The sequence below is a fragment of the Rhinolophus hipposideros genome (genome assembly GCF_964194185.1).
Source record: "Rhinolophus hipposideros genome assembly, chromosome: 15".
In the NCBI taxonomy this organism is placed as follows: Eukaryota; Metazoa; Chordata; class Mammalia; order Chiroptera; family Rhinolophidae; genus Rhinolophus; species Rhinolophus hipposideros.
The window spans coordinates 27,425,064-27,666,583 of record NC_138061.1 but is presented as its reverse complement, the minus strand read 5'-3'; the positions used below and the strand labels follow the sequence as shown (position 1 = coordinate 27,666,583).

General features: G+C 39.7%; 5 protein-coding genes and 1 pseudogene across 9 annotated transcripts; 2 read left to right on the top strand and 4 right to left on the bottom strand.

The window, feature by feature from the left end:
• Positions 1–9,036: 9,036 nt before the first annotated feature.
• On the bottom strand, positions 9,037–46,756 carry ALDH18A1 (aldehyde dehydrogenase 18 family member A1). 2 transcript variants are annotated; one of them, XM_081074735.1, is made up of 18 exons: positions 46,494–46,621; positions 42,861–42,976; positions 35,950–36,164; positions 33,248–33,397; positions 33,055–33,159; positions 30,254–30,406; positions 29,740–29,830; positions 26,837–26,961; positions 25,917–26,061; positions 25,163–25,236; positions 23,882–23,975; positions 21,246–21,466; positions 18,228–18,365; positions 15,953–16,148; positions 15,729–15,850; positions 13,555–13,741; positions 12,498–12,593; positions 9,037–10,050 (listed from the first exon to the last, which is right to left on the bottom strand). In XM_081074735.1, the coding sequence occupies exons 2-18, from the start codon at positions 42,946–42,948 to the stop codon at positions 9,869–9,871; spliced, it is 2,382 nt and encodes a 793-aa protein (XP_080930861.1). In that variant the 5' UTR covers positions 42,949–42,976; positions 46,494–46,621; the 3' UTR covers positions 9,037–9,868. The 2 variants fall into 2 exon arrangements, with proteins under 2 accessions (XP_080930861.1, XP_080930860.1); XM_081074734.1 differs by having other exon boundaries at positions 9,038–10,050; positions 30,248–30,406; positions 46,494–46,756.
• Positions 46,757–46,811: 55 nt separating this feature from the next.
• On the top strand, positions 46,812–58,260 carry LOC308508294 (17S U2 SnRNP complex component HTATSF1-like). Its single transcript, XM_081074736.1, is given in 8 exon segments — positions 46,812–46,944; positions 55,875–57,639; positions 57,643–57,716; positions 57,718–57,850; positions 57,852–57,929; positions 57,932–57,967; positions 57,971–58,020; positions 58,022–58,260. Coding segments are annotated over 7 exon segments (2,181 nt in total). The 5' UTR covers positions 46,812–46,944; positions 55,875–55,929; the 3' UTR covers positions 58,122–58,260.
• Positions 50,311–76,599, bottom strand: TCTN3 (tectonic family member 3). Of its 2 annotated transcripts, none has more exons than XM_081074737.1 (14): positions 76,245–76,599; positions 75,953–76,076; positions 75,514–75,632; positions 72,281–72,408; positions 71,757–71,865; positions 71,554–71,669; positions 71,019–71,054; positions 70,372–70,452; positions 69,158–69,283; positions 68,028–68,135; positions 67,507–67,601; positions 66,925–67,078; positions 63,937–64,074; positions 50,311–51,732 (listed from the first exon to the last, which is right to left on the bottom strand). In XM_081074737.1, exons 1-14 carry the CDS (start codon positions 76,495–76,497, stop codon positions 51,493–51,495), a joined length of 1,827 nt encoding a protein of 608 aa, XP_080930863.1. In that variant the 5' UTR covers positions 76,498–76,599; the 3' UTR covers positions 50,311–51,492. The 2 variants fall into 2 exon arrangements, with proteins under 2 accessions (XP_080930863.1, XP_080930864.1); XM_081074738.1 differs by lacking the exon at positions 50,311–51,732 and adding an exon at positions 62,035–62,369.
• A 21,603-nt stretch (positions 76,600–98,202) lies between these two features.
• On the bottom strand, positions 98,203–99,664 carry LOC308508535 (COMM domain-containing protein 3-like; annotated as a pseudogene). Its single transcript has 2 exons — positions 99,595–99,664; positions 98,203–98,802 (listed from the first exon to the last, which is right to left on the bottom strand). The product of its transcript is annotated as a COMM domain-containing protein 3-like (transcript).
• An 8,760-nt stretch (positions 99,665–108,424) lies between these two features.
• ENTPD1 (ectonucleoside triphosphate diphosphohydrolase 1) lies at positions 108,425–203,046 on the top strand. Of its 2 annotated transcripts, XM_081074740.1 has the most exons (10): positions 108,425–108,564; positions 163,762–163,889; positions 174,602–174,719; positions 176,112–176,262; positions 178,579–178,738; positions 179,412–179,651; positions 180,893–181,150; positions 193,541–193,657; positions 197,552–197,689; positions 199,818–203,046. In XM_081074740.1, exons 1-10 carry the CDS (start codon positions 108,549–108,551, stop codon positions 200,022–200,024), a joined length of 1,533 nt encoding a protein of 510 aa, XP_080930866.1. In that variant the 5' UTR covers positions 108,425–108,548; the 3' UTR covers positions 200,025–203,046. The 2 variants fall into 2 exon arrangements, with proteins under 2 accessions (XP_080930866.1, XP_080930867.1); XM_081074741.1 differs by lacking the exon at positions 180,893–181,150 and having other exon boundaries at positions 108,473–108,564.
• Positions 200,781–238,877, bottom strand: LOC308508296 (uncharacterized protein). Its single transcript, XM_081074739.1, has 11 exons — positions 238,590–238,877; positions 222,669–222,744; positions 217,163–217,294; positions 214,983–215,106; positions 210,436–210,496; positions 210,307–210,353; positions 209,873–209,948; positions 208,287–208,388; positions 205,066–205,860; positions 204,026–204,064; positions 200,781–202,420 (listed from the first exon to the last, which is right to left on the bottom strand). The coding sequence occupies exons 1-11, from the start codon at positions 238,616–238,618 to the stop codon at positions 202,225–202,227; spliced, it is 1,677 nt and encodes a 558-aa protein (XP_080930865.1). The 5' UTR covers positions 238,619–238,877; the 3' UTR covers positions 200,781–202,224.
• Between the last annotated feature and the right edge of the window lie 2,643 nt (positions 238,878–241,520).

Here is a 241,520-nt window from a genome sequence, read left to right as displayed (position 1 = left end):
AACGTCTATCTGATTCATCTGATTCTTTTTTCAATAGATTCCAATTCTCTGTTGAAATCTGTCATCTTTTATGTTCTTTTCCTCTATTTTCTTTAACATGTTTATAATACTTATTATAAAGTCCTTGTCTGCTAACTTAAATATCAGAATCATTTGTGGGTCTGCTTCCATTGGCTGCTTTTTCTCTTAATTATTAGTCATACTTACCTTCTCTTTGCATGTCTTATAATTGTATAACAGAACCACAGAGGTTGTAGATGATGTTATTTTCCTCCACTGATAATTCTCTTTTTCTTCTCTTAGCAAATGTCCCATGGGAAAAACTGGCCATGTGTTTAGAGCCCCTCTAGATTCCAATGTTATGTTTCTCTAGATCACATTGACATTCAAAACCTCTACCAGTCTCTCTCTGTCCCCATTAAGATCTCATCCCAGGCCAAGCTCTATCCTAGGCCTGAACCGACATTTGGCAAATGTCCCCAGGAAAGAAAATGGTCAGAGATGATCAGCTCATTTAGAAAAGGTTCTTTCCTCTCCGGAATCTTAGTTCATTAGTTTTAGTTACTGCTACAACTCTCCAATGTCTTTTAAAAAAATGTGATTTTTGTAACGTATGCATTTTTTTCTAGCGATTTCAGCAGGAACATTGGATTATTACTACATATTACATCCTAGCCATTAGAAGTCCTATGAAATTATTTAAAGATTTACCCAAGGTATGGTCATGTAGGTATGACCTGAAATGTCATGATAGATGGCTGAATGAACCCAGTCGTGCTCTGGCCTTCCTCTGTATCTCACCACAGTGAGGACAGGTGGCCCAAGTAGACTAACCAGATGGAAAAGCACAGACAGTTCCTCACTGGAACTGGTGGCCAACAGACTTCTCATTTTTGCAGTGGGTGGGAAGTGGGACAAAGCTGTGAAGCTTCCACTGGTTATGTCCCATGCTCATGAAAGCAGCCAGTCTCCAGCAGGAGGAAATGAAGCCCTCACACAGAAAGGAGAGGCACAGGAACAGCCAGGGGGTGGTGGAGTCCCTGATTCCTGTCACTCATGCTTACTGTGGTTTGCTTACTTGAGCCCCAAATTTCTCCTTTTTGCCTGAGTGAGTTCCAGTTTCTTGAGAAGCTAGGCCAGGTTTTTGGTTTTTGCCCTTGGGCTTTATGAGACACTTTATGTTTATATAATACATTATCCTTTTCTTCTTAAGCAACTGGAGGTGGTTTATGTTACCTGTAACTCAAACAGTCTTAACTAAGACTGCGTCTTTAATGATGGGCTGGTTTAGAAGGGTCTGGTGAAAGGTATCTCCCTCACTGCACAGAAGGAAGAGAGGGAGGATGGATGGTGATATTGCTGAGATCTCAGCTTTGGATCATGAATCCTCACCCCAGAGAGGGGCGGATGCTTCTGGATTCTGGACACGCAACCCACCATGGGAGGATCTTCAGACTTGCCTAGAAAACATCCAAATCAGCCTGCCAAAGCCATGCTCTTTCCCTTGAATCAAATGGGAAATTGCATTCTCACCCTCAACTATATTCATAGATGGAGGGAACAGAAATAGGGGGATTCCTGTATTTGCATATTTTACCCACCCCTGGGGCTCCCGAATTGCAGATGAGCCTCAAGTTTGCACCAGAGAGTAAACAAGATAGCTATTTGGACATCACACACCACTTTGCCAGTTTCCGTTCTCTTGAATTATTTACCATCTAATTGTCTGCATTGAAACAGAATCTGGAAACACAAAGTCAGCCATGTAGACTTAGTTGTGAGTTAGAGAAGGAAAACCAGAGTTCAGTGAAGTACCTGGAGCAGAAACGTCTCAGGATTTTCTGAAGTTCTTCAGCAAAGGGGCTGATACCAGTGCAGCAACAGACAGAGCCACAGGCTGGAGGTGCCCTGGAACTAACGAGTCCAGTCTCTCCTCTGAGGCCACAATCCCCATACAGGGCAGAGGCCTGGGTTCCTGTCTGGACTTACCTCCTGAGCCTTGATTTCTTGTCTGCAAAAGACAGGCTGTAAAGGGGGATGTGATGGAAAAGCAGCCTCTCTTTTGATTTAAAAGATTGTTATCACATATTTTCCCCATCGTACCAAGAATTTCCCAAAGGAATAAAGATTAGTAGCTATGAATACAAAAATATTCTAAAAATAATCCAAGCAGTAAAATAGAAACTTTAGAAAACTTAGAAGAGTATAATGACAAATAAAACTCACTAGTAGTCTCACTACTCACTAAGAATTACTCAAAATATTTTGATACATTTTCTTCCAATCTTGTTTCTAACCTTATAGAATGTAATTTGGAAACACTAATTATACCATTTGATAGCCTGTTTTTTTCTATTCAACATTTTGTCGTGAGCTTCAACCCCATGTCAATAAATATCCTTTAAAAACAAGATTTTCCATGGCTAATTATTTTCAAATAGTTCACTGTAATGAGATACAAAATTCAAATATTAATTAGGGTTTAATGGATTCAGTTTGATTTCACATGAATATGTAATCGGGGTAGCGTGAAGGGTGCTGATAACAATACAGAGTCACAGACCAGACAGAGAGGATGAGAAACAGACCTAGAATTCTTCCCCACCAGGATGATTCCATGCTGCACAGTGAGCCCACACTACTGGCCCACAAACAGGAAGTGAGAGAAAGGGAATGGATGGATGGATGGTCAAGGAAAGGGACGAACATGAGCATTCAGATGAGTGTCCGTGAGTGGGGAGCAGATCCTATAAAACTCATGACACTAGTCATGGAATTTATTAAGAACTATTATTATGCTATTGCATATGCTATTATGGCCTAAAAACTATAGGCCAAGTGCCACCTTTATATTCCTTCCATTTCTCTAAGTATAGCTTTTTTCTTTACATAGTTGAAATCTATAATATGAATATTTTTAATACCTGTTGTTTTTTCATTTATACAAATTCAGTCTCTAGGTTTGATTTATATGAGCTTCAGATAGAGGAAAGGGTAGGGTGTATCAATAGAAAAAGACAATTTATTCATTTACTAGTTAGGGTCCTGTTTATACCACCAATTTTAATGCAAATCAATAATTTTGAAATTTTCAGAAAAAGTAGTTCACTTCATACAAATAATTTTGTGGATGGAGAATGAAGGAAGAGGTAAACACATATACAATGTGGAGAAGGCCAACACCTCCCTTTTCCTCATAGGCAACTAGGGGGAAGGGAAAGGGGTAAGTAAAGGCATGTCAGAGAAAGTTGGAGAAGCATCCACACCTGCTCATTATATCAAGTGTCTAGAGACTCTCTAAATAATTCAGGTGCAGTTGGCTCCCTCCAGGGGCAGGTGTTGAGGAGAGTTTCCAGACAAGCATCTCTTCTTGCAAAACTGGAGCAGACTGAGGATCTGATTACTTGAAAAGGGGTCCAGTTAGTAGCTATGGCAACCTCCTTCTTCAGCCTTACAACTGGCCTTGGACTAGGGTACAAGAACCTTCTGGGAAAAGACTACAGCTGCAGCCTGCTATGGTGGTGAAGAGCTTTAACACCCAGCTGTCTGGGTCCTAATCCAAGTTCCACCACTTCCTGTGTGGCCTTGGGCAACCTCTCTGATCCTCATTTCTGTACCTGTAAAACACGGGTAACAGTGCCCTCCCTCAGCTTGTTGTGGCATCCAATGTGAGGCTTGTATTATAGTACCTAGTACATGGTAGATATCTCTTAAGAGTGTCCCCACCTGATTTTCTAGGAAGAGATGTTTGAACTTTAAAGAGCAATGTCCAGAACTAAGAGAAAGCTCGTTCGTCGAACAGAATAAATAATAATAGCTAACGGTTATTGAAAGGTTTACCACATGCTGGATATTATGCTGAATGCTTTACATATAATCTCACAAAAGCCCATATATGGATTAATATTATCAAAGCTCAGAGAAGTTAAGATTTTTCCCAGGTCAAATAGTTAGCAAGTGGAGGAATCAAGGTGCAAACCCTGTTGTGTCTTCCCCCCCCAAAAGCCTGTGTTCTTACCTCTCGGTGAACGGGTCCCTGGAAGTTATTTACTGTCCCCCCTCTGCCTCTCCAGGTGAGCAGTCGGAGGATGGCGGTGGGGTGAAGGGAGAATTGAGGGCCGGCTGACCTCCTTAGGTCCGTGGGGCCAGATTGCCCCCTAGTGGTAGAGGAATTTTGGGGCCAGATGGAATAAAGAGCGAGTTGCGACTCTTCTGAAGAGGTAGTAAACACTCCTGCCTGGAGCCCATCTGTCTGGTTTGGTACCCTTCCATTGGCCAAAGGGTTTCTCCTAGGAATGGGGGTAAAATGGGTGGTAAAAACTGGGAGTTAAGGAGAAGAATTACCTGGGGGTAGAATAGTTCTCAGGTTAGGCTTTGAACCATTGGGAAGGTCTCTTATTTCCAGCACTTGGCACATAGCAGGTGCTCGCTGAATAATGAATGAAGTTTTAAATCTCACTAAAGAGGAGTTCTGCCAGTAAGAACTGTTATACCGTTATTCATTGATTTTTGCCAGAAGCACTAGCAGACATTGTAACATGTAACCCACCTTCCACTCCAATAGACTCCAAGGCATGTTCACATTCACAAATAGACAAGAGTGTTGAAACTCCTCAGGTTTTTAGAAATGAGCTGGGGTCAGCAAAGACACATGATCATTTTAGGTTGCCACCTTCACACCAGTGTCCTTAATGGTTCAAGTATCTCAGAGAAAGCCCCCTACACCTCCATAATTTTGCCCAAGTAGTCAATTTCAATAGGTGGTCAATAGCCAAGCTATGGGAACAATCTAAGTGTCCATCAGTGGGTGAATGGATAAAGAAAATGTGACACACATACACACCAAAAAAGAAAAAAAAAATCAAGCTCATAGATACAGAGAACAGATTTGTGGTTGCCAGTGACAGAGGGTGGAAGGTAGGTAAAATGGGAGAAGGGGGTCATAAGGTACAAACTTCCCGCTATAAAATATTAATAAATAAATTATGGGGATGTAATGTACAGCATGGTGAGTACACTTAATATTCTCTATCGCATATTTAAAGGTTGCTAAGAGAGTTGATCTTAAAAGTTTTCATCACGAGAAAAAATTTATAACTACTGTGTTTCCCCGAGAATAGACCTAGCCGGACAATCAGCTCTAATATGTCTCTTGGAGCAAAAATTAATATAAGACCTTTTGCTCCAAAAGACATATTAGAGCTGATTGTCCGGCTAGATCTTACTTTTGGAGAAACACAGTATGTATGGTGACATGTGAACTAGACTTATTGTGGTGATCATTTCACAATATATACAAATATCAAATCATTATATTGTACACCTGAAACTAACATAATGTAATATGTCATTTAAGCCTCAATAGAAAAATGGGTGGTCAGTGAGCACTTCTGTGCATGGTTCCTAGCTGTGCTCAGTGGGGAATATAAAGACAGATATACCAGGTAGGTCCCTACTGCTAACTGTGGCTAACTCTAATAGAGCTTCTTTCATGAGCTAGGTGTCCAATACATTACCTGGTTCTCTCCTAATGGGTAGATGTTAGTTAGAGGAAATGGAAGCTCATTTCAGTAAAACTATCTCAGCTAAGTTCACACAATTTATAGTTGGCAATGCAGGTTAATATGATTCCTGAGTGCATGCTCTTTCCACTCTGTCACTCTGGCTAATTCTCTGGAATAACAAGTTTCCTTTTCTAAAAGGCAAGTACTTCCAAGAGAATTACCCCCATCGAGTCATCAGTTTAAAAACAGATGGCTTTTCTTACACTTTGGTGGTTTAGCTTTCTCCAGCCTGATTTCCTGCTGATCCTTGAGATGTACCCTCTGCCTCGGGAAGGTCTACCACTCCCTCTCTCCTCTCCAAAACTGCACAGGAATTTTGCCTTTTCTCCATCTCTGACAAATCAATTTCGTTCTCCCCCATCTCACCACAAAACCAATCGATGAGATCAAGGGAACAAAAGAACCTTCCAAGAAAATCCACAAAGCATTATGGGTAGTTGTGGTAAACAGTGCTAACAGCTTGCCCAATATTTATCCTTTTTTCTTCTTTATGAAGATCCTGGTTTTTGTTTGGGCAGGAATGTGCCCAGCTACAAAGCTGTATTTCCCAGCTTCCCTTGCATCTAGAGTCATCCACGTGGCCACATCAAACAGTTCCTTCCCTAAGAGCCACGTAGTTTAGGTGCATACATCCCACTCCCAGCTCCATGAATCGATTCGGATTTCTCCTCTACCCTATTTCCCTTTTCCCTTACCAACACACTCTTACTCCTTGAATCTGCAATGTGCCCAGATTCCTTACAGATAGGCCACTTCTGGTCAACCCATTAGTTGGGCCTTCCTGAAAAGTCTCTTAGAAGGGGCAGCTGGCACACACTCTTTTGCCCATAGTTCTTTCTCCTTCTTGCTATCGGTAAGGTAGTCTTAATGGTTGGGATACCACCATCATGTGGATGAGGGCCTCATCCTAGGATGGAAGAGCAGAAACCAAAAGGAGCCCGAGTACCTGATGACATCATGGCGCCATCACGTCAGCCTACCTGAGATGCCTGCCTCCAGACCTCTTTTTACATAAGACAAAAATAAACTCCTATCATGGTCATCCCTACCTGTTCAGATTTTCTGTGACATGCAACTCAACATAATTTCTACATTTACTGTAGTGATTGATTCAGGACAGTTTAATAAGTGTGAGACTTAGGACTTCTTTGTGCTCGAGGTGGGAGGATAACATTTCTTGATTCCACCCCAGCACCCAAAACTAGCTTAAGCAAAACACAACAAAAAAAAGAAAAAAAAGAAAAAAACGGGAATTATTGAACTGAGAATTAAATCTAGGGGATTCTAGGCACCGATGGAACTAGGTGAGCAGTCTCTATATATCCCGTGGCTCCCTTTCCTCTGGGGGTGGGGGGGTTCTTCTTACATAGGCTCTCAGTATATGGAAGGATGGATACCATCAGCTGCACACCTCCTTGAGACCTAGAGTTTATAACGTCAGAGAAATATTAATAGTTTATTTTTCCTAATAAGCACAGTAAAAATTCAATTCCAGTAGCATGCTGTTTAGCCAAGTTTAAATCACATGCCCAGCCCTGAAACAATCGCTATAAGTGAGGGAACCGAGTACTCTGACTTATCAGGCCCAAGTCACAAGACCACCACTAAGCATAGTGAGGCGGGGAAGATCAGCATCCCTCCCTGAATCACAGAGACTGAGCAGAATCACTGCAAATGGGACATGGTCCCATAAAATAAGGGATATAGAGCAGACAAATAACCCCTTATGATCTAGTCCTTGGCTGCCCATCCTTCTTTCTACACGAATGATTTTAGAAACGCCCCTATAATGTATGTATATACTGTGTCATTGAGACACTTTTGGCTGCAAGTAACAGAAAACTTATGTTATTTTTTTAACATAACGCATTTAACATAACATGCGCAGCTCAGTGGCCCATGTGCGGATCGAACCGGCAACCTTGGTGTTATTAGCACCACGCTCTAACCGACTACCCACAGAAAACTTAAACCCAAGTAAACTCGGGTTGATAAATAAGAACCTTTGCTATCTTTGCTATCTACATAATATCCCAGAATTTTTTTTTATCCCCTCTTAGTGGGAAGGTGGGAGCTTCAGGATTGGTTGGGTCAGTAGCCGGTGTTATCAGGAGTTAGCGACCAGGAAAAGGAAGTAGACCAGGATCACAGGAGAGGTTTCAGAATAAAAAGCCCCCTTCCTTTAGGAAAAGCCAATAAGTAGTGGCAGACTGCCTAGGTGGGGATACTTGTGAGGCTATGGCTGCCTCTTGGCCCTCTTTGGGGGATCTATTCACTTTTGGTGGAAAAACAGGGAACACTGATAGTCTCTGTAGAAAAGGACTAAGGCTGAGGTTGTTGGATAGGAAAAATCGCCTTATTGGGTAACAGCTTTACCTGTGTTTTCTAGACCAAACCCCATCCCCATTCCTTGCCCTAAGAAGGGTGGTTTCAGGTGAGATCATACCATCAGGCATCTGGGATATAATACCTTCCCATTTACCCACACGAACCTCTGCCCAAACTGGCATATTCACTGCTCGCCAGACTTCTCTATCATCCCCCCCCCCCGGATGTTTGCTTGCACCAGTCCCCTGCCTGAATGGTCTGCCCACTCCTTCCTCCTATGACCCGTCTCAGAGCCCAGATCCAGGCCTGCCTCCTCAGTGGAGTCTTCCCCAAAGGCCCCAAGGGTCACTTTCTATTTTAGATTCCAGGGGCATTTGTTGTCTGGTTGGGAGCTGATTGTGGTATTTGCCATACAGTTTCAGGCAGGACTTTGTTTATTGCCTTTTCAGGCAAGCTATGCCAGAATTCCCCATTCAGAGGACAGGGCAGGCAGGGTAACTTGCCAGACCATGTAAGGGTTTGGATGAGAGGTAGAGTTTAGAACCAGCCTGGGAACATGTTCCACACGACACCATAAAATTCTTGTGCTCATAAAACATCCTCAGAGGATAAACATGTAAGTGAGTGCTTGTTTCCTTGGAAGGGCCCCCATGAGACAAGAAATCTTTCAACTGCAGACTGTCAGGCACCCCAGGGACCCCAACAACAGGAGCTGGACGGAAGGAGGGAGGTGAGGGGTTAGAGGTGTCAATGAAACAGGCGACCCTGAGACAAAGGGGCTGGCAGGGAGGGTGAAAGCAAACGAAGGACGCCGGCTGTGGCGACCCGTCTGGGGACTGTGAGCACCGGCACATGGCATGCTCGTGGCAATCACATCCCCGACTTCAGACCATCGCTCTGCTTTCAGTCCTCAACTCTGGAGCCTCATCGCCGCATTTCCTCTCCTCCCTCCCAGTCCGAGTCCTTCCCCGGGGGATCTGCCTGGGCTGCTTCCACTGACACTGCTGAGGTGGAGGGCCAGGCTGTCTCCCCACCAGCTTCTAGAGAAGGCACAATGTGTAAAAGCGGGGCTGGGAGGGTCACAGGGGACGGAAAAGGAAAAAGGGGGTAACGGTCAATGGGGGAGAAAACTTTAATCCTGAACACAGGCTTTTCATACGAACTTTATTTTTTAAAAAGGGGAAAAGAATCCAAAGTATTAAAATAATCCTCTAATTTTGTTTTGGAAGGACAGGATGACAAAATAATTCATATAAAAATTTCAAGTGTAATTGCTGTCGATACTTCATCCTGAAACTCACACCTGTGTGCAGTTTCAGGTTCCAGCTACATCACGGATCTCCTGGACCCAGAGAGGCTGCACGCATCTGGAATGCTTATATTTACTCCACAAATAAATATAAAAGGTTGATCTTACCAGCGGAAATGATTCAGTCCATTTCTGAATTCAGTGACTGTTTCTGATGAGAATGCTAAAAGAGCTGTCCCTCTTCTAAATTCCAAATCTTTCCTTTTCGAAGATAACTACGAGTGTGAAAGAAAGGAAATGTGGAAAGACTTGTTAGGTATGGCTGGTCCTAGTACCAACCAAATGCCACGGGAGACTTGACCTCATTGAGGCGATAGAAAGGTCAGAAGGGGCCCTTTGCCATCGCCTGGTGTGTGGGGAAACCGCACCTTTCTGTTTCTATAGGTGCAGGGAACAGGACCGAGCAAAGTCCCAAGCTGTAGCAAGTATGCAAAGTTCCTATCGTCAGCAATTATTTTCTACATTAACAAAACAGAACAGGGTGAGCTGGAAGGCAAGCCCTTAGCCATGACTAATGCTGCCAATCTGAACCCAGAAGCATGTAGGTATACTTTCCACCAGGCAGACCCTTCCCGGAAGTGGGAGACCAGACTTGGCTCATCCCGAGATTCTTAAGCCAAGTCTAACTGAAGATCTCCAGAACAGTCCAGTTCTTCTCTGCATGCTTTCAGTTGGTGTTTCTCTGAGGAACAGGGAGGTTCTCGTGAAGGTATTTTAAACTTCCATGCTCGGAGAAATCTGAGACCACGTGGTCCTGCCCTCGCAGCAGCCACTTAGTAGTAAGTAGTCCCTCGAGTCCTACTGGTCCCCGGGCATGGATTCGTGATGTACTGATTCCCACTTCAGCTCCTGTGAAAAAGCATGGAGGAGGATGTGGCTTTTCCCGGCCTCTGCTTTCTGACCGCCTACCAGCTCCATGACTCCTCTTTCTCTTCATTTGGTGCCCTTTCTCCCTGCCAACTCCTGACCCATCCTCCCCAGGCCAGCTTGAGATGCACTGTCCCCATAAATGTGTCCGCTTAGTCGCTATAAATCATGATAAGCCCCCTTCTTCTAATGAAGCACAACGTGTGGGCTTCCCTTTTGTACTTTATCCCCAATGTATTCTGACAACGCTAGAAGTGCTCCAATACCTGTTCAGTGTCTGGACTGTGTACCATAATTTGACATTTGGGCATTTTTTTGAGATGTACAACAATTCTCAGCACATCTCTTTTTGAGATGTGCCCCAGAATTCTTAGCACACAGGCACTCATTAGACAGCTACTGAACACCTGAAAGAGTACTATTCATTTCCCATCCCTCTTGCTCCAGGCTCAAGTGCAGGGACATCAGGGGTTTTCCTGGGTCTGCCTCGGTGTTCTGCACCATATACAGTGGAGGCAGGGGTCCCTCGTTCATCACAATTTTACTGAGCACCTATTATGTATCAGGCTCGGGGGATAAAGTGGTGAATAATCGATATAGATCCTGTTTTCATGGAGCTTTTTCTCTTGTGGGCAAGACAGCCAATGTACAGTTCAGCAAGTAATTTCGTGTGGTGAATGAGTGTACATGAAAGGATGAACGGTGCTGTGACAGAGTGTGTGGGGAGGGTGGCTACCACACTGGACAGCGTAGTCAGGGAGCATCTCTCTGAGGAGGTGCCGTTCCACTGACACTTGACCAATGAGGAGCTAGCTGGGGGAGGGGTGGGTGGAAAGACACTGCAGGCAGAGAAAAGAGCAAGGAAAAGACCTGAGTGGGGATGAGCTTGAGGCAGTGGTTGGCAAAGGCAAGTAGAGTGATGACCAGATTCACATCTTGGTTTAATAATAGAGAAACCACATGACTTTGGACACGTTGGCTAACCATCTCTTATGCTTCAGTATTTCATTGAAAAAAAAATGAGGAAAACAATAGAATCCATTATGTAGAAGTAAGTGAAATACTGCATGTGATGCACGTGACACGGTGCTGGGAATATAGTAAATGCTCAATAAGTATTAGCTGTCACTATTCATGCCTTTCACAGGAATTTAACTTAAGTTTGAGCTGCTCTGAGGAGGGGATGGAAAGACAATGGCATGGCGTTAGCTCTCCTCCCCCCATCTCGGACTTTCACTTGAATGCTGGGCACCTCAGCCCTTAAACATATGCTGCTATTTGTTCTTCAAGAACGTGGAACACAAAGATCAGTGCAAGTGATGTGATAATTAAATCAAACACCCAACATAATAGAAACAGGGAATCAAAAATAAAGTGTCTAATGACTAAAAATAACTGAGTTAAAATTCCCTTCAATAATCTTTAACAATTCAGTGAGAACTATTTCTCTAGGCAGATTACTTATTCAAAAGTTCAGAGGGATTAAAATCTTTCAAGGGGTTGAAACACTTCTCGGATGTGTCATAAATGCTTTATTGGAGCTTTATAGAATGGTAATCCTGAAAACCAGAGAAGACGGTCTAAAAAATCCCTCTGCTCTTGGGCATGGAGATTTTGTTATTAATGATGGAGGGGAAAGAATGCTGTTTTTCTGAAGCTTTTTATTTCAGTCTGCTTTAGAAGTAAACCTTGCACCTCTGGGCCTACCTGTTTGTTTCTGATGCTGACACTTAATCCCAGCATAGGTCCTAATGCCTTCTTTCGTCCTATCCTCATGGGGAATTCCTAGCTCTGAGGCAATCTGGCTCTGTGTCTACAGAAATGTCTGCAATGGCAGTGCTTTCAAGGGACATTGGCATGAACACCTGTCACAGCCTGGGTATGGAGACATGTGGTCTGCCCATACAATGATGGGAGTCCTGGCTTTGGACTTGCACAAATTTGGGTCTGCATGCCAGTTGCATGACTTTAGGCAAGTTACTTCGCTTCTCTCAATCTCAGTTTCCCCATCTATGAAAAAAGAAGAGTTGCTCCCTTCGTAACATCTGAAATGCACAGAGCACAGGACTTCTACCAGCTCATGGTAGCTACTGTGTTTCCACCAAAAATAAGCCTAGCCGAACCATCAGCTCTAATGCGTCTTTTGGAGCAAAAATTAATATAAGACCCAGTCTTATTTTAATATAAGATCCAGTCTTATATTATGTAAGACCAGGTATAATATAATATAATAAATATAATACCGGGTCTCCTATAATAAGTATCATTATTCTCTCTCATAAACCCACCGTCCCACAATTCTGTCTCTATCATCTTGATCAAGCATGTGACCATAAAGGAGAGTTGTCTCCTCTACCCTCACCATGCTCCTTGGACCACACAGTGATTCACAAGGGACGTCTTCCTCCCAGGACCTGAGTCCTTCTTACCCAGTCCGAAGCGGTAACCATCAGAGAAGCGAGTGCTGGCGTTCCAGAACACACAGGCACTATCTACGTGCTGGAGGAAGAACTCTGCTGTTTGCTCTGCAGCACAGAGAAGAAACTGAGTTAGGATGACCCACAGAGAACACCCCTGCTTCCAGCCACTCACCAGTGACTGACTGGGGCAGGGTCTAGGCCACTGAGGAGTTTCTCCACATATTAAAGATTCCCCACATACGAAGATTTGTGAGAAATCTAAAGAGGAAGAAGGCAAACCAGCTTCATCAGTTGCTGCTGTGGAAGGAGCAGTGGCCTGGCAAAGACTGGGTTGCAATCCAGACCTCCCCTTGCAGATATACTCTTGGCGCTACAATGGCCTGTGTATACTATCTATTTATAAGCTACGGAGCCAGGATGCCTAAGTCTGAGCTCCAATGCTACACCCACTAGCTGGGTGGCCTGGGCAGGTTCTCGAACCTCTCGGCACCCGAGTCAAATGAGAATGACAACATTACCCAGCCCACAGGGCTGTGGAGAGGACGAAGTGGATTGATAGCCACAGAGCACTATCGCAGAGCCTAGCACATGGGGTGCTCCATAAATGTTAGCTGTTGCTATTGGTAGTGTTCTGATCCCCCGATAAACTGACTGCAATTCCTTGAGGGGGCCATCCTGACTTTCTTTGGAATGAATGAATGAATGACTCTGGAGAGTTGATTCTGCCCTTAACCTTCTGAGCCTTGCTTTCCTCAGCTCTAAAATGGGTTTCTTCCAACAACCTGGAAAGATTGCTGTATGGAGTAAATGAACACCTCTAACACAGAGCGCCATCTCTCTGTGGCTCATTGTCTCTCCCCCACCTCCACCCACGGGGCCACTGTGCCAATATAATGAGGTAATAGACGTGAAAGCACAGCTAACCAGCAAAGGTGACATCAGGCGTTACCATTCGTCTGCTCAGATTGTTTTCCTACAGACGAGGACAGGCTGAGAGGAAAGGAACCACTCAGAAATGAAGGCAGAAAACGCGAACACCACACGCCTGAAGCATTTGCACACTGACCATTCTCTGTGACGATGACATCTGTATGGGAGCTGCCGTACTTGTGAATGTGGTCGATGGCCTCCTGGACACTGTCCACCACTTCAATGCACAATTCCAGGTCGCCATACTCAGTTCGGAGGGACTTCACTTCAGAGGGGCTGAAGGTCAGATAGGAGGCGAACCTGGGGCCTGCGTGAATTTTCACCTGGAAAAGAGGAAGTCCAGGAGCAACACCATAAACACAGGTAAGTGTGCTCATACTTCTTCCTCCAGGACCAAACAGCAGTATGAGCCTGAAGATGACGAGCCCGCAGCTCCTGGGCTCCAGGGACACCTGAACTAGTCCCTGCCTTGCTTTCAGAGGCAGCCGCCCGCCCTCCATGATGGGATGCTCTGCTTCTGAACACGCTGACTGGCCACCTGCCAGCAATGGGCCCTCAGTAAAGCTGGAGCAGAGATTTCAGCAGGAGGCCTCTGAACGTTAAGAATGTGCAAGGCATTTAACGGGCTATCAACATAAACCCCTGACTGCTGGCATTTTACTAACACAAACACTTGACTATAAAAACCCCACTGCCTGCAGATAGAACCCAGGCACTGGACTCATACAAAGGGAGATGCCATGTACACATTTCTATTCCCTTCACCCTGGAGAAGTCCTATGAGTGCTTCAGAGGAAAATAGTACCCAGCGGGTAACCGCTTCAAATGGTGGTTACTTGTTACAGTTCCAACTTTGTCCTCTAGTCCTAGGTTCAGCTCAGCTCTAGCCTCTGAGGCTAATTCTGCTCCTGGTCAGAAGAATTTATGGAACCTGAGCCTGGTCACTGAGGGTCCCAGCAACAATTCTGATTCTACTTAGGCCCGGTTCTCAAGAGACCTCTCCAGGCAGCGTTTGTACCTTGATTCTTTGCGACCCCACTTGATTCTTTGGGACCCCACTTCCTCCAGGCCTGGCGTCCAACTATGTCCCTCAGGTACTGGAAACCCATCCCTAAGCCCCACCTCTGTGCAAGTCACCCTGCTGGTTGACTTCCTAGAGTACAAAGGTGCTGCATGAAGTACACATATTGACTCATTTTGATTTGGGGAATTTCAAGGCAACCTGGGGATGACTGAGGACAGAGTGGGTCTGTCTGAATCAGGAGTGGGGGTTTTATTCCTGGCGAATGGAGAACTTTCCTTGTGTCCGGTCCAGTCCAGTGTGGTACTTGCCACACAGAGGTATCTAATCAAACAGACCACAAGTGTAAAGGAACACAAGTGACTATGTGATCTAACTCTCTTTTAATTTGTGGGGTGCATTTTCATTTCCAAAACAACCCCTTCAGGTTCTCACTGGGACCATGCTACATTTGTAAGCTGATTGGAGCCTTCCTTTCCTGCAAAAGGACGGAAGGGAAGACACACGCCCAGGCCAAAGCAATCAAGGCCGACAGTCACTTGTTCTACGGCTGTGCTAGCTTGTATGATTCTGTGAGGGTGTGATGACATCAGATAGTAAAGCTTAAACTGTGTCCTGACGGAACATTTAATAGTCCACTTTTATGTGGAGAGCAGTCTATTTTCTTCCGATTAGGAATTTACAATTGAACAAACACTTATGTTGGAAATTTACTGGCGTTGGTTGTTTATAATCTTAATGGTAAGAAAATAATCTCAGAAAAAGAGGACATTATGGGTACAATTTGTTGACTCCCAAATATTACTGTATTAAGTACTTAATATTGGGAATTGAAGACATTTGTGGAGGGGTACATGCCATAAATTTTTGGTTTGAGAACATTTCTGCACAGTCTTTTCAAATCAAATCCAAACAGGAATGTGTATTCAGAAACATAAAGTTTAAACTATGCTGTCTGAATAAAGGTTGCCAGAAATAGTCCATTCAGTGGGCTGTCATGTGATCTGTCTTATCTTTGAACTCTGTTAGTACTTAACACATTCCATTTTGTAATGAAGCTATTTATGTGTGGGTTTCTTCCATCTACTACACTGTCAGAAGGCAGGGGGCATGTCTTACTCATCTCTGTGTACTTAGCACTGAAGTTTGTACATAGCAGATGCTCAAAAATATTGCTTCTCGGATTGCCTTAAATGGTATGGCAGCTGCTCCTGGTCTAATCCCACAGGCTTCTAAATCTCTACATGGAAGGCAGGAAGTGATGTATGAGTCCTGTGGACTTGTCTTACCTGTTCCACTCTCAACATATCAATGATCTGGTCAAACAGTGGTGTTCTCAGCAGATCGCGGTGGATTAACAGAGTCTCCAGAGCATTACAGGCAGCTGGATATTCACATTTAGAGTCTCTGACTGAAAGGAGGACAAAGAATTGTTTCTACTGACATGATCCAGAGCCACAGAGAATCTGACAAATATTTTTGCCCGTATAACAGGGGACCTCATCCAGCTCACCTAGTCTGGTGGCTTTATCGACACTGGCCTCTGAATCCACGTACATGTGGCAGATCCCTTCACTGTGCCCCATCACTGGAATCCCCTTAGCGGCTTTCTGAATGTCTCTGACCAGCTGGGAAGAGCCGCGTGGAATGATCAGATCTATCAATTTGTCTAGACGGCAAAGATCTTCCACTTCTTCTCTGGTATTCACCTAAAGAGGAAGGGAGTCAAAAGATAAAGAGGATATCTAACCTCACGAAACAGAGAAACAGCAACATCCCTTTTACAGATGAATGTCTGCACCTCCTGAGAACGAAATCAGGCACTATGAAAACTTGTTCCAAAACAAGATTAAGTCCCTGATCACGGGAACTGACATCATCCAGCAAATGCTTACCAAACACTGCACGTTAGGCACCAAGCTCTGCATGACAAACATGCAGGACTTGGTCCCTGCCCTCAAAGAGCTCAGTTTAATTGGGAAGATAGGAGGACACAACTAGCTATACACAGGGCAGGTAAGTTTTAACGTGTCAGAAGAGGTACAAAGTGCTATCCCTGGAAGTTAGAGGAGGCACCGATCATGCCAGGTGACGAGGACCCCAAGAAGTGGCTGCTCTGGTGGTCCTCCAGCCATGGCCTTAATGACATGTTGGGCCTTGCTAGGGAGTCATGGTTCTTCACAATTTCTGCTGAGACCCTGGGATGCTGACCAGACTGACTAAAGTGCTTGTGTCAGGACACAGATTATGGGCATCTTTTTGTCTTCTTCATTTTTAATTTTCCCCTATATATTCATGTTACTTGTAATAGAAATATCAATACACGTGTACAAAAATGTTCACAGCAACTTTAATCTGCATAGCCCCAAACTGGACACAACTCAAATGTTCATCAACAGAAGAAAGGATAAACTGTAGTAGTATCTACATGTAAATGGAATACCACACAGCTACTTAAAAGAAACTACTTCTAGAAGCAACAATGTGCATGAATCTCATGGACATAATAATGAACAAAAGAAATACAACATAAAAGAGTGTGTTTTATAATTCCATTTACATGAAGTTTAAGAATAGGCCAAGGAAACTGAATGTGAACAAAGTAAAACAAGTGGTTACCTGGTGGTGGGGGTGGGGCATACTGATTGGGAAGGGCGTATGGGAGCCTTCAGGGTGTTGGAAATGTTCTGTATCTTGACCTACCTGGTGGTTGTGTGTGTGTGTGTGTGTGTGTGTGTGTGTACACACATATGGACAAAATCATACTTGTTCACATAAGATTTACATACTTACTGTATGTACGTTATACATCAATAGAAGAAGGGGAGGGAAGAAACCTGTTGAATTAAGCTAGCATGTGGTAGAGCTGGGATTTGAATCCCTAAAATCTGTGTTTTTTCCACCCAGTATGTTTCCATAAGAAAAACCCAGATTCTTGTCAGTGAGCATGAAATGCAGCAGGTTTGCAGACATACTCTCAGCAGCCAACAGAATCCTCGAATGTTGGAATGAGTTGGCCTCAATAAAAAGAGAGAAGGATCTGGAGTCAGCCTAGGTCCAAATCTAAATCTACTATACAGACTATGTGATTCGGGGTGAGTTACTTAACCTCTGAGCCTTTTTTCCCATCTATAAAATGGGCCTAATAATTTATGGTATTTTTCTCATAGAGTTGTTGTGAGGATTAAGTGAGATAATGGGTGAAAAGTGCCTTGCCCATAATAGGTGCTGAATAAATTGTAGCTCTTACTACCTAGTTCAGAAACTCCATTTGACAGTTGAATGTGAGACAATGGTTAAAATAATGACCATAATAGTAACAACAGCACAGCCTCATACTTACATGCTGCATAATGGTTTATGACAAACTTGCATAACATTTTCCTCATCTTACATGGCCTAAATCATTCTGCCAGTGAGCAGGATGCAGGCCTCACACTCTAGGCCTGGTATTCCTGCTGCCCTGGGACCTAAAGAATAAAAGGTAACAGGCATTCCTGTAAATCAATAGTGCCAACACACAGCTGTATGAAAGTGGTCTTCCTAAGTCACTGAAGACCCACTGGGCCAAGGAAGCCCCTGGCACTGTCCAGCATACAGGCATACAGGCCCTGCTGCCCATAGACTCAAGGCTGCCCAGAGAAGTGGCTTGGCTTACACTGCTGCCACTCCAATCAAGGCTGCCCATAGAAGTGGCTTTGCTTTACATGGCCTAAGCTTTGCTTCAAATACCCAAAGACCTGACCTGGCCCCTCTGGGCTTGACTTGGCTCATTCCCAGGGACCTACCAACTGCACAGCCTCCTTGACTCCATGGATGGAGAGGGCCTCCTGGGTGAGGAGGTGAAGAATCCGGTTGCTATGTGCAGCCTCCTTCCCTCCTTTGAGTAACAAGCCATTACCACTTGCAATAGCCAAGGCTGCCACCTGCAGATCAAAGAAGACAGCAGTGAACCAAACGGAAAAAGCAATAATGTAATAGTAACCTTGGCACTCACTGAGCACTTTTTCTGTGCCACACACTGTGTTAATCACTTTATAAGGCCTATCCTGTTTCATCTTCACAACATTCTAGTGAATTAAGTACCTGTTTTATCCCCTGCTTTACAGGTAAGGACACTGAAGTCCAGAGAGTTTGGTGACTCCACTAGGTCACATAGCTTTTAAGTGACAGGCTAGGAGCCTTGACTCCAGAGCCAAACCACCTGGATCTTAGCAACTAAACTATATGGCTTCCTTTGCATCATTAGCAAAATAACCTGAGTTAAATGGCTAGGGTTATGTGACCCCCCTCCCCACTTTGGCCACAGTGGAGGACAGGGTGCTCAGCTGCCTCCTGACTCGTGCTGAGGCTGGGCAGTGTCTCTAGCTAATTGTTCTGAGTTTTAAATGCCTGGTGCCGGGAACCTGGAGAAGACTAGAGCTCCCGCCAGCCCCTGGACAGCTGTGGCAGGACTGCTGGGAAAGGTGCATAACTGTGAGGAGGAAAAGTAGGCCATTCAGCAGTCACCCTCTAAGAGGATTAGTCACCCTCTTAGAGCAAAGGACTAATGACACTGACCTGATCATCCAAGGCTGAAATTTAACTTCTGAATACTCTCGGGTGAATGAAAATCTTCCTGTTTTTGTAACGCAGTGAAAGAAACTTTACTAAAAAATCTTGCCTGAATATGTTAATCTCCAGACTAGTGGCTCTTTATCCTTTTTTATTCATTTTTATTTTTTTTTTTAAGATTTTATTGGGGAAGGAGAACAGGACTTTATTGGGGAACAGTGTGTACTTCCAGGACTTTTTTCCAAGTCAAGTTGTTCTCCTTTCAATCTTAGTTGTGGAGGGTGCTGTTCAGCTTCAAGTTGTTGTCCTTTCAGTCTTAGTTGTGGAGGGCGCAGCTCAGCTCCAGGTCTAGTTGCCGTTTCTAGTTGCAGGGGGCACAGCCCACCATCCCTTGCAGGAGTCGAACCAACAACCTTGTGGTTGAGAGGATGCACTCCAACCAACTGGTAGGCAGCTCAGCTCAAGGTGCCGTACTGAATTTTAGTTGCAGGGGGCGCTGCCCACCATCCCTTGTGGGACTCAAGGAGTTGAACTGGCAACCTTGTGGTTGAGAGCCCACTGGCCCATGTGGGAATCGAACCGGCAGCCTTCGGAGTTAGGAGCATGGAGCTCTAACCGCCTGAGCCACCGGGCCAGCCCTTTTTTATTCATTTTTGTTGCTCATGAATCCCTTATTAAAATAATGTAAACTTGCTCCACATAAATGCACACACACACTGAATTCTGCATACAACTTTTAGGATTCAAGGATTCTGTGACGCCATCTAAGGTTAAGATCCCCGGTGAGGCACCTCAGCAGTAGTTGGCTAAAAAGGAAACCTTTCTGCTTGTGAAGTGTCAGCTAGTATGGATAAGAGGTAGCAGAGAAACTTCATGGACACAGCCTATAGGACCCATTTTTACCAGCAGAGGGGAGTTCTGCAGCTCTCTTTGGAGCATTTCTGAGACAGGTCAGAAGGGGTCAGGTGCTATGGGAGTCCCTTGGTGAACAAGCTGGTTTTGGGTCATACCAAGCAGTATCCTCTATGGAGCATTCTGGACTCCCATGGTCACTTATACCCTACAGTAAAGAGGTGCCGTTTTTTTGTTTTTTAAATAGAATTCTCTTTGCGACTTTGTGGCTAGTGCAAAGAAAGAGCTGGTATCATCCTACTGGATAGTCCAGTGGGAAGAACTGTCCCAGATTTCTGGGAGAAAGTTTAGGGCAACAAGTGAGGCCACCCTCTAATGCCACCTTGCATTTCCGAGTATGGCTGCTTGGCAACATCTTTAACACGTGGTTTCTCAACATCAGCCTATGATATGTCAGATTCCTTAGAGGGTTGTACTCTAGTTTCCAATAATGACTAGACGTTCTTTTCCTAAGAGATGTACTTACAGGAAACCATCTGTGACACTGATAATAAAGAGGTCTTTTTCACATGGGCACAACCAGCTATGAGATGCAGGAGGCTAGCAGGTCTCTGTGGTCAGGGAACAAAGTGCCCCCGTGAGCTAAGGTATTTGGACACATGCTCCAGTACCATGGTATGGAAGAGTCATCTAGGCCCAAGACCCAGATCCGCCCTTGTAAGTATGACAGGCATATTAACATCTGTAAGCTTCAGGTTCTTCAACTATAAAATGGACACATGAATACTTACTTTAGAATTACTGAATGAATCAATAACAAATTACCTTAAGAACAACCTAAGAATAAAGTCTCAAAAATTATCTTTGGGGGGAAATAAAAGATGAAAAAAAGAAAGTAGGGCCGGCCTGGTGGCTCAGGCGGTTGGAGCTCCATGCTCCTAACTCCGAAGGCTGCTGGTTCAATTCCCACATGGGCCAGTGGGCTCTCAACCACAAGGATGCCGGTTCAATTCCTCGAGTCCCACAAGGGATAGTGGGCTCCGCCCCTGCAACTAAGATTGAACACGGCACCTTGAGCTGAGCTGCTGCTAAACTCCCGGATGGCTCAGTTGGTTGGAGCGCGTCCCCTCAACCACAAGGTTGCTGGTTCGACTCCCGCAAGGAATCGTGGGCTGTGCCCCTTGCAACTAGCAATGGCAACTGGACCTGGAGCTGAGCTGCGCCCTCCACAACTAAGACTGAAAGGACAACAACTTGACTTGGAAAAGTCCTGGAAGTACACACTGTTCCCCAATAAAGTCCTGTTTCCCTTCCCCAATAAAAATCTAAAAAAATAAAAATAAATAAAAAAAGAAAGTAAAAAAATCTTTGGGAAATTAATCTTGGCATTAGTCACATACCTGGGGTAGACAGTCAGGGCGAGATTCAAAGATGACCAGCAGAACTCCAATTGGGACAGTCACTTGTTCTAGTTCCAAGTCTTTTGCAACTCGGGTCCGGCGTAAAACGCGGCCCACGCTGTCCTGTGAAGAGGCTGCAATCTGCCGCAGACCGATGGCCAGGCTGTTCAATTTAGATGTGGAGAGGCTCAAACGTTTCAGCAAAGGAGCTGCAAGTCTCCCTGAAGAGGTGTGAAGAATACATGATAAAGCAGTAGATCTGGCAGGCTGTAACTGTTTTACTGAACAAGTGGCACTGTTAGGAGCAGACACAGAACTTAGTGCGCCTGAGGAAGACAATGACATGCCATTTATACAGCTTTTCTGAGGGGCACAGTTTGGTAGTATGCATCATCAAACAAAGGTATGTAAAAGCATACCCTGTATGCGAGCAATTCAGTTCCACAAATTTATCATCTGCATGAGCAAACGTGCATGTAATGAGGATACTTATCGTAGCATTTTTATAATAGTGGGACACTGGATTCTACATATAAATTCAGACAATGGGCTACAATGCAGTTATTATAAAGACTGTGCCTATATTTACTGATAGGGAAAGCTGTCCAGGATATAGTCTGTGAAAAAGGAAAACTATAGAACAGCATGTATGATAGGGTCCTGTTTATCAAGCATTACATGTATAAACGTCTGCAAGCCATCAAAAACAGTAATGACTGCTGTCTATCTTTTTGCCTTATTTTAATCTTTTATAATCAATGTGTTATTTTTAATATCAGAAACAATGAAGATGGTTTCTTTTGAAATAAAAACTTAAATGATGGCAAAGTTCATATATAAAATTTTCTTTAAATTTAAATACAACAGATATAGGGTGTGATTCTCTACACACACATATTCATACACATGCATGTATATATACTCAGGATAATCATATGGAATATACATCACGAATCATTACTAATGATTAGTTAATGTTGAGATGAGATTATGAAAATTTTCCCTTTCTTTTTTATAGTCACACCACCAAGATAATAAAAAGATTTCTACTTTGGAGTGGAGAAACCAACCTAATATTAAGAAAAAAATTAAACCATCATCCTACTAACCAAATTGTATCAATTAATATGTCTTTGCTTTTCCCCATGGGATAAAAATCAAGTTTTAATTATAGTGCATGCTAAATGTTACAATCGTTTTCCACCTTACAATGAATGCACATTTTCCATGTTGCAAAAATTATTTTAATTACTATTAAATATTTGAGTTAATATAGGTTAATATACTTAACCACACTTATGTTATTAGACATAGTAATATAACAACATAGTACATAAAAACAGGTTGTATCCAAGAATCTTTACATATAGAGCTGTTTTCTCCTCTTGAAACATTTTCTTAGGCTAAACGTCCTGAAATGGGCTTACTGAGTCAAAGGGGATTACGATACTCATATATACCCAGGACCTTGTTCTTAAGCCATTGTGTATCCTTGTGAATTTCCAGAGACAACTGGGATCAGAAGTCAGAGTTCTGCCAACAACTAGTTGTGTGACCTTGAACAACAGTTTTAACCTCTGTAGATCTTAATTCTTTTAAATTAAAGAACTGGATAAGATGTCATCAAAGATTTTTTCCATTTCTAAAAATTTATTTTGTGACTTTCCAATACTGCAAAAATTCAAAAGACCAGATGTAAACTCTAAAGGAAGTTCCAAAGCAATGGCTCAAACATGTTTTAAGGAATGAAAATACGTTCATAGGCCTTGCAGGTTTCTCTAAAGGGAACAACACTAATTTGGATGTTTAATTTAAGGCATATTTATTTTAAAAAGGAAATTTAAAAACCCATAAAAATCAACTGATTATTTTAGGGTACAAAAGACAGAGAATTAGCAAAAGGGAGAGAGAGTGAGGGCTTGACTCTACCTACTCAGTTGTGAGCAAAGTGAGTTCAGCCATCTCACTCAGTCTACATTAGCACCTCAAGGGCACGTCCCGATGGCACTTACTGCTAACTGGGCAGACTACACACTGGTTAATTCACTAGGAGGTAAGCTATCCTTCAGCCAGGCTGCACAAACTATTTCTTTAACGACTTTATATGCACAGTCATTCTGGGTTTGAATCCCGAATCTGTCACTGGTTTTAGGCATGTGACAACTTCTCTGTGCTTCAGTTTTCTCCTCTGTAAAACTGGGATAATAAGTAGTAGCTACCTCACAGGTGCTATGTTGTAAAGCTAAAATGAGTTCCTGTCTGTTAAGCGCTTAGCACAAAGCCTGGCAACACAGAAAGGCTTCGATATATGTGAGCTGCTGTTAGATAAATGTCTAAAATAGTGAGGTCCTCAATCTTTTTCTTTTTTGTCCTGAAATTACCATAATAGCCATGGCTGTTGATCTGTGAGGAATGGAAACAGCCCCTTTGGGGGGTTGTACTGGGATAGGGGATGGAGAGAGTATGTAAGTTTGAAACAGCCCAACGAACACTAGTCACCAACCCTCAATAAATAGGATGCAAAATATACAATTTCTTCTATAACAATGTTGACTTTAGGCAGACCATGATGTAAGAATTATTAGTAAAACAAACAATAAGGACCAAAACAAAACCCTCCATGGTGGGGTATTTACCCTCTGCTTCCTCCAAGTCTTTTTTGTTGGCTGACAGGATTTCATCACGCTGGTCTGTCAAGAGATCAGCCAGATGATGGATAATCTCTGCTCTCTGGGAAGAATGGTAAAACATTAAAAAACAAGCAAACATGTTAATCCAAGAAGAATGCATACCTACTCCTTTAAACCTACTCTTCTGATTATGCCGGGCCTTACTCCCAAATCCAAGGTCACCAATGACTGAAATCTTACTTCGTATCATTCATTTCCCACCACTGCTCCTCTCATTTTTTCCTTCCTCTCTCACTGCTAATCTCCCCCTATTTCTTCTTACTTCTCCTCTTTCACCACTCCTGATTATTATGATTAGCAAACCATGGCTGAGCGATGGGGGAGGGGGCTTGATGAATTACATAATTCATCCATGAGACAGGCCCAGCACTCTGAATCAGCAGGACACACACATCTCAACACATTTAATGTTGCTAGCTGTACATAATTTATTTCCCAGGTAAGTCTTTACATCTAGCTTGTCTTATTTGATAATGAATGACTTATTTAACAAATTCAGTCAAAAGGGAAAAAAACCCAGTCCTGGATGCTTGGGGAGACCCCAACCCTTACCTACCCAGACTAGGAAATGTGGGAAGTCAGTGTGGTAATTAATGAAGGAGTACAAGTGATTTAACAGAGAAAGAAGCTAAGCTCTTCCTTTGTTTTCCTTTCTCTACTTAGAGTTATTTTAAATTCTCGTTTCCTTTCTCAGGCCAAAGTACTCCTCAGAAGAAACCTATGTACATCACTCTCAAATCTACCCTTAAAGACAATCCTTGGGAAGCCAGCCCCCAGCTCCCACGTGATCTCCCCGCATTTCCAGCCTCATCATGTCTCTACTTCAACTGACTGATTTGTTGTGGACAGGGTAGGACTACGACTACAGAGCAGGCTCCTGATAGGTCACTGAGGTGATTTGGATGGACGGGATGAGCCATTTTCCTCAATTTCCATGCTCAGTATGTGGCAGGATTAGGGAGCCTCCCTGGTCTCATCATTTTCGTATTTTTGATCAAAACATCATAGTGATGAAAAGCTACCTTAGGCCTCAGCCTACAAAAAACAAAAAGGAAAATAAAATTTAGAAAAAGAAAAAAGGCAGAGCAAATGTGAATCAGACTTGTAACTTGGATACTCCTGGGGAACACAAGGAATAAAGGGGGAGATGGCAGGCTTGACTGTGGCCTAAACCTCACAGCACGACTCACTCTGAAAACTAACAAGACTATTGGCAAGGGCTATTACCTGCTCTGGTTCCAAAGTGGCCAGCATCCTTCCTCCTGATCGGGCCATTTCTGCCTGCTGCTCAACAGTAGGGCCTGCCGGAACATTTGCAAGCATCAGATCATTGTCAGCTTAGATCCCTGTCACTATCCCAGCACGTACACACGCTCATCACATGCCCAGGCTGTACACTTGGTGCCTTGGTGTGTTTGCGGCACAGAGATCACTCTGACCAATAAAATGGCAAAAGAATATACCAGGTTAACTCAGGTATAAACACAACAAACTTGTCTGTTTCTGGGGTAGACAATGTAACGTATGTCTTCTAGAGTTCTTTTTGATTCCACTTTGGCTCCTATTTTCTAACGTGTCCGCATTTCTGAATGTAGATTACAACGCAATCCTACCTTTGTGAACACTTGAGAGCACATATCATACCTTACGCATCTTTGCAGCTCCAGTGTTTATTAGTACCTGGCATCCAGCATGGGCCTACCAAATGTTTCTCGAGACAATAGTTGCTTATATTCTTTGTCTTTAACTTAATGCTTTTAGAAAGAACAGGAGGCCTAGTTAGGCAAGTTAAGTTTTACAAAAGCAAAGAAAAATCCAGTTTTGCAAATAGTGTTCAAAACAATACCCCATTTCATAATACTAGCACATCAATTTTGTGATCCCTGTTCCCACAGTGAGAGCTCAGCCTTCAGTCCCTTCAAGGCCATGGTATCACTAGCTATCATCCACAGACCAAGGGACTCCATGAAGAGCTACTTACCTGCAGGCTTTACTTCAGAAAAGAAGGTACCAACCTTCTTTCCCTCCACAATGTCTGTGATGACGTGCCCAGACACCTTTGCATGGGTTCCATTGGCAATAACCACAGAAGTGCCACCTTGCAAAGCCCAGAGGGCTGCTTTCACCTAATGGGAGACGTTGGATCCAAAGATGAGATTCAGACCTTTGCAGGGTCCAGTCACCGCACTTTAAACTTACAAAAAGGTATAACATACAATGTAATACTGAGCAATTTAAGTACATACAGGAATGTTTTAGAACAGCTCAGAAGCTCTGGAAACACACTCAGCCCATGTACTCTTCCCAGCTCAACACTGGCACGTGCTGCCTAAAGACGAACCAATCTACCCTTTGTGTTCAGCGTGTCTTCTCTCCAAGACTCTGTACCAGGACTCACCACTTCTACATGGGGCTTATTGTGCCTCTACTTAGTGTCTAGTCTGGTGTTTGGCCAGAGTCTGAAACTGAGTACTCTTAGCTTTTGTAAATGGGGCTTGTGTTCATCTCTGCCATTGCCAATATGCTGCTGCACATTAAGGGTCTAACTTCTTAGAACAATTAATGGGAGAGAAGAATTTTTAAAAGACTTCATCAAGAAAATATTTGAGCTGGTAACATCACAGGATTTAAGAATTATGAAAATATATAAACTTTGCTCTTAAGGACTTTACAATATGGACACACTCTTTATGTAATATTAATAAAAAGAATACAAATACAGCCATGACTAAATATAGGTAGAAAATATGCATTACGCTGGTATTTATATGTGTACATATGTAAGTGTATATGCCTAGTATCTGAACCATTAGCCCCCAAACAATTACAAAAGTAAAAATGACAAAATACTGTCTTGGTTTTATGATCGTTACAGGCTGTAAAAAGGCACCAGATTCTTACCTTGGCTTCCATGCCACCCATTCCCACTCTCGACTTGGTTCCAAATGTCACAGACTGCTGATCTCCGGGATAAAATATATCAATGAGCTTTGCATCATCTGACCCTGGGGGGCTGTCAAAGAGGCCTAAAAAGTAAACAAGAGTCGATAAAACTGCTTCAATGGAAGTGAGTGCCCCCAAGACAGGCCTCCCAGGCACCTGCTAACCACTCTGCACTTGACTCATCCAGATGGATTCTGCTGTTCCACCAGCTCTAACCAGAAAAGAGAATGAGGGACTGTGGAGTCCACTCACACTCAAAAACAGCTCCAGGAGGACTCACCTTACACACTTTTATAACAGGGCTTATTATATGAATGTTTGTCAGCATCAGAGCATGCGTACATCCTTAGCACAAAATTTATTAGCCCTGCCCAGAGTCTAGCAGGAAACTGTCCTCACCTCTGCCCTTGCTACTTATGATGCTAACCCTTAAGGATGTAACTGAAAAAGACGAGTAGCTATTGCAGAAATAGTGCAGCAGGCATATGTTGTTTAAGGTGACCACTTCCTAGCAGGATGAAATGTGAAACAGGTTCTCATTAACTGTCACTGTAACCTACTTATATGCCCCATGTTATGGGTGAGCCTTTGTGAAGGTTATGCTGAGTCAGCAGAAGAGTACATGACTCTTACATTTATTACCACAATGCCTTTGTTCCTTTCATAACTGAGTAGAGTGACATAAAATAAGAGATACATGAAGTGTTACATGCATACCACCCAAGATTTAAGATCCACACAATTTCACTTTAAGCAAGTCAGAGCTTTGGAAAGGGAAAAGAGGGGCCTGAGAAAATGGAGTCCCATCAAAGCCTAAGGGAGGAACGGCCTGTGGCAGGGGACTGGCTAAAGGACATTTGGGGCAGTGATGCCTTGGGTTTTAAATTACTGGTTTTCTTATGCTAACACAGAACCCTTTGCTCCATTATTCCAAATGTCTAATATAGCCCTGCTATACACATCCTCTCCAGGACAGTAAGGGAGTCAGAGGAGGGAGGAAATCGGTGTCCAGTATAGAACAAGGCAGTCTTGAACCATGCGCAGCAATTACAGAGAGAAAAGGAACCTTTCACAGCCTCTGTCCACCTCAACCCAGCATTCCCCAGTTCCCAGGATTTCAGGTGAGCTCTTCTTAGAAGGTATGTCCACCTCAACCCAGCATTCCCCAGTTCCCAGGATTTCAGGTGAGCTCTTCTTAGAAGGTATGTGCAATGAAGCCACAGACTTGGATTCTGAGGCTGTTTTACTTCCATACGATAAACAGTATAAGCAAGGTTAGACAATTCTACGCCAAAACTTCTCCAGAGATGTCAAAGGGGTCCTAGGATTGTGATATATTTTCCCTTATGGCAGCTTCTCAAAACCATCAAGTGAATGATGAGTGAATGGAGAGTCAAACTGAAGCCAAAAGAGGCCCTCTCCACAAGAAAAGAGAAAGGAACAGAGTAACATAACATATAATAACATGGTAGCCATACAGCCTGGATTTTCTGGAGTGGCTCCAATTTAAAATAATCCACCTCATAAATTACCTTAAAAACTGAAAAGTGATCAAAAACACAATTATGTGTCACCTCACACTCACTAGGATGGCTATAATCGAAAAGGCAGAGGTAAGTGTTGGCGAGGATGTGGAGACACACTGGAGCCCTCATACTTTGCTAGTGGAATGTAAAATGCTGCATTGTTTTTACCATTTTGGAAATAGTTTACATGGTTCAATGGTGTTCGTGGTTTGGAAAACAGTTCAGCATTTCTTTAGAAGGCTTAAATACAGATAGAGTTATACCACATGATCCAGCCATTCTACTCCTAAGTAAAATAAAAACATGTTCACACAAAAAGTCATATGTGAGGGAGGCTGGATGGCACAGTTGGTTAGAGCCCCAAGCTCTTAACAACAAGGTTGCCGGTTCAATTCCCACATGGGAGGGTGGGCTACGACCCCTGCAACTGTACTTGGAGCTGAGCTACGCCCTCCACAACTAGATTGAAGGACAACGACTTGGAGCTGAGGGGCCCTGGAGAAACACACTGTTCCCCAATATTCCCCAATTGAAAAAGAAAAATGTTGTACATGAATATTCAAAGCAGCATTAGCATTGATGCTATTTATACAAAACGTCCAGAACAGGCAAATCAATAGAGACAACGTAGATTGGGGGCTGCGTAGGTGCTGGAGAGTTTGTGGGGGAAGTGAGGAGTGACTGCTAATGGGTATGGGGTTTCTTGTTGGGGTGATAAAAATGTTCTAAAATTGTGGTGAGGGTTGAACAACTGTATTAAGACACTAAAAATCATGGAATTGTAAACTTTAAAATAGGTGAATGGTATGGTATGTGAAGTATATTTCCATAAAGCTGTTATAAAAAAAATGAAACTAAAGTGCCTGGAAATGACCCTTCAGCATTTAAACTGCATCTCCCAGACTCCCCCACCTTCTTCTGAGTCATAAAAACCCTTTGTCAGACCACATGGCTCAGAAAATAATGGTCCATACTAAAAAAAGATTAGAAAGACTCAAACAACGAGGGAAACTCATGTGCTCACACATGTAGTACAGGGGTACCTCAGTTTTCGAACGTTTCCGTTGATGAACATTTCGGTTTACGAACGCCATACATTTTATGGATCTATGATATCATTAGATAGTAAAATTCATGCTAAATTTGCAGTTTTAGGGGTTGATTTTAAAGGTCTGGAACGGATTAATCCATTTTGCATTACTTTCTATGGGGAAACTGCACCTTGGTTTTCGAACGTCTCAGAACTCAGTCTTCTGGAACAGATTACGTTTGAAAACCGAGGTACCACTGTACTTAAAACAAACGCTTGGTCAAGGAAACGGCATTACTTTGTACCTTCTACATCTGAAAGAACAATCAAGAGGTCAGTTTTCATTTCCACGGCCAGACGGGCAGCCAGGCTATCGTTATCTTTAACACTAATAACCTGGAATGCAGGTAAAAAGTCATGAGTGAGTAAGCTATACAGCTTAAAAAGAAGTTCACATCAGCACTCAGCTAGGCTCTGGCGGGCAAACATCAATGACCCTGAGTAAGTGGATGACAGCTTTTGCAGGCCCACTTTGATTGTAAAACACCATGCCTACTGGCAATGCCCCTTTCCAAACATGCACCCTTCTACACACGGATGGTGCTCACAGCACCATCTTAAATCACTATCACCCCTCAGCCTGTTGAACGAAACCCTCTGACTTCAGAAGATCGTATGCACCACTGCTCACGATGCCACCTTCTCTCCCAATCTCTGCATCTTGCTAAGTGCCAAGCTTCCGGTGTTAGTACATGCAGCACAGCGTGGCATTAGTGACTCCAGCATGCTGAACCCTTAGAATACTTTACCCACATTTACCCCCTGGAGGTCACTATTGGGCTCAGCTGGGGGGACAACAGCATCGTTTGTGTTGACAATGGGGACGATGTTCATTCGAAGGAGTTCATGAAGTGTCCCATTGAGGTTCCTTCGCTTCTGCTCATCATGGAAATCCAAATTAGTCACCAAGATCTAAAAGGATTAAACAGATGGAAAACACAGGAAGGAGGAAAGTGATCAACTTCCCTCGAACAGCAAACAAAAGATGCTAAGGCTGGAGGAGTTCAACTTCAGGCTTCTGAGAGACACTTCTCCAGTTTCTTTCAGAGATGTGGAAAAAGAATCCCTTGGAAGATTTACTGAAGGATGCTCGAGACTTCTTGCAAACATACTTCAATCCTCAGAGAGCTACCAAATTTCATTTCTTTCATAATAAAATTAATGTACCTATTTTAGAGAGATATTGGGAGAAGTAATGACTGCCATTAATTTCAAAAATATCTCTGTTATCCTAGCAGCTGATTCAGGATCCAGCCAGGAGAGGCACTGAAACATCTGGTGCGCGAGTGAATGAACCGTTTACCCTGCTTGGAAAAGTGTATGAGACAAAATGGAATAGGGCTGTGTTGTTCCTGCTGTGCTGCCAACCATGACTGGAGTTAACAAAGACTGTATCTGAGCATGTGGGACTAATCTGAGAGGCTTATGGAAGGGAATCCTGCATAAGGCACAAAGTGGAAGAAGAGCTAGACATAACTGAGTTCAGCGAAGGGATAAGCACATGCTGCTGAAACGTGGAGTGGAGAGCTGGGCGTGGGGGCTGGTAATCAGCTATGCTTCCTTGCTTGAATCTAAGTATTTAGCAGTGTTTAGCGGGAGAGAAAGGCAAATGGGGATGATAGCAATGGAAAGGGAAAGAACCCCTGAAACTCATGAAAAAATGGTTCACTGAAATCCCTCTGATGTTTAAGGAAGAGGGTTCTTGTGATGTAGAGCCAGCTACGAAGGAAAGGTTGGAGGCAGATGGTCAAGAAGGAAGGTACTGAAGCCCTGATCTTGGGTTTGGCTATACTGAGAAGATTAACAGCAGCCTAATGACATAAAAATGTGGGTGATGAAGACAAAATAGTAACATGACTACAGGGAATACTCACTCATTTGATAAAAAGTTTACTGAGTACCCCTGAAATGCCAGGCCCTGTCCGGGCTGCTGGAATGGAGAAAAAAATATTTTGGTTTGGGGAAGATGGAATGGGGCACATTTTTTTAAGGATAAACCATGAACTCCTTTTCAGAAAAGTTTAGACCTGTAGGAAAACAGGTCAATGTATGGATTCTGATCCTGGTGGTGAAAGTTCAGTCAAAGTAAACACGTATAAGTAGGAGAGGCAAGCAGGAGGTATAAAAGTCCATTGAAAACAGCCGTTGCTCAAACAATTGAACAAACAAGAGGTACTAGGAGACAAGAGTACTAAGAGACAAAAGTATGTGCTTGAAGTACCGTATTTCCCCGAAAATAAGACCTAGCCGGACCATCAGCTCTAACGCATCTTTTGGAGCAAAAATTAGTATAAGACCTGCCTTTAATTTACCACAATATAAGACCTGGTCTTATTTTACTATAACATAAGACCCGGTCTTGTATTAATTTTTGCTCCAAAAGATGCATTAGAGCTGATGGTCCGGCTAGGTCTTATGTTTGGGGAAACATGGTAGGGCAATCTGTTAAGATGCAAATCAGTTTCCTTTCTATGAAGGAAAAATAAGCTGCTGTACTTGTTTAAGTCTTTAACCTGACAAACAACTTACTGGAGACTTCCAAAAGCCACTGAAAATGGTTTCCAAAGCAGGATTAGTAAAGAAAACACAGGATAAGGTGCAAAGGGCCAAACTTTCTTGAAGATAAGCTCACTGGGGACGGCAAAGGTGAGAGAGAAGCGTCCCAGGGATGGATGCTTGTCGGAAGCCGGAGGGGGCAGAGCTCTTTCACAGCACATCGATATGAATGGAAACAGTAGCTGATGGGCACTGACTTTTAATGCGACTTTCATTAAAACAAACAAACCCAAAAAACCTCAAAGAGCATCGAATCTGCGGGGAAAACAGGTTTCTTTCTACTTAGTGTGTAGTTATTTAGTTGATTAAAAATACAATTGAAAATTATTCTCGAAATTTAGGTAAGGTAAAAAAAAGAAGTAGAAAGAAGGTTTTAGAACATTTGGGGTAACCACCAAAAATTTCTAAGTTCCGTGAGGACCAGGACCAGGGCGGATTTGTTCACAACAGTATCCCCAATGCGTAACGGACTCCTACCGGTGCTCAGCAAATATGTGCTGAATGAATGAAAAACCAACCAACCACCAGCATTCCTTTTTCCCTTCAATGCTTAATAGATATCTATGATATGAGGCAACCAGGTGCTAAGTGAAGCAAGTGACTCAAGTCAAAGTTGCCACTGAAATAAGACATTTAATTTTTCTGTCTTCAGGAGAAATGTTAGCACTTGTAGTAGTTTTAAGAGTTACTAGTATAGTAACAAGAGCTAACCCTTATTGAGAGTGTACTATGTACCAGACACCGTAGTAAGTGCTTGTCATATATTTTATCAATAAACCCTTCCAAAAGCCCTCTGAAGTAGGCACTGGCATTCCCCTCATATTTCAGATGAAGAGACTGAGACACAAAGAGGTTAGACTTAAAAGCTTTCTCCAGATGTCCCACCCAGCAAGTGGAGATGCCAAGACTGTCTCCTGGCAGTCTAGCTCCAGAGTCCTGCTCATAAGCCCCTTGCTCCATGGGAATCGTGGCTCCCATACCCCCTGCAAAGGGCAGCCTCTCACCTGGGCAGCACAGATGCTGTACTGCGTAAACATGGCTTCATACAGGGCCATCAGCCCACTCTGTCCGGCGGCTGCACAGGCTCGGGCTTCCAAGACAGGAATTGCCTGTAACACACCAACAAACAAGGTGTGGTTGAGAGAGAAGGAAGGAGGCCTGAGGACCCGTTACAGGGAGTGGGGAAGCAGTACTCACCATCTCTTTCAGATGGTTCTGCCCTGAGTGCAGGGCCTGCCGCACGCTCTGAGACAGAAGGATCTCATGGCGTAAGCGCTGCTTGCCAAAGGCTACAGCTCCACTGGTCACCAGCATCATCTCTCGGCCCTGATTCTGTAGCACTGACACCTGACATTGAGGAAGGAAAATGCACCACAAGTCACTTGTAATTATCTCTTTCCCCTCTTCACAAGAAAATCAGATAGGGTGGACAACTGAGTGGATCTTAAAGATGACCAATGAGTTTTTTAAGTATCGTTATAAATTCATGGATTTAAACATATTTCATGTGTTTAAACTCATTGCAATAATTCTCTTTATGATGTTAAGATCTTCCCATCTTCGGCCAGTGGAATTTGGCTTCCGTACCCATTTAACATGATCAGAGGCCCTGGACAAGACAGTTGACTCTACATATTAGTACTGCCCTGATCTAGAAAGGCCTTCCGTTAGGTCCATGAGTGTCCCAAGCAAATCATTACCAGTTCTCCCTCCTGTTTTCATCAAGTTTCTCCTTCGCTCAGAATCTTCACTCTGCTTTTGAGATTGAACTCCAATTCCTCTACCTTGCTGCAAAGCCCTGCCTACTGGAATGATCCACTTTATTTCCCATTCTCCTGATGAGATCACTACCACCACTTACAAGCTCATCTCCTCCCTGGCCCACCAGCATGCCATACTCATCCCTGTCTTTGTGCCCCATCTGGAACCCACTTGTAGAGCCTCTTCTTTCCCAGAAGCATTGGACTGCACAACTCCAGGGGCACCATTCACACTGTGCATATAACAGCATGGAACATTTCCCCACTATTGGTGCAAATCAAACCAGTCAGAAAGGCCCAGGCTGAGTCCTAGCTCTCCTAGGAAGCCCCAAGAGTAACTATCATCTGACTTTCCCATCTCTGGACCCACCAGTCACTGTCATTTGGGCCCACTCATTTGAATATTCACTGCCTTAAACAATCACTTAATTGTTTCCCAGTTCTGGCTCCCCAAGGGCAGAGACACAGTTAGAGGTCTGTTAAGCCCCTCACAATGTAGCCCTCTGACAAATATTTGTTAAAGTGAATTGATCTGATGGACTCAATCTGGGAGGCAGATTTAATAATAATTGCTTAGTACAGAAAGTGTAAGAAGAAAATGCCATCAAGTTTTAGGTTAGCAGTTTCCTAATACCAACTGCTAAGTTGTTTTTTTGTTTTTTTTTTTATGAGGGTAAGGGGAGATCAAATATATGGTGATAAAAAGAGAACTGACTCTGGGTGGTGAACAAACAATGGGATTTATAGATGATGTAATACAGAATTGTACACCTGAAATCTATGTAATTTCACTAACAATTGTCACCCTAATAAAAAAAATAAAATAAAAAAATAAACTTAAAAAAAAAAGTTTTTTTAAAACTGAAAATATGGTTATAAAGGATAGAGTTGAGTTACAGTTAGAACAGAAAAGCTCTACCTTTATCTCCAGGATGCCTGGATATCTGTTTTTTGACTCTTAGTCAGGGGTTGGCAAACTATAGCTTATAGGTCAAATGTGACCTGCATCTGTTTTTATGAACATAGTTTTATTGGAACATAGCCATGCTCATTGATTCATATATTGTGGCTTCATTTACAAGGTGGCTTTTGTGCTACAATGGCATAACCGAGTAGTTGAGACAGAGCATATGGCCTACAAAGCCTATAATATTTACTATCTGCCCTTTTACAGAAAACGTTTGCTGATCCTTGCCCTTGGCAAAGATAAGGGTAGTGGGATTCGTGACATGATGTTTCAAGTCCAAGACTCCCACTGCCAACTCCCAAGGTCAGTTTCTTTACTGATAATCTGCAGCCAGCCTGGCTTGACTGCATGGCCAGTGGAACATTAAATCCCACTAGAAACTTTGTTTTGAGCTCTTCCAAAGCCAAAATTCCTCGCACAGATCTCCTGTAATTCAATCTGGAGACAGTGTGGTCCCAATCTCCACATAAAGACCCCAGGGGGTTCATGCATAGGGGCTTGTCTGTCTCTCAGACCCCCAATGTCTGCTTGTACTCTCTCTCTCTCTTGCTGTCTTGTATCCTTTGCCTTTAAATGAAAGCCTTACATGGGTATTCTCTGTGGAGTCTGGTCAGTCCTTTTAAATACCTGGACTTGGGATATCTTTGCAATGATAATTCATATTTGTTTCGAGATTATTGGGCTAATTAAAAAAGAAAAAGCCCAGCAAAACAAGAAAGAAGAAAAAAAGCTCAATATTTACACACATTCATCTGGGTTCCCAGCCCTGACTACATATTAAGAGTCACCTGGGGAACTTTAAAAGCACAGGTGCTTGAGCCCCCTCCCAGAGATATCTGGCTGAGTGTGGAGCTCAGGCATCTCCAGGTCCTCAGATGATTTTCACGTGCGGCCAGGATTAAAAATCACTGATGAATATAGCTCCCTATCGCTAAGAAGCCTGAGGGATGAACAGCGTGAGATCAGCTCTACTCCATGACATCCCCTTTGCTCGCCCTGGAATGCTATTTCCCACTGGCACCTGCATTAGGAAAGGGAGTTTCAGATGGGTTAAATCTATTGCACTCAAGTCAAGATGTCAAGATTATTTGTGCAAGCTGATAAACCTGACATGACAGCTTCAAAATGCTATTTTATTTTAGTATAGCAGAATTTTCCGTCTGGGCAATTACCTGCTCAACAATAGATGCCAGGCGCCCCAGTGCCAGGCCACATTCATCTCCTCGGGTCACCACGGCACTTCCGAGTTTCACCACAATTCTCTTGGCATGTTTCAGCTCACTGCGGTGGGCAAAAGACTTGCCCTGTGCCCGACTGAGGGGTACAGTGATAAAGGGGATGGTGCTCCAAGAACGAACATGTCTGATGGTTGAAGGCTGGACACGATCTGTAGCCCCAAAACCAAGTCAAATGAAAAACAACAACAACAAAAAACACACACAATGTATTTTCTCATTAAAAAGATATATGAATGATATTAACCAGTCTAGTCACAAAAATTTTTTTTTCTCATTCTTAACTGAGTAAAACCAGTTTATTAAAAGCCTTATCTAGCTTGTTATCCTAGTATTGTGTGCAGTTTATATCCACTACACAGGTCACAGGTGAACCAACGACTTAAACACTGCTGGTGAAGTGTTTAAATGAAACAGTCTTTCCTGAAGACACGCTGGCAAACTATATCAAAAGCCTTAAAAATATTTGTTTCTTTTGATCCAGCAATTCCATGTTCATAAATTTATTTTAAGAAAACAATCAGATTGAGACAAAGAGATTCATCAGAAGGCTGTTTATCATTATTTATAAAGGAAAAACGAGCAGAGAAAGTATCCAAATAAAAGCAGAAGGATTAATGAACATTTTTAGAATTTTTAATAACAGGAAAATGCTCAGGATATGTTTGTCTCATAGACATGTCTAAATGCATAGAAAAAAGATGGAGAAAATAAATCAAAATATATTTTATTTCTTGATGGGATTATGGATGATTTAATTTTCTTTATTCCTGTCTATGTTTTCCAAATTTATACAGTAAAAATGCATTGCTTTCATAATAAAAAAAAATGTGATCTTTTAAACCACATTAAAAGAGAGAGAGAGTCTGATTAGCAAAAACAAGAGTAAAGTAACTGGCATGAATAATAAAAAATTAAAACTAATCTACCTACAAATTTTCTCTCTGACATGGCATGAATCTAGATGCCTGTAATAATGATAAAAGAAACTGGACAGCTTTCTGAAGGAACTAATGTTGGAGTCAGGTACTTTCTATACCTTTGGACATCGGCCCCTAAGCAATCTTTTCCTGATTCTTTTTTCACGCAACACTATAGATTTCTAGGGAGGTAAAACAAAACAACAAACAAACACAATGATTAAAAAGCTGAAAATATATCCACATAAAGCCAAAAGCACTAAGAGCTATTCACTGCCATCAGTCAAAAGACATTTCCCAGACTTTCTTGCTCAGCTAGATGTGGCCATGTGACTACATTCTGGTTAATGAGGTACAAGTGAAAATGTTATGTGGGACTTCTAGGAATTTCCTTAAAAAGAAAAGTGCTTCCTGAGTGAGAGCTGAACCCACAGCTACCTGATTTCAAGCTGCCATCAGCCACATCTATTTGTGCCAATTCATGGCTATTATTTGTTCCTAGGTAGTAAATTAAGGTTCAGCAGCTCAGAGGCCCCAATTACTCTATATATGCAGAAATATTTGCCTCTTAAAATCTCTTCTCCTTTCCCAAGGTTATGTTACCTCTTGATGCCTTAATTACATTAAATGTGAGCCAAAAAATGTGAAGTCAAAAAAAGGAAAAGTGCTTCCTTCTCCCCTTCATCCACCCTGCTGTTTGGAACATGGGTATGAAGGCTGGAGCGCAAACATCCATTTTAGATAAGAAAACATGCTAAGAACTGTGAAGCAAAAGGAAGGAGCGTGGAAGCCTGATGATTTCACATAGAACTCTGGAAGCCCTGAACTGCCTCCCTTCTTTTAGGACCCTAGGCTTCTTTTAGGACCTTAGGCTTCTCTCAGGCAAAATAGAATTCTATCCTGTTTGAGCCATTATTGTTTGGGGTTTTGTTACTACACACACCTGACCTAATTGTAACTGACACAGGAGGAGACTGAGTGTATAGGCAGAGGGGCGCGAGGCCTGGACAGGGGAGGAGAGGCTATCTGTGGATATGAACTGTTGACAGGTGGCCCCATTCACAGCAAATGGATCTTCAGCTCGTGGGATTCCCTGATCTTGAGAAGTGAAACAAGATGGGCAACACAGGTTCTCAGCAAGGATAAACTTTAGGCATCTCCCCCACAAGAGTTCTCTATGTATCTTTACTAAATATTCGAATTCATTACTAAAAGTAATCATTCCAAGCCACCGTGGGACCATTCTTCTATAAGTGTACTATTATAGAATAAATTCCTCCACTTGAATCAATCATTGTTACCTCCCTTTATTTACAGATTTGTCAGAATTTCTCTAGACCCACTGCCTCTATCTCCTGACCATTAACTGCTAACTCCTCTAATTATAATCTAGCTTCTATCCTTTTTCTCTATGCTGTCACAATGGTTGGTAAAGCAGGCAGAATCTTATTCGTAGGGACCAGAAGATCACTGTGTGTTCTCCCTCTCTGCCTCTCTCACACACAAATCTTAGAACATTTTTAAAGAAGTAGTAAAAAGTCCTTTCTTCCTTCTCTTAAATAACCATTTTGCAAACTGACTGTGTTTCAAGTCTGTTGGATATACCAAAAAGATGTGTTCTTTTTTCACAACAGGTTTGCAGTCTAGTTCCTGCAGAAAGCTGCTCAGTAAGTCCATCATCTGCGACAGAACTGGTGCTTCGCAAACTTGACAGACCCACAGGTGGATGTTCTCTTCTTGCTTGGGAAGTCCCAAGGAGTAAAGAACTGGTTTGTTGTTGGGGCTAAATTCCGTGGCAAGCTCCCTTTCTTCATTAGATTCCTCAGTACAGGTACCCTGGCTCAATCTTCAGGGATGACCTAAGCAACATACACACCTAAGTCTAAGCTTACAAGTTGTACACACAACAGTTCCGCCCTCGCTGATCTGACAAACGGGTATAGGGAGAGACTTACTCCCCTGGGGATTACACCTGGGATCAGCAGTGGCTATTTGCAGAGCTCGGAGCGATACCCAAGTGTCACGTATCCCTTTGACAGCTCTCAGGACATTTTTCTCTCTTGTCCACTATAAGGCTTGTCCTGTCCTGAAAGTGTGCTGAACACGGATGGCAGCCTGAAAGGGCACCTCAGGGACACAGGTTGTGGCACACACCATTCCAAGTGATCAAATGACAGAAACCAATCAGAATCTAGCAGGCCAGGGTAGTATGAACGCGACTCCTAATGCAGTCTGTAGCAGGAGAGGGTGGCTTGGCTTGGCGCCAGGCAGTTGAAGGGTCACTCTCGCTACCGGCAACTGGGTCACAGCAGATCAGGGCTGATGACAAGGTTCAAGAGGAGGCACGACTATGAACAAGGTTTCAAGTGAGTAAAAGCCCAGTTACGTCCAGTACGCTAGAGCACCAAGGAGAGCTCCACGGGATCCAGGGCTTTCTGGGTCTCCTGTTCAACAACGCTTTCACCCTCCTACCTGTCTTGGGGGCATTTTTAATATTCTGTAGTGTATTATACTTTTAATGGTCCATACTAAAGGCTGAGAAGGCCTTGACTAGTTAGGAAAAATCCAAGGCTTCTGGATTGATAACCGCTTCCCATCTTCAAAGGAAATTTTAGGCTCTAAGTCCCAAAGTAAGTCTGAGGGGCTGAGAGGTGCATGTGTGTGCACAGTTGGGGTGCTGTGGGTGCGTAAGGTTGCCCATCTTCCTCCAAAGTGCCATCATACTCCAAGGACGGAGAACCCTTTACCATTTCAACATCAGAGTCCTTATGCTCTGCGATCAATTAGGCTGTGTTCCAGGTCTGAACAAGAAGGGACTCTGACATGATTTCTATCTCCCTTCCTGGCCTTCCATTTCCCTTTATGTTTGTATCTATATGCTTTCTCACTTTGCCTTTTTAGTTTCTTCTCTTCTGCTAATTTTGGTCTATGTACACAGGGTTCTAGACTCCAGAAAAACATGGGTACAAAAAGAGAAAAATAAATCTAGAGACAAGATCAGAAGTGCCTCCTTCTGTGAATGAGGCACATTCACAGAATGTGTTTATTATAAAAATAATGTTTATTATAAAATAATTTTTTTATATTTTTAATATTTTTATAATGTTTATTATAAAAATAAACAATTATCAACAATAAAAATATTGAAGTGAATACTTAGTATACACAATGAGCTGTGTTAACTATTTATACACTTTCACAGGGCAGAAAATATGTAAAAGGACAAGTGGAGGCTCTGCAGCCAGAATGCCTGGGATGGAATCTCAACTCTTCCACTTACTTGCTATTACCTTACCATCTCATAGAGTTGTTGTGGGAGATGAGAGAGTTAATGCACAAATAGGGATTGGCACAAAGTAAATACTAAGATACTACCTGGTATTATAAAAAAGTGTTAGCTACTTCTATTATTATCATCGTTATCACCACCAACATCATCATCATCATCATCTTACTGAATTTTTGTAAGTTTTAAGCCTCATGACTTAGGTACTATTATGAGTTAGTTATTATTATTATTAGCCTCATTTCATAAATAAGGAAACAGGCCCAGAGAAGTCGAGTAACTTACCAACGTTACTAGATTGGAAAATGGCCACAATACTTGAAGCTTCTCCCATCAACAGGTAGAGTCTATTTTCCCACCCCTTGAATCTGAGCTAGCCCTATGACTTGCTTTGACCCAGACAGTGTAGCAGGAGTAACACCGTATAAATTCTGAGCTTAGGCCTCAAGAGGCCTTGCAGCTTCCATGCTTGCTGTTCTTGGGAACCCTGCAAACATTATGTAAAGAAGCCATGGATCGCCTGCTGGAGGATGAGAGACCATGTGGAACAAAGATGATCTATCATCCCAACAGAAACCCCCGGCCCTCAACAAACAGCCCTGAGCCAATGTAAGAACTGATACTGACACAGAACCACTACGCAGCTGAGCCCGGTCCAAAATGTCAACCCACAGAATTGTGACCTAAATCCACAGCTGTTGTCACTAAGTTAATTACTAAGTAAGTAGCAGAATTAGTTTTCAAACCCAAGTTGCCTAGTTCCAGACCCTGAACTCTTCTTTACATGAATGAGTGAACCCTTATACTATTCCTTATATGAATGGGAAATAGAGATAATTCCAGATGATAATAAGCTTGATTATTTGATTCATTGATAAGCAAGTCCTCTAGCAATAAGGTTTGGAGACAACTTCTGATAAGAATTAGGTGTTATCAAGGAGATAGCCAAATCAAAACATAATAAACAGCCTTTCAACAAATGGTGCTGGAACTAGACATCCATAGGCAAAAAACATGAACCCTGACCTAAACATCATACCTTATACAAAAATTAACCCAAAATGATCATGGACTTAAGTGTAAAACTACGAAACATTTAGAAAACAAAACAACAACAACAAAAAAACAGAAGAAAATCTTCAGAATCTAGGACTACACAGAGTTCCTAGACTTGACCCCAAAAGTACAAATCATAAAAGGAAAAACTGATAAACTGTACCTCATCAAAACAGAAAAAGCAAACAAACAAAACTGTCCTCTGTGAAAGACCCTATTAAGAGAATGAAATGACAAGCTACAAACTGGAGGAAATATTTTCAAACCATGTATCTGTCCAAGGACTGGTTATCTAGAATATAAAAAGAACTCTCAAAACTCAACAGTAAAAACCCAAACAATCCAATTAAAAATGAGCAAATGACATTTCACTGAAGAAGATACATAGACGACAAATAAGCACATGAAAAGACGTTTAACATCATTAGCCACTAGGGAAAAGCAAGTTAAAACCACAATGAGATTATCATTACATACCTATAAGAATAAATAAAATAAAAAAGTGACAAAATCAAATTCTGGTAAGGATAAAACAGAAAGTGAATCACTCATATATTGCTGGTGTGAATATAAAATGGTACAGCCACTCTACAAAAACAGTTTGGCAGTTTCTTACAAAATTACCTACCATATGGCCCAGCAATTGAACACTTGGGCATCTATCCCAGACAAATGAAAACTATGTTTACATAAAATCCTGTACGTGAATGTTCATAGTGACCTTTTGCATAGCAGTCAAAAAAGGGAAATAACTAGATGCCCTTCAATGGATGAAGTGTTACACTGTGGTACACCCATACCATTAACTATTACTCAGTAATAAAAAGGAACCAACTTATACACATAACTTGGATGAGTCTCCAGAGAATTACGCTGAGTTAGAAAGAGCCATCCCCAATGGTCACATACTGTAGGATTCCATTTATATAACATTTTTGAAATGACAAAATTATAAGAATGGAGAACAGAGTCAAGGTTGCCAGGGGTTAGGGACAGAGGGGCGGGGATGGCTAAAAGGAGAAACTTGAAGGATCTTGTAGTGATGGAAATATTCTTATCTTGACTCTATCCAGGTCAATATCCAGGTTGAGATAGTGGGAGAAGTGGGTAAAGGGTCTAAGGAACATCTCTGTATTAGTCCTTATAACTGCAAGTAAATCTATTATTATCTCAAAATTAAATACTTAATTACAAAAAACATAATAAACAAAAACAGCATGTAAAAAATTTGGGGGGAATGAATATAGTAACACTTTTTTTTTATTTTTAAATTTTGAATTATTTATTTGAAATACTAAAAGTTGTACAAAATTAATGTATACACTTGATGAGTTTGGATATAAGTATGTATCCGTGAAAGCCCCACCAGATTCTATTCCATAAACCCACCTATCACGTCCAAAAGTTTCACTTTATGGATAAATACAAACACTTAGAACATTTCACCAGTGCAGCCTGCTTTCTTGGAAGCTTCCTGTCTTTGTCCTTTCTGCCAAATTACTTATATTTTCCCTCCATTAAAACCTTGGTTGAAACATACTCCAACCAAACTCCCCACATACTTCTAAGTTTCCTGTGGTACATACCATATCTGGTGAGAGCTGCGGATTGGGCCCAGGGCAGGAGACGCTGGTTGATGGGCTGGAACCCAGTGCGGTAGACTTGAGTCAACATGTTGTGATGTGGTCACTGGTCAAAGTACCTGAAGGACGCATTTTTAAAAAAATAATGAAAAATACTAGACAGTTAATTTTATTTTCCTCCACCTCTCCACACTCAAAGTAAAAACTTGACCCTCCTACTCCAAACCCCTCTGTATTAGGGAAACTCCCACCTCCTCTGTATAGTGTAGGAAAAAGAGAAAAAACAAAATGGCTCCTTCCCAGGCTCCACTCTACCCTTTTCCTAGACCGCTTTAGTTTTTATGTAAACATATGGCAACTAAGGATTACGAATTTTTTTTTTTTTTAAGATTTTATTGGGAAGGGGAACAGTGTATTTTCCCAGGACCCATCAGCTCCAAGTTCAGTTGCCATTTTCAATCTAGTTTGGGGGGGCGGGGGGCAGCCCACCATCCCATGCAGGAGTCGAGCCGGCAACCTTGTTGTTAAGAGCACGTGCTCTAACCAACTGAGCCATCTGGCTGCTCTGGATTATGAATATTTTGAGTGACAAAAAGTCTTTAAGGTATAGTGTTTACAAGGTCTGACAATTAAGTTCACGAACTCATCCTAGAATCAATGCTATGTAACTTGTTGCTGAGTATCACTACGGTCACCTTTAAAGTCCTCCCCTTGGGAAGCTATGCACCAACGCCAGTGCCTAGTCCACCCTTCAAAGCAATTCTGGAACTCTTTTTCTGGAATGGCCATCAGAACTGTCGTCGTATTACCTTTGATGTCCTGAATGTCATCAAGATGTCCTCCTTTCAATATTCCCTTTATCTTCCGGTAAAGAAAGAAGTCATTGGGGGCCAGATCAGGTGAGTAGGGAAGGTGTTCCAATACAGTGATTTGTTTACTGGCTAAAAACTCCCTCACAGACAGTGCCGTGTGAGCTGGAGCATTGTCATGACGCAAGAGCCATGAATTGTTGGCGAAAAGTTCAGGTCATCTAACTTTTTCACGCAGCTTTATCAGCACTTCCAAATAGTAAACTTGGTTAACTGTTTGTCCAGTTGGTACAAATTCATAATGAATAATCCCTCTGATACCAAAAACGGTTAGCAACTTCATTGCAACAAGTTTGCAAACATAATTGTCAGACCCTGTATGTACGGATACTAAGTCTTCACTATAATTCTTACACCATTAGTAAGCCTCCAACAGATCAAAACAGATCCAACATCCAATAAGCAGCCATGTCCATCTTCCTGTTATCACCCCCAACAGATCTCTGAAAAACCACATATTTGACACGTCAGCATGATTCTTGCTGACACAAGAAGAGGGAGGAAGGGTCAAAGGCTGCTGCCATGTCCTTCTTCCTGCTGTCCACAAGAATCTGGAGAACACTCCTGCATCCCTGGGAGAGTGGCAATGCTTGCAAATGGTTGGCATTTTAAATGTGGGCACATCCGATGAAGGATGAATACATGGCTACAAACCTCAGAGGTGACAAAGGTCAATTTTTACCTTAAGTGAGCCTATTTGTTGTCTTTTTGCATCTAAGGTAACATACCCTTGGAATGTCAGAGTAATCCTTTTTCCCCCGAGACCCCCCTTCCCAAGGGGCACAACCCACCGCACCAGAGCAGGAAACTACAAAATCCCTCATTGTTATCTTATTCCCCAAATATCATCTCTATGTGCTGTAAAATGCTATTAACTATCCTGTACCCACCAATGTAAAAGTGTGTTTCTCTCCATTTTTCTTTTTATCCAATCCTAGAGATTTCCCCTTTTTGCTTTCTCCCACCCCCTTAATCTACAACCAATGGATTTCAAGTAATCTACCTCCTTTGATTCGAATTTATAAAGTAAATTGCAAAACGGCCATTTTCCAGAGCATTTTCTCAATCCGTTGAGACTTTGCTTTCTGGCGATTGTTGTCAGTTTGGCTCAAATAAACTCATAAGCTTTCTCTTAGGCTGGATGTTTTTCAGTCGACGAGGGTAAAATAAACTGGGACATTAACATTCTAGTTCCATCTCCTTCGTGAACCTTCCACAGCAACTCTAGCATTCAAAATTGGATCTCATCCTACAAGTGAGCCTTTTACCGATCCATGTGTTACTGTTGCTTTTCCCAACTGGATTATAAACTTCCTACTGACAGCATGGTCAATAGAATGGGGAACATGGACTTTGGAGTTGGAAAGATTTGGTTTCGAGCTCTGCACTTACTTAATCTTTCTAGGTTATTTATTCTTTCTAGGCCTCAGTTTCCTCATTTGTAAGTCAGGGACAATCACAGTAAGGACCTCATGAGATCCCTGTGAAAATTAAATAAGACAATGCATGGAATGTCTGGTTGCAACAGACGCTCAATAAATGTCAGTTTTCCTCCTTCTGTCTTTTAGGCACTAAAGATATCTTACAACCATTTCTTTATTTCCTTCAGGACGTGTCACAGGCACAAAGGAATTCAATAAATATTCTCTGATGAATATAACCACAAGTTACACTTATGGACTGTTCACCCTGCTCTTATCTAGAGTAATTTCATTGCAAGCTCTGAATGTTTAAGGTCACTAAGTTATTAGATTGAAGACTAACCTAAACACCAAGCCTCCTGGCCTTTCCCCTGTGCAGTACCTCTGACTAGCCCCCCCACCCCCCGTAATGAATGGTTCATCCTGCCAGAGTTTATTACAACCTCAAAAGCAGACAGCTGATTCCAGGGAGCAAAGGGTATTTGTGTTTGTGTGTGTCTAGACTCAAACTCAGCAGTTGAAACAAGTTTCCATGTTTTGACTCAGGATATATCTCTTTATAGGTTTTAAACAGAAAACTCTTATCTTACTGATTTGGACGAAGGACTTTAGTCCCAACAAACTTCACCCAGAAACACAGGCTCTGTATATATATAGTTCACTTCAAGACAAAGACAGGAGGATAAATCTCACCACCTGAGAACGGAGGATAATGGTGGGGGTGGGGAATCTGGGTGCACAGGATGTGTCAGGAGCCATTCACAGGCCTTGTGCCAAACTGCCAAAGGAGGTCGTACGCGGATTCCCCAGCTGCGGGGGTCCTGCCTGGTTCTGAGAAGACAGCCAAAGCCAGAAGGGCTGCGGGGGCTGCACACACAGGGGCCTGACCGCGCGTGGCCAGTAACAAACCAGGGTAAAACATCCACACCGAGGCGGGTGCACTGGCAGCTGGATCCGGACTCCCGGACCGAGCAGGGGTCCGCCGAGTCTTCAAGCCTCCACCTGGGGCAGTTCCTCCATCTGGATGTACACGTGGGCGGCCCAGAAGGGCCGGTGCCCGAATTCCCCCAGACCCCGAAGCCTCTACGCCCTGGCATATGGGACAGCGCCGGGGCCGTGCAGCGCTCCCCGAGCGGCCCAGCCAGCCTCCACCCCTCCGCACGCGCCCATGCCCACGCCCACTCGGGGCCCGGACCCCAGGCCACGTGGCTCCTGCTCCCGCAGCGCCCCTACAGTCCCCGGGGTCGTCCGCGGCCCGGCGCGCACACCATCCCTTGTCTCCGCCCGGGCGCCGCATCAGCCCCTGCAGAGGCGCTGGCGCCACGCCGCCGCCGCCCGCCGCGTACCTGCCTCACAGCCGCCGCCGGGTCTCACTACCGCCGCCGCCGGCGTCCTGCCCCGATGCCGAGCCGTCAGTCTACGCGAAGCCGATTCTGGCGCCGGCTTACTTTCCTTTTTCTTCCGTCCACGTCCCGCAAGATGACGTGACGTCAGCAGCGTAGGACTACGGCCAGGCCGCGGGGCCTCCGCTGTTGACGTGAGGCTACGGGCGGGCCCGGAGCTACGCTGCGGCAGCCGCGTAGGCCCCTTCTGAGAATCCGGTGCCCGCTCCACGTGGCGGGCCCCGCCCACCGAGGCCCCGGTGGACGCCGGGAGGCGGGGCTGAAGTTGTCCTGGTGAACGACCACGTCTCAGGAGAGGACCGCGGCCTAACAGTGTCGAAGAGCCGACCCATCGGACTTTTCAGGGAGGCCGAAAATTTGCCTGGATCCCTCAGCTGCTGGTAAAACCCATTAGGTGTGTTTTTTTAGTGATCATTATATCCCAGGCACACCTGGAAAATAGGTTGGATCAATGTACAGTTATTTACAGAGCCCACCCACACTCCCAGCAATCTTCTGCTGCTTAAGTGGGAAAATGTTGGCCCTGCGATAACATGATTTGCCCTTTAATTGTCTGGAGGTTTCCCTAAGGGTCCCAGCCCAACTCTCCTTCAGCGAGGGCCTTGGTGAGAGTATTGCACTTAAAAATACTGTGTTTCCTTGAAAATAAGACCAGGTCTTATACTAATTTTTGCTCCAAAAGACACGCTAGGGTGTATTTTCAGGGGATGTCTTATGTTTTCATGTACAGTTACATTTATTCAACTACAGTCGTGTCTTCTTCTGGAACATCGTCGTAACGTACTGAATGCGTCCGTCTGGCTGACGATCTTAACTGGGGCTTAGTTTGGGGGTAGGTCTTATGTTCTGGGAAACATGGTGGTTGTGTTTAATCCCAGACGGCTGTGACTATTCCAGAAGTGAATGTGGATCCTCTCAAAGTTAGAGTTCAAACTCTCTCCTTCTCTCCTACTGGCTGTATATTGTTCCAAGGGTCCGTTCCTGCCCAGGCCCAAATAGTGCTGGGCGTGATGGGCGGTCAGGAGGGGTGCAGCACTTGAGTGGAGGTCGGTGACAGGGCGGGCCTCTTACTAACCCTTCTGTAGTCGTCCCTGAGAACGGTGCTGAGCCTATTCAGTCGTTCCCTTATTCATTAAACAATGGCAACTTTACATGCCAGGCATTCCCCCCGTATGTAGGACATCATTGTCCCCACCCTAGATGAGTCCACAGCCTTATGGGAGAGACAGATAGGGGAACAAATGGTTACAACATACATGGGATTAATTCTAGAGGAGGGGGTGCCCAGGGATTCAGACAAGTCTTTAAAAAGAGAGTAGACGTTCGAATTATGCTTTGAAGGACAAGAAATAAGTAGTTCACCTAGAAGAGGGAGCAAGATCATCTGAGGAAGAGGGAATGGAATGTGCAGAGGCCTGAGACACCCTAGAATGCATGTGAGACATGACAGGAGAGGTGGTTGGTCAGAGGCCACCATGCAAAAAGATTTCTGTGCCATGCTAAAGATTTTGAATTTTATCCTCAGAGAGAGAAAACCGTGGCTTTTCATTTATTTTCATGGAATGGCATGATGCGATTTGCGTGTAAGAAATCAGTTTATGAGGGGTAGAAGCTTGGAGGTTGCTTAGCCTATTGCAAAGGCCCAAGAAATGATGGTTGGAAAAAAATCTCCAGCAGTGAGTGGGGAATATAAAGGAGGAAGAGCTGGCAGCAGTTACTACTTGAAAGTAAGAGGGTGAGACAAGGGAGGTACCTGCAAATATGGTGGTGCTGCAATGTAGTGAGTTAGGAACTAGATGAGGGGAGTTCTTTTAGGTAAAGGATGAGAACACCGAACACGTGTAGAGTTTTGAGCACTTTAGGTTTGAAATAGGGTGGGGGATACAAAAGAAAACTGCCCTCCAGTAGCTTCACGTGGTAGCTCAGCTTTTAAGATTCTCACTTATCTTAGTATAAGACCCGGTTTTATCTAACATGATATAAGACCGGGTCTTATTTTACTACAATATAAGACCAGGTCTTAATATTAATTTTTGCTCCAAAAGATGCATTAGAGCTGATTGTCTGGCTAGGTCTTATTTTCGGGTGAACATGGTAGAACAAATTAGATAATGTGGGTATAGCTAAAGCCATTAGAGGCAGAGACCTTCTTCGTTCAGGAAGTCCTGTTCGTTCCGGAAGACCTTATGGTGACTGCTTGTCTGCCTTCCCTGCTAGAATATAAGCTCCTGAGAGCAGGGAAGTATATTCCTGGCACCTAACAGATGATATTTGATAAATGAATGAATTCAATTTCTTTGGACTTAGTTTTCTCAAATAAGAAATGGGCTAATAACACTTTCCCTGTCTATTCTACACACTACTTGTCTGTAGGGTTGTTAGGATCAAATATGAAAATCCTTTAGCATTGTCCCAACATTTTCAACTTTATTACTGTTATTTTATTTTCATTACTATTTTACTATTCTACTCCAGTAAAGAGAAAGGAGTAGGATATGTGACTGTGGATTGGGGAAAAACAAATACCAGAATTATCAGCTAGTTTGCCGTTTCATAGAAATCAAGGAAATGATTCAGCCACGGTATCTTGCCTGCATGATTTTTTTTTTAAGTGTTTTTTGATAGGAGGGATTTAACTTTTGTCTCAGCAAATGGAAGAATTGGACATGACCAGAAAGTCATGTCGGAAATGGACTACTTAGAATTGGACTATAAAAATGCAGGATTGAAGACGGCTTCTTTACATGCTATAGAGTACTAGTTTAAATTGTCTTAGTCTCAGCTTTAATTGCTAATAATAGAAACTTATTCAGGCAAGGCAGTTTACTAGAAGGAATAACTTACAGTCTCCAAGAGTAAGAGATAAAATTGGATCTTGTAAGAGATGGTAGAGGGAACTGTAAGCTGGGAACCAAGACTATCCTCCATCTCTGGGTCTCTTATTTACACTTCTCTCTACATTATCTTGTTTTTTCTCCTTTTACGAAAATAGATTCTTCTTTAGTAAATATTTGATAGAGAATGGCTTCTTCAGCCCTAAACTTTCCTTAGTGCCTATTCCCGACTGACTTCTAGACTTGGTCTCAGTTCCAAATTCCTACAAAGAAAATCTTACTGGCCTAATTTGGTCCAGAACCATTTTTGGTCATCAACAGTGGCAGAGAGAGGAGGGGGTACGCAGGTAAAGTGAACATGGAAACTGGACCCACCCCTTCAGCAGAGTGTTAGTGATGGGAGTAGGCTAGGCTGGTAGACATATTACGTGAGTTGCCAATGATAGGCCCAACACTTAAATGAAACCAGGTTCAGCCACACTATGCAACATCCCTTTGTAGTTTCATAAACCAGGCTATACTTTAGAAGCACCAGGAAAGCTTTTTAAAAATACAGATTCTTAGAGTCCCCACTTCCCACCAGTGAATTAGAATCTCTAGGGGTAGGGCCCAGGAATCAGCATGTTTTATAAAGTACCCCAGAAGATTATGGATGTGACTGACATTTCGGGACCCCCACTTTAAAAGACAGGCACAGAATGCTAAACAAATACATCAATAAAAAAGGGAAGTTATTCACAAATAAGGGACATTCTTATATACAACAAACAAGTTCTTTCTGGACAGCAAATATTTTCTGATTATAAAAATTGGAAATGCTTATTAGTTTTTTAAAGATCCCCAATTTTGACGTTAGTCTTCCAAACTTTTTGTTTGCCTACATACGCATATGTATGTTTTGTTTTACAAAAATAGGACCACAGAGTGTATGTACTATTTTTTAGTCTGTTTTATTCAGTAAAAACAGATCATGGATGTTTTTGTATGGTAATAAAGGCAGGTTTACTGAATGTTCAGTGGTTGTACAACATTCTAATCTATGGATATAATTTAAATAATCCCTTATTGTTGGACGTTGCCCCCCACCCCACACACACACCTAGAAATGGTAATAGGAAATTACCTCTTAAAGTAGTTTTCTCTGAAAGCCAGACTCTCTGAGTTGGTCATGCAGTTAGGACCAAACCACGCTCACAGGCATGCACTGCCCTTTGTAAGCTGCCAGTGCCGTATGCTAAACAAACAGATTTCGTGCTGAACTCACTACTCATGTCAGTGCCCCATAAGTGGGATCTTAAGAGAGTCTATGTCCCAGGAAAAGAACCCAAGTCCTGTGATTTAAATTCTATTATGCTGTGTTATCAAAATGTTTTCCTTTTTTTTAAAACCTCACATATATAGAAAAATAATCATGAGGCAGACCACATGTCAGTTAACTTCTATGTGCTGTTGGAATTTGTACAACAAAGCTCTCAATCAGTTTTACTTCTCCTTACCCAGCGGTGGGAAGGAAAGAGCAGAAATGAATGGTAGGGTCATTTACTAGTAGCAAAGAGGGCTGGGATTCCACATTCATTTTGGAAATTGAGTAGAAAGAATTGTTTTCCTCACGCATGCCTGGGCAGTGTGGTCCCAGGGAGAGGGGAGGAGCCAGATAAAATATATACCGGTAGCCAGCAATTTTCTGTTCTGAACAGTCAGCTTGTTTCAAGTCCAGAGGACAGCTATTCCTAAGTTCATCTGGGGGACAGTAGTAAAATGTTCCTTTCGGTGTTGAGCCCAAGTGTGCCTGTGAGCAGATGGATGAAGGTTGTGCAAACATATAGCAGGCGTAACACAAGCTGAAGGGCTGGAGGGGGGGCTCTTTGTGTTCTTCCCTGTTTGAGAAGTACAGAGCCTCATGTGTACCTGATATTTTGCAGAGTTCTCAGCAGAGAGCTAGGGTGAATATTTTTATTGCTTTTCTGAAATCTCTTCTCTCATGTACAGAGATTTCTTCAGTTAGGTCCTCTATTATCCTAAGTGCTCTATATGGTCATTAGCCAACAGAAGTAGGCTGCTGCAGGACTTCCCATAGGGAAAACTAAAACCTGATTCTTTTCCTTTTCTCACTCAGTCTCTAGGCTAAGAACTCCAAGTAGTAAGAGACACAGGGCAAGGATAGGAGCGATTGAGCCTTTCTGAGAGTCTGCTCCTTTGCTGAATGCCACTTTGAAAGGAAAGAAGAAGTCAAATGGCAGTTTCCAGTCCAATCTGGGTTGGCCCCGTGGAGGCTCTGGCTTCTGGGTAATGTCCACAAAGGTCACAATAGTTGTTAAAGATACTTCTTCTGTAACTTCTTCTGAATCCTGCAGTAAGAAAAATCCATGATAGGTCAGCACTTGGTACCCATTCAAAAAGCCCTCCACTTGACTATTATTACTTTCCCTGAAGACTGAAACCAAATTGCTCTAAGCAAGAGATACCTTTTTTTTCATATTGGTCCTATGTAGTTCTCTTTCTATGAGACACAAGGAAATGAGTTTCTTAGAAACAGTCCATGGCACCAGAACTATGAACAGTTACATCTACCTCAAGACTGACTCTAGCTTCCCCTAACTGAGTAGCTGCCTGATATCAGAGAGGCCAGATGGCAAAACTGCTGCTACTGTGTGCTTAACAACTCTACTTTATCATGTCCCAGGGACTCCAGGCTCTGAAACGGTATACATGTACTAGTGGAACTAGTAGCGACAATTCCATTCCTTCTTCAACTGCAGAAAGAAATTTGAAACTTCATGGAAAAAGCAAAGAACTCAGTAATGTAGATTAAGAAAAATCAGATTTACAGAATTTCAGGCTTTGAAAGCATCCTCCCAACCACCCACCAATTCAAGGTAAATAAAAAGATGCTCCCAGAAGAGACCTTGTCAAGCTGACTCAAGTATCTGATCTAATAGCTATAGCTTTTGGTATATATAGTCGTGGCCTGATGACTGGAATCGTGTTTATCTAAAATGAATTCCCTTTGTTCTAACCGTGCTCAACAAGCAAACTTCTGATTATAATTTGACAGTAAATAAACTATCTTGTTAAACCAGAAATAAAAATTCCCTCCATTTATCTTCCTTCATTCTGATGCCACATATTATCTGCTGTGGTCTTTGACAACAGTAAATACCAGGCTAGGAACATAGTTTTGCCCAGAATAACCCTTCTAGGAACTGGGTTTTTTTGTTTTGTTTGTTTGTTTGTTTTAAATGCATGTGGGGCCGTGCTGTGATAATCTTGCATGTCTTATTAACTCTTTGGATTCTTTTTTGTAAACAGTTAAGCTCACAAGGGACTTGGAATAAGAACTAGTGTAATTTCTGAGGCACTGTAAGAGCCACATGCATTACAAGGACAGCCAGCATAGGCTGAAGCTGCCAAGGAAATCCTGATTCCAGCTAGGCATGGGAGGCTGGCTGAGACTGACTAGACAAAGAAGAATAAGTAATAAACTTTCTTTTGACTTTAACTTATGAAAGGATTTACTGTTAGGACTTTTTCTCTAGGAACTTTATGACGGGAAGAGGTTATATATTCAGTTTTTGGAGCAAATCTTTGCAGTTGACATTGAAGCCTATTGTTAATATTGTTATTTAATCTCATTTGCAGAATGCCTGATGAGCTATATTGGCTGGAATGGCTAGAAATACTTTGGGATGGGAAACAGAATAGGGAATGGATTTTCGGCCTTGGGTTCAATATTGTCTAGGAGTTGATTTAATTAACATGCTTCTCTGACTCACTTCAGAGCCTTTAGGGGGAGGGCACATTTTAAACTGCCTACTGGCAGTACATTTGGGAACTGTGGCTAGAGCTGGGGTACTGGTCTTAGATGGAAGAGTGCAGTATATATTAATACATATTTTTAAGCCTATCGTAGTGTTTCAATGGCTGGGAAACCCCACATGATAAAAGTTCTTTTTGAACTGTTTCCAGACTAACCCAAGATATATGCTCATCAAGAACTACTACTGGACTTGATTTTAAGATGGCAACATAAAGACCTGTCTTCTCTCTCTAGATCTCAAAAGCATTCCAATCCAATAAGAAACAGATATAAAAAATTAAAACTCCATCTTTACCGAAATGGAGAGATACCACAATATGTGAATATAGAAAGAAGATGGAGGCAAGGTTTCTCAGATGAAAAGAAGGACAAACTTAAAAGACTTCAGAGACTAGGAGCAAGTAGATCTTTGTAGAATCCTGAAAGACTCAATAATATGACATAACAGCAGGCAGGGATGAGGTAGGGACAGAAAATAGTTACTGAATGAAGCCCCTCCAGTACAGTCAAGCAACAACCCCTTCCCTACCTCAAGAAGAGACTGGACAATTCAAACCAGAGACATTCTGGGTGTAGAGATGCTGGACACAGAAAAGAGCAAAGTGAGGTATAGAACTAAAAATAGGGAAATTACTCTGTATAACGAAATACCTTTATTTATCTAGCACCAAAATGCTGACAGATGGTCTTTTACCCATACCCTTCAGTCAGGAGGGTCTTTTCTGAAGAAAACAGTTCCAGCAAAATACGTAAAGATACTGACATCTGGCAGTTCCACAGCCCCAATTTCAGGAAAAGTAAAAAGTTTCACAAATATTTAATTACTTGGCTCATCATATACATTTATATAATCATAATAATGAAACACTCATTGATTTAATAAAACTTTTTGATATAACTACATTGGGAGAGTAGTGGGAGGGATAGGAGGAGACTAACAGAGCTAAACTCACCTACAAAAATAGGAAGTCAATAGATTATCTATAAACTCCTGATTAAAAAGATAACTATAAATATTGCTTAGAAATTGAGGGTAAGTACCAGAAAAAAGATTAAGAGTTTAACAGGTAATTTCTGAAAAGCAGGATGGCAAGGGGGATATGAGACTTTTTTTTTTTTGCTAAGAGATCTCTTTTCTGGCATTTTTTGGCCTTAAAAATATATGTATGTTGTTTTGATAAATTATACAAAGATTAGTTAAATTGAGAAAATATACCATTATTTAGCATTAGCCCAATCTGCAGGGGAATTCTGAAATATAAGGTAGGCTTCACAATCCCAACAACTTGTGTTGTTCCAATCCAAGGCAAGGTAATTGGGCTTTCATATTCTTTCACCCTTAAGTCACTGGCTAAGGGCCATCTGGGAAATGTATATTTCCAGGCACTCTACAGGCAAAATGAGTTCCAGTAGCTTGAGGACAGCCTTCCAAAACAAACAAGACAAAAAAGAATAAAACCTTAGGAATACCTACCAAATTAAAAAAAAAAAAAAAAAAAGTGTGTGTGGGGAGCCGGGGGTGAAAAATATAAGGGTTACTACAAAAAGCAAAATTATATTTGGTGATCAACAGGGTATCACGTATAAGATATAAAAGAATTGAATGAAATTCCCAAACTAAAAACGTATCCATCATCCTAGACTAATTTTCCCTCAAACTCTGCATCTAAGCAATCACGTCCTACCTATGACATCCCTAGACCTTCTGAACTCTTGTCTACTTCCTGCAACCCTCACAACCCCCACCTGGGTCCAGGTCATCAGCATCTCCTGGGGAATTTCTAAAACTGTTCTAAGCTTCACCTCATTATTGCCCTATATCTTCCATAAGAACAGGGACAATGTTTATCTTGTTTACCATACCTATCACCCAGCATGGTACTTGGCCAAGAGTAAGCACTCAATAATGACTCCATTTTGACAAATGAATAGAGGTATTTTTGAAGGTAGGAAAATAATATAAAGTAACAAGAGATAATAAATCACAAGGTAGAAAGTATGCCATAGCCATTTAAGAGCCAGCAATTACAGATCATCTTGACCCCTTATCCTTCTCACCACTCTGTAATCTTAGGATCCCTAAAGATTGTGCTTCATTCATTCATGTACTTATTTATTAATTAACATGTCAAATGAAGTGCTTATTCTTACGTTTAAAATATTGTCTCCATAATTGTGTAGAGGTTTAGAACAAATGCAGTCTAGTAGATATTCCAATCAAATTAAAAGGAACTTGAATGCACTTGCTGAGTCACTAGGTAATACTGAATATTATTGACCCATTTTAGAATCTGTGTTTTAGTACCACATAAAGAACAAGCTTTCTTAGTTAAGTTCAGTGTATTATATTTGAATTCCAAAGTCTAAATTTTTCCTATTCACATTTTAAGTTATACCTAGGCAAAATGTTTAGCATGTCTAGCAAAAACACTGGAGTGAAAAATCCCAAAAAACAAATTCCCTCAAAGTCCAGTCATCTCATTTCTGTTATCAACACAATTAAAGGAGAGCATCAGCGCACACACAGAGGGTTGGCAGAATGGGGGACAGTGGGGCCGCTATGTGGCCCAACCTCTCGGAGGGCTGCTGGGGTGCCGGGGTGAGGCACGTTGGGGGGGGGCAGCAAGGCGTGGGCTGAGAGCTACAGATCTTATTTTCTCTGTTCTCCTCCAGCCTCATCTTTGCCTCTTAGCTCGCCTGGATCCTGCCCCTGGGCTAAGTCAGCAACATGAGCGGCAACAACTTGGATGAGAAGGACGACTTTGATGAGCAGTTGAGAATGCAAGAATTGTATGGAGACACCAAGGATGGAGACACCCAGAAAGATCCCGGTGGAGAAATCTATTCTTTCAGGCAGCAACCGAATGACACCCCCTACGAGTGGGACCTGGACAAGAAGGCTTGGTTCCCCAAGATAACTGAAGATTTCATTGCTACATATCAGGCCAATTATGGCTTTTCTAATGATGGTGTGTCTAGCTCTACTGCAAATGTGCAGGATGTCAGTGCTAGTCCTGCAGAGGAAGTGCCACAAAGAAAACCCCCTGAACCCATTGATTCTAAAAAGAAGGGAGAAAAGAGAAAGGCTGAATCAGGATGGTTTCATGTTGAAGAAGACAGAAATACAAATGTATATGTGTCTGGTTTGCCTCCAGACATTACAGTGGATGAATTTATACAGCTCATGTCCAAGTTTGGCATTATTATGAGAGATCCTCAAACAGAAGAATTTAAGGTCAAGCTTTACAAAGATAATCAAGGAAATCTTAAAGGAGATGGGCTTTGCTGTTATTTGAAGAGGGAATCTGTGGATCTTGCATTAAAATTTTTGGATGAAGATGAAATTAGAGGCTACAAATTACATGTTGAGGTGGCAAAGTTTCAACTGAAAGGGGAATATGATGCCTCAAAGAAGAAGAAAAAGTGCAAGGACTACAAGAAAAAGCTGTCTCTGCAACAGAAGCAGTTGGACTGGAGACCCGAGAGAAGAGCTGGGCCATCCCGAATGCGCCATGAGCAAGTCGTCATCATCAAGAATATGTTTCATCCTGTAGATTTTGAGGATGATCCTTTGGTGCTGAATGAGATCAGAGAAGACGTTCGAGTAGAGTGTTCAAAGTTTGGACAAATTCGGAAGCTCCTTCTCTTTGATAGACACCCAGATGGTGTGGTGTCTGTGGCCTTCAGGGATCCAGAGGAAGCTGACTACTGTATTCAAACCCTCAATGGACGGTGGTTTGGTGGCCGTCAAATCACTGCCCAAGCGTGGGATGGGACAACAGATTACCAGGTAGAGGAGACCACAAGAGAAAGGGAGGAAAGGCTAAAAGGATGGGAGGCTTTCCTCAATTCTCCCAAGGCCAATAAAGGTCTTCAGCATTCAAATTCCATCAGTGCTTCAGAAAGGCCAGGGCCTTCTAGAGTAAGGCATCTTTTGGAGCACCCTAGCACATCTAAAATGAATGCTCAAGAAGCCACAGCTGAAATGGCATTTGAAGAACCTACAGATGAGAAGAAGCTGGATAAAACAGAAGATAGGGGAGAATTTGAAGAAGATACTTCTGACAAAGATGCTGAAAAAAGTGGCTTTGAAAGGAAGCCTGAGGAAGGCTGCCCCAAAAGAAAGCATGAAGATGACTATCCTGAAAGAGAGTCTGGAGAAGCCAGTCCTGAAAAAGAGTTTGAAGCGTGTCATCCTAAAAAAGAGTCCAAAGAGAATAGCTCCAAAGGAGAATCCAAAAAGAAGAAACTCAAAAATGGTTGTGAAGAGAATGGCCTTGAAAAGGAGTCTGAAGATGTCTGGGAAAGAGAATCGGAAGCCTGCTCTGAAAAGCAGTTTAAAGATGGCTCCAAAAAAGAATGTGAAGAAAATGGCCTCAAAAAAGAGTTTGATGAGGACGGCTCTGACAAGGAGTTTAATGAAAATGTCCTCGAAAATTAGTTCGAAGAAAATCACCCTGAAAAATCAGCATTTGAAGATAACAGCTCTGATAAAGTGTTTGAGGAGGAAGGCTCTGGGAGGGTTTGATGAGGAGTCAGATGCAAAGGAAGGAGAGAAAGATGCATATGAAAAAGTTTTTGGTGATGAGTCCAATGAAAAAGAGGACGAAGGAGATGCAGATGAAAAGGGGCTTGAAGATGGCGATGAAAAAGGAGGAAGATGAGGTAAATAAAAAAATGTTTGAAGATTCAGACGAAGAAGTAGATGCAAAGGAGAATGGAGATACATAATAGATGACAAGATGTTTGAAGGTGATGAGTCCAACTAGAAGTTGTTCGATGAGGATTCCAGTGAGAAGTTATTTGATGACTCTGACGAGAGGGACTGTGGGTAGTTTGGGGAATGTTCAGGAAGAAGGGCCCCTGTTCACTGGCAGCAGCTTTGTCCTCACTAGTAATGATGACGAAGATGATTTTTAATCCCTTAAAATTGGCTTTTGAGGGCAATTCCTCCGTCTACATTTTGCCTATGCTCCAGGGTAATAATTCCTAGTAGTGTAACATGAACACGTGCATAGTGGTACAATGCCATCAGATTAATGCATTGCCGTTTTCATTGTCACCTGTACTTACTGGTTTTAAATCTAAAATTGGCTGTTCAGTTAAAACTTCATAGTGTAATGTAAATAAACTGGATACTTTCCCTTTGTCAGATTGTTCAGTGCATGCAGAATATTCAAGTATTCTGGTTGAAATGTATGATATTCAGAAATAAAAATAAGTTGTTAATATGCAGGGGAAAAAAGACAATAAAAGGAATATAGCCAAGTCAGCCCATTTCTTTTACTAGGGATCCAGTTTTTATGTATGATTGATTTATTTCTACCGTAAGCTATAATATGATGTTTACTTCAGAAATCACCACCAACAATTCTGCGATGTTTAGGGGATTTTGTTTTTCCCTTCAATTCAGTTTACTTGCACCAAAATCCACTGTTCCAAAATAAGATTTACTTTGTAACATGAAAAGTTTGGATTAGATTCTGTTTAGCTTTGGTAGTAAGAAATACACCCTACATATTACTACAGTACATTTTTATAATCTCAAATTTTTAACCATTATATATTAATCTGCATGTTAAATCATTACAAATGAAAACTATCATTATCAGAAAAAAAGCTGTGGATACCATCTCTGTATGTTTTGTAGCTACATGTTTTAGACTATGAACTAGGATAAGTTCTTTGGCTCAGGTGTGTAACTCATTATTGAGCTGAGAGAGGTTTTTTATTCTATAATACATACAAGAAGTTTGCCAGGTATGTGTATTGCAAATATTTTCCCCAGTCAGTGGCTTTTTTCTCCCATTTTTCTTAAAAGTGTCTTTTTGTTTCATTTTAACTTTTTTATTGAGCCGTAATTTATATGCAATAAATCTGAAGTGTTCAGTTAGTTTTGTCAGTTGTATATGCTACGTAGCCAACACCCAAAACAAGATCTGGAATATGTCCATATTCTCAGAGGATTCCTTTGTGCCTCTTTCCAGTATATTCCCTGTCCCTTTCCCAGAAGCAACTACTTTCTGACTTTTATCACTATAGTTTTGCCTATTCTACTTCATACAAATGGAATCTTACAGTGTATTTTTGTGTGTTTGTCTTCTTTCACTCAAGACAAATGTTTTTGCAATTCATCTATGTTTTTTTGTATACCAGTAATTATTTTATTGCTGAGTAGTATGTATGGCACTGTGTGAATACACCACAATTTGCTCATTTTCTTGATGATGGATACTTGGGTTGTTTCCAGTTTTGTGCTATCATGAATAAGGCTGCTGTGAACACTGATACAAATCTTGTTTTTGAAATATTTTTTAATTTCTTATGGGTAAATATGCAGAAGTAAAATTGCTGGGTATAGGGAAAATGAATTTGTAAAGACCAAGAGGTTGTACCATTTTTCATTCCTACTACCAATGTATGGGAATTTCAGTTGTCCTATATTCTTACGACATTTCATGTTATCAATCTTTTTGATTGTAGCTATTCTAGTGAATAGTCTATTGAATATCCCAGTGAGCAGTTATTTTGTGGTTTTTAATTTGTATATACCTAAAGACTAACGATATTGAGCACCTTTTCGTGTTTAGTAGCCATTTGTTTATCTTTTTTTATAAATAAAGTTATCTGTTCAAATCTTTTGCTCAGTTTTAGGGTTTTTTTTGGGTGGGGGTGGGTTCCTTGTGTTATTTATTCATAGGTGTTCTTTTTATATTCTGGACATGAATTTTGTTGTCAGACAATGCATTGAGAAATTTTTTCCCAAACTACAGCCTGCCTTTTCATTTTCATAATGGTATCTTTTGATGAGCAGAGATTTAATGATTTTTGTTTCCTGTCCAAGAAATATTTGCCTACCTCAAATTTGCAAAGATATTCTATGTTTCTTTTAGAAGCTTTATGACTCTGGATTTAAGGTCTATGATCCAGGCATAAATACTTTTTGTGTATGAAGTTAGTTGATTTACCCCACCATATGTTTATCTAGTAGTTCCAGTTTTATCAAGTTGTTCCCGCACCAACTGTTTAAAAAAAAAAGTCCTTTTCCTATTGATTTAATTTGTGCACCTGTTTTTTTGACTCTTCATTCTGTCTCACTACTCTGTTTGCTTATCCTTATATCAGTACCACACTGTCTGAGATTTAGAATAAATCTAGAAATCAGTAGATTGAGTCCTCCAACTTTGTTCTTTTTCAAAATTGTTTTGGTTGTTCTAAGACCTTTGAATTTTCATGTAAATTCTTTAATCAGCTTGTCAATTTCCACAAAAATGCCTGCTAGGGTTTTTTGTGGGGGTTTGCATTTAAGCTACAGATCCATTAGGGATAGATACCTTAATGCTGAGTCTTCTACTTCATGAATATGGTATATCTATTCATTAATTCAGGTTCCCTGTAATTTCTCTCATTAATGTTTTATAGCGAAGAGGTCTTACACTCCTTTTGCTAATTTGTTCCTAAGTATTTCATGTTTTTCCACACTAGTGTGAATGAAACTGAATTCATCTTTAAAATAACATCTAGCTAATTTTAGATGTTTTCCTAGTGACTTTAAGAAAGTTTACTACAAAAGTAGTAAATTAGATTGTAAAGAGTTAAAGAAAATAAGAAAAACACTATTTCTATCACTAAAAATATCACTATTAACATCTATGTGTCTTTCTGTACACAAAACATCCATATATGCATTGTTAACCAAATGAGATCAAATTGTACAGGCTGTTTTGTAATCTGCTTTTTAAAAAAGTTAACCTCTACCTTTTTGTGTTAGTAATATTTCTATCTAAAATATAGCACATTTTCAAGTTTTCCCAACTATTCCAAAATGTGCTTTACAATTGTTTGTCCAAATCAGAATCCCAAAGCAAAAACATGAACTGCATCTGTTTGTTACATTCATGAGTCTCTTTTAATCTAACACAATAAAATATGTGATTTCTATTACGATGGCTAGAACTTATTTACGTAACTATAAAGCATATTATTAAGTGACTATTTAAAGGTAATTTTTCTTCAAATAAGTACATTATTTTTAAGGAGAAGTTAGCTTATGGTATTAACACTGATTTTAGGAGAACTAGTGATTTACATAAAGTTAAATTAAGGAGAATGATAATCTCTGAAAAATAATGAATTATTTATATATAACACAGTCATACGCTGTTTAACAATGGGGATGCATTTTGAGAAATGAGTCATTAGGTGATTTCTTTGTTGTGCAAATGTCATAGAGTGCACTTACACAAACCTAGTTGTTATATCCTACTACTGTAATTGTACCATGTTTCCCCGAAAATAAGACCTACCCTGAAAATAAGCCCCAGTTAAGCTCGTCAGCCAGATGGACGCATTTAATACATTATGACAGTATTCCAGAAGAAGATGATATGATTGTATTTGAATAAATGTAGATTGTTGTACATGAAATAAGATATCCCCTGAAAACATGCCCTAATGCACCTTTTGGAGCAAAAATTAATATAAGACCCAGTCTTATTTTCGGGGAAACATGGTATGTGTTACACTTTATACGACTGGCAGTACAATAGGTTTGTACAATAGGCAGTACAGTAAGTTTTACACCAGCATCACCATAAACATGTGAGTAATGTGTTACACTATGATTTTATGAGTGCTATGAAGTCACTGGATGATAAGAATTTTTCAGCTCCTTTCTAATCTTATGGGACTATTGCCATATACATGGTTGTTGACTGAAATGTCATTATGCAGTGCATGACAGTATTCTTCCAGATAATGTCCACATTATTTCTCCACATTTTCTTAGGGACAAACATATATTGAAGGAGAAGCCAATTAAAAAATTTAAATCCCCTCACTTATTTTAAAGATGTCAATGAAGCTATTGAGATTTTCAAATGAGTGAAGAGAATAAACATGTTAAAATTTGTGATTAAACATCATGTATCAAGGAGAGATCTCAAATGGTTATACAGGTTAGCATATGGAATAATGAGCATAACTTTCAAAAGTTCCTTTAAAAAAACAGGTAAGTCTGGCCCAGTGGCTCAGGCGGTTGGAGCTCCGTGCTCCAAACTCCGAAGGCTGCCGGTTTGATTCCCACTTGGGCCAGTGGGCTCTCAACCACAAGGTTGCCAGTTCAACTCCTCGAGTCCTGCAAGGGATGGTGGACAGCACGCCCTGCAACTAAGATTGAACACGGCACCTTGAGCTGAGCTGCTGCTGAGCTCCCGGATGGCTCAGTTGGTTGGAGCGCGTGGCTCTCAACCACAAGGTTGCCGGTTCGACTCCCACAAGGGATGGTGGGCTTCGCCCCCTGCAACTAGCAACAGCAACTGGACCTGGAGCTGAGCTGCGCCCTCCACAACTAAGACTGAAAGGACAACAACTTGAGGCTGAAAAGCACCCTCCACAACTAAGATTGAAAGGACAACAACTTGACTTGGAAAGAAGTCCTGGAAGTACACATTGTTAAAAGTCCTGGAAGTACACATTGTTCCCCAATAAAGTCTTGTTCCCCTTCCCCAATAAAATCTTTTTTTAAAAAAAAGGTAATAAGATAAAAAACCCTGTGAACTAGGTAAGGATGTCTATAGAGGCTATTAAGAACCATAGAAGGGGGCAAAGTACTTCTATAGTATAATAATTCATTAAGAAATAGAGGCAAATAGTGGTTGATTGATCCTTGAAAAAGAAAAGACTTTAGTGACAGAAACTTTACTGACTGTACAATGATCAGGTCCCCTGGTAGTGGTACTAATGTCCCTTCTTGGAAGAGAGGTCAGTTGGTATTCTCCAAGCCATCAACAGAAAATAGAAATAGAACCCTTGTTTCACCAATCTAGCTACTTCCTAGCCCTCTCTTTTGTAGCAGTTATTTCTAAATTCTAACACTGAATTATTCTTATTTTGTTTAGTGTTCTTTATCCTTCCTAATATACTGCCTATTTAATTACAAGATTGTGGCAGAAGTTCTTAGCCTGGCTTCAATAAATCAACAAATCCTTTGAACCTATATAAAGAATGTGTGTCTGTGCATTTTTCTAGTAAGTGAATAGCTTTCAACAGATTCTCAATGTGGGGTCCATAAGATTAAGAACCACTAACTACATTGGTAGTTTTTCTAGCACATGCTATTTGATTGAGATATTAAACACTGCCAACTTTCAATTATAATGAATAAAAGATATTAAATAAAACAATATAATTAGCTTTAAATGTAGTCAGAGATGTATTCTCTAAAAGTATTTTTCAATTTGCAAATTGTGACCCATTAGTGTCTAACATTTAAAAAATACATTTATAACATACCAAGATTATTTATTTTAATGGAGCACAATCAACCATGAATTGATGACTCCAAACTAGCTGCAGAAGTAACTTTAAAAACAATCAACAGGCTCAGATACTCTGATAAGTGTGTGACTCTCACATTGAATACACAGTTACAACCAGTACAGTAATATTGGTATGATAATTTAAGAAGAAATTAACCTATACTATAGTCTGGGTACAGGAAATTTAAAAAGCGGGAAAAAGAATACAGACTGTATTCACCATGACAACATGCTAATTTCAGTAACCAGGCAGGGAGAATGTAATTGTAATTTTCAACGTAATTACTTGAAAGTAATGTCAGCTCACTCTAGCCAAAAATTGACTCTCAGAAGTTAAAAATGATCTGGTCATCAAATAGCTGAGCGACACGCTAGGCTTTCTACAGCTTAGTGGTCCTTTATGAGCCATGACTTACCTGTCTGGACTGGCACTGGTATAGGAATCTGGCTCTTGATACATGAGCTTGTGGGTTGGACTGGAGGCCTATATACGCCCATAGTACCTGGATCTCCAGGGAAACGGGTATGACACAGCAGGAAGTACAATGCGTAGCCTGCAGAAAGATAAAGAAGCATCTGCTTGAATCACTGATGGTTTCTATCGTCAGTCACCATACATTTAGTAGCCATTATTTCTTAAACGTTATAAAATAACAGACGGCTTAGAGAAAGAACACAAAAGTTCACACTAGACCACATTATTGTCCTTGATCTTAGGAAAAGTAATATTCTAAAATGGAAATTACTAATCGATTAATAAAACATGAGCCCATGTACTACGGTTATAAGAAGTTCTCAGTGAGTGGTGCATAGTCAGGGTTATGGAATGCCAGAAGGAGAAACATCCATTTCTGCTTGAGGATGGCTTCATGGAACTGGAATGAGTAATATGTGATTGGGAGAAACAGTGATTAAAGAAAAATTCAGGCAGAGAGACATAAAAAGGCATATAAAAAGGTATACAACTAGAACAGCACATGATGCCATAGAGGGACTTTCATTGATTAACGTGAATAATAGTTACTGAATGTCTCCTATGTGCCAGGCATGTCCAAGGTACTGGCCCTGAACAGACCACGTGACTGAAGCAAAGGACCTGAACACAGGGACAGTGAAAGGCTAAGGGAGACATTTCAGTGTTAGATTAGGAAGTAGTCTGCTTCTAGGACTGATTCCAAGATGCAGGAAGGATTAATGGAAGTGAAGATATCAATCAGGAGGTTACTGTAACTTAGCAGATACAAACTATCCTCAAATATGCCTTGAGTTTTTCTAGCTTCATACTTTTCTGTAGTAAGGCTTAGACATAGGTAATAACATGTACAAACTAGGAATAGAACCATATTTATATTTAGACCATAAATAGACCATATTTAATTTATTAAGGAACTGTTAAACTGTCTTCCAAGTGGCTGCACCATTTTGCAGTCCTACCAACAATGTCTGAGGGTTCCAATTTCTCCTTGTCACTAACCAACCCCTTCCTGCATTCAGCCATGTATCACCCCAAACCACATTCCCTCCGTATGGCTTTGAGGTTTAAGAGAACTCAATTTGACTTCAGTTGCTTAAAGGCTGGATGAAGTATATGTGTTTTCTTATCCTCCCAAATCTCCTAAAAAGGAAAGAAGTATACAAAGAATAAAGTCATGATTGTGCTGAGAAAGGGAAACATGGCACTTTAAAAATAATCTCTAAGGGGAAAGGCCTTTCAAAATCAGCACTAAAACTCCAATGTAAAAAAAAAAAAAAAAAGGCTGATGAATTTCACAACATAAAAATCAACTCTGCATGGCAAAAAACACCATAACCAAAGTCAAAAGACAAATAACTGGGAACAAATATCTGCAAATCATACCACAGAAAAGAGCCTATTTCTCAAATACATAAATATTTCCTATAAGTCATAAGACCAGTAATTCAGTAAAAATGGGTAAGGGATATAATTAGATAATAAAGAATATACAAATTGTTGAACCATATGTCAAGATTACTCAACCTTGCTCACAGAGAAAAATAAAACTCACTGGGATGCTATTTTTCACTTATCAGATGAGCAAAGATGAAACAGTTTGATAGCAGTATTGATGAAGGGGTTGTAAGAAGTCTCATGGGTTGTGGGACCATAAATTGGTACAATCCGTATGGGGAATGAATTAGCAATATTTATTAAATTTTTAAATGCATGTAACCTTTGATCTAACAATTCTACTTCTAGGATTTATCACATAGGTTTACTCTCACATGTATGAAACAGTACCTGAATGAGGTTATAAAATGTTGCATTGTGTGTAATAGCAAAAGACTGAAAACAACATGAATGTCCAGCAATAAAACTGGTTAAGTAAGTGAAATTATGGTTCATCTGTATAATGGAATATTATGCAACTATACTATGCAAAGAATGAGGAGGCTTAATACGTACTGACATGGAACAAACTCTAAGATCAAGTGAAAAAAACCAAGGTGCAGAGCAGTATTTATGATATTATATCATTTGGACTTTAAAAAAAAGAATGTAAGAGTATTTACTTGTATGAGCATGTATTATCTATGGAAGGAAAGAAACTAGTAACTTTGGTTGTGTCTGTGGAAGGGAAGAGCTGCCTGGGAGAGAGATTTTTATTTTGTACTTTTTGAATTTCAAACCAAGTGTATGTATTACTTACACAGAAAAATAATTTAAACTTTTAAATAAAAAGAAATAAGATTAAAGGTACAGCTGACTAAAGTGAGGAGATGGGGGTAGGCAAAAAAAGAAGACAGAATAGCACAGCAGATTTCCTTGTTTTACTTAGACTGGAGTCTAGAGATATACCTGCTATTCATGGATCTAGTGGGCCACCAGGGAAAGTAAGAGCTGAAACAGCTAAATGAGGTTACTTCTGGGGTGGGAGTGTCGAGGTTTTTACTTTTCATTTATACCATTCTACATGGTTTGAATTTTTAGCCTGTTAATGTATCTGTATTCAAAGTAAATGTAAAAATATACGTTTTTAGAACAACAAACAGAAAGAACACAATTTCAAATTCAAAGAATCTGTGATGACCAACATTCAAGCATATAAGAGAATATTTGGTATATAGATGAAATGTGTTAATATTTATTCTTACTGTGAGTCAGGTTGATTTAGAACCACAGAGCATGGCCTTTATAAATTTCTACATTTTCTACCTTCAAAGTTTTCCCCAAGTAAGGAAAATGTTAGGTATAAACCTAACCTGAAATAATGACATCAAAGGGGCATGATTTCTTACATCCTTCTTCTTAAAACAACTGCATTATCTTCCTTCTATGACAACCACATCTTCTAGGGAAATAGGGTTGGTTTTAATTTTAATAACAGTAATTTACAAACAGAAAGGGAAAGTTGAGTCTCCACAAGATATATTTCTCTCCTTACTGAAACACTGCAGTTCCTGCTGAGGATCCTGGTCCATTCTCCCTTCTGGGCTGGGTTGGCATTACCAAAGATGGCAACATGTTCTGGTCTGGGCCTTCCGTGAAGAACCTGATACATGTCCTGCTGCAAGCGACTGCAGTCCACATTTTTCAGCCTGAAATTAAACACCATGGAGGCTGGAGTCCAATGCTAACATAATACTATAACCATCCTAATGTATGAATCCAAATGTTAGAAATAATACTATAGGGAGGGCCAGTTAGCTCAGTTGGTGAGAGCGTGGTGCTAATAACACCAAGATTGCCGGTTCGATCCCCGCATGAGCCACTGTGAGCTGCGCCCTCCTTAAAAAACTAAATAAAATAAGTATTAAAAATAATACTACTACTACAAAATAAATTGGAGGAAAATAATCCTTAGTAGGTATCGAGGACTGTCAGAAAACTCTTAGCAATATTATTTAGATGAGACTACTCCTAACTAGCATTCTCTGAACTCTCATTCAAAATGTAAAAGTTACTATGCCAACATAATCCCTACAGAGACAAAACTGTAGGAACTGATGCAGAAGCAAAGAGTTACCTGAACTTGCACCCAGACATTGCGTTCACTCCAAATTGTACTTCGTGCCTCTTAACAGAGCAAGTTCCATCACCGTGGCTCTGTAAGAGGGTCATCTGAGGTGGGAAGTGACGGTCAAGGAGATCATCACAGGGAAAAAAGTACGCTCTTCTTGTTTCCTTAACACTATGTATATTTTATTACCATCATGATATCGTTCAAGTCACAATTTGTATTCTTCCCCCAGTAATTAAAAAACACAGAGACAATTAGTGATTTTCCAAAAATGGTTAACCACACACCAGCATATAAATACATTAAAACAAAAATCAGTCACAATCCTCTCACCTTTGGGCAGTCTAACATAAGTTTTAAAGCCTTGGATTGCGTCAACATTTGAGAACGTGATGTATTAATGGTTTGGTAAAGGAAGTCATGGATACCTAAAAAATGGGGGGACCTCAGAATTGGAAAATCAAAAAAATCAGCAGCTACAGTTTTCTCATGAAGCTGTAACAGGCCACCCAGCTCAAGAAGGATACTTTGTGACTTAAGTCGCCAGTTAGAGCCAAGAGTGGTTTCCCCACAATATAGCCAGGATTCCCACTTCTAGGACCAGGGAGAGAAGCAGTTGTGCTCTGTCGAAAAGCCTGCAGAAAGAGTGAAGAAGAGTCACTATGGAGAAAAGCATGTTCTCTTACCTGTACTGCTTGGCTTCATGCCCTCCCTAAGGCAATACAGTAAGTTAGCTGTACTGAACAATCTGGCTTCCTTCCACAGCGTAGTATTTTGCAGAAATTTTTATTCCAATGACTTTTCCTGTTTTTCCCACTTAAATAAGTACTGAGTGATCTGAATATTGAAATTCACTATATGCTGCTCTATCAAGGATTACAATGAAGGATCTATCAACGCTGTTTCTCAAAAATTACTATCAATTTCGGGCTATGTTCAGCCTGGCTGAAAGGAATTTAAACGTAATTTAGAAATATATTTTAATTAACTCAACATGTTCCAGAGATGAACTCTGAGAGACATGAGACTTGGTTGCTGACTTGAGGGCAGAGTTGGGAAGAAATCAGACTGTGCTGGGTTCAAAAAGAAGAAAGAAGAAAGCCTAAAGGTGGTGATCAAGATTAGAAACTTAGATTAAGTGGGAAATGAATAAAACTCTGAATGCCATCACATTATATTTTTTACACGTTCATGTTCATAAAGATACAGAGGCAAAAATTCATGCTCATTGTAAGCATGTAAGCTCAAAGAATACAGAAATATAAGGAGTGAAAGTGGAAAGAAAAAACAAACAAACAAAACACACAACCAACCAGTTGAATGCTCAGAAATAGGAGAAAAGCTAGTTAAAGAATTTCTGTGGGATGCTGGCTGAATTTATGATTCAAAATGACTATTTAAAAAAAGAGTTTGGAGTTGAGATTGAAGTCCTGCTTTGCTGGGGGCCAGATAGAGAATCAGAGAAAATGTTAATGCATATTGTTGAATTCCTACCATTTGTAGTTAAATTATGGGATATTAAATTTTAAGGCTTCAACTGACAGCTTGAACTAGGCTTTCATATTCTTATTGTATTTCACATGTGTTACAGAAGCAGAGTAACTATTTCTAAGCCAATATTCCTTCCCCTCTCGATCCCATATAGAAGGGCCCTAACCCTGAAACGAATGATGAAGTGTTGCTGTATGGAAGTGTCTGGCTCGACAGTCAGGTTGGTTTGTTCAAAACTGACAGAGACTTTCTGGATTCCAAAAGTCCCATTGGTCTCTATCTCATAGACGACCTGAAATACAAAAGTAGAATCAATTAATAAAAATTATTTACTGGGTTAATTAAGTTCAAGACAAAAGATTTTCTGTCTTTAAGGATTTTTTTATAATTGAATGAGGGTACAGTATGGTGACTATAATTAACAATATTGTACATTTGAAAGTCGCTAAAAGAGTAGATCTTGAAAGTTCTCATTACAAGAAAAAAATTACTAAACTTTTGTGGTAATGGATGTTAACTAAACTTACTGTGGTAATCATTTCACTATATATATATATATATATATATATATATATATCAAATCATTGTGTTGTACTCCTAAAACTAATATGTTATATATCAATTATTATCTCAATAAAAAATAACTGAAGGAGGGAGGATAAACAAGTAACCTTAAAAATGCCAAACACAAATACCATGAAAAGACAAAGTTGACTTCATATTATATCTACACATTAAAAGAGAGACTGGACAGAGTTTTCTGAAAGCGTTAATGGGAGAGGTGAGTTTACAGGAAGAAGTGAAAGGGAAGCAAAATAAGTTTTGACAGTGTGCGGAGGAAGGCTGAGTAGGGGCAGAGGTGATCATGGAATGGAAATATGGTTTACTTCGCTATCCCCATGTCTTAAGCGGAATAAAGATAATTGCTGGAGATGGAAGTTAGAAGCAATTGAAGGTAATTGAATAGATTTTTGAGCATAGTCCTTAAAAATTATGCTTTACGATTAACTCTTACTTCTGTAGGTTGATGAGAAGAGAGAGAATAGAGGAAAAGAAGTTGATTAGTCTATTTCAGATGTTCAGATGATACTGACTTCTTCAGAAGAAAATGTGGTCAGTAAGAACCATAATAGACGCATATGGACAAAGAAAGAGGAGTCAGAAATAATCTTAATGTTTTGGACATGAAATACTGGAGGATGGTGGTGATGCAAATGACTGAAACATGGTGGGGGATAGAGGATGGGCTCCATTCTTGACATGTTCAGTTTCAGGTAGTGCACAGAAATTCATGCAGTCTGGTACTTAATAGAAGATGAAGCACCTCTGGGAATGTTGATCAACATACATCACTCCAGGACCTGAGGTCAGCATCCCTACCTGGGAAACAACATTCTGACAAGTGTTTCCAGCCAACAGAGGAGAGTCAGCCTTTGAGACAAGTGTTACAGGAACCTGGAACTAGCCAAGGGAAAGAAGCAAATCAACTTCAATGGAGAAAAGGCAGCATTTTCTCTTCTAGCTTACATATCATGCTGAAATGAGTAGTTTTCATTTTCTACCATCACCTTTATCCTTCCATTGCCAGCCTGCAACATAAGTTCAAGTCATTCTAAATCAGCACAACTAAGAATATATTTCTCAGAACATTAATTCTAGTAGATATAAAGGTTCCATGGTTAAAAAAAAGTTTTAGAAATACTATATTTGATACACGCCTCTTAAAGATTAACAAGGCCCTCTAGCATATTAAAGATGCCAAGAAGTCCACCCTAAATATAGTGTTTAACTTTATTTAACCCAATGTTTCCCAAACTTATCTAATACCTTTTGAATTCTTATTTCATATGATGCTTATTAATCATATAGAACATTAATTTTAGGAAAATATTGTTTTAGATACACACTTAACAGTTTGATTTGTCAAATATACATTTTCTTTCACTATTACAATCTAGACTGAAATTGCCTGAGATGCAAAGAGACTGAATATTCTCTCTACTTTCTTCTGATACATAGCATCATACCTTCATATTCTGCAGATCAGTCATACCTCTTGGAACCTAGAATAAAAAAATAACAAAAAAATGACTATGCATATACGTTAGAGAAAAATTTCCAGTAGCTTGTTGTTTCACATTTAGGGAGTGAGGTGGGAATCAACATATTAGAATGATTTGCTTCCTCTCTTGTACCTGAGGCTTTATATTAAAATGCCAGGAGTAAAGCTGAGGGGAGGTTGGTTGGACTGCAATGCCCACCTACTCTGAACAGAGCTCTACTGAATGGCAAAAGCAAGAAGTTGTAGTGAATAGTGAGACCACCCCTGCCACCCTCCCAAGCCAAAGTCCTTAGCCTGGAGGATGAGAATCTCTTATCTTGTTTATACAGCCCAAATTCTTTCATCTTTCTTCAGATGATAGGGTTTTGTAGGCCCTCTGCCTTTTATGTAGCTCTTGGGCATTCTGACTTCAGTTCAGTGCTTTTCCCACAACCCCAAAGTTGAAAGCTTGTTGACTTTAAACCCACAATGGTGACAGTAGGGGGAGAAGGGACACCCACCTTCAAGACTGTGAAGTTATAGTAAGAGGCAGCATTGAGGGCTGGATCCAAGGTGCAGCTGTTTGCGAGGTCCTTGAAGAAATGAGCACAGGTTGTACTTTTACTCTCTAGGAAACCTTAGAACAGAAGAATCAAGGGGATGGTAAATGAGAAAGCCTATTTTAAATTGAACAAAAAGACTGGTACTTCTGCTCTGGACTCACCTGCAGGATTGCTCTCGGCACAGAGTCCCCCAGCTCCAACTCCTGCAGGTTGCCTCAGCAAGCTTATTACAGACCACTTGGAGAAGTAAGTCACAATGGGGTCCCCAGCCTGAACAAAGTAGAACAGAAATGCATTCACAGTGAGACTGGACTGAAGTCCACCAGAAAAGTAAAAATAAAAATTAACTCAACAGCTTGTTAATGTAGACAATACTGCAATCCTAAAGAGCTAACAATGGTTTACCTAATTCCGTGTTTCCCCCCAAATAAGACCTAGCTGGATCATCAGCTCTAATGCGTCTTTTAGAGCAAAAATAAATATAAGATCCAGTGTTGTATAATATAATATAGGACTGGGTCTTATATTAATTTTTGCTCCAAAAGACGCATTAGAACTGATGGTCCGGCTAGGTCTTATTTTTGGGGAAACACGGTTGCAGCAGGGTACTTCAAAGACACCCGGCAGTTGACCACTGTGAGGGAAAAACCAAACCAAACAATCCCATCCCCTTCCCCAGGCTCACCCTGTAAAAAGATGATGGTGATTGGGTTTGGAATGTGGAAGTGAATGATTTGCCTTCAAATTCTGTAACCAGGGCCTGGAAGTTGCTTGCATTGACCTTTTGGAGCTCCTGGAAATAGTTTAATTTTGCTAAAATGATTTTTAAAAAGAAAAGGGATTTAGGTAAAGAAAGACATTTATTTTTAAATATCTTGAATACCAAGTAACTAATTTTTAAAAATATTTTTATTGAGGCATAATATATACATATTAAGGTGAAGTAGATGGAAGGAGAACTGACTCTGGGTGGTGAACACACAATGGGATTTATAGATGATGTAATACAGAATTATATACCTGAAATCTATGTAATTTCACTAACAATTGTCACCCCAATAAATTAAAAAAAAAGGTGAAGTATAAAAATGCACTAATCTTAAGTATAAACTCAAAAGAATTTCTACAAATTTATACATTTTTATTACTATTACTCAGTTTACAGAACATTTTCTCAGAAGGTTCCCAATCAATACTCCATCTTCAGAAATAGCGGTTCAGATTTCTATCATTTACTAATTTATTTGGAATCTATTAAATAAATTATTGTTTTGGTATTAAGATCTGAGATAAGACTATGGCCAATGAATGCCAGTTAGTTCCAAGTCTCTGATGCCAGGAATGTGTATGATTAGCAATTTGGGATGAAAAGGAGAAGCTCAGTAATGCTAACATTTGCCCTACACCAAGTGTGTCTCTAGTATAACAAAATAGTAGTGTTTCCATAGGAACATGGCAATGTTAGACAATATTTGATTTGTCCTTTCCAAACCTTTTTGTGCTCTAAACTTCAACTGACCAGTCCTAATAATAATGTTTCCATCTCTCAAGCATATGGATTTATCATGTTTTATTCCTTTCACCTTATAATTCCTACATTCAAAATTTCAGACACTCCAAAGGGGTACTTTCTATAACAATCCTATAATTTATTTTATAGCAACATATAAATCTACCCAAGCTTCTCCAGTCATCTCTTTAGGACACTGGGAGAGAGATGTAAGAAAAGACCTCTGGCATTGTCCCCTCCCAGAGGGTGGCTGGTGATGGACAATACTCTGCTTCACCACCCAAGTCTTCTGCTAACTTGAAAAAGGAACATAGCAGAAACATGACCTGTATGTATTCCTTTATTCTTCAAATAATTATGGTCATTTGGACAGACTCAAAAGGTATCAAGACCTGCATCACTGAAAGCTAATGAGGATTCTACATGACAACAGCTTGACCTTTATCCTCTGCGATCACAAAGCCTTAATTATTTGACTTTGCAGCTTTCTGATAGAGCATGAAACGGAGACTACAATGCTCAATTCTGGGGGTGTGCAGTTTACTTACTCTTTCTATATGCTCTAGATACTCAAAGCGTGGTGCCCCAGCATCACCAGGGAGTTTGTCAGAAATTGAGAGTCTTAAGCCACTCCCCAGGCATAGGGAGTCAGAACCTGCACGTTAACAAGCTCTCCCGGTGATGTGCATGCATTTTGGAGTTTTAAAAGTATTGCTGTGGGACAGGTGATGCTGACGCTGCTGGTTTGCAGACCACCTTCTTCTGCCTCTGATCTGAACCTTCAAACTTTAAAGCTTCCAGGAGCTGTTTAACATTTCCTCAGAACTCAGACCCTGAAAACCACATGGAAAAAAATGCTTACCTCATAAAAAATGCAGTTATTTCTATCCTTGTAAATGAAAGAAAAGCTAAGTTAAGCTAAGAAAGAAGATAGGCTGAGATGGTAAATATCCATCTGACTATTTTCATGGCTTAAAAGAAAAAGAGAGAGTTAACATTTTGACTCCCACTTTAATGCAGGGATATTGGTGCTAAGCAGGGATGATGCAGATAAGGAATATAGGCTAAGGATAATAAACTTTGATACAATTTCAAATGTGGAAGAAAGCCTAGAGGCCATCTGGCTCAATGCCATTAGGATATCTGAATCCTGAGACGTAAATGAGTTGCCAAAGGCCTCAGAGCCATCTGGCAGAGCAAGGAGTAGATCATGGATCTCCTGATTCCTGGTCTCCAGTCTACTTAGACTTTGACTAAGAACATCTGTTGTTGATGATCATTAGCAGCAAATATTAAGCACTGTGTACAAACATAGCTCTGGTCCATCTTTTCTAGGTGCTGATAATTTACCTTGGAAGACACAATGTTCAGTACACATTCAAAGTGTATAGTTTCCAAGAGAGTGACTCTCAGGTGTTGCTGGAGGAAGAAAGTTCAGAACCACTGGTCCAGAAGCAGTGTCAGGATGGTATACGAGAAGCAGGAGGGGAGATTAAAAGGAGGGAGGACCAGTTGGACGTTAATGTAATAGCTCTAGAGCATAACAAGGCTGCTGGAGCAGCTGCAATCTTATTACAAGTCCCCACAAACTGAAAATCGGTTGTTTTCTGAAGTAAATATAGTTTTGCTATTTCTTTTTTAACAGTCAGATGAAATCAGGATGAATTAACTTTCAGGGTGGAAGGGACAATTAAGTCTGTTTTGTGTGAGAACATTATTTTGCTTCTTAGACATTAAAAAAGAGACATATTAGCTTCATATCTTAAGAAATGTTATAGCTGTCACCAGCACATTTCTAAGTCCATTTAAAAACCTTAATAACAACCACTACCTCTTATCATTATTGCACTGTACAGTTGCAGAGCACTTTCACATCCAGGGCCAGTGTTAATATTTTTTTCAGTCGAAGAAATGAGACTGGGAACTCGAAGAGGTCTGCCTAAGTCTGTGCAGCTAGTAAATGGAAAGGTTGAGATCGGGGTCTAATACGCTTTCCCCAACACTGCTGTCTCATAAAATAAAAACAAGGTTGGTACAGACTCATTTTTGAAAGATTCAAGTATTATTCGGTGCCTCCTCTGTAGAAGGTACTGGGGATTCAGTGCGTGCTTTCACGGAGATTGTAGCAAGTCAGGGAATACAGCCTGTCTGTAATTATCTGGGCTAACAGGGATGATTGAAGTTAAAGTTTGGTATGGGTTTTCTGACCCAGAGCCAATAAGGGGTATGAAAGTGCACATGTTCACCTAATAAGAAAAAGAGAGGGGGCAGGTGGAGAGGCAGAAGGAGAGGAAGGGTGATAGAAATTCAAAGGGAAAAAAAAAGTTTGAAAGACAAAGAAAAGGATAGAAACAAAGCCAATTTTCAATAAATGTTAGGCACTACGAACGGCCAACATGTCTACTCACAGTCGTTCACATGGACACAAAACCGCCTCATTCCATTTGGATCCATGAAAACTCTTGAAGGCAACGGGGAATTACTCCTGAAGATTAGAGAGTTGTCCACACACACCCAACTTGCAGACCTGTGTGGAAACAGAACGACTAATACACTTAGAAACACAGGGTCAGGTCCACAGAAGGGTGCCCCATGGATGCCAGTCAGATGCCAAAGAGAGGGCGCCTTGGGCAGCCCTAGGACAGCACGAAGGTTCTATTCTATTGGACGGGCCTGCTCTAGGGAATCCGAAGAGGAACGTCACTCCTGGGAGAAACCAAGGCAATTCCATGTACAGGAGAGGAAGTGGGGGAGGAGGGCAGGAAGGCTAACTCTTCCTACTTCCAAATAGTACCCATTCTAGGGCCCCAATCCCCTTTAGGATCCAACCTGCGCCACGCAACTCACCTCACGCTGCCTGGGAGGCAGAAGGAGAAAACTGTCCTCGGATGAAGAAGGTAGCAGTCCTTGTCGCAGCAGCAATTGATATCGCAGGTACCAGGAGTCAAGTCACAGACACAGATCGGCAAGACTGCGAAGGTACCACATAAAGCAGAGAAAAAGGGATGAGATCCCCCGATTCCTCCAGGTGCGAATTCCCCTCTTCTGACAGCCCCACTGCTCGCTTTGTGGCAATTCACTGTTGACAGAATTTGAGACCTAAGTCAGTAGTTGCCATCCCCCCATCTCTTCTCCTCACCTGGGAAGAGGTCCGCGGTCCTATTCCCGGGCGCCGGAGGGGTGACGACAGGAGGGCCCGCCGTGGAGCTCCCAGGCACGGCCCTGGGAGTTTCAGTCCCCTCGGTGGGCTGAGCTGTCCCACCCTGCGACCCTGGCCCCAGGTCCGAAGGAGTGGGCACTGGCCCTGACGGGGAGGAAGAAGGCTGAGGACGAGCGCCCTCGGGGACCATCAGGAAGAACACCTGCAGCAACAGGAGCGGAGAGGCGCACATAGGTTAGTCGAGACTTCCGACAGTTTCAAGGTGGATTTCTGCGGTCGCCAGACGCGGTGCTAGAGGATTGAGGGGAAGGGCAAGAGTCGCAAAGCGTGTGACATCATCCGTATGCATCTGCTCATTGGCTCATGGCTGCAGCCGAGAGCCTTCAGCCAATAGAAAGCGGCGTTGTTACAGGTCTTTTAGCATCGCTGAGTCTGCGCCTCTCTCCCGAGGCTTGGCCGGACACTGACTGCGTCGCTTAGCAACCGCCAAATTGGCGCAGGAGCTCTTGCCCCTTCCGTCCGCTAGATGACAGTAGAAGTTCAAGGCGGGGACCAGCAGAGTGGGGTGCCCCGCAGAATTCGCGGCCCTGAGAACTGAGCCTTCCTGTAGATCAAGGGAAACCCCATGATCTACAGGAAATCCCTAATTCTATTAGGTTGGTGCAAAGTAATTGCGGTTTTTGCAATTATTTTACCCTTTTCAATCGCAATTATTTTTGCACCAACCTAATAGAATTGCGTGTTTTTTCCCACTGGCTTTCTAAGCAAGGATAATGATCTCAAGGAGGAAAATACACGGAAGGTTCCATACCTTAAAAAAAAAAAAAGTCTCATCTAAATATTGTGTTTTGGGGGGAAACAGAAAGATGCAGAACAGAAACAGAAAGATTTTAACATTGAGAAATTACCAAAAAAATTTAAACCTCAATACATGCATGAAATCATTAACTGTGGACTGCATATTTGTTACTAGAAAAAGTAGTGAGAGATTGAGAAATGCAGTAGGGGAAAAGGTGAGAAGGCAGAATGAGTAAGTTGAGAGACATTTTCTAGGAAATGAAGAGAAAGGAAGCAGGAATGGAAAGAGCCAAGGGATGGAGAAGAAAACTTTTTTTTGCTATTATAAATCATTACTTTTTGTAGTCTTCTTTTGGAAAGGAAGTTTTGGTTTTTCCTAGGGGTGGCGTGCCTCTTCTGTTTCTGTAGAGCAGCACTGTCCAGCAGAACTTTTTGCCATGTTGGAAATGTTCTATGTACTGTTCAATATAGCAGCTACAGGCTATATATGGCTACTGTGCACTTGAAGTGTGGCGAAGGGGACTGAGGAGCTGAATTTTAAAATTGTAATTAATTCAAAGTTAAGTAACTACATGTGACTAGTAGCTACCATGTTGGACAGTACAACTCTAGATGATCAAAATCTTGCTCCTGTAGAACCCAGTGTTTTCCTCAGTCTGCACAGTTCTTACATCGGGATTATTTCAATTTGTTTCTTTTTGGGATATAAATTAAGAGTTAAGAGTTATCTGTTAAGAGTTATCTTAAATTTAGTACCTACTTACCTAAAATCTAGTCAATAACTCATTTTCCAAATGAGTCACTTTAGGCAGATAAATTTTAGGACACCTGACCTTGTTCCCATTCTCTAACAAGATATTGGTATTCCAATGTTTTGAAGTCAGTAGCTAAATATATCTTTGAGCTACAATTTTCTCAAATATATTTTCATATGACTGTATGATGGAGTGCTATAAGAGGTATTTATATTTGTGTTTGGGCATAAAACATTTATCTACCTTGTTAGTGATTTCTGTAAGAAAAGGCCGAGTTCTGATTATTCAAATTATATACATTTATTAGAAAATGAGCTCCATGAAACAGGGGGTTTTATCTGTTGTGTTCATTGATGTATCCCATGCCTACATCAGCACGTAGGACATGTTAAATGTACATTAAATATTTTGTAAAATATTATTTTGTTGAACACTTTAGATTTAACTCATGAATATTTAGATATTATATTATTTGATTGCATTTCTTTTTATAAAATTTCTATTGTACAATCAGAGACTATTTTAGAGTTCAGAGTTTGGAATTTACACTGTAATTCTCAATCAATGGTATATTAGTGATAAATTATTCCTGAATTTATTAATGTTGGCAAAAGAATCTGTTGATTAAAGTAATTTCTGTTGATTAAAGGTTTGAGTGTAGGGAAATTACATTTCACGATCATTCTGAGTTGCTTTTTCTTATTTTTGAATTTTAGCACTTTACAAATTTTTTAGAATACTTTTTTCTTTTTGTTATAGTTGAGCAGAAGTATTATTTGTATTGTTGCCATTATATGTTTGTAGGAATCTCTGTAATACAGAACTCTCAATTCTTTTGAGATCTACTATTAAAACCTGAAAGAATTTTAAGAAAGGAGGATGAAATTTATTCACATATGTCATGCAGATGCCAGTTTTAACATGGGAACCAAGTCTTCAATTGAAATAGCTCAATATGACATCACCTCAGAAGCAGAGATTTCCAAATTAGATCATATGATACTAGCAGCTGTCTGTATTTGGTATTAAAGAGTTCAATGTGTGCTTAAAATTTTAGCAAAGAAATTGAATCAACATGGCAAACGAGATAACAAGTTATAGCCTCTCCAGAATCCTCTCCTTTCCAAAATCTCTAAAAATTAAAGGCAAGTTAGATGGGTACAGACTCTCGTGCATCCATGCACATACCTTGATATTGAAAAACATGAAGGGGTGCTGTCAATGAACCAGACATTATGAGAATCCTTGAAATACAGAAGGAAGATGGGATTGTATTAAAGGTGGACAAATAAAAGTTGCATAACAGAGGTTTAATACAGAAGAGGGAGTGACTCTTGGGAGTGTTCTAAGCACACAGAGAGAAGCTATTTGTATCAATTGACCTTGGACAATTATGTGCCTTATTGATTGGAGTACCACTGTAGGGAGAGTTAGGTAGGTCAGCCTCTCTATCTTACTCCCACTTGTGCATGTAGTGGGTAGCAGAAGAACTTGCTCCTAAAGTGGGCAGAGGTAGTCCATGTAGGCTGAATGGCTTTTGATATCTGGGAGGAAGAGAGAAGCCCCACATCTTGAAGATTAGTGGTACTAGCTCACCTTGTCCAGCTGCACATCCAACATTTCCACCTCCACAAATCCTGGAGGCAGAACGCAAAGAAGAAAATCTACAAAAATAAAGGTTAAAAAGACTCACACCTACTTTTAAAACAGAAATAAGGGAAACCATAAAAAGTGGAGTAATGTCCTAAAAGAAGCTAGATTAGAGTTCTATACCCAGCAAAATAGCCTTAAAAAATGAAGATAAGATAAAAATGTGTTTGGAAAACAAAAATAAGACAAAAAATGTTACCAACATACTAACACAAAGAATTGTTAAAGTTTGGAAGTTATTTAGGCTAAAGGAAAAATGATCCCAGATGGAGGCACAAATATACAGATAAATTAAGAGCAATAGAAAGGACAAATACAGGGTCAGGTCAATATGTAAAACTCAATTGTATTCCTATATTATAACAATAATAAATTAGAAAATAAAAATTCTTAGATAAAATTTATAACGTAAAAATTAAATACCTATGAATAAATCTAAAATAGTGCAAGATCTCTACATATCAAATTGTATACTATTCGTATTTATGAGAGGAATTAAAGAAAACATAAATAATTGGGCAACCATACCAAATTCATGGCTAGGAAACCTATTCATGAAAACATGTCAGTTCTTCGCAAATTGATATACAGATTCTGTGCAGTCCCAGGAAAACTTCCAGCAGTTTTGGCAAAAATTGACAAGCTGATTTCAAATTTATATGCCAAATAAAAGGCCACAAATAGGCAAGAGATTATTGAAGAAGAACAAAGTTGGAAGGGCTTATACCTACTATGTGTTATCTCTTACTATTAAGATAAAATAATTATAATGATAAAATGATATGGCTTTGGCTTCAAGATACACAAATAGACCAATAGTAAAGAATAGAGTCCAGAAACTGACCTACACATAATTGATAACAATAGTGATTCTGCAGTGCAGTGAGGAAAGCATGATCTTGTCCATAGATTGTGCTGGGTCAATTGGATATTCATACAGACAATAGTTATTTTGATTCCTAGCTGCACATACCCAAACATCAATTTTACATATAGACTTATGTAAAACAATAAAGCTACTGGATTATAACATGAGAGCATGTACTCATGATGTTGGGGTAAGCAAATATTTCTTAAACTGGACAGAAAAAAATCATTGATCATAAAGAAAAAGAATGATAAATTGTATCTTATTAAAATACAGAACTTCTTTTAATAAAAAGACACCACTCAGAGAGTAGAAGGCAAGCTTACCAATGTTATGTTTCCTTTAAAAAATAAGCTATGAATATATGTAGAATCATTTTCATCAACTGATACTTTTTAAATTAAAATTTTAATTTTGTTTTAAGTGTAAATTCACATGATGTTGCAGGAAATAATAGAGAGAGATCCTGTGTATCCTTTAAAGTTAACATCTTGCAAAACTATGGTACACACAACCAGAATATTGGCATTCATACAATTCACCTATCTTCTTCAGATTTTCCAGTTTTACTTTTCCTGCACATGTGCACATGTGTGTGTATTTAGTTTTATGACATTTATCACTTGTGTGGCTTCATGTATCTACCACCACAGTGAAGATACAGAGCAGTTTCATCACCACAAAGATCCCTCCTATTGTCCTTTCATAACCATTTTCACCTCTTTCTTCCCACTCCCTCTCTCCAGGATGCATTTTTTAGACCATCATTAATTTTTGTAATAATAACCATGATTAAAATAACTATGTAACTTAAACAGTGGTTCCTAAGTAATTATCCAAGTAAATAAAATAAATAAATGGTGCTTATGTTTAACAGAAAATGAAAGTTTAATAGCTCTGGAAGAATTAATTACATTGCTTATTAAGAAATTAGTAAACAATGAATACATTATAGAAGGAAGAAATATGTTTTCGCTTTGAAATCTTTTAAAAAAATTTTTCTTTAGCCATTAGTATTAATAGCAATCACTGTACTAATTAGACATGGCCTACCACTCCTAAACAGAAACTCATTTATGATGTTATTTTTTTCCTTAATGCAAGAGAGGTATCTACCTCTTCTCTTTTCTTTTTCGCTTTTTATTTCATCACTTGGAAACTACCCTAACTGCTGAGCACATATCCACTCTCCTTTCTCTCTCAGACAGAACTCCAATTTTTTGCTGAGGACAATGTAGCCAAAAGATGACATTTCCCAGCCTCCTTCGCGCTAGTTGGGGCTATATATTTAGGTTTGACCAATGAGATATACGTTAAAAATTGATTGGATTTTGAGGAAATCTCCTAAGAAATAAAGGCTGTTCCCTTTTTTCCTTCCTTCTCCATCCTGCTGCTTAAATTTTGAGTGAGATGGCTGGAACTTGAGCAGTCATTTTGGAACATGAGAAACATCCTAAGCAAAGGTAAGCAGCAGAATGGAAGAAACCTGGATCCCTGACAACCATGGAAACTTCATTCTACCCAGAATTCCTACCACTGGACTTCTTTCATATATATGAGACATAATTTTATAAAAGACACCAGTTAGTTAAATCATAACATATTTTAGTGGCTTACCCATACTTGCATAATAATTAGAACTCTCAAAGACCAATTCACATGATTACTTTAAATGCATTTACATATTTAAACTAGAATTTCTACTAGAAACTAAGCTAGAGAGTAAAGTAGAATTTAACCTATAATTAAACTAAAATCTCTGTGTTGGTTAGCTATTGTCTTTTTCATTCAATTTGTGATCTTCCTGTTTATTGGTATGATGAATGATTTTTGGTCAAAACCTGTACATTTTGGACATTATAAGACTCTTACCTTATTTAAACCTTCTATTTTATCTAGCTCACTCTGACACTGCTTTGGCAGTGGAGAGGGGCTGCTGCCCCATGACTGCCAGCTAGCAATGGAAGTCAGGTTCCTCAACTGGCTTCTGTCAACATCAGAGGAAGTGGCCCTGCTTGTTGCTGCTAGGTGGGGGTGGGAATCAGCTTCCTCCAAGTGTGGAATAGGTAAGGCAAAAAGAAAATCCAGGGAACACACCACTGTGTCATTTCTAGGGTCCCAAGGTCCCTAGCTGGTCTGCCTTCTTCTCTCCACCTTTTAGATTATTCTTATTTTTGATATATATAATGTCCAGGAATATGGGAAAATATATCTACTCCAAGTTTCTTGAAGTGGAAGTATATATTCTTTTTTTATTAAAGAGCACAATTGCCCACTCCCTTATGCTGCCATAACTAGAAGTCCCTCTTCCTACTTTTGTCTCTTAAACTTTATTTTCTTCTCTCCACTTTCATATTTTCTATTACTAGTTTAACGATTAATCATTCTTAGTGATCTAAGTTAAAAAATATAATGTAACTTTATTCAAAGCATTCTAGTTACATACCAGTGTGTAACAAACCATCCCCAAATTTCATGACATAAAAGGACAACTATTTTATTATCATTATGGATTCTCTGGGTCAAAAATTTGGATAGGATACAGCATAGATGATTGATCTCTGGTTGATGATGTCTGGAGTGCCAGCTGGCAAGACTCGGATAGCTGGGAGAGACCTGAATGGCTGGGCTCCAGCATCACCTGTAGGTTTCTTCCGTCATGTATCTGCTACCTGGGCTGGGAATACTTGAAGGCTAGGCTTAGTTGGGACTACTAACTGAAATACCTATATGTGGTCTCCTCCTATGGCTTAGGCTTCCTCACAGAATGGCAGCCTCAGGATAGTGGGACTTTTAAAATGGCAGCTCAGAGCTTCACGAATGAGTGTTCTAGTGAACAAGGCAGAAGCTGCATGGCCTCCTAGCCTTAAAAGCCAAGTAGAATACCTCCACTGTACTCTATTGGTTGAAGCAGTTACAAGACAAAGAGTATATGAACCTTCCACCTCTCTGGAAGATATATCAAAAAACTTGACACCAATTTTTAAAACTTCCACAAAATGTATGCAAAATTTGAATATCTTTTTATACAAAATATATCAATTAAAGTAAATGTAAAAAAATATTCAATGTCTTCAATTATGTTTCTTCTACTATATTCAAAGTTATCTGCTAAATTCAAAGGCAAGCATAGCTACTAATGAGTATCAAAATTTAAATTTATTTAAATACAGTTGAGACTTTTATTTCAGTGTTTTGAAATGTAATTCAGTCTCATTAAATATTTCTTTAAATATTAAATATTATATTTAATTAGTTTATAGTCTCATTAAATACTTAATTAAATATTAAATATTATAAACCTAAAACTGTTTATAATTTTCATTGCTAATGTGAAGAATAGGCATTTTGTTTCATGTTATATCTTGACTTACATATATATATAAATTTAGGATACTATTGTTTTATATTGCAAATTGCTCCTCAGTTGCCACGTGTAACTGTTGTAAAAACTGTGCTAAATTGTGAATAGTGGATATAAAGAGTTCAAGCAAATGAACACTCAGCTCTCTTGGCAAATACTTCCTATTCAAAAATCTGTTGCAGTCATGGTATTTGAGAGGAAAGTTCCGATAAGCTACATTTTTTTCTTACCTAATCATTTCTCCACCTCAATTCTTTTCATACTCTGAAGCAATGTCCTTTTCTGATATCAGCAGCGCCACAGTCCTCAATTTATCATTTGGACACAGTCATCTTTCATGGACACAGCGCAAGAGACGTGGCAGAGCGTTTCTCAGGGGTTTGAATGGCATGAATCATAGCAGCAGATGTGTCTGGTTGTGAGTTGCTCAGTGTTATCACTGAGCACTGGGTCCTGAGTGACAGACGGGCCCATGTAACTATTACCAAATTCATCATGGGGTTTCTGATTTATGGGTCCCTCTAGCAGGACTAGGGCAGGGATCCCTTATTTGAGTTTGAAGGTGATGACACTTTTCTGGGAGCATGAACTTCAAACTTTGTCTGGTCACGCTCACTGCTAGCTTTAGTTCAGAGTTTGTAATCCAGGGAGTTTCCAAGAACATGAAGTTCCTTCAACAGTAGTGCCATATAAATTATGCCCAAGCTCAGGTTCAGACATTGATGGGCTGCCAACTTGTCCCATATAGTGCTTAGTCGAAGGAGTCCAGTCAAATCATGGGATTTGTTTGGGCATAACATGGAGCTCTAACATCTGGAGACGTAATCACACTTGGTACTCAGAATGTTTCCTGACCTTTAGATTTGAGTCATAGTTTTGGTACATTAAATTTTCTTATTTATTTGAAGGGAAAAAAGGACTCATTTAATCAAGAGAAACTCTTGTATCAACAAGCTGGACAACCTCCAAAATGAAGACCTTCATTTGTATTTATTCTCTAGAAAGTTCTTTTCCATATCTGAGAATGGTGGGCAGAATTCAGTCTAGAGATTACCTCAAGGTATCTACCTCCTGTTTTCAAGGTGTCTAGGAATTTCCTCTGGATAACTTGTATGCAATTCATACTTCATAATCATGAAGTTTTATTTTAATTAATATTTATTTTTTTGTGGAAAGATTCTCTTACTAGTCAATCAACCACGAGAAGAACATAATCTCTCTACTCCCTTTCTCATCATTTACTGGTCAGATCAATATTTATAATCTTATCAATGTTTAAAATTCATTTAAGTGCAGGCACTTTCTTTTTTAAACCTAGAAATGGTATCTATTATTGTTACTTTTTTCATGGCTATTTACAACTAATTATGGAGTAAAATAATTTGTCCAGAATCAAAGAAATCTAAGGTATTAGCAAGCAGGTGATAGAGTTATTTTTAATTTTGATTCAGTATCTCTTAGAACCTTAAAAATAACACAAAAATAATATGATCTAATGGATTACTCCTAGCAATCTGATGCAAAAACCCAAAACCAATCTGGAATTTCCATATTTGTAGTGACAGTTATGTAAACATCAGAGTATTCACATAAGCATTCTGTGTAAATTAAATTGAGTGTCCCTTCCATTAAATTTTTTTAAAATGCTAATATAAGTTTATTATTGTTTTAGGTGTTTTAAATTCAAGCAATCTTTAGCAAGTTTAGGAATATAAAAATAAAGACTATCTAAGCCAAGATATGGAAGCCACCTAAGTGCCCATCAGTAGACGATTGGATAAAGAACTTGTGGTACATATATACAATGGAATATAACTCAGCCATGAAAAAGATTGAAATCTTACCACTTGCGACAATATGGATGGGCCTAGAGGATATTATGCTAAGTGAAATAAATCAGACTGAGAAAGACAAATACCATATGATCTCATTTATATGTGGAATCTAAAGAACAAAATAAATGAACAAACTAAACAGAGATAGACTCATAGCTACAGAGAACAAACTGATAGTTGCCAGATGGGAGAGGGACTGGGGAGCTGGGTGAAAAAGATGAAAGAATTAAAAAATATAAATTGGTAGTTACAAAATAGTCATGGAGATGTATAAAGTACAGCACAGAGAATATAGTTAATAATATGGTATAGTATAGTGCCAGGTGGGGCTAGACTAATTGGGGGGATCACTGCATAAATTTATAAATCTCTAACTACTATGCTGTACACCTGAAATTAATATAAAATAATATTGAATGTCAACTGTAACTGAAAAAAAAATCATTAAAATAGCTTATCTAACCACTAAATATTTTTCATTTTACTTGAATTCTGTTTTTCTCCAATACTCCTCTCTCTCTCTCTCTCTCTCTCTCTCTCTCTCTCTCTCTCTCTCAACACATATCAGATATTCTAGCATTTTAAATGGCATTCCTACCGATTTTATTCAGAGGAACACAAATATGAAAACAACCTACAGGAAAAATGGCTTATTTCATAGAGATTATTTTTGTTTGAAGTAGTTTCCTTTAGCTTTACTGGGAGGAGGGTTTATGCAGAAACTTTCTTTCCTGGAGCTGAGCTGATGTATCTATTTTGCTTCTTACCAAAGTTCAGGAGGGAAATATCTGTTTCCTCAAGATGGTGTGATAATGGAGTATTACAGATTTCCTGATGTGAAGCAGTGAGGTAACAGCCAGAAAGCTAATTAAAATAGAGTAGACTTGATTTAAGGAAAAGGGCAAAGCCTTTTCCTTCCTTACACTTTTAAATCTCCTGCTCCCACCCACCGCAAAGACTTGAAACAATAGTCAATAATGAGAGTGGCATTTTACTCGTATGTTCACGCTTATGAAATCTTATTTTGTTTCCTTAATGACTTTGTCTCCACCTTCCTCTGCCTTGTTGTGTGAGGGTAAGAACTGATAAATGCTTGTTTTCCTAGTGGTGGTACATTTAAAAACCAACAATATTTGCTTCCCAAAAGTCCTTTTTGAAAATTTTAAGCCATCCAAATGAGTGACTACACTGGTTGGGATCTAAAGGTAGTAAGCAGTGTGATAGCCTTAAAGGAAATATTGTCTTTTGTCTCATGAATTTTTTTGGGTTAGTGATATCCTGATTCCTGATTTGTAACAAGGCAGAAACTCTGAAATTCCCAATCAGGAACAACAATTATAATTTTATTATTTCCTTGGATTTGGTGAATACACATAGAAGATATTCTACCCAGTATTTCTTACTATAATCTAATAATGCCTCCATTGTTAGACTTATTTTTTACATTAAGAGGGAAATGAAAAGGAAAAGAGTTGTGAGCTTCAGCATAATTACTGGATCATCAGAAATGCTGACACACGTAAGGATAAAAGAGGAAGTGGCTAAAAGAGTAAAGCACGCTGTTAAAAATAAAAGGAAATAACTGGTGAGGAATGAGTGAAGAAACAAGATGAAGTCAGTATAGCTAAGCTGACTTAAAATGGAGTCTGTGTAGGCAAGCTGACAAAACTGGTTCAGACCAAATGGTGTGAAGCATGAGGAATAGATTTTAATTTATCTTGCCTGAGGACTTAAACTTTTGAACTTTTCAGTCATGCTTCAGTGCCTGGATATATATGTGTGTGTGTGTGTGTGTATATACACACACACACACACACACACACACACACATATATATTTGTAAATCTATAGATGTCCCTCTAAAGAACTTAGGAAAGACTGCTCACATGTCCAGACCACCTGACGTCCATTATCAAGGCCACTGGACACCTGGAAGGTCACTATGTCAGATCAATCCAGAGGCTAAGAACGCTGGGCTGATTCTTCTCAAGAATGTATAATACTTTATACTGTAAGAACCCTTAGCTTTTCTTTCTTCTTCAGAACACTCTGGATATTGCCTACTTGTGTTTCCGCTTTTCATACCACAAGACCCCTGAATAAACATTTGCCATTTATTTCTAGTCAGAGCCTCCTGACTCTTTGTGCTCAGTTGACACTAGAGAAAAAAATGACTGATTATTTATTAGAAATTGTGTAATTAATTGAATGTAGGTTTTTTTGTGGGGGATTAGTGGTAAGAAAATAATTATATGCAATACATATTATTTATTTATAGTCTGTCTCATTTAATAAAAAATTTGTGGTGGTAGATATTTACATAAATGTCTTCCTAACTGAAAAAATAATGAAATAGAATAGTGGCATTTCCTTCCTTAATGTGGTTGAAAGCGACACTGTGTCTTATCTGTCTGAAACTGTGAAGGTACACCAACACCTCACATTTGTGATTTTAATAACCTTTGTAATTATAGAGCGTTTTCACAAGAGTTTCGTTAGGTCAACAGGACCTTATCCTATCATAAGGATCAGGAAAGAGCATGCACTAGTAAGTGTCTTGCCCAAAGTGGCATAATTCCTAATTATTAGAGCGAGAAATACAACTTAAGTCTCCTCTCATTTCGATGGTGCTCTTTCTACAGCTGGACTCACAGATAAGTCTTCCAAGGTGTTTTCCAGTCATAAGTTTCTTTGGTTTTAGTGAATACCAGGGGTGCCAAAATAATGTATACAAGTGGACACTTTGGTCAACATTGCTCAAACAGTAGTTCGCTATAATCAGAAATGTCTGGACGCTGATGTAGAAGTCAAACGTGAATTATATTCATCTTCTGTTATCAGTATATATTGAATATTACAATTTTAATAGCTTTTCCTTTCTTAAAATGTGTATACTCATACATTTCTTTGGCACCCTGTGTGTATAAATGTATCACAGTATTTTTATAGTCAAACAGTGCTGTCCAAGATTTTAAACAGAAATTTGGAAAGAGTGGAAAGCAGATGAGCTGGACACGGTTTGCTCCGCAGATCCACTGTTTATCCTCCTCCATCCTACTCTGTGTGCTGGGAGGTCATCCAGAGTGACCTGCATAAATGGGCTTCTGGTTAGGTTCAGTAGGAGACTGGAGAGTGGGCGGAGAGCAAAGTTGGGTATTTAGTCCGCAGTTCCTTTCCTGCTGGGCCACAGATTGGCAGTAGCTGCTACACTCCTTAACCGAAGGTGTAACAGACTCCGCGGCCCCCACTACCCTCAGTCCTCACCAGTCCGTATCCACGGTGGTGACTCCTTCCTGTGTAAACACCTGCCACTCTCAGCCTGAGGCCTTTTGCTGGCCAAGGAAGCATGCCCCGCCCATGCACAGGGCAGGGTAGAAACAGTGGATAGTTGATATTCCCAGGGAGCAGCCCTTAACCAATAATGTATGGAAATTGCTGGATAAACACCGCCACTTCCTCTCCCCTAGGTTGGGAAAACTCTGAGCTGTTCTTTATACCGTCTCCCAGAGAGGTTCCTATCACGACTGAGCCACAACTGCACTCAGTGCTAATCTGCTGATCTGCTGATCTATGCACCCTGCATCGGCCCCCTTCCCTGCCTTACCTCATCTACCTACCCTCTTTCAGTGCCTCCTGGGGTTGCTTCCTAAATAAACTATTTGTGCTGAAATCTTAGCTTCAGGATCTGCTTCTTAGGGACCCCAACTTAATGCAGAAGCCATAGTTCTTCTCAGCTGTCTCCCATAACCATACTTTGTGAGTTCCAGGAACCTTGATTTCCTCTTTTTGCCCCTTCAGGCCAGGCATAGTCCTGGATACCCACTGTTACTAGTACCAGAGTGACTCACCATCCCATGTACACACAGCTGCAAGACAGGCTGGGCAATGTACTCTCTCTGTTGGGTGGCTAAACAATGGATATTCTTTTAGTTCAGAACAAAATGAGAATAAGAGGAGTGAACATCTAGCAGTCTCTGCCAGAGACACTCTTCAAACTCTAGAATCTTTCTGAGACATATTTTGTGTTAATTAAATGATTGAAAACAACACTAATCAGGCCAACAATGATTACAATGCACTTGCCACTGTGAAGTCATTAAAAACCTCAGGGTTACCTGTGGGTTGCTCTTCAGGATGGTTGCTGTTTGAGAAGAGCTGGTTCCGCCCGGGCCATGCTCTTCTTGGAAGCATAGTTCTTGCAGTTTGTTTGTAGCACCGACATGATGACATGCTAACCTCATGCTTATTAGTTACAGCAAAGCTGCTCCACACGCAGCTGCCTCATCTGCTTTGTTTTACATCTCAGGCATTGCTGTGACAATATTTATACTCATTTGTAGCAAAAATAAATTTTCTTTTTATGCGTCAATAAAAATTTTGAGGGGACTGCTGGGAGAGTTTTGATTTCTTGATTGCAGTGGTTGAAAATACCCATGTTAGGTATTTTAGAGGATATAAAATGAATTATAAGCAGTCCCTTTCTGAACGCCAAGTCTAGTAGTGATGGAGGGTGGGGTGAGGACTGAAGGGAAATTTGGGGAAGGAATGATAACACCAGTGTAACTGGCAGGACACTTTGTTAAGATGTTAATTATTATGAGTTCCCAATCCTATCCTGGCTTATTGTTGAAATTACACAAGGTTCCCTGAAGCAATAGGGTAATAGGGAGGAAATAAAGGGGTATCATTGAGGGCCAGGAGAGAGTGGAAATTCTGCTCCGCTGAGGAGGGGATGGACGCTGGTGGGCCATGGGTAGTGGGGACCCTCTTTTGTTCTGCAGTCTTGTCCAGGTTGATGACGTCTCAGGATAGCCATATGGTGCCTTAGGGAGGCTCCACTCCTGCCACCAGGGCTTCCAGCTGAGGCAGAGACCCCTCACCAAACCTCCCCCATCCCTACTTAGCTTTGGAACAGAAAGCCTGTCAAATTTCAAGACTGGATGGTGAGAGCATCAGAAGGGATCAAGGGAAGAGAGAGACTGGAAGTCCTTTCCCCATTTTCTGATTCCCCCACTTCTCCCAGATTCTGGTGTAAACCAGGGAGATAAGGGGAATCCAGTCATGAGTGTGCTTGACTTTCTTGCCAGCTCAGGGGAGTTGAGATGGATTTCAGTTGATATAAAGAAAACAAAGATAACAAAACTTGGACACCTAAATGTGGTGATTTAAGACTGAACCTGCTCTATGGATAAATAACTGTGACAAAAAGCAGAATATGACAAGGGCTCTATGGGAGGGGAAGTGATGTAGCATAACTATCATAAAAAAAACAAAACCAACAAAACACGGGCATATTATTTGCTGTTTGGGAGCACTGTAGTTTCTTTTTCACAAAGCTTTTTTCCAGCTAGGCAGAGGAAGGAACTAGAGGGCAGTTAAATAGAGAAGGGGGGAAAATTATTTTCCTCATTGATTCTCTTCTAGTTTGCTCCTATTTCACAACACAAAGCTTAGTAACAAAAAAATTGTACATGTGGTAAATATGTATGTTAGTTGAGTATTAATGAAGTATTTTCCGATAATGCCCTCTACTTTTCCCTCGTCATATGTCACGCTCGAGCACCTCCTGTAAAATCCATGTTGTTCCTCCTCTGGGCATGGAGGCATAGAAAACACTGTCTAGCCTGCAAGACGTTATGGCACACAGTGTAGATCCCTTTGCTCCCCCACCGCTCCCTCCCACAGACACCCTTCTCCACCGGCAGCTTTCTCTTTGTCATTCCAGAGGCTTCGAGCAGAGACCTCTATGCAATTTCTGTTTTTCCTGGAAGAAATTATGGCGAACAGTCGAGGGGGTAGGCTTAGAGACGTTTTCTATGTATAGTCTGTATATCCTTGATTCTAAAACACTTGATAAAAAACAGAGTTTTAATGTTTTGAAATTCAGAATGTGTCTTGGCAATCAATGTCAAAAGATCTCATCTCTGTCTGTTTCCGGGCAGAACTGTAAGTTATGCTGTGTTTGTCATTGTGTACGAGCGTGCTTAGTGTTGCATGCAAGATATCTTTTTATCTGATTCCCAACTCAGATGAGTTATTTGTGACAGTTCTTAATGCAGGTGACTTTTAATTTAGTTCTAGACTCCCAGTTGGCTTAAAACCTTTTAAGGTTTTAAATGAAAACTGCCTGTTACATGATGAGTGATTACTTTAAAAACAATAGGGATTGTCACATATTTTGAACTAGATCAGAAAAAAAATCTCAGAGTTGGGAAAGATTTGTGTGGCCAATTCATGCATTGAGAAAGAATTTTACTTGGGAATGGTACATCTATTAAAAGCTTCTAGCTACATTTTCCCCCTAAAATTTTAATGAAAATATTTAATATTTAGTGGAAATAATACAAAAATGTATAAAGAAAAACCAATAAACTCCTTTGCCTCCCTTCCATTCATTTCCACCCTCTCCGTTCTCTCCCTGAGGAGAATTCTTCTGAAACCGGAGGCCAAACAAGACTAGTGCTGCCTGCATCACTCCCAGGAGTTGGGTCCCAGAATAAGTGTTTATTATCAGAGCACCGGTGGTCTGAGAAGGCAGCAGGTTAACACCTCCAAAAACTGCCTGAACATTCTCAGACCAGCCTGAGATATTTAAGGGAAAATCTGGACATTCCTCCAGAGGACATGTAATGGTTCTGGGGGGTCTGCAGGGAGCCTTCCCTCAGGTGATGTGGCTCTTCAATATGGTCATTAACCCGGGGGCAGTGATGACAGTAACTTGGAAAGAATGCTAGACCATAGAGATTACGATCAGTGGGCAAGAGGTATTGTGATCTGTAAACAAAGGGTATTGTGATCAGTAAGCAAGGGTATTGTGATCATAAGCAAGCATAAATTTCAGGGTAATTATCTAAAGCAGGGAACTAGGACAGGGGACATTCCAAGCTCAAATCACAGGGAGGGTGTTGATCAATTTTTAAGCTGTAGGGCAGGGAGAGGCCGAGGCCAGGGACATTGCAAGGTCTCTTTTATGGGGGTCCTAACTGGGCCCTGTTTCACTTCCATGTTTTTTCATGCTCATGTATGATATGCATATGTAGGTTTTTGTTTAGAAATTGCAATGATTTTATACTAATTCCAAGACTACTTATAGCAGATAAGTCAGTGCTACACTCACAAGCCCTTGGATCTCTTTAGTATTTCTGTGGTGTAGTTGCCCTCCCCACAGCCTATCCTTGTGTCTCTTTGTGAGCAGGCCCTCAGGCTGCTGAGAAAGTGCTTTGCTCGGGCTCACAGGGGCCCAGAGCACCGAAGAATTTATGCCCCCCTCCAGTCCCAGGCCAGTGCAAAATATAAACTAACTAGTGCAAAATATAAACTCTAGCTCTCTTGTGCCCCGCGTCAATAGAGTCAATCATTCCAGGTAATTTCCTGGGTTCGTTTTGTTTCTGACAAGAAAAACAATGCTACCATATACAATTTTGTACAGATGGTTCCCAACTTACAATGGTTCAAAAGTGATATGCATTTAGGAGAAAATGTACGTACTTTGAATTTTGATCTTTTCCCAGGCTACTCTCCCTGTGATGCTGGGTAGCAGCAGCGAGATGATTTTGTCTAACTGTAGGCTAAAGTAAGTGTTCTGAGCATGCTTAAGGTAGGCTAGGCTAAAGCTATGATGTTTAGTGGGTTAGGTGTATTAAGTACATTTTTGACTTATGATATTTTCAACTTACAATGGGGTTATCAGAACATAACTGCATTGTAAGTGAAGAAGCATGTGTACATATATCCTTACGTATTTACCAAATATGGAGACTCTGGGTTCAAGGCATCCTCTACTTGAGTCTACTGAGATTGATCTAAGCTACTCACTACAATGTTCAGAGATAAAGTTGTGGACCTACGAGTCAGAAGAGGCATCTAAGGGAGGCATCTAGGCAAAAGAATTTGGTTCTTTCTTTCAACAAATATTTACTGATCTCCTATGATGTGGAGCTTCTGTGTAGGGTCCAGCATTCAGTAGAGAACCAAGCAGAAAAGGTCCCCACTGTCTTGGAGCTTGTGTGAGGGAAAAAGACATTAAGCTATGATCTTGTAAGTAAATCTTTGCAAATTGGGTAAGTGCTACGAAGAACAACACAGGGTGATCTGCAAGAATATAACTGGGGGGGGCTCAATTGAGAACGGCAGATCAGAAACAACCTCTCCCGGGATGCAGCAGTTATTAGAAAATAAAAAATGTTTTACAATTTCCAATGTTTAGATTATTTACACAATCTTAAAATGAACGCTAAAGAAGATTATTTTATTTTGTATTTATTAAACTTGAATAGACTTGAAACTGAGTTTTACACCAAGGAGCAATGACTGCAGAACAGCCATCTTTTTGCTAAATTCCTCAGGAACTAGCTTGCCCTCTCCACTTCCCCTCCAGCCCTTCATGTTGATCTCATTTTAAAAATTGTGATAATATTTGCAAGGTGGAATTTTCTCACCTTCCAGCCCTACTTTTTCCCTGGCCCACATCGGGCTAAGTTGCTAGACGGAAGTCTTTGGTGAGGTGGTGAAAAGTGACAAAGACCCTGCGACTAAACAACAGGAGATCTATGAGAGGTGGCAATATTAGCAGGAGAAATGTTTGTCTTATAAATGTGTCATGCTGAGGTATCCGGAGGATCCAAATGCTACCACCACTACCAGGCTGTCAGAGGAAAACCTGATGGAACTCAGTAACCAAGGACTGGGACCTCCAGAATAGTGTGAAAGGGAAGGGCGTGAAAATTAAGGAGACCAAAAGACCAGGAGAACCCTGGTGCCCAGACAGTCCCTGAGACAGGGTAGGTGTTCAGTAAGTATTTGTTGAGTAAATGAATATATGAATGATGGTCATTGGGGGTAGGTTGTACATGGACTGCTAAGCGGTCTCTTGGGAAAAAGCAAGACGCTGTTTTGCATCAGATCTTGGACTCTATGTTTTATGATTAGATTTTTTTCTAGTTATGGCCTGTGCCTATCTGGATTTCTAAATGCTATGGCTCAGGTAAGAATACATACTATTCTTTCTCAAGATTGGGGATGTGTCAGATATGAATGAGGTAGGAGTTTAGGCAAATCCAGGGCCCAGGCACGGGTGAGTGCTGGGGCTGAGTGTCCAGGGCTGGGTTCAGTTTGCTTGACCCGACCAGCAGGCACTGTCTAGAGGTGTAGGTGGTATCATCTTCCAGTGGTGAGTCAGTCATCTGGCAACCCGGAAGACCTGTGTGACTAGAGTCATGAAAGGCAAATGGTCAGGGAAATGCATAACCCTCCTGGAGACAGGGAGAAGACATATGCTCACCTGAAACCAAAGTCTCAGCATAAGTAGGCTGGACATAATTGTGATGACTTCCTGGCTATTTTCAATGGCTAGCTAGAAGGGTAAGATGTGAAAAGGACCTAATTAACATTTAATTTGTCTTACAGAAATTTGAGGGAGATTAGGATAGCTAATCGAGGTCAGGTATTTATTAAGTACTTGTACAAAACACTGGACTAGGTGCCCTGGGATATGGGTGGAAGTGTACGGGAAGGAGGGAAAAAGAATTTGCAGTCAGACTCAAAACTATGAAGTCAGACTCTAGAGTGTATCCGTGAAACATATTACACATGAAAAGAAGCTAGCAATGCATGGCATTAAACAAGTAATTTGTTACACATGAAAAGAAGCTAGCAATGCATGGCATTAAGCAAGTAACAAATTACTTGGCACTTTCGAAAGGAGAATTTTCTCAGAATTTGGAGGATGGAGGGTTTCTGCAAGACTAAAGATTTAAGGTTTGAACTAGGCCTTGAATAATGAGCTGGGAGAACCACCTAGGCTAAATAATGACCTCAAAAGTCTGAATGTCGCTACTATCTTTTCCTGCTCTCCTATTTCTTCAGGCTCTGCTGGCCCCACTAGATGAAGGACCTAATGTAAAGGAGAGCAGGGTGCCTGGCTTTAGTGTTGGTTCCAGGGTTTGTCACCCCCTTGATCTCTGCAGAGGCAGAGCCATTCACAGTAACATGCGAACTTCCTGCTATAGACTGGCCTGGTATTGTGGGCTATTATTGTCTTCAAAAACTGGGTGTGTGTGTGTCCTGCTGTTCAGATTGAACATAAGATTCTAGAGACCATAGTTCTTTAAAATTTTCCCCCTGTTTTCTATGACCAGCAGTGTCTGGAATTAGAAGACAGAAATTTATGCCTTTTGGAATCTTGAATGCTTTAACAAGTATAATCCTGGATACTGAGGGTTGGTTGAGTGTGGTAAATTTTCTTAACTTCAGCTTTTTTCTTCTCAGAACTACTTTAAGTTCTCTGACAATGTTCCCATATAAGGGTGGCCCTCTGGAGAAGTGTAGGCATTTTCCTTCCTTTTATTATTCTTATTATTTTTTTCAAGTTCTGGAGCTAGCAGTTGCTAACTTTTTCCTGCCCAACCCTGGCCCCAGAGTTTCTGACTTCTCCCCAGAGACACTTATTTGGAAACTTTTTACACCATTGGAGAATTAACTTAGAGGCTTTTTTTTTCTTTTAGACCAATGGGAATATTGTATGTCATGGATGGAAAGAATTGAATACTACCATTATCATCCCGAGTCTATATAACAAGGTCATTTCCGCGTCTTGGCACACAGCCGGAGTTAACTTTGCTTTGCTGCATGTAGATACAATGGGTTCTGTTTGAACAAGAAATCATGTGTAACAAATGCTTTTGCAAAACCATGTCCATTTAGCAGTTACTTTAATAAAGATATGCTTTAGCAAGGGGTTTTGGTACAACAACTGCATTTAAACACCTATATAATGTGTAACTTAACATTTAAAACATAAACTTTTTTAGAAGAGATTTTGATTTACAGAAAAGTTGTGAAGTAGTACAGAAAGTTCCCATATACTCCGTACCCAGTTTCCCTTGCTATTAACAACTTAGAGTGGTGTATTTGTTATAATCAGTGAACCAATATTGATATATTATTATTAACTGAAGTCCATACTTTGATTTCCCTAGTTTTTACCCAACGTCTCTTTTCTGTTCCAGGATCCCATCCAGGATTTCCTATTACATGCAATCCTCATGTCTTCTTGGGCTCCTCTTGGCTGTGGCATTTTTCTCAGACTTTCCTTGTTTCTGGGGACCTTGACAGTTTTGAGGAATACTAGGCAGGTATTTGTAAATCCCTCAATTGGGATTTGTCTGTCGGTCTTTCTCATGATGACACTGGGGTTACGTATTTTTTGGAGGAGGACCACAGTGGTGAAGTGCTATTTTCATCACATCGTATCAAAGGTAAATACTATCAACATGACCTATCACTGTTGATGTTGACCTTGACCACCTGGCGGAGGTTGTGTTGGTCATGTTTCTCCACTGTGAAACCACTTTCTTCCTCCCTTCCCATCTCCTCTTTGGAAGGTTGTCACTGTGTGCAGCACACACTTAGGAAATGCTCCATTCCATTTTCTAGAGGGCAGAGTATCTACCTCCAGTCTTTGTACTTCTTCTGAACGCGAGCTTTATTTATTCTTCTTTCTTTATTCAATAATTTATATCAGCATAGACTCGTGGATATTTATTGCATACTTTGGGTGATAACTGGGTACTACTTTATTTTGTTGTTCAAATTGTTCTAATTTTGGCTATTGGGAGCTTGTACAGTTGGCTCCTGTGTCAATTTGATATACCCCGATCACTGTGGGTTGTTTTTTTAAATTTTTTTTATTACTTCCTCACTTTCTGGCACTACAAGGTGCTCCAGGCTTACCTTGTATATTTTCTGCCCCAGTCCTAGAATCAGCCATTTTTCCGGGGAGTTCTGGTTCCTTTTATTGGAGAATTATTTTAGAACACAAAGATATGGGGCTAGGGGTGCTCATTGCTACTTGGGTATCATTGCTTCGAGGGCTCAGAGCAAGGAAACAAATATTCTGAACCTTGTATATACACAACTATAAATATTGCTGTATTTATCCATCTGTATATTAAACTAAACATGAGTTCACATTGATGTCTCCACTTCTAATGCATTACCACGTGGATCATTCTAGCCACCTCCCCTTACTTGTCTGAAACCTTCCACTCCAACAGGGAGAACTCTCATTCCTGTTGTCATCCATTTACTTAATGATTCGATTCCAGCATGCATGTAGTACTCTCAGAATTATGAACCTGTATCCCCATGGGAAACAGATGGATCAGGTAGAATAACATGGTTTTGTCCAGTTCCTTTTGCCTTTAGTCTTACAAACTTTGTTCACTTCTCAAGTGCCTTAGGTCAGCACCCTTTTTCCCTACCCACTTCAGGGAGGTGGTTTCATCCATTTGTAATGCATTTAGATTCTTTTGTCACAATCTACATTCCATTCTGTGATCCCTTGACCTCTAGTATGACTTTTTTTTTTTTTACCATATTTGGTAGGAACTTATTTATTCAGTGTAAATACTGTCTGTTTCCTTTTATAAGACTTGAAAAAATATCAAAATGGGATCAACGTACAGTTAATGTTAACAATTCAAATACTCATGCAGAATTTTCCTCTTAACTCTTTCACAAGTGTAAAAGAAATAGTGTCAAAATTGATCAGTGGCATAAATCCAAAAGGAAACATTTTTTCTGTTGAAAAGAAGGACATCCAGCTTGCAAAAATGATGGTCCCACTGACCGCAAGACGTTCTTGGTTTCCTAAATCTAAGCAGATCAGTTACAACTGACTTGCTCTTTCTAGGCTTTTCCAAGCATCTTTAAGCTTCCCTACCAAGTCCTGTCATTGTTCCATGTTACAACTAAAGCTAATCTCTGGGTGGGATGAGAAGCAGTGTTCTCTATGTTTAAGGTCACCAAATATACCGGTCTGTACATCTTATGAAGTTAATTGGTTTTTATCTGATATTCCAAATGCCACGAAACATCAGTTACATAAGGGGGGATCGTCCTGTACTTCTCAGTAAGATTTCTAGAGAATTCTTGTTATTCTCATTCTGTGCAAAACAATTCTCTTCTCACTCTATCAAATTTACAGTCTTCTAGATAAGTGTTTAGAGTTGACTTGTCAGCTCTTTGCTTTCCTGCTTCTAGTATGTAAGTTGCAGCTGCTGCACGATAATGTTTTAACACCACTGGGTCCATATGTTTCAAGTCTGGGTGATCTAATGGGTCCTAGTCCTCCTGGACACCCAGCAGGCTCTGGAAAGCCGCCCAGAGGAGAAGCATGAACGTACTAGAGTGGAAGGAGCCAGATCGGCCAGCAACTGAAAGCCTTTCTGCACACACTCCGAGTGGTCCAGTAGGAGGGTGCTGTGACCTTCGACTCACGCACCCCTGAGTGACTTTTCAAAAATCTGTATACATTAAGTTTCATTCTTGGTCCTCTAAAGTTCTATAGATGTGACAGATGCATACTGTTATGTATCTACCATTACAGTAACATACTGACCAGTGTCACCACCCTAAAAAATCCTCTGTGCTTCACCTGTTCAACCATTCCCCCACCCCAATGAATCTTTGGCAACCACTGATCTGTTTCTGTCTCTATTTAAATTTAAATTTAAAAAAAAATTAAAACAGTCTTGGAGCTTTTATAAATTGATTGAGCTTTGATAGATAGTAAGTAGTTTCTTTGGAAATAAAACGTCTTTGACTTGAACAACGTTACAGTTATTAACGTAGTTATCCTAGATGCAACTCATGGAATTGCAGCATGCCTCTTGAAGTAGCAATACAATCTTATCATTTTTAAAGGAAGTAACATTTCATTACCTCTGCATACGATGAGGCATTTAGAGGAACCAGGGCACTTGAGGTGGGGTTAGTAGAATGAAGGAGGCAAAGAGGATGTTTCAACAGAAAATGTAAGATTTTAGCTCATGCTGGGAGGGAAGAGAGAGATAGGAGTTGTAACCCAAGAGTGATTATGTTTCGGTTTTGAAACACTTGATGTAAACTAAAAAAATGCCTCTACAACACAGACTTCAACCAACTACTGGGATCAGGTTAGACATTTACCTGTAGTTTAGGACCTTTATTTCAATTCTGCAAACTCCTTACTAAGTGTCTGCTCTGCTTGAAGTTGCTGTGCTGTATGCTCTAGGCCTACCTTCTTCCGGTACCACTGTTTGGTCACATACGCATACTTCTCCTTTGACAAGCAGGCCGTTCAGCAACATTCAGGGGGTTCCTCTTGCTCAGAGTTCAGGGCATTCCTCTCTGACTACCAAGACCACTGGCTTATCCTGGAAAAAAAAAGACATGGGTTACCTACCCCAGGTCGCACTTCACTCCCCATTCTCCTTTCAATATGGTCCCAGTTCCTCAGTTGCTGTTCAATATATAAGATCACTTTAGATTGGGGAATGGGGTAGAGAGGCCCTTTGTGTCCACTGAAGCTTGAAGGAAGCAACTTCTGTTCTCATTTCCCTCAGGTACCTTGGGTGACATCTGAAAAAGACATGGCAGGTATTGGAGGAGGGAAAAGTAAGAGACACACGAAGACAATGTATTGTTCAGTCTGAACATAGATCTAACATATATTTGTTGAGTGCCAGCTATGTGTTAGGGTGTCTGTTGGAAGTTCTCACATATTTATTCTAACCCTTCACCTACAAGGACTCTATGAAGTAGATTTAAAGAAAAACAAAATCTTTATTTTGCAGATAAAGTAACAGACTCAGAGAGGCTTACTAACATGTCTCAGATCACACAGAAAAGATTTGAACCTGGAATATACTTAATTCTAAAGCCCTGACAGCACATTAAAATCACCTGGGTCCTTTAAAAACTAAAATAAAATAAAAGACCTTGCCCGAGCCCTATCCCAGACCAAATTAAATCCCAATATCTAAGGGCATTAGTATTTTTGAAATGTCCCCAGTAATTATAATGTGCAGCCAGGGTTGTGGTTCTGCTCTGAGAGACAGCTCCTTTTCTCCTACAAGAAGGGAAGGGCCATTTTCTGAACCCATGTGTATTCTAAATACTCTTAGAGCACTTTTAGATCCACCCCAGCGCTATTTTCTACTCCTCGCAGGGGTTCTTATCATCTCTAGATAAGTGTAAGTAAGCAGATGGAGTGGGGCAGAGGTTATTATTGATGATAGAGAAGTACAAATTCAACTGAGTTAATTCAGTCTGTGTTTCTCTTTTGGTAAGATGTGTATGTAGTGTTGATAGATTGTCAAAGCACAATGTCAAAAAGTGTCAAGAAAATTTGATATGATTTACAAAATGTGCTGGTAATTTTCTTTGTCGAGTATTTATACACCAACACCAAATGTACTGACTTGGTTTATAGGGGGTTTAAGAAGATGGCGCTTGGGTCTATTGCTGGGGTGGGGGGAGGTCTATGAATTCCTGAGATTAGATTTGTCAATTGCCATATAAAATATAGTAGATTGGTGGAAAATTGTGGTTTGAAACGTTAAAAAGAATTGCAAAAACCACAATTACTTTTGCAGCAACCTGATAACATTTTACACCATGATTCTTAAAGTACAGTGATTTAAATGCCTAGGCCTCCCCTATCAATTATAAAACCCCACATTTTAGTCTTCTTTTAGCCTTGAAACCAACGGTGAACAAGGACTGTTTAAAAAATATCAAAAGATCATAAGGTTTTGAACACTGTGTCAAAGATTATGAAGGATGTTTTAGTTATTCAAATATAATAAAAGCTGAATGGATAAATAAATGCATTCTTGGAATTGATGAAACATGTCATTTTGTACAGTAAGTTTCCCTGGACATTTATTTTAAGATACATAAAACCAGAGTGCCTCCTTGCATGAGTTTTATTAATAGACTTCTGTTTTAATGGAGAATTAGAAACAATGTAGAGACCAAAATGCCCACACTCCACCTTATCCCACCAGCTACCCACACTTGAGACCCCAGTGATGCAGGAACTACTGTTAGTATTCTGTCCAATTTATGTAATTCCTGTTTGGTTACTGCTGGTTGTATGTAGAGTGCCTGAAGTTGTCAAACCACACTGTGGATATTGCATATGGGACAGAAAATCACATTGTGGCGATAGCCCTTCTGTCACTGAACACAAGGGGTTCGCAGCTTCCAGTGTTCCATTCAAGAATGAGACATGGTTGTCGTTAGGTAGTTTTATTTGCTTGCAGCAAGTAAAGGAGAGAGGGGATTCATATTCCAAACTCTTGTCTCCCTGAAAGGAGGCTTAGTCATTGCTTATATACAGATTGGTTAATTACATATTGGGTTCTTCTTTGCAGTGGGCTACACTTATAGGTTGGGTTCCTGTTCAGCTCATCCTGTTTATAGCTGTATCTGCAAAAGACTGTGCTACATTTTAACATTGAGCAAGAATAGCATTTAGTAGGAACTGCCCAGGCCTTGAGACCTTTGTCTTACCTAACACTTCCTGACTTCTACACTTAAAGTTCCACAAAAAAATCTGAGAACATGTTGCTATTACTGCCTGATTATTGTCCTATAGACAAATTGCAGAATGATTATATATTTTCTGGCTTAACTGTGAGATAGGGAAGTCATAGGCAGTCAGGGACACAGGCAGAGGACCTCAAGGCCAAAAAGAACAGTAGCTGACAGAAAAAAATGTAGAGAAGGGAACTGGGCGGGAAGAGCTACCACATCAGACGGCAGAGTCAGCCAAAGCACCAATCCAGGAGCAGGAGGGAAAGGGGGGTGCCCAATCAGCCCCTGGGAAACAAAGATTGCAGACTCAAGGACATAGAGTCTCCGCTGCAGCTTAGCCTGTGGGGCATTCCATTTTCGGGTCCCCCCCTCCCTGGAGAGCTTTTGTCTTGTGCTTTACAATAAAACTGTGTACTGCTTAAATTTACTTCTCCATCCGTGTCTCCATTCTTCCGTATCTCCATTCTTTGGTGGCTGCGAGATCACGATCCCGGGAAAACACACATGGACACCCACGCACACCCACTCCACACCCACCCACATCAGTTGGTGTAAGCTTTATAGTTTTGACCAATTTGTTCAATTACTTTTTTCTTGCAAATAATCTCTTTCATCTGACTATTTGCTCTTTAAATGAAATGTTCAGCCTATTTTGTGATGATTATCTTCCTAGATTATAGCATTTTTTAACTGAAACTTGCCATCCCTCAACCCCAAGCCAATTTTGTAAATGGCTACTCACTCAGTAAATATTCAATCATGTTCTTTAGAAGCCTGGAATAATTCCCTGATATAACTTGCATATCATCAGATAATCATCTACTTTTCACCTAAGAATCCTTTTAATCTGTTATTGCAGAAAATTTCAAACAAAGTAGAGAAAATAGTAAATGAAATCTCCATGTACCCATCGTCCAATTTCAACAATGTTTCCCCGAAAGTAAGTCCTAACTGGACCATCAGCTCTGATGTGTCTTTTGGAGCAAAAATTAATATAAGACCCAGTATTATATGATATTATACCCAGTATTATATTATATTACCCAGTATTTATTATATTATACCCGATTTTATATTAAAATAAGACCGGGTCTCATATTAATTTTTGCTCCAAAAGACCCATTAGAGCGACTGGCTAGGTCTTATTTTCAGGGAAACCGATGGTCTGGCTAGGTCTTATTTTCGGGGAAACACTGTAGTCTTGTTTTATCTATACCTCATTTACTATTCCTCTTTTTGAAGCTAATCTCAGGTTTCTTCTGTACAAATTTCAGTGTATATCACCAAAAGATAAGGACTTTTGAATAATACTATTATGTTTTAAAAATTAAGTTTGTTAATATTATAAAATATCCAATGTTCAAATGTTTTCAGGTGTCTCAGTCTCTTTTAAATTGGTTTGAATCAAAATTTAAGATCCAGATACTACATTTAGTTGGTTTGTCTTTTAAATCTCATCTAGTTTACAGGTACCTCATTCTTTTTTCTTCCTTGCAGTTTGTTAAAAAATTGAGTTGTTTTATAGTGTTTCCTCCAGACTAAATTTTACTGATTGAATTCCTATAGTGTCTTTTAATGTGGTTTTCTGTGCTCTGTATCCTATAAACTGGTAGTTAGATCCAGAGGCTTCCATATTTTCGGCAAGACTACTTCAGAGGGTACCGTGTGTGCTTACCTTAAAAGGCCTGCAATGAATATTTGTACTCCCTTTAGTGACATCAGCAGTCATTGTTGATTATTGCTTAGCTTCATTACTTTGTTAGGTATTTGTACAATGATGATGCCCAATGCTATCAATTTTATCTTTCATTATCTAGAATACTTTAAAGAGAAACTTTCCCTCATCAAATATTTGGTTGTCTTGTGGCACCCTTTGTGCAACAAAGGCATGTTGAGTATTGATACTTCCCCCTTTTATTTACTTGTTTTCAGAATAATGAATTGGTTCCAAAGGTGAACAATGATTTCTTTATAGTATCTCTATGAACACCTGGGTGTCGATGTATCTGATGTGTTTCAATCCATTTCAGTTATTATTTCTTATTGCTGCTCAAATTCTTACTACGTTGGCTAGTAGGGGCCACTTGAAGTTGGCTCCTGAGTCCTTTTGATACAATCTTAGTAGTTTTCGATAGTGTCCTCGCTTTCTGGTGTGACAAAATATTCCAGTCTCATCGTATACACTTCCTGCTTCAGACTTGGAGTCAGCCATTTTTCCAAAGAGCCTTGGTTCTGTTTTAGTGGAAAATAGTATTTAGAGATCACAATCTTGTGCTGCGGCAGAAGGTAATAATTCGGTAAAGACTTATAGGGAATAAGGGAATGAGCTGTGTGGATATTTGGGAGAACAGCATTCCAGGCAGAAGGAATAGCAGGTGCTGACTCAAGGCTAGAACACAGTGGTCAAGAAGAGGAAAGTAGTAGAAAAAAAAGTCAGAGAGATGAAGAGGAGCAGGCCCATTGAAAAGGACTTTAGTTTTGCTTGGAATGAGATGGGAGCCATTGGAGGGTTTTGAGCAGAGCAATGACATAATCTTTTGTATTGTTTTAACTGCATCACTATGGGTTCTGGGTTGAGAATGGACTGACCAGGGTTAAGAGCAGAATCTAGGAGAAGTATATCACAATAACCAAGGCAAAAGACGGTGTGGCTTGGACCAGTGTGGCAGCAGTGGAAGTAATAAGAAGAGGTCAGGTTCTGGATAGATTTTTGAAGACGGAAACCAAGTAATTCGCTAAAGAATTGGACTTGGATTGTGAGAAAAGAGGATTCAAATGTGACTCCAAGGTTTATGGTCTGAGACATACATGAGATTGTAAAACTTCATGATAATCTGATTGACATCTCTTCTGTGGGTCAGTGCTAAGTTTGAGAGCGGGAGGAGAGTTGGGGGAGGAGTGGAGAGACGTTGGGCAAAGCCTCACAAGAACTAGATGCTTAAGCTGAGTGGTGAAGGGTATGTAGGTAGACCGGGTGACCAAGAGGGGAAAGAGCATGTCGAGTGGAGGGAACAACTTACGTCAATGCAGAGTCATGAAGGAACTATGGGTTTGGAATTAAAATTCGTTTCTGAGGTGCAAGGACCTATGGCAGGTAATGAGTCTACAGAAGTAGAGAGAGACCTTACATATTCCATGATAGGAATGTGAATTTTATTTTATGGGTGATAAGGAGACTAGAATTTTTTAAGCCAAGGAATGACATTACCAGGTATGCATTTAAGAAAGATCATCTGGGCAGCAAAGTGAGAGAGAGTGAAGGTATAGATAGAAAAAAAAAATGAAACTTCAATCATTCTAAGAATTTATCAAAGACCATTTTATCATTAAAAGAAAGATGACTATCTTCACCTCTTTCTAACAGGTCCCTCCATCTCCGAGTGCAGTTTTAATTTTCTATTTCCTATTCCAAATAATAATAGCAATAATATAAATAATGGTATTTTTTTTGTTCAGAAATAGGATTTATTAAGATAAATTCTCGGGCCCTTAAAAAGATGCACAAAAACCCCATTACTCTTGGATAAATGAGAAGTAACTTACTTAACTATAGTGTTTTCATGATGCAGAGGAGCGTGTGAACACCAGAAAACATAATTAAATTGTAGTGCAGAGCATGTTACCATAAAAGCATCAAATCTCAAAAGGTTCAAAAAATATGAGGTGGGAGCTAAAACCATAATTTTACTACAGTATATTCAACTCTGATGAACTTCAAATTTTTATGAAGTACTAGATTTTTTTTTTTAATTAATTAATTTATTTATTAGTTTCAGGTGTACAAAACAAGGTAATACTTAGACGTTCATCATTTATATCCCTCATACTGTGAACCCCCCTCCCCCCATCCACTATCCCTCCGACCTCACACTGAACCATCACATTATATATATAAAATTATAGTTGGCATTCATTAATGTTTAGCTTCTGATTGAAGTACTAGATTTTGCCTCTCCTGGTTGAACCAGAAGTTGGGTACTTTACTCTTGACAGCTTCTCTTGATGAAATTGAAAGAGACTGAGTCAATTGTCAAAGTAATTTTTAGTGGACGATGTGATGTCTACCTATAACATCATAGGAATCTTTGAATTTTAATTTTGTTTGAAAATAGAGAACGGTAGCCCCAGTGCCCAAAGCAGGGCTTTCCTTGACAATGTTCAGATGTTGGCCTGTTTCTTTCACTTAACCCCTCACTCACTCTGGATCTTCCCCTTGATCATTTTTTTCTCCTTCTAGTTTTGACGGTCTGTTTTCCATTCTCTAGTTCACAGGATGTTCGGTGGACATGCTCTTTTTCCAATTTTTCTCCAAAACAATGATGTCAAGACAGTCATAAACCCATTATAAAAATTGTTGATTTTTCCAAATATCCCATTATGTTACTTAAAAACAATTTTACCACAGTAGGACAAATATCAAGCCAGTATTCTTTATTAGAGATGGAGTCTTAACTGGCTCTAGAGGGCGTCCACTGGATTTTTCATTTACTTTAATTAGTTGTTATTATAAATGCAAAATCCTGTAACTATGAACCATTTAGTAAGTTAGAGTCTTGTTATACACACCCAGATTTCTTAAAACATCAAACATTTATTGAGCACATACTATGTACCAGGAACTGGGCAAGATAACAACAGAGATGCCTAAAGTGAAAAAAAATAGCCTTTGCCCTTACTAAAGTGCTATGGAAAGTACAGTCATGCACTGCCTAATGATGTTTTGATCAACAACAGACCATGTATACGAAGGTGGTCCCACAAGATTACAATAGAGCTGAAAAATTTCTATCTATCTATGGCCTAGTAACCTCCCAGTCATAGAGACATTGTAGCACAAGGCATTCATTACTCATGTGTTTGTGGTGATGTGGGTCTAAACAAACCTACTGCACTGCCAGCTGTGTAAAAGTACATGTATTAACATCTAGCGTGTGCAATCATCAAGTATCTAGCATGTGTATTATCAAATATCTAGCATGTGTATTATCAAGTACATAATACTTGATAATGATATGAAACAACTGTGTTACTGGTTTATGTATTTACTGTACTACACTTTTTATTGTTATTTTAGAGTGTACTCTTCCTACTTATAAAGAAAGGTTTGCTGTAAAACACTATGCAATATACACTGGCAGCAGCCTCATACGTCTTGTGTTTATAGCGTCTCGATTGGATCATTTTCTCTTGTGCTTGATTTAATCTCCTGCTGTTTTCTATGGTAATATGCTGTACAGGCTTGTAGCCTAGGAGCAATAGGCTATACCACACAGCCTACGTGCGTAGTAGGGCATACTATCTAGTTTTGTGTCAGTGCCCTCTATATTTGCACAAGGACGAAATTGCCTAACCACACATTTCTCATAACGTAGCCTCATCATTAAGCGATGCATGACTGTATAATTAAGCATATATTTTTCTACATAGTGAAAAACAATCTTCAATGGTCACAAACTTACTGGTTTTTAGAATTGGCTTTAGACAAAAATTCTCATGCTGGAGGAGCAACGTAGAAAAAGCATCAATGAGGAATCAGGCAACCAGACCTATGGTCCTGTTTTGCTGCTATTCATTCATTAAGTGAAGTGCTCCTCAAATATTTACTGGGAGCCTACACAGTGGGAAAAACTGGTAGGTACTGGGAGCATGGTAGCAAATAAGAGAGAACAGCTACCTGCTCTCTTTCTGTGTGAATGTGAGTGTGTGCTTCACTTTTCCACATGTCTAACCTTGGTTAGACTAGATATCTGAGGTTTCTTTCAAACCTAAAATGTTAAGCTTTCTGACATCCACCTGGAAGAAGCTGCCCAGGCAGTCTTGGAACTTGAGGACTTACCTTTCTCTGGTGGGTTAGCTCTTGTCTTGTTTTCAAAATAACTTTGTATACACAGTTTTAAAATGTTTCGGTTTGCCTCTCTTCTGCATTTGGATTATCTTGGCAAAGCCTGGGTGTGGCACTTCCTGCTCAGAAGACTTCAGAGGTAGGGGACCAGAGTTAGGAAAAGAGATGGACCACTTGCAGCTAGAGAGCTGTTCCCAGAAAGTAACCTCCTCTATGGTTCCTTCCGTCCAGTAACACGACTTCTCTTGCCACGAGTTTGTCGCTTGGGTGATCCGTTGCTCTACTTCAGGTCCAATAAGCTGTGTAAAGGGATTCGCTTATCAGGGGAGGAGAACTGTTCAGCTTTATGGTGCAGGAAACACTGTCCTTGCGTCCCACACTTTTCCCAGTGGGTATCAAGGTAACAAGTTTCATGTGTTCTGGCTTCAAAACTGACAAGTAAAGAGCATTTTTGCTTGCAGCCAGGATACATTTTTCAAGGGGGGAGAATGGATTTCTGTAACAGAGGAAGAGAGTGCGCGAGAGATATACGTGTTTCAAGAATACCAAAAGTCACAACCTCGGGAAGCCTTCTTGTAGCTTTTAGGGAAATGAGCAGCCAGACTCCTCGACCAATCTGTCGTTCCCAGTCAATGCAAAAGACAGGGGTTGAGGTTGCTTCCGAATGGGGCCGGCTAATTTAGCCACTCCCACGAGCCTGAGGGTCGGTTATATCTCTGTTCCTTGAATACCTCTCTCGCTGAAACGGACCACAGCAAGCAGAGGCTGAAAAAAAAGAGCAAAGAGGAAGAAAACAAAAGCTGCCAATTATGGAAGATGTAAAGGGTAAGAGCGAAATTGATTTGATCCGAATCCTTAAGAACAAACCAAAAAAAAAAAAAAAAAGGCAAAAAACCCCAAACGCTCAGACTCAAAGCAAGTACTTGAAAGAACAAGAGGCAAAAAGCCCTAAATGAACTTTCCCACCCTCTCCTCCGGAGAGGAGGCAGAGAAAGAACTTTTGGGAAACTTTTTAGGAAGCAAAGCCCTGCGCTGGTAGTCAAGGGTGGCTCCTGAGGCAGCTGAAGGGGCTCATGAATATTCATTACCATTTGTATTCAGATCTGGTTTTTTAGAGGCAAATGACTTCTTCCGTCCGCTTGCAGTTTAAGAGGCAGCTGCCTCATTTACAGTCCAGAGTCATCTTGCTTGGGGTCTGTACCTCAGCGTATTTGCTTGAAGATGTTGGGCACCGTGTGTAGATTTGTTTTGTTCTTGAATTTCCTGCGTGCTTTCCTGTTGTGAAATTAGTAGAGGCTTCTCTGCAGGGAGTTAGAGAAGTTATGTGGCAAGAGGCTGTCACAACAGGACCCCGGAGTACGTTTTGCAAAAGACTGAAAGTTTCCTGGGATGTGTTGGGGAATGTGTGGGGGGGGGGGCGGGGGGGTAGGATGGAGAGAAGGGGTGGAGGGGAAGAACAGTTTTATCTTAAAAAAGCAAGGCATATCTGACTGACTATATTTAGATTTTGTCTAAAAACTACCAGAGCAGCCTGGTTTGCACAGATGCTGTGCAGTGTCTGTCTTTTACCTCTTTTGGGCATTTTCTGCCTGGACCGAGAGCCCGCTGCTTGCCAGCCGGTGGGAACCAGGAAGAATCTGAGCAGCAGTGTGGGTGTGTAGGGGTGCCAACCTCTTCCATTATCTCTAGTTTTTAATATCCCCACACGTTTTCTATCACCTAGAACACGGAGGAATGGCAGGAGTAACCAACAGATTGCTTAATAAGGGTAATAATGACAGCGGTTAATGTTCACGGAGCACTTTTCCTCTGCGGGAGCTGTTCTCGGCATGTTACACGTGTTATTTATTCCTCACATCCACTTTTGAAATGAGTGCTACATTCCCATTCCCATTGTGTAGACGATGGAGTTGGGATTTGGGGAGACTCCCTTGCCTTAGGATCCACAGTAAGTCGTGGCTTTGCAGGCTGGCGATTGGACGCTGCTTCCGTGGGCTTTTCTCCACCACACTGCTGCTCCACTCCAGAGACTCACTACTGCCCCGACACCGTTAATTCTGGGTTTGCACATCTTTCAAGCTACAGGGGAAATGATACTGATGACATCTCAAGTCTGGGAAGGCATTTGTGCTTTCCTATCTGGTTCACATACTTTTTTTTCATTTGGCGCTCATGCCCCTTCTCTGTGGCAGAACCCCGGTATTGTCATTGTTGCCTTTTACATAAGGGAGAGAATAAGGCCAGGAGGAGTTAGGTGACAAGAATCATACAGCTAGACTAGATCAGAAATCCCCTGGCTCTGGTTTCCCTTCTAACCTGCAGAGCAAGCCCAGTCATTTCTGAACTTCTGTCCCCACCCCCAGCCACTTTCAGTTCCTGAAAAGACCTTGCTTCTTTCCTCTCTCAGACTGCTTGCAAGGAGTTTTAACTCTGCCTTGAAGGCCTATCTGGCCCTCTCCTGCCCCTTTAGTCTGGAGCTAAGCTGTCTGGGTTTGAATCCCAGCTCCACTATTCACTAACCGTGTGCCTCAGTTTCCTCATCTGTTAAATGAAGAGAATAATAATATCTACTTCATAGGGTTATTGTAAGAACTAAATGAGGGATTTATGCAAGGTTCTCAGAATAGGGTCTCATGCATACAGTATGTGTTCAGTAAATGTTAGCCGTCATGATCACTCTTTCAAGCTTCATCTTGGTTGCTAATTTCCCCTTTAAGCCTTCTCTAACCCTTCCAGCCTTAAATGAGGCCCTGTTTTGGATGTTTCTACAACACCTCACCACTTAATGCCGAAGGTGGCTTGTCGAACATGTTCACATTCCTGCCCACTGTATTGCCTCCCCTGCCCCTTACTATAATTCTTTATTCACCTTTGGATCTGCAGTGTCTAGAACAATTGTTAGCATATAATGGGCACTTAATAAATATTTAGTAAACTAGGTATTATGTTAGTCAACATTAATCCAAGAGTCAGGAAGCTGGTTTAAAGGGGGACTTTTTTTTTTTTTTTTTTTTAAAGGAGGGCGCAGCCCACAGTGGCCCATGCGGGGATGGAACCGGCACCACGCTCTAACCAACTGAGCTAACCGGCCACCACTAAAAGGGGACCTTTGAGTTTGCTGTAACATTTCCACTAGAACATACAGGTCTTTTGTGCCATCTATAAAGACGTTGCTCTAAGTGAATACACTGAAAAACAAAATGCATCCCTAGTAGGTGGGTGATATTTAGAGTAGATGTGACCCCATGCCAGGGTACCCAGTTTGGCCAGTCTAGCTCTGGCTGAACTTCAGCCCCTACACCCCCCTCAGCCAGTGGACAATTGGAGATTCAGATGCCGCATAGCACAACCTCCTTCTCTCTGACCAGAACATCTGGTTCTGGAAATAGTGTCTCCTGCAGCCCCATTTTATAGCATAGTCTAAGATAATGTACTCTAGTAATAGAAGAGAAACAAACACTATAGAGGTTGATCCTGGATAACATCATAAAGAACATTAAATTTATTTCTAGCACCCTCCCTTTCCTTTTCCTGGCATACCTTCAAACCAATTTGACAAATATTATTATGTGTCTACCATTTGTAAGTCCCTATGCCAGATGTGTGGGATATAAACAGTTTGCTCACGGTCTAGTGGGGAAGACAGACATATATACAACCAACTCTAATTGAAGCCAGACTTTGTGAAGTGCTACTAATAATAGCTAACATTGATTGAGTATTTATGATGTGCCAGGCACTGTAATTTTTACATGCATTATCTCGTGTCATCTTCACAATAAATCTGTGATACAGGTTTTTGCATCTTCCAGCTGTGAAGGGAAGTTACGTGGCTAAGGTCACACAGCTAGTAATAGGCAGAGGGGGAATTTAGACTCATATAGTTAGCCTGGGTTCCTAATGCATAAGTTCTCTTACCTCCCTAAGAGCTGCAATAGAAATCTAAAGAAAATGCTGTGAGAAACAGAATAGGGAGTGATGATTTCTGGGAAAATTTCTCCAAGGATGGGACACTTGGGTTGGTCCTAGAAAGCTGAGTAGAGTCTGGTGCCCACAACAACCCTTCCCAGTGCCAGCAGTACTTATAGACCTTTTCTCTCTCCCCCAAAGCCACAGCCTAGACTTAAGAGTTAGAAGCTCTTTCATCTTTTCCATTTCAAGCAAGGAACCTATTTACATGTCCATCCTAGAGATCTGAAGGCAGAAGTCCAAAGTTTAGCCCTGACTATGAATTTGGGATTACCAGTCATGTAATCAAATAAACCATTACAAAGTAATTGGCTGCATGTTAAACGATTTCCTTAATCATGATTGTCTTGCATGGTCATTAGGCACATGTGGTAAATAATTTTACAAATGCTGGTTGGTGATTGGTCTTGCTTTCACTTGTCTAAACTGCATTTTTTTAAAAAACTTTTATTTATTTTGAGTGTGTTTTTCCAGGACCCATCAGCTCCAAATCAAGTAGTTGTTTCAATCTAGTAGTTGTGGAGGGCGCAGCTCACAGTGGCCCATGCGGGGATCGAACCGGCAACCCGAGTGTTAACGAGCATCATGCTCTAACCAACTGAGCTAGCCGGCTGCCCCCTAAACTGCATTTTAAGAGTGTTTTCTTCCTTGTGTTGTCTTTTTGGTTGCTTCTGCACTGTCTTTAAGCAGTGATGGTGCCTAAGGGTGTTCAAATGGCACGTAATCCCACCTGCTATTTTGAGTTGGGTGGTGCTGGGCTTAGTCTGTGCAGACTGAACATGAGACCTGGGACAAATCAGACAGGGTCTGTTCTTCGTGAGCTCTGTTCCCTGAAAAAGTTTGGAGTGAGGCAAAAATTGAGGGCAGCCCTGTGGTGAAGAATCATCAAACCCCTTGATGGTTTGATGGAAGTACAGAAGAGCAGAAACGCTAGCTTTGTCTTGGTCAAAGACCAAGGCCGCACTTTGACTAGCCATGTTATAGGGTCATTGCAATGCCTTACTCTCAGGGCTTATTTTGGTACCAAATGACCAAGCCCTCCCACAGTACCACTTCTCCCCTCCCCCCAAGCCACTACTTTGAGTCACTGATCAGCTATGTCATTGCAGGATAATGTGAAGCCTCATTCATTCAATTCATTCATTCAGTCAGTCAGTCAGTCAATATATGTCCAGAACAGGAAGTTGAGGTCCCCAATTTGCCATACAAGAAACCAGTCTAAATCTTTATCGCACACAAACTATTATTACACAGAAAGGCCTTGTGTTGGGTTCCCCAAACACCTCCCCACCTTTTCTCCATGGCTCCAAGTTTCCCTAAGCTGCTTTCATTCCCTGCCTCCAACCTGAGAGCAGAACATTTGGCTGCCTCCAGAACCCTTTGCTGGGTGTTTGGGGTCCCAGGGAACTGGGGGTAGAAGGGACTCAGGGTTCTGAGACAGGGAGCAGAGTGCCTGGGGCATTGTCTACACACTGCAGAAGGTGGGACTCATCTTAGTTACAGAGAAGCAAAGTGGCTGCAGAGAGAACCAATGGAATTTTCTTTAGGTTTGGAAAATTGAGGGAATTATGAAGGAAAAAAAAGTTGTTGGAAAAAATAAGGCAGGGGAGAGTTTGCCTGACATGCTTTCCATCCTGCAATGTTTGTGCTACCGTGTTTCCCCAAAAATCAGACCTAGCCAGACAATCAGCGTCTTTTGGAGCAAAAATTAATATAAGACCCAGTCTTGTTTTACTATAATATGAGATATATAATATATAATATAAGACTGGGTCTTACATTAATTTTTGCTCCAAAGACTCATTAGAGCTGAATGTCGACTGTCTTATTTTCAGGGAAACAGGGTAGAATATTAAAATAACTTTAGAGACCCAGGAACAATGGCAGTACCCGCCCTACATAAAGAGGTGTTTCCTTTTGATTCATAGGAAGAATGTGTACAATTCCTTTCCATCTGGTGAGGGTGTAAGTAATATGGCACATGCCCATTTAAAGAAAACATGAAAGTATAGATTAGGCGACAGAAGAAAAACAATCATTTGTGACAATACTCGGTTGTATTTCCTTGCAGTTCCTTTTACTATGCCTGGGTTCTCTTCTTTCTCATTTCCTTGACTAGCACCCTGACAAATTATGAGATGGTGTTGTGATCATTAGGTTGTATCTATGTACAATTTGAAAGCCTGGCTTTTACTGTAGCAGTGAAGTACAGGTATTTTCCATCTTAGTTTACTAAATATTTATTTTCCATCATCTTGGTTAGTATTATTTTTATAGTCACATAATTTATTAACAACAGTCCCCGTGTTATTGAACATTTAGGTTGTTTCCATTCCCAATAAACATCTTTGTGCATGAAGTTTTTTTCATATGTAAGATTGTATGCTGAAGACAGAATTCCAGAAGTAGAATTACTGGGTTAAAATTTGTAAATGCTTTTTTCAAGTTCTTGATTGCTATTGCCAAGTTGTTTTCCCCAAGGGTGGACCCTTCATGCTCCCACAAACAGTTCTTGTTTTGCCGCATTTCTGACAGTTTTGGTGTTTTTGTTTTTTAGCATAATTTAACTACTTTGATGTTGTTTTAGTTTGTATTTCTTTAATTACCAGTAGCTTGGACATTTTTCACACAACGTGCTTCTTTTTTTGTATAGTGTGTGTTTACGTCTTTGCCTGTTTATTACTTATTTGGGTTTTATGTTTTAAATTAATTTATGTGAGCTCTTCCTAAAATAAAGATATTCAAGTTTTTCTGCCATATTTGCAATTGTTTTTCCGAATCTTCTCTTAGTGATTTTCTACAGAGACATAGCTGTGAATGGATCCAATACATTTTTATCAAGTAGTTTGATACTGCTTTTTTATCGTCTCTTTAACCCAGGATAATATATATTTTTTAAGTTCCAAATGATTGTTATTTTTGTTTAAATCATTAATTTTAATTAATTTTTTATTTTATTTCATAATGGAGAATATGGCTTGATAATTTCTGAGATGTCTTTGTACCTAAGCATATAGTGAGTTTTATAAATCTACGAACACTTGAGAATAAGATATATTCTGTTTTTAAGATATAAAATTGGATATTTATACATCTATCCAATCATTTCAATTATATGGTAATCCCTCCCCAACCATAATTTTCTCCTTTGTGAAATAATAGTATCTATGCATTTACTTTTGCATACTTTTATTGATACCTACGAGAATTTCAGTTCCTGGGAAAAAATGAGATGTGAATCATTTTTATTGTGGCTTATTAGAAAAGGAAGGTGGTGCTGGAGAGTTGGGAACATAAAAAGAAGGTAAAGTAGGTGCAAAGAAGAAGTCCCAGGCAATGAAGTCTTGGGAAAGATAAAAGAATATGAGATAAAATTCTCAGACTGCATCTTAGGCAGCTGGGCCTTGTACGGCTACCTAACTTTAGGAGACATGGAATGGATGTGTGTGAGTGAAAATTACCAAGCCTTTCCCTCCCAAATACCATGGCAAACTCCAGGAGGCCAGAGCCAGGAGGTGGGTCTGAATGGCAGGGTTTAGTACATAGGTGTTGGTCAAAATCTCTGAACCATAAAACTGGAACAATATTGCTCAGTGGATAAAAACTCAGACATATGCACAAAAAGGCATCTGAAGCAATGTGTCATCAGCAGAATAATTTTTTTAGGCATTGCACTGAAAAGGTAGGGTAGGGAGGACCCAAAAAGTTTCCAGTGAATAAGGGTTGGTAAATAGAAATTAATAGTGCAGTACTCATATTTTCTAATTTAATCTGTGTAAAATGTCCATTCCATCTTTTGATTAATCTCTTTTTTAATTGCTTTATTTTGGCGAGCTTAGAATAATCATAAGGACTTTTTCATAGATTTACTTTCTTTTTCTTCTTTTCTTTTTTGGTTGATATAGCAACTATGGTAGGCTGCAAAGATTATAGCCCCTAATCCCTAGAGTTTATTAATGTTATATGGAAAGAGTCTTTGGGAATGTGATTACATTAAGGATCTTGAACTGCGATTATCCAGGTGGGCTCTAAATGCAATCACAAATGTCCCTAGAAGAGGGAGATGACACAGAAGAAGGCACTGTAACCACTGAAGCAAGATGCTGTGCTTTTGGCTTTGAATAGAAAGAGGGAGTCACAAGCCTTAAATGCATGGAATGCGGTCTAGAAGATGGAAAAGACTGGTCTTACAGATGCCTTGATTTCAGTCCATTGAAACTGATTTCAGACATTGGACCTCTCGAACATAGAAGAGTAAATATGTGTTGTTCTAAGCTACTGGATTTGTGCTAATTTGTTATAGCAGACCTCAGAAACTGATACAGTAAGTTTATAATACATGGAAGTGGTGGTGGCTTTAGTTAATTAACCTACAGATTTATGGTATATATTGGGCCACACACTGTTCTAATCACCTTATAGATAGTCACTCAGTTCTCAAAAAACTATTTGAGGTTGGTGCTGTTTATTGTCTCTATCTCACAAATGAGAAACTGAAGAATGAAGGGTTAAGTGACAAAAGTCTCTCCATTAGTAATTGTTGAAGTTGAGATTCAAACTCGTAGTTGTTAATCTTATTATTTCAAGGTATAATTCACATAACATATAATTCACCCACTTAAAGTCTACAATTCAGGTTTTTTTAGTACAGAGGGTGCCAAAAAAATGTATACACATTTTAAGAACGGGAAAAACTGTATTAAAATTGTTTTATTCAATATATACCGATAACAAAAGATGAATACAAGTCATCTTTTTTTGGTACCCCTGGTATGTTCACAGAATTGGGCAACCATTATCACATTCAATTTTAGAATATTTTATCACCCCAAAAAGAAATGCTGTATCCATTAGCAGTCATTTCCATTCTCTCCCTACTTCTGCCCTACAGCCCTAGGCAAACACCAATCTACTTTCTGTCATTTTGCCTATTCTGGACATTTCATATCACATATTCCATTGTATAAATATATCACATTTTATTTATCCACTCATCAGTTGATGGATATTTGGGATGTTTCCACTTTTTGACATTATGAATAATGTTGTTACGAACATTCATGTACAGTTTTTATGTGGACCTAGGTTCTTAATTTATCTTGAATATACTCGTGTACCTAGAAGTGGAATTGCTGGGTCATATGTTTACGTTTAACCATTTGAGGAACTGCCAGACTGTTTTCCAAAGGAGCTACATCATTTTACATTCCCACCAGCGGTGTGTAAGGGTTCCAATTTCTTCACATCCTTGCCTATACTTTCTTTGATAGTAGCCATTCTAATGAGTGTGAAGTGGTATCTTGTGGCTTCGATTTGCATTTCCTTGATGGCTAATGATTTTGAATATCTGTTCTTGTGCTTAATGGCTATTTGTGTATCTTCTTTGGACAAATGTTCATTCAGATCCTTTGCCTATTTTAATTGGTTTGTTTTTTTTTAATTATTGAGTTGTAGGAGTTATTTATATATCTTAGATACAAGTCCCTTATAAGATATATATGATTTACAAAAATTCTCCCCCATTCTGTGGGTTGTTCTTTCACTTTTACAGTGGTGTTGTTTGCAGCACATTTTTAATTTTGACGATGTCCAATTTATTTATATTTTGCTTGGTTGCTGGTGTTTTTGGTGTCATATCTGAGAAACCATTGCTTACTCCAAAGTCATGAAGATCTGCACTGATGTTTTCTTCAGTTTTATAGTTTTAGCCATTACATTGAAGTCTTTGATACACTTTCAGAAATTTTTGTGTATGATATGAGATAGGGGCTCAACTTCATGTGAATATCCAGTTGTCCCAGCGCCTTTTGTTGAAAAGACTATTCTTCTTCCCAGTGAATTTTCTTGGCACCCTTGTTGAAGTTGGTTGACTGTAAATGTGAGGGTTTATTTCTGGACTCCCAGTTTTATTCCATGATCTATATGTCTATCTTTGTGTCAGTTCCACACTGTCTTGATTACTATAACTTTGTAGTAAGTTTTGAAATCAGGAAGTATGAGTCTTCCAATTTTATTTTCTTTTTTCAAGATAGTTTTTGTTATTAAGGATCCCTTGAATTTCCATATGAATTTTAGAATCAGTTTGTCAGTTTCGACAAAAAAGTCAGCTGGAATTTTCACTTTATTTTCGATGTGACCTTTGTAAAACACTGGCATTTTAAATCCAGTTTGAGTCTGTTTTCATGGAGAAATTTAGTTTACATTTATTTTAATTGCCATTCTTGTTTTACTCTCTGGTGTTTAATGTTTTGTCATATTATGCTTTTCACTTCCCTGTGTCTTCCTTTCTTATTTTATATAATCTGACAATGTTAGAAATTCCAATATTGAAAATTCTTTTAGTCATTTATTTCACAAAGTTTTAACTTTTTATTTAGATATTAATAATCAAACTCACCACTCCATGAATTTAATTGACTTCAATATAGTTCTTTTCTCACTATGCCTTTTCCCATTCTCGAGATCTTAAGTTTGGTTCCTTTCAAAATGATCTGGTCGGAATACCAAAGTAATTTTTTAGAAAGGGCATCAGTGTAGTAAGAGAGTAACTTGTCTAAATACAGAAATCTTATCCCTCTTAAGTAATTGGAAATAGTCCTTCATTCTGTTGAGAAGTGTGATGCTATAGAGAAGTTTGAGGAGAACGATTTTTCATTTTGAATGTTTTTTTCTGTTCTCTATTCCTGATATTGATAATTTTCACAATAAGACAACTCATCATAGACTTCCTCTCATAGATTTTTGCAAGAAATATTTAGGAACAAGACAGATTTCTTTTGTCATAACTTTGATCAGTATTTCTGCTTTGTTTGCTTTTCTTCTTCAGGGACCTATTATTTGGATCTCTTATCTTCGGGACCAATCTCTCCTTTTTCTTTCTTTCTCTCTTTTTCTTTCTCTCCCTTTCTGTCTTCTCTCTCTCCTTTCCTTTCCTTTCTTCCTTCATTTATTTTTCTTTGTATTCTGAGATTATTTCCATAAGATTGTGCTCTACATCACTGATTCAGGTTTCCTCAATTATCTCCAATATAAACTTTCATTCAGTTACAGTGTTTTTAGTTTCCATGAAATCTTTTTTTTTTTTTTTTAATCTTAGTTTGCTCTCTTTTCACAGCAACATCCTCTTGTATCTAACTAAAAAAAATAAACAAAGAAATGTTTCCCTCGCATCGCTGCTGCAGCGTATCTATTTTGGAGACAAGCTTTTCCTCTATTGTTCTCTCTACTTGATTGCAAAATTTATTTAATCTAAGGCCTTATCCTTGAAAGAAAAGCGATTCCTTTTGTATGTATTTGCAAGTGAGTGTGTTTTTTACCTTATTCTAAAACTATTTAAGGAAGCCTTAGGGGAGATTTATCCCACTCCAGTGTTAGAGACGGCTGGAACTCCTGGTCTAGCCTTGGCTCCCTCACATTCTGTTTGGATCCTGGAAGAATGCAATCACCAAATGCTAGATTCCCCTTCTGTGTGGGAAGACAATTCTCTAGCCAAAAAAAAAGTTGGAACCGGGAAAGATGGCAAAAGCCCTGTTGCCATATTGTCATGTTTCGGAGGCTAGAGAGGCTACGACTATCAGGCGTCTGTCCTAGTGTTGTCCAGAGGCATAAAGGCTTTTAGGAGGGCCCCTTTTCTGGGCCCCTTTTCTTGCTGTTGCCTCTCCCCCACTGAGAGAAAACCTCTGTTGAACTGGGGAGGGAGTTCCTCTTCCATTTAGTGCCTTGCCTGAGTAATGCCTTTTGTTGGAGATCAGTTGTGAGCTCGCTTTATACTCATAGTAGACACACGGCTGCCAGTTCACAGAGGCAACAACAAACACACAAACAAAACAAAGAAAAGCAAAACAACAAACCCAGGGCTTCCCAGAATTCCCATCACATTCTGCTGCTCTTCTCCCATAGTGCACTTTTGTTGTTCCCAACTTAATGGGTGTTGGGAGGGCCAACTAAGTCTTACTCTGCTTACTTGGCCCTGGTCATGCTACCTTGTCTGAGAAGAGGTGATCCTGGCCGTGAGTGCTATTTCTTAATTCTAATGCATCGGCATTTAATTTGGGGAAAAAGAACCGTTTCTTTTAGGGTACAGATAGAGATTTTCACAAGAATGTGGGGGAGCGTGGCAAAGTATTTTCACTTATGCTATCATCATATCTAGTGGTCATAAGACTTGGCTTTGTGGGAGCACTCTGGCAGCAGTCTAGGGAGAGAACCAAGAAATTGGTGAGCAATGGGAGGACCTAGTATTGGGCTCCTGCTATACTCCACTGGATGAGAGACGATGAGGACCTGCACCTAAGGCATTTAAGGGCTGCTGGCAGGGGGATGGATGGGAAGGGCTGCATTTAGGCACTATTTCTGAGGCAGTGTCTGAGGTAGAGGGCTAGGTAGTTTGTTGGGAGGTAAGGAGAGGGAGATGTCAAGACACCCTCAAGTTTAGATTTGGATGACTGGGCCAATAAATGTTTATATATAAGGCTGGAAATGGCGGGATAGGGGGAGGAGGGAGAGTTCGTTATGGCACATGCTAAATAGAAGATGTTTCTAAGACATCAAGGCAGAGATATTCTGTTGGTTGCTGGAAATTTGGGTCTAGAGCTTAGAGAGGTCTGGTGGAAATTGAGAGATAATGGGAGTTGGAGATGGAACATGGAGCTAGTTGTTGAAAGTGTGAGCATGAATAAATCATCCTGGAAAGTGTAGAGAATGAAAACAAAAGAGGATGAACAATGGGACCTAAGGAAACACCAACATTAATAAAGGGATGGGAAGAGAAAGAATTTAAGAATAGAGATTCAGAAAGAATTTCTAGAAAGGTAGGAAAAAGATGAAGAGAGAGCCTGAACCTCGTAGCCAAGGAAGAGGATGTTTTGAGACGGGTTTCAAGAAGCACCAAAGTTGCAGAATAGGCAAGAAAAAGAAAGAGAATAGATGTCTATTTTCTCCTCTTCTAGCCTAGCCCCTCCTGCCCGCTACCCCTGCCCCAGTATAACTGTATGTTTAGGAATTGGGATGCATCTTATAATGTTTCCTACCCACAGCCTCTTTATGCACGCTACCCCCAGCAAAAACTCAATAAACTCTAATGGTACAATATGGTAATTGTGTTTGGAAATTTGGAGCTTAGAAGTGTCTTCGGTGAAAACAGATTTAATAGCATACTTAGCCACATTAAGAGGGTAAAAAGCAGAAGTTAAGAAAGTAGGAATATTGAGCTTAGATAACTCAGGAAGTGAGTTATCGGGAAGAAGTGGAGGGAAGGAGAGAGCTGACTTGAGATTTGAGTTGGATCAAGGGAAGAAGATTAAGGTTAGAATGAGCTTGCGTAGGTTTGATGGATAAAGAGCCAGCAGAAGGGAGACAGGCTCACTCCTTCGACAAATATTTGTTGAGCAAAAAGTATATGTCGAGCACTGTTCTGAGCACTGAGCATACAGCAGGAAACAAAACAAAATCCTTAACCTTGTTGGGCTTATGTTCTGGTGGATGGCTGGGAGAAGACAGACAATAAGCAAAAAAAAAAAAAAAAGTAAAATGTATGGTATATTCCATGATGATAAGTGCTAAGAAGAAAATTCAAGCAGGGAAGGGAGATAAGTGTTGGGAGATTACAATTTTAGGTAGGATGGTAAGATAGAAGGTGATTTTGAAGAAAGACCTTAAAGAGGTGAAGAAGTCATTTGTGTGGCAATCTCTGGGAAGAACATTCCAGGCAGAGGGGCCCACAAATACAAAGTCCTAAGGAGAAATTCGGTGTTTAAGGAACAGCAAGGAAGCCAGTGTGGCTGAGTTGGAGAGAGCAAGGAGGTGAGAGTTGAGAAGTGGGTTTGGCTGAATCAGACCTTCTGGGGCTTTGCAGGCCACTGTGTAGCCTTTGGCTTTTACTTATAGTGAAACAGGGAAACCAATGTGGTTTTGAGCAGAGGAGTGACTTGATCCAATTCACTAGTTTTAGGATCACTCTGGCTGCTGTGTAAGGAACAGACTGAAAAGGGACAAGGGCCAGAAGGAGAGAGACTGCAATAATACACGTGAGAGGTGATTGTGTCCAGTTCTCGGCTGTAGCAGTAGAAGTGGTGAGAAGTGACTAGATTTTGGATCTATTCTGAAGCTACAGCCAAGTGTATGTTCTGATTGAATCTGGGTGGGAAACAAGAGAAAAGGAAACTGACTCCAGGGTTTTGGACCTTATGAGAAACTGGTAGGATGGAGTTGCTTCGAGATGAGATGGAAAGAATACAGGAGGAACAGGTTTGCGTGGGAAGATTGGGATTTCAGTTTTGAACGTTTTTGGTTTGAGATGCCTGTTTGATAAGAAATGCCTATTTGACCTGAAGATTTTGAATTGCGCAGATGGATATACAAGTCTGGAGTTTAGGGGAGAAGACTGGGCTGAGAATACAAAATTGGGTCATCAGGTGATGTTTAAACTCAGTGAGACTGGATAAGATCACTAAGAGAATGAGTGTAGACAGAAAAGAAGTTTCTAGGAATGAGCCTTAGGATGCTCCAACTTTAAAGGCTGGGGACAAGAGGAGAAACAATTCGAGGAGGTGGGGGAGGGGCGGGGGAGGGGGAGGGAGAGAGAGATAGTTTTGGGGTGAGGGGCAGGGGATAAACTGGGAGAGTATTGTGTCCTGGGAGCTAAGTAAAGACTATTTCAAGAGGAAGTGGTCAGCTGGGTCTAATGCTGCTTATGGGTCAAATCAGGTGAAATTGAGAATTGACCATTACATTTAGCACAGTGGAGACGGATGGTGATCTTAATAAGAGCACTTTTGGTGGAGTGCTGGGGGCAAAATTGTCACTAGAATTCATCCTATTGCTTCTCCTTTCTTCCCTTTCCCATCCCCCTCCTCCGTCCCAGAACTAAGGAGGACGCAGTGACATCTGCAGAACATGACTGAGTGAGAGGGAGGCATGGTTCCTCAAAGGAAATTCAGAGCTCTGGTACCAGAAGGGGAAATGGACTCTTGACAGACAGTACAGCAAATGATCACTACAGCTAGAAATAGCTTATTTTTGTCCTGTGTATCCTATTTACAGTCTCTACCATCAGCTACTTGTAAAGTGTTTTAAGGAATGGAAACTTTTAGGAAAAGGTGTATAACCACTGGTGCTGACAGACTGTCCGGAATGCAAACATTTTCTGTCAGAGAAAACCCAGAATCCCTACAGAGCCAGGAAGTGGGTCTTTTACTTATCGTGTTTACCTGAAAATAAGACCTAGCCAGACAATCAGCTCTAATGCGTCTTTTGGAGCATAAGTTAACATAAGACCTGGTATTATATTATATTATATTATATTATATTATATTATATTATATTATATTATGTAAGACTTGGTCCAAAAGATTCATTAGAGCTGATTGTCTGGCTAGGTCTTTTTTTCGGGGAAACACGGTATGTGCCTTTATCAGTGAGCTGACTCCAGGATTTGGATTGTGAAGACAGCCGGAGCCCTAAGCCCTTACCTACCGTTGCATTCCCCAGTCTTGTCTTACGGTTTCAGAGGGTGTATCTGTTTGCAAAACCCAATAATTTGGAGGACTTTGTACTTTAAAGGAGAACTAGGGTAGGGTCGTGTAGGAGTAGGAAATCACAATTTAAATGTGGTCTAGGTATCTGCATTTGACATTTCAAAAAGACTCAATGAATGTTAGTCCTGGAAGGAATTTGAGTCTTCTCAAATCTCTTCATTAAAATACAATAAATTAGGGAGCATTTGAGATCTTGTTCCCCCGCATATGTTATCAGTTTGGCTCAAGTAAACTTATAAAAATTAAGAAAAAATAATTACATTTGCTATCTTTTTAAATTACACAAATAATACAAGTTTATTACAGAAAATTTGGAGTATATAGAAAGCAAATAAGAAAATTAGTTCACCACTCATACTCTTTATCTTTATGTAACTTCCCAGTCTCTCTTATTCTCCCACTTTTTATTGTTTGTTGTTACTATTTATGTTCTAAAAACTTGGGGCTATATTATGCATACTGATTGCTATCTTCTATTTTACTTTATAATTTGTCATGAAAATTGAATGGCTTTTATCATATGATTTTTAGTGGCTGCATATAGTATTCCATCATTTGAATGTATACCATATATTCTTTTAACCATTTCCTTTTGTGGAACATATAGGAAATTTCCAAATATTTTACTATTATAAATAACTGCTTGTGGATGGATCTCAGTGTATGTTTGAAGATTTCTTTATGATAAATTCCTAAAAGTAGAATTTCCAAATTGCTCTCCAAATTACAGTAGTATGTAAATGACAGAAACACTGAAGTCTTGAGTTGAGAAGGAGTGTGCCAAAGTTGCACAGCTGGTTGGTGGCTGAGTGAGTTTTGGAGTACAACTCTGCCTTTTAAAAGACCCCTTTCCTTTATACCATGCGTCCTGTTACATTTTTGCCTCTTGTTATTGATGTCCTGTAAGACTCCTTGGACCTTGATGACATAATTTTTTCCTGCAAACTCTGTGGCTCCCACTTATGCCAAGCTAGTTCTTTAATTTATCTGTGGGCGTGATCTCTGAACAATTAGAGATACAGTAGTACCTCGGTTTTTTTTAACGTCTCCATTGACCAACATTTCAGTTTATGAACACCGTAAACCTGGAAGTAAATGCTTCGGTTTTCGAACATACCTCGGTAGTCAAACATGTCACTCGGCTTTTGCTCAGTGCAAGATCCTGAGGCCTAGCTGTTGGTTGTTTTCGAACATTTCAGAACTCAAACGGTTTTCCAGAATGGATTACGTTGGAAAACCGAGGAACCACTGTACCTTTCTTTCATGAGAGAAGATGGTGTCCTTCGGATACCTTTTCCCTTTAGGGCTATAAATGTTTCACCATTAGTCAAGAGCCACCACCCATGGGCATTCCCTCCTACACCTGAAGTATTCCTGAAGTTTCTCTGACTTCTTTTTAACCTAACTGGTTACATATTTTCTCTCCAAAATCCTACTTCACAGTAGTACTTCTCTACAGGTTTCAGTGGACTCCAGTGATTGAGTCCTTCTTGGGGTTCACTTTGACTCACCCCAACCTATCTAACCAGGCTGACAGTGTGGGGGACAAAGAAACTTTCCTCTACACTTATAGTTTCTTTTGGCTGATCTTATAAATAAATCGACACGAAAGAGATTAACAAGAGAAAAGAACCAAATTATGTACATACCTATGGGAACCCCACATAACATGAGAGAGGCAGAGACCCCGCATACATGAGAGGCTCAGAGACAGAAGGTGAAAATGAGGCATATATGTCATTCTGAAATAAGGATGAGATAAAGCATGTCAGGGCTTCACAGTGGGGGAAGGTCATTTCTCAGGATGATAAGAAGAGCAGATACTCAGTAATTATATGTTTGCTCTGCCCTATAGGTAGGTCACAAAAAGTTATCTCTGGTAATAACCTTTATTATGGGCAAGGCCCTAATTTAAATTTTTTAAGGGAGACATAAAAAGTTTCTCGTGAGCCTGCAGGGTCTCGATTGGCTTCAGCTCAGAATAATTCGTTTCACAAGTTAAAGTGGCACATTTTGAGGAGGCCTATTCTGAACCCCTTCAGCAGAAGCACAGCTAGGCCTACACATTAAAGCAGGTTGTACTGATCGATGGCTCTTCCAAAACTGAGAAATGTTTAAAAGGCAATGACTCTTTGGCCATTTCTTCACCTATAATACCTTCTCCAATTTTACAAATGTGTTTCTTAGGTTGAACCATTTGAAGTTGACAGTTTTGTAGGTCAGAAACTGTCAAGTATTGGCAGTATCTTATGATGCATCCTAATATGTAAAATGGTCCTAGATGTCAAGAATATGCTATGCAAAATACCCTAGTTTATCCTCAAGATAGATTCTGGAAGGCCTGCCATAACTCCTGAGTACCCAACCAGGGGTGTATTTCTCACATACCAAAAGGCAAAATTTATTTTAAGCCTTAAAAATGTCCACTCTCTGACCCAGCACATCTACTCTAAGAACTTAACCCTGAGTAAAGCAGCCTGGATATATATATATATACAGATGTACCCACAAGGATATTTATTAGGGCATTGTTTCTAATAGTGAGCAATTAGAAATAACCTAACGTAATGTATATCCATACATGAAACAATAATCAAATGATATTGTAAAAGAATTTCCAAACAAGAGAAACAAGCATTGTTAAGAGAAAAACAAGTTATAAAGTTTAACAATCAAGACCCATTTTGTTAAAAAGAACTGAATAATTTAGACATTAATTATGCACAGGAGGAAGACTGCCAAGATGTACAGTGCAATACTTTTTAAACAATTTTTCAGTTTTCAATTACAGTTGACATATATTATTTAATTTTTAAAAATTTATTTTCAATTACCGTTGATATGCAATATTATATTTCAGGTGTACGACATAATAATTATACATTTACATAACAGTGAAGTGATCACCCTGATAAACGTAGTACCCCTGTGACATTATACATAATTATTATTGACTATTAACTGAATATTGAATATTAAAGCATATTCCCTTTGCTATGCTTTACATCCTCAGGACTATTTTGTAACTACCAAATAGTTACAAAATAGCCATGGGGATGTAATTGTTAATTCCTTCCCCCTTCTTCACCCATCTCCCAAACCTCTTCCCAGCTGGCAACCATCAAAATGTCCTCTGTATCTATGAGTTTGTTTCTGTTTTTGTTTGTTCATTTATTTTGTTTTTTAGATTCCACTCATATAAGTGAAATCATATCATATTTGTCTTTCTCTGATTTATTTTAATTAGCATAATACCCTCTATGTCCATCCATGTTATTGCAGATGACAAGATTTCATTCTTTTTTAGGGCTGAGTAATATTCCATTGTATATATGTACCACTTTTTCTTTATCATTCATCTATTGATGGACACCTAGGCTGCCTCCATATCTTGGCTATTATAAATAATGCTGCAATGAACATATGGGTGTATATGTCTTCAAATTAGTGTTTTGGGTTTCTTCAGATAAATATCCAGTAGTGGAATTACTGGGTTCTTTGTCTCTTGTTATATAACATTTGTTTTAAAGTCTATTTGTCTGGTATGAGTATTGCTACCCCAGCTTTTTTTGTTGTTGTTTTCATTTTCATGAAGTAACTTTTTCCATCCCTTTACTTTCAGTCTGTGTGTGTCTTTCAATCTGAAGTGAGTCTGATGTAGGCAGCATATGTAAGGATCTTGTTTTCTTATCCATTGATCAGCCCTATGTCCTTTGATTAGAGTATTTAATCTATTTAAAGTAGTTGTTGATAGATATGTAGTTATTGCCATTTTATTATTAATATATTTTATCTTTTTTTTTTTTAACTTCTTAAAGAAGTGCCTTTGACATTTCTTGTAATACTGGTTTGGTGGAATGAACTCCTGTAGCTTTTTCTTGTCTGGGAAACACTTTATCTGTCCTTCGATTCTAAATGATAGCTTTGCTGGGTAGAGTAATCTTGTAGATTACTTGTAGATCCTTGCTTTTCATCACTTTGAATATGGCCTGCCAATTCCTTCTGGCCTGCAAAGTTTCTGTCAAGGAATCATCTGACAGTCTTATGGGAGCTCCCTTGTAGGTAATGAACTGATTTTCTCTTGCTGCTTTTAAGATTCTCTCTTTATCTTTAAACTTTGGCATTTTAAATTTGATGTGTGTTGGTGTGGGCCTCTTTGGGTTTATCTCATTTGGGACTCTTTGTGCTTCCTGGACTTATATGTCTATTTCCTTTGCCAGGTTAGGGAAGTTTTCTGTCATTGTTTCTTCAAATAGGTTTTCAGTTCCTCTCTTTCTTCTCCTTATGGTACCCCTATGATGCAATGTTGGTATACTTGATGTCTTTCCAGAGGCCCCTTAAACTATCCTCATTATTTTGGATTCTTTTTCTTTTTTTTCTCTTCTGATTGGGTGTTTTCTGCTACCTTATCTTTCAAATCACTGATTCAGTCTACTGCTTTATCTGATCCGCTGTTGATTCCCTCTAATGTATTCTTCACTTCAGTTACTGTATTCTTCATTTCTTACTGTTTTTTTTTAATGTTTTCTATCTCCATTTTTATGTTTCCTATTTCTTTGTTGAAGTTCTCCCTGCGATCATTGAGCATCCTTATAACCAGTGTTTTGAATGCTGCATCTGGTAGATTGCTTGTCTCCATTTTGTATAGTTCTTTTTCTAGAGTTTGTTCTATTCTTTCATTAAGGACATGTTTCTTTGTCTCCTCATTTTGGTTGCCTCTGTTTGTTTCCATGGACTAAGTAGAGCTCCTATGTCTCCAAGTCTTGGTAGAATGTCCTTATGTAGTAGGTGTCCTGGGGGCCCAGTGGCACAGTCTCCTGAGCTGGGTGCTCCAGATGTGTCCCTTGTATGGGTTATGTGTGCTCTCCTGTTGTAGTTGAGCCTTGATTGATATTGGCATGTCAGTGGGAGGGACTGACCTTCATGCTGGTTTGTTGTGAGGACTGGCTGTGACCACTGTGCAGTGGTTGACCTTATGGAGCAGAATTCACTTTAGCAGGTTGCTGGTGCCTGCTGAGTCTGTTCTTTTGGTGCATCATTTGTGGAGGTGGTTGGGTGGTGCTCTGGTATGGTCTGAAGCCGGTCACTGGATGTGTTGGTTCTGGGGCCTTTTAGGAGGTACTTCAGTGCAGGCCAAAGTCAGCTGCTGCCTATGCCCTGACCAGAGCCACTTGGTATGAGCTACAAAGTAATCTGCACATGGATGCCACTATGCTGGGCTTGATGGTGCCTGGGAGAGCCTAAGCTGCGACTTGCAGCCTGCTGCCATTAGTGCTGGGCTTGGGGGCTGTTTAGCAAGAGATACAGGGCATGTTCAGACTAGATGATGCCTATTTGGGTTTAGTGAATCTTAGGGAGATTTTAGGAAAGTCCATAGAATAAGCCAAGACAGGCCATTTGTGTGGAAAAACCATTGGAAGCAGCTTGGGCCCACAAGTTGCCTAGGGCAGGGTCTCGGAATCAACAGTGTCAGGTGAATGATGTTAGCCAGGTTGATGGAGACTCAGATATGGTGGCCAACTTCATGTGCAGGCTGCATGGAGGAAGGGCTCAACAAAGGAACAACAGCTGCTGCCAGCACTTATTTCTGGGAGAAATCTGCCCTTCCAGCCCTTGTTCTTTAGCCAGATAATTCAGTTCCTCCTCGTATGTCCCTGGCATCCCTCTATATGCTGAGCCAGCATTGGAGCTCAGAGCAAGTGAGTACATCAGCAGGTAAGTCTGTGTGTGGCCCCTTTAAGAGGAGAAGATGGGACTCCAGCAGCCCTCCACCCCACTCAGCCACAATCTCTGGTGGTTTTCACAGCAAGAATTTATGGGGACTTCTCTTTCCGGTGCTTGAACCCGGGGCTGGGGAGTCTAGTATGGGACTGGGATCCCTCACTTTTCAAGGGGGACCTCCACAATTGAGATATCCCTTCTGAGTTTTAACTGTCACATGTGGGTGTGAGACCTGCCTGGTCTGACCCCTCCTACCAGTCTCGACGTGGCTTCTTCTATATGTCCTTAGTTGTAGGACTTCTGTTCAGCTAGGCTTCAAGTGATTCTCAATGACGGTTGTTCTGTAGTTTAGTTGTAATTTTACTGTGGCCATGGGAGGAGGCTAGCACAGCATTTATTACTCTGCCATCTTGACTGGAACTCAGTCAAGATGTGAAATATTAAAAGGATTATTTATGAGTGATCAATTGTGAAATATTAAAAGGATTATTTAAAGGATTATTTATGAGTGATCAAGAGTGGATTTTTTCCTTTTTTATATTTTAATGTATTTTCCAAATTTTCAACAGTAAGCATACAAGTTTTGAAACAATTAATTTTGTTTGGAAAAATTTTAATTTTAAATGGAAAGTAACTGACTAGTAAAAAATTAAGCACATTTAGAAGGAATATGCAAAATACAGTAAATTCCAATTAGGCTTATTTTTAATTTTCAAATAAAATTAGGATGTTAATTTACCACAAATCTACAAATATAAGATGTCTCCCTCCTTTCTGAGAGCCAGTGCTGTAACTGAATATACAAAAACGAGATATGAATATCCTAGAAAAAATAAATTCTAAAAAAGAAAGAAATACACTTGAATTTGAAATAACAGGTGAAAATAAGAATGAAACTGGAATGAGGAAATTATCTTGGATGAAAAAAGAACATGTGCTTGCAAAACTGAAAACCATTGAGCTCTTGGAGTATCAACGTAGTAGTAAGATTGGCAACGATTCTCCTTTGTCTGCCTTGTAAATGAAGTGTCTCAGAACATAACAGCTCCGCTAGAGGATATGAGGAAATCAAATAAGTCTCAAAGCAGAACAGACCTTGACAATTACCTAGTTCAGTGGTTCCTGAATTTTTTCATTTGATGAATTGGCATAATTTTTCTTTTTAAAAAGTCAATATTAACCTTTATCGAAGTAATACATACACATAATTAAAAGTCAAGTTTAATAAGTCATAATAAAGAACTGCATTTGTTTATCCCATCACTTTCTGCCTTATGTCTACCCTTAAGTCCTATTCTCCAGAGTAGCCACTTTTAATCTTTTTAGGATTTCTTCTGGCATTTTTTCTTACACTGATAATTTAGGTGTTATCTGTTGTTTTCGTACTGTATTAGAGTAGCTGAGTACTTTGCTTTCTGACATTCCCTCAGGGTTGCCCTCTCCACACCATCTCTATATAGTGCTATCACGACTTTTAGTTAAATCGATATCCAGTGTTTACTTGAGTAGGTCTAGGTTAAGTATTATTTGTGCCTTAGATTTCCTTTCTTGTATGACTTCTTACTTTTTACTGGCATTCGTAAGGCCTCATTTCTTTATCTGCTTTGTCTTCTATGTCTCTATTAGTAATTCTCTTTTTGCAAACCCTTCAATATAATTTCCTATGTTGTCAGTAAACTTTTCTTTTTGTCCCTCTTCTTTTTTAAAAACCTCCTTTCTGAATCTATTCTCCTGTTCTAGTTACTTTCCTGATCTGATGCATAGTTGTTTTCCTGGGCCTCCCTTGACCTTGCTTCTGTGTTGATTCTCAGTTTGTACTACATCTCTTCCTCTTTCTAGGTTCACTACCTCATTTGGGTGGAGCTCATCCTTTAGTAACTTCCTGAGAAAAGATGCACTGGAGTAAAAATGTTGAGGTCTTTGTGTCTTTTAGAAAAATAAAGTCTGATGTTCTTCTTTTTCCCGCTTATTTTTATGTCACTTGTTTCTCCCACCCCACCCAGTTTCCACCAAATGTTTATAATTTTTTTATTTATCCCTTATATGCCAAAAATGTATGGTGATGTACTTTGGTGTGTGTTTATTTTCATCTATTGTGTTAAGCATTCAGTCCCTCTCATCTGTTGACTCAGATCTTTCAGTTCTGGGAAATTTTCTCATATGGTTTCTTTGATAATTTCCTTTCCCTGGTTTTCTCTGTTGTCTCTTTTTGGAAGGTGTATTAGTCAGATATTATCTCTCTTGTATTAATAATTTTAATTTCTTTTGTTTTCTCTCCATACTCCTTGACAGTTGACTCTACCTTCTAGGATATTTCCTCAACTTTATTTTTCAACCTGTTGGTTAAAATGTATTTCAGATGTTATAGTTTAAATTTCAAAAGCCTGTTTTTACTTTCTGATAGTTTCTTTAAACAAAACTGTACACTTTCTTGGTCTCATAGATGCAATATTTTCTCATCTTTCTGAGAGTAATAATTGAAGTTTTTTCCCCCCATTTTCTTTGTTTTGTTGTTGCTGCTGTTTTCATTTCTGTCTTTCAGGTTAAAGACTTTTTCACATATTATTGTCTTCACACAATTCTATCAGGCCAATATTATTACCCTCATTTTATAGTTAATGGGTTTTAGAGGGTATATCATTGTTTTATTTTTCTTACCATGGATATCTAGAAAAGTTATCATGGACCAGCCAAATTTATAGTGCAGCATTTTTTTTTTTAAGGGTTAGGAAGAGGCAGGGAAAGCAGCTGCTTTGTTTTTTTTTTTTTTTAATTGGGGAGTACTGGGGGACAATGTGTTTCTCCAGAGCCCATCAGCTCCAAGTGGTTGTCCTTCAATCTTGCTGTGGAGGGCGCAGCTCACTGGCCTATGCGGGAATTGAACCGGCAACCCTGTTGTTCAGAGCTCACGTTCTAACCAACTGAGCCATCTGGCTGCCCCTATAGTACAGTTTTTTGATCAAGTTGGATTCTCTATTGAATCCTTAAAGTCTCTTCTTACCCTCCTATACTTTACTTCCCCCAACCCCCAGCGACAGTTGTCTTACTATATTAGACAGCTCTGTTAAAACAATTTGATCTTTTTAACGTTTAATTGAATTATTTCTCCTTCCCTGCATCTTCCCTCTGCCATTAATACTAGTTCTGCCCTCTGGGCCATAGAGATGGACCAAATTTAAATCCATTTCCATAAGCTATTCCATCAGATATTTGAGAAGATGCTGTCATGACTCTTCCATATCTGCCATTCCCCAGCCTGAAGAGGCCTAAGCTCTCCTACTGTATTTCACTCTTTTGTCAAGCTCTAGTCGGCTAACAATTTTGGAATGCTTTGAATCAGCTCCTGGCTATCAAGGTCTCACTTTTAATGTGGTGTCTATAACTTAATACAGAGTCCAGATGTGCTTTGAAAGACTGAGACTTGAATGAGATACAGTTTTAACCTGGGAAGTTTCATGTGCTGTCAGATCTTTCCTAATAGATCTTATCCAATAGCTTTGATAAGTTTCTCACAAATTTTAATTTCTGGAACTATGGGTTGCTTACTTCTTCTTTCTTTCTTTTTGATTAGGGTTGTGGGTATGTTGTCCTTCTTGTTGGTGACTGCTTTTACTTTTAATTCCTTTTCAAGACCAATTGCAGTTGACATTAGATATTAACCCCAAATAGAGGCACTAAGGTGATATTGAAAAATGGAAAAATCTTGTTAGTGTAACATGCATCAATAAAAATTATCATATGCATATTTGAAAAGGAAAGTACAGTGTAAACTGGGGTTTCCCAGGCACCATGTTAAGTACTTTGTACACATTACTTCATTTGCCCTTTACAACAATCTTCTCAGCTAGGAACTACTGCTACTCCCATTTTAGAGGTGAGGAAGTGAGGCCAATGCCATATAACTAGGAGGGCCAATGGTGTGATGAAGACTTACAAATGCCAGATTCAAGGCTTATAGAAATGAACCTCACATGTTAAATTTTACAGAAATTATAGCTGGTACTGTTAAAGGGAATTATCTAGTTGACCCTTGAACAACATGGGGGTTAGGGGCACGGTTCCCCCCACACACACACCGTCAAAAATCCATGTGTAACTTTTGACTCCCTCAAAACTTAACTTGTCCCTCGGTATCTTTGGGGATTGGTTCCAGGACCTCCCCTCCTTGAATACCAAAATCCAATGGTGCTCAAGTCCTTTATATAAAATGGCATATATATATATATATATATATATATATATATATATATATAATTTACTGAGGTGTACTACACCTTTCTCTTTTCTATAACAGAGCATACCAGACATAAAAACTTCCATTTGATAGGTCAAAGTGATGTCATTGACATTCTGAACATTAATTTTGGTGATTCTTTAAGAGCAAGGATTAGGTCTTAGTCATATTTATATATCTAGTACCAAGCACATTCTAGGTAATCAAATGTGATTCAAAACAGTGCAAGCACAAATATATGAGTACCTAATGAATGAATGAAAGATGGCAATGACTACTAAAGTCTCTTTTTTTTCTTAAGATTTTATTGGGGAAGGGGAACAGGACTTTATTGGGGAACAGTGTGTACTTCCAGGCCTTTTTTCCAAGTCAAGTTGTTGTCCTTTCTATCTTAGTTGTGGAGAGGCAGTGCCGTTCAGCTTCAAATTGTTGTCCTTTCAGTCTTAGTTGTGGAGGGCCCAGCTCAGCTCCAGGTCTAGTTGCCGTTGCTAGTTGCAGGGGGTGCAGCCCACCATCCCTTGTGGGAGTCGAGGGAATGGAACTGGCAACCCTGTGGTTGAGAGCCCGCACTCCAACCAACTGAGCCATCCGGGAGGCAGCTCAGCTCAAGGTGCCGTGTTCAATCTTAATTGCAGGGGGTCTTAGTTGCAGGGGGTCTTAGTTGCAGGGGGCGGAGCCCACCATCCCTTGTGGGACTCCAGGAGTTGAACCGGCAGCCTTGTGGTTGAGAGCTCACTGGCCCATGTGGGAATCAAACCGGCAGCCTTCAGAGTTAGGAGCATGGAGCTCTAACCGCCTGAGCCAGCAGGCCGGCCCTACTAAAGTCTTTAAGTCTAGTAAATTATTAGACCTGTTTGCCCCTACGCTCAGTCCTCAATAGACTGCTTTGCTTTATGAGTTCATATGTCTGCTCTTTGTAATTTTTTTCCTTCCTTACTGTCAGTGCTCTAAATGGAACATCTGTAGACATGAAATGTGCCTGAAGCTCTTGCAGATGCGAGAGAGTACAAGGAAGTTGCCCTCGGTAGATCATCGTATCCAAGAGAGAGGAATAAACTCATATTTGATTCAGGCGATGGCTGTAGTCAAGGGCTTTGATCCGAAGTGTGAGGTCCAGCTGCAGGGGCATCTGGGGAATACATTCTTGGTCTGTGGCCAAGTCATTGGGCAAGGAGGTTTCTCTGAATGAGCACCAGGGAAACACTGGAAACTGACTTCAGATTCTACATGAAAGGAGTGGACTGAAACCAGTAGAGGGAGTCAGCCCCCTACCAATTTGGTCAACATTTGCGGTCAGGCTCTACTGTTCGGGTGAAAATGAAATGAGGACCAGGTCCTGGTTAGCCAAACTGTTACACACTCTGGGATGGATTTGGCTAAGGAGGTTAGTCCAAATTCTCCCAGGAATGGGAGCAATCAGGGGTTTTCTGATGCTGTCCTGCTAGAGTGAAGAAGTTCCGAATATAATATACTCCAGGAATTAGGTGGGGTTGATCCTCAGGAGATAAACCTATTCCACCTTCACCAGAGCAGGGCAGAGCTGGACAGGGGCAGAAAGAGACAAAGTGCTAATGGAAGTTCTGTGAGTAGGAGCATCTTCCTCTTTTGGACCTTCTGCCCTCTGAAAACATACTGCTCTGAACTGAAGATAATACTGCAGAGGTAGTGCCAGGAAGGCACCGATTGGCAGGGGATCCATGAAGTATATGTTGTGCCAGGCCTGTGGTATGTGCTTAACTTTCACTGTTTCACTTACCCCTAAAACAACCCTTTTCGCCCCCATCAAGATATAGAGCTTTTCCATTACTTCAGAAAGTTCCCATATGATTCAGTATATACTATTTACTTACTTTTTGGTTGATTTATAGAATGAAAAACTGAAAATCACTTTATGGGTGGTACATTTCCTCCTTTCTGCACCACATTAAGGGTGAGATTTTGACAGACTGGGTAAGTATGTCCAGAATAGAGAAAGATCCAGAGATCATGTCAATTAAGAAAATGGACAGTTAAGAAAATTAAAGAAAATGGACAAAGGAGGTAGTGACATGAATGTGGCTGCTACTAATATGGTAGCTCCAAGGAAAACCTGGAAACAGTCAGGAAGTTCAGCCAAAGTATTTTAAGAGACTATCCAGTATTGGAAGAAGGGGTTATTATAGGATCATTTGGGAAAGTCTTGGGTCTTAGGACAGACAGCTATGAGCAGTGAGGATGTGAAGGAAGAAGAGAGAATATTCTCCATCGTCTTAGTGACTGTTCTACATTAGTTCATCTCAATTCTTCTGTTTGGTTTTTTTCTCCATAGTCTTGATATTATTTTATCTATTTCAAAATTGATTCTCTAAAAGCTCTAAGGCTGCTTTTTAAGCTCCCGGTCTTCTGTGTCATAAATTGGTTTCACGATTCTTGGATAATAGTGGGGATGGTGCGGTAGAGACAAAGAGAACATCTAGGATGAAAAGACCTGGGGCTGGAAGGGGACACCTTGGTTGAATTGTACATCCAGCCACATACAAGTTGGGCAAGTTCTCTTGCTGTTTAGCTTCTGCTTTCACAAACCTGCAAAATGGGATTATGTATGTATGTGTATCCTCTGTTGTCCTAGGGAGTTTCTCTGAGGATCAAAACGAGGGAGTGGACATAAATGTATCTGCAAACTATTATTGAGAATATCACCATGTAGTTTTACAAACATTACTATTGCTGTTGTAACACTGCCATTTGCTGGACCCTGTTTAATTTGGAAGCTCCCTAATTCCCAATGATTTTTGTGGCCTTAAATGGAGTCTTTATCCATGATTTCTGAAAGGTCATCTGCCCCAGAGTCACATGAGAAAAGAAAGCAAAACTTGTTTGTTAACTGGTTTCAAGTACTGTCAGCTTCAAACGGAGGTGTCTGGCAGCCCTTGGCTGGCACATCAAGGGGGCATTGCAAAGAGGCTAAATCTTAACTAGACCTCAGAGCAAATGTGCACTCTTTTCTTTGCTGTTCCCCTTTCTGAAAAGGAAAACAAATTCTACTGTTTGGGTGCATGTGAGCATATATGTATCAGCTTGTTCCATTTTAGATATAGAATAATCTAACACTTCCATTTTTATATTATCTTCTATTTTGGGACTTTCACAGTATTCCTAGAAATTTTGTCCAAATAACATTACACCTTCTCTATTTCACAGGCATGCATAAAAAGCCAATATTTATATTCTTCCTGGCATTCTGATGGTAGGAAAAATATCTGAGTTTATTTTTAGGGCAAGTCACATGGCAGAAAGAATAACAAATATTTGTGGTTGCCTTGGGAACTCAGCTTCTAGATATTACTGATTATGGGAAGGAGGAACAGATTTGGAGATGAAACAATTTGGTGACTAAGTAATAGAACAATAGGAGGCCCTGGAAAGAAGGGTGAAAAGAGGTGGATGTATGTAAAAATACAGATTCCTAGTCAAATGTTTTATTTTTGTTTGTTTTTGATTACTATGTCCTGTCTTCCTGAGGGAAGAATGTGATGGGATGCTTTATATAACCAAGGGATTTTCTTGTTTTTTTGTTGGTTTGTTTTGTTTTAAAGATTACGGTAGCAATTTGACCATTTGCCAAATAGTCCTTAAGATAGTAGGTATCAAAGGAAGGAGACTCTGAAAGCAGGAAACCCAGCCTTTTGTATTCCTGGATCTTTCTTGGAATAGCCTATCACATGTGACACCTAAAGATATAGTACCAGCGGCTCATGAATACAAGTTCCTTTGAGTACAGATTTTATGGGAGCATAAAAATGTCTTTGTGGCTTGCTGCCAGCATTTCCAGCACTGACTCTCACTAGCAGCAGTTTGCTCTGGCCAACCTCAGAGACACGGGCACTCCTTTGAGTTCTGATGTCTTGTGTAGAGAGTGAGGCTAACTGCAGGGTGTAGAGGCCTGGAAAAAGGTTCTGGCTCTGCTCTCCAGTCACCCCAAGACCTTGGTGGACCTGGGAAGTGGAAGTTCTAGAGGTTAATACTTGGATGGTCATCTGAGTTGCACACTGCATCTGACTTGCTGTTCCCCCAGGAGACATTTGATGTACATTCACAACACTAACCTGTTGGAAAGCAGCCCTAGGCCTCAGTGCTCCTTCCGCTGCAGCTGGCAGACAATGAAGAAGGAAAGGAGAGAGGTACTTGTTGGGGGGAGAAGTAAAGCGAGAGGCTGGAGTGGGGTAGGATTCAAGCAACAGGGTCTGTAAGGCTCCATGGCTGTCGCCACTCCATTCTGTGCCACCAAGATCTTGATGGCATGTGTTGCAGGGAGTTTAAACCTGAGGGAGTGTGTGTGTGAGGCACAGGTGACAAGACTGGGTTTGGTCACCTGAGGTGATAAGAGTGGACAGGTCCACAAGGAAAAGTCAGGAAACACGGGTGACAGGCCCTATTGCTGCTTATCAGCTGGTGTGGGAGCTCCTTCGATAAGGGCCTAGCACCAGCTCACGTGACTGGACAGCCATTGTCGAGTCATCCTCTCTGATCACTCTTCCATTGTCAACACTCAGCTCTTCTCTGGCTGTACTCTGGCTGCATCTCCTGCTGCAGTGGCGGGACAATTCCCATCTGTTGTCTCAGATTGCATTCAAGAGGGTATTTTGTTCCAGACCAACTCTATTGATCTCCCAAAAAAAGGAGGTAGTGCCGCAGAGTGTTCAAGCATTTGGATGAACCAACTTTCAGTCCTAATTCTGCCTCTTAACTAGCTGTATGACCTCAGGCAAGTAACTTCTCTAAGTGTCACTTGTATACAATGGGATTAATATTAATGCTTAGTTTACAGCTTTGTTACAAAAATTAAATAAGATTATGCAAGCCCAGCCCAGACTCTGGTTCAAGCAGCAGTTTTCGGAACAATCTACTGTGGTCAAGATCATAAGGTCACAGGACATGAATGTCAACCACAAAACCCAACCTAGCAACTTATGAGGCAGAAACCACCCATAGCAACTTTTCTCGGAAGATGGCTCTGTAAACTGGCCATGCTTGGCTGAAGGAAGTGGGTAGTGAGGGTAGGTCGGGGGTGAAGGGATAGAGGACAGAAGAGTTAAATGAGTGTCAGTTCCACCTAACAGTTAAGAGAGTAGAATTCCCAGAGTCGGGTTTCTGTTCAAATTCCAGCTCTGCACTTTCTGTGTGACCATGAGCACGTTACTAAATGTACTGACCTCCTGTTTCCTCAAGTGCAAAATTGGTTAATGATATCCACAGTGTTGTGAGGATTTCCTGAGTAATGCGTGTAAAATGCTTAGCACAGCGCCTGGTACCCAGCAAGCACATACCCATGGAGGAGAAAGGCTGTGAGGATGACGGGTCTTTCCGGTCTACAGTCCTGCTACGCTGCTCTTCATCTGAGGAGGTGGGAGGAGTCGGGGTGGGTACTGGGTGAAACTGGGTGCTGGCAAAGTAAATGTGTTCTCTAAGCCTCTTTTCTACCTCCAGACTCCGTATGTCCTCCTGCCCTGCTGCCAGTGCCTCCCTACTGCCTAAAGCCCTTTGCTCCCCAGCCATCCCAAGGGGTGTTTTGCCCCTCCCCTTCCTATACTGCCTCCAAACTCCTGTTCTTTCTGTTCAGCTTTGCCACAGCCAGTTTTGGGGAACACAGCCCATCTCAACAATTCACTCTAAGGGGAAAAGGACTACACAACTCCCTTTCGCTTTTAAGGCTACTAGAGGTATTTCTTCTTTACTCCCCCAAATTGGAAATTAGTAGAGTGAGAAGTAATGGAGGGTACTTTGAGCCCAGGGACTCCCATAGTGTCCTGAAAAGAGCCTGAGAGACAAGCCTGGAGGAGGGGCAGGATCAGCAAGAGAGGAAGAAGGTGTGGGTTTCCTCAGCCGCCCTACTTTACTCCCCTTCTTTGCCTGAGAAAGTGAACCCTGATTCTACAACTTGGGACTAATGTTGCTCCCTAAAGAAGAGAGCAACTCAGGACTGGTAACCACCAAGGCAAGCTCAGTCCTAACTTCTGGCTCCCAAATACCCACTGTCAGCAGAAAAAGCTGGCTCCTAAAACACCAAAAAAAGTGAGGAAAAATATTAGCAAATGCTAAAGTGACAGGAATCTTCTTATCCGCCCACTTATCTATCATGAGAAAAAAAAGGAACTCTGGAAATTTGGGGGATTTAAACATTTTCAACACCACTTACAGATATAAAAAGCCTCTGGTTATTTGAGTATTGCACATTGCAATATTTGATTTTACATATTGATGACAAATGAAGTTATGGCCTTGTGAACTATAATCATCATTACAATAAGCATCATAATCATTGAATTTATAGTTCATATGACAGTTTCTTATACATTATTCAACTTAATGTAATTCTCTTAACAACCCTGTCAAGTAGATACTACCATTAATCCTCATTTCATATTTGAGGAAACAAAGGCTGAGAATGTGACTTATTCAAGACCCCAGATCTAGTCAACTCTAAGTTTTGTTTTGCTTTGGTTTTTCAATTTAGGTAATGAGCTACCAACATTAGAATGAGGCACTGGAAGGTGCTGGGCTACAGACTTCGCGTCTTCCAATGTGAAGCATAATAAAGTATTAATTTCCAGGAAAAGAGCTGAGACGGAAGAAAAGGAGAGTAAATTTGTGATCCATTGATGTAACTTGTAGGGGAAATTGGATCAATTAAGTATTCCAAGCTTTATTTTGACCATCTTCATTCTTTTCCGAATCAAAGTTTAACTTATTGAAATAGATATACTGCTTCTACTCTACATAAACATGAAGATCTATGTGTCACAAAAAGCTTAGAAGGATGGGCCTCCGACTTGAATAAGGGCAATGAAGTCTATCTCTTATTCAAAGACATAGATGTTTCAGGAGAGGAAGGGAATGTTAACGGTATTGTTTGTTTGTATGAAAATTCAGAAACATAAGATTGGCAGCTCCATACAGGGCTTTGGGTAATAATACAAAGGAGAGAGAGTGAAAAGGGTATTGTTGTAGTGGAGGCTTTGGGTGAAGTATTTCTATTACAAGTTATAAAGCAAGGACAGAAGCAAAATAGACTATCGATGGAGTATTTCAGCTAAAGGAGAGCTTTGCACACTGGCTATGCAAGTCAGTAGTATTTTGAAGTCCTCCACCTTGGTCTTGGGGAAGTTGCTTAATGTAGCCCATGTGCATTTTTCTTATCTATAAAATAGGAACTAAAACAGAACTTAACTTATACGACCTTGAAGAGTATTAAATGAAAAAAAATTATGCGAAGTACAGTGCCTGGCATGAAGATGGTCACAACAGATGTTGGCAATACTTTTTTCCATTACCCTCTACCCTAGCCCCTTTCAGTTGTGAAATTCTGAAATTATCTAGATATTTTCTGGAAATCTAGTTTTCCAAAAATAGAGTGCGTGAAAATTCTTGATTTTCTTTGAGGATACTTTTTACAAGAGATAGATATTAGTGCCCTTCTTCATTGTTTTAATTATGAGTCAAAAGAAAGCTGTGATTAAGAAGGTAGTTCATTTAGCCCTTAATAATCCCGAGGGAAATCAGACACATAACCTCAATTTTTAAGCAGGTAGATATTTTTTAAAAATCAGAAAGATAATAAGTAAGATCTCACGGTCAGATTTGCTAAAGAATGTGGCTCAAAAGATATTAGACTCTAAAAATGAAATAACCAGCTAAGTGAGAATTCTGATTATGTAGTTATAAGTAATTTTAATGGGTAAAAAAATAAAAAGAATTTAAAGCCCTAATTTGACTAGAAGGACTTTGATAAGGAGCTCAGAAATTATGGGTGTGTTTAATTTTATTTAACATATTTTCTAAAAATTTCTATGATGACCATGACTTTTATAAAATAAAAAATATTTCCCTAAGGATTTGTACAATAGAGAAAAGAGATGGCAAGTAATGGAGAAGAATGTTTAGACACTAGGAGATGAGGCATGCAGGGAAAAATGCTAAAGATAACAAAAAAAATGTTATTTTGGTTACGGTTCAGTACAAGAACATGAACAGGAAGAGGGATGTACAATGATAATGGATTATACAAAGGAATTGGAACCTCTGAACTTCTGTTTTGCTTCAATTTAGAAAAATGCAGCTCAATAAATTCAAAATAAAACATATATCATTAAGATGTCAATGAAACAGATGGGAAGTTATTAAGAGAGCTCCTGATTTTTCTAAATGACTTTAAAGAACTTTACAGAGATGATGTTCTTTAAATTCCCAGAGTTAGTCATCTAAATCATAAAATATGGGAAAAGATGGATTTAGGAAACTCCACATGAGGTTGATTCTTGGCAGAATCTTAAAATAAATATGGAAATTTGTTAGCACCTAGAAAAGAAAAAGCCCCAATCACTTGAAGCTGGCATGGATCTGCTAGATCAAGTTATATCAAATTGGGCAACCAACTGAATGGGAGAAGATATTTGCAAACAACACCTCCAATAAGGAGCTAATATCCAAAATGTATAAGGAATTCATACAACTCAACAACAAAAAAACAAACAATCCAATTAAAAAATGGGCAGAGGACCTAAATAGTCATTTCTCCAAAGAAGACATCAGATGGCAAATAGACATATGAAAAGATGCTCAACATCACTAATCATCAGAAAAATGCAAATAAAACCACAATGGGATATCACCTCACCCCAGTCAGAATGGCTATCATCAACAAGACAAATAGTAACAAGTGTTGGGGAGGCTGTGGAGAAAAAGGAACCCTCATACACTGTTGGTGGGAATGCAGACTGGTGCAACCACTATGGAAGGCAGTGTGGTTTCCTCAAAAAATTACGAATAGAATTACCATATGACCCAGCAATCCCTCTCCTGGGTATCTACCCAAGAAATCTGAGAACATTTACCCGTAAAGGTATATGTGCTCTGATGTTCATTGCAGCTTTATTTATGGTAGCCAAGACATGGAAACAACAAAAGTGTCCTTCGATAGATGATTGGAGAAAGAAGATGTGGTATATATACACAATGGAATACTATTCTGCAATAAGACAAGATGAAATAGTGCCATTTGTGACAACATGGATGGATCTTGAGAGTATTATGCTAAGCGATAAAAGTCAGACCGAAAAAATTAAGAACCATATGATTTCACTACAGATATGTAGAATATAAAACTGAAAGCACCAAAGGAACAAGACACACAAAGAAACAAAAACTCATAGACATAGATAATAGTTTAGTGGTTACCAGAGGGTAAGGGGGTGGGGGGTGGGAGATGAGGGTAAGGGGGATCAAATATATGGTGATGGAGGGAGAACTGACTTTGGGTGGTGAACACACAATGTGATATATAGATTATGTAATACAGAATTGTACATTTGAAACTTATGTGACTTTCTAACCATTGTCACCCCAATAAACTTTCATTAATAAAAAGATATATCAAATTACCCCAGTTTGGAAGACGTATAGAAGGATGTTAGCGTTAATAAATTTTGCTAGTCTCTCAAATTCATAGCAATAGTGTATTTTCTTTTAGCAAGAGGTTCACAAAAATTTTTTGTCACCAAAACTTTCAAACAAAAACAAAAGGAATAGTACAATAAACCTCTATACACCCATTACCCATCTTCAACAGTTAGTATTCTGAGATTTTTGTTTCCTCGATTTCTTTCCCCTCCATCAAGTCTTTTTGTTGTTGGTATTGGAATATTTTCAAGCAAATCACAGCTATTATATCATTTTACTTGTAAGTACTGCAGTATGAAAAAGATGCATAACAAAGTGTTTCATGATCTGCTTAAAGATGAGTTGCAGAAATATGCACTGGGTAAGAATGAACTAAAATAATTGGTATTAGCATGAATTATACCTAAATTAGGATAGCAAATGGTTTTAAATCCACCTTGAAAAAAGGTTACAGAGGAATATACCTCAAGGTTCTGTCATTTTCCCAGTCTTATATGGCACATTTTATCAGTGATTTGGATGAGGGCATAAAAAGCATGCTTAGCAAATTTGCCAGTAATCTATCATTTTTAGTAAGTATGCAATGAATGTATTGTATAAAAGAATCAAGTATCATCAAGCTGGAAAGATGGGCTAGGATCATAGGTTGGCATTTAAATGATACACACAGAGTAAGAATCCTGACTTGGAGGTAGCTCATGTGAAAAAGACCTGTAGGTTTTACTGGATCGCAATTCTCAACATGAGTGCCTAAAATTACTGGTCATATTTAGGCGACGTCAGTCAAAGTTAAGCTTCTCAATCAAGGTTGTAGTAACTCCACTATGTCTATGGTATTATTCTCAGTTCAGATCAGTGTGTTTTGAGAAGGATATTAGCAAACTGGAGGGCATGTAGTAGAGGGTAAGTAGGGTGACATAAGACTTAGCAGTCGTAAAGAAATGCAAAGAAAGAATGATTAATGGAACTGGGATAATTTAGCCTCAAGAAAAGGAAACTTGAGGATGGGATTTATAAAGTGGCTATCTTTGGATGTGAAAAAAAAATTTTTTTTAATGAAGAAATAAACATACTCTGCATTGCTTTGTAGCTAAGAGCTGGGTTCAATGAGTGGAAGTTAGAATGAAACAAAATCTTGGGTCAAGATAAGAGCTTCCTAGCAATTAAGGATATCTGGCAATGACCGGAACTACGCAGACATGCTCTTCTGTCCCCATCAGTAGAGAAGTTTACTGCAGAGGTTAAATACTTAAGAATTCCTTTAGAAGTGGATTTGCCACTGTGAAGAAGTTCGAATGCTTGGCTGTACATTAGAACCACTGGAAGGGCTTTAAAAATGACCAACGTCTGGGCCCTGCCCCCAGAGATTCTAATGCAATTGCTCTGGATAGGACTGGAAAAAGTCCCAGGTGACTGTCCTGTGCAGTCAGGGCTGGGAATCTTGGAGTGGGTGAACTCTAAGGATCCTTTTAACTTAGAGGTTTTTTGGATCTGAAAAAGATGTATCACTTTCATGGGGTATTTAAAAAGTTGGAATGGTGGAAGTCCATTCCAACAGTGAAGTCAGACATAAAGCCGAGCTCAGGGAAGAAAAGACAATTGTTTAAGCGACGCTGAAATTGCCAGAGGTTACCAGGAGAGAGTGCAGTTAGAGGGAGGGTGCCTGTATAGTTGCAGACTGGGAATGGTATAAGGGAGAAAGTGTGACGAAAAGAGATGGGGATCTAAAGAAAATGCTAAAACCAGGATGGTCCTGGGCAAACTGGGACAGCTAGACCCCTGAGTGCCCAAAGGCTCCTAAATGAGGGCAGCACAGGAAACCTTGTTTTCCTGGTCACTCACTCCTCTTGCAGAGTGAAGATGTGTATACATCTGAGTGCAGCACACTGGCACCGTGAGCAAACTGCAAAGGTTAAAATTCACGTTCACTCTAGCTGCTTAGTCCCGGGATAGTGCCTTGCTTGCCAACCTGGCATCTTGCCAGGGTGCTGGTGTTGGGTTCAGTAGCTTTGGGGTGACTTGGAATTCCTTACCCAACCAGTGCTGAATCCTCCTAAAGTGATTTTGAAGCTTGTTTCTTTGAAGAACTCCTTGGCAATTCCCTTGCTGCTATTTCAGTCCCCCTCCCACCATTCTTTTAAATAATCCTGAAGGTGATTTCACAAAGCTGGCTGGCTTCTGGGATGGTGAACAACGGCTGTCTTTAAAAAATCAGCTAGAGATGGCTGAAGGAGTTGCCTATGAGGAACTGATAGGAGGCGTGCTGCCCCCGTATACCTTCACGATCTCTTTTTTATAAGAAAGAGAAGTACGGTGAGATACATTGATTTGTTTGCAAAGACAGCACAGAGAAAAATCCCTCTGAAATCATGGGAGAAAGCCTATTGGTCGTGCTTTAAATATAAAGAATAAATTGGGTTATCTTCACCCACTGTACCCTTAAAAGGCCTCACAACTCTCTCTCTCTCTCTCTCTCTCTCTCTCTCTCTCTCTCTCTCTCTCTCTCTCTCTCTCTCTCTCATTATCAGTCATTAGCTCTAGGGGGTAGCTACAGTGCATTATGAGTTAAAGCAGTGGTTTTGAAAGTGTGGGCCATAGACCAGCAGCAGCAGCAGCAGCAGCAGCAACAGTGTTACCGGGCAACTTGTTAGAAAAGCAGATTCTCTGGCCTCACCCCAGACATACTGAATCAGAAACTCTGAGGTTGGGGCTCAGCAGTTTTTGTTTTAACAAGCCTTCCAGGTGATTCTGAGCTGGTTTATGGTTGAGAAATGGATTATGGAAACTATGTCTTTAGAAGGTTCTCTAAAGGAATGTCCAGAGTCTGCCCTCTGATGCAGGGCTGAACAAGAAAACTGCAAGCCAAAGAAACTTCAGTCCTAACCACTAAAGCCAGGGTGGGGAGTGGGTTGACATTTGCTTAGTAAAATAGGTAAAGTGACAGGAGAAAAAAGCTAAAACAAAGAGTAAAATCAAGTAGAATCAGAATGTGGAAGCAGCGGCCAATCCAACTAACTCATGTCATTAAAAAATTAGAAAGACACTCTTCAAATGACTATGGTTACTAATACATACCTACATAAAAAGAAATTGCATGATATGAATGAATTTTTTAATATGCTGTATTTCGTTTCACCTTGGAGATGTGGCTTGTTGTGAAAACATTATGTCTAGTAGGTTCTGGCCAGTCCTTAATTGAAGCTCTGTGTTGACAGGAAAATAAAACTTGCTGAATTTTAAGAAGATGTTACAATTTTATTTTCTTGAAATAAAGATGCCAAAAATATGAAAAAAGATATGATCTTAATCATAACCATGTCGACCAAAACAACAACAATAATCATAACTGCAATTACCGTTTATTGAGTGCCTGCTGAGAGCCAACACTGCTGCGTATTTGGCACTAGGGATAAAGTTGTGGATAATCAGACACTGTCCCTGCCCTCTGAACCAGTGGTTCCCAACCTTGGCTGCACATTAGATTCACCAGGGAGCCATTAAAAACTAGGAATGCCCCGGCCCCACCTCAGTGATTCTGATTTAATTAGTCTAGAGTGGTACTCTGGAGTCAGTATTTTCACAAAGTTCTCTAGTGAATATAATGTGCAGCACATTTGACAATGACAGGTGTGGTGGAAGACTTAAGCATGGAGACAATTAATTACAATGGCAGTAAGTTATATGAAGAAAAAGTTTAGAGTGCTGTGAGGAGGCCAGCTAGTTTGGGGTTCATGGAAGGAGTTTCTGAGGCATTCTTGAGGAAGTGACTTTTCAGCTGGGATCCAAAGGCTGACTAGAAAATAGCTAAGCAAAGGCAGTGGGAGGAGACTGTTCTAGGCAGAGTAAAAAAATTGCTCGAGGGCCCTGTGGCAGGGGAAGAATGGTGAAGTGAGGGCTGAAAGGAGGCCCTACTTTAAAAAAATCATTTGGCTGCTACAGTTTTATTTTCTTGAAGTTACATGGTGAAGAATCGCAGATCCAAAAATTGAAAAAAGGGTGTGTGAAATGTGAAGAGTGAGGGAAGGGTGGTAATAAGAGGCTAAGAACCTGGGAAGGCGCAGAACCCATAGGACCTGTGTGTTACGTGAAGATTTGGGTCTTTGTTCTAAAGCGATGGGAAGCTACAAGTGTTTTAAGTAACTAGTGTGTGATGTGATCATATAGACACTTTGAAAAGATCACTCGGACTGCAGTGTGGAAAGCAAATTGTCAAGAGGCAAGCGTGGGTGCAGGGAGACCAGTTAGGGGCCTGCTGTGGGAGGTGGCGGTGGTTGGAATAAGAAGAGGGCAATATGATGGAGAGGGATGAGTGTGCATCAGAATCTTTTGGAGGTAGAACCACAGGACTTGACACAAGGAAAGGTCTCAGTAACATCTGCTGAATGGGTGGGTGGCTTGTGAAGGGCAGGGATGAGGAAGGAAAGGAAGGTGATGCCATTGCTTTTTGTGTCGCAACTGAATGATTAGTAAAGATGTTCACTGAGCTATGGATATTGAGCTACGGGAAGCTGGAGGAGAAACAGGTTCAGGGGCAAGGGACAGAGCATGAATTCTGTTTGGGCAGAACAGGTTTGAGGTGCCTATGAGTCATCCAATCTAAAAGGTCTAGGAGGCAGCTGAAAGGTCAAGAATACATAAGTCTGGACTGAATATAAGTTAGCGTATTTCCTACATATGGACAGTAGTAACTGAGGCCATGGATCGGTTGGCATCTCTCTAATCACTCTTTTCATACGGAGTTCACCATATCTTTACATCAACTTCCCAAAGGTGATGAATGTTTTTAAAATTTTAGTCTAGAAAATGAAGATTTGGAAATGTTAAGTATCTTGCCCAAATCACACAGCTAGTGAACGGCAGGGTTGAGAGTCCATTCTATAGGATCATTACATAGTCATAAATAAGGAGATGCATTATTACTGCCTCTCTTTCATCAAAATGACTCATTCTCGGAGACAATGCAGAGTTAACAGAGCTTGCTTAGAAAGGACTAAATGTGTAGTTCCTTCTATTATAAACACATCATTTGAGTCTATTATTTTTGGTAATTCAGTGAGAAAATATTCCATGGAGTTTATGACTAAGCTCTGGGATCCAGATTTTGGATTTACTGCCCAAACATCTGTCCCCTTGCTTCCTATAATACATGCAAACTGAAGCTGAGGTTGCCTGGCAGCTTACTAAAAATAGAACCATGGAGTTGAGAAAACGCATTCGTAATAATCAAATAAATCTCCCCCCTTTTCTTGATGGAAACCATTGTGTTCTAAAAATTCAAATCAATCTTGCCCATTCATTTATTCAACTGACATATGGAATACTGACATAGGCCAGACCCTTTGATGATTTCTGGAGATCTGAAAGTTACACTCTGTTGTTAAGGTGCTCAGTTTCATAGAGGAGACTGGCCACAGGTGAAAATCCATTCGACTATTGTGGGAGGGGTGCTATTAGACAAATGCAAAGGAGGGTATTTAGTGCATCATTAGAGGAGGGGCAAGAGACTTTAAGGAGGACTTTCTGGAAGTGGTGACACATAAAGTGATGATCCTCAGCCTCAATTTCCTCAATTTCCTCAAGAAAGAAGCAGGAACATTGTATAAGGCATGAGGATATAAAGAAGGGCCAAGTCAGAGACTAGCACTTTGAACTACACCTGGATTATGTGGGGACATGGCCTTAAAATGTTGGTAAAGAGTTCAATTTTTATATTGAGACACATGGGGATCATTGAAGAAGTTCACACCGGTGCGGTTGCATAATTAAATTTGCATTGTTTTATTGATCATGTTAGCTTCAAAGTAGAGGGTGGATTGGAAGGAAAAGAGACTACATATGGGACACCTCTACAGAAACTGTTGTAGGACTCCAGGCAAGAAATAAAGAGATGAACAAATGGATTTGAGAGATACTTAGTAGGTAGAATCCACAAAACTGGGAGTTTTATTGGAGGAAAATGGAGTCTAGGGAAACTGGGGGCATGGTAGTGACCTTCACCTGAGAAGATTATGCAGAAAAATTAGAGTGAGAAAGAACGTTGTTTTACACATGGTGAGTCTGGCTGTAGAACATTAAAGCAGGCGTGTCCAGTATGTACTAGAATTATAGATTGGGAGCTCAAGAGAAAGTTCTGGACTGGAGATAAAGTCCAGGAAGTCATCACCATAGAGATTCAGGAGTCATCACCATTCTTCACTTGGGTGTTTGCATGTGAAGTGAGAGGAACCAAACTTCCAAGATGGTGCACTATGGAACATCCCTATTTAAAGGATATGAGAAGTAATAGGAGCCAGCAAAGTAGAGACCAGAGAAGGACTCCTAGAAGAGCCTATTGTCATGGGAGCCAAGAAAAGAGAGTTTATGTAGTAAGAAGTTAATAGCACCAAATTCTACAGGAAGTGTAAATACTGAAAGGTGTTCATTGGCTATTTGTGTGAGTGGCTTTAGTGGAATGGTGGGGGCAGAAGCCAGGTGTGGATCAAAGAATGAGTGGGTTGTAAGCAGGTGGAGTTTCGGAGTGCACAGAACACAAGGGGAGAAAAAAAAGAACAAGTTACAGGAAATCAAATCGTGAGAAATGGTGTGGCATGGATCAGCACACTGGGGACACTAAGGGAGAGAACTGAAGGTGAGAAAAATGGAATGAACATATCAGCACCATGTAAAGCTCCAAAAAGGGATGAAGTAGTCTTTCCCCGCCCAGTCCTGAGAGAATAGGTGGAGGATGGGCCCGATAGTGTCTTCGTTATTCAAATTAACTATCCCATCCCTAAATATGGTCTACCAATGCGTCATTCCCAAAGGTCAGTTGTAAGCAACAAAGACTTTCCCAGAAGGTGGAGTAAAATTTTTCTCTTCAAATCATGTGTTCCCTAGAGTCTTTGGGTTTATAGGAATTTCTATAAAAAATTTCAAAGATTTTAGCCACCATTTCCAAGTACCATAATGTATGCTTCCTCTTGTGAGGTATCCTGGGCTTTTGCTGAGGTGGATACATTTTTCCCTTCACTCAGGACATAACTGTAATTACAAAGAGAAAAAAAAAACACATATGGAAGCACTCTTGTCTGCTTTGACCCTCCAAGTCTGCTTCCTTGTCTTGTTGTACCCCTCCTACCTTGGTGAGTCTGAGCAAATAAGAAATCAGACTGCCTGCCTGGCTGTGAGCAAGAAATGCACAGACCGTGCTGTACATATGGTTCCTTTGGTTTCTGCATAGCATCTGTATTCTACAGGCAGCCTTTGTCTTACAGGAAAAAACAATCTATTTCACCATGCAGAATAAAAAAAATGATAATCCTGTGAAATCAAAGATGCTAAAGATGGGTATATAAGGCATAATACAATAAGGCACTTATTGTTTAACAATGATAAGCTCATTTTTTTTACTCTGTAGAAAAATTGTGGCAAGATAGTTTGGTGAACATCAAGTCATAGTGGGGCAGTTACTTTGATTATCTTAGAGGGGTCATATTTCATTGCTATGGAGTAAGAACTTCCAGGGAAATGACATTCTTGAGTCCATGGGCCAAGGCACCTTCTCCCACCAGACCTTGCTAGACACACACCACACTGACCAAGCATTTTAGTCGCCCTTTTACTCCATGCAGAAGACTCCACCTCACCATATTCACATGTTCTTTCTTCATTCAGAGTACAACCATTGAGTAGGACACCACTTTCTTATTTGTAGTCTAGATTTGAGGAAATACTCAAGTCAAAAGACTGAACATACTTTTTAAAAATGTGGGCAATTTTGGTAGGAACTGCTGTCATCTGTGATGTGTTGATCTTACTAGTTTTTCTCTAGGAGGACAGTCCTTTCTCTAAGGTGCATGGACCTTTCTCTAACCTCTCCTACCTTCCACCTCACTAAATGAGTACAGAAATTATGCTTTTAAAATAATCCAAGGGAGGGAGATCCAGTCAAGGTGGCAGAGTAGGTAAAGGCTGTGCTTACCTCCTCTCACCACCATATCAAAATTTCAACGAAACTACAGAACAACCATCACTGAGAATTGCCTGAAGTCTAGCTGAACTGAAGCCCTACAACTACAGACATACTACAGAAGAAGCCACCTTGAGATTGTTAGTAGGGGCAGAGATAAGGAATGGCTGGCCCCACACCCATGTGTGACCATTAAAAATCAGGAGGGATATATTGGCTGTGAAGGACCCCCCCGAAGGAATGAGGGGTACCAACACCACACCAAACTTCCCAGCCCAGCATTCTAGTGCTGGAGAGAGACATCCCCATAACTTCTGGCTGTGAAAACCAGCAGAGATTGTGGCTGAGTGAGACAGAGGGTGGCTGAGGTTCCCAGTACTCCTAAAGAACCCACACACAGACTTACTTGCTGTCGGACTCACTTGCTCTGAGCTCTGGTGCTGGGGCAGTGGCTCAAGGGGCACCAGAGAAGTGCAGGGAGGAACGGAGTTGTCTGGCCTTAGGGCGAGGCCTGGAGGGGGAGCTTTCTCTTGGACAGAGGAGCTCATAGAAGCCACTGTTTCTTTGTTTAACCCTCCCCCCTCTTAGTGTCAGACACAGGTGGCTGCCATATCTCAGTATCCATCAACCTGGCTAACGCTTTTCATTGGCCCTGATTCCCTGAGACCCCACCACACCCAACTGCTGGGCCTACCCAAGCTGCTACCAGGGGTTTTTCTATATAAATGGCTTGTCTTGACTCATACTGCAGACTGTCCTAAAATCTCTCTCAAAGGTTCACAAAACTCAAACAAGCACCATCTGGCTTTAGCATACCCCGTACTTCTAGCTGAGCAGCCCTAAGCCTGGCACTAGTGACAGCTGGCGTTGGTTTGCGGCTTGACCTCTTGAGGTACCTTCAAGCCCAGAGCAAGTGGTGGCCATCTGTGGATTGCTTTGTGGTTGATGCTAGGTGGCCCCAGGCAGGGCATAGACTGCAGCTGAACTTAACCTATGGTGGTGCCCCTCCCAGGATACCCCCATGCGTGCATGCCCAGTGGCCATCTTCACATCCAGCCTGAACATCACCAAAAGGGCACACCCAAAGGATGCACTGGACTGGCACCAGAGCCCTGCTAAAATGAATCCTGCTCCATAGGGTCAGCCCCTGCTCAACAGCTCCTCTACTGTAGTCATGAACCAGTCCTCATAATCAATCAGCCCAAGGATCTATCCTTTCTATTGACATGAAAACAGCAACCAAGACTCAACTACAACAGGAGGGCACACACAACCCACACAAGGAACACATCTGAAGTACCCAGTTCAGGTGACCAGGAAGACTGTACCACTGAAGCGCACAGCACGCCTACTACATAAGGCCACTCTACTAAGACCAGGAGGCACAGCATCCCTCCCTAGTACAGAGAAACAAACACAGGGAGGCATCCAAGATGGGGAGACAAAGAAAAATGTCCCAAATGAAAGAATAAAGCTCCAGAAAAAGAACTAAAAAAATGGAGACAAGCAATCTACCAGACACAGAGTTCAAAACACCGATTATAAGGATGCTCAATGATCTCAGGAAGAACTTCAACATAGAGATAGGAAACATAAAAATGGAGATTCAAAACATAGAAAAGCACCACCAAGCTGCCCAGCCCAGTCAGAAGTGAACAATACAATAACTGAAATGAAGAATACATTAGAGGGAATCAACAGATTAGATGAAGCAGAGTTGAATCAGTGATTTAGAAGATAAGGTACCATAAAACACCCAAACAGAACAGCAAAAAGAAAAAAGAATTTAAAAAAATGAAGCTAGTTTAAGGGGCTTCTGGGACAACATCAAGAGTACCAACATTCACATCATAGGGGTATCAGCAGGAGAAGAGAGAGAGCAAGTAGTTGAAAACCTTTTTAAAGAAATAACGACAGAAAACTTTCCTAACCTGGCTAAGGAAATAGATATACAAGCCCAGGAAGCACAGAGAATCCCAAACAAGATGAACCCAAACAGGCCCACACCATGACACATTACAATCAAAATTCAAAGGTTAAAGACAAAGAGAGAATCCTAAAAGCAGGAAGAGAAAGGCTACTAGTAACTTACAAGGGAGCTCCCATAAGGCTATCAGCTGATTTCTGCACAGAAACTTTGCAGGCCAGAAGGCATTGGCAGGAAATATTCAAAGTGATGAAAAGCAAGGACATACAATCAAGATTACTTTACCCAGAAAAGCTATCATTTAGAATCGAAGGACAGATAAAGAGCTTCCCAATCAAGAAAAAGCTAAAGGACTTTATCACCACCAAACCAGAATTACAAGGAATCTTAGAGGGACTTGTTTAAGAAGAAGAACACACACAAAAAAATAAAAATAAGAAAAATAAAATGGCAATAACTACATATCTACCAACAATTACTCTCAATGTAAATGAATTAAATGCTCCAGTCAAAAGATAGTGTGCCTGAATGGAAAAGAAAACAAGGCCCACATGTATGCTGCCTACAAGAGACACACTTCAGATGAAAAGACACTCACAGATCGTAAGGGATGGAAAAAGATACTTCATAAAAATGAACATGAAAAAAAAAGTTGAGATAGCAATGCTCATACCATACAAAATGGACTTTAAAACAAAAGGCTGTAACAAGCAACAAAGAAGGACCCAGAAATCCCACTTCTGGATATTTGTCTGAAGAAACCCAAAACTCTACTTTGAGGGGATGTGTGCATCCTTATTTCATTGCAGCATTTTTTTTTTTTTTTTTTTTTTTTTGCGATGGCCAAGATCTGGAGTCAGCCTGGGTGTCTGTGGATGGATGAGTGGATAAAAGAGTAGATGGTACATATATTCTATGGAATATTGCTCAGCCATGGAAAAGAATGGCATGGATAGACCTGGAGGGTATTGTGCTGAGCGGAGTATGTCAGAGAAAAACAGATGCAATGTGATTTCACTTATCTATGAAATCTAAAGACCAAAATAAACAAACAAACAGAAAAAGCTCATAGATACAGAGAACATTTTGATGGTTGCCAGAAGGGAGGGGAAGGCGAAAAAGGAAAGGGATTAAGAAGTACAAATTGGTTGTTACAAACTAGTCGTGGAAATGCAGGGTATAGCATGAGGAATATAGTCAATAATATTGTAATAACTACAAGGTGTGATAAAAAAATACAGTAAATGTTTAAATAAAAAAATTTATTACAGTAAAAGACACATTGCCATTAATCCCTCTCAAAATACTCCCCCTCACTTCGAACACACTTATCCCATTGTTCTTGCCACTTTCTGAAGCAGTTCTGAAAATCCTCTTTCATGAGTGTCTTTAGTTGTGCTGTCGTGGCTGCCTTGATGTCCTGAATCCATACAAAACATTTACCTTTTATGGTCATTTTGACTTTGGGGAAGACCCAGAAGTTGCACAGTGCCAGATCCAGTGAATAAGGTGGATGAGAACACACCATAATGTTTTTATTTGACAGAAATGGCCATGCCAGAAATGATGTGTGACATGGAGTGTTGTCATTATGAAAACCGTTTGCCCATGTCTCAGGCTGTTTTCTATGCACATCGTTTCTTAAATACTCATAAAGATACTCACAAGAGTGCTCGCTTCGGCAGCACATATACTAAAAAAAAGATAATCACAAGAAAGGACTTCCAGAACTGCTTCAGAAAGTGGCAAGAATAGTGAGATACGTGAGTTCAAAGTGAGGGAGAGTATTTTGAGGGGGATTAATGGCAATGTGTTTTTTACTGTAATAATTATTTAAATTTAAATATTCACTGTATTTTTTTATCACACCTTGTATGAGTATGTATGGTGTCAGATATGTACTAGATTTACTGGGGTGATAGATGGGAGGGAGGTTGGGGCAGGGTGAAAATGGTGAAGACATTAAGTACAAATTGGTACTTACAAATTAGTCATTTGGATGTAAAGTAAAGCATAGGGAATATAGTCAATAACATGGTAATAACTATATATAATGCTATATATAGTTATATACAGGCACTATATATAGTTATTACCATGTTATTGACTAGTCAGGGAGATCACTTCTTAAATTATATAAATGTCTAACCACTATGTTGTACACCTGAAATTAAAAGTAATAATGAATGTCAGCTGTAATTGAAAAATTAAAAGGGAGGGGGGAGGTGAAGGTGAATAAGAGGTTCAAATTTCCAGGCATAAAACAAGTAAATCATGGGGATGTAATGTACGCATAGGGAATATAGTCAATAATATTGTGATAATGTGGTACAGTATCAGATGGTTGCTGGACTTATCATTCTTTAGGTATATAAATGTTGAATAACTATGATGTACACCTGAAACTAAGATAACATTGTATGTTAGCTGTATTTTATTTTATTTTTATTTTTTAAAGATTTTTATTGGGGAAGGGGAACAGGACTCCACTGGGGAACAGTGTGTACTTCCAGAGTGTTTTTTTTTCCCAAGTCAAGTCGTCCTTCCAGTCCTAGCCGCGGAGGGCGCAGATCAGCTCCAGGTCCAGTTGCTGTTGTTAGTTGCAGGGGGCGCTGCCCACCATCCCTTGCGGGAGTCGAGGTATTGAACCGGTAACCTTGTGATTGAGAAGATGAGAAGATGCGCTCCAGCCAACTGAGCCATCCCGGAGTTCAGTGGCCAGTCAGCTCAAGGTGCCATGTTCAATCTTAGTTGCAGTGGGCGAAGCCTGTGGGACCCGAGGAGTCGAATGAGCAACCTTGTGGTTGAGAGCCCACTGGCCCATGTGGGAATCGAACTGGCAGCCTTCGGCATTAGGAGCAAGGAGCTCCAACTGCCTGAGCCACTGGGCCTGCCCCTGTTAGCTGTATTTTAATAAAAATATTTTGAAAATCAAGGGAACTCTTAGATTGTTGTGTTGGGTTTTCATGATGAATAAAGCCATTAGAACTATTTAGGTATAGGTCTTTGTATAGACATATGTCTTTACTCTTCTTGGGTAAACATCTAAGAGTGGGATTTTTTTGGTCATAGGGTAAGTATGTTTAACTTCATGAGAAACTGCCAAACTCTTTCAAAAGTGTCTGTGCCATTTTATATTCCTGGCAGCAATGTACAAGACTTCCAGTTTCCTTGTCAACATTTGGCTTTGTCAGTATTTTTATTTTGGCCATGCTAGCAAATGTGTAATATTACATATTTCTCAACTTTAAAAAATTGATATTCTGAAAAGTGCTAAAAGGTATCTCATTTTTTCATTTTAAATTCTTTAATTAAGGGTAATTAGAATACATTTAATATGTTGAGAGTATGTTTCTTTTTTGAATTGCCTGTTCTTTCCCCATTTTTCTATTAGGTGGATTGATCATTTTCTTAATAATTTTTAGTGACTTTCTATATTAAGAAAACCAACTATTTCATGGTTGTTGAAGACATTTTCCCCAGTTTGTTATTTTTTACTTTGTTTATGGCATATTTTGCTATAGAAATATTTTTATGTTGTTTCTGACTTTTCTCCCTCATGAATACAAAGATGAGGAGGTAGAAATGAGAGAACTTATGAATGTAAGCTGCAGAAGATAGGAGACTATAAGGCTAGGTGACCTGGGTGAGTCAGTTCACTCCACCCCCACACTAATAATATGTGACCAGTACAGATTTTCTCAATCTTTCTCACTGGTTACAAATAACCAAGGCTTGTTGGAAAATGTAGCTGCTTTGAGAAAGTGTAGAGTCCCCAGGGCACAATTCTTCAATTTCAGATGTGGTAGAGGATTCATTTAGTGGAAGCAATGTGCTTATTGAAGAGACCATCAATACACGAGATTGTTACGCTGTTGGCTGGGACACAGGGAATTCCTGTCTGCAGTCTCAGTGATATCACTTTGATGGAAACAACCCTTCTTCTTGCCAACCCTATACTTGAATATGGGATTCCACAATGACCACAAAGACCTATTGTGCTCCATGTAACTAAGGGGAAAAAAATTTAGGAGAGGCCAGAGGGGTGTGCATGAGGAGGTAGATGGTACAATGGGAAGAAATGATGAGAGTGAGGGAAGAGGACTCTTTTGTTTTCCTTATTTCCTACCTACAGAGCAGAGCCTCTTTTGGCATTTGATTTTTGCAGTCATTAACATTTTTAGAGGCAAGCACACCAAGTGCAAAGTCAGATACTTGCTGCTAATTTGAGAAGAGCACAGCTCACAGCAAGAAGAAATGTGAAGTAGGGAGTGTGGAATTGGCAGAATCTGATTTGCAGGAAGAGCTTGCTCTGCACACCCACCCCCGATTCTACTGCCTGGGTGTCCTACCCAAAGCTGGGCCTCTGTGGAGTCCACCCACGATCAGCCAGGCTAGTTTAAGATAAAGGCACCCCTTTTCTCACTAAAGATCTGTGAATTCTGAGAAGAACCAGCTAATTAACATTTCAAAGAGTAGAAATAAAATATCATAAATAAAAGCAAATAACTTCCTTTGATGTCTGTAGTTCAAGAGATCAGTGGAACATGAGATGGGTTATTTTACTCAATTACTTGTCTCTCTACCTCTCTTATCATTCCCCCCAACACACCTCTCTCTTCCCCTCTTATTTCCTGACTGTCTTGCCTGTGTCCATCTTGTTTTCCCTCCCTTTCCTTTGCCTTTTGCCCTTTAACTGGTCATCACTGAGGACTTGAAGTTCATTTTTCGCATTTGTGTATTTATTGACAGTGTACTGACTTCCTTGATTTAAAAGCAGGCAGGAAAAGAAAAACCCACCAAATTAAATTGTTTTATTCTCAAACTTGACTCTGGATTTATTAATTGAGAAATCATGGGGTGTGTGAAATGGAATAAGATCTTTCCCTTTGAATAGAACTTTGGGTGAGTTATTTTGTATTGGGTCAACTTAGAAGGAATGAAACAGTAATTTCTATACATCATCGCCATGGTTGAGGCAGTGAAGTGGAGTTGAGAGACTTGGGTCAAATCCTTGCTCTGCTGTTTGCAAGTTATGACTTTGAGCAAGTCCCTTAACCTCCCTGAGAATTAGTCTAAGCCTCTCTGCCACTTGTCTGTAAGCTTCTGACTATTAGGGACCAAAGACTCTGCATTTTAAAAGGTACAAGATTGTCTGGTGTCATCAGTGACAACAGTCCAGAGAATCCACCTAGCCAAATCATCAATGCCAGTCACTTTTCATTTCTGGATGATGAGATTGGCTCCCACATACAGCACTGCTACATGTGCCAGGCACTGTACCAAACCTCAGTCGTATGGGATACGGTAGGGCGGAGGCAAAAAGCCTAGCCTCTGGACCCAGAATGCCTGTGTTTAATTCTTGGTCCCAACATTTACATCATTGTAATGTTGGGCAACTTACTTAACCTCTCTGTGACTCAGTTCTCTCATCTGTTGTATGACAATAATGATGATAATGGTACCCGTGATTGTGACCTTATTTGGAAGTAGCGTCTTTGCAAATGTAATTGAAGATCATGAGATGAGATCATTCTGGATTTAAAGTGGGCCTTAAATCTAATGACTGGGGTCCTGATAAGTCAAAGGAGAGGGGAAAGCTCTGGGCAGACAGAGGCAGATACAGAAGTGACGCAAACCAAGGAATTCCAGGAGCCACCAGAAGCTGGAAAAGGCAAGAAAAGAACCTTCTCCAGAGCCTTTGGCCCTATTGACACCTTGATTCTGGACTTCTGGCCTCCAGAATTATGAGAGAATAAATTTCTGTTGTTTTAAGTCACCAGGTTTGTGGTTATATATTGTGGAAGCCCTAGGAAACTGCTGTAGATGATAATAGTTCATTTACCTCATGGGATTGTGATGAGGGTTAAATTAGTTGCTATATTTAAAGTGCTAAGAACAGAATCTAGAATACAGAAAGGATTCCAAGTATAGGCTGTTAGTGTCATTAATCTTACCTAGCAACTCTATGAAGTAGGTACTATTAGGACGCCCATTTCGCACATGAGGAAATGGAGGCTTGACTGATTTCGCTTGAGCCACCACCCCTCAGAAGTCTGTGGAGTTTGCCTTTCTGCTGATGGATCCTGGTGACTCTTGGCTTGGCAACTTCTCACGATGATACTTTCTTGATCAGATTCTCTAGTCCTGAGCTACCAAGAAGACCAAAAGGTGTAGAGAAGTCCTCCCATGCGATGGTGTTTCCTCCTCCTTGAGGCCTCTTCCCAGCCCTGGTTTGGCACAAGCTCCACTCCAGCAGGGGCAGGCTCTCTCCAGACCTGGCTGTCCTATGACCTGACCTCATTGGGGTAGCTCAGTACTTCATCACGAGAGGCAGGGGTGTGCTGTCTAAAAGGCCACACCCTCCATCTCCAGGGACTTCAAAGACTCTGATGGTTCCTTGTTTACTCCTATTTTGCAGTAAACTTGTAGATTACACAAATGACTAGAAATAAGTCAGATCACTTAAAAGAGTAAGGGGAAGCTCTCATCAGAACCTGCAAGGCCCTACAAGCAAGGCAACCAGTTATACCACTGACCATCTCTTCCTCTTCTTCCCCTCGTCACTCTTCCAGCCACACTGGCTTCCTGGCCAGGCAGTGTCCCACCTCAGGGCACATGCAGTTCTGGTGGCCTTCAGTGCTCTTGCCCTAGAGGTATGCATGCTTTTTCTTTATTCCCTTGACTCATCAATTTTACCATCTCAGGTGGGAAAAGCTTAAATTTCTGAAGGGCTAGGAAGTCCAGAGAGACCAGTGTGGCTTTCATCTGGCAGTAGGAAGCTACCTTACATTCCTGATCAGGAAGAGCTCTGGGAACGTCAATTATGGAAGATTTCTGCAGCCACGTGAAGGATGGATAGGGAAGGGAATTAGAAACTGTGGGAGATACAAGAAAGGGCTGATGTAGAAGAGGTGGGGGGGGGGTGACTGGAACGGGGGTGGATATCACCATAGAAGAGGGTGGGTCTCAGGCACCTGGAATGAAGCAACTGAGAAGGAGGCAACTCTGAAAGCCCCTGAGTGTGAGAACAATTTAAATATGTGTCACCAAGAACTCCCTGATGGAAGGGAGATGGCAGAGATGGCGAGGAGGCTTTGACTCTGGGAGTTGGGAGAATGGCAAGACCAGATTAGCACCAGTCCCCTGAGCTTCAGTGATTGTTGTATCACTGGGCTGTGTAAACACAGGAAGGACCACAGCACTACACTGTTTATTCGCCATTGCTTATCCATGTTTGCTGTTTTGTTCTCTATATGACAAGCCAAGCATAGTCCGGATGTGACCCATCAGAAATTGGAAACAATTTGAATCTAGTGAGTCACACTGGATCTGCAGAGCAAAACTTTTGTTTTTGCCTGAAAACCACCACATCTGCCAACACCCCAAATCTTTTTATTAATGGAGTAAAATTTTAAGATATTACATCTTTGGTATCATGAAGTTGAGATGCTGGGATTTCTCTGTACAGTAGAATTTTGACTAAGGATCAAATTAAATAATTTTGATCTTCACTTTAATAGGATGCTAACTTCACTTTAATAGGATGTCATGATGGCTGTTTCTGTAAGAATAATAAAAAAAATCTTTTTTGCCTCTGACACAGCTAATTGGCTTGCAATCAGTCTGTGTTTTCTCAAAGTTTGGGTTTCCTTCAGTTTTGTGTCTCTGTCAAATGAAGAGTTGAAGGTTCTACCTGGCTCTCTCACCTTAAACAGAAAATCCTTCTCACTTGTCACATGAAAGGAAAAAAATGGGAGAGAAGTGGTAGTCTTGAATTCTCCAGTATAATGAGACAATTGAAAGGAAAACACAATACTTTGCCATTAGATATTTTTGGTGAAACTATTTCTTGAAATTGTTTTCCCATTGTATGATAGAAACCACATTTCTGCGATCCACCAGGCAAATGAAGGGCTTTTCAGAGGGAAGCTAGTCGTGAATTTTCCATTATAGAAGTTGACTGCAGCAGTCAAGGCTAAAAGATTAGCTCTGAGGGCCCAAGAAGAGGGGGCAGTAACTTAAGTGCTTCCCTTTTTATGAACACATCCTGAGTAAGTCCTCTTGGACCTCCAGGGCTAGAAACCACTTCCTAAGAAGAGTCTGGCTTCCTGCATGTGATAAGGGCTTTTTGAAAACTACCTGCCATCGTCCATGAAAAATATAGTATTTTAATTATTCCTTCCTGGGTAATGTATTGGTTACAAGAAAAACAAACTTAGCCATTGTTTTTTTTAATAAAACTTCTGAAAATTGTGTATGAAAAAATTCCTAAACTTATTCTCTGATCTAAGTTCTTTCTTTTAACATTTCTTTAATAAGAAGAATATAATGAAAGGCTTGAATATATTGTAATAATTTGGATATCATCACACAAGCTGGGCAAATGGGCAAAAAATATACTTTCAATTGTTCAGGGATAACAATGAATTAGTAAATATTCTTATTAGGAAAAGAAAGAAACAGTCACACCCAGCTGTTTCCCACCTCAGGACATTTGCAGTGGCCGTTCCTTTTCCTGGAATGTTCTTACTCCTTCTCATAGGTGGTGTTTTCTTATCATCCAATGTCACTTTCTCAAAGAGGCTTTCCTGACCCTCAGTTGAATCCCTCTAGCCCAACTCTGCTACACGTCACTGTACCACATTCCTTGGTTTTAATTTCTTCTTCGCACTTATCATGACATGAAGTCATTAATTTATGTACTACTTATTCCTGGTTTATCTGTCTCCCCCACTGGATTGTGAACTCCAAAGAGCAGGAATCTTGTCTGTCCTCTTCACTGGATGCTAAGAGTAGTGCCTGGATAGATGTGGGAGGAAAATGAGACAGTAAAGTTGTCATACTTATGGAAACAAAAGAACTAAACAAGTAGAGAGTTTGAGGGAGTAAAGCATTTTGAAATTCCATCACAGTAGAAACACTGCTGCAGTGTGCTGCCCTTGGGTAGTATATTCGTAATTCTTCAACCAAAGCACGTGCTTGTTATGAGCTGTGCTTGTCAATATCACAACTTTGGGAACTGAGGTAGGCAGTACCTAAGGGGCAGTATTTAGGGGGCTCTTTTCCAGATTCCAGAGCCCTGGCATCAAACAGAACACATCTGCCATACTAGTTGTAATAGTATGTTTTCAAGGTATTAAAATCCTGACTCTGACTGGGTTAAAGCGTAAGTTTTATGGGGGGATTGGATCAAGGTTTGTTGTTTTAGAAGCTCAAAATGCCATTAAGGACTCAAATTCTCTCATTCTCAGCTCTGCCATCATTCGATGTCATTCCATCCAGACAAGTCTGAGGAAGAGAGAATGCCTCCTTTCTTTTCCTAGACTTGCCCCAGCAGACTTCCTCCAGGGTCTCATGAGCCATTCTGGGGGTACATAACCATTCACTGGTGAGGGAATGAGATTATATAGAACAATCAGGCATGTCCCTGAGGTTGAGGGTGTGTCCCTTTCCCATGAGGCATGTGGGTTGCTTGCAGGAGTGGCAGGCATCTGAACAAAATTGAGATTTTGGGGGGAATGGAAAAGGCAGGAAGCGCTGTATACTTTATCTACTGTTCCTTTGTTTGGAAGCAGTAGATAATGGTTTTATATTGTTTGATCTGATGGGTAAAGACCAGTTCAAGATTCTAGAGGTCGGTGCAGACTGGAGACCCCTACAGCAACAGTCCTTGGGATTAAGTCCCAGCTTCTGCTTGGGAGCTTGAGGAGGCGCTCCCATTTTAGTGCACAGCTGCTACTGCTGCTGCCCAAGATGGCACGAGGAGAGGAGGCTCAGGCTCCTTCTTCAGCTGTTTTAATCCCATGCCCTGTCTGTAGAGAAGGGCAATCTCTTTTGGATAACCCATCTCATTTCCACATGCACCTTTATTACAAGGTGTGATAAAAAAAAATATGGTGAATGCTTAAATTTAAAAAATGTATTACAGTAAAAGACACATTGCCGTTTGTACCTCTGAAAATACCCCCCTCGATTCGAACACACTTATCCCATCATTCTTGCCACTTTCTGAAGCAGTTCTGAAAGTCCTCTTTCATGATTGTCTTTAGTTGTGCTGCCATGGCTGTCCAAATGTCCTGAATCGATTCAAAACATTTACCTTTCATGGTCATTTTGACTTTGGGGAAAAGCCAGAAGTTGCACAGTACCAGATCCCGGTGAATAAGGTGGATGAGGACACACTGTAATGTTTTTATTTGACAGAAATTGCTGTACCAGAAGCAATGTGTGACATGGAGCGTTGTCATGATAATGAAATCGTTTGCCCGTTTCTTAGGCCATTTTCTATCATTTCTTAAAGACTCTAACAAGCCCTTATAATATTCAGAGTTCACTGTAGTGTTCCTGGGTACAAACTAAGCTCACACAGTTCCATCAAGGTCAAAAAGCAATTAACATCACCAGGAAGGCACTTGGCAGCAGCATTCACCGTATTATTTGATCACACCTTATACTTTATCCTATCCTTCTTCCCCAAAGCCTAAGAAAAAAGTTTGCGGATAGTTTGGGAAGTTGAGAGAAGAAGAGAGTTATCAGAATAGAGAGAATGGGGCAACCATTCCATTTCCTGTTCACCTGCAGCTATATGCTCTGTTTATTATGATCAAAGTAACTTTTGCCTTTTATATAATTCTCCTGGAGCTTTTTTATGTCCCATAAAAGGTGAGACTAAGAACAAAATAGTTGAGATAATGAGAATGATGAAATATTAAAAACTCCACAGCCTCCACACTATTACTAATTAACATATAAGTGTGGTTGAAAAGCAAGGGGTCCATCAAGCCAGGAAATGTCAGAGTTGTGGAATTTTGATGTTTGATGATATATTTTGAATACCTTTTCACATCTTAAACATTTTGAGGTAGATTTTAAAAAAGAGGAGGGCTATCCTTGATTTTTGTTACTTGTTACTTGTACCTTGATAGACCTACATGACCTATTAATATCAAACAACCAGCCAGTTTGGGATTCTTCCCTGTCCTCATTCCATTTCTGATCACTGATCTAATTCTGCCCACTTTCCTTATGACAGCCACTAACTCAGTCTTGGCCCTCATCACAGTACAGACCTCCTTTTGTTCTTGAGTTATGTCCCGATTACTTTGCAAGTGCCTCATAGGTAATGATTAACTTTTTAATTTATCTTTGATGTTTCCAGATAGCAAGCAATAGATTGTACAGAAAGGGGAGAAAAATCAATGTTTGTTGATTTCTTGTTGTTGATTATTTTCTCTTCTGCTTTTGATTTTAGATTCTAAACTGAAGAGATTTTGTTCCAGAAATATACTGATCATCCTTGGCTTTTCCTCTGTCATAGCTGTGATTGCTCTGATAGCTGTAGGGCTGACCCAGAACAAACCATTGCCAGAAAATGTTAAGGTAAGTCGTGTGTGTGTGTGTGTGTGTGTGTGTGTGTGTGTGTGTGTGTGTGTGTATGCGCTCGCTTATGAGGGGGCCTGAGCAGGGTGGAAAGAAGGGTTATAGTAAATCAGAGTATAGACGAGTTGAGGTTCTGACAGCCCAGGGGAAAGTAAATATCCATTGTATTAGGGGAGTAAAACGGAAGCTGATGCTCCTTCTGGAAGAGGAAATGCCTTGAATCAATTAATGGTAGGAAGATAATTGTCTTTATGATTGTTCAGCAAATTAAATAAATAACAGAAAGAAAGACTTTATTCACCACATTCAGATCTGTGTTATACCGCGCTGTATTCTACTATTTGGTGCTATCTCTACTTCTTACTGATTGTTTCATTGTGGATGTGTCACAACACTGTACTCTTTGTTCTTCTTATTCCATCATTATCACTATCACCAAAATAACAAAATTTATCAGACAGTGCTGTATAAAGCACATTGGAAGTCAAAGATTGTGAAGAAGACTTGTTGCTCATCTTCAAAATATTAAAGAACGCAGCAAAATCTATTTTTAAAAACCCCAGAGAACACATACATATATCAGATATAGTAACTTGAAATGAATTCATGGATGGACAGATTTCTTGTGTTCCACATTTGAAGAGCTAGTTAATATCACTAAAAATAATTAGGTTTATTAGCTCTGCTATGATTTATTTCTGCTTCCTTTCAAATTCATCAAAATAAAATTTCAAAGACATGACTATCTCACAAGTACCTTGTAATATGGTCATTATTTTATTTAATCCTTTAATTAGAAAGCATATGGTAAATTTAAATTGTAAATACACCATTTTAAAGTTTCATTGAAATTACAATAAATAAATTTACAAGGGCCCAGAATATACCAGTATGCTAATGACACATATGTATCCAGAAGTTAACTTGACCATGGAACACATGTGAAGAAGTATATTTGAAGATATTAACTGTGCGCCTGGAAATATGGATACAGATGCCAGGCTGCTGAAACTTTTGCCACCCGCCCACATCACTCGCTGTATACAGAGGGCTGGATGTTACATTAACATCTGTTTACCACACAAATTCAGTTCACTGGGGCTGTGCACAGCAGCCCCTTTGTCAGCACGGAAGGCTGATATTATCTCATTGTCAGTGGTTTCTTGCCTTTTAATGTTGAGTGATGTCGGCTTTCTTGGCAAAACTTCACTCAGACTTGAAGCCTTGTGACATCTCAGCTCTGCTATTTGTTTACCAGTTGCAAATGTACACGACTGCCTTCTTGATTTGAACTTTTTACATGTTCATTATTGCTTCATTGTAGAGGGGGGCTGCCTAGGAGGCAAAATCCATGACAGACTTGAGTTCTATGTTCCCAAAGAGTCCTTGTCATGAATGACCTTCATGTGCAGTGGTCCTCTTAAAGTCTGTTGTGATTCATGTTGTTGTGTTGACCTGGCCAAGTGGAACAAGGTCTTCGGCATTTTTACATAAAATGTATGAGTATGTGAAGAGTAGACACTGGCATCTGAAGTGAACCTTTATAACAATCTCACTGGTTTGTTTGCACAAAGATCATTTTATATATGCAAACTAGCCATTTGTTGAGGGTCTGCACTAATTTTACTAAGATTCCTGGCATATAGTGAGAGCAAAAATATTTTAGGAACTAGTCTTTGATGATGGCTTTAAGTTATATACGCTGTCCAATTTGATAGTCAATAGCCACATGCAGTTCTCTCAAGTTAATTAAAATGAAATCAAATAAAGAATGTTTTTCTTCATTTGTACTCCCTGCATTTGAAGTATTCAAGCCTTATGTGGCTGGTAGCTGGTAACCTGGACAATACAGACACAGAGCATTTCCACTGCTGCAGATATTTTATTAATACATTTTGTAAACTAACTTAAATCCCAGAATTTTTCACTTAAAGCACATCTCAATTCAGACGAGTTACATTTCAAGTGCCCAGTAGCCTCAGATGGCTAGTGGCTGCCTAATTGGACAGCCCGCTCTGATGTCATGGAATGTTTTGAAGCCTTTGAAATGGATGAGATCGTAGGAAGGAGGTAAAAAGTGAGAAAAGAAGAAAGCAAGAACCAAGGACTGACGAATTCCATCATATTAGAGGTTGAATAGTAAAAAACTTCCTCCTAAAGCATGGTGATAAATTGCTTTAGAGAGTGCTTTGCAGTTTATGAATCCTTTCTACACACAGTTCAATTTCTTCTTCCCAGCAGTGCTGTGAAGAATGAAAGATTATCCTCATTTTCTACATAACAAAACGAGGGTCATTGAGGCTCCCTTGCCCACGGTGGAGGTGGGGCTAGGATTAGAATGCAGTTTTCTGACCCAAAGATTAATGTTATTTCTATTTGCCTTAGTTTTTCCAAACAACGCATCCTAATAATAGGAATTGAATACAGGATGTTTATATTGGGAAGTGATCCCAAAGAAACAGGGAAAGAGGGAAAGCCACCCAAAAAGGGTGTTATGAGCAGATCACCACACTGGGCACCTGAGGCTTCTTCCAACTGGGACCCTCTGAAGAGCTGTGGAGAAAGCATTTCAGAATCGTGTGCCCTGGGGATTTATCCCTTAGTTCTTATCCCCTGTTGGTTAAGAGTTGCCCCATAGGGTATTAACTCCCTGGCACTTCTGGGTTTGCACATTATCAGAGGAGCTATGTGGGTACCATAGGTTACTTACTAGGCAGCAGGAGAGAAGACTTTGGGTGGAAATAGAGCAATGAGAAAGCATACCTAGCTGGGGCTGAAGTAAAAAGTTGGCCAAGAAGATGTGAGGTGGCCACAAGAGGTATCTGAAGCATCACTGCTCCTATTGCTTTTTTGGAGGGAGAGAGTCATTTGTACAAATAGTGTCAATACAGTAGAGACATGTTAATACAGAGATAGAAACACAGTACTTTGGAAGACCAGAGGAAGGAGCCACCAATTGCCCCTGGTCATGTGAAGATATCACGGAGGAGGTGACCTTGGGGCCAAGGAATAAGGAACACTGAGGAGTTTGCCAGAAGGTAGGACAAAGGCCATATCATTGTTGAAGAGTGGCAGCTTGAAATAGCAAGCAATCCCTGGGGAATCATTAGCAGTGCAGTATGGCTGCAATATTGAATATGGGGGCAGGAAGGAATGGTGGGAGAGGAGACTCAAGGCTGAGCTTAGTATGCCTGGCTCAAGAGTGAGCATATCATTCATTAAACTGCAAGATTGGTTCCATATTAGAAGCACTTAGGGAGCTTTTAAAAAATACTCATGTCTGGGCCTTACCCCAGGTCAATTAAATCAGCATCTCTGGGGAAGCCAGGCACTGGTGTTTTAAAAGCTTCCCAGACCATTCTAATGAGTAGTCATGATTGCAAACCACTACTTTGAAGGTTTCAGACAGGGAGGTGATGCCCAGACTTGTGTTCCCAAGATTCCTCTTGGCCAGAGAGCAGATCACAGGAGGAGGGACCCGGTAGCAGGCACCTGCCATGGTCTAGACAAGGTGATGAGGCTGGAGTTAAGGCATCGTCTATGTGGGGAGGGGAAATGTGAGCGACACTCAGGCTGACCAGATTCCTTAGCGGACCTTTTAGGATCGAGGTGGAGCACCTTGGGAAAGTAATGCTGAGAACAACCTCTGCATGCTTCTGTTTAAAGAGGGTGGTGGCTATAGCCTATCCTGGTGAAACTTCATAAATGGAAAGTCTTTCAGCTGTCTCTTGACCCACTTCCTCCGATTCTTCACTCCTGTCCACTTGCGGGGAAAATTATTCTGCCTGCCCAGACACAGCACGGGACCATGGACTCACACCGCCTGGGATTAAACCCCAGCTCTGCTCTTATGGTTACAGGACTTAACCTCTTTGAGGCTCAGTTTCTACAATTATAAGATGGAGCCAGTAATTGATATCTCACAGATTACTTTTATGTAAGAATTAAGTGGGGAAAAAGTAAATGTGAAGGGTGAAGCAGAAGGCATAGACCACTGTGGACACAGAGTGATGGGTAATTCATGTGTTATCATCTTTGCAGCCTGTCTGCCTGATGACAAATTGCCACTTGTTTGTATCTCTGTTTGTTCCCAGCTGACCTGTCCTTGTCTAACCCTGCTGAGGTCTGGCTCCTGTCCTGATGATCCAGTTTTAACACCTTGTTGTCTAGCCCAGTTTGGGTTCAGCCTTGCTGGGGAGGTGGTGGCCTTATGCCTGGGCCACATCGGACAAAACACAAGAACTCTTTATTGTACTGATGTGTTTTCTCCCCAACTACCTACATTGTAAGCATGTCAGGATAGGGACTGGGTTTCATTTGTCTTTCATTTCTTTTATTATTCATTCCCTCAATGCATTCATTTAACAAATTGTCATTGACCCTGTACTCTATTTTAAGCCCTGGGGATATAGCAATGTGAGAGACTGGCAAAGTCCTGCCCCTCGTGGCGCTTATAATCTAGTGGAAGAGATAATCTTTAATCAAATAATCACAAATGAATGTTAAATTATAGCCAGCACAGTATCTGACTTGGGTGGTTACCTCATAGAAGTTTGCTGACTCAATGAATAGAGTGAACCTCTTAAACAGGTAAAACTGCTCCCCCTTCAATGTGAACAGCTTGTGAAGGACCAACCCGATAGCAAGGTTTGTCAGTGTGGAAGGTCCCCTAAAGATCCTGGTTCCCCGGTCTCATTCCCAGAGTCTACCTACTCAGTTCCTACCTCCAGGTTGCAGGGCCTGGGAATCGACACTTAACAGGCATCCTGGGGCATTCTCATGCCATGAAAGTCTGGGAACCACTGCCCTGGAAATATGCAATGACCACTTAGAAAAAAACGTAGGCTTTAATGAAGAAGCATTAACTGCACGGAAGTGTCCCCTGAGAAAGTGCCTTTGTCCTGGTGAATCTGGGTGGGGAGGTAGCTTTGAGGCCTGCTTGGTTCACCACTTCCTTAATTGCCTGCTCATCATGGAACAGTTAGAGAGTTGTCAGATATTCCTGTTAGCACGAGCATTCCATATTCTGGCACGCACACAGCCCCACAGGGTTCTCTCAAAGGCACCAGACTGACCCAATACCAAGCCACATGCCTTCATGAAAAGCTTCCCATTTCTGTGGAATGCCAGCTCAGGGACCAGATGGCTTGGATTTCAATCCCAGATCTGCTACTTTTTAGCTATGAGACTTTGGGCAAGTAAATTCCTCTCTCTATACCTCAGTTTCCTTGTGTAAAACAGAGATTGTACCTATTTTGAGGATGGTTGTGAGAGGATTAAGTGGAAGAGTACCAGCGACTCACTTGTCAGAGTGCACAAAGCATCGGAAGGCCTCAGTGGAGACCAGCTGTCAATACTGCTTTGAGGCGGATGAGTTTTACCTGTTAGTATGTTATGGTCACTGAGCTGGTGCTCTCGGAATTTCCAGCTGCTGCTAAAGGGTCGTGGCCTGTCCCCATGCATCTGCTTTTTTCACAAGGAACTAAAGTACTGTTCTTGGTTAGATAAGCATTTGTGACTTTTATCCTTTTATGGAAAATTTGGAAGGATTTGCTCCAATTTTCAACCTCAAATATCCCTGGAAAATATCTATATTATTTTTGCTCCACTGGATTTTAACATCTCATTTAAAGAACAGCACCTGGAGATGGACGCTAGTGATGGTTTCACAATGTGAATGCACTTGATACGCTTAAAATGGTCAATTAAAAATGGTAAATTTTATGTTCTGTGTATTTTACTACAATTAAAAAGATAAAAACAAACAACAAAACTGTGGTTTGTATTGAAGGTCTAGTAACTCCAATTAAAGAAAAAAGGAAGAAAATGGTCTCTAATTGTTTATAGGCCCTGCCAGCATGGCTGTAGCTAATGGAGACCTGATTTGTTTATAGAGTGCTAGAGTCACATTCAGAAGCATAAGCTTTGTTTATTCAGAAAGACTCACTGAGACAGACCGGTGAGGTTGCTGAAGTGACAATTAAAGCTACAGGAACTTCTAAGAAAGAGTCTGAAGGACCAATATGTCTGAAGGGACCAAGAGACGTTAATTATCATACTGTTGTCCATGTTACCTGGCTTATGGGGTTGTTTTGGGGCGGCGGTGGTGGTGGTGGAGGAACTCAACCCTAATGGCACTACTTTACATTAGGCTGTGAATATTGACCTCTTTTAGGACTAGAAGAAGTTTAAAAGCCGTTTACTTCTAACCACCTTCATTCATTCATTTGATTCAACAATTGTCTGTTCAATTCCTTCTTTGTACCTAAGATAGAGTAGAATGTACAATTGTGGATGCTGCATATACCATAGTAAGCAAAACAAACCTGCCCTAATGTCACTTCCAGTCTGACAGGGAAGATAGACATTAATCAAATAGTCACGTAAGTATGTAATTACATATTGTGGTAAATTCTGCCTTTAGAGGAAAACCACAGGCACTTTGAGACATGGATTAGGAGAGTAGAATCTAACCTGAGAAAGTCAGAGAAGGCTGGGATTTCAGGTGAAGGGCTTTCTGGGCAAGGGCTCTCAAAGGAAAGCTGCGTGGCCCACGAGGAACTGAGAGCAGGCCAGTGTGAGGGTGGGTATTTTCTGAATGAGCAGACTCCGAGGACGGGGTTAAACACCCCACTTCTGCAGAGCCAGGAATAGAAGTAGGTCAACTGATGCTCCAGTTTTCTCTTTCTTTCCGCATCTAGGGAGACTTATCCAGAAGCCTGGGCCTATGACATTTATGCAGGTAGAATTATTTCCATCCGAAGGAGGGATCTCCCCAACCTCCACATGGCCTCCAGTCCCTGTGAGCTCAGGGTCTGTTGCCACACGCGTCTCTAGGTCTTCACCAAGGCCCCTACATTGCGTGAACCACGCAACATCACTGTCACACTATTTCCCCCAGACCACTGCTTCTGTTCACTCAACATAGCTCGTGAAGATCAGTTATGATAAAATTATGTGCCTGATCAGAAACTACCTTAGGACTAAGTTGTCAGCGTAGTAAGATTACAACTCTATAAAAGTCACCACACATTTTTAAAAGCCTACAAAGAAAGAAATAAATATAAATAACAATGAGGTCCAGGTGGTGGAATCTTAAATGTCTTAATTCCTTTTCCTTTCATTTTCAAGATACTATTTAAGAAACTTTTAGTACTCTTAAAATAGAAAGTAATATTGAAATAATGATATTAAGGAAACTTCAACTCTCTTCCTCACCACGCACATCTTTTTCTTTAATGGGAAGGACGTGCTCATGGGGGCTTTTAGAAATGTTTTGTATATGAGCTACAGAGAAACATTTGATAAGGTGACAGCTTGGCAAGGCACAGCATTTCTCAAAGCATTTCTGCAGGATATTTTATGTAAACCAGAATTCTGTAGTCACTGAGACTGGGGGATACCGGCTCAAACAAGGTTAAGTGAGTTTCCCTTCTGTCAGACTTCCCTGAATCATTCACTACCTCTCAGGTTTCGTGAGTACAGAAAGGGGAGAGAGCACACAGCATTCCCCAAACTTCTGGGAAGGTTTATTTGCGCAGATCCGTGCAGGCTTAGTGCTCTCTTGGGCATGCATTGGAAAATGCTGGTGTGGTGAAGAGAACGAAAGATGGTGGCTACTTGGGTTCTAGATGGCTCTCCTAAGGTATTAACTACCTGTATATATCAGGCAAGTCCTTGAATAGTTCTGGACACAGTTTCTCATCTACAAAATAAAAAGATTAGATGGAATGAACTTCCAGCTCTAAAATGGGCCAGCTTGAAAAATGAGTGAATATGCTGACAGTTTTGTAACAATGAGGCAAACTCCTAAAATTCTCAACCTGAAAATTTTCAGACAATCCAGCTTTATCTGTCCCTCAAGCAGCAAGCAATGTCAGTTTTTTTATTCTGCAAACCATTTTAGAAGACAAAAACATTTGGCACAATTCAACAGGGCAGCTAGCATTCCAGTCTGCTGTATACACAAGGTGAAATGTCCTCAATTCCTCTGTGAAAGTCCTACTACCCTCTTCTCAAATACTTGCCAAATGGAAGGTAGTAAAAGCTTTCATTTCTCAACCACCTCACCTGATAGAAGCAATGCTGGTTCCTTTGTTCTACTGGATGAGTGCCTTTCATGTCAACAAAATCAGACTAGAACATCCTGATTCCAGATAAAGACTGCTTGTTGCTGCTGCCTCGCTAACTTTTATCATATGCTGCTGTGGTTGGAACATTTTCTGGCAGAAAGATTTCAGGGTTCCTGCTAGGAAACAACAGAATTTTTTCCTGTGTAACCCTTGAGCCTCTTTCTCCACTCCAGGTTTCTCACGGATTCAGAGGCTCCAGACCTCAGTCAGACCCCTCTCAGCTCACAGTGGTCACCACCTAAAATTAGCATCTCCTCTCCCCCGGCCCCACCCCGTGAGTAATAAGGCGGAGAACTCTATGGAGCTCAAGGATTCTCATGCCGCAGTGATACCCCCTGGTCTGTGGTGAAATGGAGTAAAATTTGACCCCTCAATAGACTCTACTTTTAGCTATTCCCAGTCTTCCAGGGAGGTCTGTTGAATCCTCATTCTTTTCTTCCTTTCTCCCTGCAAGGCCTTAGGTTTTTAGCATGTGATAAGGCAATATGAGGGGATATATATAAAACAAATGCTGAATTGAGCATTACTAGTGGTAGAGCACACCGGGTATGCCACAGCACAAATGAGCAGCAAAGTGTGATGAGAGTTGTTGGCTCACACTTTAGAAGTGCTTCCTCTGTTTCACTTCCTTTTGCTCCCTGTTTGCTTTCCTCCGTTTTTCTCTCTAGTATAGGGATGATAAATAAAAAGTACATGTGCCTCTCACAGGCCCATGGCACATTGTTATTCAATCATGGTATTTTTATTTTTTTGATTAAGCTCAGGGATATAACCAAAGATGAATATTAATTGATGAAAATGGGCATTTTCCAGTCTACTCCTGAGTAAATACTCCCAAAGAAATGAGAGCTCTTGTCCACAAAATGAAATGTACAAGAATGTTCCTGGCAGCTATATTCCCAATAGTCCCAAACTGGGAATAACCCAAATATGCATCAACAGTGGGGTAGATAAAAATACAGAATATGCATATAATGAAATACTCTACAGAAACGGAAAGGACGAACTACTAATACACACAGTTTGAATGCATCGTAGAAACACAGTGTAGAGTGAAAGAAGTTAGCCACAAAGGAGGTACACTATGTCAGCCCATTTATTTCAGGTCAAAATCAGACAAAACTCATCCATGGTGATAGAAGTCAAAATGGTAGTTACCTGTGGGGGGAAACTGACTGAGAGGGGCACCGGAAGCCTCCTGGGAACCAGAAAATGTTCTGTATCTTGACACTGGTGGTGGTTTATACAGAGGCAAAAATTCGCTATGATGCACACCTAAGATTTACATACTTTGCTATAGTTATCTTTCATTAAAAGCTCCTAAAGGGGACACGAATATGAAAACTATTGCCTAACCCTTGCTTCTACATTTCTCTGTGTAAAGAACATAAGGTCTTGAGTCTTACTCTGACTCAAATCCAAGCTCTGTCACCTATTAACTGTGTCCCTTGAGTAAATTACATAACCTCTTTGTATTTTAGTTTCTCACCTATGCAGAGGGGATAAAAATAGTACCTAACTTACAGCACTGTTCTGAGGGTTAAGTCAGATAATTCTTATAAAATGCTTCATATCACACCTGCCTGGTACATTCGTACTCATGAAATGTGAGGTGGGGACTTTGTTCTTCTCCATTCTCTTCTGATCATCTAGTTCTTACTCACGCTGTCTTTTTTCCCTTTCCCCCTCCATATTCTTTCTTCCTGTATTCTTCCTTTCAGCTCCCCTAACTTTTTTTTTAAGTTTCAGGTGTACAATGCAATATAATAGACATTTACACCCCTCACAAAGTGATAACCCTCCTCCCCCAAGCTACTACCCCTCTGATATATTAATCGTTATAATACCATTGACTATCTCCTCATGCTATAATCCACCTCCCGTGACTATATATAAATATATATGTAATATATTTACTTATAGTTGACATAACAACATTATTCTAGATTATGTAAGGTGCCAAATGGGCACTGGGCTTATCCAGGGGATCCCCTTACTCTTAAGAGCCCAAAACATGAAGTTAAAGTACATATCTCTTAAAACTTATGGAATACAATTTATAGTTAAAAAGCAAGTTTAGTGTTTTCCTTGTCTCCTAAAGCCCAGACCAATTAAATTACATGTCTGGGGCGGGGGGGGGGGGGACATAGGCATCAGTAGCCTTTGAAGCTCTTCAGGTGATTCTAATGATTTTGATGATAGACATTTGGGAACTACTAAACTAATGGCTTTCTATTCCCTCCATATTGTCTCAACCACTTTAGCGTATGGTCTGCATTTTGGCTCAGAATCACCTAAGAAGCTTCTAAACACTGATGCTCAGGCCCCACCCTGCATAAGGCCTGAATATTTCTGATGTGTAACCAACATTGAGAGCCACTGTGCTAGTGTTTGGGTAGCTCTCATGATCAGGGCAACTCCATACTCAACCCCCACCCCTGCCCTGCACGTTCCTCTTGAACTAAAATACTTTCTGTCATGTTTTTGGAAAGCCCTGTCTTTGTCATTTTTTTCTGTTGCAAGCTGAAATGAAAAGAACAATGTAATGTTGATTAAGTTCTTGGTTTGTTTTGCCCTCAGTATGGGATTGTGCTGGATGCAGGCTCTTCTCACACAACTTTGTACATCTATGAATGGCCAGCAGAAAAGGAGAATGACACAGGGGTGGTGAATCAGATAGAAGAGTGCCAGGTACAAGGTAAGATGAAGAAAAAGGGAAGGGGAGACAGTGGGATATGAGAGTTATATGGCAAGTGGAACACATTAAAAAAAAAAACACAAGTGAAGGACATAGTGGAGATGCTATTGTTATTTTATCATTACAAAAATAATATTGAAATCAGTCCTTAAATGATCAAGCCCTTGAAACATAAGCAAACTTAAAAATAATTGAGTAATAGGAACTCCCATCAACAGGACACTTCTGTGTGCCATGCAGCAACCTAAGTACAAAAAATGTTCCATTTCATTTTCATGATCTCCCTTTGAGGTATTATTGTTCCTTTTCTTAAAAAACGAGGGCACTGAGGTTGAGAGACATTATGCCACATGCTTAAGGTTTCTTGAACTATTAAGTGATGGAACTGAGGTTCAAACAGAGATCTATTCAACTTCAAACCCATGTCTCATCCAGTGATTCTCCAATTTGAATTGGTCAGAACCACAGGGAGGGTTTATTAAAGCACAGATGCCGGGCCCCACCCATTCTTGAAGACCAGGCTTTTTGAATTAAAACAGCTGTAAGTTTAAGCTAATTTTTTCTCATTACAGTTAAGTAACCAGGCTGTTTAAAAACCTATGAATGATATGGATAACATATCTGGATAATTATCTTTAAACCAAATCCTCACTATAAAGCATTGACAGTGTAGATGTTTATCTTAAAGTGAAAAGAAATTGTTAAGTGTTAATTTCAAAAAGTTTAAGTAATCTTGGCTCTAATCTTTTCCATAGCAAAAATTAGTTTTGTTCTAAAACTGGAAAAACAGTTTTACTAGGGAGGCAGGATATCAGAGTGGAAAAATCACTGAGGAGATGTGGATTCTATGCCTATTTCTTCTGGCAAATGAGAAAGCTTGCTTCAGAAATTTTAGGGTACTGGCCATCATCACATAGCTGGTTAGTAGCAGTTCCTGTCTTTTCAGTAAAAGCCAATGTGCCTGGTGCTTATTTTAACTTTCGTTTTTCAATGTCATCTTTCTCCTTTTATATCTCCCAGGAATTAGTGTTGTTAATTACACCTTTGTGGAAGAAATATAAAAAGGTAGCTGTATAGAGTATCTTTATAAGATTCTCATTAAAATCTGAACCTGTTAAGAAGGTTATGCAATTGAATGTGAAAACTGCACCATCCAGTGGCAAAATTATTGAACAGCAGACAGACCCAGCCTGAGGTCTGAAAATAAGTCCTACCAATGTTATTATGTTGGTTCAGTGATTACCATCTAAGCACAGCAAACTAATATATATCACATCAAGAAATTGTATTCTTGAATGTTATCAAAAAACATAAGTATTTTGCTGTAATATTACCAAGGTATATTCTATACTTTTAAAAACTATTGTCATCTACTTCTACATCTTTTCTTAGGTCCTGGAATCTCAAAATATGCTCAGAAATTAGATGAAATAGGCACTTATCTGACTGACTGCATGGAAAAAGCCAGGCAAGTGATTCCAAAGTCCCAGCATCAAGAGACACCTGTCTACCTGGGAGCCACGGCAGGCATGCGATTGCTCAGGTATAGCAGCACATAGGGACCAAGAGCTGCTGGGAGTTAGGTTTGGCAGTGCAGGAGCCTCTGAAGTCATGGAAGAGAGTGCCACACTTCCCTAACACCTCAAATTCCGAGTATCCTAAATATCCTATGTCTACACCTAAGAAAGAAAATCTCAGTAAGTGGGTCAAACTCCCAAACTCTTAGTGTAACTTTGGGAGTTTAAGTATGTTTTAAAAAGCCCTCTTGTCCTTCTCCCCACGGGGAATTCATGGGGGGCGAGAGAAAGGATGAGCTTACATATTCTGCGATTTGGGGCTACAGATTTAGCCATTCAATATCTGGGAGGGGGAAGACCAGAGGAGACTCACAGATGTCACAAGATACAAATAATCACAACTAGCACATTTTATTGGTCACTACTTAGTTCTTGTGTGCATTATTCATTTGTTTGTTTGTTCGTTCATGCATTCATTCATGTATTCATTCATTCATTGTGCATTGACTGCCTACTCTGTCCCAGGATATGGAAGCAGGTGATTTCAGCCCTCAAGATCAGAGTTTCAACACAGGGTGATCAATTTTTTAATAGGGGAATGCTCAGAACTGCTACAGGAAGGAGCACACTTTGTCTTGCCCAGAATGGGAGGAGGTCAGGAGGATTTACCAGAGGAGGGGGGACATGTGAGCTGAATCATGAAGGATGAACTGGAGGGTGGGGGAAGAGGGGAAGGCAGAGCATACATCATGCATTCCATAACCTATGCTTATTTGGCAACTATGTGTCAGGCACTATTCTAAGTGGTGGGGATACAGTGAAGAGGACAAAGTCCCTGGCTTCCTGGAGCTCTGTGTTCTGATAGATGTACAAAGGCAGGAATGTGTGAAAGACCGGGGCATGTTCAGAAGACTGTAAATAGTTCTGCGTAGATAAAACACAGGGTACATATAGTAAAATAATAATAATAATAATAATAATAACAACAACAGCTTGTATTTGTTGACTTCTTACCGTGTTTCCCTGAAAATACCCAGCTAGGTTTGAAAATAAGACCTAGCTGGACAATCAGCTCTAATGCGTCTTTTAGAGCAAAAATTAATATAAGATGCTGTCTTATATTGTATTATACCTGGCATTATACTATTATTATATTATATCATATTATATTACATTACATTAATTATATATTATATCATATTATACTCAGTCTTATAGTAAAATAAGATCGGGTCTTATATTAATTTTTGCTCCAAAAGACACATTAGAGCGGATTGTCCGGCTAGGTCTTATTTTCAGGAAAACACGGTGCTATGTTCTTATCAGTGTGCTTTAATTTCATCATAATACTGGATGAAGTAAGAGGTATTAGTAACTATTGTTAACAAGTAAGGAAGCTATGGCATATAAATGTTAAGTAACTCATCCAAGGTCACACATCTGGTAATGGTAGAGCCGGGATTCTGAGAAAGCGGGGCCTAGATCACAAAGTGCCTTGTAGGCCCTGCTAGGAAGTTTGGAGTTTATCTGGGACATGATGGGAAGCTATTAAATGATGTTAAACAACTGGTAACACTGGTAGAGAAGGTGGGTGGGAGGAAAGGAAAACTGGGGAAAAGAGGCCAGTTGGTAGGGAATGGAAGTCATACAGATGCGAGATTGTAAGGGTCTGATGGCAGTTGGAAGGCAGCATCCTCCGACCCAGAGGCTCTCAACGTTGAGTAGCTTACATCTTGGAAGCAATTGCATCCCATCTTCATCATAAAGTTCCTGGAGAATTCCTTCTTTAGGTCTGAAGGTCTCAGACCCAAGAACTGAGGCACAAATCAGAAGCATTTATTTCCCAGTCTGGCACCAGTGGAGGTTGGGTTTTGTCACAGGACATTTGCCACCTGGTATCTACTAGAGCCCTAATTAAGAACTTCAAGCAGAACCTGGGTCTGTAACCAGCTAGGAGCCACTAGCAATGGCTAATGTAGCACACAGTAGCTCTGAGCATGGTGACCAAACAATACCCAGCAACGACCAGCACAGTAATTAAAATTTAATTACTTTGATAATCTTTTGGATCCAGGGACTAACAACGAAAATGGCATTTTAGGAAAACCAGCCTATTCAGGGATTGGAAGGATTTGGATTTGGAAAGAGGGGGCCAAAAGATAGTTCTACCTTAACCAAAAGGACAGCCCCTCAGACAGCCATGTGTGGGTATCTCCATCTCTCGTCTTTATTCCAATGAGTTATGATTCCCGTCCTGGGACAGCTGACTGGAAGCTATGGCTGAAATGGGTAGCTGCAGTTATTAAAACAAAACTGGTAACCTCAGCTCTTCCTTTGTGTAGCGCAGAAAATGAACGGTTGGCGAACAACGTCCTGGCTAGGGTGAAGCAGAGCCTCGACAGCTACCCCTTTAACTTCCAGGGTGCCAGAATCATCAGTGGCACAGAAGAAGGTGCCTATGGCTGGATTACTATCAACTATCTGCTGGGAAAATTCATCAAGGTGATTATCTCAGCACCCATGGGGATGACTCTGTGGGAGTCAATGCCATTGCTATCTCAGGCAATACTTGGATTGCTAGCCAGAGTGAACGATGGATGAATGAACAAATTAATTTACCCCCACATTTGAAAGGGTTACCAGAGGTATAATTAATTCTCTTACAAGAAATTTTACTATTGGAGAATAAGGAAGACATGCCTTCACTTCAGAGAGACATAACAAAAATTTAAAATCTATCATTAAAAATAAGAATAGCTGATATTTGTCTCGTGCTATGTATCTTGTGCTATGCTAAGCACTTTCCGTGTGCTGTATGACTTCATTTTCAGAACAACTGTATGAGGTGTTCTCTCAGTTTAGAGCCCCAAATTGAGGCCTAGAGAAGATTAATTATTCTGCTCAAGGTTACACAGCTAGTGAGCAAATGAGTGAGGATTTGAACTGGAGTTCTTAAACACTGACTATACTGCTTCCATATTGCTGCAGTTTGAGCTGTGTCTTTGAAACCCCTTTGCTTGCTGTTGATTTGATGTCGATTCAGGAACCTCTAGAGAGCTTTGTGTCACCCTTATGCTCCTGTTCCTTCACGTTAGGAAGTCCCGGAGTCCAAGAAATAGTGTGAAAAAGGGGATGTCCAGAGACTTCTACCATTGGTAACTGTACTCTCTTTCAGAAATTGAGGTGGCTCAACCTGATGCCAAATGAAAATGATAGTCAAGAAACTTACGGAGCTTTAGACCTCGGGGGAGCCTCTACACAAATCACTTTTGTGCCCCAAAACCAAACTATTGAGTCTCCACAGAATGCTCTGTACTTTCGTCTATATGGCAAGGACTACAGTGTATATACACACAGCTTCTTGTGTTATGGGAAGGATCAAGCTCTCTTGCAGAAACTGGCCAAGGACATTCGGGCAAGTATAACTGAATCCAGACCTGCCTTCCCCACATCTGGGCTGCCAGCCCCCACCTCCTGTTGTTTTCTCTTTCTACTTCAGTAATTAATCTGAAGTTGATTACTGTACTTTCCAAACCTTTTCAGACAGTCTGTCTAGGTACATCTGGTAGACCCTTATGAATCGTCCCATCCAGACATCACCTCCTATGTTTGTTTACTGCACTATCTCCAAGGACACGACTCAGATCCTTTCTTGGGGAATAACTTCTCACTCCTGTGGGGTTGACAATGAAAATTACGTGCCAGAGTATTGTTGCAAGGGAGGGTGTGTGCAATTTATAATCTCTTTATCACTTTTTAATCTCTGTTTCCTACAAACTATAGAAAACAGAGTTGTTAGAAACAACCTGGAGAGGAGGAAAAGAAAACACTTGAGGGAAACCCGAAGTTTATTGATTAACACTTCAAATCTTGTCCCCAGACGCTTTCTACATTTTGAAGGGAAGAAAAATTAAACATACTCGAAACCATGCGAGTACCAGACACACCCTGATAAACAAACACAGAGCAAGGATGTCACATCCAGATGTTCCCTGTCTCCACTGAAAGGACAACCAGTTCTCTGCTCTCCTCTCAAGTGCATTCTGGTTCTCAGAAGCACTGTCCATAAGATGACTACCATTGGAGAAGGGGCTGCTGAGAGATGCCTACAGAGTCCCAACGCTCCATTAAGCCTCTAATCCACTGTAGTCCCCTTTCTTCTCTGGAACGTATTGGGTGTGGGTTAAAAACCCATTTGGATACTCCTGGATTAAATGATCTAAAGCACTTCCAGCTCTTGGAACTTCTGACTTTTTCCTTGGAAGTGGGGGTGGGGACACAGGCCGACTCCTGGAGAACTACACCAGGCTCAGAATTTTGAGAGCTTTGAGAGTTTTCCTTGTGAATCTGCTTCTGACTTACGTGATTAGAACTAAGCATGAGGGAACATTCCAAATTAATGCCATTTCTGGGCCCAGCTTGAACTCTATTAGCTTTCTGTGAATAGAGAGAGTTCATTTATATCTGATACCACTTCTGGTGCCTGTTATACAAATGTGACTATTCCCAAGGCAGAAGAGGGCAGGTCAGAGGCATGCTGATGCCAGAGCTGAGTGCTGGGAGGTGGTACAATGCCTACACATGAATGAAGTCAGACTGCTGCTTTTGTACCCAGAGCATTTGCATATGACCCCTTCAAGTGATTTTTCTATTCAGGGTACAGACGGAATCCTCAGGGACCCATGTTTTAACCATGGATACAACAGGGTCATAAATGTAAGTGAACTCCGGGACAGCCCCTGCACCAGGAAATTTGAGACGACTCTTCCATTCCAGCCGTTGAAAATCCAGGGCACTGGAAATTTTCAACAATGCCAGCAAAGCATCTTTAAACTCTTCAACACCAGTTACTGCCCTTACTCCCACTGTTCCTTCAATAATATTTTTTTGCCTCCACTCCACGGGCAATTTGGGGTAAGTTTGTGAAATGACAAGGTATATTGGTTGGGATGATGTGGGCTGGAAGTTATAGAATGTGTGCCTACAAAGAGTTTAAATAATAGGATTTATTGTTCTTTCACATGATAATAAGCCTTGAGGTAAATAATTCAGGGTTTGTTCTTCGGCTTAATAATGTGAGGATTTGGCATCAGCTTTTCTATTATCTTCTTATGGTGTTAAGATGGCAGTTATGCTCTAAGTGTTATGTCTTTACATGGAAAGCCAAAGCAGGAAAAAAAAAGTTTTCTCTTGCACTTTGTGCAAAATTGTGTTCAATTTTGCAGAAGTGCAACAAACATTTTTATAGATGCCATTGGCTAGAATTTGGTGAAACATACACCTCTAAACCAATCTACGGTAAAGGGGAATGGATTACTATGGTTGGTTTAGACTAATCATTGTTTATCCTCTGGAACTGGGGAGTCTTTCCTGAGCACATAGCTTTCTCCTACCTGGGTAAAATTAGGAATCTGTAAGCCAGAAGAAGGGGGCTAACTGGTTGGTAGGCACCCATTAGGATCTGCCATATCTGAGAAGGTGGCTTTTTAGATGTCAGAGAAGGAGAAAACAGCAGTTAGATGTCTTGACTAAGGTTTTCTTCTATAAAGACATTTAGGACATAGAAACTTAGAAAACCCCAAGGAAACACTGAAGATAGCATCATTTTCATTACATTTTGAAGAGTTGGGGGACTATTTGAACCCCAACTCCAAATTCCTTCTTTTCTTAGTTAACTCCAAAATAAAATATTTGAGCAGAGGAAGAAGAAGTGCCCCTTGATGTGCTTACTCATTATTCAAATTTCATGTTTTGGCCCTGGAGACCAAGCATTACTGTCATCATAGTTTAGTAGTGTATTGCTACCATCAGTCTGGTGCCAGTTATTGACTAAGCACTATACAGACATTGTCTCACTAAATCACTTAAGATATCATTTTATCATTCCGAGAAACGAAGGCTTTTGTCTGCCTTCACACTCTCCTTTTTTCAGAAAACAGATCAGCATGTGAGGAGGGAGGTTTAACTTGCCTCCAGAACCCCAGAAGGAGAGATTCTCCCAAGATTTCCGGTCCCAGCCCAATGTCACCGAAAGAGCTCCCTGGAGAGAGCACAGGCTCTGTAATCATACCCGGTTTTAATCCTGGCTTTGCCACTTATGAACTGTGGGAGCTCTTTATCCTTTGGTCTCTGGGAAAACAACAGTGGGCAAGGTAATCTGTGCTCACCTGAACCATGGCCCAGACCACAGCTTCCCCTCCCCACAAGGTTCCTGAGGGAAATACAGGGCAAGAAAATGACTGGCAAAGTAATACTTGGTTACTGGTTGGCTCTAAACCCAAATTCAGAACAAACTAGAACCTCACCTAGATACTCTATAGCTGAGCTGGCATTGGGTGCCCATGTTGGGCTTTTTTAGGCCAAGGCCCTTGTCCTGGATCCAATTACTAGAAGAGAAAGGAGGGTGCCACAAAGAGAAGGACGGTGGCCAGGGATGCTGGGGACAGCCAAGGGCTCTTTCCATTCTAGTCACTTCTAGGAAGTACGTCTGAAGGAAAAGGAATATACCCTTGGCTGTTGACTTTTTTTTTTTTTAATTTATTAGTTTCAGGTGTACAAGACAAGGTAATACTTAGACGTTCATCATTTATATTCCTCACACTGTGAACCCCCCTCCCCCCATCCACTATCCCTCCGACCTCGCACTGAGCCATCACATTATATATGTAAAATTATAGTTGGCATTCATTAATGTTTAGCTTCTGGTGTACGGTGCCGTGATCAGGCATCCACAGTATCCTGTGGCTGTTGACTTTTTAACTTTTCTTAAAGTGGGGAATATGGCCCTTCTGGGAAATATGGCCCAATTCTTGCCTTCAAGCTTGAGTAAACGCTTCCTACTTAAGTGGTGGAGATCGTGGTGGTCATAGTGATGGAATTTCTTGCCTTTAAATGTGATTCCTACAACCAAGGTAGGGAGAGGCTGAGTTGGGAAGGGATGGAAGAGCCTTGAACTTCCCCTGGAGGGGAAGGTTTTTGTTTTGTCCCTCGGTCTCATAGAAATTGTTCTTCTCACAGCCTTCTGAATCTCAATTTGGCAGTCTCCTTAGATTAGCTCATTGCCTTCCTCTGAACAGGATCTTTCTTCTCTGAACGTAGTCCTCAGGGTCAGTACTGTACCTATACCTCTATTCCTGCTTTGGCAGTTTCTTTCTGTTTTGAATTTTTTTTTCCATCCCTTCTGTAATTTCTCCCTAAATCCTAAAGATTTTTTTAAATCTGTTTTCTCATTTATAAAATGAGGACAGAAATACCTATATCTTTGCTAGATATGAGTGATAAGCCAGACAAGCAGAGGTACACTGATGAGTGTCTTAACAAACAGGTCTTTGGGAACGGAGGGTCTGATTTGTAGCATTTGCCAGTTGCCATGGTGTAAGCACTCCCACAATGGCCTGTTTTAAGCTATTAACATGATATCAACTGGATCGCAATACTCCTGAAGTTTTAACAATTAGCTCTCATGAGTGGGTAAGCACCAGTTTCAGCATGTCACCGCAAATAACGAAGCAGCGAAAGAAAAACTAACATATCGTAGCACCAGGTGGGCCCTTATAAAGGTTAGTTCTTTCTCCTAACAGGTCTTATTCTAGGCTGTCACTCCTGCAGGAAGTTCCCACTGCAAAGTCCTGCATCTTGAAGCATAACTATCTGCAACGCAAAAACCTAGTCGCATTTTCATTATTTCCGAAACCAGTTAGCCTGGGTATTCTCAAAGAATTTGCAGGGAGGGAATTTTTGCCACAACTGCATTTAGCCCCGATGATATAATTCTTAGTTTGTAAGTTGAGCATTAAAAACTGTCCATACTCTTGTCAGTTTGGCTACACTGTGGCTTTGGTTGCTAGACAGAATCCCATTTGTAGGCAAATTAGAAACGCCAAAAAGAAAGAGGGAACATCTGTGGAGAATTACTTATGTGGTAATTTAGGAATTTTTAAAAACACCACATTGTATCACTTATATAAACAAGAAAGGGTATAAACAAATTCAATAGGGAACTGGAATTGCAGAACATTAAAATTTATTTATATATGTGTACATACATATTCATGTGTGCATTTGTGTGTGTTTTTAGCCCTGAGCTTCCTAGTAGCCACGGGGGGAAATAAAGCATAATCTGATACATAATTTTCATTATACCTAGCACATCAGGTGGCTGCTGGCCACTGGCTGCTCACGCTCATGGCAGCTCCAGGGAGAGCTGTTGTTCATAATCTTAGCTGTAGAGGGCGCATCTCACTGGCCCAATTGGGAATAGAACTGGTGACCTCAGTGTTGGGAGCACAGCGGTCCAACCCCCTTTGCCACCAGGCTGACCCCCTACAAAGGAGATTTTATTAGACAATGTCTTGGACCATATTTTTTTAAAATTGCAATTTAAAATTTCTTTTAGCAACTTTAACCCAAAGGCATAATATTAAAAAGTGATACCAATTCTGTGATGGACTGAGGCGGTATAGGTTTTTGATATTCATCTCGATAGAAGGAAAGAATTCAGAGTAGCTGGAAGAGGGGAGAGACATAGTGTTCAAATCATCTTCCATAAATATTGATTATCTAAGCCAACAATTGAAGGAAGATGAGGGGCTGACTTTTTGAGGCTATGTTCTCTCTGAAGATGGCCTAGAGTGCTCCTATTCTGAGCTGTTGCTTAAACATAAACCCACAGGTTCTAGACACCAGTCAAGTAAAGGTTTACACAGTAAGGTTGATTCCTAATATGGAATTTAGGAAGTGATCACAGATTTTGACCTCAGTGGGAAGGCATCCCATCTGCACCTAAAGGCACAGTCAACAATTCCTAGAGCAAGCCAGTATTTCCCTCAAGGGCTGCGTTTGGGTCAGTTCTGGCAAAAGAACATCTGATGGATTGAATCTCCAAAGTCCTACCCCATGAGTAGGATCAGGATGACTTTTTTCTTAAAGATACTTAAAGAGTCACCTACCACAGCCACGGGGTGAAACTTAGTAAACCATCTGATTATGAACAGTGTATCTTCCTAGGGTATTAAAAGAAGAAGGTAGTTTCTGTCACTCAGTATAATTCTTGGGATTAAAGGTGGGAGCATTAAGAATAAGGTTAAAGTTCCTTATTCATTACACAATATATGTAAATCTGTGGGGGAAATTCACGCTAAACCCTATCATTCCATCCCATTATCACTTTATTTTTCTGGGTTCAATTCCAGTGCATATTGGTATAAGCAATATCCCACTCAAGGAGAGACTTTTCCAAGGGATTTCCGAGGCCAGCTTAGATAGTAAACCCAACCAAGTGGATTTCTGAAGAACATATACAGACATGAAAACTACCATTTAGGCCCTGGCACATGGAAGACTTTCAAAAGAGAATGACAGGTAGATGGAAGGAAAAAAATGAATATAATATGAATGAACTGGTCCTGGAGCAGGAGGAGAGAGGAAATAGATCGCCTTATTCTAGAGCTCAACTGCCTAAAAAAGAAAGATGAATACTGTACATTTCCAGCTCAGACAGCAGGTTTCACACTTGATTCTAATTCTAAGACTTGGTCTCTACTATGGCTACAGAGAAATTGTGTGTGTGTGTATTTTTATATATGTATATATACACATATACATACATGTGTATGTATACACATATGTGTGTATGTATATACACGTATACATATATATAAAAGTAACATGATTATCTTAGAAATTATAAAAAATATATAAAGGAGAGGGGATTTAAAATATTCAAATTTGATTCAGGTGTTAAACAGAAGGCCATATTTATTTTAATTTCTATTCCTTATATAATAGTATTATTCCATGATTGCATATTCTTATTTGACTCTATTTTGAAAGAGGCCTCTCAATCATAACTTGCACAGTCAAGACAACAGCTAAAGCAAAATACTGAGGCTGTCTAGACCAATCATTCTTTGTGTGTGTGTGTGTGTGTGTGTGTGTGTGTGTGTGTGTTAAAATATACATAATAGGAAATTTACCATTTTAACTACTTTTAAGTGTACAGTTCTGTGGAATTAGTACATTTACATTATTGTGCAACCATCACCACCATCTGTCTCTAGAACTTTTTCATCTTCCAAAACAGAAACTCCTCCCATTAGACAAAACACTAACTGCCTGGTCCTTTTCCCCCTCATCCCCTTGCAACCATCATTCTACTTTCTGTTGCTATGAATTTGACTATTCCAGGTACCTCATATAAGTGGAATCATATAATATTTGTCCCCTTGTGACTGACTTATTTCACTTAGCATAAATATCCTCAATAGATGGGTCATTCTTAACTCTTAAAAGGATTGCAAGACTCTTTGAAGAATGTGATGAAAGCTAAGGATCTTCCAAGCAGGATAATGAACATATAAAGGTATGCAGAAATATTTGCGTACAATTTGAAAGACATCCTATCATGATCCCTTGAGGTGAACCTAGGAACCCCACATTACAGCCCTTAATCTTGAACAAAAAGTACATAGAAACTAGAGATTAAAGTAGAATGATGAGCCGAAGCAGGGCAGTGGCATAGAATGAATGCCACACAAGTGTCAGAGGTGAAGTCTATTTTGAAGTATGGGAAGCAAATACAGACACATATGCCAGAGATAAACAATCCTGTAATTGTACTCCTGTCTCTAAAATGCTTCCTCCCAGGGCAGAGCCCACCTCAGATCTGATAATACAAATTAGTAAAGCAAGTTAAAATGAGTAATCAAGTTAGAATGGGGGGTAGGGGAACATATCAAGTGGTTAGTTTGGAGGCAGAATCTTGAGACTGTAATTCCTGTTCCTTCTATGACTATAAATGCTTAACTGAATCTTTTTTCCAAAGTACTTTCAATATGTTTTTGATTTGATCTTTGGAAAATGATTTAACAAACCCTTTTTCTTCCATTATGGATAAATTTGGCTCTAGGTTAACTTTCTGGATTTGTTTCCCTGGTAACCTGATAAAGGTGGAATGTCAGTTACATTACCAGGCAACAGTTCTCACGATAAAAATGACCCCTGAAATAAATTGCATCTGGTCTGGAAGAAATTATAAATGAACTATGCCTTCTTTGCGGGCTTCTCTAATGTGCATAAAGGCTCTATATATGTGGGATATGTAACAAAAGGCTTTATTTTTATAGCCCTTGGTACCATCCATCATACCATGTTATTTGTTGGAGTTCTGCTGCCTTCCTCAAGAGGGCAGGGATTTTCAGCTGTTTTAATCACTGCTTAGAACAGTTGGCATTCAGTAAATATTTGTTGAATGAATAAATGAATGAATGAATGACATGCCGTAAAAAGTCAAAGAAGAGATGGTATGAAAAAATAGGGCTATTGATTTTGGCAGTTAGGAGCTTACTGGTGATTTTAATGAGTATAGTTTCAGAAGCCTTGTCAGAGTGGACACAGGGCTCCCTGGGAGATACTCCGAAGTTGAGGGAGCAGGGAGGAAGGTGGGTAATTGATATCACAAAAGCAAGAAAAAAATTGTGAGAGGACAGACTGCTATACTGAAACCAACTCAAACTGAACAGGAATGCATGCATTGCATTTCTATATAGGTTAAAATTGCACAAAGTTTGGCAAGAATGTGTAGTCCTTACAGGGCGACATTTGTATCCCCACTATGTCCTGTGGCCCTAGAAGACAGGGACAGTGTATTTTCTCATTTCTGAGCCTGCCAGAATATTGTATATTCTCAGTAAAAGAACTTGAGTATTTGGAATATTCTAGGGAGAGGACCAGCATTCACAGAAGCGTGGAGGTGGGAAATAATGAAGCATGTTCAGAGACTTACAAGTAGTTCAGTGGGTTCCCACGTGGACCAGGCAGGAGACTTGCCTCTCATATTCTAGAAGCTTTTCCCCAAGCTTAAAGACAATCTTTTTGATCTTTAGATGACTTTGTTTGAGATTTATGATCTATGACCTCATATATCTGTAGTGCAGGAAAATGGTGGTGATTTTAAAAAGACTGAGGATGAAGTTATAGTTCAGGGGTTTGGAAAGAAAATTCCAGGCTTTGGAAGAAATGAATAACACTGTTTGGGTGGGCATATACGAGTAAAGACCTTTTCTGAGACTCATAGAAAATAGAATGTGTTTTAAACTCTAGGGCAAAAAAAAAAAAAAAAGTTACCCCCTACAGTTGTAAAGTGATCCAACCTTTTGAAAGAGAATCTGACAAGATATGAATGGATATTTAAAATATGTTCACCTCCATTTTTAAAATTGAGGTCTAACGTAACTTCAGTAAAATGTGCATATCTTAAAAATAATTTTTTATTTTTCCATTACAATCTTGTATTAGTTTCAGGTGTACAACCTAGTGATTAGACATTTATATAACTTACTAGGTGGTCACCCAATAAATCTAGTACCCATCGGTCACCATATATAGTTATTACAATATTATTGACTATATTCCCTATGCTATATTTTACACCCCAAGTGTGCACATTGCAAGGCCACAGCTTGATAGTTTTTAAGGGATACACCTATGAACACATCATCGAGATGAAGATATAGAACATTCCCAACACCCTAAAAGGCTCCCTTGTACACTTTCCCAGTTGGTAATCCCCCCTCCAAAGACAACCACTACCGTGACATCTATCACCTAGATTAGTGTTGCCAGTTCTTGAAATCAGTGTGTACTTTTTTTCCTGACTTCATTCACTCAGTATTGTCTGAGATTTATCTATGTTATTGCATGAAATAGTAGTTTATTCTTTCATTGCAATGTAGTATTCCTTTGCATGAATACACTGACGTTTATCTTGTCATTCGATAGTTAATGGATATTTGAGTGGTTTGCAATTTTGAACATTTTTTCATGTCTTTTAGTGGACATTTCCGCTTATAAAATATGTTTACCTTCTGATCAAACATTTTATCCTAAGAAATTATCCCAAGGCAAAGGTACAAAAATGCAAGTACATTGTGGCATATTTATAACAGTGAAAAATTAGAAAGCCTAAAAACTCATGAATATGGGATTATTTAAATAAATTATGGTAGATCCATACATAGTAACCTTTTATAGTCATTTAAATAAGTAAGGTAGGAACTTGCCCATGATGTATTATAATCAAGTGAAACAAAGCAGGATTATAAAAAACATTGTTTCTAGTATGATCACATTTAGGTAAAAATAAATTTTAATATTTTACTTACCCCACAGTAGGCAAACTTTCCACCGTGCACTTACACAGTGGTGAGCACATGGTGGAAAGTTCACAAACTTCACTGACTGACCTTTGTATATATTTGCTGAAGTTATTAAACAGTACATCGTTAAGTGTGTTTTTCTCTAGGGGATGGTTAGATTAAGGAGAGACCTTCATTTTTAACTTGTAATAATTAAATTCTATACAATAAACACGGGTTACCTATTTTGAAGGAAAAGAAATGAAGAGGGCAACTTTCATATTTTGAGAAATGAGTAAGAGCAGGATTATGAGATGCTAATGGGAAGCTTCTGAATGTCAGGAAAAAATTTTCAAGAGCCTATAGCATGCAAAGGTTTGGGGGAAGGGGTGGCATGGACTAGCAGGCCCTGCTGACTTGATTGCTATGTATCACATTGAAGGCTTAATATTTTGCTAAATTTACCTACTTTTAGTAAAATTTTCTGTTTGTTCCTCCTCCTCCTCTTCCTTTTTAAAAATAATTTTTATTTATTTAACAAGCAAATGTGACACCTTAGCAAAAGCAAGAGAATCTCTAGGTGCTTAACTCATCAAGCCTTTTGCAGGTAGAATGAGCTCTAGGACTAATTTCAGACAGTCTTTTTAAATATAACAATTTAAGGAAATATTTATTATAAAAATTAATAATGCTAATTATAAAAAACTAATTACAAAAAGTTTAAAGATTCAACTCTATGTTGTCTACAAGATCCAACTATATGCTATCTATAAGAAACTCACTTTAGACTTAAGGACGCACATAGGCCAAAAGTGAAGATACAGGAATAGATATTCTATGCAAATGGAAACCAATCAAAAGAAAGCAAAAGTGGCTATACTTACATCATACAAAACAGACTTTAAGTAATTGTCATAAGAAACTAAGAAGGACATTACATAATGATGAAGGGTCAATTCCCCAAGAAAATACAACAATTATAAAATATATGTGCACCCTAAATCAGAGCACCTGAATATGTAAAGCAAACATTGACAGCACTGTTGGGAGAAATAAACAGCAATACAATAATAGCAGGAGAGTTCAGTACTTCACTTTAAATAATGGATAGAACAACCAGACAGAAAATCAAGAAAGAAACAGCAGATTTGAACAACACTATAGACCAAATTGATCTAACAGACAAATACAGACCATTCAACCTAACAGCATCAGAATATACATTTTTCTCAAGTGCACATCTAAGACAGGTCACACGTTAAGTCACAAAACAAGTCTTAACAAATTCAAGAAGACTGAAATCACATCAGGTATTTTTTTTTTTTTTTTTTTTTTTTTTTTTTTTTTTTTTACCACAATGGAATGAAACTAGAAACCAATAGCCGGAGCAAACTGGAAAATTCACAAATATGTGGAAATTAAACAACACACTTTTGAACAACCAAAGTCCTCAAGAAAATATTAGCAAACTGAATTCAACAGCACATTAAAAGGATCATATATCATAACGAAGTGGGATTTTTCCATGGAATGCAATAGTGATTCAACATACAAAAATCAATTAATGTGATACACCATATTGATAGACTGAAGGCTAAACATCAGATCATTTCAACAGATGCAGAAAAAAAAATTGACAACATTCAACACTCTTTTATGATAAAAACTCTCAACAAACTCGGAATAGGAAGAAATTACTTCAACACAATAAAAGCCGTATATGAAAAACACAGCTAACGTCATACTCAGTGGTGAAAACTGAAAGATTTTCCTTTAAGATCAGGAACAAGGCAAAGATACCCACTCTTACCACTTCCACTTAACATATTACTGGAAGTCCATCCCAGAGCAAATAGGCAAAAAAACAAATAAAAGGCAACACATCATAAAGGTAAAACTAAAATTGCCTACGTGCAGGTGACATGATCTTATATAAAGAAAACCCTAAAGACTTCACACACACAAAATAAACCTGTTAGAACTAATAAATGAATTCAGTGAAATTGCAGGATACAAAATCAATATACAAAAATCAACTGCATTTCTATACATTAACAACAGACTATCTGAAAAAGAAATTAGGAAAACAATCCCATTTACAATAACATAAAAAAGAATAAAATTCTTAGTAATAAACCAAGGAAATAAACAAGGAAATACTTGTATGCCAAAAACTACAAAATATAGATGAAAGAAATTAAAGAAGATAAATAAAAAGACATCCAGTGTTCATGGAAGACTTAGTGTTGTTAAAATGTCCATATTACCAAAAGTTATCTACAAATTCAATGCAATCCCCATCAAAATCCCAGTGACATTTTTTACTAAAATAGAAAATACAATTATAAAATTCAGGATCACAAAAGACCCTGAAGAGCCAAAACAACCTTGAGAAAAGAACAAAGCTGGAAGTACACTTCCTGATTTCAAAATATATTAAGCAATAGTAATTAAAACAGTATGGTATTGGCATAAAGACAGACTGCATGGACCAATGGATCAGAATAGAAAGCCCAGAAATAAATCCATACATATGGGATCAACTAACTTTTGACAAGGGTGCCAAAAATACACAATGACGAAAGGATAGTCTCTTCAATAAATGGTATTGGGAAAACTGTATATCCACATGTAAAAGAATGAATTTGGACTTATATCTTACACCATACACAAAAATCAGCTCAAAATGGACTGAAACTATAAACTATAAAATTACTAGAAGAAAACAGGGGAAAAGCTTCATGACATTAGTCTTAGCAATGATTTCATGAATATGACACCAAAAGCCCAAACCAACAAAAGCAAAAATAGACAAGTGGAACATTAAACCAAAAAGTGTTTGCACACAGGACAGATCCAAGATGGCGGAGTAGATAAACACTATGCCTGTGTCCTTCCATGAACACATTAAAATTACAACTGAATTATAGAACAATCAACCTGGAGAACCATCTGAAGTCTAGTCAAACAGAAGTCCTATAACTAAAAATATAAGGAAGCCACAATGAGACTGGTAGGAGGAGTGGAGGTATGGAACAGCCCCCAAACCTCCCTGTGGTGGTTGAGAATCAAGATACACACCTCAGCCACGAAGGTTCCCTCCGGAGGAGCGAGAAACCCCAGCCCCACACCAGGCTCCCCAGTCTGGAGTACTGGTGCCAGAAAGCGGAGACCCCACAATATGTGGCTGTGAAAAACAGAGGGAATTCCAACCGTTCGGGTGGGATGGAAGGCTGCGGGAAACCCAGACGTCCTCTTATTAAACAGCTCACTCACTCACAGGCACTCACCTTGGGCTCCAACGGAGGGACAGTGACTCAGGGCCTTGGAGATATACTGGGGCCAGATTGAGGAGTGTGGCTTCAGGGGGAGGACTGTCGGACAGTTGGCATTTTCCTAGTGAGAGGTTCTCCCGTGCAGCCGGCAGTCGGGCGCCATCTTTCCTATGTTAAGCCCGCCCCCACAGGCCAAATATGAATCTAATTGGCCTGCTGAGCTCCGCTGCTCCACCCTGCTGACTCAGCTGGGACCCCGCCCCACCCAACTCATGCGCAAGCAGAGCAAATAAGGCATGGGGATGTAATGTACAGCATAGGGAATATAGTCAATAATATTGTGATAAGCATAGTACGGTGTCAGATGGTTGCTGGACTTATCGTGGAGATCACGGCCTTAGGTATATAAATGTTGAGTAACTATGGTGTACCCCTGAAATTAATATATTATATGTTAGCTGTATTTTTAATAAAAAACCTTCAAAAGAAAAAAAGCAGTACAAAAAAACACCTTATAATTGCCATTCAGAGATAACTCTTAATACCTTTGTATAGAATTTTTCAGTTTTTATTTATTAAAAATGCACATAGAATAGTTTTTAAAGATGGGATTTTTGTAACCTCTTCCTCTCTCTTCTTTTTCCCATCTTTCTTTCTCCCATCTCTCCTGACTCTCTCATTAAAATTACAGAGAAAACTATAATAGCTACCAGCAGTTCAGAAATGCACATCAGCAGCAAAGTGACTCCTCTTCCAGGATCTGAAGTACCAAAAATCCCATTAACTTACTCAACAGAGATTTCCAGGCACCTTCACGAGGGGTATGGCCTTCTGGACAGTGAGTCAGTGTCTCTCTTGTGTTGGACACAGTGCAAAACTGCATTTTTCCCTTGCAGGCATTTTCAGCTTATTACTATGTGATGAAGTTTTTAAACCTTACGTCAGAGGAACCCCCCTCTCAGGAAAAGGTGATTGACACAGTGCAAGAGTTCTGCTCTCGGCCTTGGGAAGAGGTAAGTGACTAGAAATAGCAGTTGTTACAGTTGCTGTGTGCCCTTGACAGCACGGAGGATGTGAGTCTGCCCTTCAAGTTGTGCAAATTTGATCAACATCCAGCACGTTAGAGAAACCCAAATGGGGCACTCAGTTAGGAATGAGTTCATCGGCATTCCTTATAACTTAGCATACAATGGCTTAAACAAAAATAATCTTATTTTTCTTATCTAATACGAAGTCTGGCAGTAGGCATGGAGTCAGTAGCTTGACTCTATGTCAGCTGTTACTTCAGTTCTGTTGTTATGCCTATTTCCTTATGGACACAAGATCTAGCTTCAGGGATCACAGCCATGTTCTAGGTCAGAAGAAGGTAAAGCCAGATACATCTGTTTCTTTTCACAGGAAAGTGAAAACTATTCCCAAAACTCTTCAGCAGTTTTTCTTATATCTCATTGGCTAGGACTGGCTCGGAAAGCAGGGTGCAGGCTGAGAGTTTCAGATCCATCATGAGCTGCTTCCTGGAACCGGGCACATTGTTGCCCTCTCCCCTCTCCAAACCCCCAAATCAGAGTTTTATTAGCAAGGGAGATGGGCAATGCACAGAATCTGCCACAGACACCATTGCAGTAAGACCCTTTCTCTACTGCCCAGGTCCAAGATACCTCCTACTTATTCATAAATTTAGAGCACAAATTTTTTCTTGTCTGAGGCACTGAGTCATTCAAGATCTGGTGCTATTTGATGAAAGTTTTCCAGGAAGCAGAGAGGTATGAGGTCTACTCTGGTTAAAAAAGACAGATCATCTAGAGATAGTTCAAAACAGCAGCTGTTTTAAGTTGACACAGTTGCAAAAGTGAATGGTGCTTTCATTCTGAAAAAATGCTATTAATTAAAAATGGATGCTGTTCTCATTGGCACTGATAAAGGGGGGAAGGTTGTGCAAGGGCCTGGAGGTTTGGAATTCTCCCGAAGTATTTTGTCTAACACATGAAGGAATGGTAGTCAGGGCTTTCAGAAAGAGCCACTCAAATATGCCTCAGCACTACAGTTTACAAGACACGTACGGGAGGTATTTTGCAGTTGGTGATGATCTGTGGAGGAAGATGGGCATCTTGGAGTCAAGGGAACTTGAGATCAGGCCTACGTGTGGCTTCTGAGGAAGTAGATTCAGGCTGCTCTTTGAAAAAAAATTACTTCTCATTCAGAGTGAAAGCTGTCAGATTTTCCTTCCTTACCCCTCATCTGCTTTTTTATTTCATCAGAATACATTAGGTTGGGAATCTTACCTTATGCAGACCTGTAGGTATGCTCAGATACATCACATGAGGAATTGCTCAGAGGCCCTGGAAGTAAGCTCAGAAAGGCCTGCATTTGGGAAAAATTCTGAAACATTTGGAGGGGGAGGTATGAGGGAGGAGGAAGTGTGTATGTGTGTGTAGGGGTGTCCGAGGGGTGGGGGAGCTGCAGGTTGGACCCAGACTCTCACCCACAGCTAGAATGTTGAGATGGGTATTATGACCCAGTGTTCATTTTTTTCAACTGCATTGTCCATCCGTATGGAAAGCATAGTTTTGTCAAGTACCCTGTTATAGGGTGATTCTTTTCTTCTTTTCCTGACAACCTCAACGTGAGGAGACTGCTACCCCCGTATGACTGTTGGGGAATGTCCCTCCTAGACACCGTTAGCAGACAGAGAACTAATGACTGTTAATTATATTATGTGCTGAAAAGTGGGCAGATGCTTTATACATACTATAATTGTGCTGCCCGTCCCTGCTTTGACAGGGGAAATAAAACGTAAAGGAGGGCGAACCATGGCCCCACTGGGAGAGCACATAGTACCGAATCCACAAGCATTAACATGAGAAATTCTGAGGTGAAAAAGGTGAAGGGATTAAGAAATAAATTGGTAGTTATAAAATATCACAGGGGTGTAAAGTACAGCATAGAGAATATAGTTAGTAATATTGTAATAACTACGTATAGTGTCAGGTGGGTATTAGATTTATCGGGGTGATCACTTTATAAGTTACATAAATGTCTAATCACTGTGTACACCTGAAACTAATATAATATTGCATGTCAACTATGATTGAAAAAAATGATCAATTCTGGATTGATAAACCAGGTAAATGCCTTTGGTTTCTATATTGTTGGCTGCCATCATAATTAACCCTCAGCAGGTTAGACTGCATAGCCAATGTACAGCTTCCCAGAAGGAGAGGGATAGGAATGTTGAAGAATTCAGAGAAACTAGGCCAAAATGGCATCCCCCCAACAGATAGACCAGCCTTCAAGAACCAATAGGGTTGTAGCAGTGGATTCTTGGAATTCTGTATCCCATAGTTTTTTTGTTTGACAAGCCTGCCAAGACTACATCAAATGGGAGAACAAGTCTTTCCAAAAAGGAAAAGCAGAGGCAGTTATCAAAAGAAAAGGGTAGGGACCTGGACAAAGTCAATTGATGTCACACCAAGTTCTCAGGAGAACATCATATGCAGAGGAGTTGATCAAAGATTAATTTCAAGGGCTGTGATCAAAAGACAGGTTCCAAGCTAGGTCATTCAGAGAATTCCATCAGAGCAGGACAAGGCAGGCTAGGTGTGGACTTAGCCTTCCAGAGACTGAGGGCTGGCAGGAGCCAAGTAAGAAACACTCTAGCTAGTAGTTAGGGTTTAGAGATGGATGTTCCTTGTGAGGGGAAAGAAATCTGGGCAAAACTGGCGTGGGCAGGCATCCAGGAGGTCCTACATATAAAATATCTAGCGTAGTTCCTAGTACACGATATATGCTTAACAAATACAGAGGGTGCCAAAAAAATGTATACACATTTTAAGAAAGGAAAAAACTATTAAAATTGTAATACTCAATATACACCAATAACAAAAGATGAATACAAGTCATGTGGATACATTTTTTTTTTTTTTTTGGTTCCCCTGGTATTAGTTCTCTCTCTGCCTAGGTTGTCTAGGAGGGACTGTCTATCTCAAGGACCGAGGAATGGGCAACAGGAAGAACTCTGGGCTGAATTACAGATGTCATGGCCTGTTGCCCTCTAATTGAGGGCAGGAGAGGAGCAGAGCAAGCTGTGGGCATCTGGGCATATACATTTCCAACAGCTAGGAGAGGTAAAGGCAAGGGCTGGCAAGCAGCCCTTAACATCTTCATTTAGGAGTAGGGTAAGTAAACACATTAAGGACTCATGACCCCCTTGCATGATGCCAGAAAAAAACCCAAAAAAGTTTTTTTACCTTACAGTTAGGTAAGGACAGAGGACAGGTGAGATGTTGGAAATTTCAGCAGTCCTGAGCGAAATGCTTCAACTGTGTTCCAGAGCTGTTTCTCAAACTTCACTGTCTATGTGATCACATTCTGCATGGGTAGTTCTGGGTGAGAACTAACAAGCTGCTAGGAAATGCTGATGCTGCTAGTCCAGAGATGAAACTGAGTGGCTTTTTATGACACCGTTTCCTTAAGATGATTAGAGACTCTGAACCAAAGGCTCTGGTCAAGAGCATACAGAAAAGTGATGAAACAAAATTAATGGATTTGTCATGCAAGATTTTTCACACCTGTAACATGCTAATCTGATTGTGAAACTCAAGTTTCACAAGGGATGAAAAGGTATACTAAAATTCTGTGTTTCTGACCTACTGGACAACAGAAATGACTTTTTTACTGTAGTACTTATTAATATAGCTCATGGAACCCTGAGGAGGAAAAGTTCCTCAAACAGACCCTAAACTATAAACCCCTGCACCCACTGAAGGAGCACACCATCCCCAGATCCCTATGGGAGGCCAACTCTCAGGTCTGTGTGAGTGGGGCTTTCCCCTTTTGACCAACTGAAAAAGAAGTTACAGAGAGGTGCTTGTTGTGCAAGTATGATACGTCCTTCACTTCACTTCCAGCTGAAGATACATTTTCGTGAAGTGAAGGAGAAGTACCTGAGTGAATACTGCTTTTCCGGAGCCTACATTATCTCTCTCCTTCAGAGGGGTTATCACTTCACACCTGAGTCCTGGAAGAATATTCATTTCATGGGCAAGGTAATTTGGGTACTTGTTGGGTTGGGGAAGGGGTCGGATGGATGACAGAAGCAGCTTTGAGCTTGAAAGAGGTAGGAATCAATCTGGTTTAAGTTCTGGCCTGATGTCCTTTCTACCACTTCACCTCTGACCTAAGCTACCATTTTGTGTCAAACCCTCCTGGGTTTGTCTACCAGCCAGTTGTGGATATCCTATCTAAGGAGAGCTACCTGCACGCTTAGCCTCTCCTTTCTGGTAACAACAGTGACGAATTCCTTGTTAAAAAACAAAACACGAGATATTAAAGTGATATAACAGCATTTTAGTAGCCACAGTGATTTAGTAGCCTCAGTGATTTCTGACTTAAGCATTCAGAATCCCAAAGGCCCTTTCCATGAATCTGGAAAGAGTGATCATGGTTTCTCATAAAGGGTGAAGGCTTTGTTGGTTGTAGCTTCAAGGTTGACCAATCTGAAAGCTCAGTGTGAAGAAAAGCATGAGTGGCTGTGACACTGCTGTGCTTTACCATAGCGCCACCTGCAGGCACAGAGAAACATTTACATGGACTGCGTGCCTCATGGACAACACACACTTGAAAAGTATCAAGAGCCGCGTTTCTCAACCTTTTAAGCCCATGCTCACTAATGGCAAAAACAATTACGCCCTTTATTAAATATGGTGATTTCAAGCAAAACAAAACCTCGAGGCAGAGGGGGATGTAGCAGCCTTGAGAAGACTAGTTTTATTACACTCTTTTCAAGACTGATCTTGCTGATTCAAACACAAATCTTTTCCTTGTTTTAATACTCCCGTCTTCCTTCCATTCCATCAGTTTATTTTGTCAGTTTGAAGGATACATCTATGTCAAGTTTATGAGTGATCTGTATTCTCTGAACTCCAAGGAATGATCCAGTATTTCTAAACCCTAGGTGATAATTCTTAACTCTGGAGCCTTCCTTGACACACAGCTAAGGTTCCTATCCCCCATAAAGGGAAGTGGGCTTTTTACAAACTATTAATTCCCCATACTGCTAAGGGGTTAGGGGAAAGGAGCATTTCCACCACTGCTATTGGCTGGAATGTAAATTAGCACCTCAGGGGGGATTGTATTGGCAATAAATGCGCTAAGTCTTAAAATATGCACTTCATTTTACCCAATTAACTCCATTGTAGGATTTATAACTAATAAGATAAAGTGAGTAAAAATGAACATATAAGGCAGTTCATGCCAGGGATGATGTTACAGAAATCCTTCAAGAGACATGGGATGACGTTTACAAGGTATTGTGAAGTGAGTGATTCTACATAAAATTTAATTCAAATTTTTTGGTAAGAAAAAAACATCACAGAGACGACTGAAAGGGTATGTCACAAAATGATAATAGCAACTTCTGAGTGGCGAAGTACAGATGGTTTTTATTTCCTTTTTTAGAATTATCTGTACTTTCTACCTTTTATACCACAACCATGCATACAACTCACATGTAATAAAAACATCTTCAAAATTATTATTCATAGACTACCTATATTCCAATAAGTTTTGAGGCAGCTGGAATATATTCCTGGGAACATGAAAGGGTCAGAGCATGTTTTATCCTTTAATAAGCATCCTTATTAAAGGATATGCACAGTCTTCCAACTTTCATAAAGTGAGATTAACTTGCTGGGATTATTCTCCAGTTTTTCCCTAGTTGAATCATAAAAAAGTCCTAGTTTTACATGGATGAGATTCCTGACCCCAACATAGATGTAAAAGGCCAGGGACAATCATTCTCTTAGCCTTTGCCTGCTTCCTGTCACTCCCCACCGCCTTCCTCCCCTCCTCCACCACCACATTCACAGAAACAAGAGGAATGCAAATCTCTAAAGGCCTATTTAAATTCTTCTAGGTCGGAGAATTGGACAGTCTATCTTCAAATTCCTCTGAATTTTGGGAATATAGTAATAAGGCTCCATACTCTCCTTAATCACTGGTTCCTGTTCATCTTCCCCACAACCAAATTCCCCATTTAGAAGGTAGAAGTAATCCAGGTGAAGAACACAGTGTGCTGCTCTCCACCTCCTGGTGGATCAGTGTGATGGACAGGGTTGCTCGAACGCTCATGTAAGCCTCCGACCAGAAACAATAAACTTTCCCCACTGTTTGCAGATCCGGAGCAGTGACGTGGGATGGACTTTGGGCTACATGCTGAACCTGACCAACATGATCCCAGCGGAGCAGCCGCTGTCCGCACCGCTCTCCCACTCCACCTATATCTTCCTCATGGTCCTCTTCTCGCTGATCCTGGTTGCAGTGGCCATCACAGGCCTGTTTATCTTTCGCAAGCCTTCATATTTCTGGAAAGATATGGTATAGCAGAAGCAGCTGAAATCTGCTGGCTGGTGTGAGAAAAAAACTTGCCCAGGGAGCCCTTTCCTCCACAGGTCATCCTTCCTTGCTCACCAAGGCCAATCTTGACCAGTATGAAGATTCCTTGGCTTTGCTGATGCCTTTCCTTGGGAGGTATTCACCACCTTCTGCCTCAAGGACTTCCCAGCGGACGTTGTCTCTTTCTAGTCTTTCCCAACTCCCCCTTTCTCTTTTGTATGCTGTGTTTGTGTAGGTCTTAAAAACCCGCCACATTTCATGATCTTTGCTTTATAAAAGAACAATACTGGCTTTGTCCAGAAGAACAGAGTCCTGAGTCTAAGAAGTTACACTGGTTTAAAGAATTTGAATCTCAGCTGTACTCTTACAGACACTTTCTCGTTTCCCGTTTATTAAGAAAGCCATACAATGCCTTTGGAGAGGGCAGACACACATCCCATCTCCAGCCTGCTCTCTGCATGGGAGAATTTTCTATACTAGGCAAATATTTTCTATACTAGGCAAATAGGACCAAAGACTCGAGGAATTTATGTGCTTGTGCAGTAATACAGTACTTAGTCCAACTCATAATGGGGCTATGGATGAGTCACATAGTCCTAGGTGATACCAAAATGCTACAGAGTGGAACGCGCAGAGCAGAGATTTTTTAAAAGCTGATGTACCTATAGACACTCAGATATCACAGTGTACTACATGGTAGGTGTGTACATGTCAGGAAGAAAAATTTAGTTACAACGCAGGTTTGGGAAAATGCATCCTCCACTGCATTTATTGGGGTTTTGTTTTTATTGTAGTAAAATACATATAACATAAAATTCACCACTTTAACATGTACAATTCAGTGGCATTTAGTGCATTCACAGTGTTGTGCAACCATAACCACAATCTAATTCCAGAATATTTTTATCACCAAGAAACTGGCTAGAAACAAGACCATTCCTGGCTGGCTGAAACCACAAACCTTTCAGTTATGCTAACCAATTGTACCACAAAGATTCTATCGAGTTTTAAAGCCATGCCTTATCTTACTGTCCCAGGGTTTACTTTAGTGAGGAGAGCTACATTAGTGTAGAGTGGCATGCCTTTTCACGGTCACTTGCCAGGAATCAGATCTGAAAGTGTTGATGCCATCCATCATACAAGTCTGGGCTCTATTCGCTTATTCCATGGAATAGTTTTCAGCTATGACCTTGTCACGGAAATATGAAGAGGCCCTGTACCTCCTTCCTTTAAGGATTGCTGTAAGAGTTAACTGTTGCACAGGATGGAGTGGTTATGTATGACTCTGACCGTGCCCCAGGCTCTCTCTGGATCTGGGGACTGACAGTTGGGTGGATGCATGGGGGTGGGGTGGGGAGAAGGTCGAGGAAAAGCTCTCCCATATATAGAAACCAAAATAATTCAACTTAATTAGGGGGAGTGTGTGTTTGAGAGAGAGAGAGAGAAAGAAAGAAATATAAAAGCTTCACCATAATAAGAAATAATACAATGTTAAGTTTTGAAAAAGTATACTTCATTTTAATTTTGTATCAGTCAAGACCTCTGTAAGAAAAATACGGTACAATCAAACTGAGTAACTAAGGAGTTTCATAAAGTGACTATATCTAAAAAATTAACATTTCAACATGTAGTTAATATAAAACTCATGAATGAGATGTTACAGCACATCTTAATCAGGACTAGCTACATTTCAAGTGCTCAATAGTCACACGTGACTAGTAGCTACCGAATTGGACAGCAGAGGTCTAAAAATACATTCAAAGCTACAAGGACACACACAACAATCCTCTGTCCTTCTGGAGGGGGTATTTTTTTTTAATTAAACAGTTACAGATGCTATAACATTCTTGCTATTATTTATTATATATGAGTTTAACATTATTCTTAAACAAGCTTTTAAGATCCCGGCTCTGAATTTCACTTTCTCAGGTTTTGTTGCTTTTTTTGTAAAGGCAGAGATGCCTGTTATTCAGGCCAACATGCCTGATGCAAGACCTTTGGAAAACCTGGATTCAAAAATAATACAAGATAATTTTGATATTTATATTTTATAGTCAAAATGTAGATAAATGGTGGGCAGTTTTTAAAGCGAACTACTCAGCACCAATTGCCGTGTTTCTTGATGGTAAATCATAATGTTCTCTTCAGCTCTGCAAGCTATAGGCATACCGTAACTGTAATCAGTAGCTTAAAAATATGACCTTTTGTGCTGTTCCCTCTCTCTTGAATTTTTACCTCTATAATAGTCAACTGAACCATCTTCTTGGAATACACATGGAGATGAAAGTCCCCGTGAAGAGTGTGCTGTGAATCTGCTCTGTCTCCTGTAGTTCAATTCATCTGAAGGATGTATTATTCTTCGACTATCTTCTGGATGGACCAGTCTAATAACATTAACAGAAACAATTTATTTTTAACTTTTTTATTATTAGAATTTTCAAACACAAACACAAGTAGAATAGAATACACATCCATGTGCCCATTACTTCATCAATTATCATCATTTTGTCAATCTTACAGAAACAAGTGTTAATAATCACAGATGGAACAGGAGTCAAACTCTAGGGAGGGCAATGTGCAAAAGAAGTAAATGTGTTTTTAGCAATGGTCAAATGATGAAGTCAGGCAGAAGCCTTGCATGACGCAACATGGTAAAAGTAAGCAGATGCTTATGGTCCTTAATAGTATAGAAGAATGCACTTTGCATGGAAGGAGGGATACAGTTGATGGGCCTCTCTTCATCCTGCTTGGAGAATTAGGACCATAGCAGCTATATGTACCTATTCCCTTTTAGATGATGAAGTTAAAGAGAAGAGCAGAATGACTTTGGTGTAGCAGTAAATTGATGGCTTATGTTACAATCTCTTCTAGAAAAGTTCTTTGCAATGGAGAAGCTGAAGAAGGCTAACAAATCACCTATTTTAAAGTTCTTTGTTTTTCCAAAATTTAAAAAAATTTTGTTTCTAATACATGTTTAAACCTAAAACCTCTCTTTTAATAAACATCTACTAAAATATACATTTGTGAGATAACTCTAGCAGGGTTTTAATGCAAATGTTCGATAGTGTCTATGAAGAATTCTATTTGTTTTCCTGCTATACAATCCCTTCTTATCCAAATTGCTAAAATGCTGTGTTCTGAGGCCTGTCAGTTGTGGGTAAGTTAAAAGGAAGAGAGCAGGAGGAATCTTGACTTGGCTGTCACCTGCGCCCTCCCCCCCCCAACACACTCAAACCAAGGTCTCTTTTGGTTTATGTAAACTTTTCCTATAGGTCTCTCCAATTGACCAGACTACCTTTGAACTATTTGAACCTTGTCTACTGTAGCTGAAGAAGTTAGGGAAGTAAAAAAAAACAATTTGAAACAAAAAGTCCAATCTGATTTCTGAGTAATTTAATACAAGTCAATATGTAATATCCTTTTATACTGAAACTTATTTTGCATAGGCTACTTGTAAGTTTTACCCCACAAGTGGTACTGAGTGACAAGATGGGAGAAAAAGGAAGCTGACAAAAGGCTTTTCCTTTTATATGCTCTCTTTTGAATACTATTATCCTCCTAACCCAGACCATCATCAGTAATAGAGAGGTTGTCCTCAGGGAAGTGAGAGATTTTTACTGACCAACCTTGTCTTTTATCTTGTCCAGTGGAAGACAGTGAGCTGGGGTCAGGATGTAGACTCATAATCATGAATGGAGCTAAGTTATCATAAAGGAAATGACACTTAAATTTCTGGCTTAATTGGTACCAACTGTTAGCCATTGGAAACCCGTGCAGATGAACTGATTAACCAGTTTTACAACCCCAAACCATAGGGAGAAGTGCTAGTCCTTTCAAAAGATTGTGCCCAGGACCTGCAGAAGCTGCATATAAACCCTGAACATATGTGAATTCAGGAAAACACTTGTCTTTTAACATGTTTACACGTCAATTGTAACAATTACGGATAAGTTTGAAAAAGCTGGTTTCACAGCTAAATCAGTATTTACCTCTGACTTCTGCTTCTGTGATTATCAGTGCCATATTTCCTGTGAACAAAGTAAGGAAGATGGATTAGATGCTGGTAGAAAAGTTAGTTAGAAAAAAGAATAGCTTCCAAAGAAAACTAAGATAGGCCATATTAGGTTTAGGTGAGAGTTCACATCGATCCAGGTATATGTGTAGGATAAGATTATATAACTGGAAAAAACATTGTAAATTGGGAGGAAGGCACATAACTTTCTCTCATTATATAAATCTTCATCTTCTTTCTCAAGCCTTCTCTGTTCTATGGTCTTATTTTTTATTCACTGCTGCCTTTCCCTGGCTTCTTTTTATTCCCCCCACCCCCTTTTAAAGTATCCTTTCTTCCTCGTCTTGTTCTTTCCCTTCAGGATGTCATGCTTCACCCTTCCCCTTGCTTTGTACTTCAGTCTCTCTGGGGCCAGTGCTCTCCTGATGTTCCCATCTATCTAATGGCACAGATGAGAAAGTACTGAATGACAGAGAAGAGGACTACAGGTTGTGTATATTAAAAAATAATTTTGTAGCATATCTAAAAGGAATATTTTTTTTTAAATACTTGTCTAAAAATAGTGGCATTTCTGTGAAAAAGCTGTTTCTGATATTTTTTACTTCTAGCTTATGGTCAAGAATTAAACCATTTAAATCTAATTTGTTGTATTTACTTCAATCCTGGGGAATAACTTAAAAGGAAAATTTCTAATTCATAGCAATCAAAATAAATCTTGATTATACCTTGAATCTATACAAAAACAAATCTGCATTTTAGTTTTGGGTGATAATTTATACCATTTTTGAATGCTTATACAAATACCCTAATTTGAAAGAAGACTGTTTTGTTGGACTCAACTACAGTTCCTTACAAAAGGACTCATCTAAATACCAGTCAGGATTTATGTTATCAGGAAGTGTATGGTCCTGAAAAGATCTAGGTTTCTGTAAGGATGCCTTCTGTTTAAAGTCCAAGTCTTCCACCAGAATCTGTTCTTGTGGATCACTAGGTGGGAGGTAACAGTAAGATACTTGCTTTGGTCCAGTTCCACTGTTGAAATCAAAATCTCTTAACTGCATTTGTTTTTGAAACTTTGGAAAGGATGGTAGTCTTTGTTCAAAATCTCTATTAACACATCTTTTCAATGGCATTTTCTCTGAGAAATCACTGTTGGAATGGTCATGTAAAGGTCCCAGTGTGTGCTCTGATACTTCATCAGTATACTCAAAATCTTCCAAATTCATTTCATCATGAGAATAGGGACGATGGAAAGGTTTTTGCCTTTGAAAACCACCTCTACTGAGGTAATTAAAACCTTGTCTAGGCAACTGGTCCTGGTACTCATGGCGGTTATGGAAAGATCGTTGTTTTTGTCCCTGACTTCTATTAACAAAATCAAAATCTTGAGATGGAAATTGTTCACAAAAATTATCATAGGCCTGATGATTCTGAACAGAATGTCTCCTTTTTCTACAAACTTTGCTAACAAAATCAAAATCATCTCCAGCATCTGATTCATGGAAGTCACTGTGAGGCTGGTGATCATGAAATGCTCTTGGTCTTGTTCCAGGTAACTTGTAATCTATTTCCTCTTGGGAGATATCATAACACTGGTGATCACCAAAAAATGAACATCTTGGTCCTGGTCCTTTGTTATCAAAATCCCAATCTCTCAGGCGTCTCTCTTCTGGCATGCTGTCACTATACTGGTGTTTATAAAAATCCCCATGCCTCTGCACGGGTTCATCGTTGACATAATCATAATCTTTTATCAGCACACCATCATCTCGAGGGTGCTGGTCATTAAGAAGACTTGATCTTTTCCCAGACCTGTAGAGGGAAAAAAATGGCATAAATCCTTAGTATTTTAAAAATAAATACAGAATAAATGTTAGGCTATTAGCAAAATCTCCCTTTACTCATCAGGACATAAATTTACTGTGATGTCCCCTAAACTGGGTTGTGCCTCATTTTCATTTTTCTCCTTTATGTTTGCTTATGAATCCAAAACTCTCCCCTGCAACTATCAACTTGTAAATTTCAAAAATGTGTTGATGTTAAAAAGAATTTTTCTTTTTCCTAAAAACTGGTGAACGACGCATTTCACATCATCTTTTCATTTAAAGGACTGTGTCATACATAACCACATAACTTTTGCCACAATTCATCTGATGGGTTAAGGAAGTAACCATACAAATACGGCTGATGACACCCTGGATTATTGTGTTAACTTCAAATCAGAAGAAATAAAAACATGTTGATTTTTATATAATTTTACATCTAAAAAGGATTAATAGATCTTATAAAATATTTCATATAAATATTACAATAAATATTTCAATAAATATTAAAAATTTGGGCTGTTTCCAGTTTTTTCTAGATCTTATAAAATATTTCACATAAATATTACAATAAATATTAAAAAATGGGGCTGTTCCCAGTTTTTTACTATTATAAATAAAGTTGAGCAGAGCATTCATGTCAGGTTTCTGTGTGAATAAATTTTTATTTTTCTGGGATAAATGTACAAGAGTGCAACTGCTGGATCATATGTTAGATGCATTTTTAGTTTTCTAAGGAACTGCGCTAAACTGTTTTATAACATAAAAAACACATCAACTTGAAATAGAGTTAAAAAGAGGGATAGCCATAGCATTTAGAACGAAAAAAGATAACTTATTAAAAACCCAGAATAAGATACTATAATTGACCATAAAGTTAGCACTTTCCTTCTTAGCCAACAAGTTCTAACTTTAGAACTTGTTTGCTTCATAAAAGTAAACTTTTCTTTGTTAGAAAAGCAAACTTTTCTAACTTTTGTTTCATAAAAGCAAACAAAAGCTAAGCTAAACAAAAATAAACAATAACCTCTGCCCCACATATTGTCTGAAAAACAAAACAACAGTTTCTGGCACTAACTGCTAAGAGAGATTTTCACAAGGATTTTATTCATAAGGAACTGGAACGAAGTAATTATTTTGAATTGTGATGATAAATACTTCCTAAGAATGGACATAGAGATTAAATTGAGTGAATGAGACTGTCAAAACAGATATGAAAGGCCATGGTAAGCTGAAGAGCTCTGTGTACCCCTTATATATTTTATGCATAGCCTGTGATGCCTGCTAATGTCTAACACAATGCCTAGCATTGCTTAAATATTCCTCCTCCGGGGGAGTGAAAAATGAGAACTGTTCAGGTGGCAAAATGCTTCATGTTTTGAGGTAAGGATTGAGGCTGGAAGAAAAAGGGGAAGAATAGTCCATGAATGTCTACTCTAACTTGTATTAACTCAGTTCATAGTAGATAATCTCAATTTATTGAAAATAATAGTTATATACTATTTGGTTTTTGTTGTTGTTGTTTTTTTAAATACAAATACTAAATATTCCTCATGGTTTGAAACAATACAGTGTATTCAGAGATTAGGTTATAGAGAAAAATGCCAGTAGAGAGTACAAAAGCTTTTTTTGTAAAGATAGAGAAAAAAGTTTTCAAGATAATTTTTAAATTGTCTCATCAGTTTATAAAGATATATGTATATACATATATATATGTGTAAGTCAGAAAAAATTCTAGTATATATATGTATATGTGATACGCATGTGTGTGTAAGTCAATAGAAGAAATTCTAGTATCATTTGACACCTTCAAGTTTCAGATATATTGATAGAATAAACACAGATTATTACTTAGAATCATAGCATTTTAGATTCTGAAGGGATCACAGAGATCATCTAGTTCAATATTTGCCAAATAGTTTGGAGAATAATGTTAATGCTTGTTCTGTGGGGGGAAACAGAGAGTTCTGTGCTCAAATACGTTGGGGAAATGCTGGGTTAAATAAAATTGAATAAATTTTTACTTCAGGAATTTTACGGGTTAAGCTAATTTCATGGTGATATGTGCATTTCCAAAACTTAACTGATTAAAAAAACAAAACAAAAAACCCAACCTTTTTAGTCTTATAAAACTAGCATCTCGTGAAACACTAGTTTTATATGTCCTTAACACTGAACATAAGAAAAGCTAACTGATCTGGTCCAATTTCTTTATTTTACAAATTAAACAACAGTAGCCTGAAAAGGTTATGTCACTTGCTCTAGATTACATACGATTTATAAGTGGCAGAGCTAAGAGTTGAATGCAAATTTCCTGATTCCCAGTTCTGTGGGTTTTTTCCCTACTCTACCACCATTAAGGAATTTGTTTCTTAACTTTCATAAAATATTTATCTAAAATCATATTGTTTTTACCCATGAAAGTCTTCATTTGGGTGCCAATCCCTGGATTCTTCCATAGAATTAGGTGGGGGATTTACATCTTCATCAGAATCCCAGACATCCATTCCAAGATTACTAGAGGAGAAATATCAGTAAGAAAATTTAAATTCAATCAGAAACAGGATCATAGGCTTTTAAACACACAAGCACAAAATAAGAAAGAAAAAAAAGCAAATATGCACACTGCATTTTGGAAAAATCTACAGATATTTTGCCATTTTGCTTTAGTGGAAAGAACAAAGTTTAAGAACCATGAGGTAAAAGGTCATCAGTCAAGTAAAATCGGAAAGGATTTTCAACTGTTAGGATGTAAACATTATCTCCAATGGCCAAGAGATCATAAAAATTAAGGGCTGAAGGAACAGGCACTATAAGGAAAGGTTAATAGAAGAGATAAAGGGGGAGTGGGAATAAGGTCAGGGGTATTCAAGTACTGAACATCAGATTTCCCTAACTCCACTCTTCCATGTCCCTTCTCTGAGGACCCATACTTTCACCATACGAAATTCCATTGTTGAATGCCTTGCTCCAGCACCAGTCATCAATTCACTGATTCATCCATTCAGCAAATATTTTTCAGGTGCCCAAAATGTGCCAGGCAGTGTTTAAACACTTAAAGATGCATCCTAGCCCATCTTTTAAAATTTATATCCAAGTAACTTGCTTGCTGCAGCTTTTAAATAACATGGACACAGATTTTTCCCACCAAAGAAAAATTCCTCTATGATACATAGTCTTAGTATCATGAAACAGCATAGACTTCAAGAAGTAGCTGCATCTTTTATCTATTTACTATTTACATAGTGGCTTAATATCCACTATGCTGCTGTTTCTAAAAGGCAATCTCAAAATATTACCATAGATTATGATTGAGAGCTGCATTAAGGAGGCCAACCATGTATTTACTTAGGGGGATATTTTTGAGTTTACTCAGCTTGATGGCAGTCCAGGAATTAGGGTTAATCATTTATATGGTCTAGCACATTTGTTCCCAATGCTGAGAAGCTTTCAAAAATCAAATTCCTAATTCCTCTCCCCTGATAGTAAACCTATTAAATTAGTAGCTCATATGGTGGGGCCTAGGAATCTGTCTTTTTATAACATTCTCTGGCTGATTCTGCCGTATTGCCAAATTCAGAAACTACCATTCTAGAAGAGGCACCCCAAGGGCCTCTTCTATGATAAAGGTGACTGGTTTTAAAAATACCTGTATATTTAAAACTTTTTCAGTTTAAAATAATTTCTGCTATGCACTATGAGGCCAAATTTAGGAGACGACAAAGTCTGAATTTTTGACAAATACAATGGCAAGATTTGTTACTAACATTCTTTAGGATAATTTTCTAAAACTTCTGAATATATTGAACACAAAAATTAGTTAGGGCCATCAGACTGTCTTAATGACATATCAATTAATTCTTTTTTAGTTTTTATATTTAACAATGAGAGTTGTAACAAAGGTTATACTTTAAGAAACCTGCAAAGGATAAGAGAGAAATTTTACTAAAGCAATAAAATCCTTGGATAAGATACAACTCACAATAGGGTTTAAAATTTACCTTCTCATGGGTTGTGTTTTGAGATCCGCTAAGTATACACATCCATCTATTTGATGACCACGGGCCTCACCAAAAGCTAAAAACAATCAATGAAGAATTAATATTGATCAAATAAAATTAATGAGATAAATTATGTGACAAGACCCTTGGATTTCTCTAACCAACTAGCAGATTATGTAACAAACTGATTTATTACAGCAGCAGTGATAAGATTCTAAAAATTTACAGTTTTCTTGTTTGTTTTCGTAAAGGGATATACTAAAAATCTAGTTAAAATGTATTAAGTGGAAAATGTGCTAACCTTAAAACAAAATAATTTAGAATAAAAAAGGAAAAAGCATTATTATCCATATTTTGCTGCATATTCATTTACATGGCACTAGATGTTTTTATAACATTGGTCCTTGATTTTTAGCTGAACTTTATAAAAATACCTTGAATTGCTGTATCTGGATCCCAGCCTTCCACATCGATAAGGTACCTGAATAAAAATATCATTTCAATTTTACAAATAGGTGAGGCTGAATTTTTAAATTTTCTTCTACCACCCATATCATTCTTACCTACATATAAGGTATCCTGTTCTGTTAATTCCATTAGTGCAATGAACTCCAATGAGTTTATCTATAAAATGTAAAGAAACATTAAAGAGTATGAAAAAATAAGAATAGTACAATAAAAAGCATGTTTTATACACAACTTATAATAATTTTCAATAAAAATATCTACTATTGATAGAATTCTTAATCATTGTATTTAAATCTAATATGTCAAAGGGACACTATCAAAGATTCAGGAAAGAAATAGACTTTCTTTGTTGACTCTATAGTTTTAAAGATGAATTTTTTAAGTTAGGCAAATGAAAGAAAGTTTATATCATGTTCATGAATAACATGCTTCAAACATTATTCAGAAAAAAATGATTTAAAACTTCTTTCATCTTAATTGCCTTTACATTCAATCAAATGTACTAATACTTTCTGGTTACTAGAAATATCTATGACACCATTTCTCTTTTGAGGTACATTATTAACACAGCTGAAGAATTAAAAGATGAATCTACTGACCTTTGTGAATGGGCCAGGAACCTTTTTATTCATGGCCGGGGTGACTTATCTTAAAGAGTTTCTTTCCCTGCTCATGAGGTTAAAATTTGAATACTTCCCTGTAGAAGGTGCGTTTTGAAAGGCACATTCATCTCCTGGTTATTGTTCTGAGGAAATTTTTCAGTAAGATTCATGCCCTAGGTTTTTTATTCCCCCTTCACTTGTATTTATCTTACATTCACCTTTTCTATCCTCCTAATCCCTAGTACTACTCCTTCTCATGAGTTGATTTGCCACCTCTCCACAGAACCATGTGTGAAGGTTCAGAAAGCATTATTTCAAGTGTCTGTTAGGACACTCAACTGACAGAAAGGCTACAACTCACATTTCCAGATCTTTAAATTGCTTTTAAATACCATAAATTTCTGTTAACATATTTAGAATGGATTTATAATAAAGGATTTTAGAGACCTGTTTTCATTACTTATTTTGTATTTTGAACAAAATAGAATTTTTCTAGAAAATAACAACTAATTTATAGTCTTTTTATATGTGAAAGAATGATCACTATTAGACTTAGAAACTTTTTTCTGATATGTACGTGTTTTTCCAAATATCCTTATATGGATTTATAACAAAAAAATTAAGGGGGAGGTTTTCATTTGAGCAATGACAGCTGAGGGAATTCCAGTTGAATCTGCCCAGCAACTCAATGAGTTCAGAGTCCAGTAGGTGAAGACACACAAGTAAACAAAGCATTTATCATAAGACTCATAATAAATGCACACAGAGGTGCTATCAGAGTATATAAGAGAGAACCCTTAATTTCATACTGGGGGAAAGGAGGTTTCAGAGGGAATGTTTGAAAGAAACATTTAGATAATCTTCAGAAATATGATGGAGTCACCACATGAACAAGATGGAAAATATTTCAGTCATAGTACGTGTAAAGGCAAGGAATATAACGTGTGGGAAACAGACATGTGAAGTATTTGTAAAACAGACTTATGAGACTTTTAAGAAAGGAGGTCAAGAATCAAGCCATGAAACATCCTATGTCACCTTAAGGAATCTGGTGCTTATTAGATGGGATGCCACTGAAGGACTTTAAGCAAGGGAGTGACCTGATAAGATGTGCATTTTAGAAAGGTAAATTGGAAGTTTGGAGGAATGATTGGTGGGAGGAGAGGCAAGAAATCTACTTAGGAGGCCATCATAATCATCATAATAACTAAGATCAGAGAGGATGGGAGTAGATCTGGGGAGACAGGGATAGGAGGAAAAAGAGAGAGTTCAGTTTTTGACATGTTCAGTTTATTGGTGCCAGATGAACCCCTTGGTGAAGATACTAGATATCTCTGAATACGGACATGGAGCTCAGTGTTGAAAGGTCTGCGCTAGATACATAGATTTGGATGCCGGAAGTTTAAGCCACAGGAAAAGACTAGACAAAGTGAATTGAGTAAAACAAGAGCTTCGGACAGAATCTTTTTTTTTTTTTTTTTTTTAAATCAAACCATTTCATTGAATGGCTTGGGGAAAGAGTTTAAGGGCTGGGAAGACAATGAGATCTGACGTCCTCAACCAGACTGGGATCTTCCCAGCTTTGCAGTTGCCAAAAGTAGGACAGAATCTTGAGAAACACTAGGCATTATGGATTTGAACGGAACAAACAAATGAAAAACAAGACAGCTAGAAGACTAAAAAACATTTAGATAAGTAGAAGAAAAATAAGAAAAACAGTATCATAAAAGAAAAAACTTGTAAGGAGAACAACAGAAGTTAAACACACAGATTCAAGCAAGGTAGGGATGGAAAACTATTCTTTGAATTTCTATGAGCTACTAACTGAACTATAATTAGTGAGTTGTAGAAATCAGATTAAAGGTGGTAAGTAAGAATTTCTTTAGTGACTGGGAATAAAAGAAATGGAAACAATAAGTAGAGACAACTCTTCTTAATTAAAAGTATAATCAGTAAAAGAAGGGAAACAGAGTGAAAGACTTAATCACGTTGCAAGATGGAGAAGAGGGTATTATTTTAAGATAGTGGAGGCCTGTGCATGTTTTTATGTTGATATTATAGTGGTGAGAACAAATGAAAAAATATCCTGCAGAAGGCAGGATTGGAGAGAATGTCCAGTAAAGGTAGAGAATTAGTTTGCTTTTCTTAAGAAAGCAAAGGGAAAGAAGACTATGAAAATACAATACAGTAAGATAAGCGAGGAAGGGACATCATACTTGATGTCCTCTATTTTCACTGAGAACTGAGAACGAGGAAAATGAGTATGGTATAGAGGCAAGATTTGGAAGCAGACGAGTGAGCTGATTAGGGATAGGGAGAAGACTGCAAAGCAGCACTGAGAACCTAGCTGAAACCCTTAACCATCAATTCATGCTAACACCCATCCACACTGTGGAGGTATTTTTTTCTAACACGCAAGAGATGAGAATGAGGACTGTACATTAAGACAGAGATTAGTATTTCCATTGGAATTTAGAGAATATTTCTTAAAGATCTGTCGCTGACTAACTTTGGCGATAAGGATAAAGAAGGGATGTATATCTTTTCAGCCCATATACGAAACGTTTTTTTCTCTACTTGGTTTTTAAAATTAAGAGCCTAAAATCAGATCAATGTTCTAGTGTCTAAAGAATCACAAACTTTCTGGTATTACAGACTAAAATGCAACTTCATGCTGCTCGGCGGAACCCAGTAAGAACAGGGTCCTGATTCATTCAATCTGTCTCCCTAATATAAACAGTTGATCTAACAGCAATTAGTGCCCCCTCCCTCTGCCTAATCTTTGGGGAAAATAAGTTAATGAAGCTCTTTTTGATTTGCTGGGACAGAGTAAAAATGAGAAGCCCTGGGTCCAGAACAAGGCTGCTATGGTTGACATCGTAACCATTCTGATCAGCCTAAAACCAGGAAACCAATTCTACTTCCCAGGCTCTTACCGAACAGCTGGTTAAAGAGCAGTCATTAGCAATGCATCTGAAATAAGTCACTTCTCAAGAAGAAGTAGCCCTGGTCTTTTGAAATTCTTCTTCCCTAAGGCCAGGAGACTAGGTAGGCACTACAAATTTTATCCTTTCCTTTCTATTCATTCACCACCCCCACCACCCCAAAAAAAGGGTTTCTTGTCCCTTTTACATTTCTGGATGTAAAATAAATTGCTTATTTCAGGAGATTCCTGCAGATAGGTAAGGGAGAATTGGCATCTGTTGTAATTATTTAGTCCACGTAATTCTTTCTGTAACAAGCAGATACACGAAAAGGACAACTGTGATGTTTATCCTCTAGGATATGTTTGCACATTATTTATAAATACAATTATATAATAATACTGTCATTTAAAAATATCTCACAAGCATTTTGCCAAATGACCAAATATTCTTCTTTTACTTGGGCTTTAACATCTGCCTGGTATATACCATGTGTATGTACATGCCATAATTTATTTAACCAATTTCATGTTAATGATCTTTTAGGAGCTTTCCAACTTTTCAATATTATAAACACATCAATGGACATCCTCATAAATACATTTTTACATATACCTCTATTTATGTAGGAAAGACCCCCACCCACCCCATAGATTCATGGAGTTAAAAAGGTTTTTACAAGTTTTTAAGTTTTATCTTTCTTTTCTGTACAAAGCCAAATTATACACTGAAAAGACTAAGATGTACCTTACTTTATGACACAGTCTTCCAAGAGAAGTTATTTCTAAGTCCATTTTTAAATACTGACTTACATTTTCATGTGTTCTCAGGTTATCAGCATATAAGGAATGCTGTAGGGGATCGATTTGAAAAGCAAATACTCATCTCTCAATGTATCATTTCTGTATGCTTTACTTTTCCTAAAGCAAGTTTCCTTAAAATAAGGGGCATGCACACATTATAATCTCAGGGGAAATCTTTGATAATGTCCTTTTAACTTGAAGTATTTGAGCAAAATATGTGTATCACGTTTAAGTGATCTATAATAACTTTTACTAAAATAATATTTATCAATTAAGTAAAAACAGTTGGAATCTATCAAACATTGCTAATTACCATTTTCTGCATTTTCCCAAAGGAATTTTCTCACGCACTTTTTGAACTGCAGAATAGTAGTATTATCAGGGACTTCAAGTCCAACAGTGTAAAGTTTTTTATAATGAACACTTTTAGGTAAGTCCTAGAAACAAAGGAAAACAGAACACAACAATTACAAGTTATTAAAAACAAATTCTTCAACCCAATAAAACTCACAATTCAGTATTTTAAAAATAGGGTACAATGATTACATTGCAGGCACACTTTAGACCAATTTGTGTAGAACTCTTGTACACTACATGAAAGACACTAAAAAATAAGCCCAATTCCCAGTGGCGCATGATAATCATGAGTTAAGGATTCAAATGATTAATCAGACACAGGGTCAACCTAATATACAAACTTAGTGTTAACTCCACAATTGGTGTTAGGATTCCATATGTCAGCTTAGGTTATGTTTAGTAAGCCTGTTTTAAAAGTGCTTACATGTTTCCCTGACTGATTTAAAATTATGCAAGAGAATCTACAGAGGGTGCCAAAAAATATATATACACATTTTAAGAAAGGAAAAAACTACATTAAAATTGTAATACCCAATATATACCGACAACAAAAGATGAATACAACTCATGTGTATAAATTTTTTTTTGGCACTCCCAATACAAGTGAGGCTCTAAGAATAAAAAGGACTAATTTCATCATTTAAGTAAAATCAATTAATCAATTAACAACACTCAGTTAAAGAATGCCAATGTTGGCAATGAGTGTAAATGCATAAGATCAGATCTTAGGAGCAGATAATATATTTGGAAAAACCAAGGTAATCACCCTTGAACATTTATATGCTGAATAAAACAACTGGTTAAATGTGCAGCAGTTCAGTAGTGGCTGTAAATGCTAGGCCTTGAAGAATAGGTGGATTTTGGGGCAAGGAGGGAGAGAAAAAACTTCCAAGTTTATGGAATGATTTGAGGCACACAATCAAGAATGAGCATAGAATGTTCATGAGATAGGGCAGAGATATACCTAATTAGAGATGGTATGTTGTAAGGGACTGAGAAGAGTTAAGATGAGAGGGGGACCAGATTAAACTATGCCTCGCAAGTTGGGGAGAGGAATTTACATGTGATACATTAAAAACAGGGAGGAGGGCAAAGAGAATGAAGACTTTTTTAAGGAAGAAACTAGAACTGGCATGAAAATTTTGTTTAAGGATAACTAAGAATGGAAACGACTAGCTGCTGAGTTATCAGGACACCTAGAGAATCCGAGATACATTTCACAAGGAAAAATCTACAGGTTTTAGTCCTTGATCTGATGTAAGGTACCAGCAGGACAGAAGACTCAAGGGATTTAAACCTGATAGGCTGAGGAGAAACAGGGCAGCTCAAGAGAGTGCTAATTTGTATTTTTGGGAAGGGGTAGTGTTTAAGAAATGAATGTATGTTTAGTTTTATGTATGTTGAACTATGACACGAAAGCAACGTATCCAAGACAAAATGTCACTTAATCAGGGTAAATGAGAGATGATATCTTTGATGGCACCAATCCAGTTGAACAGCAAGGTTCAAGAGTTATTTTCCTCTAGAGCAAGGTTTTAAAACTCTTGCTCTCTCAGACTGGGGAAGTGGGGGCAGGGAGGACTGTCCCTAAGATCAGGGATGGGGAGGGGGGGACTAGAGGATGATAATGAGGCCTAGTGGGTCCTTAATCTTCTGCTTCAATCAGCATAACTCCCTGTTTACTTGCTTCATATAATGGACTTCAGAGCAAGGTTTAATGGAAATGATTTGATGCTAAAGAAAGTTCGAAAAACACTATTGTGGAGTAACACCTATCTCACATTTTTTCCTTTTCTTTATCTTTTCCTCTTTTCCTTTCTATTGTTTCCTGTTCACTTTTTGCTTTCCTTTCCTATGTCCATTTATTAATACATTTCTTTCTTCTAGTTATTTTGTTCTCTTAAAATAATAAAATTCTATTCTTCTTCTCTCTGCACAATCCAAGATTTTAGAAAAGAATATACTACATGATTATATGAAGGATTTAGAAGATTTCTAAGAGATTACACATGGGAAATTCTGAAATTTATATAAAAAAAAACAAGAAAATTATCTCAATTCACTTTCCAAACACAATATTAAGTCTTTTCTGCTTTAAGACCTATCCATGATAATGAAATACATTTGTAACTTTACCTTCACTTCATAATATCTTGTGGTATATGTTAAATCGATAATTAATCCAAGCTCCACATTTAGTGCTTTTATTGCACTAACCAAGTCTTTTGGTGTAAACTTCTGGGTTGGAGTAAGTCTCTGATTAACTGCCTATAATGAAAATAAACAATAAGGTTACATGATAAAGATGAAATGTAAATACTTAACATAAAACAAAGGAGAAAAAACAAGGCAAAAAGAATCAGTGAGAATTTTCATAGCTTTAGGAACACTGACAAAGCTGTAAACAAATTAGAGCTATAAGAAGAGCCTAAACATATTTACATCTTTTGCTTCAGTGATTTTACTTCTAGGAAATTATCCTAAGGCAATTATTAGAGATGTGGGGGGAAAAGAGACTGGGTATCAGAACATTCATTGCACCGTTATTTATAATAGTAAAAATACTTTGAACAAAGGGTCTGAAACAAAGGGTTATATGTAAACACTATAATTTGGGAAGCTTTGAAGAGCTATAGAAAAATATATGCCATTATATCTCCTTAGAAAAATTTGAAGAAATTGTGAATTCCCGGTTTTTTTCTTAGAGCATGTTCAGCTTCCCAAAACAACTAAGGGCTTCTTGGGTCACCTAGGCTGAGGAATGAAGAACCTGCAGAGAAGTCTGATCCACCAGGCTCTCCATCAGCTCTCCACAGATATATAAAATATACATGCTGTATTTCTGTAAAATAGTTTATAACTCTTAGAGCAGTGCTGTCCAATAAATACATAAGCCACATATGTTTTAAAATTTAAAATTTTCTAGTAGCCACACTCAAAAAATAAAGATACAGATGAAATTAATTTTAACATGTTATTTAACTCAATATATCTAAAGTATTATTTCAATACGAAATTAATAAAAAATTGAAATTTTACTTTGTTTTCTTTTTTACTAAGGTTCAGTATCTACCTTGTAATTTACACTTACAGCACATCTTAATGTGGATTTGCCACATTTCAAGTGCTCAATGGCCACGTGTGGCTGGCTGGCTACCATATTGCATAGCACAATTTTAGAGTATTTCTGATCTCCAAAGACTCACAAGGCCTATAGGCACTGGTTCTGCAACTACAACAAAAAAGAACTAATTAAACTGTTCTACACTGAAGTTTTAGTTTAGAATCTAGAATCTATGGGAGGAATTTCCTGAAGAACTTCTGCAGGCTATGTTCATCTTCAGAAATTCAGAAAGTACTTCATTCAATTAATATTAATGGGTTTGGTTCTAATAAAATTCTTCCCAATTAGCAAAAATCATATTTATTCTGGTTGACATGTATAATTTTCTGTATGAAGATATATTTCCTTCACGTAAAAAAGAAGTATAAATACGTTTGTTATCTTGTGACAGCACTCCTTCCCTCTTTCCAATAGGATAGACAGCTGTGATATTGTGGGTAGAACTCTGGAGAATCATAAAAAGTAGGTACAGTCATAGTTCCATTATTACCTTGTTGTATAACCTTAGAGAAGTCACTAAGGCCCTCTGGGCCCTGGTTTATACATCTTTAAAATAAGGTAGATTGACTCCATCAGTGATTCCTACACCTAGATGCCCACTGTAATCACCTGAAGAAACTTAGAAAAAAACAAAAAAATTTCTAGACCGCACCCTGAGCTACTGAAACAGTTTTCTGTGAGGTGGAGTCTGGGCACCATTTTTAAGCTCATCTGGTGCTTCAGAGGCCACCAGAAATGGTAGTCTTAAAACCAGCATGTAGAAACTACTGCATTGATTTACCCGGAGATTCACTTTAATTCTCAAGTTAACTATGTATCCAGGTAGATAATTTCTTCTTTCAAATATCCTAACCTGAAGTCGTAAGGCTGAATTAGCCAAAGAATATCATATCCACTTTCTCATAGTTTGAGACATTTAGAACAGACATCTAAAATGAAACGAGGCTTATTCTTATTCTCTATGTGTTAGCTTCATTCTGCTTCTAAACACTGAGTGATCTTTAATTCAAAGACCAAATATAAGATCAGAAATTAAACTAGTTGCAAATAAATGTAGCTGCAAATGAATGTATGAAGCAGATATTTCACTCTTGAACTACCAAGAGCTGAAAATATACTACTTGAGAGTATTTTCTAAGCCCTTCCTACACCTTTCTTTGTAATATCTTTGTTCCTGCCTCTACCCTATGAAACAAGTTATTTGGGAGTATACTTTCCTCAGAGTTATCCAGACTAGCTGATTTACATTTTGAACTTCTTTGCTCCAAAGGAAGAGAAATAAAAAAGCTTCTATTATCTTCTCAAAGCTTCTATATCTTCTCAACAAATCATCTGTCCTATTCCCTCCAACTGTCCAGAGCTTACAAAGACCTGCAGAACTTGAGGTAGTACAGTTCTGATGCCTATTAACATGACCTTAGGTGAAGGCAAATACCACTTATAGGAAGCTTAATAGTTTAATCACAAAATAATTGCATCAAGGGATATAACCGAGGTCATTAGCTATGCTAACTAGAAGAGAAAGAAAAACAACCACACAAACCCTCAGAAACAGTTCAAAGTCTTGGATGCTGTTCTTGTAGCTGTTTGTCAGTGCCATGTCCATCACACTTCAGCATATCCCAAGGCACGTTGCAGCATCCTATTAAAAGCACCTCTGACTATCGACCTGAGGGCTTTCTCTGGTCTGTATGCACAGGGTAGCACAGAGAAGTTTTAATGGCCGCAAGAAAAGCTCTCAAAGATAGATGACAGTCTGAGGAAAATGACTCCTTAGTTGGGTAACTCTGAGGTGTATTCTGAACTGAGTTCCCTAAAAGGGATTGAGCTTGCCCAGAGTGATAACCTGGGAACACATCCTTTACTGGCTTCCTTCACTTTCCTGTTTCACATCGTCAAACTCTCATGATGGTGCTTGCTGGGATCACCACTTGAAATCAAATCCTTTTCTCTGGGCCTGCTTCTGAGGGAACCCAAATTAAGGCTATTTATACAATTAGAATATAAAATACAGGTGTGTCTATAGTGAGTTACATTTAAAGCACACAAACATTCACACAAGGGAAGTTATAGAATGCATACTACTGGGACAAGGTCTTTGTGATTAAGATCAGAGGCTTAGAAACTATCAGACCACCCTGGGCTTGAGTCCCAGTTCTGTCACTATTATGTGATTTAGACAAGTCACTTTTCTAAGCTTCAAGGTCATCATCTGTAAAACAGTACTTACATTATAGGATTGTTATGAGAATTAAATGGGATAATGCAAAAAAATTTAATACAGGCCCCAGTGCATATTAACCTTTAAATAAACGTAGTTAAGCATATTCTTACATTGAAGTAGAGAATGGGAGTCTGCTTCATTAAATGAGATACACTGACTGAACTCTAGTCAACTGGAAAGGAACTCTAGTCAACAACAGGATATATAGGAAACTGATATATAGGAAACACACGATATATAGGCCACAAGGTGGAGGAATATAACTGCTTGTCACCAAGGACTTGGCACATTTCAAAAAGGATTGTCCCGCTTTGGTCTACTGGAACTTTTATTTTTTGTATCAAATCGAGTGTTAAATAAAATATTCATAATGAATGAAAAATAGTTTTGTAGTAGAGTTATTAAAATAATCTCACAGGATTTTTCAATCAAATAGTAATCAGAATGAATTCAAGATTCTTACAATATAATTACAACATTGAAATTATTAGGTTGGTGCACAAGTAACTGTAGTTTAAAAGGTTAAAAAAGCAAAAAACGCAATTACTTTTGCACCAACCTAATAAAAGGGATCTTGGAACTGAGGTTCCGATAAATTACTTGTCCAATGTCACACGCTAAGTGACAGTCAATTATTTTAATCCAGAAATTACCATCTTTAAACAGCTCATAATACCAAGCTGCCTTACTTGATTAAATACTCATTTTTCTCTCAGATACAAAGGTTCCAAGTTTCCATGTTTATATTAAACAAAGAAGAACACAGAATTTTAAAATTGTTGTCAAATGTTATATATGGGTTATGTGGAGGTAAATCTATAATTTTGGTCAGTCTATAACTTACCAGCATGTTCCTAAACTGCTCTGTTACTGCTCTTCAGTGGTGTGTGAGGATAGTGCAACAGGTTTGCTTTTTGTATTATGATTAATAAGAAAAAACTGCAGTTAACACAATGTACTACAAAGCCAAATATATATGTTTTAAAAATTAATGCAATTTGGCAATAAAAAGAACTTCTAGTACATGGTACAACATGATGTACCTTGAAATCATGCTGAGAGAGTAACTAGTAACAAAAAGGCCACATACTTATGATTCCATTCATATGAAATGTCCAGAAGAGGCAAATGTATAGACAGAAAGTAGATTAGTGGTTGGTTGCTAGTGCCAGGGGGAGAAGAAAATGATGAATGACTGCTAATGGGTACAGCTTCCTTTTAAGGTGATGAAAATGATAATCTGGAATTACTGGTGATGATCACACAACTCAATGAATATATTAAAAACCACTGAATTGTATACCTTAAAAGGGTGAATTTTATGATTTGTGAATTCTATCTAAATATATTAAAAAAGTAACTTAAACACCACTGAAAAAGAAAGATCCGAGTTAAATTAGGCAAATATAAAAGATTTTGACCTGTGTACTCACGCTTTCCCAACATCAAGAGAAAGCAAGAGAAAATACAGCTGCCATAGTCCTGAGGCCATCTAAAACATGGCATGGGTTTCAGGCATCTTTTGATTTTTTAAGGAAATGCTATACAAAGGATTTGACAAATTGATAAAAGAATGTTGATCGTTTATGGAGGTAGGAACTAAAGAATTATCCCTCTTTATTTTTGGATTATAACTTTTAAATAGATGTAATATAAAAATCAAAATATCAGTAACACTAAAGATTAAAGACCTTTTCTTTCAAGAGTATTTAATCTTGTTAAGTCTGTTTTCAGTAAAATAAGTTTAACCATTAAAAAGTAATTGAATTTGGCAACAAAAAGAAATGAAGTATGATACATGCTACAACACGGATGAACCTTGAAAACATACAGAAACCAGTCACAAAAGACACATATTGTATTATTCAGTTTAGATGAAATGTCCAGAACAGTCAAATTTATGAACACACAAAAGAGAGTAAAGGAGAGAGGGGAATGACTGCTACTAAGCATAGGGGTTGTTTTTGAGGGGGTCATGAAATGTTCTAAAATTGTGGTGACAGCTGTACAACTCCATAAACATATTAAACACTACTGAATTGTATACTTAAATAGGTGAATTTTGCATTATGTGAATTATATATCAATAAAGCTATTATTTAAAAATTAATTCAAAACTACTCCGTTACACCAGTAATGAAGAACTGTATGTGTGAAAGGTTTGTTACCTCAATGTCAAACATTTGCTGGAAACTTGCATGCAAATATTTTCACAAAGGAAAGCATAATATTAAATAAACATGGATTACATTAGTCTCAATCCTCCTTATTAAATAAGAAAATAATATACATACACCCTTTAAAGGAACTTTAAAAGCGATAAATCGGGTTCCAGGCAGAGGATGTCCAATTGGGGTCACAGTCCTCCACCTGCAATGAAAATAAACAACTACAATTAAAAAGATTTTAATGACTCAAGATGGTAAACAAAGAAATCATTTTTAAATAGAGACTAACTTGTTGGTTAGTTGCTTTCTTAGTTGAAATTTAATTAACTTCTTCCTCCCTCAAAAAAAAAAAATTAAGGTTTTACGTATGTACAGTGCTTCTACAATAAATAAGGTAGCATCCGTTTCCTGGATACACTTTCAATACCCCAATGATATTTTGCTAGTTTTTTTTACGTCTATTTAGGTCCTATTACCATATTGAGCAACTTGTCTCATTCTAAATATGTCATGTTTTCTCTTGCTTCTTCTGGCCTTCTGCATATACCCTTCCCTTAGAATAAAATGTCCCCAGTCGCTCCGGCCCACATCCTCTCCATGTTAATTTCATTGATCTGTGTCACCTTCCCTCATGAACCACACACCATCCCATTTGAACCATTACCATTTTTGCACTTTTTAAACAAGGAATTGGCCTGCAATATTATTGAGTCCTGATACACTATCCCTCACATACCTACGTCAAAAATGAGCATAAATGAGAAATATAATCAAATTTTATCTAAACAAATATCTAACTCCACATTCAGTATTTGGTAGGACAATTTTTTTTGCAGTTGAGTGTTTCATTAGTTCCATTTTATAGAGAAGAAAAAAAGACACAGAAAGGTTAAGTAACTTGTGGTGAGTCAATTTTTAAAAAGAACAATTGGATATTTTAAGTTTTAGACTATGATACATTTAAATTTAAGACATTCCTATTTTAAGTAGAGACTACCCAGTCTAAAGAAGAGACAAAAAGAATGAAGAAAAATGAACAGAACCTCAGAAACCTGTGGAACACCGTCGAGTGCACTAACATATACAAGGTCTGACAGTTAAGTTCACAAACTCATTCTAGAAAAAGTGCTACATACCTCATTGTTGAATGTCACTATGGTCACCTTCAAAGTATTCCCCTTGGGAAGTTATGCACCAACGCCAGTGCCTAGTCCACCCTTCAAAGCAATTTTGGAACCCTTTTTCTGGAATGGTCATCAGAGCTGTTGTCGTATTACCCTTGATGTCCTGAATGTCATCAAAATGTCTTCCTTTCACTATTTCCTTTATCTTTGGGTAAAGAAAGAAATCATTGGGGGCCAGATCTGATGAGTAGAGAGGGTGTGCCAATGCAGTTATTTGTTTACTGGCTAAAAACTTCCTCACAGACAGTGCTGTGTGAGCTGGTGCGATGTTGTGATCCAAAAGCCATGAATTGTTGGTGAAAATTTTAGGTCATCTGACTTTTCCATGCAGCCTATTCAGCACTTTCAAATAGTAAGCCTGGTTAACTGTTTGTCCAGTTGGTACACATTCATAATGAATAATCCCTCTGATATCAAAAAAGGTTAGCAACATGGTTGAAACAAGTTTGCGAACTTAATTGTCACATCTCGTATGTAATGGGTCTCCCAGAAAGAGAAGATTAAAAGGTCGGGAAAAATTTAAAAAATAATGGCAGAAAACATCAAATTTGATGAAAACCTTCAATACCTGAGAAGCTTAAACTACAAACAGGATAAACTCAAAGAGTTATACACCTAGACACATCCTTGTTAAACTATTAAAAGACAAAGATGAAAGAAAAATCTTGAAATCAGCAATAGAAAATGACACATTACATTCAAGGGAATCTCAATAAGATTAGCAGCTAACTTCTCATCAGAAGCTCACAAGGTAGTAAGATGACATTCAAATGCTGAAAGAAAAAATACTGTCAAGCACGAACTCTATATCTAGCAATACTATCCTTCAAAAAGTGCAACTAGCAGTAGCCCTTTGCTTTACAAGAACAGAAATTTGCTTTTGATAATTTATCTAGAATTGAAAAATTTGTTTCTCAAGTTTTTAAATACAATATAAATGCCACCAAAACCCATTAACAAAGGAATAATGTTGGAATCAGTTTTTTTCTTTAGAAATTAAAAAATGATTTCAAGCCAAAGTCATTCTAAATAAAAGAGTTCATTTCCACCTTTAAAGAGCTCATTAACTCTTACATTTTTGCCTGTGACATTTTTATAAAATAATTTCTTTGATGGAATTTACTTGTGGAGTAAGATGCCCTTGAATATTTAACATTTATCCATTCCTCAACAGCACATCTAATTCACCATTACAAATGACAGTCAATTATGACTATAATCTGATAAACATATTCATCGTTGGGTTTGACATCCAGCAGGGAGCTGTTCCTTAGCATCGACAATACAAGGGAACCATACAGAAGCAATTTTAGACCATCTGCTAATACTGTCAATATTACTATAACATACACTTTTTTCAATCCATTTATTTTCACAACTAATGTTTTCATAGTGGTACAAATAATGGTATCTAAATAAACTGGTACTTCATTTACATGATCTATTCAACTACTTTTAAGAAAAAAGCAAGTGTATCTATCTATATTCATCCCCCACATTTGTTTTTGGAATGCAATACTTTTTGGGTTTTGGTTTTTTCAGACAGATAAAATTTTATTAAGCTCCTAGGGTACACATAAATTTTTAGAGTATACTATGTAAGTTCCAAAGCCACTTGCTTACAACACTCTTGGACAGAGTGTAGGCAATTACCACTACAAAATTAAACAAACAAATAAAAATACAGACTGGATGAAGAAAACCTATAATGTACTATTTGCTACCAACAGCATCAATAAGTTGTCAAGCTATCAATCATTCCAACCATGCAAATGGATGAAAATTCTAATTTGGGATTAACAGAAGTAGGGGCAGAAGGATGTTATAGACAATATCTGCTAGAAAAATCTTCTGTCCACCTATTCAAATAGTATAGTACTATATTTGAGGATTAGTTTAAAATGCCATTTCTTTCTTAAAGTCTTCCTTTATTACAAAACTCCCCTATGACTTAACATCATAAAGAATAAAACAAATTAACCTCATGTGATTCCTGATATGGTATTGTAAGAAAATAGAACATCACAAATGTAGTAATGCTGCCAAAAATGCTTAAGCTGAATCTAATTAAGAAAGCAATCAACAAACTCAAATTGAGGGTCATGCGTAACAAATTGCCTATACTAGGGGTAAGCAAACTTCTTAAAAGTTCAGACAGTAAACATTTTAGGTCTGTGAACCACGCAGTCTCTGTTGCAACTACTCAATTCTGACACTGTAGTGCAAAAGCAGCCATAGATTCATGTACATGGCTGAGTATGGGTGTTTTCGAATATAACTTTATTTATAGAAAGAGTCGGTCAGCCCAGCCATAGTTTGCTAACCACTGGCCTAGACTCTGAAAAAGTGACAGTATCATTAAAAAGACTGTTCTAGATGGAGACTAAAGAGACAACTAAATATATGTATGACCTTTTGGGGATCAAAAACAAAATCCATTATAATTATATTGGGAAATCTGAATATGGACTATAAGAATACTGTATCAATGTTATTTTCCAAAGTATGATTATTATGTATGATTATACAGGGAAATACCTGCTTTTAGGAGATACATGCTGAAGTATTTAGGAGTATACTGTCCTGGTCTCTGCAATTACCTCAAATAGTTCAAAAAAAAAAAATGCATATGTGTATGAAGATCAAGCAAATTGTGACAAATCTGATTCCAGGACAAAGGTTATACAGATGTTTATTGTATTAGTCCAACTTTTCTGAAGGTCTGAGATGTTTTTAAATAAAATTAATAAGAAACAAATGATGGTACAATGTACACCAGTAATGCTCTACCTTAAAAAAATCCCTTGACTTTTTCCTTCTCCAAACTGCCATTTGTATTTACTCAACAAACCATATAGCTCAGCAAGCTATTATGTCTTAATTTCTAAATTTTTTTCTTGTAAGTCTTATCCCCATAGGAGATACTGTATATACTCTGATTTCCTTTAGGACGGAAAGTAGACCTTATCCTTCCTTTATATCCCCAAAGAGCACTTGGCGTGGCAGTATGGGTACAGTGTACGTTCAATGAACTCTCAGTTAATAAAAGATGTATTAGGATGTGGCCATAAAAAACATATTAACAATGATTTCCCTGAGCCATAAACCCCACTAAAAAATAACAAGTAGCTTTATCTTACTTGATTAAAATAACATCTATACCACATATCAAATAATCAAACAAATAAATGTAATAATTCTAGGAGACATTAAACAGAAAGTTATAGAAAAATAAATGAAAGTATAGGTAACTGAGGTAATTTCACTCATACTGATTAGCCATCTGTGGAACCACAGCTCAACCACATTCTGGTGACAATTATAATACAAAAGAGTAGTAATAACAATTTACATTCCCAGACTTTCAATTTTTTTCAGAAACTTTCATGAATCTTAACTCATTTCTCCTTATATAACTCTATATGAGATAGACAGAGTAGATACTTTTTAGAGGAGGTACTATTTATCCCTATTTGAGATATGAAAAATATGAGACCAAAAGTTGATTGGAGTTTCCTAGTATCCCAGTGAACTAATGGTAAAGTCAAAACTTGAATCTAAGTCTTACCACTTCTCCTCTAAGGCACATTCTGTATTTGGGGCAAAAAACGCAGCAAAGTACTAGGAAATTTTTTGCTTAGGAATGAAAAGGGGGATGGGATTTGCCCTTGAGCTTTTAGCTTTTTAATGAGAACAATGTACTCCATAGGCAATGAAAAGGAACTGAAAAAGATGAAGCCATCACCCCACGGTGGAAAGTGGAAATTTAAGCTTTTTAGAGTTTCTTCCTGATTCCTGTGCTATTCTCTTAAGACACTATGTTTTATTCCATTTTTAAGAAATCCTCCACACCAGAACCTTAGCACAGACTCCTATGAAAATAAAATTTGCATTCATAAAGGCATGTTTTAAAATACCGCGTTTCCCCGAAAATAAGACCTAGCTTATAAGACAATCAACTCCAGCGCGTCTTTTGGAGCAAAAATTAATATAAGACCCGGTATTATATTATAGTATAGTATACTATATTATATTATACCCAGTCTTATAATGAAATAAGACCAGGTCTTATATTACTTTTTGCTCCAAAAGATGCATTAGAGTTGATTGTCCGGCTAGGTCTTATTTTGGGGGAAACGTGATAGGTTTTTACCTACCATGCTAGATCCTCATTACATTCCTACGTAAATAAGCACATATTTGTTCTCATTCTACAGAAAAGGAAATTAAAGCTAATCTTCATAAAATTATTTACCCAAAGTTATACACATAAGTAGTTGAAAAGGTAAGATTGGAATAGAATCCAAGTACTTCATTTCAACGATTTCTAACCTTCGAAACTTCAACATAAAAATTAAAAAACAAATGTCTTAACCCTTTTATACTACAGGAGCAGCTACACTTTTAGAAAGAGGATTTGTTCTCAAAGGCAAGGGAAGTAAAGGCAAAAATAAATGAATGGGACTATGTCAAACTAAGCAGCCTCTGCATAGGAAAGAAATCATCAACAAAACAAAGAGGCAACCAACTGAGTGGGAGAAGTTAACTTGCAAACAACACCTCCAATAAGGGGCTAATAGGCAAAATATATAAAGAACTTGTACAACTCAAAACAACAAAAAACAAACAATCCAATTAACAAATGGGCAGAGGACCTGAACAGACACTTCTCCCAAGAAGACATACACTCAACACATATGAAAAGATGCTCAACTTCACTAGTTAATAGGGAGATGCAAGTCAAAACCACAATGAGATACCACGTCACACCTGTTAGAATGGCTATTATCAACAAGACAAGTAATAACAAATGTTGGAGAGGCTGTGGAGAAAAAGAAACCCTCACACGCTGCTCGTAGGAATGTAAGTTGGTACAGTCACTATGAAAACCAGTATGGAGGTTCTTCAAAAAATTAAGAATACAATTACCATATATGACCCAGCAATCCCTCTTCTGGGTATCTACCTAAAAAAATCTGAAAACATTTATCCATAAAGATATATGTACCCCTATTTTCACAGAAGCATTATTCATGGTAGCTAAGATATGGAAACAGAAGTGTCCTCCAATAGATGACTGGATGAAGAAGATGTGATATATATATGAATACTAGTCTGCCATAAGATGAAATACTGCCATTTGTGACAACATGGATGAATCCTGAGGTTATCATGCTAAATGAAATAAGTCAGACAGAAAAAGTCAAGAACTGCTATATGACTTCACTCATATGTGGGATATAAAACTGAAAGCAACAAAGGAACGAGACAAACAAACAAAAACTCACAGACACAGACAACAGTTACTAGAGGGTAAGGGCAGAGGGAGTTGGCAGAAGAGAGTAAAGGGGGTCAAATACATGGTGATGAAAGTAGAACTGACTCTGGGTGGTGAGCACACAATGTGATATATAGATGATGTTTTATATAAATGTACACTTGAAACCTCTATAATTTTACTAACCAATATCACCCCAATAAATTTAACAAGATAAAAGAAGATAAGAACCACTGACTTTTTTCTCCAGTGTTTTACCCAAATAACTCATAATTTAGCATATAAATAGATCAATTTCCATCTGAACAAATATTGGATCACTGGTAGCAAGGAATGTTTTCTAACGAGGCAGATTATTAGGAAAATTGAAATCAGCCTTAAAGTCAAGACTTTATCTGTTAAGTTTTGAATCCTTCTTGAAACCTCGTACATTTTTAGTCTGCACCACTTCCTTGGCTAAAATGTTCCATAAGTTTTCTACTCCCTGCAGTGGTGGTGGAGAAAGAGAAGCCTAATTCATAGAGTCGGAACAGCAAATGCAATGAGAGCTGACAATCTAGGGACGGATGGGTAGTGAAATTCAGTGATAAGAGAATACGTGAAAGTGGTGAAGACTAAATGGGAAGGTATTTAGGTCTCCCTCCTTTCCTTAGATCCTCAAATCTCATTGCTAAGCTTAGTGATTGAAACGACTTTATATTCACCTCTTCCTTTTTGTTTTTACCCCTCTGTGCAGACCTTACCACTGCATCTTGGATAACTGTAATGGTCTCTCATCATGTGTATCCTGAGCCTTTCAGATTCTCCCCCATTTATTCCATCCTATACCTCACTGGTAAGAGAAATTTTCTGTAAACACTATCATTACCGTTGAGACTCTTTCAAGGCCGTATTTCATGCAGCCTTATCCCACACAGTGCCTCTGACCTTGCACCACAGATCCCACATGAAAAATGTCTCTCAATCCAGCAGTTCTCCTTAGAGTCCCACAAATACATCAAGTTCATTTATCTTTTCGTGTTTTGTGCCTTTCCCTAGGCTCTCTGACCATCTCAATGGGGCACTAATAACATTTTGGGCTGAATAATTCTTTGTCGTGGGGGTTGTCTTGTGCTTCATAGGATGTTTAGCAACATCCCTGGCCTCTATCTAAATGTCAGCAGCACCCTCCACCCCAAACTATGACAACCAAATATTTCTTCAGATATTGTCAAATGTCTCCTGGGGGACAAAACTGCTCTGGCTGAGAACCACTGATCTAATCCAAGTCTCACTTCAAGCCCTAACTCATGTCCTATAAGAAACCTCAAATCAACATAGCTCATAGCCATCTTTCCCTTTTCTAAATCTTTATGAAATGCTTATTTGCTGCAAGGCTCTTTTTTCCCCCCTCTGTTTCTTGACTACATCAAAACTAAATTTCATATGTATTATGTCTTTGCAACTGAAATCAATTAGGCCTGGAAAAACATCATATACCAACAATTCCAAATGGTAGAACATGTTCATATATCCTCAGAATACAACTATTGTATTTTGTTAGAGCTCCTGAGAAAGCTGAAAATTAACTCATCAGCTAATGTGGTAATTCATGTAGCTATGCAAGTGAATAATCAGACAGAGGCATCAAATCTTAACTGCACTTTTTAAACTTATTCAAAGCCATTTCAAAAATAGGATTTCATTCTACTTTCTATCCACCTACAATCTAGTTATCAAAGGTTTTGGTTAATACTTCAGTAACTTAACATTTTACACTGAACTGAAATGCCAGACATTTAACTTAATGTAGTATGTATTTCACTTATTTCACAAAGGATTTTAAGCCACTTATAATACAAATAAAAGTAGAAAATCAAGAACATGTAAACAAAAAGACTATAGATCATAAAGGTCAGTTTAGATATTCACCTTTCAGCTTCTAAGAAGCGAAAGCAAAAAAACGAAATCATACATTTCACAATATTTATAAAATATTAAAAAGAATCAGGCAATATCAAAAAGAAAACATTTTCTGTTCCTAAATCCTAAAAAAATAAATAAATAAATCATGACTGTGCACAGTGCCATTTAACATGTTTGAGCATGACTCGCTGAAAATAATTCGTCAATGAATTGAGATAATATAGTCCATGTACATAAGCTTTGAGTGGTTCCGCTTGATCCATCAGGAGGAATGGATGGACAGCACAACCCTGAAACGATCTTCCGAAATAATGCTTCTTTTCGTCAAACTTTTGAGAAAAAGTGAAGAAAGGACAATTCTGGATCTTACTCTCTCCCAAGAATCTGATGTGCTGGTATTTTATATTGCTTGTTGGCAATGGGTCCATACAAATTACAAGCTTTATCTTCAGACCACAGATATAAAGAGCCAAACCCACAGCATTCAGCACATGCAAATGGTCACTATTTTTTCTTAAATCTAGACAAACAGTAAGATTGATACCTTGCTGAGCAAGTTAAGGAGCTAGAACTGTCTAGCTAGAGGAAAAACCCACCTGTGTATTGTAAATGCTTAAATAAGTACCTGAGTTCTCTGAGTTCTATCCCAGTAAATCTAAACTTCAATTAGTTTCTGTCCTGATTGCTATATAATTTTGGGTCAGTTTGCTTTTATTTTTTAAGTAACAAAAAGGAAACAAAAGATTTATTGAAAGCTATTGATTTTGGCAATATACTAAACACAGTTCCTTTCTTATTTTGGAAGGAATATTTCTCTTACATCCCCCTTCCTTACCCCCCCCCCCACGTCCCGTGTGTGCGTGGTACACACTTGTTTTACAGAGAAAGAGACGAGGAAGTAGATACTACTAGTTTCTTAGGTTAATATAGTGAAACTTCAATTAAAATGCATTTTCCTGGATTCCTTTAGAGACAGACAGAAACTATAACAGAGGAACCTGCATTTTAAAAAAGCACTCCTGGTAATTCTGATATTAGTGGTCAAAGTTCTGAAAAAAACACTGAAAAAACAAGGTCCATGGACAACTAGCACATGGCCAGGTAGAACAGTCCATTCTAGGCAGAGGGAAGAACAGAAACAAGGTATGAAGGCATCAATGTGTTTGACGTGTCTGAGGAACAGCTGCTCAAGTCCCTTAACCATACTGGCCCTCATTTTCTGCAGGTGGTAAATGAAGAGCTGGACCACATTGTGTCTGAGGTCCTTCCCAAAGTTAATATTTGATCATCATCCAAAATATCCAGGAATTGTGGTTCACTGTTACCTAAATATACTGTGCTAATTACTACTCATTTATTCACCCAAACTTATTAAGTACTAATGAATGAAAAGATTCAGTATTAGCCTTCAGTGTTTAGTCTGATGGAAGAGAGAAACAAGTAATTACCACACAGTGCCGTGAGAGAGGATAATTGGGATGGCATCACAAAGAAAAGTAATGCTTAAGCAGAAACTTGAGGAGGGCAAGGGGCAGCATTCCACGCAAAGGACTGGAGGCATGACGCCACATGCTATGCCCAGGATACAGGGAACAGTTTGGAATGGTTTTAGTACAATGTGCATGCTGGAGAGTGGTAGAAAAATGAAGCCTAGGAAGAAAAGACAGAGTTCGTATGTCATGCAAGAGCTCGGATTTTATCATATGGAGGAATTGAAGGCAGGGGATCAGGCCTCCATTTTTGGAAGACAGCTCTGGTGACAGTATAAAGAATGAACCAGAAGGGAACAAATTGGAGACAAAAAATCAGTTAGGAGGTCACTGTCAAAATAGGACGGCTGCTGCAGCAGAGCAAGGAGGACAAAGGTAGGCTGGAAAGAGCAACTGTTTAGGAGGCAAATTCAAATAACCTGCTGACTGTGTGTGGGATGTGACAAAAAAAATAGAACTTCGGAATTGTTGTGAGTTTGACTTGGGTGAGTGAATAGATACTAGCTTTGTTAAAAGAAATAAAGAGAATAAGTTTTGTGAAGCAAGGTTGGCTTTGAACTCTAAGTATTCTGGGTGCTTTGGACACTGGGATAAGGGTTCACACAGTCAATGAATTGGGTAGAATCTGGCCTAAGGATAGATCTGGGAGTCATTATCCTACAAATGGTAGTTGAAGCTATGAGACTACTCAAGAAAACAATACAAAATGAAAAGAGAGAAAGATCAAGGACAAATCCCTAAAGAGCAACAGCTAAGGGGCAGTCAGAGGAAGAGTTTTTGTTTTGTTGCTTGCTTTTCTTAAGACAAACTTAAACAATGTTTATATACCAAAGAGAAGAAAATGACTAAAAAATCATAGGGAAAAAAAAGGGATTAGAGCAAGATGCCAGAGGAACTAATACAGAAAATGAAAAATGCTCTAAGAGGCGGGAGAACAACAAAAGAAACTGATGTTAGGGAAACCAAGGAAAAAAAGTTCAACATTGGAAAGTGGTCTATAGAGCCGAGTGCCTATAGAGCCGAGGTCTAAGAAAATATACTGGGTTTGGCAATTAGAAAGTCTGAGGTGACATGACAGGTGATAGAAACCAGAAAACGGCAGGTGGAGGCGTTAATAGGTATGCTGGTGGGGGGTTACTCTTTCTACCAGTTTGGCTGTGAATGAGAGGAAAAGAGAGCAGAAATCAGAACGTAATCCTAGTGGAGGGGTTTTCTTTTTCTTTTTTGTTGGAAAGGGGAGGTGAAGCCAGGAGGGAGGGCAAGGGTATATGGAAGATAAATGAAAAAGAAAGGCTAAATGATGAAACAAGCCCCAGGGGAGACAGCATCGATGGGATCTAGGACACACATATAATCAGCTGTGAAAAGGTGTAACACCTTTTCACCTGAGACAGGAGAGAAGAATATCGGATGATGAAATTAAGCTGGCACGGCAGTCAGTGTAGTAGTTCATGTCTGAAAGTCTATTTGCTCAGAAAAAGCAAAACCAGCTGCCAAAATACAAAGTCAAAAGTGGGATGGAAGGTCTAAGGAGTGATAAAAGTTAGAATAGTAGGTGTGGATGAGAAAGGATGGCTGAGCTACATTACAGAGCATGACATACTGTCATGGCAATAATCTGGTTATGTGATTTTTCACTACTAGAATTGTTACATGTGTTGTGTGTATGAGTTGAAAAAGTACATGGCTAAACTGAGCTAGAGTAGAGTGTACTGGACAAAAGTGGGATAAACACAAGGCAAGGAAATTTTAGATACTGGTGTGAGTAAATGAACCAAGAAGTGTGGCTAAACAAGGAAGAAAGTTAATCCAGGTAGAGGTTACTGCTGATGAAACGGTAGTCAAGGGACAGGGTTTTCATGAGGTCAGGGATTAAGTATACAAAAATAAGGAAGAGGGAGAGATGAAAGGACAGAAGGATGAGAGGAGAATGCTAGAACTTAGGATATTTATTTGGAACAGTCTTCGATACTACATTCAGCAGTCAGTCAGTCAGTCAGGGCAGTAAGTTAAGAGAATTTGGGGTGCTGGACCTGTGATGCACATGACCGCTTTAGTCCCACCGTTGTCGGAACTGAGTAAAAGAGACTGAGCTGGGTGCTACATTCCTTAACAAATGTGAGGGAGTGGCCAAGAAGCTGGTAAATGACAGTGAAGAGGAGAGGTAAAAGCTATAAAGGAGCGTTCCTGTTACATTTTACAAGGGTGGAATGGAATGGCCAAGCAATGGCAAGGAAGAGATGGAGAACATCGATGCCACCTGTGGTATGGGGGTGGGGGGCATCGCTTTCACTGTGGTGAGCTGCGAGGAAAGCAATGTATTCAAGGCAGAGCCAGGTTCCAAATACCAGGAATGTGCTGTGAGAAGATGAGGATATAGTTTTATTTACACACACGTGGGAGCCCAGAGGAAAAGTTAATGTCTTCAGAAGAAGGCTGATAATAAGACGATCAACAGATGGAGAAAGTGTGAAGATTAGCCGATGGGAAATTATCTGGGGGGTTATCAAGTATGATAGAAACTAGAGGCAGGGTGGGATTTACTGATCTCTCGATCTTAAATGACACCCTGTTAATAGTTTCAGTGCCAAGCTGTCAGAGACGTTGGGACTTTATTTGGCTATTGAGGTTAAACATAAGTATTAGCTTTTGTAACTATATTATTAAAAAATAAAAACAATTCTAAGAAACTCAGGTAATTAATGAATCTCAGAATAAAAAGATTAATGATGTTTATACTTCTGTCATTAATATGTACATTCAGAAAATAAAACTAAAGATTAAAAACTCATGAGTGACTCATATAGGGTGACTAAGTTTCAAAGGAGAACTATAGGGTACCCCTTGAAGCATGCAAGAGTATTGAACAAAATCTCTTACTTAAAGATTATTTTAAATCTCTAGATACTATGTTTATAGAATACTGCTTGAATATATAAACAGTTCTGAATATTTACATTAAAGAGTGAGGCCCAGTTTAAATTCACCCAATGTTTGGCAAGAATAACATATAATACTGTGTTCCCAATTTCAAGTTTGAGGGACTATTCCCCCCACCCCCATGCACAGCTACAGCAGCCCTTCCCATGGCAGACTCTCCGGTTTTGTGACAGAAAAGCTCTGAAAAATGAGCAAATGGGTAGAGTAGGAGGAAGCCGCAGTAGTATGGGAATGAAGATCCCAACTGTTTTGGATATGAATATAGTGCAACAAGGGGTAAAAATCTTCAGTGTGGTTACTGTGCCCCAACAAACAGATACCCACTAGGACTCATACATAACAATGAACAGAATTTTACTTGTAAAAGAGACTGGATCCAAAGTGTAACTACTAGGAATTGCTCTTATAAGAAAGGGAAGTTTCTCAAAGATCAACAATAATACATAGAGCTTAACAAGAGTGTTCCAATGAGATCAAATAAAATGAGAACATACGAGATACATTTCTAAAAACTTGAGAAATCTCTGAGAAAACGAATTATTTCGAAAAATAAAAGCAGAACATCTGACTCCGAATTCAGATGACTGCAATAATTCAAATCTGATGCATTCAAACTAAGCTTGTTAAGCAGCAGGATTTAGCAAAGGTCCTTTTTCACCCTCGTTACATATTTTTTCTCTTTTACTACCATCATCCCTACCCCTACTGCCCCCCTCAAAAAACTCATGTCAAAATACTCCATAATTTAAAAAGGCAATTGTACATTTTAAAAATGCTTTTCTAAATCTATCTCAATCAGAACATCTCTTGTCGTCTGTGGACATGTATATTTCTTCTCTTTCTTAGACAAAACCAAACATTTTAGGAAGAGTGGTCAGTGGGAGGCAAAAGTAAATCTCTACCTTCAGAAAAAGGAATGTTTAATGGTTTTACAATTCACAAAGCGCTTTCATATTTCACTGTCACATTTCACCCTAATCCCAGATGGGAGGTAGGACAGGGAATACGGTGATCATCCAAGTTGTTCAGATGACAAAACTGCAGCTCACCAAGTTAGGGGACTCTAGGGACACTGGAGGTGGATTCACGTTGTGAGGCCGGCATCATGGAAGGTAACCGTGCGGCTCAACAAAACAGTCCTTCACGGCACTGTCTAGTTGGACTCAGTATGACATTTTCCTCTGGGGACAAAATCATAAATTAAGGTCCTTCCTCCCTCTTATCCTTTACAGCTGAAGTTGCAAATTCAAATGCCAGGCAGTTTGTCACACCTAATAAAACATGCCCCAAATAAAGAAAGGATCAAATAGTAAGAGGCAACTAACACTAAGCCTCAGCCGGAGAGGCTAGAGGAGGGATAATCAAGTGGAGGGCTGGAGAGGCTTTCTCTTCATGGAGAAGACGGCTGCTAATCAGTTATGAACAGCTATTTCCTTGCATGACTGCCACGGACAGAGCTCGTTTTCCTAAGTCTAATTTTTCAAGAAATCTAACTTTTATGTGAAATCTCCTGACCTTTAAATGACAGCGACTTGAAATAAAAAAAAAAGAATGAATCAAAACATTTTTGGCACGAGTTTTGGCCCACCAGTTTGTGACATCTGCTGGACTGATACGACTTCTCTCTACTTCTCCCCCAAACCACAAAATGTTCTTTAAACTTGAAAATAGGGTTGATTTTTCTTTTTACTCCTCTCAACTCCTCTAAAATACCAAGTATTAGATCTCAAATTCTATACTACCTCCATTTAACCTGTTCGTTATTTGGGTCTCTATACTTAACACTTAGGTGTACTTGTAATAATACATCTCAGTAGATATGTGCTACGTATATTTTTCAAAACTTACCACTATGGTAATAATTGCAGAAGTTAGGTGTACTTAAGGAACACCAACGATTACGTATTTTCACATGCACACATTCTATTAGCCCGTAACATTGCTATTTAAGAAAAGTATTTCTGGACTTTTTCATTCTTTCTCCTCTATCATTGTCCCTAAATTCCTATTACCAGAAGAGCCCTAAGAAAATCACGATGGGAAACCCAGCAAGAATTTCACTGAGAATGTTAACTGGACAAAAATAACCTTTTAGATAGTCCACCAAAAAGGGGGTTTATTCGGAAAAAAAACAAGACCCATCACAGCAATGTGGGAACTCGGAACTTTAGCCGCCACCCACGAGCCAAAGGGCCGGATCTCCTAAAATGGCTCCTATATACATCAACACCCCCAACCCCCTCAGGAAGTTAGAACCATAAAGTTTAACAGGAAGTAGGGACTAGAGAGTAACAGGAAGCTCAGCTCCCGCCATAGACCTCCCAACTCCCTGGTCAATTTCCTTAAAGGGCCAGTACGCTTTTTTTTTTTTTTTTTATCAAGAATGACAATTTGGCCAAAAGACTTCAGGCTTGGACACATTTAGTGGTTATGTCGTTACTTCAGATTATAAGCTGAGTAGAACTTCTGAGTTCCATTTCTACTAACGCCATAATTTACCTATACATCATTATCGGAACATCATTTCTGCTGCAGTCTCTTCACTTCCACATCTCCCTTTTCCCACACGTACAAAATTTTAAACAGTTTGCGAGTGTGAAGTGCACAGCACAACGCCTGACACAGAAAACGGTGAACAAACATTTGCGAAACGTCTGAATGAATGAAAGCATCCCTAACGCCGTCGCGCTGCTTCCCCCACTAGCGCGTTTACTAACTTCATCCCCGCCCGAGAGTCCCAGATCAATGGTCAAATCACGGAACATTTTATTTAACTCGGTGAGTGAGTCGCTGGGAAAAGACCATAAACAAACGTAAGCGGGTTTCGTTTACGAAGCAAAGACGACGCGACACAAGCGAGCGTGCCCTATTTTAAGACTTTGACAGTATTAAATTGGTTGCACGGATAGCAAGCTCCGTGAAGAAAAAGACCCCCTTGAGTATTTACGGCGCTCTTTGGGGTGCCACGCGCAAAGCACCTCAACTCAAAGACCCCCTCTCCTCCCCGGAAAGAAGGGCGGCGGGCAATAGGCGGCAGGTCGCGTGGGTCGCCCCGAGGGTCGCCCCAGCCCCTGGGCGCCCCCCGCTACGCACGCCCGCCACAGGCGACGGGGCGCCCCTCGACGGCGCGGGCGACCGCTCTCCCACGCTGGGCTCGGAACCGTCCTCCCCCGGAAATACCCGCTTATCTGGCAACTCCGGTTCTCGCCACCGACCCACGCCGACCCGAGAGATCACGGACAACACTCACCCATAGGGGATACTGTTCTTCTTCACCATGACGAGAGAAGTACGGAGGGGGCTCCCAACGACCCAGGCCACACCGCTCTCAGGCCTCTTCCAGAACAGACCCCAGAGCAGCTGTGGCCGCTGGGGCACACACCCAGGGGGCGGGTGATCAAATTCGGGGGCTCCCGCCAGGCGTCTTAGACGAGGACGACAGTGACGGACTTCGGCGCTTCAATTGGAGCCACAAACCCAGGTAGCGTCGCCGGACGAACACACGTACCGCACAGATTCCGGAAGGCGCAAGCTCCGCGCATGCTCGGGACCCGGCAGGCTGAGGGTCCGCCTCGCGCATGCTCCCGCGCCGCCTCGCCTTCAAGCCCCGAGGAGCTTGCGCGCGGCAGGCGGCAGGCGTGAGGTGCGGCCGTCAGGAGCGGTGCGATGCCGTTGGCGAGCTCTCCTAGTCCGCGGCGAGCGCTGCGCCCAGCCTTCGCTGCCCAGACATAACCTAAGTGCACTTTTCATTCAGGTGAATGTCGTACTGCCCGTGAAAGCTCCCGACCCTTCCCTGTCCGACTCTCCAGGATTTTGTTGGGTTGGAGCCCTGCTTTTTGGAAAAAGCAAGCGGCGTGGTTCAGGTGACCCGCTCGGGCCGCTGGGATTTGTAGTCTCCAGAGCCTGACCGACCCGTTAGTCACTCCCTTTGGGAATTAATAGGGTAAGGGACCACTCCATTTTACAGCATTCGAGAGCTGTTCTTTATTTGAGTGCCTACTGTGTGCTGAGCACCTTGCTAGGATTGGGGGAGGTTAGGTGAGCCCTTGCCCCAGCTCTTGTCCTCACTTCAGGGTAAGCAGAAAGATGAGCTTGGAAAATGGGATGTAATGAACAAAAATTGTGAATTCGAAGTGCCATTGGAGGTCGTAGAAGAGCCAGAGTCGGTTGGGGAATAAAACACCTTCCTGGAAGATGTGGGGTTTGGAAAATGTAATGCTACAGATTAGCGGGAAGTTGGAAAAAAAATCAAAGGACGGAAGTGGAAGAGGAGTGATTTGGTTGTAGTGGAAGACTTATGTTGGAGAGTGACGAGCAGGGCTTAGGTGGGGGAAGTGGACACGAGTCTTCTGGCCTCACTTCCCGAAAGGGCCTGCGTTTTGAGTTTCTGTCCAGTGGAGACTGAAGTACGGGCACGGAGATACAGCTTGAGGTTTAGGAGGCAACAGGACTTGTGTCGTTTCTAAATATCATGGCTGGTGTTGCTCTATGAACTAATACATTCTTATAAATCCTGTAGTGGACTTGTGAAGAACAAAATTACATTGCATTGTGTGTGTGTTAGATGTCAACTTTCAAAAGATACTGCAGTTGCTGTAACCTGTTTGGGCATGTATTGAATGTTTAGGTACCAGAAGTCTCAAGGGAAGTGGACCCAAATCTTTCTTAACCTACAGGAGCAGGTTATGATGATTTGAGACTTATTACGCTGAAGAGCAGTGGATGGTTTAATCTTAATGTCCTTAGTTTTTAACATAGTTTAAATGGACGTATATAAATTCACTGATCGGGAAACACTTTGTCAGACCATCTGTTCCTAGGTTTTTATTTTAGAAAATAGGATCACACTTAACGAAAAGACTAATTTTTAAACTTGTCAGGTAAAGGAACACCTAGAAGTCATGATGCTTTTTGTAAAACACTGTGAAATAATGCTATGTCACAATTGTAGATTTTTTAGAAATGCTGCTATCCATTGCCTTAATTTTATCATAATTTTGCATGAGACTTTTCCTTTTTTGGCATAGCATCCCAATTCAATCAAAGAAGTCTGGAAGAGCATGATTTGAGCAACACTGCTATAAGGGAGTTCAGAAAAGTTTCATCGTACTATGTGACAATAGATGAACTAAGATAAAGGTAGAATTGGATTTTTGGATTGACTTCAGTTCTACTACGGGAAGGAAAGTGGATTAGTACATTTGGAAAGTTTTCTAAAAGCAGCTGAGGGAAAACTAAAGGAAAAACAAATTTCTAGTCACCTCATAATTAACCAAAGAAATATTACCATATACCAAAATATGCACTTTGGGACCATTCCATACACTAGAGATTTTCTATAATTTTGTTTCGCTAACACTCCTGAAACCAGATGTCACGTGACCAAAGTAATCAAGGTGATTGAATGTTAAATTGACACACAAAATAAAATTGGCTTTAGGAATTTTCATTTGAGGAATCACTATAGTCAAAAAGGCACTGCTGGGTTAATTTGCAGAACCCAGAGATTTCTAAATGCTAAGCAAGAGGCAAACATTATACACATAAAATTGCCTTCTGTTTGCTATGGATCAGAAAAGGCTGAATGAACTATATGACTTTAACTCTCAGGCTTTCACTATGGACCTCCAGGTCCTCTGATACAAAAATAAAAATAGATAATCCTGAAGTTCCTTATCTTTTAGAACAACTTTAATTGCGAGAATTGTAAATTAGCAATATCCTTGGAAAGAAGATTGGGTTAACTGTTGGACCCAGTTTTCTAACACAGAAAGTTGACTTGCCGTAAGAAGGTAAAAATCTGAATCATAATTTTTCTTTACTTCCACATGAGATTTTCAATAGAGCAAATGCAATTTTCATCGACATCTTCAATTTTATCTAATATTTTGTATATAATCATTTATCTTTTATCATGTATGGAATGATAAATGAACCAGATTAGAAACATCTCCAGGTATGTAAAAAACATTTGACTTAATAATTCCTTCTACGATAAGGTTTTTATTTGATAATTTATTATAATTTAGTTGTCTATGTGATGTGCCACTGCTTATGTTTTCTGTAGCTCAGCAGATAAAATTTGCAGGTGTAGGCATCAGAAAGCCAGGTATTGATTTTAAGTTTCTTTTAGAAGTTCTTGCAGAATGGAAAGTAAATTCAAAATTCTCTTTTCCTGGCA

Bases quoted from the DNA above. Each gene is read 5' to 3' on its own strand.
- TCTN3 (XM_081074737.1), bottom strand. From the start codon at position 76,497: ATGTGCGCCTCTCCGCTCCTGTTGCTGCAGGTGTTCTTCCTGATGGTC. The intron at 72,409-75,513 runs GTGAGTAGACAT...AAATCATTTTAG, and splicing joins TTGTGTCCATGTGAACGACT to CAAAATTAAACTATTTCCAG. The intron at 71,055-71,553 runs GTGGGTGTCCCT...TTTTTATTCTAG, and splicing joins ATAACTTCACAGTCTTGAAG to GTTCCAAGAGGTATGACTGA.
- LOC308508296 (XM_081074739.1), bottom strand. From the start codon at position 238,618: ATGGTGAAGAAGAACAGTATCCCCTATGG. The intron at 222,745-238,589 runs GTGAGTGTTGTC...TTTTCATTGCAG, and splicing joins AAGAACAGTATCCCCTATGG to GTGGAGGACTGTGACCCCAA. The intron at 210,354-210,435 runs GTAAGAATGATA...ATTTTTATTCAG, and splicing joins ACAGGATACCTTATATGTAG to GTACCTTATCGATGTGGAAG.
- ENTPD1 (XM_081074740.1), top strand. The intron at 178,739-179,411 runs GTGATTATCTCA...ACTCTCTTTCAG, and splicing joins TGCTGGGAAAATTCATCAAG to AAATTGAGGTGGCTCAACCT. The intron at 193,658-197,551 runs GTAAGTGACTAG...CTTCACTTCCAG, and splicing joins GCTCTCGGCCTTGGGAAGAG to CTGAAGATACATTTTCGTGA.
- ALDH18A1 (XM_081074734.1), bottom strand. From the start codon at position 42,948: ATGTTGACTCAAGTCTACCGCACTGGGTTCCAGCCCATCAACCAGCGT. The intron at 30,407-33,054 runs GTGAGAGGCTGC...TAATCCTTTTAG, and splicing joins ACAGCATCTGTGCTGCCCAG to ATCTTGGTGACTAATTTGGA. The intron at 10,051-12,497 runs GTAAGAAGGACT...GCTTTTTCACAG, and splicing joins TGGTTACCGCTTCGGACTGG to GAGCTGAAGTGGGAATCAGT.